The sequence below is a fragment of the Culex pipiens genome, chromosome 2 (assembly GCF_016801865.2).
Source record: "Culex pipiens pallens isolate TS chromosome 2, TS_CPP_V2, whole genome shotgun sequence".
In the NCBI taxonomy this organism is placed as follows: Eukaryota; Metazoa; Arthropoda; class Insecta; order Diptera; family Culicidae; genus Culex; species Culex pipiens.
In genome coordinates, this window is record NC_068938.1 from 2,904,850 (window position 1) to 3,193,207 (window position 288,358).

The 288,358-nt window shown below is 35.5% G+C and overlaps 5 protein-coding genes across 21 annotated transcripts; 2 read left to right on the forward strand and 3 right to left on the reverse strand.

The window, feature by feature from the left end:
* The first annotated feature begins 49,171 nt into the window (after nt 1-49,171).
* On the forward strand, nt 49,172-81,740 carry LOC120412489 (uncharacterized). 3 transcript variants are annotated; one of them, XM_052707935.1, is made up of 7 exons: nt 49,172-49,469; nt 49,816-50,257; nt 69,739-69,947; nt 70,024-70,159; nt 70,419-70,681; nt 70,786-70,918; nt 74,203-81,740. In XM_052707935.1, the coding sequence occupies exons 2-7, from the start codon at nt 50,215-50,217 to the stop codon at nt 74,352-74,354; spliced, it is 936 nt and encodes a 311-aa protein (XP_052563895.1). In that variant the 5' UTR covers nt 49,172-49,469; nt 49,816-50,214; the 3' UTR covers nt 74,355-81,740. The 3 variants fall into 3 exon arrangements, with proteins under 3 accessions (XP_052563895.1, XP_039428918.1, XP_039428919.1); XM_039572984.2 differs by having other exon boundaries at nt 49,172-50,257; XM_039572985.2 differs by having other exon boundaries at nt 49,172-50,257; nt 74,206-81,740.
* A 26,797-nt stretch (nt 81,741-108,537) lies between these two features.
* LOC120412488 (uncharacterized) lies at nt 108,538-139,731 on the forward strand. 2 transcript variants are annotated; one of them, XM_039572982.2, is made up of 7 exons: nt 108,538-108,876; nt 115,226-116,018; nt 126,028-126,236; nt 126,323-126,458; nt 131,160-131,422; nt 131,962-132,094; nt 137,983-139,731. In XM_039572982.2, the coding sequence occupies exons 2-7, from the start codon at nt 115,955-115,957 to the stop codon at nt 138,120-138,122; spliced, it is 945 nt and encodes a 314-aa protein (XP_039428916.1). In that variant the 5' UTR covers nt 108,538-108,876; nt 115,226-115,954; the 3' UTR covers nt 138,123-139,731. The 2 variants fall into 2 exon arrangements, with proteins under 2 accessions (XP_039428916.1, XP_039428917.1); XM_039572983.2 differs by having other exon boundaries at nt 108,538-108,862.
* Nucleotides 139,732-143,100: 3,369 nt separating this feature from the next.
* On the reverse strand, nt 143,101-150,201 carry LOC120412479 (transmembrane protein 87A). The gene is made up of 7 exons (XM_039572970.2): nt 150,000-150,201; nt 149,695-149,755; nt 149,537-149,634; nt 148,858-149,483; nt 148,406-148,799; nt 148,264-148,351; nt 143,101-144,194 (listed from the first exon to the last, which is right to left on the reverse strand). Exons 1-7 carry the CDS (start codon nt 150,093-150,095, stop codon nt 143,971-143,973), a joined length of 1,587 nt encoding a protein of 528 aa, XP_039428904.1. The 5' UTR covers nt 150,096-150,201; the 3' UTR covers nt 143,101-143,970.
* Nucleotides 150,202-156,061: 5,860 nt separating this feature from the next.
* Nucleotides 156,062-229,301, reverse strand: LOC120412469 (dachshund homolog 2). Of its 14 annotated transcripts, none has more exons than XM_039572958.2 (11): nt 227,733-229,300; nt 198,959-198,985; nt 193,167-193,342; nt 187,690-187,894; nt 187,509-187,618; nt 187,204-187,404; nt 186,748-187,047; nt 180,094-180,177; nt 179,584-179,730; nt 179,108-179,509; nt 156,062-158,291 (listed from the first exon to the last, which is right to left on the reverse strand). In XM_039572958.2, the coding sequence occupies exons 1-11, from the start codon at nt 228,563-228,565 to the stop codon at nt 158,161-158,163; spliced, it is 2,616 nt and encodes an 871-aa protein (XP_039428892.1). In that variant the 5' UTR covers nt 228,566-229,300; the 3' UTR covers nt 156,062-158,160. The 14 variants fall into 14 exon arrangements, with proteins under 14 accessions (XP_039428892.1, XP_039428890.1, XP_039428889.1 ...); XM_039572956.2 differs by having other exon boundaries at nt 193,167-193,348; XM_039572955.2 differs by having other exon boundaries at nt 187,566-187,618; nt 193,161-193,369; nt 227,733-229,295.
* LOC120412472 (uncharacterized) lies at nt 167,853-170,391 on the reverse strand. The gene is made up of 2 exons (XM_039572961.2): nt 168,112-170,391; nt 167,853-168,035 (listed from the first exon to the last, which is right to left on the reverse strand). The coding sequence occupies exon 1, from the start codon at nt 170,028-170,030 to the stop codon at nt 168,273-168,275; it is 1,758 nt and encodes a 585-aa protein (XP_039428895.2). The 5' UTR covers nt 170,031-170,391; the 3' UTR covers nt 167,853-168,035; nt 168,112-168,272.
* Nucleotides 229,302-288,358: the final 59,057 nt, after the last annotated feature.

The window sequence follows — 288,358 nt, forward strand, 5'->3', positions numbered from 1 at the left end:
CTGGAATTGTGTCTGGAGATCATCTTTAGAGGGGGTTGGGGGGGGGGGGGGGGGTGGTTGCGGGGTGGAAAACGAGCTAATAATTTGCATGTCCACGCGGCTAATTGTGAAAAAGACGGCAGGCACGGAGGGAAAATCGCACGACAATCGCAATCGATAAACAAACACGTGGGGCGGCCCCACACACGTGTGCGAGCGCGCGTTCGTGCTGGCAAATTTAAATTTATATTTTGCCAACACAAATATTATGCTGTTTGTTTTGTGAAACACGGCATGAGATGCGGGATCGAAGGTGGGATATTGGCTAGTGTGTGAGGGAAAAAAAAAACGTTGGTCCCATCACTCAAACGCGAGCGAATTTTCAGTTTTCATAAACATAAATGCCACACGCTTGTTGCGCTGGTGCTTGTGGCATAATTAGGGCAGCTGATTGGGGATAAAAAAAAGAGCCAAAAATGACATGCAGTGGTGTCCTGCATGAAAAATAAACTCAAAAAAATTACTTTGAATCACAAGATTTGATTATTAATAAATTTGTTGAAAATTTCATAAACACTGTTTTTCAGCGTAAATCTGACAAAAAAACTCACCAGCAATGACACCACTGATTCTAGCCAATTAAATCTAGTTGGTCCGAGTTTCAGACATGTGCCAATAATTAATTCATTGCTTTTAATGCACACCAACGGTGCTGTATGTTTTGTTTCGCAATAAGCTTAATGAAATCTGCTGTTTTTTTCCTCATTCACATTAGCCCAAGCGTAGGGCCAGCCACCATCGCCATTCACCAATCGCCAAAGTTTATAAATATTGAATATTACCGCTCACCCGTGATGGAGTTCTAATGAACGCAAAAACCACTAATTATTTAATTGAATTGATACGGATATTGGCTGCACGAGCCCCATGTTTATTTTAAAACGATAAATAATTTCCTCTCACCTAAATTGCGAACATGAAACTGATGAGCTTAAATTAATGCGTTTTAACGGCACGATATTTGCTGAACTAATTAAATGAAAACATAATTACCTGTTCGTGCATGCACCGGGTCAAAAGCTTTAAAGTTTACCCAACACTACCTCATACCCCATGTGCACTGCAAGAAAATGCATAAAAAGTAATCTAAGCAAGCTAAGACTATAGTAGACGAACGTAGTGCATCTGCCGGTCATGGCCTGCTTCGACAAAGGGCTAAGCCGTTGGGAAATCTGCTTTTCCCTCCCACAGCACAGCACTCCCAACACAAAGCTTAAAAGCTTTTACTGTCAGCTATTAGAACAGGATTAGCACGAAACCGACCGACCGACCTGGCTGGAGAATGCATCGAGCTGGGTTGCCAGGTTGGACTTTTTTTGTTGTTATTGTTTTGTTTGTTTCACCTGGCGCGTTGGATGCATTTGCTTGTGTCTGCAGTCCTGCACAATGGTTTCTTGTTTCAAGCTGGTGGGTTGGGAACTATACTTAGAAGAAGTTTAGCGCTTAAGCAACGACTTATCACAGCTTTGGATGACTATTCTTGGGTTTGAATTTGCTTCAGCTGATGGTTATTCACACAGAAATATGCATTGTGCCATTTTATAGCAAGAATGTGAAAAACAAGCAAAAAATTGAAAAAGTCGCTGTAAAAACATGAACAAAAATTGGATAGGAAAAATGTAATTATAGAAAATGGTAGAAAAGGCCAAATACTACCAAAAACAAACATAAACTAAACAATAAAGATGCAAATTAAAATACTAAAAATTAAACGAGTTAAACATAAAACAAGAGAAGTTGAGTTTTTCGTAGAACAAAAGTTGCTCAAAATGACCTCCTGAACACGAAAAAAAAATCGAAAAAATTATTTGGCATAAGAGGGTTAAGATAAAAAAAAAACTTCATATTATGTTGGCTAAACAAGCAAAAAAATACAAATTTCAATGACACACAGGCAAAAATAATTCAAAGTAGGAGAAGGTGGGGCAAGACGACCATATGGGGCAAGAGGAACAATCGCTCACGGCCGTAATTTTTACAATTTTGATTATTTCCAGTATAAGAAATTGTTGCTAGCAATGCAATTAGCTGATTCTACTACCACATAACCACCAAAACGACGTAAACGCCACGGGGCATATGATTTAATTGTTAAAAAAAATGTCCATACAAAATATAGTGATAGAATGAAAATTTAATATTGATCATCTAAGTAATATTTTTTTCGAAAAAACGATAATTTTTTATGTAAAACATTATTATTTAATCTAAAAATGGAAGAAACCTTTCAAATACATTCTAATCTGATGGATCAAAGTAATAACAGTTCAATTGTTAGCAAATTAACATGTTTTTTCATGCATTGTTCCTCTTGCCCCAACGGGTTGTTCGTCTTGCCCCACCAGTTGAGTAGAACGTACGGAAAACCAAAAATTTTTAATTCAATTTTTTACATAAAAAACAGGATTTTTTAAAAAACTTGCTCTGACAAAGTCTTGGTCAAGACCTAGGATAAGATGATTATAATAAAATCCGACAGATTTTTTAACTTTTTAATGGGTTATAACGAGCATTTCTTTAGCTTGTTACCCTTGCCCTACTTTCCCCTATTTATATGTTATTCAAATTATAAATAAAAGAGGTCGCAATTTGATGACGCAAAGTCTATAATTTTTTTCAACTCACTTCTCAAGAAAATGCAAAAGTTGGTTTTAAATTGGTTGGACAAAATGTTTTTTAAGATGTGATGATCTGCTTAATTCACGCAATTTTCCCCAAATGTGCTAAAATTTAAGCTAAGGGTTCATTTTCGAAATAATTGCTGGCACTTGTGATTTTTTTAATTTAGCGAATTTTTTATTATTTTTTTATTTCTTCATAAATGAATATGAAAAAAAAGTAAGTTGAATGAGACCCCGTGGCGCAGTGTTTAGCGGCATCGGTCCCTCATGTCCGGGGTCGATTCCCGCTTATCTCCTCTGGGTGTTTTGTGTTTGTCCCGTTTAGTTAAAAATTCAGTCTGAAAAAACATCCTATTCTTGACGATCATAATATTTTTGGGAGTTTTTTTTCCAACAAGAGCAGTTATTTTTTTTTCAAATAAGTAATTTCTATAATATTTTTTAATTTCTTTTTATTTGAACAACCTATTCTTGACTGCCGTAATGTTTTTGTGAGTTTTATATTCTTTCAAATATTTTTCTTCGAAAAAAAGTTCGACTTCTGAAATATTTTTTTAAAATTTTGCCATTCTTACAAAAGAAAGGTTTAAGGTTTGCATTTGGAAAATAACGCTTTTCTCTGAAATCTAAAAAAAATGAACCAGTAAAACTTATTTTGAGAGGTATTTTTTGGACTATTTTACTATTTTACGAATTAAAAGAATTCAGTTTCAAACAAAAAGCCATTCAAAAACTTGGGCCATAAACTGCCTGTGCTCAAAATTCTAAGCTTTTTTAAATTTTTTATATTAGTTTTTTACGTCTTATTTTTACCCTATTATTTTTTTTTTTGGTTTTATACAGAATCATATACTGAACATCAAATTCGAAGTCCCGGCACGTTCTCGCCCGAAAGATCGACAAGTCGTCAAGTCGAAGCATAAACGCCAGCACATTTACGCCAGCATATTTACGCTTGCGCGTTTTACGCTGCACGTGAATGTGTTCTTTTTGGCTCCTCATAATAGATCAACAAAGTGCAATAGCGATACATATTTTTTAAGTTAATCATAGATTTACATTAAAGACTGAGTACCCTTTATTTTTTTTCCAAAAATGTCTATCCAATATGTTTTTCCAAGATAAATAAAATTATCTTGCGACCCATAATGTACCTCTGAAATTTAAAATTAATGACATTCCAGGTTTAGCTTCGAAGCATTAGGTCAAATTTTCACTGGGTGTTATCATTATGTTTCTAAAAAATTAATCAATATATTTGTCGGAGTTTCATCATTTTGTGAGAAAGGCTCTATTTCACCTTTGGTGATATTGAATCGGGTTTTTATATCATTTTTTAAAACCTTTTCTTGACTGTCGTATTGATTTTGTGCATTTTTCCGTTCTTTCAAATATTAGCGGTTCTTTTAAAATTACTACTTTTAAAATATTTTGTGGGTTATAATTTATTTATAAAAATCGTTGGAATATTTCAGAGACTTAAAAATTCTTTCTTATTTTAATACTTTCAAAAAATGAAAAAGTCTTACTCAGGGTTGTTAAAATATCAAAATATCAGCTCTCAGCAACTACAATTATCCCGCCTGAATATTCATGCCTCAAATATAACTGCTCTTCTCTCTTCATTGAAACTCTCAGCGCCGAACATAGCCGAACACGTTTTCGTGTTTACCCACTCGCGATTGACATTTTCCTTTTCTCTCTCATTCCCGCTTCCACGTTCATCCTACCACAACAGCGTTTAACCACAAAAGCCGCCACAAAACCAATTTCGCAAACGCAGTTTAACGGGACGTCATATGTTGTCGGCTCCTAATCGCCTTCTCGCGTTCTCTCATTGCAGTTTTCGGAGAGATTGAGAGACTATGCGGTGAGATGGCATAGTTGAGGAAAAGGGAAAGAGTGATAGAGAGAGAATGACATCGCTGAGAATCACGAGGCATAAGAAGAGATCTCACAAGCTATAGTGACGGCCACTATACTCTCAGATATTTTTGGAGCAGAGATAATCTATTGATAGCTTTTTTATCACTCATTTGCAACACTGGTCTTACTTCTTAAATATTGTTGTAACTTTTCTATCCATTTTCAATTTATCTTTCATGGTCACAATATATCTATTATCCATTTGGACCTTTTGTCCATTCGACCTTTTTGTCATACATTTCTTAGTAGTATAGCAGTAGAGACTAATACGTTTTTTTAATGATATTTAGGCCATTGCAAATATTTTTTAAAGTTTATGTCGCCCCATCCCTTCAAAATCGGTTCGAAAAATCAGGGGACAATTTTTTTTTCAAAAAACATCAAAATTTTAAAGAAAATAGAAATCTAACCAACTGAAACCAATTAGAAATGCATTTTCCTGCGTCTAAAATCATATTCAGCATGCCTGGGATTTATCAAACATATTTTCAATTTTTGTGAAATTTCAATGTACAGCACCGCAAAAAAGTTTTTTTTTTCGTCGAAAAAAACAATCTCTTCAATACTTGGATATGTTGAAAACTAATGATGGCAAAACAACTGGACAGGTGTATATACACTGTATAACCTCTTTTAAAACAATTATGCATATGTTAAGGCCATGGCTTGTTATTTAATTTTTTTTATTTTCTTATAAAAAAAATGAAAATTGATTTTCCGAAATATGTTGACGTTTTGAAGTTTTGGTGTCTTCAAGAATTTTTGCAAATGGTACCCCTTTCCACTTTTGGTTTAGTTGAAAATTAGGGTGGTTCACGATTATGGTAATTTTCATAATCTAACTTTACAGGAATATTTGGCTTGCTAATTCGAGCAACTTTGTCGAAGACACAACAATTTTATCTCGTAATCTACGCCTTCTATAACCAAATTTATAGAAAGCATCGGAGCAAACCCTTTAAAATCAGTTTTTTGACATAGCAGAGTTTTAGAGAAAAGTGATATTCGAAGCACTTTAAGAGCACTAAAAAACAAACAATTTTTTTTTACATGCCAATTTGGACTCCAGAGTCAAAAGTTACAGCCCTTTTAAGGTAAAAGAGATGCAAATTTAAAACTTAAATATCTCGAAAAGACGCAAGCCAAATTATAAGCACCAGGTTGCATTTGGGTAATTATCTACCAACTCACACTAATTCGGGAAAAGTTGCACCGACCCCTCTTCGATTTGCGTGAAACTTTGTCCTTAGGAGTAACTTTTGTCCCTGATCACGAATCCGAGGTCCGTTTTTTTTATATCTCGTGACAGAGGGGCGGTACGACCCCTTCTATTTTTGAACATGCGAAAAAAGAGGTGTTTTTCAATAATTTGCAGCTTGACACGGTGATGAGATAGAAATTTGGTGTCCAAAGAATTTTTATGTAAAATTAGACGCCCGATTTAATGGCGTACTCAGAATTCCGAAAAAAAACGTATTTTTCATTGAAACTGTTTTGACCGCATTTTCCATATCGATACAAGCGAATACAAAGACAAAAAAATAGCCAGGTAAAATACTTTGAAGGCGATATTTGACCTGACTTTTGCTGGAAATTTCTCAACTGCAAGTAAAACCTAACATAACTCGACAAACTTCAAAGCTATAGCAGCAGCTTAAGCAGCTGCATCGCTATTCCTCCCTGAACTATCACCTAATCGAGCAACACTGAGGAAAAAAACAAGAAATAAAGAGTACTTCTTGCGTTATCCTCGAGATGAAAGCTGCCGGTACTAAACATTCCACCGTTCTTTGCTGTTGCAACACGAGGAGCAAAAGCTGCGGAAACCTTCCTCTGCGGACCGGTTATTGTACGTTTTTTTTCTTATAATTCAATCGCCACCGGGAGCCTGCAGCCAGAGAGCAAAACGGAAGTCCAAAGTCGATCTTTTTTTTTTGCCTCCCTTTCTCTAGTTTCTTCCCGGGGACCGTCGTTGGAGAAAAAGCTTCAACTTTTTGCCTTTTTTCCGTGCGCTCTGTGTGAAAAGTCAAGCTGATGCCAACTGCTGTTGCTGCTGCTGCTGCTGGAACTTCACTATTTTTGGCTGCTGCTCCATTGCTAGCCTTTATAATGAGATTATGCCCAATTTCGAGCGAGGGGAGCCCTCCACTAAAAAGAGAGCCAAATAGAGCTAACTTTCTTGTTTCTGGATGAAATTAGATTTTCCGCTTGAAATATTGAAACGCTGAAACATTGTGACCTTTTCCGATTTGCGATTGTGTTCCTCCCGGAGGGGAAAAACTTTATTCGCAGCGTTTTACTGCCACTTGAATTTGATAAATTTCAATTTGGGCGACTTTTTTGCTGTGGTACCTCCCTTTGTTGGAAACGTGCCATTCTTGAGGGGGGAAGTCTTTAAAAATTAAAGCGATAAAAATCTTAACAAACTGAAGCTCGTCTTCACTGCAGACAAAGCGAATTAACTCATCTCATTTACATGCGAGGATTAACGTCTTGAAATTAAATTACAAGCCCACAAAATTAGGCTCATTCATTACCCGCAGGAAGAAGACACAGGATGAAGACGTCTTCCGGTGGAAATCATGTGTGAAGGAAAATTAAAACCTCTTTTTAAACAGCTTCAAAAGGGAATAAGTGGGGGGAAATGAATGGTTCTAATTTAGGTAAAAGATTGTTTCGTTACATCACTAAAAAGATGAGAGGGATATGGACAAGTTTTTATTATTGTCAACCTGTACAAAAGCTCTATTATGCTCTGAAAATATTTGAAAATCTATCTTGAGAATTTCTTGCATTTTATGGTCAATCTGGTGTTTTTGTTTCAGTGGTAGGTTATGGCTTAAAAAGAAGTGGTTTCAATTTAGAAAACGACCATTTAATTGATTGAACATTTTTTCTCACCATAAGTTGGGTTCAACATTTTTTTCCTTCCATAAATATTTAGTATTTTTTATTAGACAAATTGCAATCAAAGTTTTTAGCCATGTTGTAATGTCGTCTAAAAATGTTTAATGTGGATTCACATGTTGAAAAACATCAAACTATTTTCATGGAAGATGGAAAAATTAACTGAAAATATTCAGCAATTCCCCCATGATCCGAAAAAGTGCTCCGGTTCCAAATTTTTCTGGGGGTTCCTTGTCCGAAATAAAAAGACCCGTATTTTTTTGTTTGGCCATTAAGGTGACCTACACCGTTTTAGGGCGGTCCAAAAAACAGCCATTTTTGTCGATTTTCGCAAAAATCACCATTTTCAAAAAATCATCACTCAACACCATTTCAACCGATTTTAGCTATCCTGAGCGCAAACGAAAGGGTATAAGATAGGCTTTTAAGGAAAAATAGTTAAAAGTTTCAAATATCTAGCCTTACAATTGATAAGATCAAATGCAAACCTAAAATGCTCTTTCGAAGATCTCGGGACCAAAGAGCCTATGTCTGAAAATATTTTCATTAGATTCCTCAGAAATTTTTACATAATATTTCAAAAAATTGTAAAGTTTTGTTTTCAATATTCCGAGATATGATTTTTTGGAAATAAAAACTGTGTTTTCCGACGAGCCATACGCAAAAACGTAATTTGTAATTGAAAGACGCAACTTTTAGGTATGTATAGATCATCGCTGAAATTTTTAAGTTATCGCAGTTTAAGTGAAAAAACTCGTTTTTTTTGGCGCATCGAAAACCCCATTTTTTATTTTTACAAAATCGTATCTCGGAACATTGAAAACATAACTTCACCTTATTTTGATATATTATCCCAAGACCTTCAAAAGAGCATTTTAAGTTTTTTTACCTTTTTTCTTTCTTTTTTCATTTTTTCTTTTTATTATAAAATTATTTGTTCTATCTGATCTTTTCAATAGTTAGCCTAGATATTTGAAACTTTTAACTATTTTTACTTCAAAAGCCTATCTAATACCCTTTCGTTTGCGCTCAAGATAGCTAAAATTGGCTTAAATGGTGCGGAGTTATGATTTTTTGAAAATTGTGGTTTTTGCGAAAATCGACGAAAATGGCAATTTTTTGAACCACCCTAACACGGTGTAGGTCATCCTAATGGCCAAACAAAAAAATACGGGTATTAAATAATTTAGAGAATTGTTTTGATGGCTCTGAGTGAATATTTTTTTTAACTCGGTTAATCATGCTACAAATGAATGGGTAAAATTATTTTTAAATTGTTTTCAAGGTTATTGCAAGTCAAATTGCATTGATAGTTTAATGATTTTTGAAAAATAATGACCACCATATTTTTCGAGAAAAACGAAAACACTTGCGTAAACATTAAAAATATTTGCAGCGGCCGAAAATAATTTTTAATAATTTTGTTTCCATACTCTTCTATTTATTACAAAATTCATTTTTTTCTTCAAAAATTCATTGTTTTTGAACAAGATTCTTTGGAATTTCAACTTAAACAGAAAAAAGTAAAAAAAAAATATTTAAACAATGTTTCACAAAAAAAAAATCTAAGAAAATGTTAAATTCAATAAGTTAAGTTAAAATTAAATGTGGAAAATTCTGATTTTTATGCTGATTGTAATTTCAGCTTCTGAATATTCGCCAATCCTATGGTTTGATTAAAAAAATATAAATTTGAATTCGACTATTAGCCAAATATTAATAAGTTATAATTGAAAATTTTTCTCTGAAAGATCAAAGATAATTAGGTTCATTTCGACATTAATTTTTTGAAATTAGTCCGAATATATATTGAATATATAAAAACAACGTAATGATAAATTTTAAGTGAGTTTCACCTGATTTCACTTCCACTTTTTGGAAATTCTGATACTTTCTAGTTGTTTCTCTTTTTTATTATTATTTGACGACATAAAATTTGAAAAATATTTCCGACGGCTTTTGGAAGATTTATTCAATTAAACTTTTTATTTTGCATTGGTCATTTTCAGAAAAAATTATGGTTGACAGATTTTGTGTCCAAAAAATGTGTAATATTGCATCATTAACTGGTGAATTTTCATCAGGTTCATATTTTAACACATTTTTATGTAATATTATAATAATAAAGGCAATATTCAAAATTTCACCATCCCATTTTTTTTTGTTTTGGATTAATGGTTTTGTGTAGTGCTTTCAGTTTATTAATCTTTTTTTCAGTTTATTAATCTTAATCTTTCTTCTCTCAACATCAAGAAGAGTAAAATGAAAAGATTAGTAGCAAAATTATAAAAAACGTTTACCAAGATCAATTTTAAAATACAAGTGCAGTTTCAAAACCATTACCCATTACTATTTTTATTTACTCTTATTACCATTAATTACTGAATTAATTACTATAGTTGATTAATAACCGAAATATCAGCCTAAAATCAATGTAATGAATATTTATTTTCCAGTCGATGGAAACTCTTACAGAAAAAATCATACCACTCCATTGTATTGTACAAGCGACTTTTCCTATGATTCACACAATGTTCATGTACGGTGTTTCATAAAAGTTATTTTTCCAATAGTGTTTTAAATAATCGTTTGGCCTAAAATCGTTTTTCAAAAACAGGGGTGACCTTGATTATCTTCAGCTTAAATGAACTGAATTGATTACGTTCGATTGACCAAAAAAATCGATAATGCAGCCCGTTTCCGTTCCGATCATGATGCTTTGGAAACATCAAAACTGTCTTATTGTTCAACGTTTTCAAAACTAAAGTTAACTTACTTTTAAAACTTATCAAACTTTTTTTAAAACAAGGTTCTTTACCAAGATAAGTATTATTTCATCCCGATCATATGTTCTTCCAGTTTTTTTCAAGTGTGTTTTGATTTGTTTTATTTGACTTTAAGGTAAAAAAAACAAAATTTTAAAACTATATAAACTGACATAAGATAAAACATAAAAGATTAACATCAAATACAAATCGATTAATGCTCTAAAAGTCAAACTTAAAAAAACAAGGCTGAAATCAAGGTTAAGTTCAACGTCAATCAACCCAACTCGAGGGAGTCATTAAGATAATGAACTTGTTGTTTTGGTCGGACTATTCTGATGAGGGCCACTTTGACTAAATGACGATTGCATCCAAGTCAAATTAGATTGAAACGTAAAGTACCTTCGTCCATTTAAGTCCATTTCAGTCAGCTCTGTTTGTCTTTCTGTCTTACTATTTTCGGTTTGAGGAGCAAAGCAGCACCTCATCCAACCAAACGCTCCCATGCGACAAATTACACAGCAATAACTTTCATCATCCTGTCAGACAACTTCTATGCTGCAGCAGACTAATGGCATGTGCATCTATTTTTCGTCCCTTTGTCTGTGTCCAACTCACATCTCTTGAATAACGATCCACCTTTTTTCCATTCATTTTATTCCGTATAAACGAACCTCACTTATGCGAATTGCACAAATAACCCCCTTTCCTCCCCTCCCCTGTTCGGGTTATGTCATCCTTTCACTCACACAAACACACACGTCCCCTGAACCGAGTTGACCCCACAGCTAGAACTGTGAAGCGAAGTCCTTATTTAATCTAAAATGACACACGTGTGTGGCACAGCCATTTCTCATTCACAAATTGCCCATCAAGCACAAACACACGATCATCATCAGAAATTTATAGGAATTGCTCGACCTCGTAGTAGGCGGCGGATGGCGGCCGGCCGGCGGAGGTGGACGAAATGTCATATGAGCTTGGCCTGCTACGTCGCTGCTGCTGCCACGCCGCCATGAATTAATAATTCTGCAATCGTTTTAGATTGTTTGTTCTGGTCTGTGTCAACTGTGTGCTGCACCAGGTTGCCAGCTTTGGGCCGCGGTCGCAGTAACAGCACGACGGATTGGCCGCTTTTAGCGCGGCTGACCCCGATTCAGGGCCCAGCGGCCAAACGCGGAATGAGAAGGAAAATGTCATAGAATGTAGGATGGGAGTAGCTTCATCAACGGGCTCGTCAGGTATCAGTTTTTGATGTAGCGCTTTTGGTTGACCAGCGTGGAATTAACAAACATGTTATCAGTGTTGTTTTAGGACAGGGATGGGAAATAAGCATTGAGTTATGGGAATGAGATGAGAATGAGATGAGAATGAGATGAGAATGAGATGAGAATGAGATGAGAATGAGATGAGAATGAGATGAGAATGAGATGAGAATGAGATGAGAATGAGATGAGAATGAGATGAGAATGAGATGAGAATGAGATGAGAATGAGATGAGAATGAGATGAGAATGAGATGAGAATGAGATGAGAATGAGATGAGAATGAGATGAGAATGAGATGAGAATGAGATGAGAATGAGATGAGAATGAGATGAGAATGAGATGAGAATGAGATGAGAATGAGATGAGAATGAGATGAGAATGAGATGAGAATGAGATGAGAATGAGATGAGAATGAGATGAGAATGAGATGAGAATGAGATGAGAATGAGATGAGAATGAGAATGAGATGAGAATGAGATGTCAGTGTCAAGGGACAAAAAGTACACAATATTTGGAACGGCTTCAAAGATAAAATGTGAAAAAAATCGTATATCATTCTTTCTAAAAAGTTCAATTACCCTTAAAACGTAACAAAAATCATTCAGAGAAAGGGATGGCATATGAATCCAAATGATTCTAACTTAAGTTCCCCAACTACTACACAACTCACGTTCGAGCTTGTTATCAATAAAAAATGCACTTTTTGAGTTCGGGTGAGTTTTTCACCGCCTAAATTTATGACTGTTTCGCAAGAGTTTTTTCCCCCCTTTTCGAATGCAAAATTATATACTCTCAAACCACGTGCACGCGTGTCTATTTTGGATATTCGGTGGAATGAAATTTTCCGGCATAAATCAACATTCCAACAGCAGCAGCAGCAGCCACGGCAGAGATGTTTTACGGAGGAGGACTAAACTTTGTGATTCATGGAAGATCATCCATATCTGTGAGCTGGTAGGCAGAAAGTTTCACATTTCGCAAAGTGATTTACACAAACTTTAAACAACCACTCGGTTCGACTGGTGCGCCCTTTAGGAAAGTTTTGCGTTGATTTCTCCAGCGGATTGGAGTGCCAAGTTCCGGCGGAAGATGGATTGCGTTATTATTTACTTCAACCACCGTGGCCTGTAATTACACATCTGTCGAGGGAACGAACGAGCTACACAATGTTGTATCCAATTCCAACAAATGTTTATCCGAACGAGAGGCATGATTTCGATTCAATTACCCATATCGAATAGCTCAAAAGACCGAACTCAGTTCACTTGCTGATGCTGAACTATTATGATCCTTGCGCTGAACGAGGGGTTCAGCCAGGCAGCGCCAGAGTGTGATTTCGAAAAGCGTGAAATATGTGTTATTGTCGACGCAACGAGAGAGTTGTAAATACATGAATAAGTGGGTGGCCCCCCCTTCGACCGACCTCCCTCCCCCATCCATGGACTGGGCCATGCAGTGCGTATCGCATGTTGTTAATGCTTTTGTTGGCTTATAGTTGGTGTTGGCTGTTCCAGAACCAGCAAACCAACCAATGTCAAAGGCGGCAACGAACGACGGCGGTGGCGGCGGTCGAAGCCAGAGTTCAAACAACCTTTTGTCGTGTAAACAACCATCAAATAGGATTTTCAATTACCGAAACCACCATCGCCACCACCGCCCAGTGCAAGTCAGCAGAGCTAACATGAAGTGTGATTTCGAGTTAGGGAAGATAGGATTGCGGTTTAAATAGGGGTGATCGGAGTGATGATAAATTTTTGTTTGCGAAATTCAGCTTTAGATGAGTCCCAAAGAATACTCTGATGTTTTAAATTTTCCTTAAATATATCGATGCCCTTGAGCTGTCTGCAAGTTTAGTATAAGAGAGCACATTGGCATCGATTTGAGATATTAGGTAAAAATGAGTTTTCTAACTACTTTACTAATAGGGCTAGTCCTTTCGATCACAGTAATCTGCTTAAGTTTCAGGAATGCACAGTAGGCAAAGCCAAGTGAAGAAACGGACCATTTAACGCTGTCCATAGATCTAGGGTTTTTTATTTTCCCTAAAAGAGCACGCAGCCAGAGAGAAGGGAATACTCTTAATACTCTTTGCTTGTACCTTTAGCTGGTGCCATGAATTTAGCGGATTTTTGCTCCGAGTCCGCGCTCTATTTTCAATACTCTTTGACGCAGCTAGCAAAATCTAAACTTAGAAACATGTCACCTCCCTGTAAATTGATCTCAGTTGAAAGGTTCTCCAAATCTCTGAATTGTATATGTAACATCCTGGAGCAGAGCTGTTAAATTCTAATAAACACCAATTGAATTGAATTGAATTGAATTTAAGCCTTTCTAAAGTATCATAGACAATGAAAAATTCGAGGAATCGATTGATTGTACTCTCATTAGCGGAAAATGAAGAGGATTAGTCTATTTTTCCCTGTTTTCCTTTGTCGCACTTAAGAAGTACCGTCATCAGGGGGTATGGGGGGGGTTAGATTGGGATTTTTTTTTTTACAATTAGGCCGATGCAAATATTTAAAAAAGTTTTTGTCCCTCGGCCCTGGCCGAGGTCAAGGGGGGGGGGGGGGGGGGCAAAAAAAATAAAAAAATATAAAAATTTAAATAACAAGCCATAGTCTTCACATTTAAATGAAAAAAGTGTTTTAAAATGCATTTTACACTAGTTCAGTTGTTTTGCAATTATTAGTTTTCAAAAAATCTATGATTTGACAAAAACAAAAATTGTATCGAAAAAAAAAGACTTTGCATCGAAAATTTTCAAAAAATCTTAAGATTTTTTAATAAACCCAAACTTGCTAAAAATGATTTAAAACGCAGAAGAATGTATTTTAATTTGATTTCAGCTGGTTGCACTTGAATTTTCATTGAAATTTTGAAGTTTATTGTAAAAATATTTTTTTGCCCCCTGATTTTTCGGGCCAATTTTGAAGGGGGGGGGGGGGGTGACAAAAACTTTTAAAAATATTTGTACCAGCCTTACGGCTCGCCGTATTCCAAATGTTGTAAAAAGCGCGAGAAATAATTGATTGATTACATTCTTTTTAATCACAAGCGCTTAATTCTCGCGCTCTTCTCATTAAAAGATTAAAATATATTTCTACACAAATCACAATAAGAGTAATATTTTTGTCACAAAAAAGTGTTTTTGTTTTTTATTGTTTCGTAGACAAAAAATCTATCTTTTCGTAAAATTCTAGCAAGGGCAAATAATCATGGTATTTGGCTAAAAGCTATGATATTTTGATAAAAAAAACAGTTATTATTTGTTGAAAATCGTAAAAGGATTTTTGTGCAATTAGAATCAAGTATGCAATCATAAAAAAGAACCTTAGAAAATTGCACCGTTTTCCAGATAAAGCCATTTTTGTGAGCTATAAAAATCACCGGCCCTTTTTGAAAAAAAAAAATGAAAGCTGAAAAAATTCGCTACACATCTTTATTATTTTTTTGATTGCTGACCATGTGAAAAAAACATAAACATGTGTTGCCCAGATCAGCCCAAATTTTTGATCACCGATATTTCGGAATGTAATGATCTGACTCTCAACGCTCAAAAATGTGACAGTTGCTACTCTTTTCAATAAAAAAATAATAACAAATTTCGAAATGTAGCTAATTTCTAAATGTCAACACTACACAGAAAAAATGTTATTTTTTAGGGTTGAAAATTTGGTTGGTTGAATGTAGTCTCTTTGTTGAGTTTTATTACATAAATACCATTTAAAAATGTGAACTTGATGAAAATTTACCAAAAACTGATGAAAATTTACCTGATACGATAAAATACATTTTTATTGACACAACATCTGTAATCATTTTCTGATGAATATTAGCATCATTTTTTTCCTGTGTTTTAGCTTTTGATTTTTTTTCTTGTTTATAAATTTTCAAATCCTACAATTTCTCGAAAAAAAATTATGGATGGTTTATGTTTGAAAGAATGGAATAATTCTTGATTAATATGAACATTTAAAAACAGGTCAGTCTGTTAGTTAGTAGGTTTTTAAACAATCCACTTTTGAAATTTGGTCTTTTCTAAGACTTTCCAACTTTTAATCATATCTTTTTAAACCATTTTACCTTCGACTTTTTTTTCCTTCTGGTTAAATTTTATTCGATCTTTGAATGCACATTCAAGTTACTTTTTGTCTTCGTTTAAGCATTATTGGTTTTTGGTTTCTCCATGTCCATACTTTGTATTTGTAATTTTATGTTGATATTTTTCTAGGTCGGGATGATGGGCAATTTAAAAAAATAAATAAAATTCATTTGATCGAAACTATGAAAAAAGGAAAATTATCTATTTATAAACAAAAAAAAAAATTATGGAAAAAATAATTCATCAGGAAATTTTGACAGGTTTTGTATCTAGAAAAAGTTTAATCCTACATAAGGAGTTGATGAATATTCATCAGTTTCTGATAACATTTCATCAGGTTTACATTTTTACATTTTTATTCAGTAAAATTATTCATATTAAGAGGTAATGTTTAACCAACCTGAATTTCAACTTTCCAATTTTTTTTTTCTGTGAACCTTTTCAAAAATAAAGCTGGGGTTTAAAATATTTTTTTTTGAAGATCGGAAAATTTCACAAAGGTATTTGTTTAACGTTGTTTATCGAAAATTAGAGAGATAGTCAGTCAGTTATGATTATCAATTTTTTATAAATAATGAGGTTTTCACAGAGTCAATTTTATTTCAACTTTTCAAAAATGTTTTAAGAGGTACCATTAACTCGGGTCAATCGGGACACAAGGGGCGAATTAAGACAGCAGTGGACAGCTATGTTGGAGCACAATATTTTGATTTTTCTCGTTGATTTCGGTTAGAACAGACTAAGGCCAACAAAATGTGTACATCAATTTCGAAATTTAAAACCTTTAAGTGCTCTAAAAACTGCTGTCCCTATTCAGACTGTAGTCCCGATTCACCCCAGATTACGGTACTTAAAAGTAGTTTATGCAACATGTTGCAAGAGCAGTTTTTTTTTTCAGCGCGAGTCGTACATTTATCGAACGAGGTTTACCGAATTGCTTACAACATTTTTCGCAATTTCGAAAAACGTTTTTTGAAAGGAATTTTATGTCTATAATCCATGTGCTAAATTCACCGTTCGAAACAATGTTACTTTTTGACACAAGTGTTTAAAAGTTAAACTTTTCAACACCCATTTCAGTGCTGAAAAGTTGGACTTTTCAGCACTGGTATTGAAAGGTATTAATCTTCCATTCTGTTATTTTTGGAAGGGAAAAGAAGGCCGTTTCGTTTCTCCAGAAGGACAGGAAAACTTGACATATCTTCTAAATCATCACGCGCAATGGCTCAGAAGAAGACTGTTTTTAGTCCCCTAAATTATATTTAAAAAAAAATTGAAAATTGAATTATAAGTATGTTGGGAATAACATTTTTAGTGATAAACAGTTGCATAAAAAACCGTTTTTTCGATGGATCGTTTTTTTCAGAAAAGTCCTAATCATAACTTACAACTTTGCCGAAGACATCAAATCGATAAGAAAAGCCCTTATCGAGATACAGAATTTCATAAATTACATACCTATTATGTATGACCAGCCTCCAAAATTATATAAAGACTTGTATGGAAAAACTAATGATTTTTTCAACATATGCAATGCTTGGATAAAGTTTCATTCAAAAAAAAAATCAATGGAAAGTTGATTTGCGAAATAGTAGAGAATCACTCTTAAACATTGACTGATAATTTTCTTAGTATGTTACATTATTTGGAATTTTCTTGAAATGTTTTTTTTAAACATAGATCATTTCTGAGCAAAACAATTTTCTGACACCCCTTTCTTCCCAGCATCCCCATTAGTTACATGGAACAGCACAAAGAAAATCGAGTGGGTCGCATTGTTTACGACCAAATCTTTAAAACCACCAAACAGTAAATCAATAATCCATGCTTAAAACACCCATAAATATTAAAGCCAAGTGCCCCGCACTAGACCAATCATCGTCCACCATGCGTCGTCCCCGTTAAAGTGCTTCAGGGGTCAAGTTAACGACACCAAAAGTAATGGTTATGAAATTTTAAACGGATTCTTTCATCGGCATCTCCCGAGCACTTTTAAATGGTTTCCTTCTCGTTTTTTGCAGTTGCTGTTGCAAAACTCCAAACTGCACAGCCCGTGCCAAAATGGTTCCGGTCGTGTGGTTAGTTTTGTGCCGTAGAAACATAAAAATGAGCTGCAAAACAAAACCACACTTAATTGCTCTCCGTGCTGGGAAAATTTTGTGTCGAATCGCACTTTTAGGTATTCTTTGGTTACTTTTTTTGTGTGTGCTGTTGAGCGAAATTTCACCACTCCGGGTTAAAATTTTTGGTCGCTTTTTCAAAGCCGAAAAAATCATAAATATTTAACCAAAAACACTTCTCGGAACTCCCAATTTTCCAGCGTGCATTTTAACGCAACCGACAGCGACATGCATTAGTGGGTTCGAAATTTTCCCATTTTTATCGAAAAGTCGCCATCACAGCAGGCCCCGATTTCTCTGACACATCTTTAAAGTGAAACATTTATTATTTGAACATTATTTCAGCTGCACGCACTTCGGTTCGGTTTCGAGGGATGGAGGGGTGTCATGCCACGTGGCTCGATACTGGCGCTTAGCAAACAGACGCAAACACTGACAGGCGGACAGACGTCAGACGCCGCTGTTGTCGAACTAGATCGAAGCAGGCTACGTCGATTGTTGGACGGACCGCTCTGTGTTTGATGAGTAACGTGTTTATAGAGAAATGTCAACGCTTACGTTGATGATGATTTGCTAGTTTTGTTCAACCCCGCTTGTTTTTGGAGGTTTTGTGTTGGGGTGAGAAAGTAATTATGAAGTAGGCGTTGAAAATGGTCGAGGGTTTCCAGTCACTTGAACTATTATAGTTTTTATCCAATAACTTTCATGTAAAGTTTGTAAGAATTTTAATAAAAATGATCTTAATTTTAAAAGTTATGATTGTATGCGATTTTAAATAAAACGCAGGCCTTTTCATCTAATGGCATTAAAAACATTACATTTTCAATACCAAATAAAAGATATCCTCAAACAACCATCCTTCAAATGACGAACAGAACCTGCGACAACGCCAACTCCCAACGACAGCAACAGGATACTTTTAATAAAGTACATGTTTGACAATCCAACCCCCACTCGGCACAAACGAACGAGCCAGCGACTCTAACACGACGGCGCCCTAGCAGGGACTCTTCACCAGCGTGGTGAATGTTTTCCATTTTTCGCGGAACTTGGTGACTTTGAGCGCTCCATTCCACGTGGGATAGAACACGACAAGATATTTCAGCGTGTGTTCTTTGGGTGGAATAGGGAAATTTCCAACGACCACGTGCAAGCAACAACACCCACAAAAATGTTCATCATTAGCGAATTACGAATGAGTCAATATGTTTTTAGACCGGAAATAAGAGTTATTTTAGAATTTTTGGAAAATATTTTTCCAGGCAAAGTTTATCAAGTTAATGCTTAGAAAGTATGATCTAAAGTAATTTTACAACAAAAACTGAACCAAGATGACCAACTAACAATTTGCTTTTTGGCGCCAAACCAACATTCAGCGGCTAACCCTTGAATGCGCTTGAAAATTTGGCACCGAAACGCAAGTTCCAAATTGATCAAACGTTGAGGGTTCAAAAGAAGAGGTTTTTGTTGATGCAACTTTTTGGCTTCGTTGGTCACATGGCCATCAATCCCGAGGATGAAACAACTACAAAGACCGTCACGAGCCACGCTCCAAATGTTAGGGTGGTTAATCCTAATGCAACATAAAAAAGATGATGAGATGAGAATGAGATGAGAATGAGATGAGAATGAGATGAGAATGAGATGAGAATGAGATGAGAATGAGATGAGAATGAGATGAGAATGAGATGAGAATGAGATGAGAATGAGATGAGAATGAGATGAGAATGAGAATGAGATGAGAATGAGATGAGAATGAGATGAGAATGAGATGAGAATGAGATGAGAATGAGATGAGAATGAGATGAGAATGAGATGAGAATGAGATGAGAATGAGATGAGAATGAGATGAGAATGAGATGAGAATGAGATGAGAATGAGATGAGAATGAGATGAGAATGAGATGAGAATGAGATGAGAATGAGATGAGAATGAGATGAGAATGAGATGAGAATGAGATGACAAAGATTATTGGATTTTGAACAACCCTAGCCCCTTCTAAAACGACACACTCTTTCAAGGTCCGGCAATTGTGCGGAAAGTGTGCGGTTCACCCTTTCTTCCCGGCAATTTTTTACAGTCATTGCGTTCCATTGTGTCCTCGTCGGAACCAGAACCAGAACCGCAACTAAAGTGCCACCGGGAAGTGTGCCCAGAAATGGGTGTTCCAACATTCTTTAAGTCAAGTAACGGAAAAAAGCAGAGTTTTTATAACTTTTTAAGTGTTTTTTTTGATGAAAAATACGTTTTTTCCGGAATTCTGAGTACGCCATCAAATCGGGCGTCTAATTTCCATAAAAGTTTCAAGCTGCAAATTATTGAAAAACATCTCGTTTTTCGCATGTTCAAAAATGTAAGGGGTCGTACCGCCCCTCCGTCACGAGATATCAAAAAAACGGACGTTGGATTCAGGGACGTCGGATCAGGGACAAAAGTTACTCCTTAGGACAAAGTTTCACGCAAATCGAAGAGGGGTCGGGGCAACTGGTGTGTGAGTTGGCGGAGAACTACCCATAATCCAAAAGCTTCGTTTTTGCACCAGGAACAAGAATCCGATGAAAAATCGCACCGGTGGGTCGAGTCAAACTGCCTCGCTCTCTTCTACCATGAATATTCAGGCAAATCAAAAGATGTGTTATAGAAAGTTAGAAATGTGGTGAAGAAAATCATTGAAATATAAGATTATTAAAATTAGAAATTATCAGAATTATTGTAAAATTTCCAAACAAATTAAGTTGATTAAGTTTGATAAAATTCAAAAAGAAGAAAACTATAACACAATTGGTTAATTGTTGATTTTTTAAGGTTGGTATTCTAGCCAAATCTATCTAAAAACTTTGTTCTAGGGGGTAACTTTTGTCCCTGATCACGAATCCAACGTCCGTTTTTTATATCTCGTGACGGCGGGGCGGTACGATCCCTTACATTTTTGAACATGTGAAAAAAGAGGTGTTTTTCAATAATTTGCAGCCTGAAACGGTGATGAGATAGAAATTTAATGTCAAAGAGACTTTTATGGAAATTAGACACCCGATTTGATGGCGTACTCAGAATTCCGGAAAAAACGTATTTTTCATCGAAAAAAACACTTAAAAAGTTATAAAAACTCTGCCTTTTTCCGTTACTTGACTTAAAAAATTTTGGAACATGTCATTTTAAGGGAAATTTAATGTACTTTTCGAATCTCATTTTTATCATTCAGAACAAAATTTTTCATTTTAAAATGTTATGTTTTTTCCAATTTTGCAGGGATATTTTTTAGAGTGTAACAAAGTTGTAGAAAAGACAATTACATTGTTGATTTTTTAAGGTTGGTATTCTAGCCAAATCTATCTAAAACATATGGCAATTTATGAAATTTGAAAAAAAACTTTACATAATTCACCTCAAGGTGGTTGGTGCCTCCCTCACGTTAGCAAGCAAGAAGAATTGAAAAATGCTTTATTCCATTGAAAAAATTGTATCCTAAAATTAAAGACTATTTTTCTCTAAGGCCTATTCCATGATATTGAAGCATTTTAAAATACCTATCATCTTTTTTGTAATATCCTAATAAGACTTTAGTAAATATTGTAAATAAACTATCTAAAATTATTCCATCAATCATATTTAAGTTCATTTATAGATATTTCAAAAATGTCACTTATTTTCATTGCCAGTTTTTTTTTGCGTTTTATATTTTATGTTCTGAGGAATACATTTTTAGCACATTATGTTCTGTTTTGCTTAATGTTTCTCTTTATTTATTTTTATTATTATTAAATGCATTATGCTTTTAATCCTTAGTACAAGGCATATTCTGCAACATTCAATAGTGAATTGCCTAATTGGTGTTTTTTTTTCTAGTCACTTTTAAATTTTTACTGGCTGCTTCACATTGGTTTAAAAAATTGAATTATTAGTTTAAACCACTGCCAAAATTAATCAAACTCAAAATTTTCTAATTCAAAAACGACTTTAAGATTGCTTTTTTTTTGCAAATTTTAAGAAGGAAATCAGGACTTCACTGTTATATGTTTACCACTCGCAGTGGACTTATACTTCTGCCATTGCTGTTTTCAATAACATATCTCACTATCATATTGGCCAAATTTCGCTCAAACTCTCAATCATAATATTAACCAACCTGCACCGATCAAAGCCACCCGTGCAGCACCTGCTGCCCTGCATCAAACCAAACACCCCACGAGCGCAATCCTGCTCCCCTCAAAACGTCATGGCCTGCTACCTTCCACGTGTTCACCCCTCACCACAAGCGATTTTGCGCTGAATTATGTTTGCCCAAAAACCGGCAGTCAGTTCAGCGAAAAACCAACACTGTGCCTACTATGACGCGCGCTGCTGTGTGACTAGAAAGCCAAAAATTGAAATTGTCATAAATATGGCCTCAACGACGACGTTCGGCGCGCACGTGTCCTGGGCCAGAAATCGACATCGTCGTCGTCGTCGTCGCGACAGACTGCAAATTGCATCCTCTGCGAGGGCAAGCGCGCACGACTGAAATGCCCAAATATTGGCGCGATTGTTCAACGGGTTGAACGGGGGTGGTCACAGGATGTGGCTTCCGCTTATTGCCGATAACAAAACGGCTCAATTTTGGGTGAAATTTTGTATGCACAAATCGACGTCGACGGCGGTTATTTTTATGTTCTGCTGCAGACTCCAGAGGAGAGCGATTTTTGGGGAAATCGATTGCGCCATTGAGCAGATACACACGTACAAGAACGAGGGAGGGGACAATTGGTAACATGTATTGATTATTCCGGGGGCTTCAACGCTTCAGGAGCTCGATAAAACCGTTTCCGAGTCGGTTGCAGTGCAATTCTAGGACGGCATGAGAGACATGAAGACATGAACTCGACCAGAGCGAAAAGGGTGGACATTTTTCCAGTTAAATAAAGCTTCTTTTCCCGTCTACAGTTCACCGTTGTGCCCTTGCGTCAATGGACAGAATGTCTCTCTGGCTCTGCGTGTGCACGTGTGTAGGTCAACCGCACCACTCCGGAACGGCACGTAGACGCTCTTTGGTGGCACACCGTTTATTCTTTGCCATTATTTGTGGGATATAACAGTCATAACAATAATCATAAATCGGAAGGGTCATACTTGGGCTGAGAGTAGACTTGGCTGAGTCGGTTCGGTTCAGTGGCTTAGCCTCAAGGACCTCCGGAAGTCGTCTGAAGCAGGGAGGGGGAATAGAACAACAACCAGGAAGAAGAAGAAGACGGCTGCAGCCACAGCTCTTCCTATATTTTTATGATTGGAATTTCAAATCTGTGAAACCTGGATTTTCCTGCTTTACGGGCTGCTACTCAACTCGTTTGACAAATGGAGACTGTTATGGCCGTTATTGTGAAGGTGTGTGTGTGAACGTGTTCTTCCCTCTCGCTCTGACGAAATGACCAATAGAAAACTCAATGAAGCTTTCAGTTAGGTCGTTTGGATCATGAGATTAAATTTTGCGGCAAAACGAGTCTGCCTCAGCAATCAACTCTGGTACGTCTTCATCTTGTAGACGCAGCAGCAAATGATTGTTCAATCTTGAATGATTGATCGCTTGATTGATTTAATAATATTTGCAACTTTAGTGTTTCGAAATTCTATCTCGTCGAGGATGGACGTTAAAATTCATCAAGGTCTGAAAAAATGTTTTTTTTAGAAATTAAGGTAAGGTATTAATTTTAATTGTCCTGGTAAGTACAGATAGATAGTTGAAATTTCATACGATTATTAGATGTTAAAAATTGCCCAGAGAATTGGAATTTATAAAAATATTGTGATATTTTTTGCAATTTTTGCAATTGTTGCAATTTTTGCAATTTTTGCAATTTTTGCAAGTTTTGCAATTTTTGCAATTTTTGCAATTTTTGCAATTTTTGCAATTTTTGCAATTTTTGCAATTTTTGCAATTTTTGCAATTTTTGCAATTTTTGCAATTTTTGCAATTTTTGCAATTTTTGCAATTTTTGCAATTTTTGCAATTTTTGCAATTTTTGCAATTTTTGCAATTTTTGCAATTTTTGCATTTTTTGCAATTTTTGCAATTTTTGCAATTTTTGCAATTTTTGCAATTTTTGCAATTTTTGCAATTTTTGCATTTTTGCAATTTTTGCAATTTTTGCAATTTTTGCAATTTTTGCAATTTTTGCAATTTTTGCAATTTTTGCAATTTTTGCAATTTTTGCAATTTTTGCAATTTTTGCAATTTTTGCAATTTTGCAATTTTTGCAATTTTTGCAATTTTTGCAATTTTTGCAATTTTTGCAATTTTTGCAATTTTTGCAATTTTTGCAATTTTTGCAATTTTTGCAATTTTTGCAATTTTTGCAATTTTTGCAATTTTTGCAATTTTTGCAATTTTTGCAATTTTTGCATTTTTTGCAATTTTTGCAATTTTTGCTATTAATGCTATTTTTGCTGTTTTGATTTTGATAGAAAATTTTAATTTTGATCAATTGTCTTTCTTGCTCCATAATATTATGAGGAATTTTAGAAGGTGACGGGAGCTAAAAACTTGAAATAAAATTTGTATTCGCATTATTGAATTTTCAGCAAAATCCATGATTATAAATTAACACCCAAAATTTACTATCCTTCACAGAAACACACCTCAATATTTCAGTGGGCAAAACTTCCTAACTTATTCATCACCACTGCTGTTTCGCTTTTAACATTCAAACGTGCTAGTTTTCCCAAGCCCAGGTAACTAGGCAGCTGGAAACTTTTCCCAGTTTGCTATTCTCGTTTATGACGCCCACTTTTAAATAATTCAATTTTTTCAATTTTGCTCAAAAACACACACACACACATTCTCGCATAGCTTCCAGTCTGGGCCATTTCCGTTGTCAGAGCGCGGGGTTTAATATTCCGCAAAATTCGTCTCCTAGTCCCGGCAGAGCACATTCAACAGATTTGCGTTTGCCAAGAGTCTGATTTTCCCTCGGCGCGGTGGCAGCTTGGTTGGCCGGAATAAAAACCACCGCCCGAGCTGTAGTTGGAAGCTGAAAAGCTGCAAAACCAAAACTCGGTGACTTGGGAGGAAGCAGACTGAGCTCGCATGAATTCTTCATGAACCACATGAAGTGAAATTACAACAACTATATACCAAAGAACTACGATGCTACAGGAACAACATTCAACATAGTACCAAACTGGCCATAAATATGCATTACGTGCCACTGGCGGCAAGAAACGAACACCAAAAACTTGCTACCAAGGGAGCTGGCAGTTGTACTCCTTGGGGGGAACCTTCACTTCGAAAATTCTACGCGACCACAATTCCGGGGCCAAAGCGAACTGAAGTCGAAAAACCACCAACAGAGAAGGAAAATGGCTCCGGGAGAAATGTGGGCCAGTTAACCAACCTACTTATTTTCAGATTTACTTTTTGAATAAAATATGGTGCATGTGAGCTGCTGTTGCTGCTGCTTCGAAATTGGACAGGTTGCACAACTCGAACGGGATGCCTAAAGGATGCAACCTGGACGTGGCTATTTATTTTGGGGCTGAATAAAGTATTAACATTGATTTTGAATTGTGAAATGTTTGGAAAACTCAATCAATATTAATCTTATCACTTTAAAAAACAACCCTCTATAGTTTAAAAGCCTCAGATTTTGAAAATCGTCATAAGTTTAGAGAAACACAATGACTAATACGCTTGTGACTCATTGTACTGTAATCTAATGTTTAATATTCTGGTCAGCTAAAGTCACAAAAGAACCACAAAGAATGCATTTCCTTCCGTTATTATTGTTTTCTCGAATGTTGCGTGCTACATTGCCACCCCCTAAGAATTGGTGTTGCAAATGCAGCTTTAATCTGAGTCATGCAATAAAAAGTGAATATTTGATCGTGAATAAGAACACATTACATTTTGAAGGGTAGATTTAAAAAAAAATCATTTTTTTTTACAATATTTTTAAACATTTCATATTTTTAAATTATTAAACAAATGGAGCTGTTGATCAAATTTTGGAAGTGTTACTCAATAAAGCTTGAATAACGTTTGCCACGATTCCATCGCTCACTCCAAACACCTGACAAAACGGATGCCAGGTATGATAGAAGGCAAATATTCAGCAGCTCACTTCAGTCACTACACTGCTGGAGTACCCCACACTTAAAAATACTCTACTTCCATTCAGTCATCCAATAAGTGCCTGCTGGCAGCCAGTCGTCAAACAAATCTGATTTCGTGACAACTGGCAGTCCTGCCACGAGCCCATTGTCAAGTGTTGTACCTTGGTGGTTACAATATTGCGAGTTCTTTTTTTCTGGTTGAGGAGAAGTCCACAAATTCCGAAAATTAACTCTTGGTCGCTAAAAACGATGCCATTTACGAACACTCCCTCCCGTTTCTCTTTGGAGGACGACACCCGAAAAAAAAAAGAAAACACTCCATCGCCATCGCAGTATCGTATTCCGTGCCATCGAACCATTTCGTGACATTTGCCATGCTTTGCCAATATATTCGTTACGACCGACACGATCATCACCAATTGCATGTTTGGACTTCTTTTTCTGCCTTTATTTTAGCGTTGTGTCAGAGTGCCAGACGACGACGACGATGACGACTCGTGTTTCAGAGTTTTAGCGAAAAACCAGCTGCTCAAATAAAACAAAAAAGAAACGTCGTCCGAATGAATGGTCTGTGAAGACAAATGTCCTGCGCATCAATTAATTTTATACGATTCCAGGCAGAGGCGGCAAACAACGCGAGCTTGTTGGGATGACGGTTTTTGTTGTCCAACTGAAGTAAATGCTGGGATCAGGGTGACAAGTGATAATCTGTGAATATTGAATAAAATTTATTATTTGTTTAAATTTAATTTTTGTTGTTAAAAAAAACATCAAAACAAAAACATGAAAAAAAAATATTTTCGGAAATAAAAAATGCTGGAAAAACTGTGATTTAGAATTCTTAAACCCAAGAGGCAGCCAAAATGACAAGATGGAATATTGATATATTGCATTTGATAATTCGTTTTTTCAACAATTTAACTTCGATTTTGCTAGGGTCGAAGAAGAGCAATTTTCTACGAAAACCGGAAATGAATTTTATTTGTATTTTTTGATTTGGCTCAAACTTTGTGGGGGCCTTCCCTATGACCAAATAAACTATTTTGTGTGATTGGTTCATCCATACAAGCCTCCATACAATTATGGCTGCTGTCCATACAAAAAAGGTATGTAAATATTCAAACAGCTGTAACTTTTGACTGAATTTTCTGATCAATTCGGTGTCTTGGGCAAAGTTGTAGGTATTGTTGAGGACTTTTGAGAAAAAAATAGGCACACGGAAAAAAATTGCAGATTTTTTATCAACTTTTTTTTCACTAAAACTCAATATCCCAAAATATGTATTTTTTGATTTTCGAGATTTTTTGATATGTTTTAGGGGACAAAAATCCGCAACTTTTGAGCCGTAGAGAAACATGGTCAAAAAATCTGCCACCGATTTATGAATTTTTGAAAAAATAGTGGTCCTCTAAAATACCTACAACTTTGCCAAAGACACCAAATTGATCAGAAAATTAAGTCAAAAGTTACAGCTGTTTGAGTATTAACATACCATTTTTGTATGGCCAGCAGCCAAAATTGTATGGAGACTTGTATTGGTGAACCAATGACGCAAAATAGCTTATTTGGTCATAGGAAAGGCCCCCACAAAGTTTAAGTCAAATAAAAAAAATACAAAAAATAAAAATGGTCGAAATCGGCCGATTTCGTAGAGAGTTGCTTAGAAGTCGAATTTGATGTTAAAAAAATTAAATTTAAAAAAAAAACAGCCAAAAAAATTCATGATTCAATTATCCGAAAATTCTAATAATCCAACTTCGAATAACCAAAACTTCAGATAATTAAAACTTTGAATAATCGAGTCTTCGGATAATCGATTCTGGACCGCATTTACAATTTTTACAAAATTCCTTTGGCTTGAAAAATGTCTATTGTTATAAATCAAAGAACAACTATTCAAATTTTAGAAAAAAATAGGGGTGGAAATTTAACTTTTTTTTATGTGACTTTAACAATGTTTTAAAAAATGTTATTTTTATAGGGGTCGATTTTGGCTGTGTTTTTTACTAACATCCTATATTTTGCCTCTGCGTAATTTTTACAGTTTAAATGATAATGGTGTCATTATATAGCAGAAAATGTGAAAAACAAGCAAAAAAGAACATGAAAAAAATAAGAAAGGCAAAATTTAATGATAGGAGCTGGAAAAGGCCAAATACTACCAGAAACAAACATAAACTAAACAAGATTAATGCATTTTAAAATACTAAAAATAAAACAAGAGAAAAGCAGTTTTTCGTAGAACAAAAGTTGCTCAAAATGATTTCCTGGACACGGGAAAAATGACAAAAATCGAAAAAAATGTGTGCAGTAGAGGGTTAAGATTTTTCTGGGGGTTCCTCAGCCGAAATAATTAGACCCGTATTTTTTTTGGCCGTTAGGGTGACTTACACCATGCTAGGGTGGTCCCAAAAACGGTAAATTTCGTAAATTTTCGCAAAAAAACACAATTTTCAATCATTCATAATTCCGCACCATAACAACCGATTTTAGTTGAAAGGTGATTAGTTTGCCTTTTAAGGAAAAATTATTTGAGATCCAAAAAAAACCAAACATTTGAAAAAGTCTCATGAAAATAAAATTAAAATAAAGTTTTTACCATGTCTGGACAGAAGAGCTTATTTCTGAAAATATTTTTGTCTGATTCATCAAAAAAAAAATCATAAAACTTTTGAAAAAATTGGCGATGTTGAACCGTACTTTTCCGAGATTTGTTTTTTTTTTTTTGGAAATTAAAACCGGATTTTTCGACGCGCCACGCACAAAAACAGAAAAATGACGAAATTTGGGAAAAAATAAACTTTTTTCACTTAAACTGCGATAACATTAAAATTTGAGCGATGACCTATACATGTTTGGGTAACAAAATTTTCATCTTTCAATTAAGAAAACTTTGGTACCCAAACATGTATAGAGCATCGCCTAAATTCAGAAGTTATCGCATTTTTAGAGAAAAAGAGTTTTTTTTTTTGGATCTTAAACTAATCACCTTTCAGTTGCGTTCAAGACAGCTAAAATCTATTGAAACAGCACGGAGTTTTGATTAATTGAAAAATGTGTTATTTGCGAAAATTTACGAAAATTTCACGGTGTAGGACACCCCAATGGCCAAACACCACCAGAAAAAATTAGATTTTTTCGATTTAGGCTTTTTTTCAAATGGAATTGTCTGTAAATTGGAAAATTGTTTTTTATACTTATTTTTTCTTTCTGTTTCGTTACGAAAAACTAACTATGATTCGCCACCCTTTTCGCACTCTTCAGATAGATGTCGATGGTGCTAACGATCATTTTGGCGGTCGATTTTTGGCAGGGTGGCGGTGGCAGCAGTAATTTCGGGGGCGTCTTTCCTGAGTCATCAAATAAATAACTAATAAAAAGTCACTTATTCAATTAAGACATTTCGTGAACTTCAGCAGGGCTGCTATCTTTTCATCAGCGGCCCTTGTTTTATTGAGGGCCAAGGTCCGTCACGAAAGTCTTGGCAATTTTTAAGGAAAGCGGGAAGGATTAGTGAGTGTCCTCATCGTGGTTGTCGTAATCACAGGGCGGAAAGTAACTTGAAATAATTTCCCTTCGCGGGCGCTAATCTGTCTTAGCCAAATAACGTGGCGGGCCTACATTGAGGAGGCCAACAGGATTAACTTTTCAAATCATCAAAAAAATAATCTCCGACTTTGCTTGGCACGACGTCGAAGACACGCTGCTGTCGGCGGGTGAAGACAACGACTTGACTTTCTTAACGAAATTGACCATAAATTGCAATTTATGGTAATCCCGATTAGGAAAAATGGGATTAGACACAATTTTGCGCGTCCGCAGCAGGGTGAGAGAGGAAAACAGCGTTCCCATGTTGATGGCGCAAACTTCTTGGTGGGTAATAAATTCAAATAAATCCCGCCGCAAAATATTACCAAACAACAATTACACAAGTGCGGAAAAGTTGCGCAGTTCGGCAGCTCGGCAGACGAGACGAGAGTAGCTGAAAGATGCTTCTGCTGTAGTTGTCTTTTTGCTTGTTGAGGGGAAGCTTGTGGCAGGTTCTGGAGTTGGATGGATTTATGGGGAAATTTCACCAAAGCGAGAGTGTTTGCACAAATGTTGCTGATTAATTTGGTATGAAACATTTCTATGATTTTATGTGGCTTTTTTTTCGCTATTTTTAAAGTTTAAAGATTTTAGTAAATTTTCCTTTACAGTCCAAACTCGATTATCCGAAGGTTTGCATGGGACTTCGGATAATCGAATAATGAACTTGTTTTTTGTTCATTATTCGATTATCCGAAGTACTTTTCTTTCAGGGTATTTTTTTTTTTTTTTTTTTTTTTTCAGAAAGCCCGTCTAATTTCTTATAAGTTTGTTTTTAAGCACTTTTTGAAACGATGTAACGGCTTCAAGATACAGTTATTTTTAAATTACAAAATACAAACATATTTAAATAACTTACGCTCTTCTCAAATGTCATTCCCAGGTGCAACGGGCTTGATATACACCAAATTGGCTTATAAAAGTGTAGGATAACATGTCTACACAGTTTCATTGATATCAGATAGGGTCGGGTACAAAAGTACCAGGAAAATTACTGATTTGAGCTGGAATTGCTCGAAAAAAAAAAAAAATAAAAGAGCAAAGAACTTCAAATGATTCAGATTGAATGAACCAAACTTTGCTTAGAAGCCTGACCAGAAAACCATCCAAGCGTAAATTATCCAAATGAATTTCCTCAAACCAAGTAAAAAGCCCACGTCCACTTTAGTTCTGGACGACCGCAGGCCCGATTTAAGCCCCGTTCCGAAATCTCATCACTTCAGTCTGCGGCGCAAAGGAAAAACCCCGTCAGCACGGATTTATTTTCCCGCTGATGACAGAACGGTTGTGGACACAACCCGATTTGTGTTTGTTTTCAACGCTGGAAATCGCTGGGAAAATCTGACCCTCCGATGAATGGGATGTGTTTTATGGGTTTGTTTTCTCCGCGTTCTGATGACTGGAGCAGAACATTCTGTTATTGTGCAGTTTAGTTAAATTTCAAACGGAGCTGAATTTATTGACTCCCGGGAAAAGTTGGCCATGCTTTTTTGAAAGAGGACGAGGAAGTCCATCACAGAACGTCACACGTGCGCGGTTTCATGGCCTGCTACAGTTTCATCGCAACGCGTCCTTTGCGTTGTCGCGCGCCTACTGTGACGACCGCCGGCACCGTTTGTTGATGATCATGGGATCTCTGATCAGGTCACGCGCTTTCATCCCTTCTGTTGTGTTTCGCAGGCTGTGCACCTATTTTGGTCATACTACTGGCTTGGTCGCCTTTTTCGCTGAGTTCCTTAAAAAGGTTCGATTACCTTCTGTGTGTCTCGTTGTTTTTTTGTTTTCGCTCTATCTGAACTCATTCTTTATTTACACTTATCGATCTGCCCAGAGGACAACAACATCGGAACGAACCCCGGGTCTGAACCAGATGCACGACTCGGCTCCTCCTAACCGAGTTTGGGTTTTATCGATACACAAAGTACTGAACCGCTACAGATGCCATTAAATTAAATTGAGTACAACTCACTCTTCTCTTCTCTGTTTTTTTTTTGTCTTTCTCATTCGTTCTCATTCCTCCCACAATCCAACATGTGTATGTTTGTTTTATTTTTCTCTTCTCTTCCCATTTTCTCCCATTCCTCTTCCAATTGAGAAAGAACGAGAAATCGAGCGATGTGACAATATTTGCTGTTGGTATTGTTGTTCGCCCTCTTCTTTTTCGCTCCCTTTCCCGAATGCCACAATAAATGTAGCAATTTGTCCCTCAGCAAACAAAACCACAATTTCTAAAGTGGACTGCTGCGATGCTTTATCTCTACCACACTACAGAGAACGAACGCAGTTTTCGCGCGGCCTGCCTCGATGAACACATGACGCGACTCTGCTCTGCTCTCTGTGTTTTTTTCGGGGCGATTTCCGAACACACTGATACATAAATAATGGCGATGTGTGACGGCTTTTATTGGGGCGTAATTCGAGATGACAGATTCGGCCCGCGCGTCACATTCTTTCGCGGAAGAACGACGACTCTAATGATGGATTGTGCGTTGTCCGAACTTTCGGGGTCGTCGAAGTTTGATGGGGTTTTGCTAGAAGTGTCAGACGATGAATTTTTTGAAGAAAAATTGAAATTTTATTTGAAATTGAAACGACGCGTAATATATGGACGTCCCCACACTAGTTTCGTCTAGCATCAAAATGCGTTATGATGAGGGTTTTGTTTGGTTAACTTTTAATTTTGAGATATTATTGTTGATGGGAAGAACGAGTCCAACACATGGATCGAATCGGCGCCGGTCATCAAAATGATCAAGGCCAGCTGCGAGACTGGCGAGTAATTTGGCACAAACGGAATTAAAATGATGGGGGATGACACTCAATTTCGAGACAATCTGCGATGTTTTCAATTTGCATTAATTTAAATTTGGTAATGAAAGCTTTTTATAGCATTTAAAAAAAATCTTCTTTCAATGGAATCTTACAGAATTTTAAACTTATCAGGCAAGAAGTTGAAGGATAAAAACGATTAAAGGGCTCAGATAAATAAGAAAAAAAAAACAAACAATGATAATTTTTGATCATGGCCAAACGAGGTAAATTGACTCGCCAATAATTTAGCTTCAGAAAATCGAATTGCGATATAATATTCGTAGTCTTATTTTGGTTTCTTCAATAACACGATAAAACCTTGTCTGCCTTTCCCAACATTTTGTTAATTTAGCCATCCGATGTAAGGTTTCACTCGTCACAAAACTCATTTTCCCTAAACGCCCCCCTCCACTCGAGCTAACACTGCTAAACATTCCCCCCCCCCCCCCTCTCCACACCCTCGCGCCTAAACCAGGATTCGTTATCATATTTCACGACATTTTACAACTTGACGTTACACGTTTTTCTCTGCGTCTTTTGCTGCTAGCGCCAAGTCAAGTACCTTTCCCTAAATAATTAAGCCATTCTTTGAGAGCTGTGGGAGGGCGGGGGGTGGGGGGGAGAGAGTAAACCCTTTCACCTTTTTACCCTCCACTCTTCCGTCATAGTGTGAGAAACCAAGTGACCTTTTCCGTGTCGCAAAAAAAAGGATGACTGCCTCCACCTTAAAACTTGTTATCTTTGCTTCTTTCGGGCACGATGTTCTTTGCGGAGTTTGTTCGATGGAGTTTAGTTTCGCCAAATGAAACCCCTTATCGGCCCCGATCCTGGCCCTGCCATCACAGTCAGGATCATGCATCGTGGTGCTGATGGTTGTTGTTTGTTTGTTGAAAGGTACAAGAGAAAAGGAGGTGGGGGATTTACCACGTGCTGACGGTTGTAAATTTGATACGCGGCCAGATACCGTAGAAAGGGAAAAAAGGTTAAATTACCTTTCGGAATAGGGTGGCGTTTGCTGTCTCGTATGCTTGTACTATTCACAAAACATCACAAATTATTAAAATAATGAATACAAATATTTGTCATTTCAACTTAGCCATATCTTTAACAAATTTCAGACAATTCCTTTTTTTTACTTTAATTAAGTGCATGATTAAATGATGAAATTTGTCTTGTTATGTTTCATTATTTTTTTCAAATAGCTGACATAGTCCAGTATATGAATAACATTCATTTTCCTTATTCCCGTGTGCTTCCGCACTAGCAGCCTAGGTATATCATTTTCAGCATTTTACCTACTATCACCCATGCCAACAGTCGGGTTCCGTTCTGCAGAAGCCATACAGATCCTTAATAATGTTATCGACATTTATCAATACGACGTGCGATGGTGGTGATGGTAATATTTCAGACATGTTCGATAGTTTTAAAAAGTAAGAGAATTGCTAATTTTTTTTCAAAACATTTAAACGGACCCGCTCTCCTACATCAGTTTATCTATCTACCCAAAAATCCAAGACTTTAGGACATGAATTCTCAACCATCTTCTAGGCTGGTACCTCCTGCCATTTATTTATATCTAAGTAGGCTGGTAACCCCGTTGAGAATCGCTGTTTACGAATGTTCTACGAACAATCAACTTGATCAGAAAATCTCACATTTTAGGGAAAATGCATGTATGTTGGGCAGGTTTGTCAGGGATCAAACATATTTGATAATAGAAAGGCATAATTCTACGTTTCAGCCGAAAACGAACAGCATCGGTGTAAACGGAAACTCTTTTAGAATTTATCTGCATTTTCATTTTTATAATAAAATTGTGTTTAAGTTATTTAAAAATAACTTCAAAATATTTTATTTTGCCTCTAATTCCGTGCCATCAGTTCTATCTTCAACACCCCCGCTGGTCCTTATTTCGGCAGGTCGCAAATCTCTCACGAACTCTCAGCCGGCTGCAATTTTGTTGCCTACAGTGTTCCCATTCTGACCTATTTTCTTTATGTTTTCATGCAAAATGCACTCATTTCACTTAGCAACCCTGGTGCCCGCTCTCTCACTCTCCAACATTCTTCTGTTTGGCGGCATCTAATTTTGGCATGCTGCGATTACGTTCGAAGTGTCAAAGTCACTTTTTAAGTTTAGATGCTGCCCTTGCCAAACTGAAGCAATTGTGGAACTTTTTTGCTGTAATGAGTAGTTAACAAGTAGTGGCAGTGCGTGGCCGAATGGTTACGCTGTCCGCTTTGTAAGCGGATGATTCTGGGTTCGATTCCCATCTGCTGCAACCTTCCATCGGATGAGGAAGTAAAATGTCGGTCCCGGCCTTGGTTGTTAGGCCGTTAAGTCATTCCAGGTGTAGGAGTCGTCTCCATGCCATAAGTACAAACAACACACCAAACCAAGCCTACTCCGGTGGAATCGCTGGCGGCGGTTGGACTCACAATCCAAAGGTCGTCAGTTCAAACACTGGGGTGGAAGGTTCCTTGGAGTAGAAAGAGGTTTGGGTGCTCTCCCCATTCAAGCCTTCGGACTCCTAGGTTCGAGCAGAAACTTGTAATAGAGACCACAAAAGACCCGGGGGTCGTTAATGTGGATGGTTTGATTTTTTTTTTTTTTTTTTTGAGTAGTTAACAAACACTTTATAGAAGATTTTGCTGGAAGCTGACTTTAATTTAGTGGTCAATTGAGCACAGGAGACCGAGGCAAACCTGGTAAGAAAATTGACGTTTTGGTTAGTGCAACTGAGCCGCCCGGAGTGCGTCGTTAGAATTCAATCAAGGTGAACAAAAATCGTCGCGTTTTTTCAGTTGTTGATAATTTCTGCTTTAAATTACAAGTATTCGTTTGGAAAATGTTTTATATCAGTGTGCTTACTAAAAATATAAGATTTGGTGACAAATTCGTAGTCGGATAAAATGGATTATCGTAATCGTGAATTAAGTTCACGAATGTGAGAACCACGAAGGATTTTTTTCATGAGTAGAGTGCATTTGCACTATAAATGTGAATTTATTCCTTCATGGTTCCCGCATTCGCAAATTTAATGCACGATTTCGAATTGATTTTTTTCATTGTAGTCGGAATTAAACTATTTTGAAACGGTAATTGAACGTCAAAGTGCTGATATGGCAACATTAGAGGCACGCTGGAATTAGGTGCTGTTCCTCTAGAAAAAAATGGATGGAAATATTATGACAAAACCGTGCAAAATCTAAATCAAATGATTGAAGCCAACTGCAAAAAATAATAGGTAAGGTCAAATACCTTATGAAGCAATTTTAAGAAAAAAAAAACAATTTAAATGAAAATATACACAATCATATTTTTCTGCTCAATGTCATTCATATTAAACATGTTATTGATATTAATTGATATTTCAATTATATACTTTTTATTTGACATAAAAGGTTGAACAAATTATGTTTTGTGCCTGAAAGAAAGAAAAGAAAGTGACATGTAGTCAATTTTAAATTTCAGATTTCAGATTTTAGATTAGTTTAAGTTTTTTTATATTGTATTTTTCTTTCAAATGTTTTTTTTTTTCATTCAATTTCCACTTATTTTACATCTAGAAATGCTTACATATTTTGTGCCAGAGAAAATATGTTATGTAACATAAAGAATTGGTAAAAAAGGCTAAATTTCACTTTCGGATAATTTTTCAGCATTCAAATTTTTTAAAAAAAATTACAGTTTACGTATTTAAGAATTCTATTGTAAAATGCTTTGAAAAACTGTTAAAAATATTTCCTGCATTTTTTTAGAAGAATCAAGCACTACTATTCTACCATTTATTATCTGGGTGCTGAAAAGACGGAAAGCGTAACGTGATTTTCGAATGCTCCCCTCTGCTCCTCTCTAATACATCTGCACTACAGCTATAAACATAAACAAAGTGGAAGGTTATGTTCAAGCTCAAGCGTGACATATATATTGCTGCGGAAATGACTTGTTTTGATTTTTTTAAATCTGTTCATGTTTAAATTTTCGTTGAAAAATTAAGGGATTCGCACTTTTTTTGTTCGTAGACTAATCGCTGGACGGCCAAAAGAGGCCTATTTTGATTTCCACGTGACGAAATATTGCGTCAGAAGTGGATGGAATTTTGTGAATCAGAAGAACAACCGAATCGAAGTTGCGAGATTGTGTATTTTTGAAGCGCAGTAATAATGTTGGAGTAAGATTATTCAATATTATTTGGCATGTGTCATTCATAGTAATTGATGATTCGTCGCTAATATTTCAAAAAGCGTCATAAACGTACGTTTTGCGTGAGACATAGCGCTTATTGAAATGCTAGCGACAAATTTACTAAATCTCGATTTCTACCCTCTTTTTAAGATTTGTTTACTTCGAATACCTCAAAAGCTCGACACCACCGACAAAATAAATTATAGATCGATTACAATACTTGCCACTTCTTGGTATCATTTTGTGAACAGTAAATTGGTTCCACTTTGACAGTTCTAAATTGAGGCCGCTTTGCGAACCACTATTCTGCACCCAGTTTATTATCATCAACATTAAATATTTTCAACAGAACATTTTTTTCAAAACTCTATTGAAACCCCTTTTTGAAAAAAATGTGTAAACTTTGTAGTCTAATCCGGAACTAATAAAAAAAATCTTGAAAAAAAGCCTTCTCATTTTCAAAAAAATTCAAAAAATTAAAATCTTGAAAAGGAATTCGTTTTTTCATATTTTTATAATTATTTTGTATTTTATCTCAATAAAAAACTTTTATTTACACTGTGTGACCTAACCCAACAAAAATTTCAAAAATTGGAACTTTGAAAAAAACCTTTATATTTTCATAATTTATCAAAACTAATTTTAGTTTCTCTTCATAAAAAACTTTTTTTTATGGGAATATTTCAAAGCACGCTTAGAAGTGGCTTATAAACCCCCTATACACTGACCCCTCAGCTCTGATCGATGTCGAGGAAAACAAAAATAAATAAAAAAAAACTAATTTCAAGCATAATTTTCTAAAAAATTAAGGCAGAAAGCTTAACAAAACTCTTTTTTCAGCAAACATATTTTGCAATTACAACAAATGTACGATATTTATGAAAATGTTTTTTTTTTTTTTTTTTTTTTTTCATTAAGCTTTATGTCTTTATGTGTTTTGTGGATCAAAATTTCGAAATTTGTAAAAAGATCAAAAAACCTAAATAAACGTAATTATAATCATACATCTTTATATTTTACAATACAATATACATTTTCAGCAAATCCATTTGGTCCACTGATTTTTTGGGAATTTTTTAAGGGTGGACACATAGAAATTATATTAGAATTGGTCTAAAATCAAAATTGAATAAATTTTATTAGGAGGGTAATTGACCATCCATAAACCTCATTCTCATATTGTAAGAGAACGAGAGCAAATTTATTCCAAATTTTTAAGAAAGGTGTAAAATTTCGATAGATCATATTCCAATTTGTTCAATAATTTGAGAGCAAAATATAATATGAATCGGTTAAACTGAGATAGTTTTGTAGAATCAAAGAAGAATAAAGAGTGCACAAAAGAATTGGAGACAACAATATGTTTAATATGTTGGAAAAATATCTTTCAAAATTGCAAATTTATTTTCAAAGTAAACTTTGAACTGAATTTAAAAATTTTGCTTTCGCCAGTCGTATGCCAACAGTCGTTCTGCCTTGCCAGACTTCCTGCTAGCCCCAGACAACAGCCCGGCATGAAATTTGATAGATTTCCCCCCGAACGGTCAGGAAGCCCATTTTTCCCGAACTTCGAGCACCCGGAACATGTTTCATTGTGGCTGCCCCGACACTGTCTGTCTATTTGCCGAGCTTTCTTCCTCGATTTTTCTCCTCCCCTCTCCCAACCTCAAATAGTCGAGACTGTCCATTTGTCAGAATTTTCCCCGTTTTCGACTCTGTGTCGAAAATTGGACTTTAAATTTATCGATCGAAAGAGGTTCCTCGCCGCGTCGGACAATGCACATACGTCATTCTGTCATTCCTGCCGCCCCGCCAAGCCCGAATCAAGCAAAGAGTTCCGCATGATTGGTAATGCCTCCGGTATTTATGGCGCAGCCAGCGCAATGATAGAGAGTTGAGCTGAGCTGTGGCCTTAATTAGACCGGAGTTGTAGTAGTAGTTGTCGAGGGCGGCGGCTGCACTTTGCGAAAGCCCGTGGAGGCGGTTTTAATTGACAATCAATTATCGGAGAAGGAGGAGCAGGAAGAAGAAGAAGAACAGAACAGACTGTTTCTGGGGGCCTCGGGTGCAATCAATCGATCGATTGCGACGGCAGCGATGATGATGATGATGAGTAAGTTATTTACAGTTGAGTTGATGCACGCATTCTGGAGGTATTTGGTAGAATTATTGCTTAACCCGCGGTTGAGTGATTTTCACACGCTGTTGGAGGTTGGGAAATTTGAAGCTTTGAAGATGAGAAACTTAGCTTGAACGGGGACATTTAATCAAATTCTTTATTTGATACATTTTTGACATTTGAGAATTGATTAATAACTTTTAATAAACTTGCTATAATATGAAATGAGATTGACTAAGACAAAAAGTGAATTGTTTAGATATGTTTAAACGTTCAAAAAAGAATAAAACGGAACAGACAATTGAGACAACTTACTCAAATCGATTGGATTTATGCAACTGTGATATTTTTTAGAGCTTATACAAATGTAGACATTGAATAAATTTAATTATATTTGATTTTTTTTTCTCATAACAAATTGACATTGTTAGGACAAAATTTTGGACTTTATTAAGACAAATAATAAGAAAAAAAGGTACAGATAATTTAGAACTGCAACTTCAAGTATGAGTTTTTCGACCATGTTTTAGACAAATTTTAATGGCCTATTAAATAACCAAATTAACTTTCAAAATATTTCATCACCAACAATTAGGTTGCCATCTTGAATTTTAAACTTCTTAATCACTTTAGAGTAGTTTAGGCATCATACTCAAGCTCGGTAATGAAATATAAGACACGGGCATGTATAGCTGTTTTAAGAAAATTTTAAAACGTTATCGGATGAATAGTTTCCAGGACATCGGTGATAAAAAAGGAATCAAAAGGAATAATTGGTCAACACTGTAAATTTTAATGATTCCCTTCTTTTTAATCTGTGCCTATCAATATCTCAGCAATCAAGGCCAGGTCGTACATTTATCGAACATGGTTCACCGAGGTTCAAGAGTTCCAAGTGTTTTGCATTTCTGAAAAATAGGTGCTGAAAAGTTTAACTTTTCAGCACTTGTTTCGAAAAGTAACATTTTCCAACATTTTTTTAATTCAAACGTTTTATTGACAAAATACATGAAAATTTGTCTTAAAATTTCACTCAATGGGTGAACCTCGTTGGATAAATGTACGACTCGTGCTGAAAAAATCCTCTTTTTGCAACTTGTTGCATAAACTACTATTTTATTTTGTGGAAATGAATTTAAAGGAACAAAAAGTTATTTTAAATATCGGCAAAATAAATTTCCTTGAATCAATTTTTGTTTAATTGGTTTTCAGTCATATCTATAACTTTGCCAAATACTTTGATCAAAAAATCACATCAAAAGATACAGATTTTGAATTTTCAATACCATGATTGAAAATGATATCTACAGTTTTTGAATCAATAAATACAATAAGTTTCAGCAATTGATACTAGCGAACAAAAAAATTAAAATGTTTCTTTTCAAGAAGTCGCATGTTTTTCGTCAAACCTTTCAACAACAAGATAACAACTGATCCTTTCACATCTCTTTTTTCCCCGATGACGGCAAAGGATGATGATAGTGGTGAGAATAAGTGCCATTCCCTCGGTTAAAAGTGACGCCTTTAACCCACTTCAAATCCCAATTAGTGCTACTACTGAAGATTCCGTTCGCTTCTGCTCCAGCGCCAAAAGACTAGACAAATAGAACACTTTCAAGTGACAACCTTCTGTACATCATCATCACTGCGCCATCACCACCGAGGAAGAGAGCAAAAACGAGAGAGCGCCAAAGAAAGTGATCATCATCGCATTACATCGCGCTTGTTAAGTCGAAAAATATGTTCCACCACTTAACCGGCCATCCCACCCCGGGCAGCTACGGTCTTTCTCTCATCAAACTAACAAATTTCGTTCACACCCAGAGGGAAAGTCAGAAACGAAGAAGAAAAAGTTCGGTCTTCAATTGAGGTTCATCATTGGGAGTCTGGGAAAAGTGCATTCAGTGCAGCAATAAGCAGAATATGCTACTGCGCTCCCAAATTGATTTTCCACGTTGCGGGCAGCGATGCGGAAAACGGAGCAGTGAGAGAAAGAACGAAAGAATTTCATTCACGAAATCAGTTACTACCGGGATGGGGAAGAATTTGTAGGAAAACAGGGCTGTTTGAGGGCGTTTTAGACAAGTTGGGCAAAAAGATTATGACAAGCATCTATTTTTCATCAATTTTGTTAGCAATTTATTTTGTTATGTAAAAAAAGATACAAATTTAGACGATTTGAAATAATTTAAAAAAATTAAAACAGTTTGAGAAAATTTGAGACATTTTTTACAATTTAACAGCATGTTTAGACATTTTTAAACATTTTAAAATTATTTTCGACAATTTAAGATAGTTTTGGACAATTTAAGGAAATTTCAATCAAGTTTAAACAATTTTAGATAATTTTAGACTATTTTAAACAATTTTAGACAATTTTAGACAATTTCAGATAATTTCGAACAATTTTTGGCAATTTTTAACAATTTTTTACAATTTTAGACAATTTTAGACAATTTTAGACAATTTTAGACAATTTTAGACAATTCTTGACAATTCTTGACAATTTTAGAGAATTTAAGACAATTTTAGACAATTTTAGACAATTTTAGACAATTTTAGACAATTTTAGACAATTTTTGACAATTTTACTCAATTTTAGACAATGTTACACCCAGAACTGGGCATCGGCATACGAGAGGATAAAGAGCACGATTCGGTAGTAAAATGGTACTGTGTGCGGACTGAGAGGATAAATCTCAAAATTATCGGGAGTACTTTACTCATGGGTTCATCTTCAAAAAAAGTTCATCTATCAAAAAAAAGTACCAGTACCGAGACTCGAGCCCAAGACCATCGGCATATTGAACCGTTCCTTTGCCGTATGGGCCACCATGGTTCGGTGATTAAGTGGCGGTCATTTGTCCATATAAGCCACTCAATAGGATGAACTGTTCCAATGAACGAATGAACACGCGAGAGGACTATACTCTCGCAAAATAGCACTTTCCTCACGTTTCTTTTCGTGAGGACTATCCTCTCGTTCTTTAACTTTGGGTGTAGGAAATTTTAAACATTTTTAAACAATTTTAGACAATTTTAGAAAATTTTGAACAATTTTAGACAATTTAAGACAATTTCAGACAATTCTAGAAAATTTGAGACAATTTTAGACAATTTTAGACAATTTTATACAATTTTAGACAGTTTTTGACAATTTCAGACAATTTTAGACAATTTTAGACAATTTTAGACAATTTTAGACAATTTTAGACAATTTTAGACAATTTTAGACAATTTTAGACAATTTTAGACAATTTTAGACAATTTTAGACAATTTTAGACAATTTTAGACAATTTTAGACAATTTTAGACAATTTTAGACAACTTTAGACAATTTTTGACAATTTTAGAAAATTTTAGAAAATTTTAGACAGTTTAAGACAACTTTAGACAATTTTAGACAATTTTAGACAATTTTAGACAATTTTAGGCAATTTTAGACAATTTTAGACAGTTTTAGACAATTTAAGACAATTTTAGAAAATTTTAGACAATTTAAGAAAATTTTAGACAATTTTAGACAATTTTAGACAATTTAATACAATTTTAGACAATTTTAGACAACTTTAGACAATTTCAGACAATTTTAGACAATTTTTGACAATTTTAGACAATATTAGACCATAGACAGTTTTAAACAACTTCAGACAAAAAAAAGCTATCATTCATTTTGTTATAATTTATATCAATTTGAACCAGTTTGAGATATTAAAGATTATTTGAGACAATTTTAGACAAACTTTTAACAATTTTAGACAAATTGGGACACTTTTAAACAATTTCAAGACGATTTGGGATAAATTAGGGTCAATTTGAGACATGTTTTGTCAATTTGAGCATTTTTAAAAACAATTTGAGATAATTTGAGACAATGTCAAAAAAATATAATATTTTTGGACAATTTGAATTTTTTTTATAATTCAGGTTTGAAAACATGATACATTTTGAGACAATTTGATACAATATGAGACAATCTGAGACAATTTCAGACAAATTTTAAAAAAATATTTAAGATGATTTGAGATAAATTTGAGACATTGCGATACAATTTATTTTATGTCAAATCTAGATTTGACAATTTTAGACAGTTTTGAGAAACATTGACAATTTGAACCAAATTTGAGACATTTTTGATACAATAAGTGATTAATTTATTGTCAATTTGAAACAAATTGATTCTCAGGTCAAATTTAGATTTAACAACTTTAGACAGTTTGAGAATATCTGACAATTTAAGACAATTTGAGACAATTTGAGACAATTTCAGACAATTTGAGATAATTTGAGACATTTTGAGACAATTTGTGATTAGAGACAACTAAAAATAATTTGATTCTTAGATAAAATTTGGATTTGACAATTTGGTATATTTTGAGACAGTTTGAGACAACTTTGAGACTATTTGAGACATCTTTGAAACAATGAAGACAATTTGAAAAAAAAAATCTTGGTCAAATTTAGATTTGACAATTTGAGACATTTTAAAAAGGTCTAAGATATTCTGAGATAATCTGAGACAATTTGAGGTAAATTTCAAACATATTTGAGACGATCAGTGATAAATTCGAGACAATTCTAAACAGTTTAATTTTTTGGTCAAATTTAGATTTTACAATTCCAGACAGTTTTGAGAAAATCTCAATCTGAGACAATTTAAGACGAATTTGAAACAAATTTGAAACATATTTGCTAGAATTTGTGATAAATTTAAGACAATTCGAAAAAAATGATTCCTTGGTCAAATTGAGAGTAAACAATTTGAGATAGTTTGAGAAAATTTACAATATGAGACAAATTTGAGAAAACTCAAAATAATTTCATACATTTTGAGACACTATGAGGCAATCTGAGACAATTTGAGACAATGAAGACAATTTGAAATAATTTGGTTCTTTGGTCAAATTAAGAGTTGACAATTTGAGACATTTAAAAAAAATTGAGACGATCTGAGACAAATTGAGACAAATTTGAGACATTAAAAAAATGAGACAGTCTGAGACAAATTGAGGCAAATGTGAGACAATTTGTGATAAATTTGAGACAATGTTGGACTAGATAATTGGAAATGAAGGTCTTAAGTTTCAATTCGATTCTACATGGGGCTACATGAGACAAATTAATTGATACCAAATAATTGGTTTGAGACAAGCTTCTGAGCTTCAATTACAAAATTTCTTAGAACTCCCCTGAAATTTTCTCTTCCAACCAAATTCTCGAATCAGGAAGCCATCAAATAAGTGGCAAATACACAGAAAAGAATTAATTCTCTGTCACTTTGCGGCGACGTACTCGGAGCAAATTGTCCCACCACCACCACCAACATCATCTCATCCCGAAACAACTCCAACGACAACGACGACTCTGGTATTAAGCAATTCAATCAAGAAAAACAAATTGAATAACCATATCCCGTCTGCGCCATAAAACGATTTTCGGTGGGAAGAAGTCAAACAGTGCCTGATGAGGAGAGGTGGTGGGACGGCCGAGAAGAGCAGGGCAAGGGCAGGGCGTCATCATCTTTCCAGAGGCAGCCAAGTCAAAGGAGCAAGAATGAATGAGTGTTACTGGTTGCTCTTGAAATTATTATTATTATTGGATGGTTTGTACTCTGCGCGACGGAGATGACTGAGTGACTTTCTGGGGGCCCTTTTCTGTGAGCGATGATTTATGGTGAAAGGAAATAATCGAGGTTCTTGTGACTTTTACGACTTTGGTCGGATGGTTCTTTTGACGCTCTCTCTCTTTTTCAATTTTTATTTTTCTACAAAGTGTCTAATGTTGGCAAAGGTTTTGATGTGTTCATTCCACTTTGAGCGAAACGGTGTTTGACTTCTGTCTTGTTTCGTTAAAAAATGTTGTCTCACTGAACATTTTTGTCTGTCCCACCTTCACAAAGTCCCACCGCGGAGCGATTTCAATTCTCGCTCATACAAATTCCCAATTCTTTTCCCCTTCTTTTATAATACACACAGTTGGAGTAACTTTTTGGCGAGGTGTGGTAAACAGCGCACACGTCAGTGCCTCTGAAATTTATTACTTCTTGTTAGGGTTTGGTTTTTCCTTCATTACTTTTGGGTTGTGGCGGCACGCTGGCATTGCACTCTTCCATTCTATTACCGTGTTTGCTGGAAGAACAATTCTCGAAAATGTGCTTGGTTTGGGAGCTGAAGGGAAATGGGGTTTTGATGCATTTATAGTGATTTGAAACATCTTGATTGAAAGTAGTTAAATTTTTGAGTGAAGTGTGAAAATAAATGTTGTAATAGAGTTATAAGAAGAAAGAAGCGAATTGTTTAGTAGCAGATGTGTTCAAGCATGAACTTGTTCTAAATAAAAATCAAAAGCAAACAGTGCACTTTAAATTTCAAATAAAATTCACATTAATTTAAAAATGTTATTCCTGAGCTCCGTTTTTTTCCCGAGCTCAGTATGCCACTTTTAATTTTAAAATTTAATGCACTTTTGATCATAATTTCTATTTTACGTGACCATTTCTCATCATTTTGTTGGCACACACACACACATGCAAGAAACCCTCAAACGCCTAATGAATATCGTCAAAATCAACCTTTTACTTTCGCTTACTTTTTCACGGCGTTTTCGATACAAAACTGACCCCATCTTTCGGCAACATGTTCTTTTGCACATTAGATGATCACTCACTTGGAAAATAATCCCGAAACATGTAAATAATTAGCAAGCGCCATAAAAAAAACAAACGCGCCAAGTCTTTTGACGTTTCAATGTTGACGACCCATTCCAATCGAAGGCTGAAGAAAACCGAGCGAGAAGCGAAGGCAAATAAACCCTTTGTTGCTGCAGCAGCGTCTGTTGGCGTGAGCCAGTGATGCCAGAAATTTTCTCTATTAATGCTACTTTTCGTGAGTGTTAACTTTAAATTTCATCAATATTGGCAACACTTAGTTGACACAAAAGAGCGCTGGAAGAACGAAAGAACTAAGCTGAAAATAGGAAAATGGGCGTGATCCAATGCATTATCGTTTAATTAGAATGCATTTGGGAAATATTTTTTTCAAATGCTTGAAAAAGGAATAGAAAAACTTTTAGTAAAAGTGAAAATAAACAGAAATGGTCACAAAAAGTTGCTCTACTCGTTGGTGTACTTGGTTTTAGTCAATTTCAAGGAACACTCCAAATTATTCACCATCATTCAAATACGACCGCGTATTAGGCTTTATTAGGCTTTATTGGGTTTATTTCCCCTATATCACGTAAAAAACCAAAATATCGATAGAATAAATTATCTTCATAGCAAGGATTTTTTTCAAAATCAATATTTTTTTGAAAATTATTATATTGTGCAACGATTTATTGTGGATTAATCATACACCAGGAATCAAATAAAAGTTTAATTTTATCAGAAATCTTTAATCAGCCTATCAACCATCTAGTTCAAACCATTAATGGAACATGCGCCACCTCCCTTAACTAAAACAACACCAGTGCGTGAGTTAAGGGGAAAAGCAGAACAACATTCCGTACCAATATTAAGTAACACCAAATTCGACACGCTTTTCCACCACCACCGCCGTCGGAGAGAGCAAGGGTCCCTTAATCTCAAATTAACAATCAATTTTCTTCCCCCTTGCGTTTTCCAGAATCAAAAGGGCAAACCCAACCTACCGTCACTGTGGCGAATGTGGGGGTGAAATGAGTCCCTTTAATGAAATACCGACCGTGTGTTCATTAAGCACATCGGACAGATGGTGCTGCAAACCAGCTCAGCGGGGTTAACTTAGGCGTTTAGGGGGAGGTTTGTGGACAATAAATAATGCCAACTGACCATTGAAAGGTTAAATTGAATGAAAAAAGTTTCATTCAAGACACTACTGCGAAGAAAATTGTCAGTAAATCCCTTAATTATTCGGCAGCTCAACCAACCAACATCACAGAGTGAGGATTTCTTACGCAAATAAGCGTGGAAGACCCCATCCCCCCAAAAACATCTCATTTTCCCCAGAATGGAAGGAAATAATTTAGTCAGTTGGCGATGATGGCGGTGTGTGCGTGTGCGTTTACGCAGGAGGTGCCCTGTTTAAACAAATGTGTGTGTTTTTGGATGAAAGTACGAAAATATCCTTCCCCTGAACTTGGCGCGAGAGTTGGAGGTTGTGTGCGAATCTGATTAACTTTGCCAACATGCTCTTCTCCGCGGTGAAACCTCCGTGACCGAGGAAAACATTCGGCGAAAGTTGAATTGAAGAAGTTGGCAAATTGTGGAAATTTCTTCAGATTTTTTCGTGTGTGTGTGTGTGTTCGAGGCATCAAAGGGAAAAGCGAAGCCCAGAATTAGATATCAAAACAGTACACTTGAAAGTTCAAAGTGAGTTTTTCCGAAAATAAGTGGCTTGAAATTATGAGGAATATTGTCGGGGTTTGCAATTGCTAAAGTGACTTGTTTAGAGGATTTTAGCTGGAAATAAAAAAAAAGTAATGATAGCGTTCTTTAGAAGCAAAATTTGAAAATCAGCTTTGGTTTCACGTTTAAAAGTTTAATGATTTTTTAAAAATCGAATCAAAATAAAATGGATTCCATTCTCAAAATATCGTTTTTCATTTTAAATTCATTATAGGAAGTTCTTCAAAAACCTCGGTTGATCTGAATCAACCTGACTTTTCTTTCTTCTTCTAATTTTATATTTTTGTTTAGTCACACAAAATTAAACCAAGATTTCTAATGAGAATTATTGTAATTTTTTTTTATTTTGTCTGAATTGGTTAGTATCAAAGGGGGGGTTCGACAAAAAAAGATCGTTATAAAATCAATTCTCATAAGGCCAATGCAAATATTTTTCAACCACAACCATCGTCTCAACATTTGGATGCAAAAAGTGTTAAAAAATGCATTTTACACTAGCCCAGTTGTTTTGCAATCATTTGTTTCCAAAAAATGTAAGATTTGACGAAAACATTTTTTTTGCGAAAATAAAACTTTTTGCGGTACAGTACATTGCAAATTTCTAAAAATGATTCTTAACCCAAGGGAATGTATTTTAAATTGATTTCGGCTGATTGCACTTAAACTTCCATTGAAATTTTGAAGTTATTTCAAAAAAATATTTTTTTGCCCCAGATTTTTCAGGCTGAAATTTCAAAGGGGGGGGAGTGGGGGAGGGGTTACTAAAACTTTAAATAAAATTTGTACCAGCTTTAATAAAATAAATGAATGTGTGCGAATTTTTAAAACTAAACTTTCAAAATAATGCTAATGGCTATTTTTTGACTATAGGCAATGTTTTGAATCTCAAGTACAGTCAGCAGCGGTAATATTGAAACATAAATATGCAATGGTTTACAACATTCTGTATAAGAAATATATCTTTGGTACAGTCCAGAATCGATTATCCGAAGTCTTCGGAAAAATTTCACTTAAAATTTCACTTTATTCCCTATAATCGAATCACGAAAAAATATTAAAGTTGATGCCTTGTTTTGAGTCAGTTGGTTCAAATATTATTCCGAACATGTCCTAAGGTGATTAATAAATAAATCATACGAAATGGTGGCCATTAGATAAGATTAGATTAGAAATCATACGAAATGGCGGCCAAAGTGGCAGTGTTGAAATATTGAGAAAATAAATATGTAATCGAAACAGGTTATAAATTACTCGAATTCGGCAGACATTGAATAGCAGAACTTGATTTTTTCAACTGGAACTAAAAGGACAGCTGACTCTAGATAGCTTAAAAGCATTTTAAATTTAAACAATATTATGTGCTTAGTTGTACTTCGTTCATTTAGTATTTTGCGTAAAATATATCCACGGAAAAAAATCAATTCTCAATTCTCTACTCGACCATTGTTGATCCTTCGAAAAAATGTTGTCTTGGCAATTTATTTTCTTGCAATAAAATTAAAAAAGTGATCAGAAATAGTTTTAAATCGTATTTTCTACTGATATACAAGAAATTGAAATAGAGCTTTAGGGCCCTATTATCAACATCACAAATTTCTGTTCATCTACACGTCTTTTAAATGCTCTTTTTACTTTAAAAAAACAATAAATAATTTGATTTGATTCAGAGAATAAATGAAATTTGTTTCACCATAAAAAAAGGTTTAAATCAAAAATTTGTCAGAAAAAAATGAAATATGAAAAATAATTATATTCAAATAAATGTTTTCTTTACTTGACCATACTATCATACTTTAATCGCATTCAAAAACAAAAGTTCACCAGGACCTTCCCCACTAGAGAATATCCCTAACAAAACCTACAGTTCCACAACCGTCCACCGCACGTCACCACCATCGTTACACATTCCCCAACAAAAACAAACGCATGCGCCCTTCAACGCCTTCAAAAGGAACCTTTTCCCGTTAGAATCTGCTGCAGTATGTTTTCCGCGCGCTCTTTCTCAACATAAAACATATTTTTGCTCTCTCCCCTTTTTTCTTCTCAGAGTAAGAAATATCCTTTCCCTCTCCCGATCGCAGCAACCTTTTCGGCGTAAAGGTTTTCGCTGTTTTCTTGTGTGTGGGAGCTTCGCGCGAACGTCGCGACGCCTTTCTCGCGCGCGCTCTCTCCTCTCTCTCGAGAGAAAGAGAAATTGCCTACTCCGATGACCACGCTGCTACGTGCTCTTATGCTCACACGCTAGTCAGTCTTATTATCAACGCTGAGCGTGGATGAACTTTGAGGTTTTGACCGGTGGGGAAAAGTCGATTAATCCTCGCAGCTGGCTTGTTTTTTCGCGTTTTTCGCGGACGCGTTCGCGCACGGTGGAAAAGTTTTGTGATTTGCGTGCTTTGCGAAGAAGGTCGTGCCAAAAGGGCTTGGAGTTGTGGGGGAAATTTCGAGGTTTTCCGACCACCTGCTGACCGGAACCGGAAGCGACGAGGCGAACCGACGTCTGGCCTACATCCCGGCGTCACCGACGTGGCCAAGATATATAGATTTTCGGGTTTGTTTTATTTGGAAAGTCATTAATCACAGCAGGAAGTACGCGTGTGAGCTGTGAGCGAGAGAAAGAAGGTGGTGAGGTGATTTACGCGGATGTTTTGTTACAGTTTAAATAGCCGTGGAAAATAGCTGGGGATCGACCCCACCAAACCCCGCGCCCCCACCCAAATAGTACAAGAATAGAATATCAAGTGTCTGCAACGGATGCAGCGACGGTGAAAATTTCTCCCTTCTGTGCAAGTGCACCCAAGTGAGAGAAGAAAAGTGTGGGAAATTTATGTGCGATACCTGGGTCTGCCCTTCTGCTTCTAAAGAAGCATAGTGTTCGTCCCCCACCCATATTTTAGAAAAGAAGGGGAGAAAGTTGCTGCATAAAAAGAAAAAAAGGAGTGAATGTATGACATAAAATAAATGTGAGAATCTCAGCCGAGCGCGGAATTTCAAGTACTTGGAAGAAATGCGATCACGTGTTTATTGCAGCAGATGAAAACATAAAGCAAGAAGAAGAACCATCTTAACACATCTCATCGTCATTAATTCGACACGTGGAAGCGATGCTGATGGTATCCAAATAAACCAAACGGGGGGGTCGATAACGACCGGCAGCATCCGCTCTGGATTCGAAAACATTGCTGAAATCGCCGTAACAAAAATCAAACAAACAAATCATCATCGCATCAAATTGAAAAAAATCAAATCCGAGCTGGTAGAAAGAAAATCGCGCCCCCGCGAAAACGGAATATGAGATGTGGAGTTTGCTAGTGCTGTTGCAGATTTTGCTTGTGAAAGGTAAGCCATAGCTCAACCCCAACTAATAATAATAATTTCATGAATGAAACTTTTCACGAAACGTGACCGAATTTGAGGACGAGGACGCGCGTCTGGCGTGCTAAATATACATTTTTTTTCTTCGTGATTTGGCCACTACACGAGTTTAGGTACAGTAGTACTTGTACTAGGGTCGTACAGTTTATGAACGTCATTAGCATGTGGTTAGTTGGGATTTTTGTCGTAGGGGTAAAGGGGAGGGGAAAATCTGTACCGACCGTCCTCCTCTCCTCAACACCAGGGGAAGCGGCATGTGGACTGAGCAGGTGGTATGGTGGGTAAATATTTAATGCTGACTTAGTGGGGACAAATGATTCCAGGAACTGGTTGAGGTATCGTGATAGTTAAGGTATTTTTGAATTGTTACGTCATGGAGTTTAACAACTTTGAATTTCGTCATCACTACAAGCATGAAATTTTCTGATGAAAAAGATGTCAAGTCATTATGAAATTTCATTTACTTTCTTGATTCATTTAAAGAATTATATTCAATAAATTTATACTAAAAAGCCAAAAATAATTGGACAATTTGGCAATTTCGAATAAAATCTTTTTTTTAGTTGGATAAAACTGTGTTTAATGGAATCATTAGTACTGTTTATCTTGAGCAAAGTTCCCATTTTCAACATTTGGTAAATTATTTATGATTAAATGCCAATAAATAAGCCAATCTTAATAAATTGAGCCAATCAAATGTTTGACGTGATCCGATGTGACAAAAGCTGTCAAAGTTGGCGGGATAAAAGTTCATTATCATTTGGCGGAAGATAAGAACATAAATTATGATTAGGGTAAATCAGCAAAAAATAGAATCATTGTCTTTGTATCTACTCTGATTTAGATACTGAGTGCCAGCTGAAAAACGTTTTCGTTAGTGTCATTAATCTAAAATTAATCACAGAATAAATTTAAAAAAAAGATGATAGATGATATCAATTGTCATCTCATAACAAATTTTAACTTGAAAAATAATATCCGGGCAGACGGTAATAACAAAGTTCATGTCATTTCAATAACAAATATTTGTTATTTATGTTATTTTAACAGAAATTGTTATGGAATCTTCTTGAAAAATCCATTTTTGCATAAGGGTTTCATAACAGTTTATGTAATCATAAAAAAAAAATTGTTATTGGTCTGAAATTGGTTGAAATCCAACACAACTTTGAAATAACATTTCTTGTTATGGAAGAATATCTCCAAATGTTATTGGCATGATCAGATTAGTTCTTAAAATAATAAAAAATAATAACAAAGATTTGTTGAAGAATAACTATAAATGTTATTAGTCTGTTATTACAATAACAATCCAATAACAAAAAATTAATAACGACGAATAACAAATCTTGTTAAAAATAACATATAATGTTATTGGCCTAGTATTTTTAAATAACAAAAAGTGTTATTCCCAAGTTATTTCCGTCTGATCGGGTATAGAGACCATCCACAAACCACGTGGGCATTTGGGCACTCAAAAGATTTGTTTTGTATGGAAAGATTTGTTTTGTGTGGAAAGATTTGTTTTGTATGGAAATTGTTTACGAGGGGGAAGCAGGAAAGGTCTGAGAACAAAAAAAAAAGTGTGCCTGCAGCACGTGGTTTATGGATGGTCCCAATTGTGCACAATAGGCTCCTTAATCTAATATATCAACCAACATTAATTTTTTCCCTTTTAAGTTGACTTAATCTCTGATGAAAATGCTAATAGAGTAAAATTACAAAATTGCGATTTACAACTGGGTGAACTGATGAACTGTAACTTGGCTAGGGCTGGAGAAAAGAAACTGGAAAAATTTTCAGGGAAAGCAGCTGTATTTTGATACATTCTTTTAGCCAATTTCATTAAAAATTATTTCAAGAAGACTTCTCTGAACATTGATCATATATATTTGACAACAAACGAAAAGTTGCTTCAGAATTTTCTAGTTTTCTAGACCTTGCTGTCTAGTTGTAGACCTTGCTTGTCAATTCTGAGAAATTTCGAAAGTTCGCACTTTTTCTCAATAAAAATCAAAAATCTTTGCTGTGAAGTGTCAAAATTGCATTTTCTCTTAGAGTTAATTTGTTAATTTATTGAAGACTTATTCGCAGTCTAGTCTTTTTTTTTTTAATAAGGCCGTTGCAAATACTTTTTAAGGATCATGTCGCCCCTCCCTTCAACAAAGAAAGGTTCGAAAAATCAGGGGGGGGGGGGGTCAAAAAATATGTTTTCAAAAAACTTCAAAATTTTAAAAGAAATAGAAGTCTGACCAACTGAAAACAATTAGAAATGCAATTTCCTGCGTTTTAAATTATATTAAGCATGTCTGGGATGGATCCAAAATGTTTTTTTTTTGTTTTTTTTTTTATCGCAAAAAATCTTTAATACTTGGATATTTTGACAACTAATGATTGCAAAACAACTGGGCAGGTGCGAAATGCACTTTAAAACAATTTTTTATTCAAATGTTGAGACCATGGCTTGTTGTTTTAATTTTTAAATTTTTTATCAAATATTTTATAGATGAATTTAAAAAAAGAAGAAGAAAACTTTGACAGCAGGAACATTAAAACATTCTTTGAAACTTTGATTTCTTACGTCTATTTTTTATACATTAGCTTTATCACATTGGCATCACTCATATTGATTTATATCTTTGATTCTTTACCTTATAGCTGGTGAAACAGGATTTCGGCTGGGGCCTCGACTGTTTGCCCAGTTCGGTCGGTTAGTTTTGTTCGCGAGTTTTAGATTAGATTTTTTCGGTGCAATATTTTAATTGGCGCCGTCAAAAATGTCTCATTCAGTGCGTGTGAATGATTGTAGTGCGGGAATGGTGAAGTTTTGGAAAATTTCCGCGGAATTAGTGTGTTTTTTGAGGAAATAAATTTACATTTTCGAGTGATTCCTAGATGGAAGCTTTTATAAGCAGGGCCGTGGATGCCATGTGTTAGTGTATTGGTAGGATAAGGTTACAGAACGGAAAAGAAATAGGCCTTGCGACAGCTTTGCGTCTCTTTCGTGGTTGTGCAGCGCGGAGTTGTGTGTTGGAGCGAGACGGGAAGCGCGGTGATTCGGACGGCTGGCATTGGGCTTTGTTCGTGTGCGTGCCGTGTTGTCGGTCACGCTCCTGATGATGAGAGCGAGAACGCTCGATATCATCATCGTGATCTGTGCGAGGTGTTGATGATGGCCAGGAGAGAGTGTTGCTGAGAGTGATGCGAGAGTCTACAGTTTGGCAGCAACTTTGGTGAGCCCGTTTTGATTTGAGTTGTATTGTTGATTTGATTTTGGTTGGCCGCGGTGGGTTTTCTTGAAGTAATTCGTTGGTTGTCAAAAATTGATCGCGGTAGGTCGCGGTGGATATTTTTCTACCACAGTTTTTTTTTTGTGTGATCAATGTGGTAGATGCTTTGGTGGATTTTTGACGGTTCCAATTATTTCAGGAAGGTCCACGATTGGCCGGAATCGGATTAACAATACAACTTTGGTGTTTTTCTATCTGATTAGATAACGTAATGAGGAAGGGATTAATGAAGGTTGAGCGTGTGCGGGTGTATGTATGTGTGTTTGTGTATTTTTTTTCTTTGCTGTAACGTAACTTTAAGCAAAACTCTCCACTGAACATTTCAAGTCTCTAAAACAGTAATTTAAATTAATTAGTTTTTTGTGTGATTGGCTGAGTGAATGAATGATTGAAAGAGTATGTAAATTACTAATGATATATTTGTTTTCAGGGCAAGCTTTCTGCTAATATAAGAACAAACGGGTAGCGTTTCTCGGTGGTCGTGAGATCGATTTTATTTTAATGAAATTTAGTCCGATAGATTAGTTCGATTAGCACCGCGTCGGGTCAATTTTGTGTTGCGCGTTCGTCGCCGTGTTTGATAAACGATATAGCCGTTTTTCCGTGTATTATTTCTACGATTTGACAGTATGTGTTTTGTAGGTTCGCTATACGCTTGCGAGGTATAAATTTAAAACTTGAAGAGACGTTTTCCGTAAAAGGCATGAAAAAAAAAATTCTCAGCATTATAGCTCGGAGAGCACGATAACGAGTATTTCTCCTACGCGGTTGTTAAGCCCTTCTTGTAGCTTCGTAACTCATCAGTTATCGGTCGCTAATCGTATAGTTATTCAAAAGTTGAAATCGTCTATGATCCACTCGAATTAAACACTTAACGTAGGGTTTAATATTTTACATGTTAAATACATTCTTTGTGGTTTTATCTTTCCACAGCCGGCTGTCTAAGATAATCCATCTAAACGTAAATAAATCACAAATAAACGGGAATAGTCTCAACAGCAGCATCCGATTGCTAGCCTTGGGAATAATACATCAACCCATTAAACAAAACTTATCGATTATTTGGGTCACATCATCATCTTCTATGATGAATCCTGACCATTACCCTTCCCTACTAACAAAATCCCAAGTAGAAGTAGTTTTCCGGCACACGCGGGGGTGTGGATATCGTATAGAACCCACCCTTGGTAGCAGCCTGTGCTAACTAACATTCCCGTCCCCTTCCCTCGAGATCTACAAACTGACATGGCGGGCGCCGTTGGTGGCCAATGACTGTTTCTTATCTACAGCAGCTCTAGTTTTGATGATCTTGATGATTTATCTTTTCAGCGCATTCATGCATGCTGTTGATAAGGGAAACATCACTAGATCGTTGAAGCGTATGATCGCTAGTGCTGATAGGATATTACGGTCCTGTTCAGCAACGGAGAAGGACAACCATGGGTGGTCTCTCATGCTCATGCTCATGCTCATGCTTATAGCTGGTGAAACAGGATTTCAACATTTCGTTCGCAAAACGAAGTCCAATTAAATTTTGAAAAACATCCGGCTGACTCATTTTTCTCTTGTATGACTTAGCTAGTGAAAACAAACCAATAACACATAATAACACTTATGCAAAAACAAAAAAAAGTCTCTCACCAACCTACTTTGAAGTGTTTCAAATTCCACGAAATCCAGCAAAATACCATCACGTGAACCTCGACAAATTCGTCGAAAGCACTTGTCAAAGTACCTAGACAAAATAATATAACAGGCTTATTACGTGCCGTAATATTATTAAATTACGGAACAAGCTTCATAACATTGCCGTTTAATGCTCCGCGTATCTGTGTCACTCGGCAGCGTTATTTTTAATTATATTGTAGCACCGCCCCGGAAAACTCGCCTTAGTCACACTCACTCGCACACTTTGCGTTATTTTCCGACGACGACGACGACGACGACGAAAGTTTGGCACGATTCCAAGAAAAACAAACTGCTTTGAATATTATTACCTAGCAAAGTCTTCACCGTCGTCGCCGTCAAAGTAGGCCTCGTTTTCTTTGGGAGTATGAAATTTCCCCATAAATTTCCATGCAGCAGCACCTTTTGGCTGATGGTGGTGGCAGCAGGCGGTGCGATGTCGTCGTCGTGGGGGTCATGGCGACATCGAGTCAACCTTGAATCTGGCTGTCCCACGATCAACCATCATCCATCATCGTCATCATTACCCAGCAGCGGTGGTGGGGTAGTCTTTTTTTGGGAATTAATTTTCATAAGAAGCGGGCGCACGTGGGCCGTTACACAAATTCGAGCAATCGATGTAATTTGGGTGAACTTTTGGGAGTCCTTTGAAGACAGTTTCATGAATGGGGTGATTTGGTGGAGTTTATTTGGTGACTGTCGACGACTTTACGGCAAAGGTAAGTTGAAATTAAGTTTAAATTGCTGATTTTTTTAGACACTTGAAGTTTTTTGCTGAGACGTTCAGAGCAAATTCAAACAAAATTAAGAATTTTAGACTAGACACCCACCTGCTTTAAAATATCAAAGTTTATTGATTTATTTTAACTTGAAGTTTTCATTTATTCAAAATATTTTTTTAATGCACAGTTCAGACATTATTCGAAGTTCTCGCAAAAGTTTCATTTCGGATAATTTGGGAATACGAAAAATTCTAATTTTTTAAATATTTATTTATGTCCTGGGAATTTCCAAAATTCTTGCAAAAATTCTAACCTTTTTGTTACCAATGTTTTGATTTGATTCTAATCAATCAACTCCACTTGAAATTTACATGTCGCTCGAGAGTGACAGGAAAAGTGAGTAATTTCATTTCCTAAAAAAATTAAATAAATGAAGATGAAGCTGTTACAACATTCACTTTGTTGAAAATTGTGATCTTTTCATTTCGGAATATTGTCTCTTAAAGTTTATAAATTTAATTTGTGTATACGCCAAGCAACAGAATTTAATCAACCAACTTCCACCAAAACTGTACATCACCACCCCTTGGCAGACTAAATTCATGCGACGCAATTTAGCGTCAAGTATGCAAATTAAAGTTAATTCACCACGATCTGACCCCAGTTTGCGCAAATTTCCCACTCACACTCTCTCTCTCCTATAATACCGACCACAAATTTTCCGCCCAATCTGGCATTGGCACAGAGCGTTATCATATGCTGCTGCTGGAACTAAAACTGGGCTCCAATGGTTGCTTGGATGGTTAGACAACACAACCAACGCCAAAGTTGGGGGGCGCAAAGCTGTTTTAAAGCAGATTACGACCAACCGACAACTGCAGCAGCAGCAGCAGCAGGCAGCGCCATTCCAACGCCTGCTCTTTTCGCTCTGGCAGCATATGTTTGGAGCCAAAAATTTAATTCCAAAATAATCCCTATCTGTAACTTTTCGCTCAGTTTCAGCTCCAACTTGGTGGAAAATAGTTTCCAGCATCGATGGAGGTGGAAAAAAAAGACCACCCCGTTTTGGTCTGTGGCTTGTTTGAACAATTTTACATCGTCCAAACCGGGCAACGATTGTCAACTGATATTTATACGCGACTCCCGATCGATACCCGGGGCCCAACCCGCAACCTCGCGCGGAGGTCCAGCTGGGCCGCTGGCCAAACATTAATCTGCAAATTTACGACGCATTCCGGGCAGCAATATTTTTCCACCAGGTTGACCAGGTTCTGACCCCACAAGCTAGGCAAAGTAGGCTTCCGTTTGTTTTTCCTTTTCACCGTTTGTTTCCGCATGAAAATGGAAAATAAAGTTGGGATTAAATATTTAAAAACCTCTAACGGTGACGTTAATGCGAGCGTGATGGGTTTTCCAGACAGAAATACTAGGTAGGAATTGCAGCAGGAGCTGCAATAAGGTGACAGTTTGAGTGGGGACATGTCAGTTATTGAGCAAAGGGGGAAAATGCCTGCCCCCGTAACTGCAGTTGAGCTCAATTATGCCACTCAAATTGTACTTAGCGTCCGCTGGAGGATTAGAAGAACACCTTGTAGCAACTAGTTCTCCTTGAATTATATTATTTGAAATGTTGAAAATCTCTATTTTCTCCAAATGAGAAATATTATAATTGGATAATTACAATCATCATTTGCCTGAACCTTTCTTTAATTTTCGTGAAACTTTGCTCCAGTGTTGCAAATGAGTGATAGAAAAGCTATCAATTGATTATCTCTGCACCAAAAAAATCCGAGAGTATAGCGGCCGTCACTATAGCTTATGAGATCTCTTCTTGAGTCTCGTGATTCCCAGCGATGTCATTCTCTCTCTATCACTCCTTCCCTTTTCCTCGACTATGCGCTCTCACCGCTGAGTCTCTCAATCTCTCCGAAAACTGCAATGAGAGAACGCGAGATGGCGATTGGGAGCCGACCACGCATGACGCCCCGTTAAACTGCGTTTGCAAAATTGATTTTGTGACGGCTTTTTTGGTTAAACGCTGTTGCGTTAGGATGATCGTGGAAGCGGGAATGAGAGAGAAAAGAAAAATGTCAATCGCGAGTGTGTAAACACGAAAACGTTTTCGGATTTTTTCGGTGCTGAGAGATTCAATAAGGAGAGAAGAGCAGTTGTATTTGAGGCATGAATATTCAGGCGCGATAATTGTAGTTGCTGAGAGCTGATATTTTGATATTTTAACAACCCTGCTTTGCTCTGAGGGGGAATTTTGGTCCCTGGTCACTAGGATGCCCAGAATATGGGACTTTTTTCAAAACCTTGCTCCACAAGCTGAATATTGTTTCTTGAGCTATTTTAGTACTCTGGACCAAATATAAGCAAAATCGGTCAACATGGTACCCATTGACACTTAGAGGTGAAGTTTGTATGGGAAAAATCGAAAAAATGTATGAAAAACCCAATTTTTATATGGTTTGGTCTGCACGGTGAGTTACCCCCATCCAAAAATTCCCAAAAGTGAGATTCTCATTGGAAATTTGGTGTTCTACAACTTTTTAGAACATACCAACGCTATAAAACTTGACCTTGAAAAGTTATGAGCGATTTAAAAAAGTCATTTTTGTATGAAACACATTTTTTTCCACAGAATGTCAGGCTTGGGTATCATTGAATTAATCTCAACTAAATTCGCTCAAAATTTGCACAAAAAAAAAACATTTTCCGCGTGTGGAGCAGAGGTTCATTTTTTCTCGGTACTCTAGTCACTAATCACGAATCCGAAATTCATTATGTTGTTTAAAGCCCAAGGCTTGCTAAAAAATTAAATAAAATAGTTTTCATAAAAAAAAACAATAAAAATTTGGTTCAAACTTTTGTTTGTTGCCAACTCTGAACTTTTTTTGAATGAGTCCTATGAACAAATGTATGAGTGTATCTTCATCACACCTTATGGCAATGTCCATCTGAGTATGCGGGATACACAATTTTTTAAGATTTGTTTAAAGCACCTAACAAAAAATAGTCTAGAACTGTAGAAAATGAGCAACATGACATTTTACGAAAAATTTATTAAACTTTTCTATTCTTCAATAATCCTGAAGGGTAATTTTTCGATCATCATTACAATTTTATTTAAAATAATACCTTTTTGTACTTTGCAGTGTTAACAAAGTGGGATTATAGTGTTACAATGTTTTACAAAGTTGCAGAGCTCAAAAAAAGGGTTTGCCTGCATCCTTTATGAATTATAATCAATTAAAAAAAGCAAAAAACCCAATTTTGTTTTTTTTAATAAGCTTTCACATATCGCCTATTGAACTCAATTTCATGCTTTTGAAAATGTTTTAATCGAAAAGTTCAGCAATTATAGCATTAGAATATGAGATCAAAAATCGATAGTTGAAATAGAACCCACTGACTGAAAAAGTTTGAAGAACAACAATCGTCGAGGTCGTCTTATTTTTTTTTTTTTGTTATTATATTAATCATAGTATTTCCTTCGATTGTTGAAACAAACAAAGCCCAATTTAATATTTTTTTAAAACAATTTGAAATATTCAGAAGATCAAGTCACTTCTTTGATCAATTGCAATTTGATTTGGAATTACAAAAATCTCCAAATTTCTTTAAGCTTTTCACAATTTGTACAGAAGGATTTGAGATATTTTTAAAATCATAAATTAATTATGATTATTGTTATTCTGATAACTAAGCAATTTTCTTAGCACAAATTCCTTAGTCAAATTGACATGGCAAAATCTTGTTAAAAATGTGAAACTTGTTTAAAACGGTTCTAGTACGTGATTTTTCCCAAAGGTTTGAAGGCGACTATTTATTAAGATGCTTTTTACCTTACTTATTAGAAAAGTGAAGTTGCTAAACAAAGTAAAATAAATTAGAATGTGTAAATTTGTAGTGAAAATTAACGAATATGCATTATTTGAAAAATTATTTAAGTTAAGGCATTCCAAAATTTACAAAAATATACTCAAAAGATCAGCAAAAAAATAAAAAGTATCCATTTCTTTATTGATATTTGAACCAACATCATCAACATTTTTACATAATTTCCTCACCCCCTTAAAAATTGACCCAAAAAATCAGGGGGCAAAATCTTTTTTTTTTTTTTCAACGAAATTCAAAATTTCAATGGAAAGTTAAGTGCAATCAGCTGAAATCATGTGTAGAACTGTGAAATTCAGTAGAACTGAAGAAAATTTAACCAGTTCCTAATGTAGCTTTACACATTTTTTTCATTCTTAGATGTATTGCGGCTGTAAAGATAAATTGTCATTCTGCTGCGAGCGTATCCCGCAGCTGCGAATATCGCAACGGCCCCTTAGTAGGCCTTTCAGTGCATTATTTAGCTCATGTCAGTTTGTCTTCTGTCAACATCTGGTAGGTAGTTTGCTCTAGTTTTGTTTTTTGTAGAGTTTTCAATATAACATTTTAATTTTAGTGGAAAAATTTCCGAGAATTGCACTGCCGTTTTCAAGCAACACGCCTCAATAAGGTGTATCACAACAATTGCGAACTAGATACAAGCGTGATGGCGTTTTCATCCGTACAGACAGGGAAAAAGTGTTCTTTCGGTTCAGCCCAGTGCCAATTTGAACCGTATCCAGCGCACCCTAAGGATCAATTCCGTGTGGGTTTTAGATAGTGCTAGCATTCATAGCTTATGGGTTTTTCGACCCAAACAAAGGTCTATACCAAAAATTCGAGGAATTAGGATTTAAGCGTGTTTGATTATTGAAATAAAGAAATCATTGTAAACTTGTTGATTTTTTTTATTCGCAGAAAAAAAATGTTTATCTTCACATTCCGGCTCCTTTTTGCCCTACGTGGATTCGTATGCGTTCTATCCATATCACCCTAGAGAACAAACTGGATGCAATGATCTCAAACAGAACGCAAAATGTCATCAACGAAGTTTCCACCAATTTTCAAGGATCCACGTTTTTTCTGGACTTTTGGCCTTTGAAGTTCTTCTCCAGAACCGATACTTCAAGTCTAAACAGGGCTTCATCCTCCTCCAGCTCAGACGTAGGCCTTTTAGTGTGCTAAAAATTTCAAAAGTGGGTAATTAATTTTCTGCTGTGTTCTAACTTTATTGTATTATTACCTGACGGGATTCTTCGTCTCCTGAATCGCTAGAATCCGACGTAACGGATGCATTCCGTTTTGGAGTTGATTCCATTTTCTGAAGTGTTTGACACTTGAACAATTTTTGCGGTTTTTGAAACTGCGCGATTTAGTCGCCGCCGCCTACAGTTCAGACCAGACGACCGCACTTGGCGCAGTAGTCAGAACCGCAAAATGTTAAATTGTCTCACCAAGCATAATAATATTAACCCTTTTAAACCCTTTTTTATCAAAGGGAGGATAAAAACTACTAAAAATATTGGTATTGGCCAATTGGACAATAACCTTGATAATGATATAAAATAAATTCATTTTGAGTAACGATTATGACCTAGTAATGATTGATCAACACTGTTTAAATATTGAATTCGATGAAAAGTGCAGCGACCTCAAATTTAAATCATTAAATTTGTCCATTTATCGATCCTCACCACAGTTCTGACCATGCGCGCTTACGCAAGCATAAATAATTTTACCCGTCGACTCGCGTTGCGCGACAAATAATTAAGCTTTTGTACAGGTGTGGATCATGAGTCATCCTCACCTGAAAAGCCCTTTATTAAATTTCGCCAATTGTTAGGCAATAAAAAAAAAAATGGTTAAGCTTTCAATTATGATTGTGCGATGTTATTACACAGGGGAAATTGAGGGTGTGGCTTAACCAAATTCATTGACATGTTTGTTCAATGGAGAATTCGACCTTCTCATTATTGACCAATATTTTGGAGAATGTTTTAGGAACATAATTTTGATATTCCAATAACATAAATTAAAGTTTCACGACAATGGTTCGAACCCATGACTTCCGATTTTGAGGTGTACTCACTACACCATACGGAAAGTCATGAAGAATTGCAGAGGTCTGCATAATTTAATTCATGAGGTTCATCGATGCTTCTCATCGAAACGGACCACTTTTAGTAGAACAAAATTTAGTAGAGTTTTCGGGGACTGACTATAAAAACCCCAAAATTCTTGAGGAGGGCAATTAGTTGCAGTTAGTTCCAGTCAGTTCCAGTCAGTTCCAGCCAGTTCAAGCCCAGTCCAGTTCCAGATCCTGAAGAAGCCCCAGACCAGCCGGACCCGCCAGCAGCCACCAGTAGCAGAGGCCCCAGTCCAGCCGGACTTAGCGGTGGAGGCCGCAGTCCGCCGGGACTTAGCCGCTGTGAAGAGTCCGCCGGGCCTTAGCCGCTTTGAAGAGTCCGCCGGGACTTAGCCGCCGTGAAGAGTCCACCCGGGACTTAGGAGTTCGGGTCTGGCATGGTTCGGCGAAGAGGTCTGGAGGACAAGTCTGGCTTCAACGTAGAGAATTGGCTCGACGAAGGTCTTAATGAAATTAGCAACAAATAGTTGAGTGATGTGATCGTGCGCGTAAATGTTGAGAGTGTTACCGCAAAAATGTAATCTTTAAAAAGTGTAATATACAAATAAGTGAAGTTTACTGATCTGTTTTGACTCTACAAGTAAATATCACAAAAATCCTGAAAGCCTAAACCGCTCGGGCCGTTCAAAAGCTAATGTTCAAAAAAAAATAACATAAAAATTAGCATTTCCCTGTATCTATACAATTTTATTTTTTTTTATTTTAAATTAAATTTCATTTTTTAAACATCTGATTCGACCATTTTAAAACCTTTCGTGACTTAAAAGTAGAAAAAAAATATTCTTTATGTATCACGGTCAAAATTGATGAGAACAATCAAAAGTAAATCGAAGATTTATACAAAATAAGTTTAGAACAAACATTCTTTACTTTTAACATAACATAAAAAATCACAAAGCCTTACAATTTCATTTTATTTTTTGACTTTGAGATGCAAGATCATTACTTTAAAAAAATGTAGCAAAAAAACCTACATCTTTGCCCTAGGCACCTAATCAATCAGAAAAAAGTCAATTTGAACGGTATCAAAATTATCTAACGTAAAAAAGGTTGAACTTCCTCAAATCTGTATTGAATGTCAATTATTTTTAAGATGAGTAATCCCTTAGAGAGGGTAACATTGAATCGTTTAATGAACTGAAGCCAGGTTATTTCATAAAACAAAATCATAATTACAAATGAAAATGTTGAAAAATATGATTGAAAAAATTAAAATGCTAATCCAAATTAAAATGTATCTATTTTTAATTATATTTTCTAGGAGATTATGTCAGGCTTTAACGTACGACAACCTCAAAGAGACAACCTAGAAAAGTCTGATTTTTTATTGCTCTCTCCTCTACAATAATTTGAGTTGAAGTACAAAAACTTGAAGTAAAGTTTATAAAGGCTAAATTGTTATCACTTATTTTTTTGTAACTATTTTCCTTTATTTTGTTTATTTTATCTCCCTACATAACTATCACAACCTATGTTGCCTTAACCATAAGTCCCATGTTTACAAGATGTTCTACCAAATAAAAAATAAACTCCCGAATAAATCTCCCTGTTTGCATTACGTTACACAGTGTCCAACACGGGCCGGTCGCAACAGCAAAACAAACACGCGACAAACATGTGTCATCTGCGTGTGTCAGTGTATTTATTGTGCAGTTATGCCCCCTATTGTGCACACACACACACCCAAAAGAAGTGTGAAAAGCGACCGGCTTACAGCGAGAAAGAGAGCGTGGAGGATGAAAATTATTTTTCTTTCTGCATTTTTTCTTTGTATCTCCTCTAAGTTGGCGTATAGCAACAGTAGGCCAGGAATTTTACTTTGTGGGCTTGAGCTTGCGGCCGACGTTGGCAAAATAAACTCATTGTGGTTTTATTTATGGGCGAGGAGAAATCTTTCGACGATTTAGTCACACACACATTGCAGAAGAGGCAGCAGCAGCAGGGAAAAATTCTTCAAATTGCGCTTTATGTGTACGCGTTTTGTGTCGAGGCTAGGATTTAGCCAAGTTATGCCCGTGGCGGATTTATGTTCTTTAAGGTGGTGATAGGTATTTGCTGTTTTGTGGTTTTTCGGCCAACCTGTCGTTGTTTACGTTTTGTCGACGAGCTCTTCTCGTCTCGTTGCGCTTGCGGTTTTGTTTGTTTTGACGTTTGATCAGTAATTTAAACAGTCGATGGCGATAAATTTCCGCAGATTAGCGACGCAAACGTGGATCAAAATATCTGTCCTCACCGCAGCAGGCCGTCTCGAGCGGTTTTGTAATTAAATAATTTAGCACCTCTTTAAAGGCATAAATTGTGGTGTTTAGTGGGTTGAAATGCTTGTTTTGAAATTTCAAAAATGAAAGTTGGTTCAAATATGACTAAAACATTATTAAGCTTTTACTCTTGAGACCATCACATTTACAAAAAAAAATAATTCCCTTAAAAATAACTTATTAATTACACAAAAAAATTTTTTTTTGAATGGTTGAAAATTTGGTTGGTTGAATATTTCCTTTTTTGAGTAATAATACATGGAAAATGTGTAAAAATGTGAACCTGGTGAAAATTTAAAAGAAAATGATGAATATTTTCGACACAAAATCTTTCACCATTCCCTGTTGAATATTACGATCATTTGTTTTTTTCTGTGTAAGGAGTTAAAAAACAGTTTCAATATCTAAAAAAACATAACTGAAAAAATCGTTTGTAAACTGGTTTGAATGTGTTTTAATTTTTTTATTGTACAGTCAATTTGCATTTTTTTTCTTTTCATTTTTAGGCTTTAATAATTACAGTTCCTAAAAATAACTTTAAAAAAATTCACAGATTTCAGGCGTTCGTGAAAATTCACTCAAACTTATGATATTTGAGAGCTTTGAATCTAAGTCTGATTGTCTGAAATTAAAGCAATTTTTGCAAAAATGCAAAAATTCAAATTATTGTGTTAGCTTATTTTGAATTTTTGTTCCAAGCTGTTTAAAAAAAAAATCATTCCAATTATCGGCCCTTCCCTAATAGTTGATCTGCTATTTACGTAACATTTTGATTAGAATATTTGTCAAAAGACCCCTTCGGGACCGAAGCCTGTTCCACCCTCGCTTCTTCCTGTCCCTTCCGGAACCCCTGCCTAATGGCCTTTGCGTTGAAAGAATCGTATAAATAGAAAAGAGCAATAAAAAATTAGGACACACCGGACCGGACTAGGCCCTAGCCCAGGCCGAGTTCCGTTCAATCAACAACCCCCAGAGCGTAGTAAGCCATGAAATTGACCTAGCACACGTGTGTTTGCCCTCAGACGTCAACGGGTCAAACGTCATGAAAAATTGGAACTAATTCCGAGTGACCCGTATTATCTCTCGCATTTAATTATGGTCACCCTTCATCCGGAATTTTACTTCTCTTATTTCTCTTATTTCCCTTCTGAATTGAATTTTTTCATACAAAGCAGTACAAATACAAATGATAACACACCAACGCGCGCGCGACAGCTGTTTTGCTGGGTCGATCGTCCTGTCCATTTTGACAGGGTCCTCGTGCGGTGCGCGTCGTGCCTCATGGCCTACTCATTTATTCATGCACGCCATCCACCGTCCGTCCGGGATCGTGGCCAACTTGGGTCCTGTTTGCGAGATTGACTGTCCGTCTGTCCATATGATTGTGCCTGTCAGGCTCATATGTGTATGTTATGACATGAGCAGCGGCGGCAGCGACTGGCAGTGTATGATTGGGGGCGATAAACATGAAAATAAAAAATGGGTAATTTTAAAATTGTTACGCTGGAAGCGCAGTGTTCGAATGAGTCATCCGGGGTACTGAAAATAGAAAGGTTTTGTTTGACGTTATGACATATGCAAGGATTATGAAAGCAAAAGTCGTATTTTGTTTTCGGACAAATGTTTAGAGAAATTGCAATTTAAGATATGTGGTTGTGTTAATTAGTATCAAAACTGATTTTTTTCTGTCCACATAAACATTAAAATAACTTTTCGATAATTCTGAAAGCTTGAAAGCACATCTAGAATACTTTTAAATTACAACTAAAGTAAGCGATTAGCATCGTAGTTTACCTGTTACTTAAGTTTTTTTTAATTTGTATTTATTCAGATTTTCTTTTCCATGTACATTCGTTCAGTTAAAATATTATTGAGTGTCCAATCACAATCGATAACTTTTCACCTCAATTTTAAATACTAGTGATTTCAAATGTAGGAGGTCCTACATGTACAAAAGGGAAAAGGGATACCTTAAAACTAACTTATAAACTATATAAAGAGTGAACTTTAGTTTTGTTATTTAGGTGACAATATTGACATATTTATTTCATGATGTTCATCAAAGCCCTGTCTGTGCACAAAACTGAAAAAAAATTGGAAACCTCTCTTGATTTTCTGTCATTGTATGAAATATAGATGGACAAAAATTATATGTTTAACTGATAAAAAACACAAGTCTCATACTATCTCACATCTATGCTTCACATTGTTCTTCTTCTTTTTCTTTTTGGTGGGATAAGCAACAGAAGGTCGAATTGACCAAAGGTTTAATGTTGGCACAGGATCTTTTCTTTTTTCTGTTATATTTTTATTGTAATTTTCCTTCAAAATTTAAACTTTAAACTTTTTCTTCAAGCTTTTTGGCAAAACTTTTTTTTTCAAAAAAATTCAAGATTTTAATAAAAAATCAGCTGAAATTAATTTGAAATACACTCTTCTGCATTGAGAATCATTTTAGCCTGTTTCTGTTTATTAGAAAATCAATTGAATTTTAGAGGATTTTCAATGTACATAACCGCGGCGGTTTTTTTTTTTTTTTTTCGTTCAAATTAGTTTTTTCGCCAAATCTTAATTTTTTATACTAATGTTCGCAAATCAACTATACGGGTGTATAATTTTTCTAAAATTTTCCAACAATTTTTCAACGTGTGTTTAAAAATGCACTATACACCTGTCCAGTTGTTTTGTAATAATTAGTTTCCAAAATGTTTAAGTATTGACGAAAATATTATTTTTTGAAAAAAAAAGTTTTTGCGATGCTGTGCCCATACACAATAAATTCCAATAAATTCCATAAAAAATCAAATATTTTTAATCCAACCCATGCTAAATATGATTTTCAATACAGAAAAATGCATTCCAGATTGTTTTCAGTTGGTAAACTTCTATTTTCATAAAAATTTTGAAGTTCTTTGAAAAAAAAATTTGCCCCCTTATTTTTCGGACCATTTTTCGGGGGGCGACATAAATTTTGAAAAAAAAATGTGAAGGCCTTAATTTACAAAAAAAACACTATTTTTATTTTTCTATTTGATTTGTTTTTGGGGACATATGATGTCATCATTTCAGAAAATTCCTGAATAAGTATAAAATCTTTGACCTTTTGCTCTTTTGAAAAAAAAAAATATTTAAAAAATAATGTTAAATCCATTTACAATCAAAAAGTGAATTTTTCATAATATGGTCCGTTTTCAACTTAGAGCCATTTTTATGGAACTTTTTTGAGTCGGAGTTTTTCATTTAAAAAAAATAGTGCTCATGTTTGGCCTATTTTGATAAAACAAATTTTAGAGGATGAGAAAATTCCCTACAATTTGTTTTTTTTTGTCACATTGTTGACACGGCCTTGCAGCCTTTTCAAAAACTTGCCCCAGAAATGTGATTTTCTCTTTTATCAATCATTAAAAATGATAATATAATTAAGTGTTTTCAGCCGCTTCGAAAAATCAATTTTGATTTTTTTGCATAGCAAATCTGACCAATAATTTGCGAGATTCCGGTGATAAAAAAGAAGCGTTATTGAACAACACTTAAAATCTTATTTTATTTTATTTTTTTTCAACCATAGGCCGTATCGATAAAGTCATATAAGGCAAAATGTAGGGAACTGTTTCAACTCGTCAAAAATGTGTTTTTTTTTTTCAAAAATGGTCGAAGTTTTTTGCTTGTTCTTGGAATTTTTGAATAAATAAAAAAATAAACAAAATATCAAACAAAATAGTGATTTTTTGGAAATCAATTTAATCAATTTAGAAATATTAAAAATTGGCACAACAAAAACCATTTTTCAATTTTTGTAAAGCCGTCTTCATACGCCAACACCATTTTTGCCGAAGACACCAAATCGATTTAAAAATTTCTTCAAAATGCACAGTTTTTTTTTTATACCCACAAGCCATTTTTGTATGGACAGCTCTCAAATGGGGAATGGGAAATTATGTAGACAAATTAATTATGCAAAATGGCTCCTTTAAATTGCTGTGAATTGCTCAATTACTACATTTGCTTGCTTTTAAAAAATCCAATGTTATGATTGTGTCCCGTCACGTCACATTTTTCTTTCACGAGAAGTTCAAGTTTAATTTTGTTTAATCTATTTGACATTTCTGACCGGTTGAAACGGCTCAGAGTTATGACTTTTTTGTTAAATGTGTTTTTTTGCGAAAATTTACCAAAATGGCAATCTTTTTATTGGCCAGAAAAAAAATCAAGGATCTGACACGCATGCAGTTTTCTGAAGTCACCGCCAGAGGCGCTGTCAATATTGTTTACGTGTGGTTTTTGAAAAGGTCGTATGAAATACATACATAATTATTTTTCCAATTTTTTTGTTGTATGTTTTCACTATATTTGAGATAATTATAAGTATTACATACATTTCTCCACATTTAACAATTATAATATCAAAATAGTACAAAGTTTTACTTGACCATCCAAGCAATATTTCGCAATACAGTAAACTAAAAATTAAATAGATTCAATTCCTTGAAACCACATCAATTACGATTGATTCTTCCTGACCGTTGGTTTAAAATAAATTGCGCTATTTAAATACTCACTCAACTTCCGTCGAAAAAGTTTTAAACTAGTTTTAATTGAACACTAAAAAGGTAATATGCCAACATCGATGGAATTAATTGCTGATCCACAAGTTTAAAAAAAAAAGTTCCAGTCCGAGATTAAATGTAATGCTTTTTAAAGAAAAAAAAAACTAAAAAAAGTTTAAATTTTTGTAAAGTATGACCGATTTGCATACGACCTTTTCAAACGCTACGCGCCAAAAAATTGGTTCGATCTTGGTTCGATTTTGACTTCACTCGCCTTGTATGTGGATGGCAGTGCCGCGAAAAAAATACGGATAGTATATTTTGGCCACGGAATCCCCAGACAAATTTTGAGTCTGAATGGTGAACTTTTTTTCGGTTAATGCTCTTTTCAAATGATATTGCTGTATAGTTTGTTTGATTGCTTTCATGAATGTTTTCTCATAATTTAGTCAAGTTTTTTTTAATTTCAGTACAAAAAGTGCATTACCAATATAATTTTTAAAACTGAAAACTACGATTCCAACCATCACTAAATTAAAGTTATTTCAATTCAATTCAATTCGGTTTTATTTGTGAATAATCAAGTTACAATAAGTTTATTTAGGTACACAACAGAGTTTTGGTGTTCCTTTCAGCTGTGTTTTACATCGTAATTCAATCGAAAAATTATTACTTTTAACTATGGGATAGATTAAAGTCATTTCAAATTGAACCGAATCAATTTTCCAGTAAGATCCTTCGCTTTTCTAAACTTTGAAAAGCTTCTAAATTTAGCCCTCCAAGACGTGGTCCTCGTCATTGTCCTCGTTGCTTAAGGAGATTCCACGGTCCTAGACATTCCCGTCGTCATTCTTTCACTTGAATCTCTTTCTGTGCATGCCAATAACTTGAATTTCTTTGTACTTTCTCCACCACAGAGACAGCGTTCGGTATCAAGCTGACGGAGGTGCGAGTGCCTAAACACACCATCAAGGACCACTCGGTTCGGCTCGAGTGCCACTACGAGATGGAGGGCGAGGCCCTGTACGCGGTCAAGTGGTACAAGGACGGCCACGAGTTCTACCGGTACGTGCCCCGGGACTCACCGCCGGTGCAGATCTTCCCCCGCGAGGGCATCAACGTTGACGTAAGTTCTTTCCCTCTTTTGTCTGATGATTATGATGATGAGGTTGGATTTTTCTTTTTCGCTTTATTCTCTGCAGGTACAAAATTCCACCAACGACCAGGTGGTTCTGGATCCGATCGAGCTCGCGTCCACCGGCAAGTATCGATGCGAGGTGTCAGCAGAAGCGCCGTCCTTCCAGACCGTGTCCGACCACGGCGAGATGACCGTTGTGGGTAAGTTTAATAAAGGAGATGGGAGGGGAAAGCCGTCAGATTCAATTTATAAAATCGGAAAACTGTCAACTGCAGACAGACTGGGATGTCCGATAGGAAGAAGGAAGACTTTTCAAGAAGCTTCAGCGATTGATTTTCCTGGGATTTTCCTGGGACAGAAATTTAACTCGGTGTTCCTGGAAGTTTATTGATTTTCTTCAATTTGGAACAAATCAAAATGTACTAAAAATCTGTAATTTTTTTTACCCTTTTCCCACAGTTCTCCCCGACGAAGACCCGCACATATCGGGCGGAAAGCCCCGCTACCAGCTCGGGGACGCTGTCCGCGTAAATTGCACCTCCGGCCGGTCCAAACCCGCCGTTCACCTCACCTGGTACATTAACAGCGAGCCGGCGGAGCCGGGGCTGGTGCGGCAGTACGAGCCGGTCGTGTCCGGCAAGGACAAGCTGGAGACCTCCATTCTGGGGCTGGAATTCCGGGTAAAGCCAAAGCACTTCAAGCGGGGTGACATGAAGCTGAAGGTAGGTTGGGTTACATTTTTTGGGAGTATTTTGCACACCATGAAAATTTTTCAAGTTCAAAATAATTGAAAAATCAACGATTTCTTCCCAACTTTTTCCCACAGTGTCTCGCCACCATTTCCACCGTGTACTGGAAGAGCAACGAGGAAAGCGTCGAGGGTGACAAACCGCAGAAGGCGCCGATGCTCGAGTCGCGAAAGGCCGTCGCCGCCAACACGCGGGCGGACCGGGTTCAAGGTAAGAGCGCAAGATTCTCATCGCAGCAGGCCGGGCCGGGTGCCAAGAGATCTCTGGCTCGGTTGGCGGCGGGTGTTTATTTTGCTTATTGTTTTTGACAAGTGAAGTGAAAACTGGAAGGAGACTGGGCGCAGCAGGCGGTGGAAATTGAATTTGGGTGGGGTGTTTTTCTTCTGGGGAAGATGAAATTGGCTTTTGCTCAAGATAACTTGAGAAATGAGATTTAAGGAGAAATTGTGTGACCTGCAATTCTAAAATAAGATTTTTGGCACTTCATGTTTATTTTGTTTTTCAATCTAACTGATTCGGTTGATTAAAATTCTTGTCTCTAAGCTCTTGTTAAGGACAAAGATACTGGGAGGTTCAATTTTTTTTTAGATTACTTTTCACACAAAAATACCTTTTATTATGATGTTTTTCTTCTTTGCAATTTAACATATTTTAGAAATCTAGAGTAAATTTTCAAAACAACCTATGAGGCATGAGTTTCCTATGCAGATAGATATGTTGCATAAAACATCCTGAAAAAAATATATTTCCATCTGTAAGCTCTTAGGTCCCGAGCCCTGAAATCAGCTAATAAAGTTTTCAATTGATATGTTTGTGTATTCAGCTTTGTCAAAATGTATGATTTTTTGTCATTAAACTTATCACTTTTCATTTGAAACGTGGGAAACTTAAATTATTTTTTGAGCCGCCCTATTTTGGATAGACCCACTCTAACCGGCAATCAAAAAATCTTATTATTTTTTCTAAATCTGACAAATTTTTATTTAGACCCAAATGGTTTGACGTGGAATCCTGTAAGCAAATCTCTTATGCTTACTTGGTAGGAAAACCTGCAAGCAGTTCAAGCAGAACTTTTGAAAAGGTCTACAAATAGATAATTTTCCTCATTTTTAGACCAAATATTAAAACTATAATTATTCTATTAATCGAAAATATCAGAAAATTTCACAAAAGTTTCACTCTCTAACATAAACAATCGAACTAATTGTTTTAAAGACATCGTCAGTTGAAAATTACAGGCTACTTCAATGACACTTAGAATAACTCATTTTCATCGATTCGAATTCTTCGTGAGGCTATGAATCTCAAAAATTAATCGTCTGATATTCAAATTTTTTAAAGAGAAAATTTATGGAAATTTTCTCAGCTTTTCAATCTTTCTTTTTCAGGGTTGGCTTTTCTTCATGAAGTTTGTTTTTCATAAACTAGAATTTTTTTTTGAAAATTATAACCTATAATTTCAAAAAGAAAATTATAACCTATATTTTCAAAATGATACACCTTATCAAAAAATCGCTTATGTTTTTTTTCGATTGAAAATTCAACTAAGTTTTTAATTTTTTTTTCTAAAACATTTTTTTTGATAATTTTCAAAAATAATATCTCTTGAACCAAATTTTTGGCCTTTTAAAAATAAAAAATAAAAAAAATGTTTTGGGAATTCAAATTTTAGTTAAAAAAAAAGTGTAATTTAGAATGGTTTTTTAAGAGTGTAAATATTTTCCCCGGAATTGTTCTAATTTAAATCTACAACTTTACAAAGACAGTAAATCGATCAAAATTACCATCTCAAGAGACAGATTTTCATAAAAAATTGTTTGAAAACCAATAATGCAAAATTCAAATAAAACTAAATTAATGTTTAAATAACGAAATAGTTTGCGATATCTAGAGAACTACTATGCATTTTTAAGGTAATAGTATTTTAAATGTATTTCACATGGTTATATTTAGATCACATGTTATTTTGGAATATTTTTTAATGTGAAATTCAATTCTAAATATTTTTTCCTCGTCAACGACTGTGTACGATCTTTAAAAAAATCCTTTTGTTTTTTCATCGGAATCTGGATTTTTAAAAATCCAGAAACAATAAAAAATGTGAGTTTTATTGTCTTTAAATGATGTGAATATTAATGTAATATATGAATGACATTTTATGTGAAACGCCCTTTTTGAACATCTGTTCATACTTATTATAGTGATTTCTTAGTTTAGTGACACATTTTGAAGAACATTGTTGAAATTTTTAGAATACAGTAGAATTCATGGACATGAAAATTAAACCTGACTCAACCATTTTGAATATCTTCAAAAATTGTTTGATAATCTTTACTAACAAGTTGGAAAATTTGAGTTCCGAAACTTTGCTGAATTTAAAAAAATTGAATGTCGAACAAATATTTGATGAGTGCAAAAATTTTCTTAAAATAGTTGTTATAAGTTTTGAATTCTTTCAAATAGCACAATCCAAATTTCAAATCATAAGCCCCATTTTATTTTTTTTAAGCCAAATGTATCAAAAAATGCATTTTTTTATGCTGGTCTCAAAATTTTGAAAATATTAATCAATTTATGAAAATGTATCTTTCCCTAAAGTTTTTCATCTTTTTTCGATCTGTCATCCCTAAGGGAATTATAGAATAAAAGGAATCATCAAGCTGCATAACTTATTTAATTTTTTTATAAGGTGGACCCTTAACTCTTGGTCTGACACTTTTAGTTTGACAGCTCACTTAGGACTTAGCTCACTCTTGGTGGTCCCAATATTCAAAATTTGCTAAACGCTGATTTAAAAAAAATGTTGATTAAAAAGCGAAATTAAATGTCATTTTATAAATGGTTAACAATCAATTTCACTTGGCTGTTCATGTTAAATTTTGATTTTCAGCAAAAGTTTTTTTTGCCATTAGACAAAACATTGAAATAAATTGTGCATTGACTTTAACGAAACAAAAATTAAAATTTAAGCTGAAAATTTTTTCATTAAATAAATAGAAATATTCAACAACCTCACATTATCTTATGGTTTCACATGGTGGGCATGTTAGAAAAGTTCAATCAATAAAGTAAATAATATTTAGTACCAATACGGATTGCTGACCTTACTTGAAGATAACTTGGAAATTTTCCCTTATCGCCTAAAAAAGTGTAGCAACAACACCTCTCTTCCTTCATTTTTTATTCTATTCGTCTCCTAAAATCCGCTAAATTTCTGACTCTGATGAAAAGGCATTTTTTTGCTTGTTTTCGCTGCCATTTCAACTGCATACTCGACATTATTATCAAAAAAAAAAGACTTCAATCTTTTCTAAAGGAGATTTTCGCGTTTTTTCGGCCAAATTTGTTAGATTGTAATATTATCTATTATCCTTAACTATCAATTTTCAATACTTTTCTTAAATTTCATTTCTATTAAACAAATTTCGGTTTCCTCATTAAAACTAAAATAAATCCCAAATATAACCATTTTCCCCTCATCTCCCCTTTTCCAGCAGGTCACAGCAGCGCCCCCAGCCTGCCCTCAAGTCTCGTCACACTGCTAGCAACACTCCTGCTGGTGGTCACCGTGGCAACGAGCAGGTCGCACAGCTTACTCAGCACAACTCCGCAGCAGCACTTCCGACCAACAACCGCCCCAAGGTAACTAGAAACCGGGAAAATGAGCTCTTAAGCACCTCTCTAGAACTATGCTGCTGGTGAAAAAAAAAAAACTATTTCAATTAAGCTGTGTAAGTGAAACCAAAATTTTAACTTCTAACTATAACGTACAGACAAAAAATGTGTGGGTGGTTGAGAAGGGTGAATGCGGGAAATTTGCGTGAGTGCGGAAGAAAGATGTTGTTTTTTTTTTTAGATAAATTAAGTTATGAAGAAATTTAAATAATTGAAAAAATCTATATAAGTGTAGCGATGATGGTGAGGGAGAATGAGCAAATTTTAAGCAGAAAACTTTTGAACTGGTGAGAAATAGTATTACGAGGATAGAAGATAATTTATTTATGAATGGTAAGGCGAAACTTTTCCATTGGTACGCTCGCTAATAAATCAAATTAATTTGATTTGCGTATTCAAAAAAAAAGAGAGAGAAGAGAGAAGGAAGGTGGCAAACAAAACCGAAAGCACGTCTAGGATTAGAGTAGGAAAAAACCCAGCTATGGCAGCAAACCCGAGACTAATGATTTCATCAGATAGAGAAAGAAAGAGGGTAGATATCTTCATTCCGTTCCATGACCGACCACACTGTGAAGGGTAGGGTAATTTGACAATAGTTGGTGGGGGAAAGGATGAAAATTTCTTTGTTCAACTGTTGGCAGGCTACCCTGCTTTTGTATTAAAGTATGCCAAAGGTGGCAAAAAAAGAATAGCTCTATAACTCTAGACTACACCTTCACTTGATTTAGTCAAATAGCATTATCATTTGAAAATTCACATTGTAAATAAAGCCGATTTGCTCGCGCCCTACTTAAGCTCTTTTTCCACAGCTCAACCCATCAGCGGCTTCCGTCTATTGTGTAACATTTTTATTCCGAAGCCCTACGAGAAAATCGTGCACGAAATCAGGAAATGGATTCAACCTATTCCCATCCCATTCGCATTCCCTACCCCTTTGACTACTCCATGGCATGCTTATTTAACCCCACACCAACCCAACCCCATCAATTTTCAAAACAATCACACCGCAAAAGTGGATTTTCACACCCACACCACCACCACAGTGAAAAAGTCAACCATCACCATCGCCGTTGCTTCCGCTAGTCACCGCGTGGTGGCGCCCAACTCGCTGCGCGCAAATTTCAAAAATTAAATTTGACAACACGCTGTCGATAGCTGTTATCGACGCGAAATATTTATTCGAAATAATGCTGTTATTTCGATCGGAACCCAAACCAATACATCCAATCACACAATGAACCTCACGTCGAACCGCCCCCTCCCCCCTTCTCGATTGGTTGGTTGAATTATGGTCTTCGATGGTGGAGTGTGGAAAAACACCCCTTCTCGAGGCTATCCATATCCTTTTATTTTCGAGCAGCTGCTGGAAAATTCCGGCCCGTGGAATGAATGCTAAACGTACGATTTTCCTAGAGTTTTGCCCGAGTTTCAAGAAAAAAGAAAACGACGTCAATTTGTTTTGGCGCGGCAAGCGCAGGCCATGATCGCGCTTTGAAGAGAAAGGAAAAAATAATGCTGATGAGGACAGCATTATGTTTTTTCCCCCTTCAATCGAAGTAGTCTGGGGAAGGCTGATTCAGCTGAAATGATGGGGGAGAGTGTGTGTGGGGTAGAGGGTGATCAATGAGATGGAATCGATTGCGCGTAGCGCCAGGTAACTAGATTGGGGGAAGACTTTTCATCAGTTCGTTTTGGGAAATTCAGTTTTAAAGTTCAAGTTATTGATTAAAAATGGTGACGAAAGCTTACACTTAAGTGGCTTGAAAGTAGAGCGTCCAATTTCCCGTCCCGGGAAAAAAAATTCTCGGAAATTCCCGGGATTTCCCGAAAAAAATATTTCCCGTTTCCCGGGAAATTTATAAATTTCCCGGGAAATCCCGAAATTCAAGCGGAAGTATACATTTTCCAAACTTTTTGGCACATTATTTTTTAGATTTACAAGAAATTATTATGAAAAAACTCAATTTTATTTTATTCTATTCAATTTACCGTTCTTATAACTTATCAGTTCGTCTGATAAATTCATATTAGTGTTTATTTCAAATAGTATTAGTTTCTGTAGCTTTCATAACTGGGATCTTGTTTATTCGTTAAGCAACAAAAAATACGATATTTTGGAATGAAAATTAAATGTTATAATTCTGGTTAATTTTTCAAACGAAAATTGTTGTTTTATCATTTGAAAACAAGGTACCCCTTCTGTCAAAATATTTTTTTTACGATTTTGTTTACTATGGCCAAATTGGATGAAAATTGAAAAAAATATCCTCAAAGAGAGCTGTGCAAGAAAAATTTGGTTAATTTGTTTAAAAGTGTTTACAGTTTAATGTTAAAAAAATATATAGCACTTGAGCTAATGAGCTAACAAGTTAAGAGGTTTTCAAATGAAATAGTGTCTAAACTACTTTTATTTCTTTAAAAATTATTTAAGTCGAGGTCATTTATTAAGCTGAATCATAAAAAAAACTACTTCGTATTGTATAGAAGGTGTCCAAAAAATGCAAACATATATTAAAATATCGCTCCAAATATGTCTAAGCTTTAAGTTGTGATTTTATAAAAATAATATTTCTAGTGAAAAAGCTGATTTTTAATGTAAATCCAATGCTTATATATTTATTCATGAGCACAAACAAGTAAGATTTGTTTGGAAAATAGATTTCAAATCCATATTTTCTTCATGATTTTTATAGATTTCAACGTCGTCTCAATATTATGCTTTATCATATTCTCTCAAACTGTTCACAGAGCCATACTTAATAGCAATTTTATGGTTTTGAAGCATAGATTCATTTTACTCGCTGTCCAAATACTGTGATTAGAAAAATAATACTGCACAAAAAATACTGATGATTATTTTTTAATCGAGTGTACGAATTGCAAGACAGCCTATAAATTTAGAATTTTTATATATTTTCTTGATTTTTTGTATGCATGTTATTATTATTTTGATCATTTAAAATGCTATTTTATACCATTTTGTTGAAGAATATCAATCAGAACCAAGATCAGGACAATTTTCGGTAAAATTTGAAATTTCCCGGAAATTCCCGGGAAATTTGTTGAAAATTTCCCGTTTCCTGGGAATTTTGTAAATCCAGGAAATTGGACGCTCTACTTAAAAGTCACAATTTTTGCCGGAAATGTGAAATCAAGGAATATTTAGTTTTAGAAGTAAGTTTACAAACTTCTGATGAAATTCAAACCATGTGGCTAAGGGTGTGCCACCTAACTAACAATTCAGAAGCCGATTGTTCGAATTTGATATTAAATAAAGCTGGGACGCCCGTACTCTATTTTTTTCGAAGTTTCCCAAATTTTCTTCTTCTACAGAATTGAACGTGTCCTGTGAAAAAATAAACGAATTTATTTTTGGCAGGTGTGCTTTGAAATGGCAAATAGAGAATTTTTTTTAAGATTATAGGATACATTTTTAATGTACTTTCAACGCGAAATCAACGCGTGTTGTAAACCTGACGAAATACAGGCAAAGGATTGAATCTCTCACTTTCCCTTATTCTTCTTATAAAAAGATAGCATAGAAGTTAAAATTATTCAAATTAAATTATAGAAATAACACACTTTGATTTCTTTACCGAATTCGGTAATTGAAAAATCGTTAAAGTTTAGATCGGTATCAGCCAAAATTTTACCGAAAATTGATGGTAAAATGAACAATAAAGAACTACATTACCGAATTTCGGTAAATTTTTACCAAATTTAGTGGTTTTTAATCAACCGACCTGTTCAGCAGTTGAAAAATCGGTAGAAATAAGCGAATTCAGTGAAAATCCAAGTGTATATTAAAGGTTTAATCTAAAACCTATAAATTCAAATAACATTTTTCAAACAAATTGTTTGTTTTTAAAGCATTGTTTTCTCCTTAACTTCACCCACTGAACCTTTTTTTTCTCATAAAATTATTTTTATTAGGTCCTTTTTGGTGCTGGGACCTGGTTAGGACCGAGTCGGCTTTTGTAATTACATTTGACTTAATAATTACAGAGGATCTTGTGTGTAAATGTTAGTGGGAGGGGAGCCGATTACCCGCGGCCTACTCGGGTTTAGTAGGGAAGGGATTGATGTTAAAGACAAGGCGTGGGAAGGGAAGGGGGATTGTGTAGGGGTCTTGGTTGGCTCTGCTGGCCAGTGTTGAAAATCTAGCGACTATGATTAATTTTGCGATTAATCGCTGCCTGTTACACCCCACGAATAAGACTGCTGAGAATAGTCTTTATTCTCAAATTGCCACGACTAGCTGTCATTCGTCAAGAGTGCAGTCGATGATTGTAACAACCCATGACTGCTGGCAGTAAAGGGGCAAGATTGGATCTTGATCGCAGCAAGTTGATGACTAAACCCAATCATTCAAATTTTTATTCGTCTCTGCCACACCCAGCGATCAAGTGGCAGTCAGGAAAAACGAGATCAAAGCATACTCAGAGGGCTTTTCTTCAGGCAATCATTATTCGCTCGAAGAGATTTTTTTTCAACCTTGCTGCTGGCCTTTGCTTTTGTCCTCAGCCGCAACTCGGTGTCCAGCTGCTGGGGCGTGCTTCCGGTGAAAACCAGAAACGACGGCTTTGTGTGAAGGCGAGTTATACTAACTGAAGGAAAACTAACTGAAGAAAAACTAAATGGATATTTTGGAATCTAAGAGGAACTGATAGATCGGATAGAGAACACCCACTGAACCTTCATGCTTTTCATTATTTTTTAAGAAGCATGCACAAAAAAATAATTAATTTAGAAGGTTGATAAAAATTGATGAATATTATCCCATTAAACCCATAAACCCCCATTTTTAGGATGCAATATTTGTTTTTTTAAGAACCTGAAATTTGACAGAAAACGATTGAAAAATAGTGAAAAATAATCAAAAACAAATCTTTTTCTACAAAAACAATTCAATTAAGTTAAGTTTCAGCGAAGAAACAACAATATTCCATAAACTAAAAATTCATGCAATTTCCGTGAAAAAAAAAACAATTTTCAAAAAGGCCATTTTTAAAAAAAAATTTATATGTATGTCCCTCGACTCTGACCAAAGTCGAGGGGGGAGCAAAAAAAAAGTTTACAAATTTTAATTAGAAGCCACGGTTTCAACATTTGAATGAAAAAAGTGTTTTAAAATGCATTATACACCTGCCCAGTTGTTTTGCAATCATAAGTTTTCAAATATTTTAAGTATTAACGAAAATTTTATTTTAGCGGGAAAAAAGATTTTGCAGTACTGTACATTGTAATTTCATAAAAGTCCATAAAAATGATTCTAAACATGCTTAATATGATAATCAATGCAGAAAAAGGCATTTTTAATTGTTTTTAGTTGATTGTCTTCTATTTCCATGGATATTTTCAAGTTTTTTGAAAAAAATATATTTTTGGCCTCCGATTTTTCGGACCAATTTTGAAGGGGTGGGGCGACCTTATGAATACATTTCCTAACATAATGGTGACAAGCAATGGTAACCATTTAAAAATCAGTACAAATTTCGTCAAAAAAGTTTTTGTCAAATGGTTAAAAAATGGTCTAAGAACTAGTTCTCAAATAGTAACCTTAAAACAATCACTTAAAAAACATAAATATTAAAGTATTAAAAATGTTCAAAATTTACAAAAAAAAATCATTTTAACTGAAAGTTACCAGCAGGCAAAAGAAGCCTTTTGATACAAATTTTAAAAAAATGTCAAAATTTCAAATAAAATTCTTTGAAATTATGTTTTTTTTACAATCTGCAATGATATCAACTGTGGTTGAAATATTTGAAATTAAACTTCCACGTAAATCCCATATTCAATGGGGTCAACCTTTATAAACTTCAATTAGCACTAGAAAACGATAAATTTCATGTGGCACAAGTAAATCGAAACGCTTTCCGCAATTAATTTTGCAATTGCAGCTCTCTAGCCCATGCAAACAACTTTGTTCGCTCATGATAAAAACAGCGCACAAAATTTCCGATTTAAATAAATAAAATCCATCAACGGTGAGGCCTCTCTTCCTCCAGTGCAAATGTGTTTTTGCAAACCAGATTGCAATCGGGGTGCTAAAACACTGTCTGCGGTCACACTCACATTTCAACACGCGGCGATAATGCGTTTTCCATCATCAACTGTGAAAGCCGGCCAACATTTGCCCCATCATTTATACATATCAAATAAAACGAATCATATCAGTATCATTCGTCATTTAATTAAATCCACAAACGCGTGGTCGGCGGAGATAATATTAATAGTTTGATAAAACCGACCGTTCATTAATTACGCGATCGATGTTTGACTCATTTCCGATCGAACCCCCTCCCCCTTTGTGACGCCCCTGGTGGCACCTTTTCAATTGTTTGTGTGCAAAAATCAGAAAACCATTATAAACTACATTAAACCCACAATTTCCACCTCATTGAGTTGGGTTGTTGCATGTGGCTGTTTTGATCAACCTTTCCCAATCTCTCCCCTTTTCTACACCCCTGCCCTGCTGATGCTGAAATCTATTCATCATCTAATCACACAATCGACCTCCTACGCACATTTCAAACCAAACGTGGCTTTTGTTTTGGGTGTTCAAATGATTCGATTAATTCAAATGCTTTCGTTGCGTCAACACCCCCCAAAATGTGTTCAATTTCACCACCCCTTGCAACGCCCCTGCCAAAACGAAGGAAAACTGCACATTTATTGCAATTTAAAGAGAAAAAGCAAAAAGAGAAAGTGAAAAAGAGCGAGTGTATCATGCAAAACTGAAAAACTGAATAATTATAATGAATGTAATTAAATTTCATGAATATATGCATGTGTACATTTTCGAAACTGTTTCTACCCCCGCCCTCAAAAACCAAACGATGAAAAGCACACATACATACAGACACTCACTCAAACAAGCGCACTTGAAGCAGAAAATTGCATGTTTTAAAGCTTAAAAACCTTCGCAAAGTGTGCGACAGAGATAGAAAGAGACAGAGAGAGAGAGTGGAAAATTAATTTCGAAACTGAACAGACTCCCCCGTCCTTGAATTGCAAATAAAAAAAGGAAAAAATCAAATATGCAGCAAAAAAGGAAGATGAAATCGTATGTAACATATCGGAAACAACATTTTTCATATCAAAACGGGAGAAATGATTAATTAATTAAAACGCAAATCGATGGCGTAGCTTTAAGAGTATACTTTTTCTTTCTATTAAAAAATGAAAAAAAAATCTCAACAAAGAAACCAAAACATAAACAGCACGAAATTAAATGCGCAAAATTTAAAAACACAAAACTCTTCGACGTTTTAACTAAACTTTTTTTCAAAACTCTTTTCGGAAACAAGACGAGCGAAACAAAGCAAGCGTGTACTTTCACCCCCTTTTATAACACAAACACACACACTAACAGAAATCAAAGCAACCCATTCACACAAAATTAACCGGACAAAACAAAACCGCAATCTTTACTGTTTCTCTCATTGTTCAAGCTAGTCGCAGCTAATCAAACAAAACAAAACAGATAAACAAAACAAAAAAGATGAAAGAGACACGAGTGCCATGACAGAAAATCAAAAGAAAGTGTGACAAAACAGAGTAGTGAAATTCTGTTCTAAAACAGTGTTGAAAGAGAGATAGAGAACAAAACAAAACAAAACAGTCTTCATTGTAGGTTAAAACAGAGATACTAAATTATAAAGGAGGAGGAGAAGTAAATCAAGAAAAACAGTAAATGATTCATCGACAAACAAAGTAGCGATAATCGCGCGAAGTAGTTAAGTTTTAGTTAACCCAGGTGAGAGAATCCAGAATCATATGAAAATTGCAGAAAGGTAAACAATGAATCTGAATCATTATTACGGAGAAAAATATAAGAAATTGAAAATATAATAATTGTGTTTCCTTATTTGAGTATCCGAAATCCTACAAGTGTTTGCACAACATTAACATTGTTTTAAATATTGAAAGCCTAAAAATATCTTGTCAAAACAACTCCAACCCAAATTTTTAATGATTTGAATATTTGCTGATTTTAGCGCATGAATTTTAAAATATAAGTTTTCAAAAACAAAACATTAAACACTAAACATTATGCATTAAACATTAAACATTAAACATTAAACATTAAACATTAAACATTAAACATTAAACATTAAACATTAAACATTAAACATTAAACATTAAACATTAAACATTAAACATTAAACATTAAACATTAAACATTAAACATTAAACATTAAACATTAAACATTAAACATTAAACATTAAACATTAAACATTAAACATTAAACATTAAACATTAAACATTAAACATTAAACATTAAACATTAAACATTAAACATTAAACATTAAACATTAAACATTAAACATTAAACATTAAACATTAAACATTAAACATTAAACATTAAACATTAAACATTAAACATTAAACATTAAACATTAAACATTAAACATTAAACATTAAACATTAAACATTAAACATTAAACATTAAACATTAAACATTAAACATTAAACATTAAACATTAAACATTAAACATTAAACATTAAACATTAAACATTAAACATTAAACATTAAACATTAAACATTAAACATTAAACATTAAACATTAAACATTAAACATTAAACATTAAACATTAAACATTAAACATTAAACATTAAACATTAAACATTAAACATTAAACATTAAACATTAAACATTAAACATTAAACATTAAACATTAAACATTAAACATTAAACATTAAACATTAAACATTAAACATTAAACATTAAACATTAAACATTAAACATTAAACATTAAACATTAAACATTAAACATTAAACATTAAACATTAAACATTAAACATTAAACATTAAACATTAAACATTAAACATTAAACATTAAACATTAAACATTAAACATTAAACATTAAACATTAAACATTAAACATTAAACATTAAACATTAAACATTAAACATTAAACATTAAACATTAAACATTAAACATTAAACATTAAACATTAAACATTAAACATTAAACATTAAACATTAAACATTAAACATTAAACATTAAACATTAAACATTAAACATTAAACATTAAACATTAAACATTAAACATTAAACATTAAACATTAAACATTAAACATTAAACATTAAACATTAAACATTAAACATTAAACATTAAACATTAAACATTAAACATTAAACATTAAACATTAAACATTAAACATTAAACATTAAACATTAAACATTAAACATTAAACATTAAACATTAAACATTAAACATTAAACATTAAACATTAAACATTAAACATTAAACATTAAACATTAAACATTAAACATTAAACATTAAACATTAAACATTAAACATTAAACATTAAACATTAAACATTAAACAGTAAACATTAAACATTAAACATTAAACATTAAACATTAAACATTAAACATTAAACATTAAACATTAAACATTAAACATTAAACATTAAACATTAAACATTAAACATTTAACATTAAACATTAAACTTTTTTTTTCAGGCATTTAAAAATAGAGCAATTCCATGTCAAATAGGGAATCGGTTGTACCCGACCCTTTCCGATTTCAATGAAACTTTGTAGACATGTTATCCTACGCTTATATAAGCCATTTTTGTGTATATGGAGCCAGTTTCACTCGATAATGACATTTGAGAAGGGCGTAAGTGTTTTAAATATTTTTGTATTTCGTAATTTAAATATTTCTGTATCTCGAAGCCGTTGCCTCGTATCAAAAAGTGGTCCAAGACAAACTTGTAGGAAATTTGACGCGCTTTCCGAAAAAAATACACTGAAAGAAAAAAACACGCAACTTTTATGAGATTTTTTGATTTTTAAGCTTAAAAGTCAAATTTGAAGGTGAGCCCGCGATTTTTTTTTCGTTCAAATTTTTTGTAAAAGTAGCCTAAGATGTTACAAAAAGACTCACGAAAAATGCAAGAGGAGCAACTCACATTAAAAAAATACAAAAATCATTTACTGAAACTATTTTTTTGCAATCCCGCTGTAAAACTGTCAACTTTTCCTGTCCTTCTGGAGAAACGAAACGGCCTACTTTTCCCTACCAAAAATAACAGAAAGGAAAATTAATACCTTTCAATACCAGTGCTGAAAAGTTCTACTTTTCAGCACTGAAATGGGTGCTGAAAAGTTAAACTTTTCAACACTATTATCGAAAAGTAACATTTTTAAATATTTTTTTTGTTTTGAACGGTGAATTTACTAAACACATGAATGTTTGACATAAAATTCCATTCAAGAAGCGTTTTTCGGAATTTCAAAAAATGTTGTAAGCAACTCGTTGCAAAACTTGATTTTTTCAGCACTCGTCGTATTTATCCAACTCGGTAAACCTCGTTGGATAAATGTACGACTCGTGCTGAAAAAATCTTCTTTTTGCAACTTGTTGCATAAACTACTATTTTTTTAAAGTGCTCTAAATGTCAAAGTTTTCAAAAACCGAATGTGGGAATCGATTCTACAGACAATTTTACATAAAAGTCTCCATATTGATCATTGTCCTGAGTCCAATCCCTGTGAAGTTAAAGTGGTTTTCAAAATAAAAATGCTGAAAAAATAGGTTTTTTGGTGGTTTTTGGCAATTTCTATATGATAGACTTGATTGTTCAGTCTCGAAAATATTTTTACCGAAAAGCTCGTCCAATTTCCCATAAGTTTGCCTTTGACAGCATTTCAATTGGAAGTATGAGCTCACAGATATAAGGTTAATCACATTGATCGTACCTGAAAACAGTTTTTTTTTTTCAGTGTGGTTCAGTGGATGGTAGTAATTTGGAAAGTAAATTAGCTTACATCAACGATAAAACGAGTTATATTGAAAAGTGGTCAAAGACAAACTTATAGGAAATTGGACGAGCTTTTCGTTAAAAATATTTTCGAGACTGAAAAATCAAGTCTGTCATATAGAAATTGCCAAAAACCACCAAAAACCTATTTTTTCAACATTTTTATTCTTAAAACCACTGTTACTTCACAAGGATTGGACTTAGGACAATATGGAGACTTTTATGTAAAATTGTATGTAGAATCGATTCCCACATTTGGTTTTTGAAAATTTTGACGTTTAGAGCACTTTTCAAAAAAACAATTTCAGTAAATGATTTTTGTATTTTTTTTAGGTGAGTTGCTCCATCCTGCATTTTTCGTGAGTCTTTTTGTATCTTCACAAAAATTTTGAACGAAAAATAATCGTGGGCTCCCCCTTAAATTTAACCTTAAACTTAAAAATCAGAAAATCTCATAAAAGTGGCGTGTTTTTCATTCAGTGTATTTTTTTCGAAAACCCCGTCAAATTTCCTACAAGTTTGTCTTTGACTACTTTTTGATACGATACAACGGCTTCGAGGTACAGAAATATTTAAATTCCGAATTATAAAAAAAATTAAAACACTTACGCCCTCCTCAAATGTCAATATCGAGTGAAACTGGCTCCATATACACAAAAATGGCTTATATAAGTGTAGGATAACATGTCTACAAAGTTTCATTGAAATCGGAGAGGGTCGACAAAAAAGTACCCAAAAATTTCCTGTTTTGGGGTGGAATTGCTCTATATGTCTTTTCACTTTAAAACATTTCTAATTGTTGAAACAAGAGTCGTTGCAAATATTTTTGAAGTTTATGCTCCTCGACTCTGACCAAAATCGAGGAAGAGGCAAAAAAATCACGACCCGTTTTTTCAACATCAAAACAAGCTTTTCAAGCGAATCAAAACAAGCTAAAATGATTAAAAATGCACAAAATTTAATTTCGATTGTTTTCAGTTGATTAGACTTCTACATCCATAAAAAAATTTAAACAATATGTAAATCTCGTTTTCACCAATTTCTTTAAAAAATAATAAGACTGTCAACAATTTGATTTTTTTCTTGATATTAAATTCAGTTAATTTTCCCTTTTCAAACATGCTGTCCTCTTCAGCGATTCGAAAAAAAACTTTTTTTCCATCACAAAAAGCGGTAAACCACCTTCACAAATTTCCCGCTGCAACTGGGCACTTGCACTCCCTGCCCAAGGGCCATTATTGCATGTCCACCCTGTCCGCGCTGTCCAAAGTCGCCGCAGTCCGAATAAGTTTGCCCATTTTATTTTTATTATCCACGGCGGCAACTTTCGTTTCGCCACACTCATTACTATTTGTTGGAGCAGAGGAGCAACTCGGAAAACTGCATCAACTTTTTATAAGGGTGGAGCAGCAGCAGGGAAAAAAAGCACCAACCCCACTTTAATTACTCACCACTTTCATTTGCACACAGAGCAGGCCAGGAGCAGCAGGATTTGGTTGGTCAGTAGCCTGTCCCATTTTGAGGTCATGTCGAGGAATTTCAGGTGCTCACTTCTTAAATGATAGATTATGATGTTAGGAACAATGTTTTCTTAGACAAGAAAAAATAATAAAATACTTTCTCGCACCCCCTAGTCGATTTACTGAAAAAAGTCACTTTTTTGAACAAATTTTCTAAAATCGCTTGGAATCAATACAAAAACTGTTTCGATCAGGTGTGTATTATCTTCAAACGATAGGTTTTTGTCCATAGATTAAGATGCACTATCAATATTGGACCAAAATTTAAGTTTTTGGACTCTCCCATGCGGATTTGTGTCGAAAAAATCGCATTTTTTCGAAACTTTTTTCAGAAATGTTCATTTAATTTAGGGTAGCCTATTTTTCCCAGTGAAACCAATACATGCAGCTTGTAGGAAATTTCATGGCGAACATTTTTTCCTCTGAGAAAATGCAATTTCGACACTCCAGAGCCGAGATATTTGAGTTTTAGTGAGGAAAAAAGTGACAATTTTCAAAATTTCTCAGAATTCAGAAGCAAGGCCTACTAATTACACGATGTAGCAAGCATATGTCTCAATGGTCAGGGTATGCTTTTTTATAGTAATTTTGGCCGCTGAATCCGAATCTGAAATCAAATTTCGTGTAAACAGTGATGTTTTGGAGCTACACCCTTTTGGAATGTTATTTGCGTGTTTAAGAGGCAGTTTTTGTAAATATTGATCGGTTTGTTTTAGAGGTCGTATCAAGGTGCTCCGATTTGGATGAAACTTTCAGCGTTTGTTTGTCTGTACATGAGATGAACTCATGCCAAATATGAGCCTTTTACGACAAAGGGAAGTGGGATAAAACGGGCATTGAAGTTTGAATTTTCTGAGGATTTCAAATATGACAAAAGTGAGACTAAAAAGTGCCGCTATGGATGCCTACAGGACAATAACTAACGTTGTAAAATGTTTGTTATAGAAAAATCGAAAAACTATGAGAAAAACTGTGATTGGCCAAAAAGTTATTACCGTAGGCTTATAGTCCATGAAATTACCTATCTTTTGAACTAAAAGAGTATGGGTGTTGGAGGCTGTTGCAAAAAGATATTGAGGTTTAAAAAAAACCATTTTAACAGTAATTTGCAAAAGCTATGAGAAAAAGTTAAACCAATCCTGGATGCCTATGGCCCATTTTGAAGTGCTTCAAAAGACCTTTCGAATGCATCTAAGAGAGTGGGAATTGATGAAGTTTTACTAAAATGCGAGCAATTTAATTTTAAGATTTTTTATATTTTTTCCCCACTTCCCTTTGTCGTAGAGGGCTCATATTTGGCATGAGTTCATCTCATGTACAGACAAACAAACGCTGAAAGTTTCATCCAAATCGGAGCACCTTGATACGACCTCTAAAACAAACCGATCAATATTTACAAAAACTGCCTCTTAAACACGCAAATAACATTCCAAAAGGGTGTAGCTCCAAAACATCACTGTTTACACGAAATTTGATTTCAGATTCGGATTCAGCGGCCAAAATTACTATAAAAAAGCATACCCTGACCATTGAGACATATGCTTGCTACATCGTGTAATTAGTAGGCCTTGCTTCTGAATTCTGAGAAATTTTGAAAATTGTCACTTTTTTCCTCACTAAAACTCAAATATCTCGGCTCTGGAGTGTCGAAATTGCATTTTCTCAGAGGAAAAAATGTTCGCCATGAAATTTCCTACAAGCTGCATGTATTGGTTTCACTGGGAAAAATAGGCTACCCTAAATTAAATGAACATTTCTGAAAAAAGTTTCGAAAAAATGCGATTTTTTCGACACAAATCCGCCTGGGAGAGTCCAAAAACTTAAATTTTGGTCCAATATTGATAGTGCATCTTAATCTATGGACAAAAACCTATCGTTTGAAGATAATACACACCTGATCGAAACAGTTTTTGTATTGATTCCAAGCGATTTTAGAAAATTTGTTCAAAAAAGTGACTTTTTTCAGTAAATCGACTAGGGGGTGCGAGAAAGTATTTTATTATTTTTTCTTGTCTAAGAAAACATTGTTCCTAACATCATAATCTATCATTTAAGAAGTGAGCACCTGAAATTCCTCGACATGACCTCAAAATGGGACAGGCTATTGGTCAGTCTCACGCGAGACGCTCCTCGTCCTCGGCCTTGGCCTCCGCGTTCTGGCCACGAGGGTCAGCAGAAAAATTAAGGGGGAAAAAAAAGTCGGCAATCGGTAAAACCGCCACCGAAGCAAATGAGCTGCTGCTGCTTCTGCTGGTTCTTGTTGGGGGAGGATTTAGAATCCATAAAAATATTCGCTCCAGGGCGTACTGAACTGAACGACGACAGGAAGGATGCACTTTGGGAAATTAGTTGGACATAGGGTAATTGAAGCGAAATGGTAGCATTTTCAGTTAATTTGTTAATCCATTGTTGATTCTACTATTATTTTTATTCTTGTTCATTTAAACTATCGACCCAAGAAAACACGGAATTTGATTTAAGATATCTTGAAATAAAGTCTGATTGAATGTTGATCAATAGATAATTTGAATGAATCAATTAAGTTTATTGAAAAACCAACAGCTATCTAGATTTTTTTTGTAAAATCGGTAAAAAATTAAATATTATTTCAGTTTAAAAAAAATCAACGAAACATTAAACATTAAACATTAAACAAATAATTACGGAAACAATTTGAACAAACAGAAATTTTCAAAAACGAGAGTTTTTGAGTTCTTTTCAGCAGTGAACTACACAGAAAAAAAAATCATGGTAATATTGCATCTGGGAAGGGGTACACCTTTTATGTCAGAAAAAAGGTATAATTTTACCTCTGGAAATGTGAAATTTTACCACTTTTCTGGTGTAATGTCACTTTTTCAGTCTAAATTGAGGTAATATTACATCATAAAAGAAGTAATATTCAACCTTCCAAAATTAAAGCTTCCAAATTTACATTATTTTTTTCTGTGTACATCTTTATCCATGTTGGAACAGTTATAGCCTGTAATTAAGTTATTTCAAAAAATAAGAAAAAAAATAGAAAAAGCTTGCTAAAATTGCATTGGAAAGGGAATAGAAAAAGACATACCTTCTAACTAGATTACAGTGCTTTTTTCCTTTGTTGATGTGCTTAATCATCAGCTCCCCGAAGGCCAGAAATGCTCCAAAACCGCGTCTTCATCTTCCCCGCGAGAGCAAAAACTCCGGCAGAGTAAAGAGATCTTAACCGCGTTTTTTTTTTTAAATTCGTTATATTTAAAGTTGATCAGTTAATCAATAAAAAATGTGTTTTTTCGAGAGAACAAACTTTTTGCGGTACTAAACATCAAAATTTCATAAATGTTAAAAAAATATTACGCCTGCCCCTGTTAAATATGATTGTTCCCTCTGATTTTTTCAAGCCGATTTTGAAACAAATGCTTTTAAATTAAAAAAAAACTCATGGTAATACAGTCGACTCTCTGGCTGTCGATCTTCTCGATATCAATAATTCTCCATCTATCGATGAATTCTTCAGTCCCTTCAATCTGCATACTTCAATTATCTTCATTCCTCGATATTTTCCCTTGCTTGAAGGATCTCTTCCTCGACGGTCCGTTGGATTCTGTTTGCTTTAAAAATCTCTTCCGGTTGTCAATAATTTCACTTTCTCATGGCTTGCATAGACATTTTTCTTGGCGAAAAGAAGCTTGGAAGGGTGTTTGCAATAAGTTTGTTTTTGTTTGATGGACGTTGCCATGATTCTCTCCCATAGCTGGATATCAACAAAAAAATATTTTCAATCGAGTCTTCATTTTGCATCGTTCTGTAAACTGATGATTCTCTTCCTCGAAAGTCCCTTGGATATTGACAACCAGAGAGTCTACTGTATTACATCAGGAAATGACGAAAAATTATGTGTCAAAAAATGTGTAATTTCCCATCAAAAACTGGTAAAATTTTCATCAATCTATTAAATTTCACTACACAGCAAAAAAGTAGTAATCCAGCTGCGTGTAAAAGGCCTTGGTGTAAAATAAATTTTGCATTATTTTATGAAATTCTATGTAATATTACACCCTGAAATATGTAGCCCATCAGTATGGGAAACCTACTTGACCGAAATGTCAAGCTCAAATATGCGTTTATCCATTCCATTTTTCATCGGTCTGATGGCCGAGCGGGCTAAGGCGCCAGTCCGTACTGTTGGTGCCTGGTTTGAATTCCGTCGGTTGCAACTTTTTTTATGTTTACAAAAAATGTACATGCAGTGTGTAATATTAAGTGTCTTTTTTGACGAAAGTGATGTGCATGCTTTTGCATGCGATTTTACCATCGGATTTTTAGCTGTGTAGTTGACACATTGTTTTAGGTAAAGTTACTCAAAAAGAAGTTATTTATATTCAACCATCAAAATTTTCAGCCTTCCAAAATTCTCCTTTTTTACTGTATAATAAAGCATATAAATTACTTATAAATGCAAGTTTAAAAAAAAACATCAATCCCATAACATTCTTAAAATTTGAAAAATCTTATTTCTAAGGTAAATCAATTTTCACGACTTCAAGGAATACGTGAAATTCGCGATATATAGAACTGCCTATAATTATCAGTGATTTTTTTTTTGCTTTTCCGGATCCGTAAATTTTTTAAAAATATTTTCTGTTTAATTCTGCAGTATTTTTTTATATTTCAATATTAGGTCTGATTTGCAAAAAATAAACAAATATCAAAAGATAATTTTTTGAAGTTGATTTTTTTGATAATGTTTGCATATATCCAGGTATTTATAAATATTTTTTGTAGTTTTTTCCAGTTTATACTAAGCTTTTAAGATGTCAAGATGTTAATATTGGTGCAATCAGACTATTAAAGAAAATATGAATTACAAAAAACATTTTAATCTATTTACAAGAGTTCGTTTAAGTTTTGTCAATAAAAGCTTTAAGATTTTGATAATGGTAGTTGTTTCTCTCCTAAATCTATAAGGACTATTTTATAGCTCGTTTATCCTTTAAAAAAATTGGATTAAAACTATTTAGAAATAAAATGGTCTTTTGCAAATAAAAAAAACCTTAGTTATTCTATAGAAAATACTCAAATTGCATAACGCACTTTTCTTGTCATTATTAATAATTGCAGTACATCCGAGAACATCAAAAATTGTATCATAAAAATTAAAGCGGCCAGCCCTACTGCGTTCTGTTTACTGCAGAGAGGATTCTGTGAGCGGATCACATTTCACAAAATCTACAGGGGAGGAAGGATGCGTGGACTTACCGTACCAAACGCCGTCAATAATTGCCAAATTAAAGCAGAAGAAAAAAATGGGCTACTTTTTTGCCGCCGAATATTTTTGAAATGATGTTTTTGGATAAAATAGACTGCAGTTTTAACGATAAACCAATTTCAAGACTGTTGAATATATTTAAAAAAAACTTCTTAATTTTAACAAAATTTTGAGTGCAATCAGCTGAAAACAATATAAAATGTGTTCTCCTGCGTTTTTACGCATTTTTGACATGTTTTTAGGGAAAAAAAATAAAAAATTGGATTATTTATTTCTGATTAAATATTCTTAAACCACAAATCATTTGCTTGATCAGAGTTTTGTTTTTTTTTCTAAATTCTTTGTTGAATCAATTAACTGCTTGTTTTTCCTATTTCTTCTTTGTATCTAATTCATTGCACAGAAAATTAGTCAAACCACAAAGCCCCTTTTTAGAATTGAGAATACTTATTTTCAATACTTTATTTCAATTTCATCTCTTAGTCAGCCTGACAGTAAAAAAAAACAATTATTACCTATTTGCAATTTGCAGTACATTGTTGAGGAATTTTAGTAATTTATAATTTAATTATGTTTCTTATCCTCAGTTTAAAATAAAATATAAACTAAAAAAAATTTTTTTTTTCTTAATGACTAAGTTGGGTTGGGAAGCTCAAATTTGGACGAGTCATTAAATAATCACATATTGATCATTAATAACTTTGAAACTATTTTTTTAATTTTTGTTACTGTCTGCTTTACTTTTTCTTTGTAAAAAAAGAAACGTGTTGGCGAAACATATCACTAAACATTTCAGACGTGATTATCCGTATTTTCAAAATTTCAAATTCAAAATGGCGGCCAAAATGTCGATGATAAAGTTTTGAAAAAAGGCATTTGGTAATTCAGTAGGCAATCAACCAATGATGATTAGATTAGCCAAAATCCCATACAAATCTTCCGATAATCGAGTCTTGACTGTACTAAATTTATGCTAGTTCAGTCCAGACTCGATTATCCGAAGCCTCGATTATCAGATGAGAATTTGGATAATCGCATCACGAACAAATATTTTTTTCATATTTATTTTAAATATCAAATTTCGAGTTCTGCGACCCCATTTTACTCAAATCTTGATGTTGATTGCATGTTTAATAATAAAACGCATTTTTCGAAATTTCGTCACCGTTTTTTTGGCCGCCATCTTTGATTTGAAAATTCTAAACCACATAGGGAGCGTTGTTTTATGACGTAACGCAAAAAAAGTGTTTGAGACCTCCTCTCTCCCTCGTAACAAAACTTCCATACATTTTTTTAATATTGTGTGGAGCGTAAAACGGCCTCCTCCCCCCCCCCCCCCCACCTTCCTCTAACTGCGTTACGTAATAAATGAACGCTTCTTTAAGCGTTGTTTAGGAGTCATACTAGACATTTTTTTTTCTTGATACGATTATCCGAAGTGTTTTTTTCCGAGGCTTTCGGATAATCGAGTCTGGACGTACAGTCTAACTTTCTGTTTAAACTAATATTTAGTAAAGTATCTACAGGTTTTACAAATCTGTTTTAAGTACTGTAATTACGATTACCATTGATATATGAAATAAATATTAAAAAGTTTTTGAAAAACTACAAAAGAAAATAAAAACGGAAGAGGGTTTCACTCAGTAATTTTATATATTTTTTTACTAATAAGTCATGATCATTTCCTTAAAACGACATTTGACGTTCAAAATCATATCCCACTGTTTGCTGAACTTCACTAACCACCACCACCAACTACCAACGAACTGCACCACTCTGCATATCCTGCCACAAACTGCCTGCGGGCCTCCTCTCTTTGGCGTGGGTGGCCACTCTGAGGTCGGCCGGGGTCAGCTAATCCTTTTTGGAGGAGCGTGTTGGTCACTCTGACGTAGTCTGGCACGCGCGGGTGGGTGGTGGTTTGAAAGTGATTTTGCTTGCTTTTTTTTCCTGTTCTATTCAGTATTTGCTGACTTTTTTTTTCCACGAGCGTTGAACATGAAGCACGAGGTTGAACTTGGGCGGGTGGTTTTCTATTATTAAAGTTGGGACATGTTTGCTTAAGGGGATGGGGTAAAACGGGAGAGCAAAGGTCTTGTCCTTTTTTCACCCTTCAGGAGGTTCCAGTAATGTGCTAAGTACTCTATTTAGACATTACATACGCTTCAGTGCTATTTGTGGGTGGTGGAAGTTTATTAGCTGATCCTTTTAAGTGGAGAAAAAAAATAGAAATTCCATTAGATTATATACATTGTTTGCATTTATATCATGTTTGAACTCTATTTTTTTAAAGAAATGTATTTCCTTTGCTTAAAGCTAGTTGAGAAACTCGTAAAAAAAATTTAACGTCACACTTTCCACGTGTCAAAAGCAAACATTTTTCAGCTGATGACAAAAAGATTTCAACTTTGTACACAAAATTCGACCCAATTTCAGCAACAATAAACCAACACATCAGAGCACACCAAAACAAAAACATCCCGGAAACGAGACGAAAAACCGTCGTGTTTTTGCGGCGCACACAAACTTTAAGAAAAAGCCAAGCTTTTGAGCGGGGTCCCAAAGTTTACACTCGGCAAACAACCTTCCAGCAGCGGAAAATGTTTGCCTGTTTGCTCACATCCCAAGTCTGCCCAAAGAGAGAGAAAAAAACGAGAAGCAAGGCAAAAAGTGCGAATGAAAGAGTGCGAAAGGAAAAGCCATTTCGTTTTTTTTTTCTCTCTCTCTCTGCCAAAGTAACAACCCTCGACTTGGGAAAAATTGTTTCTTCTGCGTCGTCGTCGTCGTAAAAGTGAACGGCAACGCGATATGAGATGGTTGAGCTGGTGTTGGCCGCCGCTGCCCGGTTGGAGTGTCAGACCCAGCATCCGGAAGGACCAACTATCCGTAAAGCGTGGCGTGGCCAGAGCCAAACCAATGCGACTTTGAAATGGCAAAAACGCAAGATAAGTACACACTAAAAGAGGGATGTTGGGTTGAGTTATTTGGTTTTTTGATATTCTGAAGAAAAAAAATATAGACACAATTCAAATAGCCTTCTTTCTGAAAATTGGTGCGAATTTGAAAATTTGAAAATCCACTAAAAGAGTATTCCAAGTATTAGATATCAGATAGCTGTTTAATTTATATTCAAATCTAAAGATTTTAAAATACAGTCTACTTTTTGGTTGTCAATATCGAAATGGCCATCAAGAAAGAGAACCAATTTGATGAAGGATGCAACATTAAAAATCAATTGAAAATATTTTCTCCTTACCACGCCTTGGTAGAGCATTCATTGCAACGTCTAGCGAAAAAAAATCAAATTCCCTTTTTCAAGACATGAAACAGAAAAAAAAATTCTATACAAGCCAAGAAAAGAATTTATGTTTTGTATACAGTCCAGACTCGATTATCTGAAGGCCTTGGCAAAATTTCACCTCGGATAATCGAATTACAAAAATTTTCGTTGTCTTATTTTTGGTTGTTGAGCTTAACTTAATTGCCCCTAAACTACTCTCAAGTGATTTAAAATTTTTAAATTCAAGATGGCGGCCAAAATGGCGGTGATTAAATGCTGAAAAAATGCATTTTTTAGATTGATATGCAATCAACCATTCAAATTTGACTAAAATGGGGTCGCAGAACTCGAATTTGATGTTAAAAATAAAATAACAAAAAAAACGAAAAAAAATTTTTGGGTTCGTGATTCGATTATTCGAAGTCCCATACAAACCTTCGGATGAACTTTGGATAATCGAAACTTCGGATAATTGAGGCTTTGGATAATCGAGTCTGGACTGTATTTTGATTTGGATGAAACTTTGTATGTACTTTTTATGACTAAAGTAATCATTTTACGTCATTAGATCGTCCATACAAGTTTTCATACAATTTTAGTAGCTGTCCAAACAAAAAGGCTATGAAAATATTAAAAAATCAGAATCATGAGAACAGATTTTCAGATCGAATTGGTGTCCTCGGTAAAGTTGTCAAAATTAATATTTTTGGGATTATTATAAAATTAGGGGTGTTTTGAAAATATTAAATATATATTTATTTGAGATATCGGAGCATTTGACCATACTATAATTTTTTGACATTGAAAAGGCCAAAAACTCAAAGGAAAAGCAGACACATATTTTGATCCAAATTTAAAAAAAATAATCGTTGTCCGAAATCTCCCCAAATTGCTCAAAAGACCTTTTTCTTTAAAAAAAATAATTAAAAGAACAAACGAGGCACGAAGGCACCAAGCTAAAGATGAGGTATTTGGCTGTATAGTGCTTATTCCAAATATTTTTAATAACAGAAATATATTTGAACCATTGTCAAATTAATGCTTAAAACCAGTTAAAAAACAATCAGAAAATATCAGATTCCAGGTTTTAAAAACAAATCCAAAGTTTTCATGGAAAAAGAGTTATTGCAATCACAATTTGTATGAGAAAAACCATAAAATTATTATGATTATTTGAAGAAGAAAAAAAACAGATTTAAAATTTAAAGCCAATTTGGAGCCAAATTTGGCTTAAACTATCACAAAACTTTGTGTATATAATAACAGTTAAGTTGCTGTCACAAATTTCCTAAATATTTAGGCGTTTTCATAGGTGAGCAGTTCTCTCAGATTTCGGTCATTCGATTCTTTTTTTTGTTTTTTTTTATCCAACTGAAACTTTTTTGTTGCCTTCGGAATGCCCAAAGAAGCCATTTTGCATCATTACTTTGTCCATATAACTTTCCATACAAATTTGGCAGCTGTCCATACAAAAATGATGTATGATGTTTCAAAAATCTGTATCTTTTGAAGGATTTTTTTGATTGATTTGGTGTCTTCGGCAAAGTTGTAAATATGGATACGGACTACACTGAAAAAAATGATACCCGGTAAAAACATTTTTGGTGATTATTTATTTCACTTTTTGTCATTAAAAATTGATTTGCAAAAAAACACTATTTTTATTTTTTTTTATTTTTTTATATGTTTTAGAGGACATCAAATGCCAACTTTTCAGAAATTTCCAGGTTGTGCAAAAAATCTTTGACCAAGTTATGATTTTTTGAATCAATGCTGATTTTTTCAAAAAATCGAAATATTGTTCGCGAAAATTTTTCAACTTCATTTTTCGATGTAAAAATAAATTTGCAATCAAAAAGTACTTTAGTGAATTTGATAAAGTGCACCGTTTTCAAGTTAAATCCATTTTTAGGTGACTTTTTTGAAAATAGTCGCAGTTTTTCATTTTTTTAAATTAGTGCACATGTTTGCCCACTTTTGATAAACATATTTTTGAAAAGCTGAGAAAATTCTCTATATTTTGCTTTTTTGAACATTGTTGATACGACCCTTAGTTGCTGATATAATGCTATGCAAAGATTTAAAAACAGGAAAATTGATGTTTTCTAAGTCTCACCCAAACAACCCACCATTTTCTAACGTCGATATCTCAGAAACTAATGGTTCGATTTTCAATGTTAAAATATGAAACATCCGTGAAATTTTCCGATCTTCTCGAATCATATATTTTCAAAATTTTTAATCCAAGACTAACATTTTAAATGGGCGACTAATGATGCAAAATGGCTTCTTTGGGCATACCGAAGGCAACAAAAAAGTTTCAGCCGGATTAAAAAATACAAAAATTAAAATTGAAGAAAAAAGACCCTTTTCGTAGCGAATTGCTCAGATATTTTATTATTGTATTTTATTTATTTTTTACAAAAATATGTTTTTTCCTAAAGTTTTACGTTTTTTTTCACTCGATATTAAGGCCATTGCAAATTTTATTTCAAGTCCCCCTCCCTCCCTCCTCCTTCGAAATTTTCTTAAAAAATCAGGGGTTAGGAAAATTATTGTTAACTGAAATTTAAATTGTCATAGAAAAAAAACAAGTAAAATAGATTGTAAACTATTGAGAATAGATTGTATAATGCTTTATTTAGTCATTTTCATTTAGAAAATGATTTTTTTTAAATATTTTAACAGATTTTGAATTTTGGGACCACAGATCGGTAAAAGACGTGAATGTTTAAAAAATTGATATTGTTAAGTGAGAATTCATTGATCATTTGTAAATTTTTGATTGTAAAATTTTTTTTTTGCTTACCCTTTGATTTTGACCAGAGCTGAGTGACAAAAACTTAAAATAAAAATTTCACCTGCCTAATGGTTTATTCGATGTAAATCGGAATCCTTACCATAAACTATTTCTTTTGCCCCCTGATTTTTTATTAAATTCTGAGGGACACTTAAAATCAAATTTACATTGGCCTGATGGTTATAATATGTTAACAAAAGAATCGAGTTTGGATAATTTTATGGAACAATTTGGTTAAAATATAGTTTTAACCCTTTCAACTAATGCAATTAAAACAAAAAATTTATATTTGCTATAGTTAGATAGTCTAAAATGATAGTCGTTATTGAATTGTTACATTTTAAAAAACTATAAAGGTTAAAAAAATGGTTTGAATTTTATTTGTAAATGCTTGTACTCCACGCATTGTTTCATGACATTTTCAATCTAAAGTTTAATATAAAAAAAAACTATAAAATACAATATAGATAACTGTAATATAAAGTTGTGTACTACTGTCAAGTTAAAACAGCCCGAAAATGTTAAATTCGTTGTAACGATATAGAGAAATGGACTGGAAAACCAATTATATAATACTAAAAAATGGTTTTCATTGGTCGATTTGTTTAAAAAAATCGTGCTTGTTCCAAAATAACATATTTGAAACTAATGTGTAGTCATGTGAGCCTGGAAATCTATTTAAAAATGTGACGTTACAACAAGGACGCGTCATTATCTTGTTTTAAATCACAAATTATTGTCGAATTTACAATCAACATAAAAACTTCTACTTAAATATTGAGAATGACCTCGATCAACCCCATTCAAACCCCTTCCTCCTTTAAACTTGCTTTGGCGACAAAATCCCACCAGCAAAACCAGCAACCAGCCACCGTCCAACCAGCAGCAGAATTCAAAACCCACTCCGGATTGCATACATTCAGGCGTGCTTGGCAGCAGCAAAAAAACGGTTCTCATCGCGTCGTCTCACCAAGCAGCAGCTCCCCAAGAACGGATATTGAGCTTAAATCCGGAAATTGGATTATGCTCCACGGTTCTCCCCCAGCAGTGTGGCCACCGCCGGACCCCAGTGTCGTTGGCCGCCGGGGGTTTCTGTGATTCCGTGTGAGTGTGTGTGTGGGGAGCTTTCTGATTTGGTCAATATTGGCTAAAGGAGTTTATAAGTTTACGAGTGTGGCGTGCGAGAGTGCGACATGGGGTGAAATATTTAGTTTTTTTTTTACATTTTTTTGCTGCTTCTCAAACTGGTGTTGATGACATCGACAGTAAGCTTGAACGAGTGACCAACTGGCCAACAGCAGCAGCAGCAGTTAATGGAATGTGACTTACGGTGGCCGTTGCGAATGTCACACAAAAAATAAAATACAAAAAAAAATGTCGAGGATTGTAAACCCAGTCGAGCCAGCCTCCGTGCAATCATTTATCACCATCCGAAGCACGTTCCGCAGCGATTAAGTCGTGATGAATTATGCCATAGATAAATATCCCATTTCGCGGGTGTCAGGTTTCGGCTGATTGGTATTAAATTTTTAATGAATTATTATCGTCTGTGTCCGTAACAGTGACACACTGTGTCGAGGTGAGGTACTCTGAAAAGTACAGAGAGAGAGAAAAAGATTGCAAAAATTATTAGTTTTTTCAACTGTTGTATTTTGCTAATTGTGAGGTGTAGTGAAAATAAGCAGTAAAAAAATTAGAACACACAGTTTTTTTTTAACTTTGAAGAAAAATGCAGATAATTTATCAGATTTTTATTTTGAATTTTTTTATTATATTATATTATTTTTTATATGTTTTTAGCGAATTTTGAATGTAAAAAAGAGCGTTTCTGATTAAAGTAGAAAAAATAAAACAATGTTAAACTTTGCAAAAAAAATAAATTGTGATAAAAACATATTTCCAGCACGATTTTCAAATCAACTGTGAAGTTGTTTGTTTTTTCTTCCAAAATTTTTGTTTCTTTCGAGAAATGCTTTTAAAACTATACTCTCATTTGTCTCTAAATTTTGTCGGAAAAGGCTGGCCCGATTTGAACATTTTTAATCAAAGTAGGCAGCGAAAAAATACCGTGCTTAAAAAAAGCTCACAGGAGATTCGGTGACTTTTGCAACTAAAACAAATAAAACCTTATCCTTCACAAAAATTGTTACTAAAACAAATGTCCTAATCAAAAAACTTGTTCCAACAAGTGTCGATTGCTTACAAATTGAAACCATTTTATTTCAGTTTTTGTACATTTAAATGTTCCAATAGATTTACACCGAAAAAAATCACGATCACATTTACATTTTTATCTCTAAAAGTTGAATTCCCACAAAACAATTACTTTATTTTCGATAAACAAACTCACACAAAATATTGAATATAACTTGTATAACATTTTTTTAATATAACATTTTGGCTTATAAAAAAAATGGAGGAAATTTTTCGAGCTTTTTGAAAAATACACTGAAAGAAAAATTCACGCCACTTTCATAAGATTTATTTATTTTTATGTTAAAAAGTTAAATTTAAAGATCAAATTTTTTGTGGAAAAGACAAATACGTTTTAAAAAGAATCGTGGCAAATGCAAAACAAAATCATTTAAACTCCTTTTCAAGTGGACTAAAAGTCCACTTTTTTTTGAAGATTTTTTTTTCGATTTTTTAGGATTTTTCTTCAGATAAGTCGATGGAAATCGATAGTTTCATCTTCATATCCATCAAATTTCAAATCAAAAGTTTCCAACCCAAATTTACCATTTCTTGCTTTCTTTGAAATAACCCTAATATCCAAGCTGGAAACCTCAAAATGACCGAATAAAAATCATTTGTTTGTACAATTTGTCATAAAAATTCAGCAACAGATTGCCCGGATACAAATTCGAGCTTGAACCATTGCTAAACTTAGAATATTACATTTAAAAGTTATTTATTAACCAATAGGTTCCCAAATTTATTTATTTTTCAATACTCTGCCATACAACACTTAATTTTTTTTACATTTTCGAATCAATCACATTGTAAAGAACAGTTTTCTGAACAATTTACATAAAAAAGTATCAATTTTCAAACGATGAACACTGCCTACTATGATATTTTTAAGGATGAAAACATTTTGCAGAAATATAAAACTTATACACAATTTTGATGAAATTTATTGAGATTATTTTATTAGAATCATAAAAAAAACTCAGTAGGCGGTGTTCATTGTTTGAACGGTAATTAAATCCAAAAATTTTGAAGAAAGTCACTTTTTATTTTACGAAATTGGGTATATCTCTGCCTCTATTAAAGCAAAATGGATACTTTTTTATGGAAATTGTTCAAAAAACTGTTCTCCACAATGTGATTGATTCGAAAATGTTTTAAAATATGTTAGTGTTGTATGACAGAGTATTGAAAAAAAAAATGTTGGGCACCTTTTGGGTAATAAATAACTTTTAAATAAAATACTCTAAGTTTTGCAATTGTTTAAGCTCGAATTTGTATCCGGGCAATCTGTTGCTGTATTTTCATGACAAATTGTACAAAGAAACGATTTTTATTTGGTCGTTTTGAGGTTTCCTGCTTGGATGTTGGGGTAATTTCAAAGAAAGCTAGAAATCTGGTAAATTTGGGTTTGAAACTTTTGATTCAAGGTCAAATAACGTCATGATTCGAAATCCGGACACTTAGTAGCATATCATTTTTGTTATAGCTGGCAAAATTTCATGTAATAAGTTGGAAATGTAGAAATATGATCAGGATGTAGTATAAACAGTTAGTTTTAAGAAAATGCATGCAAAATATGTGTTTTCAAACAATTTTTCATCAGAATTTCAAAATCAAGATGACTTGTTGTGCTTCGAATCCCGGACACTGATAAAAGCTGATTCGAAATCCGGACACTTTTGCTTCGAATTCCGGACACTCGATTTTACTTATGAATCGCACAAATTTGGACTGAAATGTTAGTGAATGGTATTCTTTAGGTCTCAAATAAGCTGTTAACATCAAAACAATCGATAGTTTATATAAAAATTTGCTAGAATTTAAGGAAATCGTAACCATAAATTTCTGCTTTGCCTTCACTTTGCTTCGAACGCCTATGAAATATTTCAAGTGAAATGTTTCGCATTTTTGGTTAGCTTATAATTTTATTGTATTTAATTGTTTTGGCATTAACTACAGCGATCAAACAAACTTTAAATGAAAGTTGATGTTGGAGTTCATCAAATAACACAGTTTTGGCATTCATAATGCGAACTTATATCCAAATAATTGATAAAACAAGATGAAGTGTCCGGGTTTCGAAGCGTCCGGGAATTCGAATCATGACGTTATGTAATGGAGAGTCTCTTGAGGCACATTCAGCACAAATTTGATGGAACATGAGCCCATCGATTTCTTTCGATTTTTCTGAAAAAAAATCCTATATAATCGAAAAAAATCTTCAAAATGTCGGGAAAAAGCCCTTCTTTCATGGTGCCAAGTATCAGACTTGCCGAATTTGTTATCTTAATGTTCTCATAAAAATACACCCTGCATTTTGTTTCACTAAATATTTTTTGTTTTGAAATATTTTTTAATTGATGAAAATCTCGCTTGGGAACAAACAGCAAAACAGCCTCAGGGTTGTGATTAGGAAAAATTAGATTTGATAAAAAATTATGTTATTAAGATTTATGTCTTGTACAAAAAAATAAATCATTTAAAGAGTTCGATGTACAAGGAATCTACAGGAAAATATTTGATCAATGCTCACTAGTTTGCCCTCCAATATTACTTTGTTTTTATTATTCTTATTTCAGCAAATCTGTTTCTATTTAGACACTTTTGAGGATTATTTTTTAAAGGATTAGTTTTGCTATGCATATTTTTATTTTGTAAGAATCCACAAATATTTTTTTAATATTTTGATTGATCTCTTATAATCAATCATCAATCAATAAAAAAAAGTAAACTTAACTGCTTGTATTCCAAAATTTCAATAATTTTTATAAAATGAGTTGAAATATATTTATTGCTTAATCCTACGGTACTTTTTCATCAGTTCCCCCCTCCCTCTCAGATGGCTGAGTCCTGAGTTTCGATATTTTTATACCACCCCTGATTTTTGCCATTGATACTCAGCAGCCCAAAGATATCCGATTCCCAGCACCACCGCGACCATTTTCATCGGGCACACACGCACTGCACAGTACACATAAACCGGGCCCAATCCGGGTTTATCACATATTAATGGTTCCTGGACCAATTCGTGATACGTGTGTGACCACCGGTCCGGAACATTGGGAATGTTAAAAATAAATGATTCCGAAACATTTTTTGGCCACCATCAGGTTGGTGTTGGTTGGCCGGTGGAGTCAGCCAATTGGACACGGCGAGGGGGGAAAAAAGCAGACGAAGGGGTCCAAACCACGTGGGAAAACCGATTTCTGGGACACTTTGGCCAAGTGATTTTCAATTATCCGCTTTTTGGTGCGACAAAATTTGCGGTCAACGTGTGTGTGTGTGGGTGTGTGTGAAAAAGTGTGTTGGATTAAGGGACGGATACTTGTAAAATGAAAAGATAATCTGGATTTGCTCTGCTGGTAATCGAATCGGAACAAGCCACACTCATCTTTTTTTTCTCACTTTGGAAAGTTTCCATCCTCGATGAAGGGCATGTTTTCCAACGCCCCTTTTTTTTGGATTTAAGGCTGATCAATCATGTTCGTAAGAAGCACTTTTGCTTTCTGACAAATTCTCAATTTTAGCACGTTACTCGGTAGATCAAGTTTGGTTTTCTCCAAATCAATCTTCAATGGTTTGTTTAGCCAGTTTCAGTTTGTTGGTTTTCATTAACATAAAATTGAGAGCAAATACTTGAAAATTGAAAGGAAAAGGTCGGTTCAAGGAGTACTTAAAAGGTGCTGCTCAAGTTCAGTTCAATTTTAGTAATGCTTAGATTCCGTGGAATCGATTTTGACCACACTTCTGAGAAAACAAAAAAAAGGATTTAAACAAGGTGGCATTTCAAATTACAACTAAACTGGTTCATATTTTGCACTCCTCAAAATCAGAACAGGAATTTGTACAAATTTTAAACTAAAGATGTTAAAAAATGCGTTATGCATGTAATGGGAAAATAAGCCTTCATGTGTAAACCTATAATTTTACATAGAAACGCAGAATATGACCAAAAATCGATATTTTGATAATTTTGCTCAATTCTGAGGGCAGATTCAGATTCAGCGGGAAAAAAATTACATGAAAAAACAAAAGTTGAACAATTTTTGAATTTCGTTAGGGTGGTCACATACACTTTTCCCTAGAAAATCAAACATTTTCAAATTAAGATATCTCGAGTTTAAAAATAAACGCTTCTGAGATTTTTTAGAGCTTGTAGTGCGAAATCTCCTCTTTTGATTCCATTGTTGAGATTTTTAAGTTTTAAAATCCAAATTGGGTTTGTCTTTTAGAGCTCTGTCCTGAACATCACTTTTTTCTAAATCTTAACCCTGAATTGCTAAGTTTAAAACCCTTCTTTTTGAAGGTTTGCTCAGATACTTTCTTTCAATTTAGTCGTAGAATTGCGAGATAAAATTTTAGTGCCTTTGACAAATTGCTTAAATTAGGAAGCCCAATGAGCAGTTCTCTCAGATTTCGGACATTCGATTTTTTTTGTATTTTTTAATCCGACTGAAACTTTTTTGGTGCCTTCGGTATGCCCAAAACAGCCATTTTGCATCATTAGTTTGTCCATATAATTTTCCATACAAATTTGGCAGCTGTCCATACAAAAATGATGTATGAAAATTCAAAAATCTGTATCTTTTGAAGGAATTTTTTGATCGATTTGGTGTCTTCGGCAAAGTTGTAGGTTTGGATAAGGACTACACTGAAAAAAAAATGAAACACGGTAAAACAATTTTTGGTTATTTTTTATTGAACTGTTTGTCACTAAAACTTGATTTTCAATAAAAACACTATTTTAATTTTTTTTATTTTTTGATATGTTTTAGAAGACATCAAATGTCAACTTTTCAGAAATTTCCAGGTTGTGCAAAAAATCTTTGACCGAGTTATAAATTTTATAATCAATACTGATTTAAAAAAAAAATCGAAATATTGGTCGCAAAAATTTTTCAAATTCATTTTTTTATGTAAAATTAAACTTGCAATCAAAAAGTACTTTTGTGAAATTTTGATAAAGTGCACCGTTTTCATGTTATAGCCATTTTTAGGTGACTTTTTTGAAAATAGCCACAGTTTTTCATTTTTTTAAATTAGTGCACATGTTTGCCCACCTTCGAAAAAAATATTTTTGAAAAGCTGAGAAAATTCGCTATATTTTGCTTCTTTGAACTTTAATGATACGACCCTTAGTTGCTGAGATATTGCCATGTAAAGGTTTTAAAACAGGAAAATTGATGTTTTCTAAGTCTCACCCAATATCTCGATATCTCAGCAACTAATGCTCCGATTTACAATCTTAAAATATGAAACATTCGTGAAATTTTCCGATCTTTTCAAAAAGAATATTAAAAAAAAATTAAATAAAGACTAACATTTCAAACGGGCCAAACATTCAATATTTTGCCCTTTTTAGTCTTGGTTTAAAAAATTTAAAAATATTTTTTTCGTAAGGATCGGAAAATTTCACGAATGTTTCATATTTTAATATTGAAAATCGGAGCATTAGTTGCTGAGATATCGACATTAGAAAACTGTGGGTTGTTTGGGTGAGACTTGGAAAACATAAATTTTCCTGTTTTTAAACACTTGCATGACAATCTCTCAGCAACTAAGGGTCGTATTGAGAAAGTTCTAAAAAGTAAAATATAGAGAATTTTCTCAGCTATCCAAAGATATTTTTTTCAAAGGTGGGCAATATGTGCACCAATATAAAAAAAATGAAAAACCGCGACTTTTTTCAAAAAAAGTTACCTAAAAATGGCTATAACTTGAAAACGGTGCAATTTATCAAAATTTCACTGAAGCTTTTTTTGATTGCAAATTTAATTTTACATCAAAAAATGAATTTGAAAAATTTTTGCGACCAATAATTCGATTTTTTTTTAAATCAGTATTGATTAAAAAATTTATAACTCGGTCAAAGATTTTTTGCACAACCTGGAAATTTCTGAAAAGTTGACATTTGATGTCTTCTAAAACATATCAAAAAATAAAAAAAAATTAAAATGGTGTTTTTTTTTGCAAATTAAGTTTTAGTGACAAACAGTTAAATAAAAAATAACCAAAAATTGTTTTACCGTGTATCATTTTTTTTTTTCAGTGTAGTCCTTATCCAAACCTCCAACTTTGCCGAAGACGCCCAATCGATCAAAAATTCCTTCAAAAGATACAGATTTTTGAATTTTCATACATCGTTTTTGTATGGACAGCTGCCAAATTTGTATGGAAAATTATATGGACAAACTAATGATGCAAAATGGCTTTTTTGGGCATTCCGAAGGCACCAAAAAAATTTCAGTCGGATTAAAAAATACAGAAATTAAAATTCTAAAAAAAGACCGATTTCGTAGAGAATTGCTCCAATAACTTTCTTCAAGACAAAAATACTCCAAAAAATATCCATGAAAAGTTAGATTTTCAAAATCACCCTAATCATGAAGTTGCCCCTTCCATTTGCAACAACTCTTCTGATTACACCAAAGCTCCAAAACTTCATAATTTTTCGGAGAATTCATTTACCACTTGATTTTCATTTGATCTGGACCACTGTGCAAGACTTGCATCGAAATTTCAAATTTCAAATGTATCACAAAATGCTTTATCGCTATAGTTGTGCTTCTATAAAAATATTGCCAAATATCAATGAATTTATGAAAATATTTTTCTTCTAAATTATTTTCTTCCCGAAATTTTAAAATTGTAAAGATTTAATATCTTTATTTGATTAAATAATAGAATGACAAGAAAAATTGTATATTTTGGAAAATCTTAGGAGATACCCCATGAATCGATTCTTAAAAATTAAATAAGCTGTACCAATTTTGAGCCAAATCGGTTAAGGTTTAAACCTTAACCGATTTAGCACAACATTTTCACAGTTATTTATTTTTGCCTAAGGAATCGAATCAGGGGGTTTCCCAGGGGTGTTTAGTGTCACCCTATTGGATAAGCATTATGCAATGTATTCTGAATACAGCCCAGACTCGAATATCCGAAGTTTCGAATATCCGAAGTTCGATTATCCGGAAGTTTGTATAGGACTTCGGATAATCGAGTCACGATAAAAAAAATCGTTTTTTTTTATTTTCTTTTTTTTACATTCAATTCAAGTTCTGCGACCCCATGTTAGTCAAATCTGAATGGTTTGTTGCTTATTAAATTTAAAAATGCTTATTTAAATATTTAATCACCACCATTTTGCCCGCCATCTTGGATTTGAAAATTCTAAATAACTTTAGAGAAGATTTGGGTTTTGCTTAAGCTCGACAATAAAAAATAGACAACAAAAAATTTTGATGCGATTATCCGAAGTGAAATTTTGCCGAGACCTTCGGATAATTGACTATGGACTGTAGTTTACAATCGATTTTACAAGTTTTTTGAAAGAAAATGCAATTTTCAGTCAATAATTTTCGTTTACTTTTTCAAATGGTCCTTTATGCAAAGGTTGTTTAGAAAAATATTCTTGAATTATTTTTTTTTGCTCCCTGATATTTTAAGGAAACTTTGAAGGGGGGGACAACAACTTAAATAATTTTCATTGAAGGCCAGTTTTTTAAGTAGGTCAATTATCAATTATATTTAAACACTCTTTAAACCTGAGAATTTTTTTTTTCAAAATAACGCAAATTTGCTTGAAAACGCACAAAGTATAGTTCTATTGTAAAATTATATTTTAATATTATCAAAGATTCGTTTTTTAACAAATCTGCTTTATTACGATAACTCAATTTTTAAAGTGACCAACTAGATATTAATCGGCTCTCACAAACTTCCCAGCAGCAGCCCTCACCCCGAAACATCCTTCTTTAAAGCTAAAATTGTACGTTTTTCGCAGGAAAAAGGGAACAAAACCCTCAACTCATCGTAGCTCCCCCGACTTTCCCAACCCCAATCTATCCGTTAACCTTCACCCCCCACTCACAGCTTCCCCTCGTGCAAGCAATGCATCGTCATCCTGCCAACCGACCCGAAAAACCACGATCTCTCTCAACAAATTTCCCATTTTCCCACCCACACAACCACACGCAGAGATGAACGTCAGAAAAGCTTCCAAAACCGACCACCTTCGCTCCTTGAAGCGCTGTCCCGATCTCAAGGATGACTTGATGTCCTGAAGCTCTCGCCAAAATTTGCGCTCGCTCCCAAAACCCGAGAGGCAAATTTCTCGGAACTGCCGAGACTTAATCCAATTGCCGCTGTGGCGGAAAACGGGAAAATCTTTCCACTCGGTTGTGGAAAATTTTTCGTGACACCACGAAAATCGCGGAAGCTCGGAAAACTCGCTCCCGCTCTCCGCTCAGCAGTGATTTCTCGTGAGAGAGCAGCGCCTACTTGGGTGGAAAAGCCACCAGAACCATAATTTTCACCCGAACCTCGGATCAGTTTCGGTGTCGACACTCGGCTGAACGGCAACTCGGTGCGGACTTTGTGCGGCAGGACCAAGCCCCAAGCCCGTGGTGTCTCCGGAAACGTCGGAATCGACGGGAATCGACGGTGACGGTCGCGCTTTTTGGGACAGACACAAAAGGACGGGGATAGTGAGTGCGCGCGGCGCTGTATGTGTGTGTGTCTATTTAGTGGTCGTTTTGGCGAAAAAAGAAGGGAACCGGTGGAACCGGTGGAACCGGTGTCCGGAGTGGAAGAAGTGGCCGCAAGCAGTGGCATGTGCCGGAAAATCGATACTTTTCCGCGCTGAAAGGTGATTAAAAGAAGGTCCGGTTCCTCTTTTTTGTTGCGTCCTTCCTTTTTTGAAGTGTTTTCATTTTAATGTTGCCTTTGGGGGAAGGTTTTCCCCGGTGCGACGTTCCGTCGTCCTTGGCAAAAACATCCGGAGTGACCTTGGATTATGATTTGGTGAAAAATTACCGCTAGAAACGGAACGAAACGAAATCGGAATCGCAGTAGGCTGGTGCAGGTTAAGCCACCCTTCCGGCTGAGGGAGGAAAAAAACAAGAAAGGAAAAAAAGCGTCAAACGAAGGGAAACAACATCGAAGTTGGCGGCGGCGTCGAGGACGTCGACGGAGAGGATTAAATCTCTGCGCTCAGCTGGATGAGAGCTTTTTTTCGTGTTGCTGCTGCTGATGTTGTTGTTGTTGTTGACGGGTTGAGTGAGTGCTGGCTGGCTGACGACTGGCTGGTGCTTGCACAGCAGATTATCCCTTATTGCCGGAACGGAAGTGGGGTTCGAGAGGGTGTGGAGTGTGGAGGAGGGAAATGAAAAACAGTATCATCCAAGCAACCCTCGCTCGTCGAAAGTGTTGTTGAAAAAGTGGTCATGATGAAGCTTTTAAGCTGAGATAGAGAGAGAGGGGTGGAGGTAGGAGGGATCCGTTAAGTACGTTACGCAACTTGGTAGTAGGAATTAAGTGTGGGAGAGTGGAGAATATCAAATTCCAAAAATCCATTTTGCCTTTTTGCAAGGGAAACTTTTATCTGGAATTCCGAGATAAAGTTTATAATGGTTTTAACTTTGATATGTTATTCTTTGAAATATCAGAACAAAACAATCAAAACCTACTATTTTAATCAAGCTTTAACAGGTATTGGTTTAAATTCTGTCTCTTCTTTCTAATTAAATTAGCTAAATGAAGAGCTTCATTTGACAATGATCTCATTTCTGTTACTTAGTCTATACTTTGTAGGGTGGCTTGACGTTTGTATGGCAAATCTTCAAAAAATGTTCAGTTCAATAAAAACAGCTATCTGGCTCCATGCAAAAGATACAGCTTTCTCAAAACTGTTCTTAAACGTGATTTTTACATATTAGACTAATTTTGAGCACCATGATTCTTTCATCTGGAAAGTTGTAGGGGAACAGCATCTAATTAAATCGTGCCTCAAATGTTGTCATATCAGCACTTTGACGTTCAATTACAGCTAATAAAAAGCGTTTTCAACTGAAATCGAGTGATTAATAGCTCAATAGAAGTGAGCAAGCAAGTTTCTATATACAGTTTTGTAAAAGAAGGTTGGTTAAATAGTGAAAATCAGCAAATTGGATGGAATTAGGAGCGAGTGCTTAACCTGCCAAACATACGAGAATTTCCCCTTGTTTCCTTCATTGAACTTTATTGTACCAATTGAATGAAAAAAATAATTAAAATTTCAAAAAAGTTGATTTTTCCATGCAAAATATCTAAACAAAATTTCAATGCTTTTCGGGAAGCCGGGTCTGCTCAGATCGATCCCAAATTTTAGGAAGTTGTTTTGAGGCCTGATTGTGACCAGAAAACGACTGTTTCAAGAGGAGGCTGTGTCCTATCCGCCGCTTGGGCCAGACCAAAATTCAGGATAGAGCTGTCAGACCAAAGAGTGAAAAGTAAACAATCTTGTACACAAATCAAGAAAAGACATTTTGAAATATAATGCAATTATTTTAATTAAATAACTGGTTTTGGGCTGCAAAATCATTTGTATGCCAGAAAATAATTAAATAATTTAGCGTCCTGTAAACAAACAATTTAATAAGCAGTTAAAAGCCGTCCAATTAAATTCCAATTAAATCGCGTTATCGGTGTTCACCTGAACAATCTTGATATTAGTTTTGCGGATTTGTAATTTTCTTGGTTCAGGAAGGAAGGAACTTTTTTTTTTGTAAATCTCGCTGAATATTGTTCCTTTGGTTAATTTTTCATTCTGGGCCAAATATGAGCAAAATCAGTTAACATTTACCCATTGATGCTCAAAGGTGCAGTTTGTATGGAAAAAATAACAATTTTGCTCAAAATTGGCACAGATGCTCAAAATAACCCAAAAAAACTGATTTTCGCTTGTGGAGCAAAAGGTCATTTTTATTCTGGGCACCCTACTTGGGTTGTTCTGCATATTGAGCATAATACTTTTGCCAAATAATTACCTTTGCATAATAATTAGTGAAGCGATTTGGAGATCTTTTCATCTACAGCCGAATCGAACATCATTTGATTTAATTTGATAAGTCAACCAATTCAGATGTCATATCAAATGTTATGCCAAGTTACGGTTCATACAATGGATGCACGTCATGTGTTTGAAATGTTGGTTTAACAAAAAAAATCATTTGTGATTCAAAATTGTATATCTTATAAATTGCAAAAACTCCTGATTTTTATCTCATCTAATCAGAACATTATGATAAAATTGTGTATTTTTTTTTTTTATTTCTTCTAAAACTAATGTTACATAATTGTAAGTTTATCGATATTTGCAAGTCATTTTTTCTTTTCATTGCGCACAAGTGAACATTGAATATGAGCTGTTTAACCCTTTTAGGATGGATTAGTCTTACAAGCCTCAAAAATCCAAATTTTTAGAAGTAACCTTTACTTTTCGTAGAATTCGTTTGATAAGAATCATTTTACCAACACAACAATATATTTAGGCCAGAAAGGATTAAAGTGCGAACAGTTTTTTAATGCTAACATTTTTAGTTAGCCCATAACTAATTACCCTCATCAAATTTTTAATCAGAACTCTAAAGATTGTTGACTAAATTAGCTCACATTTTGAACGAATACTCTTCTAATAAGTACCATAAGGAAGAACGATTTTAAAAAAGGTGTATATCTTGACTTTTTGGATAAGATCCTGAAGACAAATGTAAACATTGAGTGCTAATTAAAACGATCGTCAAAATCAGCAGTTGGTCTTTGGAAGATGCGTATTTAGAATTGTTTTTCCAGCACAGCATTTGTTTTAAATCCTTTTGGAGTCCTTAATATCTCCCCAAATTTTGAGAACGATTGGTTAAGTTCCCTTTCTATAGCAATTTGTACGAGAAAACCCATTTCTTTGGATTTGTTTAAAAAAACGATTCCAGATCGAAAGTGGTTAGCCAATAATAAGACAAGTCACCAAATATCTGGAGATAAGGATAATTTTATCAGAAATAGGGTGGTCGAGAAAATTGTGTTTTTACGTTTTTTTTTTTTTTCAATAAACACATTTGAAGAAAAAACATGTCTCCGGGAAGGCAGAACCAATTTGACCTCGCCAGGTCGCAAAATACAGGTAATATGTTGTGCTCAAATGTAAAATACAAAGATTTTTTTTACATTTTTTTGGTTACAAACTTTTGCTCGGGGGACCCCTTAGATCCCATTTACTGGTGATAATTTTATCATATTCGTGTTCCTGAGTCAATTTCACTTTAGGAATATTCATACAAATGTTTATTTTCATCCATTCTAACCCTTAAATTAAAATTGAAATTAAGTAGCTGCTTTTTTGAGGTGTTATTTAGTATCCTTGGAAACGAACTTGATTGGATTTTTGATGAAAATAAACATTTTTATGAATGTTTCTATTGTGAAATTGACTTAGGAACACGAATATGAAAAAAATATCACCAGAAAATGGGATGTAAGGGGTCCCGTGAGCAAAAATTTATAACCAAAAAATTCAATAAAAAAAAAGTGTCTATTTTATGTGTTTAACTACCTTATCCAAAGCGTTACCAGTATCAGATGGAAATCCCAGAAGTCTCATACAAGCTCAAGGTCGAATCGAGTTGATATCTGGATGGAACACTTTTTCATTTGAGTTTTAAAACAAATTGCGATTCTTCACCCCTCATTCTGTTGCTGTTTTTAAACCCTTTCAGATGCATTTTGAACATGGAAATTTAATTGACTTTTACCTAAGTAATCACAGAATTTTAAGATTTTTTAAGTGTTTGAACCTTCAAACTTTGTGTCTCGATTTGCCCCCACTTTTCGTTGACTTCATATTTGGCCCAGGTGCTAGTTTTATATGTCAAACACACCCTGAAAATTTCAGGCAGATTGGTGAGGTCCAAACGACTTCCCCTCTTAAAAATAAACACCTAGAGGAAAAAAAAATCTCATTTAAGGGTCTCAAAGAGCACACAGCTGAAATATTTTTAATGATTTTAAAAATGTTTTACGCAGCATAATTATCCAAAAACGGTTAACATCAAGTAAAAGGATTTTGAGATTAGATTTAAAAAAATACGGTATATTTATTACGACGCTTGTTCAATATCGTGGCAAACTCAAATTGTTTCAACCGTTCCGGAAATATTTTTTTTTGAAAACTGTGGTTTTTGAAAAAATATAAAAAAACGCCAATTTCTTTTTTCCACCCTATTTCGAATAGAAAACTGTAATCACCAAATAAAAAAAAGTGTCTTATTATTTTGGAGTTTCCATGCCAAATTTGATCCAAATCGGGGCACTTTTAATCTGGATCCTACTGGTGAAACGTAGAATCACTTTATAAGAAATATTAGAATAATTTTTTTAGACATATTCTTGCAAAATCAATTTTTGCATAAGAGTTGAATAACAATTTATGTTATCATAAGAGCAATTCCAGCCCAAAACAGGATTTTTTTAGGGACTTTTTTCTCGACCCTCTCCGATTTCAATGAAACTTTGTAGACATGTTATCCTAGGCATATATAAGCCATTTTTGTGTATATGGAGCCAGTTTCACTCGATAATGAAATTTGGGAAGGGCGTAAGTGTATTTTTGTATTTCTTAATTTAAATATTGCTGTATCTCGAAGTCGTTGCATCGTATCATCGTGGTCAAAGAAAAACTTGTAGGAAATTTGACGGGCTTTCCACAAAAATACACTGAAAGAAAAAAACACTCCACTTTTATGACATTTTTTGATTTTTAAGTTTAAAAGTCAAATTTGAAGGTGAGCCCACGATTTTTTTTCATTCAATTTTTTTTGAAAATAGCTTAAGATGTTCCAAAAAGACTCACGAAAAATGCAGGATGGAGCAACTCACCTAAAAAAATACAAAAATCATTTACTGAAACTGTTTTTTTCTAAAGCGCTCTAAACATCAACATTTTCAAAAACCAAACACGAGAGTCGATTCTCCAGACAATTTTACATAAAAGTCTCTATATTTGCCATTATCCTAAGTCCAATCCTTGTGAAGTTACAGTGGTTTTAAAAATAAAAAAGTTGAAAAAATAGGTTTTTTGATGGTTTTTGACAATTTCTATATGACAGACTTGATTTTTCAGTATCAAAAATATTTTTAACGGAAAGCTCGACCAATTTCCCATAAGTTTGTCTTTGACCACATTTAAATTGGATGTATGGGTATTTCAATATTTGTTATTGGTCTGATATTGGTTGAAAGCCAAAACAACTTTGGAACAACGTTTTTTGTTATGGAAGAATACCGCCAACTGTTATTGGGATGATCGGATTAGTTGTTAAAATAAAAAAAAATAATAAGATTTGTTCGAAGAATAACTAAAAATGTTATTTGTCTGTTATTAAAATAACAATCCAATAACAAAAAAATCATAACGACGAATAACAAAACTTGTTATAAATAACAAAAAATGTTATTGGCCTTGTATTTTCAAATATCAAAAAAAAAAATATTCCCATGTTATTTCTGTCTGCTCGGTTCAAATTAAATATTAATTTTTGAAACCCTAGATCGGATTTATTTCCCATTTTGTTGAAAAATCAGATTAAAAATAGAGTATATCAAATGGGTTGCTGTCTATTTTTCATATCAAAAGTAAGAAGTCTCCTAGAATAGAATTTCTTGGATTTTCAAATTAAGATTTTTTGTAAGCATTTAACTTTATGCATCTCCATGACTCGTCATAAAGCGCACCTGGTACCGCCAGTAAGAGTAACATTGGATATACCCCAGATCATACATTTACATACAATTTTCAGGACCCGGAAACAAGATTTTATTAAGAGTTTGGCGAACCATTTTGATTTTTGTCTATCTTCAACAATGCTAACAGTTAACAATCTCGGGCACTTTATCCCTGAAGGGTCTTTGAGATATCGTGGGGAGTATCTATGTTGAAGTTAAAAATGCTGAACAGTTAAAAATAAAGTGTGTAAAATGAAATGTTGTTGAGATTTACTTCAAAACTATGTCTGGAAGTTGTCCTGCAATGCACTCCACAATTAACATTTTACGTGCTCAGCTCGAAAGAAACCTTCATTACTATTAGCATAACGCTCTTAAGGAATGCCCTGTCCCTCTCTCTCCCTCTCTCTCTCTCTATCTCACTAATGCAAAAACCGCTCATGCTAATTGAGCTTTAATTAAATCATTCCAACAGCACAGGACTAACGAAGAACCAAAGAAGTGAAAAAAAAACCTTCACAATTCAAAGCGCATTCCGCGCTCGTCAGCAAAGGAAACAAACAAACAAAAAAAGTCAGTGTCCAAATGTGTGTGCAACTTGGTGAGATTAGTCCGCGACTAACGCTTCCCACAGCAGTGCAAGCAAGTGTGACTAAGCCAGTGACCTGGCCGCTGCTCGTATAATCAGATTTGAATTTGGCACTCGGCGATGCTAAATTGGGTCGTCCTTTGATTGCGACACACAAAAAAAGAGACAGTTCAGCGCGGGGAGGTCACTCGAGTTCGTTACGAATAACGTCCGAAAAAATGCTACTTTGGATTAAAGCTTTAAGCTAAACGACCCCCTCGACTTCTTTCAAAGGGAGCAGTGAAGGAGCAGTCGAGCACTTTGTTCTAGAGACCGTGGAAGGAAAACAGTCGCGTGACTGAGCGTGAAAATTGTCTGTGTGTAGAAAAAACGGAACGAACTAACGAACAAGAATAGGACCTCGTAACTGCGGGGCTGCAAAATGGAAGAAATGGTGGACGACCCTCGACGTAGAGACAACCCCCGAGGATAAAACAGAAAATTAACGAAGGAAAAAGAAAGATTCACGCGAGTTACACAACCTTTCGCCTTAAGGAGCAAGCTATAAAACTAAGAAGAAGAAGAAGCAAAACTTAAGCAAGAAGAAACAAAAGGAAGCAGCAAAGTTGTCCGGAAATGGAATTCATGCAGCGGAATATCGCCATATCGTTGCTGATCTTGGTCTTTGGACTGGCAAAAGGTGAGTTTTGCCCCCTCTCTCTCTCTACCTCGCTTTGTGATTATGTAATTAGGGTTGAACGCATTTTAGACGCGCGCGCGAGCTCGTTCGATGAAGAGAGCAAAAAAAGGAGTTGTATCAGATAAAAGTGGCCAGAACCAGAGAACCATTCGAGCGTGGGGCGATAATGAGCGATTGTTAACAAGGTCATTACAACAACCGGAATCCGATTAGGTTGTCGGGTTGATTGGGCTCTTCTGGACAAAGAGAGACTTTTGTGTGTGTGCAACCGGTAAAGATAAGAAATCAACACTATTCTTCGCTGGTTTGGGAAATGTGTATAATTTAGTCATCAACGCTGATGGACTTAATCAAACAGTCTTGCGGTGAAATTAGATTCTTCCTTATCGATTAAATACATTGTAGCCGAAAGTCTATATTGGGCGGAATGCCTTACAATTGACTTTTATATCAGCTACTTGAATTCGAATTAGATTTAAATCGTATGAGCAACTCTCTACGAAATCGGCCGATTTCGACCATTTTTATTTTTTGTATTTTTTTATTTGGCTCAAACGTCGCGGTGTTCATCAAACTTTCATAGCATGCTAAGGAAAATTTGATGCTTTTTCAGGGAAAACCGTTGATTCCGGAGACATCGGATTGTTTGCCGATGCGCCAGGTCTAGGGACAACGAATCCATATGCTCTCTTCGGGAAAAGTGTTCCCTAGACCGTTCCCCATAGGCCTGACCATACCAAAAGTTGGCGCGTGATTTTCCCAGACCTGTAGGAGCGTTTGAACAAAAAGTTCCAATTTCCCATAGTAATTCCCATGTAAACTTTAACCCTGATGCGCGCAGCCAGTTTACAACCAAATGAGCTGATATTTGGCATGAAAGTCCCTATGGGCATGCCCTACAAGGGAAACCATACTAAAACTTGATCCGAGAACTTTTTGAAAAACGTACCCACCCTAGTAAGTATTCGAAAATCTGTAACTTTTGAACTGATTTTCTGGCAAAATTGTAAGGTACAATTCTAGATTTTCTAGAAAAAAAAGGTACACGGAAAAAAAATCTCGTTTTTTATTAACTTTTTTTTTCGAGTTCATATCAAATGTTATCAAAACATATCAAAAATGTTTTAGGGGACCAAAATCCGCAACTTTTGAGCCATAGAGAAGTATGGTCAAAAATTCTGCCACCGAGTTATGAATTTTGGAAAATATAAATTATTTTTTGACCAAATTTTTTAATGAAAATTGAATTTTCAATCGAAAAGTACTCTACAGATTTTTTGATACAGGGCCCCGTTTTGAAGATATAGCCACCGAAAGTTGGATTTCAGCGAAATGTTTGCAGTTTTTCGATTTTTATAAATAGTGACCATGAGTAATTCTCGCTGAAAGTGGACCACTATTTACACAAGGTGCTCAAAAATCAAAAGCAATGTACTTTTCCAATAGCCCCCACCAAGTTATGAACGAAACCATGTTTGGTTGGTTAAATTTGTCCTCACCTCGGCGCCACGAAGCTTAAACATTTTTTTCAATTGGTAATTTTTTGACTTAGGCGCACCTACAAAATTGCTCATAACTTTGCAAAACTTCAACGAACCCTTGATGTTTATGGGTGTTTTGGAAAAGAAATGAGCAGAGCTTTCGAATGCACTTGTCAGAAAAATACCGTTCCATACATTTTTTAGCCACAAAACACCAATGTATTTTTAAAAGTCATTTTTGAAGGCCGGCGCCCCGCTTTATCGAAAAACTGACAAATCCATTCGAAAGCTGAGACGATTTCACATAAAGGACCAATAAATCTAAGGTGTATGTTCCTCCTATCTTTTTTAATCTAATTTTGATTCTGCGAGCGCAGCGCTCCGTTCGCATTTTGGGCACCCAAAATGTTGCAATTTGCTTTGTTTTGTCAAAAAATATATGTGCTCACTTTTTAAATGATCATTTATTGTCCAAGGATCAAAATGCACTTTCGATAATTGACCAATATTTATGTTTTTGGGTTCTTCCAGCCAATTTAATGCCGAAAAATTGTTTTTTTACTTTTTTTTTTTGTAAAATGCTTACTTACAATTGGGTGGACTTTTTTTCAGTAGAACTAATGAATTTAGCATGTAGGAAATTTCACCACGAACATTTTTCTCTAAAAGAAAACGTAATTTCGATACTCCAGTGCCAAGATATTTAAGTTTTAGTGAGAAAAAAAAGTGCCAATTTTACAAATTTCTCCGACAACTAGCACGGCCTATTATTTACATGCGGCATATGTTTTGAAGGCCAGAGTATGGTTTCTTATAGTTATTTTGGTCGCTGAATTCGGATCTGGAATTAAATTTGATTAACATTTAGATTTGGAGCCACGCCCAAAAGTTATTTGCGGTAATATGCTGTAATTTTAATCGCTAGTGATTTCGGTCATATTTCATCTTTCGCTCATCTTTAATTGATGTTTTACTCACGGATTTTTTTATGGAGATTGTTTTTTTTTTCAACTTCTGATTGTTTTGAGAGGCCTCGTGACGCGATGGTTAGCGGCTTCGGCTGCCGATCCCTAAGTGGCTATGGGGAATACACGCAAATAATATTTGAGCGTGGCTAAAATATCACTGTTCACTGTTAATCTGAAATTTGATTCCAGATCCGAACTCAGCGACCAAAATAACTATAAGAAACCGTACTCTGGCCTTCAAAACATATGCCGCATGTAAATAATAGGCCGTGCTAGTTGTCGGAGAAATTTGTAAAATTGGCACTTTTTTTTCTCACTAAAACTTAAATATCTTGGCACTGGAGTATCGAAATTACGTTTTCTTTTAGAGAAAAATGTTCGTGGTGAAATTTCCTACATGCTAAATTCATTAGTTCTACTGAAAAAAAGTCCACCCAATTGTAAGTAAGCATTTTACAAAAAAAGGTAAAAAAACAATTTTTCGGCATTAAATTGCCTGGAAGAACCCAAAAACATAAAAATTGGTTAATTATCGAAAGTGCATTTTGATCCTTGGACAATAAATGATCATTTAAAAAGTGAGCACATATATTTTTTGACAAAACAAAGCAAATTGCAACATTTTGGGTGCCCAAAATGCGAACGGAGCGCTGCGCTCGCAGAATCAAAATTAGATTAAAAAAGATAGGAGGAACATACACCTTAGATTTATTGGTCCTTTATGTGAAATCGTCTCAGCTTTCGAATGGATTTGTCAGTTTTTCGATAAAGCGGGGCGCCGGCCTTCAAAAATGACTTTTAAAAATACATTGGTGTTTTGTGGCTAAAAAATGTATGGAACGGTATTTTTCTGACAAGTGCATTCGAAAGCTCTGCTCATTTCCTTTCCAAAACACCCATAAACATCAAGGGTTCGTTGAAGTTTTGCAAAGTTATGAGCAATTTTGTAGGTGCGCCTAAGTCAAAAAATTACCAATTGAAAAAAATGTTTAAGCTTCGTGGCGCCGAGGTGAGGACAAATTTAACCAACCAAACATGGTTTCGTTCATAACTTGGTGGGGGCTATTGGAAAAGTACATTGCTTTTGATTTTTGAGCACCTTGTGTAAATAGTGGTCCACTTTCAGCGAGAATTACTCCCATTTCTGATTTTAGTTCAGAAAATTTGCTATAGAATTTTTAAAGAGTCATTGAAGATTGGACCTCTGGTTGCTGAGATACAGCGGCGTAAAGAAAAAGAAACAGGAAAATTTAAGTTTTCAAAGTCTCACCCAAACACCCCACCATTTTCTAATGGTCCGATATTCAATGTTAATATATGAAACATTCATGAAATTTTGCGATCTTTTCGAAACAATATTTTAAATCACGACTAACATTTCAGAATGGCCAAACATTCAATATTACGCCCTTTTGAAATGTTAAAAAAAATCAGAATATTGTTTTCGAAAAGATCGTAAAATTTCACGAATGTTTCATTTAATTATTTTAACTATCAACACCTTATACTCTGTGACAAAATTTGAATTTTATCACATCCATTTTTATCCTTGATTTATTTTAAAGCATATAGATTTATGTCTACATGATTTCCCAATTTTCATGCAAATTCTGATCATTCTAAGAAACTTTTTATCAATTTGCTGAGTTTGTTCTAGAGGTCGTAAATTTCAGCGTTTGTTTGGCATACATGAGATGTACTCAAATCATGTAGCTTATTTAAGATCCCTCTACAACAAAAAAAAGTGGGGTAAATGACATTGGCATTTTTACTTCAGTTCAACAAAAACACAAGCAAGTTTAAGATTTTTTCAACACCCGTTTCACTCCACGTTCTCTTATCGTAGAGGGTTCATATCTGGCACCTCGATAAGACATGTGGCATATTTAAGGGAAACTCACTCGTAATACATTCTTATAATCGTTGTGTAGCATTAATAGGAATAAACATGTATGTTATCTCAAGTTTAATCAACCAATATTTCCCAAAGAGAGTATGGTACTAACTTGCTTCTGATAAAAGATTTGTTTTTTTGCTCGAAAATCACCTTTTAGGCGAGTTTGTGGGACGCTGCATCTTTTTTTAGGGGCAAACTAGCACCCTATTCTCTATGGGAAAGTTGTAGAGCACCTTTCAGAGCAACCGAATACGAATTCGGTTTAGATGTAGCGTGAAACGTGAATTTTATAAATATCAAAATCATCAAAAATTGGTTTTCCTGGAAAAATTCCCATAGAAAATTGCTTTGCGCAAAGTGAGGACTAAACCAATCGTTTCCAAACTTTGGGGAGTTGTTTAGGACCCCAAAAGGAACTGAAAAATTGCTGTGCTGGAAAATCGATTTTGATATTACACCCTAATGTACAAGCTTCCATGAAAAATAAAAACATAAAAATCAAGATTTTTATTTTTTAAGGTACTCAATAAAAAACTATGAGCATAGTTTTAAAGTATTTTCAAATAGCACTGCAATGCACAACTGATAACCTGTGAAGAAAAAAAAAACCCTTTAATTTGCTCTGAAAGTCACTGTGGTATACAATGTCGATAATATTACTCCTGCTCTTATTATTTTGAGCAATTCCAGCTCAAATCATGAATTTTTCTGATTATTTTGTACCCGACCCTCTCCGATTTCAATGAAACTTTGTATACATGTTATCCTAGGCCTATATAAGCCATTTTTGGGTATATGGAGCAAATAGTACTCGAGAATAACATTTGAGAAGGACGTAAGGTATTTAAATATTTTAGTATTTTGCAATATACAAATTACTGTATCTCGAAGCCGTTGCATCGTATCAAAAAGTGGTCAAAGACAAACTTGTAGGACGGGCTTTCTGATAAAAATACACTGAAACAAAAAAACACGCCACTTTTATGACATTTCTCAATTTTTAAGTTTAAAAGTTAAATTTGAAGGTGATGTCACGATTTTTTTTCGCTCAAAATTTTTGAGGAAATACCCTAAGATGTTACAAAAAGACTGACGAAAAATGCAGGATGGTATGTCTCTCCTAAAAAAAAAACAAAAATCATTTACTTAAACTGTTTTTTTTTTTTAGAAAAGTGGTCTAAACGTCAAATTTTTTAAAAACCGGTAGTGGGAATCGATTCCCCAGACAATTTTACATAAAAATCTCCAAATTGACCATTGTCCTATGTCCAATCCTTGGGAAGATACAGCGGTTCTAAAAATAAAAATGTTGATTATCACTTAGATACATCAGATTAGAATGTATTTGAAACGTTTCTTTAATTTTTAGATTCAATCATAATATTTTACTAAAAATTTGATCGTTTTTACGAAAAAAAAATATTACTTAGATGAAAAAATGAAAATTTTCATAATATCACTATATTTTGCATGGACAATTTTTTTTTAACAATTGCTTATCAATTTGTAAGTACTTTTATGTATTTATTTCCCAATAAAATATGTTGTTGCAGCAATTCGTATTTTTTTCCATACTAAAAATCGATATGGTACACTTGCCCCTCTTGAACAAGATTTTTAAACGCTCTCAACAAAAATAACCAAAAGTTACATCATACTTTATAATAGGTGCAAGTCATTGGTAGGGACACTACTGATCTAGGAAAAATAGCATTTTGATAAAATGAGCCTTAAAACGAACCCTAAGCCTTATTTTGTACTTTCCAAATATTATAAGGAAACAAAGGTTTTGAAAAAAAACTTCATTCAATCTTATGCCCCGTGGCGTTTACGTCGTTTTGGCGGTTATGTGGTAGTAGAATCAGCTAATTGCACAGCTAGCAACAATTCCTCATACTGGAAATAATAAAAATTGTAAAAATTACGGCCGTACGAGCGATTGTTCCTCTTGCCCCATATGGTCGTCTTGCCTCACTTTCCCCTATATCTGGAAGCCTTAACATCCAATTGAAATGCTGTCAAAGACAAACTTATGGGAAATTGGACGAGCTTTCCGGTAAAAATATTTACGATACTGAAAAACCAAGTCTGTCATATAGAAATTGCCAAACACCACCAAAAAACCCATTTTTTCAACATTTTTATTTTTAGAACCGCTGTATCTTCCCAAGGATTGGACATAGGACAATGGTCAATATCGAGACTTTTATGTAAAATTGTCTGGGGAATCGATGCCCACTACCGGTTTTTTAAAAAATTGACGTTTAGGCCACTTTAAAAAAAAAACAGTTTTAGTAAATGATTTTTGTATTTTTTTAGGAGAGACATACCATCCTGCATTTTTCGTCAGTCTTTTGGTAACATCTTAGGGTATTTCCTCAAAAAATTTGAGCGAAAAAAAATCGTGACGTCACCTTAAAAACTTAAAAATTGAGAAATGTCATAAAAGTGGCGTGTTTTTTTGTTTCAATGTATTTTTATCAGAAAGCCCGTCCAATTTCCTACAAGTTTGTCTTTGACCACTTTTTGATACGATGCAACGGCTTCGAGATACAGTAATTTGTATATTGCAAAATACTAAAATATTTAAATACCTAACGCCCTTCTCAAATGTTATTCTCGAGTACTATTTGCTCCATATGCACAAAAATGGCTTATATAGGCCTAGGATAACATGTCTACAAAGTTTCATTGAAATCGGAGAGGGTCGGGTACAAAAGTATCAGAAAAATTCCTGATTTGAGCTGGAATTGCTCTTTTATATAAATTCACTTTCAATTGCAATTTGCAAAAGTCTAGGTTTCATTCTGAACTAAAACAAGTACCTACTAGACCTATTTTTCAAGCCCACAATACCAACGCTTTCAATCTGTTCAACAAGTGTCACTAACATGTCTGCGTCAAAATAACCTGAACCGGAGTAGTAGCTCACGTGCTAGTCTGTTCTTGCAAATAACTCCCACTGCATTCCACGACCTTTGAATTAAGTCGGATGCTGAAAAAAGCTCATCTCAGCACACGTTTCCAACTCATAATTTAAAAAAAATATTTGCAATATTTCCACTTAGCGTTGATTTCCCTCGGAGTCTGATTAGGACTAGTGCCGAACACGATGACACTGTAGGCGTTTTGTGCAGGCAATCTGTAGAGAGGCCTATTTTTTGTTAAACATAACATTGCGTCGTTTCCGAGTCCAAGTAACCATCCTGCACTAAAACAAATCACTGTTCAGCACTTAAAGCGTTTTTACAGCTGCAAGCTAATGCAAAAGAGTTTTTACATCTGCATCAAAAGCGCTTTTGCAGCCGATTTGCTGCTGAGTTTGGACTTAATATTTCTGATTTCCAGCTGGCCCCTACTGTTGTTGTTCCACCGCTGCAAAATGACAACAGAGTTGGGAGAGGCAAAAATATTGCTCTCTCACATTCTCTCTCAGTTCTATTTTTAGTTTGTTTACCAACTCAGCTGTCCGAGCGGAGCAGCCGTTTTTTTGATTGAATTTGCTATGTTGGGGATGTGATGCCAGATCCGAGAAGTGGTCTTCGATGTTATCTGATGGTTCCTGCGCCCGTGTTGTCACGCCTGTTTGGGAAATGTTTAACTAGTGTGATTTCACAGCTTCAAGTGCCGTTATATGCTCTAGCAAAACACTCGAAATCAAACCATTGTAAAAATGTTTGCCCCTCGAATAAAAAAGTACCTGCATATATTTCTTCGAGAAAAAAATCAAAACGCAATTGAATTTAAGCTCAAAGCCATTTTTATTGATCTTATTTAAACTTCACACCTCACATCATACAGTTAAATTATTACAAACTAAAAAACACGGAATTCGCTTTCGTACCTGCAGCTGTGGCACCACAACCACGAAGTGTCCTCCTAATCCGAATCGTCCGAATTCGTGGATCGCTTAGAAGTCGTGGATCGTCCTACCTGCCGAGGTCCGATATTGATTTCAACGGTGTTTTCTCACCGTTGTTGGAATTCCATTGGACGGTTGTTGCTTCCTGAAAAATATGAGTTTATTAATTAATGATGCAAAACTGTTCACTCGTGTTATACTTACGAAAATATTAAAAAAGGCGTCCAGCTTTTCCCAGTTAGGATATTTCCATGTTGATTTTTTTACGAGTGAGCGAGAGCTTTGTATTATTTTGTTTTCCTTCTCGCTCACTCTCTCTCACTCTAACTCAAAATGGCAGACGTGACTTTTAGAAAAAATAAAACAGTGTTGCTAGTGACTTCTGTAAATCAGCTCTATTTCAGCTGTTCTCAGAGCAGTTGATTTAGAGCTGATTTGCAAACACCTTAGCTGTTTTATGACTGATTAGCTGGTGAATGCTGTTTAATAACTAATTTATGATTTATTTTAGTGCTGGATGGTTACTTGGGTATTGCGTCGTTTCCGTAACGTGAGAATCAGGACGGTGAGAATTTGAGGCATTTCTTTACAACCCAACCATGCCTTGTGAACGTAAAATCTAAAAAAATATGCCATTTTGCATCATTGGTTTCTTCATACAAGTCTCCATAAAAATTGAAAGAGAAGGGATTTTCTAATCGATTTTATGTTTTCGGAAAAATGACATAATTGGGTCCTGAAGCCCTATGTAAATTTGTATGTTTAACACGAATAAAAACAAAAAAATACAAAAGTTCAAAATTTTAGTTTGCGAACCATCCATGGTTTCAACATTTGAATGATAAAATTGATTGACGAATTTTTTTTTTAGGTGCTGTATACACTCAAACCCCGATGGTTTGACACCAACTGTTGTCAAACGAACGGGGTCACTTTTTAGTTTGACACCCTTTTTACACGGAGTTCACACACACTACCAAACGTTTGTTTTGATAGTGAGCGTGAGCGCCGTGTAAAAAGTGACAGTTTGTCACTTTTTAGTTTGACTTTGACCAACCAACGGGGTACAAACTAAAAAAGTGTCAAACGAAAAAGTGACCAACCACCGGGGGTTGAGTGTATTGGAATCTAAAAAATCCTTTTTTTTTTTATTCCACCCCAAACATGCTGAATTATATAATTATTAAAACAGAAAAATGCATTTTCCTTTGTTTTCATTTAATTTGAATTCAACTTTCATTAAAATCGCGAAGTTTTTGAAAAAAAAAATTAGCCCCTCAATTCTTCTGACCATTTTTAAGAGGGGGGGGGGGGGTGACATGAACTTTGAAAAACATTTGCAACGGCCTTAAGGATGGTGCAAAACCTAGTGCCAAAACTATATTTTTTTTGAGAAAAAAAGTATTTTTGGTAAAAACAAAATCTTAAATATTGTCAAAAAACATAAAATCAAATAAATCAAATAAATTTTTGAAGCTACATCAAGTTTGGAATCGTTCATTACTTTACACATTTATTGATAAAGTACACCGTTTTGAAGTTAAAGGCAGTAAAATTTCGTAAAAGGTTCTGTTTTTGCGATAAAAAACTTGTTTTTTTCTCATCAGTGTCATTATCCCTCAACTATTGGTTCGATTTTCAATGTTAAAAATGAAACTTTATTGAAACTTTTTGCTCTTATTTATCGTACAACCTTATGTCTAAAAGACTCTTATTCGATTCTCATGAAATTTCTGATAATAATCAACTTTTCGTTACCAAAATCTCATATTTTTCTCTTCCATTCTTCTTCCTTCACCAGACATTTGCTTCTGCCTGCGGCTGACTGAGGTCCGCATCCCGAACCACGTGGCCAAAAACACGACCGTCGTGCTCGAGTGCCACTTTGACCTTAACGGCGAGGCCCTGTACTCGGTCAAATGGTACAAGGACGGCAACGAGTTCTACCGGTACGTCCCGCGGGATAATCCACCGGCTCAGCTCTTCCTGCTGACGGGAGTGTCCGTCGATGTGAGTATCATCATCACTTTCAACTCTCTTCTGGGGCTCCGTGAAAGCTAAACCCCACCGTGTTCTTTCTTCTGTACTTTACACAGCTGCTGAACTCGACGGAGAACCAGATAGTGCTAAACAATGTGACGCTGGCCTCGACCGGAAAGTACCGCTGCGAAGTGTCCGCCGAGGCGCCCTCCTTCCAGACCGTTTCCAGCCACGGCGACATGGTGGTCGTTGGTAAGTCAAAACTCAACCCACTCTGTTTATCTGTATGAACTTGTTGTTTCTGGAAGCGGTCACTGCTGCTTCTGTTTGTCCAAAACAATCCCGTGGCTGGAAATCTTGCCGAAAGAGCGAGAGTTATGGACGACATCAAAAGTGACGAAACGCGATACTCAAAATAACAGGGTTGTAGTCAAGTTTTTTCGTTTAGATTATGATTTTAAATTGAGATTTTTAATCAAAAATTTACTTGACCTGATGGTTCTCAGAGATGAAACATACTAATTCGTAGAGATCCAATAAAACATGTATCAATGCATTTTAAATTTTATTTAGTACAAGGCAACTTTCGAAGTAAAATTTGAATTGCTACAAAATATGATGGAAATTGATTCCAATCAAACAAAACCACACTCCATAACATGTCGCAATAATTAATAAAATTTTGAATTATTAGAATACATAATAAAAGAAATATGAAGTTGAAATTTTGTATGGAGAAAAAAAACAAATAGGGGGAAGGGGTGAAAATTTCAGATCTGAAGAGATAAAAACATCGCAAAACTCGAAATCATTATTTTTTAAATTATTTTCGAGCACCTCTACAAAAAACGGGTTTTTGGGTTATTTCAAGCATCTGTGCAATTTTTAAGCAAAATTATGATTCTTCATTATTGACACATTACCATAATTTTGGCATTCGTGAATTGAGCGAAATTGGTTAAGATTACCTCAATACAAAAATTACATTTACGATATTCCTCAATTTTTTTATATATGGGTCATTCCACCTGAAGTGTGCAAGAAAAAATGTAAATTTGAAAATTACTATCTCTGATTCTGCTCAAATTTGGCAGAGCTGTTGAGACTATCAAAACATGCAAAAATCCCGAATTTCATCCAAATCGGACCAACCCCTCCATTTTGCTGTTCCGCTTCAGATGGAATGACCCATATGTAATATGGGTATAAAACGATGCGAAATTTTGTATGCATTTTCACTTCATTAGAGATTTTTGTTTTGATAAAATTGAAAAAAAAATCACGCATCCTGTATTTTTTGATAGTACCCATATTTTCATAATTTGTAAAAAAGGAATCAAACAAAGCGAAACATTGTTAAAAAAATGCAGTATCGTAAACCGGGGTGAATTTGATAGGACTTCAATTTATTTTTGGAATAATTTCCAACTGGTAATGTTTGTCTTAAGATCATTAATTTTGAAACATGTACTGGGGTAGCCCACACACGGTTCATATACCATTTTCGAAAAAAAAAAGTTTTTTCAATGGCGTTTAAAAAAATAGTTTCGTTAAAAATTCTTAGTTTAAATTCCGGGGTGACTTTGATAGTCATAGTTTTTCTTGTTGAAATCAGATTTAAAGTGTTCAAACTTTATTTTTTACGTCATACAATATGTTTGCTAAATATATACCTAAGGCTACCAACTCTTGCTGAACAAAAATCCGTACATTTTGCCGATATGACACCATGGTATAACAAAAACTGTCAATGAATTATTTAGATAAATTAATTTTAAATAAATTTGAGAATTGAAAATATAAAACTGTGTCGTTTTTACAGCTAACAAATTTCACAAAATGCTATCAGAGTGCTTATTACTTGCACGTTTAAAAGTATTCATAAAATAAACCGTGGTTTGAATCAAATCATTATGTTCTTAATTTTTTTTTTTTTTTTTTGTTAAACGTTTAAAAGTTTACGAAATGTCAAGTTTGCTTTTACGAATTATATCGTTCTTAGTGTTTTCACGAACACTTTTCCAGAGTTTTTTTTTTATTGAAAAGGTCCTATAACATGTGAAACACAACAGTTTATAGGACCTTTAAAAAAACTCTAGATTTGTTAATTCAAATGTTCAAATGTTTTCACAAGTTTTAGAAAGCCTTTGGAACTGGATAAATATATTTAGAAAGGAATTTCTAAAAGACAATTCTAGAGTGTTTTTAAAAAGGTCCTATCAACATATGAAAGACAATAGCTCATAAACTCTAGAATTTTTGATAATCAAGTTTGAATTGAGGAAACCCCGGAAAACTCTCTCTTTTTAAAACAAACTCACAGAAAAATAAAAATTTCTAGTTAACAAAAGCTTCGACCAAATCAAAAAAGCAATTCAATTATTAAAAAGTTGTTAAAATTCCGTACAAATCCGTATTATGCGTAAAATTCCCTACAAAAATTCCGGCCAGTTAAAAATCCGCGAAGAGGTTCGAAAATCCGTATGGTAAGGAAAAAATCCGTACAGTTGGTAGCCTTATACATACCATATAGTTTTCAAGGAAAAATATCAATGTTATTTAGCAAACTATGTTTATAATCTTTATAACAAAATACATATACATTTCAGGTAAAATTGTATAAAAATCAGATTTTGGCCTGAAATTCGTTAAAACTAGTTTTGATCATAAAATTATCGTTGCATATTGCATTTAAAACTGAACAAGAAGCACAAAACCAAAAGATTTCACATTTTATATGAAATTTGTTCAACTGAAAATGCCCAAAAATTTGAAGTTTTATTTTTAATTATGCTTCAAAAACACATAATATGTATTATTTACAAAATTATTTTAACTTATCTTAGTGGAAAATTGTCCAAAGAATCCGAAAATGCAATCCGTTTTCCAATTCAAAATCATCGTCGTTGAGAAAATCATGACACTAAATTTTATTATTCATCAGCATTTTCTTAATTATAGTTAACAAACATTTTGAACATTTCAAAATTTCATGGAAAGTTCTTCTTGAGGTACTTTGAACACTTCTCTACCACGGTCAGTATGATTCTATACCATTCCATGTGTATTAAATTTGTACTCTTCAGTTTGCGGAAAAATTTCAAATCTTTCAAAGTCTACCCGTTTTACGGTACTCAAATTTCATATAATACCGCATTTTTTCGAAAATACTCAGATTTTCATGCTTAACAACATGACTATCAAACGAAGCGAAATGTAGCATGTATTTTCACTTAATCATAGTTTGTTTTTTTGAAGAATACTCTAATTTTTACAAATTACAGTATTTTTTCGAAAATACTAGAATTGCATAATTTGCCATATGGCTATCAAACCAAGTGAAATTTTGTAATAATTTTCACTTTACAATGTTTTTGTTTGTAAATAATCATATCCATTAAAAAATACGGTTTTTTTTGAAAATATGGAAATTGCGAAAATTTGAGAAATTTAAAAAAAAACAACTTAAATTATGAAAATTCATGCAACATTTTACTTCGTTTGATACCCATATTGTAAATCATGATAATCTGAGTATTTTCGAAAATACGGTAGTTTGTGAAAATTTTAGTATATTTATAATATATAAAAAATCTAAAATGCAATGAAATTATTGTTTCCTAAGAAATACGATAATTCGTAAAAAAAATATTTTTTTCAAAAACACCTGAATCAATAGAAAATGCATTTTAAATTTCACTTCGCCTGATACCCAGGTTAAAAATAAGGTATATTTGAGTATTTTCGCAAGAATATGGTATTTTAGAAAAATAATCTTTTTAATTAACATATAAAAAAAGTGCATACAAATTTCGCTTTGGTTGAAACCCACATTTTGAATCGTTCAAATTCGAGCATTTGACATTTTTTTGAAAATTTGAGCATTAAAAAAAATGCAAAGTGAAATTGCATACAAAATTTCGTTCCGTTTGATCCCCATATTGCAAATGAGAAAATTGAGAATTGTGAAAATTTAATTATTTTATACAAAAAAAAAGTAAGTAAACGCACACAAAATTTTGCTTCGTTTAGTACCCTTATTGCAAATTATGAAAATTTGTTTGTTTTCACAAAAATACGGTATTTTGTGAAAAAAAAATTGTGTTTCACAAAATAAAAATTGATGAAAACAAAATTATATTTTTTTTGCGTTTTCCAAAAAACGGTATTTTGCAAAAAAAAAATCTATATTTTACAAAAAAAAAAACTCTGAAAAAACTGAAAAAGTTTGATACTCTATTGCAAATAAAGAAAATTTGGGTATTTTCAAAATAAACGGTAATTTGTGATTTTTGTTTAGTTTGGCTTGTACAAATTTTATCAAAAGTTTTCGTACATCAGCTCTGGTCGAGGTCGAGGGGGTGGAGGTCACCAAAATATAATGTTTCAGTTATGCAATGTCCCAAATGTGCAAAAAAGCATTCAAAAATATTATAATAACCTTTGTTTGATTTAAAATGTCTTAACAAACTTTAAACCAAAATTTACAATCAATTTTACAAGGCTTTCCAATAACAAAATCGGTTTTTCAATTTTCAGCGTAAACTTTGTTTACCCTCTAATTTTTTTTGGAGAGGAAGTCAAAACCTGATATAAAATATTCATAGGCCTTATTACTCATATTTCTTTGAAACTTCAACACACTTTGGAACAAAACCAATAAGGTTTAAGAAAAAAAAAACAAATTACCAAATTTTGGACATAGCAGAAAAATATTGCTAAAATTAATTTCGGAAAAATAAATTACAGAGGGAATGAAGAAAACTTATTTAAAATAGTACAGAATCGGTTAACTTACTACAACCCATCCACATCCATCGGAACTTAATCAACCCAACAATGCAAAGAATTTATTGTGATCCCTTCCATTTCTCCCTCTCTCTCTCTCTCTCTCTCTCTCTCTCTCTCTCTCTCTCTCTCTCTCTCTCTCTCTCTCTCTCTCTCTCCCTCCAGCCCTTCCGGAGACGGATCCGAAAATCACGGGCGGCCGGCCCCGCTACCAGATCGGGGACGTCGTCCGGGTCAACTGCACGTCGGGCCGGTCGAAGCCGGCGGCCAGCTTGACGTGGTTCATCAACGGCGAGGTGGCCGACCCGAGCTATCTGCGCCGGTACGAGACTGTGATAACCGGGAGAGAAGGCCTAGAGACTACGATTTTAGGGTTAGAGTTCCGCGTCAAGTACCGGCATTTCAAGCGCGGTGATATGAAGCTGAAAGTGAGTAAAAGACCGAAGAGTGGAAATTCCTCGTTTCATTCCTTCGCTGTTTTGAGGAGATCAGTATCCAAGTAGGCTGATGGAGCACATGAGCGGGGCGAGATTCCATGCCAAAACGACTTAGAAACTAAAAACTAAAAACTAAAAACTAAAAACTAAAAACTAAAAACTAAAAACTAAAAACTAAAAACTAAAAACTAAAAACTAAAAACTAAAAACTAAAAACTAAAAACTAAAAACTAAAAACTAAAAACTAAAAACTAAAAACTAAACATTTTTCCAAGCATCAACTCGTCATGGAAAACCATTCGCTAGTCGTCACATTCCTCTCCAGCAAGCCATGCTTTCGCGAATGATGTGACGACACCGCCTGCTGCGCTCCAACAACAAAGCTCAAGCCCAACATCAACACCGTCGACGCCAACGCCCGACAATGACGACCAAGGGGGGAGCACTCCTCTTCTCTGCACACGGAATGAAGTGCAAATGATGTAATCATGGCATACTATATGATCTCCCCCTCTCTTTTTCTCTTCCAGTGCGTTGCAACGATAGCACACGTGTACTGGAAAAGCAACGAGGAAAGCGTCGAAGGGGACAAACAGCCGAAACCGCCGGCGCTCGAGTCCAAAGAGACGCTCCATCCGAACGGATCCCGGGCGGATCGACAAGGTAGGCGCTGCGCTGTTGCTTGACAACTCCCGGGGATGTTGCTGGGGTGTTGATGCGCGCCCGCTGATGTCGTTCGTTCTGGTTGGTTGAGGGTTAAGGGAGATGCACTCTGTGTGAATATTTTATTCAATGTGTTTGTATATTTTTCGAGGGGTGCAGGATTGGAGGAAAAGCTGGAAACTGCGACAGGTGCAGCCAGCGGGTGATGTTGTAGTTGTTGGTGGAATTTGGGAGCTTTTCGCTTTCCGCGAAGAAATGGAGCCTAACATTTCAAAAGGGCACATAACTTTAGTAAACAATAGTGCATCCCTTTCACTCAAATGACAGTTTACATTAGGTGTGAAAGGGACACACTCTTGTCTAAAAAAGTTATGTGCCCTAATGAAATGGCAAGCACGAAATGTGAAGTGCAACCCTGTCGCGTGATGTTCCGAGAAGCGTTCAAGCGGGTTCAGGGTAAATTTTGTTGAAGTTCATGATCATTGAAGTGAGGAGGATTAGATACAATCATGTTGAATTGAAATTGATGCAATATTTGAGGATAAAAAGATACAGTTGGCTCCATATTTGCCCTTAACGATTGAGAGTATTTCACGAGTTAGCTTTCAAAATGTCCTTCGGTTCTCGATCAATTTACGATTTATAAAATTCAAAAATGCTTTGAATTGTTCAGCTGCACATCCTTTGAGTTTTGTTTCAGAGACAAAACTAAGTGTTGGAGCTGGCTGGCTACATATGACTGTCAAGTATTTCTGGTCCAAGTTTCAGAAGGTTTGCCGATGTAGTTGCAATATAAGCCATTTAAAGATGCTATTCCCGACTTTTTCACACCGATTATATAGGTTTTCTTAGAAAAATTCGGAATGATATTTGATCTTGAAAACTAAATCAGCAAACATTCTGAAACTTTACCCAAAGCTTTTTGACATTCATATAAAGCAAAATCCATCATTATCTCGTAATGCAAATTTTTTGAAATGCTGATTTTTTTTATTTCCTCTTGAATATCGGATGTAACAACTCAAAAGGGCGGTTTCCCGAAAACTAAATCATCGAATGTATTTATTTTTTGCTGAAAAGTGGGTCATGGTGTAAAAAATCAATAGACTCCAAAATCCAATGAGAAGTTATCTGACAACTTTGTAAAAGGTGAAAGGTACTCTGAAAAAAAGGGTAAGACCATTTTGAAATTCGTTAGGGCTGTCTCATACACTTTCATCTTTTAAATAAAGATATCTAGGATTCAAAAATAATATTCCTGAAATTTTTGAACGATTCTAATGCTAGATCCCCTCTTAATAAAAATTTAAAAATTTCATCTGAAAACGATGCAATTTATAAATTACAGTGGACTCTCTCGTTATCGATATTGAAGGGACCGTCAAGAACGGGAGTTTTCAAATTATAGAATGAAAAATTAAAGCAATCTGTTTGAAGAGACTGCAAAATTTATGGACAGCTGGAGCAATATTGATATCGAGAAGTTCAGCAGCCAGAGAGACAATTATACTAACTTTTTTTCTGAAGCAAAAATGAAGGTTTTTTAAGCTTAATAAATGCTCTGAACATTTCTTTTTTCTAAAGCTGAACCCTGAAATTTAAACTGATTCTTAGAGTTTTTGATAAAATTTATTCTTAAAAATTGTAGATTGCTAGATGAAATATTGGTGTCTTATATTTTTTTTATTCTCATTTTTCCAGTTTGGTGCTCGAGAATAAGTTCTCGCATGTTTTAAGTCCAAACATTGGAAACAATTTTGTATACAACAAGAATTAAAATCATTGTATTTAACATTGATTTTTTTATTCGTGTTAACCACATTTCAGGGTAGAAATATTGCTTTAAACAAGAAAAATAATAAGGTGAAAATAAAACCTCCAAAACAATTTTTAAAGAAAAAAAATGCTTAAAAAATCAAGAAGCACGAAAAATAGGGTTTTTATACAAAATAAATTAAAAATAATGTATTAAATTAATTTAAAAAAAGAACTTTAAAAATAATTTAAAAAAAACTCGAGAATCTGAAAATTAAATGCTATTCAAATTATATTTGGATTGTTTGTTGCACTGAATTAGAAAACATTTTAAAATAAAAAAAAGTGTTTTTTTTTTTTGTTAAACAATGTTTGAAATGCAAACCAAGTTCTTGCTTTGAAATTAAAGATTGAAAAACAACTGCTCATGTCATATTGAATCTGAATTTTTATTTAAAAAAAAGTTAGATATTCATTATAAAGCACTGTTGAAATGTTAGAGTTGAGTCCTGATATTTTTTTTCGAAGAGATCGAAAAATTTCACAAATTTTCCATGTTTAAAACTGAAAATAGACCATTCGTTACTGAGACGTTGGTATTTAAAAAACTTAAATTATCTTGTTCTTTTTTGTATTATTCGCTTGAATTCATCACCCAGAGGACCAATCTTCAATGTCTCTTAGGCAAATTTGTTTGGAATTTTATCAGCTCATAAAAATATATTTTCTGGAAAAACTGTAATGTTTCAGTAAAAATTAACTAGAGGTGGGCAAAACCGCTCATTTTCGTTCGCTCACTAAAAAGAACCGCTCTTTTGAACGGCTCTTTTTAAAAAAAATGATAATAAGGTTTTTTTTAAGAATTGTGTGATTTTGCGAACTCTTTTCTAAATTCTGATTTAATCGGTGAAGTCTATTAACACTGAAGTTAAATCAGGCAAGAAAATTATTTTTTTTTCCATAATCTCTCAGCAATTTAGTAGAATTTTGGTAATATTTTACAAGCTAAGCAATTTTAAATGCTCAAATTTGTATTCGGATAATACTTTAATGTACGATCAGTTATATTAAGAAAAGAAATTTCATTTTGTTTAGAAAATCATTTACTTTTGGATTTCAAAGAAAAGTAGGAAACTGAAAATAAGTTTGAAAACTTTAAAGTGGTGTTTGGCAGCAATGCTATTTTGGGATTAACTTTTATGAGCAATTATTTTTCAATTGAGAATTGCATTTTCAACTCTAAAAACAAATTTTGTGATGCAATTTGTTCGAAATTCGATAAATTATATTTATAACAAGTTTTAAAACCATTCTATCTAGGAACGGTTCTTTCAAAGACTGGAGTTTAAGAAAGAACCGCGGTTCTTTTTTTGTGAGCCATGGTTCGTTCGCTCTTTTTAGTAAACCGGCTCTTTGAAAGCTCGCTCTTTTTTTTGCCCACCTCTAAAATTAACCTTAAAGTGGCTATTTCTTTTATAGCATTAGCATTAGCATTAACAATAAAGGTCGCACAATTCCGGAGGGCTGCACAACGCTTATCTTGCTGTTTAACTGTAATTAAACGTATGATAGCACTAGACTCTCATCCGGTTACAATATTCCAACACGGGAGATATCATGTTTTCATCTTTAGATGAGCGTGTAATACTATCCAGTAAGATAAGGGTCTCCTGGCCAGTACCTTGCTAACCTCGGAGATTGGAAGGTATGTTAGTAAACATCTATCTAGAATGCGCAGAGTGGTATAGATGTTTCTAGGAAGGTTTTGGACTCAATGTTAGTTAAACGAAATGTTTGTTTTCCATCTCCCCGGCACTGCTGCTCACACGACACTCAGTGGCTATATCTTTTTTACATAAAAAATTAAAGTCAATAATATTTTTTTCATTTTTTGTCCATACTTTTAGCTCAAATGTTGCGATTTTATGATACGTTAAATATATATAAAAAAATAATCAAAAATTAAATTAAGACACACTTAGATTTCTTACCAAAATCAGTAAAGTTTACCGATTTTTCAACTGCTGAACAGTTCGGTTAACTGAAATCATCCGAAATTGATTAAATCTTATCAAAATTCGGTAATAAAGTTCATTAATTGTCATCTTACTACCCATTTTTGGTAAAATTTTGTTCATTTTGACATTTGTTTACCGATCTTAACGTTACCGATTTTTCAACTACCGAATTCGGTAATGAAACCTAAGTTTGTACACACCTATTTTTTACCGAATTCGGTAGTTGAAAAATCGTTAAAGTTTAGTTCGGTAAACTATCTGTCAAAATTTAAAAAATACCGAATTTCGGTTGTACGATTAATAATAAAGAACTTCATTACTGAATTTCGGTAAGTTTTAACCGAATTCGGTAAAAAAATGTAAGTTTGTATGAATTTTGGGTAATTCACTAAAAACAAAAAAAAAATTAAAAATCGGCAAAATATTTTTCCCATGTACCATTTTTTTCTGAATAGGGTAGAGTAGTCATCAATGAGACACGGGGAACAATGATAAAATAGCTCTCACAAGACGTAGTTTCAACCAATCAGGCTCATATTTGGGGGAAAGGTGTGTCTACTAGATACATGTCTACCATAAAAGTGGCTTTGGTTATGGACGCTCCCTTGCAAAGTTATTCATACATGTTTGATTCTGGGGTGTAAAAGTAAATTTTGACTAAAAATTACATTTTCGCTCATAGGCTGCCATCAACACAAAAACTAATATTTCTTCAAATTTCTTTCGTCATTTCACAGGGCATTAGTTGGGCTACACTGTCCTTTTATTAGATTTGACCAATATTTAGAATGTAACCAGAATCCAGGGCTGTCTCATCGTTCCCCACTCCTTTCAGCCCATGGGTAACAATGAGACACTTTGATTTTTCTTCATTAAACTTTTCAAAATCTATGGAAATCTTTCAAAACATGAATTGGAAGTGAATTTTGGCATATTTAGTGAGTTTGAACTTCATTTAACCAAAAATATAAAGTTATTGGGATAAATAAATGGATTTTACAAAATTTAAATATTTTTAGTATAACTTTTGTTAATTGAAGTTTCATGTTGACAAAATTGCTTGCAAATGTTCAAAGTAAGTCACCTGCAATGGAGCAATATAAAAACATGATGTTTTACTAGAAAAGTATTGATTTTTGTAGAATGTCTCATTGTTCCCCAGCTGTCTCATTGTTCCTGCCAAGTGCGTCTACAATGAGACAGTAGAATAACTCTGGCTGTAGACGTCAGATCGATCTCATATTTTGGTCAATGTTAGAACACGTTAAAAGAAAGAAAATGCAACAAAAAGCTCATTAAAACATGATGATGTAAAAAATACAAAAATCGTTAAAAGTTAAAAACCAAAAGTGTCTCATTGATGACTACCCTTCCCTACTCCCTATTAAACCTAAAACTTTTCCCAAGACATCAAATCGATTAGAAAATTCCTCCCAAAAATACAGATTTTCGAATATTTACGTACCATTTTTGAATGGACAGCTGTCAAAATTGTATGAAGCCTTGTATGGGTGAACCAATGACACAAAATAGTTTCTTTAGTCACAGGGAAGGCCCCCAAAAAGTTTTTAGCCAATTCAAAACATATAATATAAAATCCATTTCCGATTTCGGTGGAGAATTGCTCAGTTTGTTCTTGGTTCCCAATGTCATGAACGTTTGTTCACGATCTTGAGAACTTTTTTTTTTTGTATTCGTGAAGAAAACAATTTACAAGTTCTGTTGATCTGTGATTGTTCGAACTGAAATCAACACAACATATATAAAAAGGTACACAAATATAGCTAAATCAGCTGTCCTGAATCACCCCAAATAACAGCAATTTCATTACAAAAAAAAATCCTTTGAAACTATCAGCGTCACATCTCACAACGTGATAGCCCAACACCTAATGAACGTGTAATCCATCCAAAACCAACCAGAACCGGCGGCAATCACTATCACACCGCCGCACAACCGCAAACTTATTACCACTTTCAGAGTTGACCTTTTCCTTCTAAGGGGGTGACTTACTTAAGTTCAGTGTCCTCTATCTATTTCCGCAGTAACAATAAATAAGGATTCTTTTTCTGTCTTTTCTTTTTTTCGCCAAATCCCCTTCTTCGTTTTTCACAGAAAGCAACTCCAGCTCCAGCAACCACCGGCGGAGATTTATGGCCGGCGTTCCGGACGTGCTCGCCCTGGCTTTGGTGCTGGCGACGATGCTCAACTCGTTATCCTGGTCACCGACGTCGAGGACCTTGATCAAGCGATAACTTCCTTCGGGTTAAAAGTAAAAAAAAACTATCAGCATCGTCTCTCTCCAAGGAAGCGAAAGAGAGGGCGAAATCACGTATCTTAGTGGCTTTTATATTACGTTTTAGACTTTAATGAAGAACTAACACTTCCCTACCTTCCCTGTTCCCCGGAAAGTCCCCTACTAACCTCCAAACTTTGATCTGACGACAAGCATTCGAGACTTTTTCGAACCAACGAAGAAAGCAAAAAAAGAAAAAACTAGCACTTTTAAGATTAAATTGAATGCCAAAGATATAAAAAAAACACACACACACTCGAAAGAAGCTGTAAATTTTGTGAGATTACCAGAGAGAGATAAAAAGTAAAAAAAATGTTAGTAACTTTAGGTGCCAGAAATGATTAATTAAATTTAAATTTAAAAATGTGTCGCATGAATGCATCGAGAGTGAGTGTAATGTTTCAAAAATGTTTGTATGATATCTGCGATTCTGTAAATATAAAAAAAGAAAAAGTTTTATCCTAAGTTGCTACCTTAGAGTAAACAAAAAAAAACTAGTCAAAATAAAGCAAACAAAAACAAGGTTGACAACATCGATATTATTCAAACAAGCGCGGTCTCGCAATTAATGCATGTCAATTTAAGAAAAAAAACAAGCAGAAAATAAAAAAACCCAAAAACAGTGAACCAGTGTGTTTCTAACCTTAAAAAGAAGAAAGCAAAACAAAAGCAGTATTACTTATCGTTGAAAAAAAAACTAAGCTAAACATTCAGCAGATAAACAAACACACTCAAAACACTGACTAACTAAACTAAAAAAAACGGCGTCATATCAGGAAGGAATACGCTAAAAGATCACACAAAGCATAAGTAAGACGACGAAGAAGAAGTAAAAACTTTTTAAAACTACTTATTTATGTGACGGAAATTTCACTCTTAACAAAAAACAAACAAAAAAAAACTTTAAAACATATTTATGGTGAAAACAAGCAAAAAACATACGAAAAAACAAGTTGTCTACTCAAATTCAATGTGATTTTTTAAAGAAGCCGCATCAAAACCGAAAAAAAGCGAATTATCCACAAAAACTCAGTTTGTTCAGAAAAAAAAGAGAAAACAATAACCTCAATTACCCTCAGAGCCGAGACACGAACCAGTATTACGGTCATCCAATCTATTTGTTTTTTTTTATATTTTTTAGCACAGTGAATCGCCATATCAAAATGTCACACCTTTCGAGCGAAATTTTGTGGAATTGAATGTGATTTAAAACGAACAAAAAATAACCAAACATTTCATTTGTGTTCCAAAATCCCTCCCCTAACCCCACTGTGAAAAAAATCGCCTAAAATTAATGGTGAAATCGTTATGCGAGAATTAAAAAGAAAGCCCAGTTTATTGTTATCCCCGAAGAGGCTGAAAAACCAGATTTGTATTTGAAGGAGAAGGTATGAAAAAAAGGACGTGTTTTTATTTTCTAATTTTCGGTTTTGGCAACACGCTCGCCAGCAACACTCCAAAGCCAGACGAGAGGGTGTTGGTGAAGGTTATGATTATTGTAAATAATTTTCATATGAACCAGATACGATTTAGTCTATTTTAATAAATGTATAAATTCATGAATCTTTTATTGGGTGTTGAACGCAGATTTGATGTCCGAAACTTCCAGAATAAATCATATTTGGAAAAACAGTACTCTTTAAAGCATCACATAAATTAGAGCGTAAATTTTTGCATTAGAGCAATACACTACGAAATCGGTCTTTTTTCTATTTTATTTTTGTATTTTTTACTCCGGCTGAAACTTTTTTGGTGCTTTCGGTACGCCCAAAGACCATATAAATTTCCATACAAATTTGGCAGCTGTCAATACAAAAATGATATATGAAAATCTGTATCTTTTGAAGGATTTTTTTGATCGATTTAGTGTCTTCGGCAAAGCTGTAGGTATGGATAAGGACTACACTGAAAAAAATGATACACGGTATTTTTTTTTTTGTGATCTTTAATTTAACATTTTGTCACTAAAACTTGATTTGCAAAAAAAAAACTTTTTTTTATGTATTTTAGGGGACATCAAATGCCAACTTTTCAGAAATTTCCAGAACAGGCCAAAAATCTTTGACCGAGTTATAAATTTTTAAATTAATACTGATTTTTCAAAAAATAGAAATTTTGGTCACAAAAATTTTTAAACTTCATTTTTCGATGTAAAATCAAATTTGCAATCAAAAAGTACTTAAGTGTATATTGATAAAGTGCACAGTTTCAAGTTTATTTTTTGGTAACATTTTTGAAAATAGTCGCAGTTATTCATTTTTTTAAATTAGTGCCCATTTTTGCCCACTGCTGAGAAAATTCTTTATATTTTGCTTTTTTGGTTTGAAAACAGGAAAATTGATGTTTTCTAAGTCTAACCCAAACAACCCACAATTTTTTAATGTCGATATCTAAGCAACTAATGGTCCGATTTTCAAAGTTGAAACATGAAACATTCGTTAACTTTTCCGATCTTTCTAAAAACAATATTTTATTATTTTTTTAAATCAAGAAATCATTTCAAAAGGACGTAGTATTAAATATTTGAAGAAAATGAAAAAATATATTTTTTTTTGTTTGTGCCTTGATTATCCGAAGTCCCATACAAACCTTCGGACAATCGGGACTTCGGATAATCGAGTCTGGAGTGTACTCATTTTTCTATAATTTGCAATATGTGCATCAAAAAACTTAATATTTAAAAAAAAATCAGCAGATTAGAGATCCCGTATCAAACGATGAAATTTTTTCCCAAAACCAAAGTTTCAGAAAGTACACTATTTAATGAATACTCCTATTTTTATAATTGGATAAGATTCAAACGACGATCCAAATTTTTAATAAAGTTTTTTTTTTAAATACAACAAATTGGGAATGTTTAAAAAACAAATTTCTCTTCGTGAAACCCATTTTGCAAATTTTGAAAATTTGAGTATTTTTGCAAAAAAATACGGTATTTTGTAAAATATCATAACAATTGAAAAATTAAAAAAAAAAATCAAAAAACTTCCAAATTTTAACGAAATTTTTAGTTTAATCAGCTATTAATGACGAAAAGTTCATTCCCCTTCGTTTATAATAATTTTTAACATGTTTGAGTTGATTCATATATTTTTGTTTTGAATTTTCATTGTTTAGTTCCGCAAAAAGATGAAATTCTGGCTTGTTATTTAACTACTTATTATTGATATATTTTTGAAACTCAAAACTATTTTTCTCTGAAAGCCTAACTAATCACCTTATATTTGTATCTAACAAAGCTTAATTCGGATAAATGGCGCGGAGTTATGAATTTTTTGAAAATTTGGATTTTTGCGTAATACATTGAAAATTACCATTTTTTACAACTCCTACATGGCGTTGGTCAAAAAAGGCAAAGGCAAAAAAAAAAATACGGATTTAATTATTTTTGCCAAAAAAACCATAATCCAATTTTGGGCCCGATCTGAAACATTGTTTTTAATCGTGCTTTTTCGTGGGGAATTCCCAGTTAACTCAATCCGAATTCTGAAACGGAATTTAATTAGAATCGTATACAAATTCCGTTTCAAACGCAACAACCGGTTCCGTGTACGAACCGGTTGTTGCGTTTGAAACGGAATTTGTGTACGATTCTAATTAGATTCCGTTTCAGAATTCGGAGTGATTTGACTGGGTTGCTGCATTGCAAATATTTTTTTTTTCTATTTTCATGAAAATACGGAATTAATTTGTCAAACACCATTCCTTCAGAGGAATATGCAAAAATCGGTTTATTTGTTTGGGAAACGTTTTGGTTTGTGTCTTGTCTAATTTATAAACAAAGTTTTTCGCGTAGAGCACTAAATTGATGATATAGAGGCTATCCACAAACACCATAAATCCTTTTTTTATATCTCAATGCTTCTAACGCTTCTTTGTATCATAAAAGTGAAATGTATTATGTTGGTGGGTGTCCCTACTAAGCGCCTAAAAGTATGCAAAATCTACAACTTCCACAAACCAATACGTGCTTATTGAACACAGGTGGATACATCCTTAGGTATAAAACAGATCGAGAGGATATGAAAGAAGCATACTTACAGGTTCTAAAGGGATCTCGCGATGACTGACAAGTAATAAACGCTTCTTGTACGGATGTAGAAATACAGATATTTGGCTTTAAGCTTGGCTTTTTGATTGTCATTCTACTAACATGATTAAAGCCAGCAATCCAAAGGGGTTCATTGAACACCTTTGGACTTTGGATCTTTTCGGCATTAACTTTATTGAGCACCGCTCGTTTCGACTCGACTGCAATTTTCTGATATACATTCAGATATTGCTGTGTGTGGCTGGTGGTCATAATCATCACTAAAAGCCTTCTAATTTGTACACGATGGAAGGTATGTGTTCAGGGGTGTGAGTTCAGGGTGTGCATGAAAGCTTTTGGACAGCCGCCACAAAAGCGCGCGAGCAGGGTGAGAACAACATAATTATTTTCTCTGCAACCGTCACCTCCTGCATTGAATGGAGCAGGCACTGTTTGTCATGTTTGATTATTATATTATGCTGTTGCATTGAGTTATTCAATGAACGATTGAGAGTAGAAATGTTGCGCAGTAACAAGCCTACTGCGATCATCCAGTTTGTTTCGATTTCTGAATTTTCTCATTCGAACTCAATCACAAACACTGATCTTTTCCTTTATTTGCAAAAACGGGTATATATATACACAAACACCGATATTGAGAAGCACTGCTTTTGCAACTTCAAACTATCTTTATATAATTTTATCCGATTGGTTCTTACCCAAAATTGAGTAGCGAGAAGCTTGCAATGATTACTTGACCATTATCCAAAATGGAAGCTTTTTCAGTGCTGCCATCTATATTTCAATTTGCAAAGCATCAATCTGAAGTCATTCCAAGTTCTTATTGGATTGTTCCATGTTCTCCAGGAAAAAAAAGGATTTTCGAAGCATTCAACAAACGACCCGCTACTCTCAATGTCTATTTTATTTGTAGTTCTCAATAGCTCCTGCGGAACAGCGCTTACTCACGTGTCACTTTCTGTCTATGGTTATAGTTATGCAATAAATTTACAGAAAAATTAATAATGTATAAATGTCTCACTATGTACAAAAAGGAGCTTTGTATCATCAACCTACCCAATAGATCCAAATTGCGCTACACTCTAAAAGGAAAGAGGAAAAGAAACAGACGAATCTCTGCGTTCTTGTTTTTGTCATTGATCCTAAACTTTTGTTAGGTTAAGGTTAAATGTTCACTTTGAAGTAGAGACGTATGTTTAATATATTATTCATGATGAAAAAACGCATATAAAATCGCTAGACGGAACTTGTGTTTTCCTTGGAATTAGAGGAATAGTAGCTATTTCATCGACTTTTTCTTTTCTAGAAGACTAATAAAAAACGCCTAACTAAGATCCTTGCGTTTTGTCGGACTTTTCTATAAATATTACTTTGTTTTTTTTTTCGCTACAAATATGGATTATTACAACTTAAGATGATCCAAAGTAAACAGTCACAGATACGCACAAAAATAATCGTACTTTTAAGCAAACTATACTTCGGATACGTTTATACTAAAGAGATAATTCGCGGAATTGTGGAAAATCGAAATAATTCGGATGGAACTGGTGTCAAATCAAAATCGAACCTGCTTCTTCTACTTTCTGCTTGAACTGACTAGCGCCTGACTCTTTTCGTCTATTGTTGTATTCATGTCCGTATTTTTTTCTTTTGCTGTAAAAACCAAAATATCTAAACCATTTTTCTTCCGCAAAAAAAGAAAGAAAGCATTTCGGTCCAACTTTGTCCCCAACCCTCCCCACCTAAATGTTTTTTTTTATTGCATCTTGGACACCTCGAACTTGGTGTTGACGATTTCCTCGTCCGAGTCGAGCACCGGCAGGGCCGCGTCCGCAATCGCCGCCGGGATGTTGTCCTCGACCCACTTCAGGTCGTCCTCCTCCGTGGTGGGACTCTTGGCCGAGTTTGGCTTGGGGGAGGCGCTGCGAGCCCCGCGCATCTTGACGCCGTACGCGTCCGACACAAACTGTTCCTCCTCGTCTGGAAGAAGGGACAAAAATATTAACAGCACAAAATATGTTAGAACATTTATTTGTAATTCGCCAATCTGAAGATTATTCTTAGGCTAAGTGATTTTTCACGATTAAAATCCCCACTTAAAATATTTCGTCAAAAATTGGACCAAGGAGCTAAAAATAACTATTATTCAAATCATAAAACTTCTATTGATAAAAGTCAAATCAACGCTTTAAAACTAATTTTATTACGTTTTGCAATGTGTATTTTCTTTGACAATAAAATTGTGACAGTACTTGACTTTTTGTATAACATTAAAAAATGGCACATACTAGAAAAAATGCAGAATATATTCATAAATTTATAATTAATATGTTGTTGTATTTTCGCAGAAACATAATGGTATTTTAAGCATGTTATGAACTCTATTCATCAGTATTTAGCAAATCAGGCTTACAATAAGATTTTTTTCAAGTTTTTGACCCCCTTCCTTCTTTAAAAATGCGCCAAAAACCCAGAAGGCAAAGATCATTGCATTGAATCATTGCCGAAAATTAAACTTTTTATTGAATGACTTGTACAATTGATTGTAAACTATTTAAAAATTATTCTAACGACTTTATGCAAGTTTCGATTTAATTTTCGTAGCACAGATCGGAAAAAGACATAAAACCTAAGAAAAAAAATCTTTTTTCACAAATTCATGGATATTTTGCAAATTAAGGTAAGAGCAAAACTGTAATAACACAAACAGGACAGGTATTAACGTATCAACCATTTTGTGATACTTTTTGCTTAAAAAATTTTAAGGTTGGGTTTAAAATTAAAAAAAAAATAAACAATTTTCCACCAAAACCACAAATTTGATTTTTATTTTCTTTTATTGATTTAATTCAAACTTGATGACTTCCTATGACCAAATATGCCATTGATACAAAAAACCGAAACTTTTGAGCCATAAAGAAGAATGGACAAAAATTTGGCCGCTGATTTGAAAAAAAAAGTGAGTCTGAATAATTTTTTGCTTTCACTTTTTGAAGTGTTTTAAAAATTTGCAATCGAAAAGTTTTTTAAGATTTTTGATAAAATGCACCGTTTTTAAGATATAACCACTTAAAGTTAAATTTCAACTGAAAATTCCAGTTTTTCGTTTTTTTCTTCTTCAAATAGTGTCTAAGATTGCGAAATAGTGTCCATGATTTATTTTGAATCAAAGAATGATTAAATCATGATTACTGATATACAAATCTTTCAAAGAATATAGAACAAAATCTAGGAATTCACCTAAAAAAAAATTACCAGATTTCATTTAAATGTTGTAAAACTTGATGTTGAGTGTTCTAATCAATGTTGATTTGTCTAATAAAAATAATTATATGAAAACAAAATGTTGATTTGTCTTGTTGTCAGATTCTTTTTTTCTTTCATTAAAGAAATAGTTTCATGAGGCTTTCTAGTCAGAAATTTACCAACACATTCAAAGTATGTTTACATTACAGCTGGAGGTTTGTTTGCATCAGGTTTCCTATCTCTTTCTAGCAATTTTTTTCAGTCAGGTGACTTCTAGCTGGTTTTTTGACTGACCGCCCGATATGTCAGCCAACATACTTCGCAGGGCTGTGACAGTTCGAGCTCGGTCTTTGTTTGCATCAGAACACTGTGACGAGAAGTTCGTCATTTTTGGGTAAAATTATATTTTTTTCACTGGGCCTAGAAAGTCTTATCAGATTTTATGTTTTCCCCTTTATTTTATGCGAAATTTTTGAAAAGCCAAATTCTTTAAACATATTTGCAATAACTTAAATAACAATTTCTTGGATGGTTTTTTTTTAATTTCATTTTTTTTCATGTTTTTAAAACACAAAAAAAGTTTTTCAATTTTTGTTCATTCCAGACGAACAACGATTGGATTTTTTTATTTACGTTATTTAAGTTAAGTTCAATAACTTTTCCGATAAACCTATATTAACAAAAAAGTTCAAGGGGAAGATTTGGGAAAAAAAATCGTTGAAATGACCTAATATAATTTGTTAAACAAAAAAATATTTACGCCGAAAAAAACATGAATAAACTCAAGTTAGAATCTTTTATCAAGTATTCAATCAATGCAATGTGCCAAATGAAACAAAATAATAAAATTAGGCTCTTTTTTACATTAGTTTTTCATTACCTTTATGTTGATTTAAGGTGAAGCCGTTGATCATTTTCGAAGAAAACTGATCATCACTATAAAATATTCTGTATTAAATTCAATTTAACGAATTTCAGCACCAAAAGGAATCAGCATGTGCCGGTTGTGCCTTCTTGAAGGAATTTTTAATCTAAATCAATTGTGCTTCAAAATTTATGTAATTTTGTGGCACAGTCATTGACGTCCTAGTTGGCAATCATTGATTAATGACGATTTCCATAACTTAACAAGGAATGGGATAATCATTACCAAAAGGAATCATGTCTAGGGCACTATGCTAAACAACTTGTTGAAGGAATTTTGTCAAAATAATGAAAGCGACGCAAAATTTATATCTCCGAAGGAAAATTCATGACAATGATGGAAGTCTTCACGTTTAGTTAGATGTAACCTCTTGTTTGCTAAACAAAAATTAATAAAAAGAAATTAGAAAATATAATGAAAATCTGTGTTATTTATTAGGATTTTGAATGTCTTAAATAGCTTTTTCATTCACAAATAGATTGAAATTGCTAAATAAAAAAAAAACTAAATTACTTAATAGTTTAAAAACTATTTTCAAACAAGTATGCTTGGGACCAGGCCTGCAAAAAGTTTCCAACCCAGCGTAAACATGAAGCAAACCAAAATGTCAGTTCACTGCTAGCATGTGACTGCAAGCCTACTGTGTCTATTCAACCACTGCCGCCTGACTTGTGCCGGTCGGCTGCTGGAGAATGAGAGACGTGAAAAAATTAACAGCACTCACTCAATTCGTGTCATATGACTGACTCGTAAAATCCATTTTAAACACTATTTTGACTATTTTCAAATAGTTGAATTGTTGTAGACTGTCCAAAACACTTAAAACAACCATAACTTATATTCAAAATTACATTTCCACGCATAAATACGAACATTTTGTGTAAAAACTTGTTTCTTTATGTGTGTGCGTGCAACGTCGAATGAGCGTTGGTCGACTACTGCCTCGCATTGCAGCTGCTCAATGAGCTAGGGCACTCACGACTGCGCCGGGTTTGTTTATGTCATGGTTTTGCGGTTCAGTGAATGGATCTCAAAAATTCGTGTCAGCGTCGCCGATTTTCGAGTCATGACCCCTGACATTTTCAGCTTTGCTTGGGACTCCCGACTTTTCCCGTCTTTTTGACAAAAAAATCACAAATTTCCGACTTTTTCCCGATTGTTGGTGGATTTTGGACGAATTCCCGACTTTCCCCCGATTTCACAACATGAGTGGCCACCCTGACGTGTTTCTGGGGAACCTAAACTGCATGCTACCCCTCGAGTTGAGCCTGCGCAGAAATTTTGTTGGTCACACCGACACAGTAATTACACCAATTTCTGTTTACAGTCATTTTGTTTTTTTTTACATTTGCATATAAAAGTTTACGGAATTCTTAAGGATTTGTAATGACTATTGGATTTAAGTGCTCAAGACGACTGTGCATTTGACGCAAAAAATTTACAAAATTATTCAAGAGCTAGAAACTTTTTGCGGCTTTTGACAAAAAAAAATCACTTATTCCAATCTATTATTATTATGTGGATTTTGGCGAATGGAGCACCGGCTTCGAATGGTACAAATGCCAGTTTTTCCAAAGGAATATATTGTAGAAAAAAGCAAAAACTGCACGAAAGGAAGTGCTTCATTCCCGACTTTTTGCCTATTTTTCGATCTGAGTCGCCGTCGTTTCCTTCTTTACAGTGTACAACTTTGATGAAACGCATTCACATTAGTTGCTGGTATGGCTACCTCCACAGCTGGCACATTTGATGCGCAACTTGGTTGGCTCTCTCAAATTTGTAAACACACCACGAAAGGTATGTTTAAACGCATATTTGAAGTGCTGATTTCGAAGTACAACAGGTATAGGGTGTGCGTAGCTGTTTACTCATACTCACCATCATCCTCGTCCTCCGGGTTATCCAGCAGCGGAGTGAACGCATACCGCTGGTTGTTGTTCGTCGGGCGCCACAGAATCATAATCACCTGAATAAGCATAGGTTAGACATCAGATTTCCTTTAAATTTGACCTTTCCTCACCAGCAGCAGCGTCGAGAACAGCACGTGCCAGAAGGCGTCGTCCACCCACAGTTCCTTCCAGTCGGTCAGGCAGTCCGCGAAGCGGTGCGTCTTGATCGAGTACAGCATAAACACGACCGACGCCAGCACGGCAAAGATGAGCGTGTTGGTAAAGTGTCGGTAGAGCGAGAGTTTGACCATGTTCCGCCGCAACCGGAGCGTGCGCGTGGTCTGGACGAGCGAGGTGAAGATCCACCAGCAGATGGCGGAGTCGAGGACTGCGAGCGGGATGCTGGCCACCAGGAGTTGGTCGTTTTTGGTGTGCATTATCCGGAGGAAGCTCTCGACGCAGGCGAGGACCAGATAGAGGACGCCGGTGCCGACGACGCGGTGCAGCATCGGGCCGAGGCGGGGCCTTTGGGGGGAGGGGGTTTGTTAGAGATGGATTGATGGTTGGGTTTTTTGATGCTTACTTGACGATTCCAAAGCCCAGCGACACGATAATGACCAACATCCGGGCGAGGGTTCGCTTGCCGCAGGAGACCCACTCCGCGAACAGGACCATCCCCTTGACGGGGATTCCCGTCGAGTTGACGCTCTGGTACTCGCCGTAGAAAACGGCCTTCTCGAGCATCCCGAGCAGGATAACGCCACCGATCCAGAACTGAATCCGGAGCAGGTCGCGCCACTGAAGGAACGAAACCGTCAGCCAGATGATGCCGAGGATGACGTAAACTCCGCACATGGCGCCGTAGAACGGCAGCAGCGGCCAATCGACGGCCGACAGGAACCCGTTGGGGCCCTTCATCTCAACGTGCACGTTCGCCTGGTAGTCCTCCTTGGACTCGATCCGCAGGATGAAGATGTACAGCCCGTCCTTGGGGATGGTGAAGATCGAGTGCGGTTCCGACTGGCCCACCTCGCGGCGCGTTTTGGCCTGGAACGGGGCTTTCTCCTCCGGAACCACCACGGCCTCCTTGAGCTTCAGCTCGGGCAGGCTGATGTGGCCACCGGAGGTGCACGATTCCGTGATCGGATCCGACGTCACCTTGGAGTGATTCGGCGTCGAGAAGAACTCATCGTACTGCGGGTTGCCGGACTGAAAATGAGACAATTAGCTAGTGAAATGGTCAGAAAATTTGAAAATCTTACGTTCCGGACGTATTCTTCCCAACATTTTAGTTCCAGCAACATCCAGGAGATTTGCAACGGAACTGTTGGCTTCTGAGAATCTAACGGAGAGCAGCTTACTAAAAAGGAATTCAAATATTAATATTTATTGCATCTCATTTCCCATCCCACCTCCTTACTCTGCGTGTAAATCCGAAACCCGGCGTAGACCGACTTTGGAATCGGCATGTATCGACCATCCTGCAAGCAAAAACAAACAAAACCTCATTAAAAAGTTAAGCCGGCGCGCGTCGTCGCTGAATCACAACACCAAAACACTCACACAGCAAGCCGTGATTACTCAGCCGGCCCGCTGCTAGGCAGCGGCAGCCAACTAGTTCTACAATGTTTTTTCCCTTCGCAAAAACCGAAAGAAAAACTTGCAGACGTAGCCGCCGCCGTCCCAGAAAGAGACAAGAACAAGAAAAAAAAATCTCGCACTCACCGTCGACAGCGTAAAGTCCCACTTGCCCTGCTCGGGGAAGGCCACCAGCAGGCCGACCAGGGACGCCCAACAACCGGCCAGCAGCAGCAGCTTCATGGTTACCTCGAATCAAAAATTACCGATTTGTGGCCGTCGTCCGAAAATCGTCCCACATCTGCCGAGCCTCGGTCCCTTTTCTCGTTTTGAAACACCACCACTTTTTTCTTCTTCGCGTTTTGACAGCTGGCCAAACATTCGGGTTGTGTCACTGAAGAAAGGGGTGGTGGGTTGATTGGTTTGGCAACGCGGCCGGTGGGTGCGATTGGGTGGCGGCGTAGGGTGGTTTTGCTTCTGATTAGTTTGTTTTAACGTTTGAAAAATATTTAAAAAAATTCAACATTTCTAGCATTGAGGTTTTACAGCGCGACTGTGTTTCAAATGTAGGTGGCGCCAAAATGAGGTTACTTGCCAAAAATCGTATTCCTTTCTACTGGATTGAAGAACAAAATCGTATATTTCTCATGATTACTTGCATCAATCTTAAAGAAACTGGTTGCAAAAGACGAGAATTTTGTTTTGCTTTAAAATAATGAAATTTTTTGGGCGCGCAAATTTTTTTGACCTTTTTCTTTAAAAATCATGTTTTGGAACACGAAAAAATGAGTTTCCCCGTACATATCAATGAAATAAACAGTTATATAGTTGATAACAGATGTGTTAACGTATATTCAACAATTTTTATTAATTTTTGACAGACTTTCTTGCCAAATAGTCCAAATTACTATCTTTTTCTAAATTTACAGTTTTCTCATTGAGGTTTTGCAGCGCGCCTGTGTTTCAAATGTAGGTGGCGCCAAAATGAAGTTACTTGCCAAAAATCGTATTCCTTTCTGCTGAATTGAAGAACAAAATCGCTTATTTCTCATGATTCCCTGCATCAATCTTAATGAAACTGGTTGCAAAAGACGAGAAAAAATTTTTGCTTTAAAATAATGAACATCAATTTTTGAGCGCGCAAAAATTTGTGAACTTTTTCTTTAAAAAACATGTTTTGGAACACGACAAAATGAGTTTCCCGATATATATCAATGAAATAAATAGTTATGTAGTTGATAACAAGTGTGTTAACGTATATTCAACCATTATTGTTTATTTTTGACAGACTTTCTTGCCAAATAGTTCAAATTACTATCTTTTACTAAATTTACAATTTTCTCATAGTAAAATCAAACAAATATTGGAAAGTTATACACCAAACTGTTGGAAATAATTTTTCTCATCCGAATCCGGCATAAGTTTTGTAAAAATGTTGAATCTGAAGGAAAAAACACATTTTTTTTCAAAAAATCATATGTTTACGCTATTTGTTCATAGGTGGCGACATGTGTCTTTTAGCTTTGCTGCACAAAATTGAAGAATTCGACGACATTTTTTCCGCTAGGTTCGCTGTTGTTCCAGCGGTGTTCGGAATGACAGCCCCCATACATTTTGAGCAGTTTTAAGGAAAAAAATGCGTTTATAATGAAAAATCAAACATTTTCAGAAAAGTGGGTTATGGCACAGTGGGGCAATTTCGCTAACGATCATAATGCGTGGTGAATTGTAGCGATTAATTTTGAGTGGTATTTTATTTAGACGATTCTTCTAAAAAGATGATCGATATTTTGGATAACTTAAGTTATATGTTGCAAAAGTTGAAAGTAATTATCAAATGTAATGTAAAAGTGTTAAAACATTACTTTTCTTCCTGTTTGACCAAAATATTGATCTTAAAAAAGCTTTTTGGTGATTTTTTGGATTTTTTTGGAAAAATTCGAATAACTGGTCATTTGTAATTATTGTAATTATGCTGTAATATGACTCTAATAGTTTGTTCTATCAATAATACACACATAAGGAGCATTATCAATCAATTAAATCTTATTTAAATCAATTTTTCAAAAGAGCTTTTTGGTAAATTCGAGGAAAAAAGCATAAAAAATTAACTCAGCCCCTATGATTTATACATCATTCGATTCGTTTTTGCAATTGCCACACTTTACAATAATTTTCATCGATGTTAAAAAATATTTGAATGAAATAAAAATCAAAAACTGCAAAAAAAATTAATATTTCCAAGCACGCTGTCATTCCGAACATCGTCGCGTAGTGCTTCTACTCGCCACCAGGATGCGTGCACGTTTCTGTCGAATCACTCAATTTCTATCAATAACCAAGGAACCGCCCTAACTTTTTAAAAAAGTTCTGTGGGTACAAAGGTTTATGTCCAAGCTAAACAGAAATGCCCAGTCAGCCATGCCAGATATACAGATAAATCTGTATTATACAGATTTTTTGATCCCAAAAATCACAAAAATCTGTATATACAGATTTTTTAAAAATGATTTATTTTCAAAATTTCAACAATTTAGTAATTGAATAATGCTTTAATATGATTAAAAAGCTTAAATCTGTTGTGAAAAAGTCTAAAAAAATCTTCTATGGCTTCAAATTTGACATGATACAGATTAAATACAGATTTATGTTCAAGAAAATACAGATCTCCCATAAAATAATCTGGCAACGTTGCTGCCCAGTCACGAAAAATGCTGGCAGAGCTGGATCTGCCAAAATCCTGCTAGAATGGTTTTAACCTGTGAGCAATTCTCTCAGATTTCGGTCATTCGTTTTTTTTTTGTATTTTTTAATCTGGCTTAAACATTTTTGGTGCCTTCGGTATGCCCAAAGAAGCCATTTTGCATCATGAGTTGGTCCATAAAATTTTCCATACAAATTTGGCAGCTGTCCATACAAAAATGATGTATGCACATTCAAAAATCTGTATCTTTTGAAGGAACTTTTTGATTGATTTGGTGTCTTCGGCAAATTTGTAGGTATGGTTAAGGACTGGACTGAAAAAAATGATACACGGTAAAAAATTGATGATATTTAATTCAACTTTTTGGCACTAAAACTTGATTTGCAAAAAACATTATTTTTATTTTTTTTATTTATTGATTTTTTTTTAATCAAAATTTCACCAAAGTACTTTTTGATTGCAAATTAGATTTTACATCGAAAATGAAGTTGAAAAATTTTTGCGACCAATATTTCGATTTTTTGAAAAAATCTGTACTGATTCAAAAAATCATAACTCGGTCAAAGATTTTTTGCCCATTCTGGAAATTTTTGAAAAGTTGGCATTTGATGTCCTCTAAAACATATCAGAAAATAAAAAAAAATTAAAAAAGTGTTTTTTTGCAAATCAAGTTTTAGTGACAAAAAGTGAAATAAAAAATCATCAATTTTTTAAGCGTGTGTCATTTTTTTCAGTGTAGTCCATATCCATACCTACAACATTGCCGAAGACACCAAATCTATCGAAAAATTCCTTCAAAAGATACAGATTTTTTAATTTTCACATATCATTTTTGTATGGACAGCTGCCAAATTTGTATGGAAATTTATATGAACGAACTAATGATGCAAAATGGCATCTTTGGGCATACCGAAGGCACCAAAAATTTTCAGCCGGATTAAAAATACAAAAAATAAAATTAAAGAAAAAGGACCGATTCCGTAGAGAACTGCTCAAATATCAAAATGTTAGCTGTCCCAATTCGCTCCATGTGTCCCGAATTGCCTCAGATGACGGTACCTATTTCTTTCAAAAGGCTAGTATGCAGATCGGAAGGAAAGGGGTCAAGAAACAGCTTCACGAACAGCAGAACAAAGGAGAGGGAGCGATTTCTTGGGACTTTTCTTCACCCTCTCTGACTTGCTTGCGCTGCCGCTGCTGCCCATTTGATTTTTTTCTTGACCGGTTCCTTCCGAAGTGCGTATACCGCTAAACTAACAACTTTGCCAAAGATACCAACAGAATTGTATACATTTTCATTCCCATTTTGTATGACCAAACTCCAAAACTGTATGGAGACTTGCATGGAAAAACTAATGCTGCCGAAAATGCCTTCATAGGGAATACAAGGATGAAGTTTCAGTGAAATGGAAGGAAGAAATAAAACTTAACATTTGTTAGTGCAGTGAAGATGTCAATGATTTTATGTATTTTCTGTTTATTGATTTCTGATTTTACATTGCTTTTCTGTTAGTAATGTAGGGATCGAGGCTGGTAAAAATTAATACGTGAAAAAAATATACGTTGACAAAACAAGGGATAGGAAACAGGACCGAGAGATAAAGACAAAGACCAAGAGATAGAGAGAGAAAGAAAGAGATACTATGAAGAGAACGCTGGAAAAAAATCAGTCTTGTTGAGAAGCTGCTGAAGGAAAGTCAAATTTCTGACTTGATCCGAAAGTTGTCGGGAGATCCCGGAGATCACGACAAGTACATCGTTCGCTCCACATATGCATCCTCAAAATAATAAAAAATATCACCATTGTCCTTGTCCTTTGATTGCTCTAGACCTAATCTATCAGTCTGCGAACGACGACCTATAGATTTCAAAACCGGATTGGCTCAGCTGTTACAGATACCGATAATAGCATTTTATACAATGTATAAGGGATGGCCAAACCAAAAACTTCTACCACGAAGACCAGTTCTTTGTCGGTCGTCGCGTGAGCAACCTCTGCTTAAAAACGAGTACCTTATTAGAAAGCAAAACGTACCGACTTTGTGGTGTATACCCCACAGGATAAGAGGTGACCATGATCTACTTTTTCAAAATAAATCAATTTGGTATTGAAGAAGAATTGCATTCAGCAAAAAATATCAACAATTTTACAGTTATTTAGCTGGTGCTCTCAAATTCAATTAGCTTGATCCAGCAATATCTTGCAGTAACAAATATAGTTTGAGACTGTTGTTTTGCCTTTAATGTACTATTAAAGCCTTATGCATTTATGACTACTGAAATCATTTTAGGTGGTGGTGAAAATCCTGAATTCTATGTTTATTTTTACTAAGAACATGGATCTGTTTGTCAGTGTAATAATATATTTCTTGCATAACATTTTAGGTACTTGAATCTCACATCCCTAGTAGAGATGAAGTCTAAAAAAAACAATTTTCGGTTCGGTAAGCTAGCCAATAAGCTCTTTGACGTTCAATTACAGCTCATAAAAGGCGTTTTCAACTGAAATCGAGTGACAAATAGCTCAATATGAAGTGAGCAAGCAAGTTTATATCAACAGTTTTATAAAATAGGTTGTTTAATAGTGTAAAATCTTTTAATTTCTGATTATTTTTAGAAGAACAAATTTCATAATGACATATTATTTTTATCAATTTATCATTGAAGATAATAACGTCATGATTCGAGATCCGGACACTTAGTAGCATATCATTTTTGTTATAGCTGGCAAAAAATCATGTAATAAGTTGGAAATGTAGAAATATCATCAGGACGTAGTATAAACAGTCAGTTTCAAGAAAATGCATGCAAATTTTGTCTTTTCTAACAATTTTTCATCAGAATTTGAAAATTAAAATGACTTGTTGTGCTTCGAATCCCGGACACTGATAAAAGCTGATTCGAAATCCGGACACTTTTGCTTCGAATTCCGGACACTCGATTTTACTTATGAATCGCACAAATTTGAACTGAAATGTTGGTGAATGGCATTCTTTAGGTCTCAAATAAGCTGTTAACATTAAAACAATCGATAGTTTATATAAAAAATTGCTAGAATTTAAGGAAATCGAAACCATAAATTTCTGCTTTGCTTTCCCGGTGCTTCGAACGCATATGAAATATTTCAAGTGAAATGTTTCGCATTTTTAGTAAACTTATAATTTTATTGTATTTAATTGTTTTGGCATTAACTACAGCGTTCAAACAAACTTTAAATGAAAGTTAATGTTGGAATTTATCAAATAACACAGTTTTGACATTCATAATGCGAACTTACATCCAAATAATTGATAAAACAAGATGAAGTGTCCGGGTTTCGAAGCGTCCGGGAATTCGAATCATGACGTTATATATGTTAATAATATAATATAATAATATATTATGTTAAACAATATTTTTTAATGGATTTGAGAGCGTTGCGTGTATTGTAATCCTGACTTACGGCTCTCATGTTATATCAGGGAGTGGTGATATTATCTCAAACGAACTGACACAAGTGTTCCCATATTTTTGGTATTTTATTTGACCTTTCTAATAGCACAGAGCATTTCATTTTACAGCTGATTTTTTTTTTCTTTATCTTGTGTTGTGTGTGTGTGTGTTTACTTTTTTCTGTAATGTACGTTTTATACCATAGTAAGTTTTAAAAAAATCTTGCGTTTATCTGTTTTTCTTATCGTTTTCTTACTTTCATCATCTTTTGATTGATTTTTTGTTTTCTTTATTTGCATGTTTATTTCTTCGTCTACCTCACCGTTCAACAATAAGCCCTTAAATGTATAGAAAAAACAGAAATTATTCGTTGCGAATAATTTAACGTAATACGGTTTATTTTTTTTTCTTCCTCGAATGATTTCACCCCACCTACACTGGTTTACAAGTTAGCTGTAATTTTATTTGTTTTATTATATGATTTTTGTTTTGTTATGTATAATATAGATACAATACGTTTGTGTGTGTGTGTTTTGTTGTTGTTGATAAATAGCGATTGTTATTCATTTGATCTGTTACCTGTTAGCGTGTTTGCTTTAAAAAAACGTAAATTAAAATAAATAAATCAACTCGAACAAGAGTTGCGTTTCTACTGTTCTCCAACTTTTGGTTCACATTTAAATGCGGAAGAGAAATACATAAAAGTGTGTGTGTTTGTGATTTGTGTCAGTGTTTATTCTGTTTGAAATTGTGCTCAACACGATTGCAATCTTTGTACAAAAAAAAGCTTTAGCTTTTAAAAAAATGATTCTACTTAAATCTGCATTTTATTTCTTTTCAGTGTGTGTGTTTGTGTATAAAATAAGTTTGTTTTATTCCCGAGATGGTTTATTTATGCTGTTTTTTTATGCGCTAACGATCACTATCACTTGTTTGTGTGTGTGTTTTTTGTGTGTTTTATGTTACAACTTTCACTAATACTCCATTAAACAATTGGCTTGGAAGAAATTAACCCGGAAAAATACTAAGTACTTTCACGATGCGTGTTTGTTGTGATTTTATTTTCTTGCAAAAACACGAAACTAATACTTTATTCACATGTTTTTAAATATGTTTTATTTTATTTTAGTACAAGTGTGTTGGTGTGATTACAGTACGGTCGCGATTTACGTGTGTGTGTTTGTTTCGTGTGTTCGAATAAAGTTTAACTTTTACAGACGAGATTGATCCATTCAATAAATACAGAAAATTTATTTTTACAAAACTCAAAAGTTTACGTAAGGAAACGAAAGGTTGAAAAAACATTTGTGCTAAGTTAGTTATACTAAAAATAAGTTTTGTTTTTCTTTCGTCCTGCTCACTTGCCCTAAATATTCATCTACTTAACATCGATTGACCACAAATAATTTTTACAAGTTTTTTTTTGCTTTGTTTCATTTTGTTGCACGGAAAAAATATCGTCAGCATTTTCGCGAGAAAATGTGCCAACAAAATTTTTCTCCGTGTTCGGATATTTTCTCGTTCTGATAAATAATGAGAGCAATTGTAGAGTTTAGAGTGCGCGTTCTGGGTTTTGAGATCTTGTTCTATTCTATTTGTTTTGAAATTGCGTGTTTCTTTCCGTCTGTGTTTATTTTGACGTTTGCAGTTTTGATTCGTTTCGAATGTGTGTGTTTTCATTTCAGTGTTTGTGGTTTAATTGTAAAACGTACACGCTAATTCTGTCTTTCTACGTTTACACTTTTTTTTTTCAATTTTCTATCTTTTTTTGCAATACACGTTCAATCAAAGTTCAATAAATACATGTTTTTCTTCTATCATTAAAATCTTAGTCTCAGTTCGAAGATGTTATTTTTTTTCTCCACCCGATTTGAGCGAATCAAACAAGTGCTTCTCCCTCTCTCTTTCTCTTCAAATGGTTTTGTTGCACGTGAGCCAATTTGCCTAGTTGCTGCGCTGCATTTTGCTATCAAGTTTCCGAGCTGTTTTTTTTTTCCTTCAGTGTAATTGCACGGTACCTAGTGCCAGTATAGAGCTTCCGCCACAGCAACAACGGCAAAGTGTCCAATTCAACGCCACCATCGTCATCGTCGTCATAGCCTCCTTAGTCGAGAGGAGCAGCAGCAGAAGAAGAATTGCAATCGATGAAAAGATTAGCCATAATTGCTGGAACTAAGTGGCACTGCTGTACAGGACCGAGTTTTTGTAGTAATTGGAACGGTCCTGGAGTGGGCCCTTGACTTCGCCCTCGGCCGCCTGTTGTCGCACTTTGCGCTCGAGCTCCAGCTCTTGAGCCAAGGATTCTGTGGATTGAAGAGTTGAGAGATACAACATTAAAACTCGAAACAAAAAAAAAAAAATCTCAAAAGGGAAATTTTTCACCCGAGGATATGTTTTGCGAATGACACCTGGCAGAAGAGGCAAAAGAGACCAAAGCAGTTATAAAAATCAAATTTTCTCCTGCGAGCGCCGAAAGCGCTCTCCTGATGGTAATCTGATTTAAATATTCATTCTTATCTGAAACAAACTGAGAGGAGAGGGCGAAAGAAAGAATCTTGGCGTGTCAATTTGGTGGCGTGTGGATTTCATCAAACGGACGCGAGGCTGGGGACTGATTTGTGAAGGATGATTATTTTGTGTGTTTTTTCTTCGATCATAAAATTCTGTGTAGGTGCACTGCGGGGAATGTAAAAGTGTGTTGACTCAATTACTTTTTTTGTTTGTTTTTTTTTTATGGTTTGAATAGAAGGGAGAAAAGTACAAAACGATTAAGAAAATTGAGAAATTTGAATTTTACTTCTGGCAAAATATAAACTCATGATTCTTGATGGAAAAATAATTTAGCTTGATTTGCTTTTAGTTATAAGAAAGAAGGTTGAAAATATCAAGTTAGTTCAAATATCTATTTTCTGTTTTAAATTATTAAAAGATAAAAGTTTTTCTGTAAAATACTCAAATTTTCATAAGTTGCTATATGGGTTCAAACGAAGCAATATTTGGATACAAATAAAACAAATTATGTAAATTATGTACGATGTATTTCATTCTAAAACTCCCAAAACAGTTAAAATACATACAAAATTTCACTTCGTTTGGTACCCATATAGGAAATTATGAAAATTTTATTATTTTCAAAAATTTGAAAATTTGAGTATTTTGTTCAAAAAACTCTTAAATATAAAAAAATGCGTACAAAATTTCGAACCGTTAAACTTGTTATGAAAATTTTAATACTTAAAAAAAAGCCGGTATTTTGTGACAATTTGAGTATTTAATTCCAAAACTCTAAACCAATGTAAATGCATCAGAAATTTCAAATCGTTTGCAAATTATGAAAGTTTGGGTACTTTTTAAAAAAAGGTAATTTTGAAAATTTTAGTATTAAATTCAAAAAAACCTATAAAGCAAATTATGAAAAAAATGTATTGAAAAAAAAACAATATTTCCATATTGCAAATTATGATTTATGAAAACAGTATTTTATAAAATTTTTAGCGCTTTACAAAAAAAAAGTTAAAATGCAAGCAAAATTTCGCTTTGTTTGATACCCATATTACGAATTAAAAAATATGGCGTATTTTCGAATAAGATACGGAGCATTGGCATAAATAAACATGTGAAAGGACATGTGAGCAATTCTCTACCAAAACCGGAAATGGATTTTATTTGTATTTTTTTATTTGGCTCAAACTTTGTGGGGGCCTTTCCTGTGACCAAATAAGCTATTTTGTGTCATTGGTTCACCCATACAAGTCTCCATACAATTTTGGCTGCTGTCCATACAAAAATGGTATGTAAATATTCAAACAGCTGTAACTTTTGAGTGAATTTTCTGATCAATTTGGTGTCTTCGGCAAAGTTGTAGGTATTGTTGAGGACAATTGAGAAAAAAATAGGTACACGGAAAAAAAATTGCAGATTTTTTTATCAACTTTTTTTTCACTAAAACTCAATTTCCCAAAATACGTATTTTTTGATTTTCGAAATTTTTTGATATGTTTTAGGGGACTAAAATCCGCAACTATTGAGCTATAGAGAAACATGGTCAAAAAATCTGCCGCCAAGTTATGAATTTTTGAAAAATAGTGATTTTTGGAAAAAAATCCAAATTTCATGCAAAAACAAATTTGAAGTTATTTTTTAATGCAAAATTGAATTTGCAATCGAAAACTACTTTACAATTTTTTTGATAAAGGGCTTCGTTTTCAAGATATAGGCACCAAAAGTTTGATTTTAGCAAAATATTTGCAGTTTTTCGATTTTTAAAAATAGTGACCATGAGCGACCATTTCAAAAAATATTTTTTTTGAAAAGTTCAGAAAATTTGCTATAAAATTGTCTAAGAGACATTGAAGATTGGACCTCGGGTTGCTGAGATACAGCCGCTTTAAGAAAAAGAAACACGAAAATTGAAGTTTTCTAAGTCTCACCAAAACAACCCACCATTTTCTAATGTCGATATCTCAGCAACTAATGGTCCGATTTTCAATGTTAACACATGAAACATTCGTGAAATTTTCCGATCTTTTCGAAAAAAATATTTTGAAAAAAATTAAATCAAGACTAACATTTAAAATGGGCGTAATATTCAATGTTTGGCCCTTTTAAAATGTTAGTCTTGATTTAATTTTTTTCAAAATATTTTTTTCGAAAAGATCGGAAAATTTCACGAATGTTTTATGTATTAACATTGAAAATCGGACTATTAGTTGCTGAGATATCGACATTAGAAAATGGTGGGTTGTTTTGGTGAGATTTAGAAAACTTCAATTTTCGTGTTTCTTTTTCTTAAAGCGGCTGTATCTCAGCAACCCGAGGTCCAATCTTCAATGTCTCTTAGACAATTTTATAGCAAATTTTCTGAACTTTTCAAAAAAAATATTTTTAGAAATGGTCGCTCATGGTCACTATTTTTAAAAATCGAAAAACTGCAAATATTTTGCTAAAATCAAACTTTTGGTGCCTATATCTTGAAAACGAAGCCCTTTATCAAAAAAATTGTAAAGTAGTTTTCGATTGCAAATTCAATTTTGCATTAAAAAATAACTTCAAATTTGTTTTTGCATGAAATTTGGATTTTTTTCCAAAAATCACTATTTTTCAAAAATTCATAACTTGGCGGCAGATTTTTTGACCATGTTTCTCTATAGCTCAAAAGTTGCGGATTTTAGTCCCCTAAAACATATCAAAAAATCTCGAAAATCAAAAAATACGTATTTTGGGAAATTGAGTTTTAGTGAAAAAAAAGTTGATAAAAAAATCTGCAATTTTTTTTCCGTGTACCTATTTTTTTCTCAATTGTCCTCAACAATACCTACAACTTTGCCGAAGACACCAAATTGATCAGAAAATTCACTCAAAAGTTACAGCTGTTTGAATATTTACATACCATTTTTGTATGGACAGCAGCCAAAATTGTATGGAGACTTGTATGGGTGAACCAATGACACAAAATAGCTTATTTGGTCATAGGAAAGGCCCCCACAAAGTTTGAGTCAAATCAAAAAATACAAAAAATAAAAATGGTCGAAATCGGCCGATTTCGTAGAGAGTTGCTCATGTTTAAAACTCTTTTTCGGCTAAACATTTTTAAACGAAGAATTATCTCTAAAATTATCAATCTTAGAAAAATTGCGAATTGTTTCTAAAAACAAAATATTTTTTAATATATACAGGAACCAATAAACACAGTTTTATTAAACTGAAAAAAACAGCCCGATAGTTAAATTTTATATTATTACTAGAAATTGTTGAGAGCTTTCATTTTCAAGGTGATTTGAGGGTGCCAATCCAGTAGGGAATTTAATATACTGGGGAAAATCAACTAAGATTGTACTTGAGTCTTATCGATACGAATTTTAGGAATTTCTGATGAAATATTGAAATAAACAAATATATTGTCATATTTTATCGATATGACTTAAAGCGTTAGTAAACTGCCCATCAAAACCAGTTCGAAACTCTATTTAAATTACGAGCTAATCCCTCGCTTCAAACAAAGCACCAGAACTCACCACCGAAAAACGGCCTCGTTTACGCAACAAGCATAATTCTTCTATAATTTTATTAGTTCCGGTCGGCGGCGGCGGCAGGGTAATTTCATCGATATCAAAAAGACATTTCCACGCCACATTACACGGCCGGCGCGACCTGAATTTCTTCATCGTTGTCGTCGTCGTTTTGTGAAATAATATGCAAATTTTGTCGCGCCAGCATTTTCTTTTTTCGTCGAGCAAATCGCGTTATCAGTGCGCTATTGAAAAGCGCTGAACCTTGCTATTGCCTTTGCTGGCTTTGCACTCAATATTGTTAAGAGGAATGCAGCAGCACCCTCCTTGGAAAATCGCAAACATCACCAGCAGGACATTTCTAGGGGGAAAACAAGGCACTTACTTTCTCTCTCGAGAAATGTCACTGAGAGGGAGAGGAGGACGACTAAAAACAAATGATGACAATAATGATGTCAATCGTAACATAACAAAGTTAGATCCATTTTCATAATCATTTTGCCATTTTTACATCAATCCAGTTTTATTTCCCTTTTGCCCTTTGGAGGGTAATTTCGCTGGGCCGCGCGATGTCGCGCACAATTCAACTCTCATCCAAGTTGGCTTTGGCTGTTTAGCGCGGGCCCGGGGAAAAGTTGTCGGAAAAGCCTACTGCCGTGAAGAGTTTTTCGCTACATTTGGAACGCTCGGCACGCTTGGATGTACTGCGAGCGATGAGCAATTTGGGCTTGCCAAATTTAAATATATATTAAAAGTGAGCAATGGAAACTTTCTTTTCTCCGCAGTTTGCCCTGTGGACAAAGACTTCACCCCACCACCCTCTCTACCCTTCGTCATCAAAGAAACCCCCGAAATGAAAAAGTACTTATGCGAAAAGAACTTTCCATTCGACTTGTTCCCATATTTGTATTAAATGTTTTTTCATAAACATAATCCAATTTATTCATTTTGATGCAGGTCTCCCCCAGCTTAAAAAAAATCGCAGCAACCTGGGAGGGACGAAAAAAAAAGAACTCTTCGTCCTCTGATCCTTGATGGTTCATCATTCAAGTGACTGAGCTTCTGTTGTCTGCTATTATTATTACCGCACACGACGACGTCACAATGCTGCGGCGGTTCATTTCTTCCCCCCGGAGGGGAGGATCGTCACAGTCGGGAAGAAATTCACGGTGAAAAGCCGCGCGATTCTTTCTTTTTTGCATATTATTGTACCGCGAAGAAAACGCGCCGAAAAATCACATTGCAATGAGCCGCGGGCCCCCCAGCAAGAAACGTTAAAGCAAACAGAGATATTATGTGCCCCCCTCCCAACTTTACCTCAAACGAGTCAATCCAAGTAGCTGCTCCGCAGTAGGCATAGGAAAATTGTTGCGCGTTTCTTACATTTCCCGCGTGGATTGCTGCGATATGTTTGGCGCGGCTGGGGGAGTGAAAAAAGGTATGCCAAAAATGTTTGGCTACATTGTATCGAGCCAGGTGGGAATGTGAGTGAAGGGCGAGAAGGGGAGCAGGTCTGGGTAGGCCATGATATAGACTGCAGTGCCAAGTGAGACATCATAATGGTACGTGTTTGAATGGGAAAAGTTGATTCAATTTCACGGCAGTTTGTTGAAAATGTTTATTGGGTATTGTATAGTTATATTTTAAGCTCAAGCTTCAATTTTTTAAGCAAATTTACACAAAAAAAAAGCTAAAAGTATAACAAATGCTTATTATCAGCAACATATTTAAAAAAAATTAACACGTCATGAAAAAAACTTCTCTATACAGCAATTTCCCACGAATTATTGACCAAAAGTTTAAGATTTAATTAATTTTTGTATTCTTGATAATCCAAACGTGTTATCGATTTATGAATGTTTTTCATATTATTTTTTAAATTTAATTTGAGTTCATCGACCCCAAATTAATCAAATTTGAGTGGTAGATTGCCTGTCACAATACCGAATGAATGTTCTCAATATTCCATCAACGCCATATTCGTCGCCATCGGTTTTCCATAATGATATGATACATTTTTCGGGCAAATTTAACAAAAATTTTTGGGCTTGTTTAACATGCAAAACTGGATAAAAAAACGCTTTTAAAAGGATTTTTTTTAATAAATTAAAACTGACTAAAAGCGATGTTCTCCCTCCCCCCTTTCAAAATTTCTCAAAACATATATTAACTAAAAATGGATAGATAGAAAATAAAAAAATTGATAGAAAAAACTTATAAAAAATTAAACAAACATTGAATTTTGGGACCACAGATCGTTAACTTTATCATTTGGATAAAAAATTCAAAAATATATTTCATGTAAAACACTTGAGGCGCCAAATATAACTGTTTGACACCCAGACTCAAGAATTGTCCAACTAAATGTTTTTATGTTACTAGTCCGCTTAAAAATAGAATTGAGCCTGGGTAAATAGTAATTTGCTTGAAACACTAGGTTTTTGTTTAGTTTTACCAGAATGAATAATAGTTAAAAATTAGCACATAAAATTTAAAAATTTTACATGGATTCCAGGTTTTGAGCAGTTCTAGTGTTATTTCGACAAATTAAAACATTTTCCATACCAAAGCTGTGTACAGGTTTCTCAAATATTTTTTTTAATTTAAGATTTAGCAATAATAAAAAGAAAGTTGACAAACAAAAGTTTGAAAATATTTATGATTAAAAGGTTTGGTTTAAAAACTATGAATTTTCAAGAATTTTATAATACAAATAAAAAATAAATATTTAAATTAACAAAATTCAAGAGAAATACTAATTGATTGCAAATTTTAATTGAAAAAAAAAACATTGAAAGTTGTTTCAACTAGTTCTGTTCGAGTAATTTAAAATGAATTTTAATTTAATAATTTCATATTTCTCATCCAATTATTAATTTGAGATACTCTTATTATTAACATTTTTAATAGTTTCATAGGTGTAATAAAAAAAAAAGTTTCATAGGTGCCTCTGCATGTTGAAGAATGTTACTTAAGTCTGTTGTTTTTAATCCTCTATTAAGCGGGCTTCGATTTAAAAAATCACAAAAAAACTGTTCTTTGTTCTTGAAAATGTATTGGAGAAAAGAACTATTTAAATTTTACAAAATTAAAGGGTTGGAAGTTTGACTTGTTCTATGCAAATTTGCCAATGTTTTTAAAAATGTCATTTTTACTGGGGTCAATTTTGACTATGTTTTAAACTAACATTTACTATATTTTTGTAAAAATAAGTATGCAGTAATTTTGGTTATGTCCCAGACTATGCCTCTACACATTTTCAACAATTTAAATGACAATAATATCGTTCTACAGTAGAACATGTGAAAATCAAGCAAAAATTTAAAAGTGACTGTAAAAACATGAAAAAGTTAGAAAGGCAAAAAGATAAGAGGTGGAGCAGAAGGTGATAGGAGGTGGTAGAATAAGCCTATTAACTACTTCTACTAAAACAGTGAAGTTTTAAAAAATACCCCGATTCTGAAAATGCTTCAATTTTAGGAGTTTTTGGAGCCTACAATGATTCAAGGAAAAAAAATAATGCAACAAATGATGGCAATTGACTTTAACAGATGCCCTGATATGACTTTTAACAGTATAGAGCCGTTGGGCACTCTTTAGAGCCATCGACATAGGTTTTAAGTTATTAATTTATTTAGACCGAATCACTCAAGATGATAACCCAAATTGCATTTTTCTCTAAAATGACTAATTCTATCAAAATTTATGAACTTTTCCGATTGGGCGTATTTAAGAGGGACTTCTGACGATGCTTTTGGCACAGGGTTGGATATTTTAAACTGTTCCGTTTTTAAGATATAAGGTATGAAATTAAGGTAAATTTTGTACCAAAAATACATCCATTATTGTAGCCCACCAATACCCAATTTTGGCGAACTGCAAAAAACTGTCATGAAAATATCTTCAAAACATACTAAACTAACACCATGATACATAACAAAATCAGTTTGTTAAATACATTTTAGAATGGAACAATTTTTCTGTGAAAAAATGCACATGTCGCATTTTTTTATGGGCCATACTGTAAACCTAAACAAGATAAAAGCAATATAAAAAAAACTAAAAATGAAACAAGAAACGTAAAGTTTTTAGCAGAACTAAAGTTGCTCAATATTACCTCCTGAACACGGGAAAAACAGATATTAAAAAAATATTGGGCATTAGAGGGTTAATTTGAAGTAGAATTGTTTTATTATTATCTCTAACTTCACTGAATTGAAATCCATCGCCAAATCTGAAAATCGAATAAAGCCTGATCTACATCGGGAAACTGCTGCGATCCTACGCTGCGCTGCGATGACAGATGTGAAAAATTTTCGTTCTAAATACGCAGACTTTCCTGCGAGTATCTACAATGGGCTGCGTTGGTTGCTGTGATTTCCCATTTGGAACTGTCAACGCAGAAATCCTGCGAAAATTTTCATTTATTTCAAAATTTAGAACATGCGACCTGCGTTCTGCGATTTTAGTACAGAATCGCAGCACCGCATCATTGTCATTGTAGAAGATCAGATTGATTTGCAAGAGTTTAAAACTTGCGCTTGCATCTGCGATTCTGCGAGTTTCCTATTGTAGACCAGGCTTAATTCACGAATCCAGGCAAGTTCTTGGCCTTGGGTCAGATAAAATTCGGCAGGCTTTAAACTTAAAACATTTGTTGACGAGTTTAAGATTTTTTTTTTCATAATTAGGCATAAGCATTGGCCATTCAATTCTGTGGATGAATCTTATAAAAAAAATATTTTTTTTATAATTTACAAGCCTCGTTCTGCCTTTTTTTCGTTTGTTGACGTTTTTTTTTTATTTTTTGCTTTTTCAGCCTCCTGTGATCAAAATATGATTTTACGTAACTTTCTCCATACAATTTGCCGATGCTCCGGAATCGGTATCTGAATGGGCAAAGTGTCAAGAACCTTCATTGGGCTTATACGAACCCAACGCAACAAAAAGCACCTCGATCCGACGCTCCGTATTCAACTGATTCGCGTTCGAACAAAACCTTCGATTTTTTTTTTATATAGGGGAAATATGCCCATTTTAATCACTCTAAGCCGTTCGACCAATTCTCATCACTTTTGCCGTTTCCGCTATGAAATCAACATTTTCAGATGTATCAACAATTGAGAGTTGCTTGCTCACTTTTGTTTGAGCTATTTATAACTTTGAAACAGTCAAAAACACTTTATGAAAGCTGTAATTCATGATCAAAGTGCTGATAGGCCGATAATAGAAATAGGCTGAGAAAGGGTATAGTTCCCCTATATACAAGCTCTTCCCGGCAAACTTCGTCCTGCCCTTTTTTGGTTTCCTGACGTTTCTTGCTTGTTTGCTAATTCAGCCTCCTGTGATCAAAATTTCAGTAACAACTTTTCAAAAGGGCGAATCCCTCAGATGTAAACAAACTGAGTTTTTGTCAGAATCATATAAAGCGAACAAAACTGATTCTAAAACACCCTCCATCATCTCAAAATTCCGAAAATACGTAGTTTTACAAGCAAAAAACAAAAGGGCTAATCAACGACATTAATCAAAACAAACCAAATTGAGTTTTCGCCCTTGTGTTTTCACCCAATCACGAGGGGCGAATGTAGTGTTTTCTGCAAGTTCCGACGTATATTTAGAAACACTAGATTTTCATTATAATTTAGTGAATTTTAAACTGACAATCCTCAAAATGGATCAAAATGTATGTTTCTGATGTCTCTGAACACAATTCCACAACAAACACAGATTTGTATGATCCTAAATACATAACTTATTAATAAATGTGGCTTTTTTCGACTGTGTTTATTAATTTGAGATGGATTTTCGGCTTGCAGTCGTTGAAAGTAGCTCAAACACTTATTTGTGTACTTTATCCAACGTTTCGATTTTTATTAAATCATCTTCAGGGAAACTAAAAATTTGGTTTTTGGTTTTTCCGTTAATTTTTGTGTGTTTTGTGTGTTTGTATGTGTACTTACTCGTACGTAGGTGTTCGGTTGTCTTGGTTCAGTTTTGTAAAATTTGTAAAATGTCGGTTTTGTGGCGTCGAGAAAACTATAAAAATTGAATGTTTGTTCATTGGTCGATATTTTTGATCGGGAGTGTATGGATTTGTGTTGTGGAGACTTACTGCATTGGTTTGGTAATGCTTTTGGGGATTCTCTTTTTCGCCTAGATGTCGTTTCTAACTGTTTTTTGGTCGTTGTTGTTCGGAGCTCTATCGTGTGCACTTTTATCTTGTTCACTTTGGTTGTGTGTTTGTGTGTTTTGGGGAATTGGAAAGGGACTCGTCTAATTTTCTGTTGGGTTACAATCGACAGTGACATTGTTGTCATGTCTGTGTTTGTTATGACATTTTAGGTTGTTTATAATGCCAGCATAAATGGGATTTAACTGTTCGGTATCTGTACGTTTGTTAACTGTGTTTGGTGTAATAGAAATGTGAAGCATTTCGAGGATGGGCAAGGCTGATTCTATGTTGTGTCGGTCTAGAATTTTTGTGTTTTCAAAAGAAAATGTGTGGTTTAGTTGGATGCAATGGTTCAGCAATGCTGTGCGTTCGCTAAGTGTTGTTAGTTGGGGATCATCTTGGGGGATACCTGTTTGTCGTAGTCGTTCCAGTGTGTTGAGTGTTGATTTGTGGCCTGATATCCTGGTTCGGAGTTTGTTTGTTGTCATTCCTATGTATTGTTGGTTGCAGTCGGTGCAGGGTATGCTGTAGATGACATTTTTGTGGTCCTCCTTGTGGGTGGTGTCCTTCATTTGTGTGAACATTGTTTTGGTTGTTTTGATGTTCCTTGTGGCCAGTTTTATGTGTGGGTAGTCCTTTTTCAGCTGCTTTTTGACTTGTTCAGTCAGTGTTGGGATGTATGCTATGCTACGGTAGGTATGTTGCAGATGTTGTGTGGGTGTAGTCTGGTCATTCTGGACTGGATCAACAGGGGGGTTGATACGGCGAGTGTTTCTGTGGTTGATAAGCCGGTTGCGGAGAGCTCTGGGGTAATTGTTGATTTTCAGCTGGTTGTCCATTATTTTCACCTTCTGCTGGTCGGACAAGTTTGTAGAGAAGGTGTTGATCCGGTTGATTAGATTGGTAGCAGTGTTGAGTTTTTGGTTCAAGGGGTGGAACGAGTGAAAGTCGAGGAAACGACCACTCGCGATGGGCTTTTGGTACCATTCTGTCCTGATGGTTTGGGTCTCTGTGCGAACTAGCAGCATGTCGAGATATGGTAGTCGGTAGTTGTTTTCTAGTTCATAGGTGAATTGAAGATGTTCGTTGTACGAATTGAACACTTCCATCACGTGGTCCAGCTTGTCTGGGGGAATGGCCGTAACGATGTCATCTACGTATTTTTTGAGGAAAGGTAGTTGGAAGTCCAGTTTATGGACGACAGATACTAGGAGGTTTTCCATCACTAGGTCTGCTACCGTGGAGGACAGTGGGTTCCCCATGGCCGTGCCGAAGATCTGCTGGTAGTGCTGCTCATTGAACTTGAAATAGCTCGCGTCGATGCAGAACTCGATCATCTCTAAGAAGAGGTCGAGATTGATGTTGTTGGCATGCTTCTTGATCTCCTCCCACCCATATATGACGTCATGGACGACTAGTAGCTTAGGTACACATGTGAAGAGTGAGACTACATCAAGTGAGATCAACACGTGTCCAGGTGGTAGTGTGACAGTGTTGATAAACTCACAGAATTCGAAAGAATCCTTGACGTTGTACTGGCTGTTGATCGATTTACGGATCATCTGTCCAATGTACTTAGACAGGTTGTAAGATGGCGCTGTTATGTTGGGAACCACTGGTCTTAAGGGCAATCCCTGTTTGTGCGCCTTTGGTTGACCGTAAATCCTCGGGCATAACGCGCTGTTGGTTTTCAATTTGTACGTAGTTCTCAAGTCGATCAGCTTCAGTGTGTGTAGACGTTGAACGAGATTGTTGTTTAGTTTCTGGAAACGCGAGGTGGGGTCACGTGTTATGGGATGGTATGTTTGGTCGTCCTTCAGGAGATCTAGCATTTTTTGTTTGTACTCCTCGCTGTTCATGATGACAGTTTTGTTGCCTTTGTCCGATTGTAAGACTGCTAGGTTAGGGTTTTGTTTCAGGAAAATTTTGGTTTTCTTTTCCGCAACGTCGCAAAACCGGAGGAGTGCATCTTTGCACTGTGGGCTGTTGAAGGTTCTGTGTAGGTGGTTTTGGATGATGTTTGTGATTGCGCAACGGTTTGTGTCTTGGCTGTTGTTGTCCGGGTTTGTTTTTAAAATGTTTTCTACATCCGAGATGAAGTGGAAGTAGACGGTCTTTGGATAGTTGGTGGTGGGTAGCGCAAATTTGGGTCCCAGACTAAGCAATGTTTCTGTCTCAGGTGGTAGACTAATGTTGGTTCCGTTGTGGATCGCTTTTTCATTCTTCTTGGGTATGGTTTTAGTTTGAAAACACAAAAATTCTAGACCGACACAACATAGAATCAGCCTTGCCCATCCTCGAAATGCTTCATATTTCTATTACACCAAACACAGTTAACAAACGTACAGATACCGAACAGTTAAATCCCATTTATGCTGGCATTATAAACAACCTAAAATGTCATAACAAACACAGACATGACAACAATGTCACTGTCGATTGTAACCCAACAGAAAATTAGACGAGTCCCTTTCCAATTCCCCAAAACACACAAACACACAACCAAAGTGAACAAGATAAAAGTGCACACGATAGAGCTCCGAACAACAACGACCAAAAAAACAGTTAGAAACGACATCTAGGCGAAAAAGAGAATCCCCAAAAGCATTACCAAACCAATGCAGTAAGTCTCCACAACACAAATCCATACACTCCCGATCAAAAATATCGACCAATGAACAAACATTCAATTTTTATAGTTTTCTCGACGCCACAAAACCGACATTTTACAAATTTTACAAAACTGAACCAAGACAACCGAACACCTACGTACGAGTAAGTACACATACAAACACACAAAACACACAAAAATTAACGGAAAAACCAAAAACCAAATTTTTAGTTTCCCTGAAGATGATTTAATAAAAATCGAAACGTTGGATAAAGTACACAAATAAGTGTTTGAGCTACTTTCAACGACTGCAAGCCGAAAATCCATCTCAAATTAACTTATTAATTTCAATTATTGTAGTATCGGATCTGGTCTGATTTCACAATCTAGATATGAAGGTCCATAATTTACCGGTTCTTGGAACATCCGGGGATTCTGGGTCGAGCAGTTGCAGAACAAAAAGTTAGTTTAGGAGGAATGCCGTACAAAATCATCGCCTCCGTAACCATTGAAGCTATGCAAAGATTGAGAAGGCAGGATGGTGTCGCGGGGTGGCCTAGTCGTCAGGTGCCATGTCCCCACTTCCGGCGGTGACACCCCAAGGAACGTCACTTCAATATAGACCACATCGTCAAACCAACTTGCTACTTACGGTGTATCCTGGCTCAACGAGTCTTGGCCTGAATCGGACTGCTTATGAAGGCTTTCTAGACCAATTTTTTATCACTGAGGTTGCAAATATCACTGTATTATCACTGACTTTAATGTTTCACAATGATAAAATAGTTGTTTCAACACTTTTTTCTTTAAAAACCCGAAAAATGAACAAAAAACAAAAGGGCGAATCTGTTGTTTACTTCTGCTTTGTGGCGTAACCTGACGGGCTAATCCGTTGTTTTGGTTGAGTGGGTGGCGAATACGGTGGGGCGAAAATGTAGGCACGCTCTTCAAAAAGGCGTAATTTCTTTTTCTCAATTTTTAATAGCAAAAATACCTTAATTAATTTCAAACTGCTCTCTATGATGAAATTATTGTTATTTTCTAATACGTTTTGACAAAATTGATGGTTTTCATGCTTTTTTGTGGAAATAGGAATTGATCGAAATTGCAAAATTTTGAATGTTGATTTTCCCGAAACGGCAGGATCGTAGGTTTCGCCCTTTTGAAATGTTGTTACTGATTTGATTTTACGCAGCTTTTCCCGTACAATCTGCAGATTTTCCGGAATCGTTTCCAGAGTGGCTAAAGTTGTCACTTTTTGGCGTAAGAACCTTTTTTTTTTTTTTTTTCATAAAATTATTTTTATTAGGTCCTTTTCGGTACTGGGACCTGGTTAGGACCGAGTCGGCTTTTGTAATTACATTTGGCTTAATAATTACAGAGGATCTTGTGTGTAAATGTTAGTGGGAGGGGAGCCGATTACCCGCGGCCTACTCGGGGTTAGTAGGGAAGGGATTGATGTTAAAGACGAGGCGTGGGAAGGGAAGGGGGATTGTGTAGGGGTCTTGGTTGGCTCTGCTGGCCTTTGCGTTTTGTCCTCAGCCGCAACTCGGTGTCCAGCTGCTGGGGCGTTCTTGCTTTGCTTCCGGTGCAACCAGAAACGACGGCTTTGTACGAAGGCGAGTTATACTAACAGAAGGAAAACTAACTGAAGAAAAACAAACTGGAAGAAAACTAAATGGATATTTTGGAATCTGAGAGGAACTGATAGATCGGATAGAGAACATCAAGGTCAAGTTGAGATAGCGCGTATCGCATCGGGATTTCTGGTGGTCTTCCTCGGGCCCTGAGGGTATCTTTCAACTTAATTCTGTGAGCCTGGTGATCTGGACACGCCCATACGAGATGGTCGATGTCCTGATAACCCTGCCCACAGTCGCAAAGGTTCGTATCACTCATGTTGATACGGTACAGATGAGCCTTGGACGAGTAATGGTTCGACATAAGGCGGGACATCGTTCTGATGAATCCACGCGTCAAGTCCATTCCCTTGAACCAGGCTTTTCTTTGCACCTTAGGTCGTATGGAATACATCCAACGTCCTTTGGTGTCGCCGTCCCATTGTGTTTGCCAATCCAGGAGCGCACGCTGCCTCGGAAAACCGTAGCATTCTTGTAGGCTAATTGGCCTTTCAAAAATGTCTCCACTCTCAGCACCCTTCTTGGCGAGCAAGTCCGCTTTCTCATTACCCGGAATCGAGCAATGAGCGCGGACCCATACCACCGTGATGCTGAATGACTGAGCCGCCAGGTTGTTTAAAGTCTTACGTATTTCCGTGAGGAAAAACGTAGACTCCCTGGTCGGCTTCAGAGACCGGATAGCCTCAACAGAGCTAAAGCTATCGGTGAAGATGAAGTAGTGGTCAGGTGGCATGGTCTCGATGATTCGCAGTGCGCAGTAAACCGCGGCTAACTCTGCGACGTAAACCGAACTCGGGTCCTTCAGCTTAAAGAACAGCTGATGAGATTCATGATGAACACCGAAGCCCGTACAGCCGTCGAGCTTGGAGCCATCGGTGAAGAATCTGTTGTTTGGAGGAACATGGTTGTACTTAGATGCGAAGATCGACGGTACAACTCCCCGCAGAAGATGGTTTGGGATACCGCGAGTATCGGCTTTCATGGACGTGTCGAAGCCAATCAGGGTGCTGCTGGTTAACGGAGGCGTGCGCTGTACCGTTGTGCTCGGGCTCCACTCCCACGATGACATAAAGTCATAATATAGAAGCATGCGCCGAGACTCAACGTGAAGGTTCAGCAACGTTTCAAAATTGTCAATTACCAGTTTATTCCTGTAATCACACCGGATCAGGAACCGGTAAGACAGTTCGTAGTAACGAGTTCGCAGAGGCAACACTCCCGCCAAGACCTCGAGGGTCATGTTGTGAGTTGAGTGCATGCATCCCAAGACAATGCGAAGGCATCGGTACTGTATCCGCTGGAGAACCAACAAGCGTGATTTCGCAGCTGACTGGAAGCAGAAACTGCCATATTCCAGCACCGAGAGTATCGTTGTCTTGTACAGTCGAAGCAGGTCAGAAGGATGAGCACCCCACCGGTTGCCAGAGACGCTGCGCAGAAAATTAGTTCTTTGCAGGCACTTTTGCTTCAGGTAGTTAATGTGCTTCCCCCATGTTCCCTTTTGATCGAAGATGGTACCCATGTACATGAAGTGGTCCGACTGCTCGATAGTCTTTCCCGAGAGAGAAAGATTGAGCTGCGGCGGTTCATGCTTCCCCGTAAAAACGACCAGTTCCGTCTTCTCCGGAGAGAATTCAATACCCTTTCCAACTGCCCAATGGGCCAAGTTGTTCAGGGTATCTTGCAAGGGTTCTAGCAGATCGACTTCCTTCTTGGCAGCGATTGAAACCACTGCGTCATCTGCGTACTGTATAAGGGTGCAGTCTCCGGTCAAGCAATCATCGATGTCGCTGACGTAGAAGTTATACATGGATGGGCTAAGGCGTGAGCCTTGTGCCAAACCCATGTAACTTATCCGGGTGATTGCCAGATCACCTTGCACAAAGTGCATGTGTTTTTCTGACAACAGGTTGATGAGGAAGTTGCACATCGTCGGATTGAGACCGCTCCGCCGCAGCTTTACTCCCAACACATCGATGGAGACTGAATCGAATGCACCCTTGATGTCTAGAAAGACAGAAGCCATTTGCTGTTTCTTACCACGGGCTATGTCGATCCCTGTGGCCAGCAAGGCTAGACAGTCGCTTGTTCCCTTGCCTCTCCGGAAGCCATACTGCGTGTCTGACAGCAAGTGCTCTCGTTCCATCCATGGTTCGAGGCGGTCGAGGATCATCTTCTCCAGCAACTTGCGTAGACACGACAGCAAGCTGATTGGACGATACGAGTTGTGGTCGGACGCCGGCTTACCGGGCTTTTGAATGGCAACCACCCGGACCTGTCGCCATTCGTGTGGAATTATGTTCTGCTCCACGAACGTGTTGAACAGATTCAACAGACGCTGCTTGGCGACGTCCGGAAGATTTTTCAGCAAGCTGAACTTGATCTTGTCCGGACCAGGAGCAGTGTTGTTGCCCGTCAATAGTGCTATGGAGAGCTCTACCATCGAGAAGGGAGGATTAGAATCGCTCCCATCAACAACGTCGAATGATGGTTGTGTCGGCACCGAGTCCGGGCACACCTTCTTGGCGAAATCCAATATCCACTTGTCCGATTTTTCCACACTCTCGTTCGGAACGGAACCTCTACGCATGGCCCTCGCAACGCGCCACAGAGTGCTCATGGACGTATCTGCTGGTAGTCCTTCAACGAACTCCCGCCAGTACATTCGCTTCTTCCGCTTCAGAGTATTACTGTACCTGCGATCAAGAGCTCTGTACTTTTGGAAGTTCGCTCGGATTCCACACTTGCAGAAGTCCACATAAGCTTCTGACCTGGCCGCCGAGAGATCCGTACACTCCTTGTCCCACCAGGGAAGTGGAGGGCGCGTTCGGATGTACGGTCCCGGGACGGGTTTCGTCTGAGCTTGTAACGCACTGTCATAGATCAAATTAGCCAGATACGCATATTCTTCAAGCGGTGCCAACCCATCTCGCAACTCAACTCCAATGGAGACTGCCTCCGCGTACTGTTTCCAGTCGATATTTCGCGTCAGATCGTAAGGCATCTCCACCGTTGTCGATTGCTGTGGGCCATGGCTAACCAGAATAGCGATCGGCAAATGATCACTGCCACGAGGATCTTGGAGCACGTTCCAGTCACAGAGAACTGCCAAACTGTTGGAACAGAGCGACAAGTCGATGGCACTCGCCTTCGTACCGGACGAAGTTGGCGTTGGTGGTGTTGCAATCCGCGTAACTTGCTTGTCCCTGTTTAGGAGGGTCATCTGGAAGTCGTCGCACAGTTCATGAATCAGATATGCTTGAGGGTCTGTCTTGTGGCTTCCCCACTCGGTGCTGTGAAGATTAAAGTCACCCAGAACCAGTCGCGGTGCCTGCAACAGCTCAAGCATACCCCACAACTTTTGTCGAGTTAACGACACCTGTGGGGGAACATAGACGGACACAATGCAAATGTCCAGTCCTCTGATCCTGGCCTGTACTGCGACTGCTTCGATTCCTCCTAGCTTCGGGAGCGTGACCTTTCTAAAAGTGTGGCATTTCCTGACCCCAATCAGTACGCCTCCACCTCTATTTGGCCCTGCTCTGCTCTCTGTGATGATGTTGTACCCCCGGAAAGCTGGCGTCTCATCTCCGATAAGAAACGTTTCGCTCAGCGCAAACACATCACAGTCTCGTTCGAATGCGAATTGTTGAAAATCGTTTAACTTGGGGGTTAAACTTCTACAATTCCATTGTAGAAAGGAGATGCCGTTTTTCGTTTTTGGTGTATTACCCATCAAAGGAAATGAACGACAAGAGGGGCATCGTGCTAGCAAGCTGTTTCCCGATGTGTCTAGCGAGAGGCTCAAACCGCTTTATGATTAAACGCGTCGGTTCACTCACGAAAGAGCACAGCCATTCCACGATTGTGGAAAAAGGAAGGACTCCTTTGAAGGCATCGGTGATCGGATTCGGTTGAGGAACCGGTTTTAGGGGGATCTTTGGCAGCTTGGGAACGGGCTTCAGCGGCTTGAGAGGAATCGGTGCCGGCTTCGGTGCCGGCTTCGGAGCGGGCTTACCCGACGGACCGAAAGGAAAATCCTCCTCGAAGTTCAACGAGTCACTTTCCTTACCCTTGCCGCCAGCGGCTTTCCTGGACTTGGAAGCCTTGTTGCGCTTCGGGTTTGGCCCGGAAGAGTCACTTTCCTCGTCTCTCTGGAAGAGGACCTCCACATCGGAATCTTCGTCCCCTGAATCTTCGTCCGCCAAAGGAGCGAAGCGATTGGGGTGGGTCACCTGACTAAGGATTTCCGCGAAGGACTTCTTGGAGCGTTCCCTCAAGGATCGCTTCATCTTGTCCTCGCGCTCCTTGTACTTTGGGCACTGTCGAGTTTTGTGCGGTTCCCCGCCACAAAGCAGGCATTTTTCAGCCTGCTTTTGGCAATCCACGTCCTTGTGGGGGCCGGCGCACTTTGAGCACTTGCTCTTGTTGCTGCAGTAGGTCTTGGTGTGTCCCAACTGCTGGCAGTTTTCGCAGCTCATCACTCGCGGAACGTACAATCGAACTGGAAGCCGAAGCTTGTACAGCTCAATGTAGTCCGGCAGAGCTGACCCTGCAAAAGTCACCCGGAACGAGGCAGAAGGAATGAACTTCTTCTGGCCACCCTCGGAGGTGACGTTGCCCAGTTGCCGGCACTCGAGTACCTCCACAGCTGGAAGTTTAGGATTCTTGAAGCGTCCCACCGCCCTTGAGAGGTCGACAAGCGACAGACTGTCATCGGTCACCACGCCGTCGATCTCGACTTTGTGGGCCGGAATCCAAACACGGTACTCAATGCTGAACCGCAGATCAGTTACGATCTGATTAGCTTGCACCGCGGAGTTCACGATCACGCGGAGCTTGCTCTTGTTCAGCTTGGTACATTCGACCACCCCAGGATAGTGCTTCTGCAAATCCTTGGTGATCTGTACAAAGTTTAACGGCTTCTGTTTGGGCCGGAAGAAGACCACCCATTCCGTTTGCGATCCCTCTTGATACTGACGAGGACGAGGAATCGGTTTTTGGGAATGAGGATTCAGGAGCGGTGGGGGATTTGGATCCGGATTCGGCACCGGTGTTTTAGGAGGAATTGGATCTGGATTGGGAGAAGGAATTGGGTTTGGAGTCAAGGGGGGAATCGGGTCTGGAGTCAAGGGAGGAATCGGTGGTTGAGGGGGAACCGGATTCGGATCTGATTTAGGACGCTTTCGCTTCTTCCTCTTAGACCCGTCCGTGGATCCCCCTTTACCGTCAGCATCCTTATCCTTCAGGAAGTGGTCCCTGTTGGTGGTGTTTGAAGGAACTCCCGAGACAGAGTCCTTCATTTCCACGTCCTCGTCACCATCAATGGATGAATCGAAATCAGATTCCTCGTGTTCCGACTCGATCGGATCCATGATTGAGGAAAAAACGGAAGAAAACTAATCAAACCAAAAATAAGACTAAAATAACGCAGAAGAAATGAGAAAAAAAAATCTAACAGGAAAAAAAAAACTATGAGAAAAAAAAAAAAAAAACTAAAAGCAAACAAAAAACTCGCCTTTCGCACTCACCGCCGAACTGGCCGCACTGGCTGCCGCCCGCAGCGGGATGCGCGGGAAGCTCGTTTGCGCGCGCTTGTTGTTGTTGTTGTGCTGCCTGCTGCCAGCCACGTAAACAACGGGGTTGTCTCCGACCTGGCCTGGCCGAAAACTGGTCCGCCGACCGCAGTCGACTCTCCGGGGCCGATTCCACCGACCAACGACCGTCTCTCGCCTCAGCTGCCTCCGCGGCCGCTGCTGCTCACTCCTCCTGCTGCTGCTGCTCGGATGCAGGAACTCGTTCCTCTTCCGCTGCTGCACCGCCGCCGTGTCCACGACGACCAGATTGTGGCCTCTCTGACCACCGGAACGGGCTTGTCCGCTCGCACACGCCTCGGAATCGCCGTGAAAAACGCGCCAAACACACCGCGAAAAAACACGACTAACCGCTGAGACTTCTGCCGGAGCAATGGCGTAAGAACCTTCCTTGGACTTTTACGAACCCATCGCAACAAAAAGCACCTCGATACGACGCTCCGTATTGAACTGATTCGCGTTCGAACAAAACCGTCAAATTTTTTTTATATATATATATATATATATATATATATATATATATATATATTATATATATATATATATATATATATATATATATATATATATATATATATATATATATATATATATATATATATATATATATATATATATATATATATATATATATATATATATATATATATATATATATATATATATATATATATATATAGATAAGAAGAAGAAGATCACAATAGACAGTAAACTTCATTCCTACAATAAATTTTCCTTTCAACCAATCTGTACCAATAGCAGATCTTTTAATCATTTGATTTGTTTAATATTGTATATTTTTTTATTTCTTTTCTATTTAGTCAAAAATCATGAATAAGATTAAACTGAAACAAGAAAATTGTGTCAAGGTTATCAACCTTCAATTGCAATTATTGAACTAGAATTCAATCGGAAATTGTTAAAATTAACGTCAATTTATCAATATGTTGAAATATTTAGGAGGAGCGCCAAATTGATGCTTCATCAAGGGCGCCGTGGAAACCAAGGTATGGTTCTGGTCACCGCCTACTCCAATACCTGTGTCATTCGCAACAAATCCTTAAAAAAGTTAAAACATTCTAAAAACTCACCCGAATAGTTCTGCCAGAACGCCCCGGTCGCCATAATGTCCAACCCGGGATAGTTCCAGCCCTTGCCACCCTCCGGAATGTGGTGCGGCTGGGGTGGGCTCACCTCCTGGCTGGCCCCCCGCGACGACGAGTGCACCGGACTGCCCTCCTTCGAGAACCGTTCCGCCGACGATCCGCGCTCTCCCCGGTCCCGATGCTCGCGCGATTCTCCACCACCGTGTTCCGCCGTGCGACTCCGGTCCGGCGTCGTCCGCATTCGGTCCGAGTCCGAGTTGTTCCGGTCTTCCCGGCCCAACTTTCCCTCCCGATGCTTTTCCCGCTCGCGCTCCTTTTCCCTCTCTTTCTCCCGCTCGGCCTCGCGTTCTCGCTCCTTCTCACGCTGCTGGTCGACGCTGATGTTTTCTGGGGGTTGGACAAAAAAACGACGCAAATTTAGCATTTTTGGAGGAAACTCCGGAAAATCTCCGTCTTAGTACCTGCGATAATCCGTAACGCTTCGGTTGGCGTCCCCGAGGCTTTGATAATCTCCTCCAGCTGGGTGCGACGCTTCCGTTCGCTGTCCAATCGGTCCTTGAGCTGAACTCGCAATCGGCGCTCCTTTTTGAACCGCTTCTGGAACAACCCTGCGAAAATTACGTTTCGTCAGAAAAAGAAGTCGAAATCAAACGTTATCGTGATTTATGACGCTAAATCGTTTGACGAATTTCATCAATCATTTGGGTGAATTATCTTGGACACACAAAGAAAGAAAAAAAGCGCAAAATTATCTTCATTTCTGGTTGCGAAGCTGCTTTCTTCAAGGTATAATTTGCTAATCCAATTTAAAATATATGTGTGCATTCAACTCCGGAAAAAAACGAGAGCAAAAGTGGCCGATCCGAAATGTATCGGATCGCACGAGGAGGGGACAGAGGTGGGAAAAAAAGTGGATCGAAATAAAAATAATAATAAAGCATAAAAAAAAAACAACACAGAAAAGCCCTTACCTCGGAGTCGTTTTTCGTCGGCCAACTGGCGTTCCAGGGAATCTTTGACTTCGCGCTCTCGGATTACGTCCATCTTTAGCTCGGCTGAAAAGTGGGAGGAAAAAGAGCAATGGAGATGGGGGGAAGATGAAATAATCGCCAAGTTAAACAGCCAGACAAAACAGTATTGGAAAATGCGGACAGGTTTGATTAAAATTAATGGAAAGAGGAGACTGATTGGATCGGTTGAAAATGGTAATGATAAGAAATTTTACAATTTTTAGATATTTAAGAGATTGGATACAATGATTTTCTTTAAATATTTGCAACAGCCACAATTTAAAAAAAAACTGTTCAGGTTGACTTTTTTTCAAATTATGGCTGTTGCAAATATTTTTTCAATGTTTATGTTAACACAAAAATTTAAGTGAAATGAAAATTTCAATATCTAGTCAGTATAGTCTACTCGCTTCACCTTTTTGAGAGATTTCTGTGAGAATTAAAATTAAATATATTCAGTCAAGATTCCATTTTTTGTTATACGTAGTTTAAATAAACGAAGGTTTTGAATGAACTTCAGATAAGGCCATTGCTAATTTTAGTTGTTTTACCCAAGAAATCAGGAAGCAAAAAAAATATTGCTGAAATGTGAATTTTTTATAAAAAACACTATTCTGAAGTTTAAAAAAAATTTTTTTTTTGCTTTTTGGGTGTTTTTGAAAACACCTGGCTGAAGGCGGTTTCAACAACACTCAAAAAGCAAAAAAAAGATATAAATATATAGTGTGCTTAAAATACTCTAGAATTGATTGTCACCTATTTATTTAAAATATTATATTATTTTTATTCAGAAAAGACACTTAAAGACATTTTTTTTACTTTTAGCAAATTTTGAATTTTGGGACCACAGATCGAAAAAAGAAACTTAAGTAAAAAGATATATTTTCACAAATTCATTGATATTTTGCCAATTTTTGTTTACAAACTGCATAACTGTAAGCATTTTGCGATATTTTTTACTTGAAGGTTTTGTAAATTGGCCTTAAAATATGAAAATTTGGCATTGACTAGAGTCGAGGGAAAAATACAAAATAAAATGTTTTTGAGTCTGATCGAATAAGGAAATAAGGAATGAAAATGTTACTGTTCTTGTTTTTAACTTCAAATTCGAGTTAAACGACATCATCCTATTTTTAACAATTTCTCATCAAAATTTTAAAATAAAAATGTATTGCTGTGTTTCGAATGCCGGACACGTTTGCTTCTAATTCCGGACACTCCTTTTTGCTTATGAATCGCACAAATTTGGACTGACATTTCAGTTAATAGCATTTTTTGGGTCTCAGAAAAGCTGTTAACATCAAAACAATCGAAATTTTGAATCAAATTTTTCTAGAATTTAAGGAAATCGGAAAATTAATTTTCTGCTTTGCCTTCCTGGTGCTTCGGATGCCTATGAAACATTTCACTGAAATGTTTCAGATTTTTGGTAAACTTATAGTTTTATTTTATTAAAAAAATATTTGTTTGAACAAAATTAATAAAATTGATGTTAGTATTCATCAAATAACGACAAATTGACAATTATTATGCGAACAAATAATTGGTAAAATAAGATTAGATGTCCGGGTTTCGAAATGTCCGGGAATTCGAAACATGACGTTATTCGAATCAATTTTTCCGAGAATTTCGGATAATCGAGTCTGGACTGTATCTTAAAAACAGATCCGCTAATCGATTTGGTTGTCAATAGGTTCGCCAATTTTCGAAAAAAAACCTGTCCACGTTTTATGGATGACCCCTTGTTTTGGCCTATGAAATGATTAATTCTGCCCCAATTTTGTAAAAAATAAAAAAAAATCAGAAGGGCCTTTTTTATCCTCAAATATGCCTACTTGAAAGTAAAGTTATAATTAAAAATTATGAAAAAATTATCTCGAGGAAATCGATGTTATATGCAATCATTAAAATTTTCAGATTTTTTGATCGATTTGCCGCCTTTACCTACATGCTTAGAAATTGTCAGAAGAAAACAATTGCGCTCTAAGAAAAAGCATTATTTTAATTCGACTTTTCACTCAAAAAAGTATTGCGCAATGATAATTATAAATATTAATTTTTGTTTTTGTTTTAGATGACAAAAAAATTCCATCTTTTGAGCTTTGGAAAAAAATGATCAAAATTGGTTTGGCAGTGTTGCCAACTTTTGAAAAGGGCCCAAAAAAACTTATTTTCGACCATATCAAATTTTAGAGTGGATTTGAAAATTTTGAAAATATTTGGATTCGAAAGAACGAAAAATCTCACAATTATTTATTTTATATTAGGTAATTCATAATTTTTATTTTTAATAATTGAAAATGCAGTTGAGGATAGAAGTGAAAATGCATTTTATCACGAATATACGACTTTTCACTGAGTTTCAAATTTTATTTATAAAATTGAGTAATAAATTGTAAGATCAATTTTGTAGAGTTAAATTGAATATTTATAGATTTTTTGTTAGCAAAATAAAAAATTGTAAAAATTAGGTTGCCCGCTGAAATATTAAAAAAAAATATTATCAAAACATTCAGCAAAATGTCAATCAAATCATCTAAATTTAATGCTATTTTTCAAGTAAACCAGTTAACCCTGCCTAACTTCAATCCAAAAGGTGTCACTGGGGCGATAAACGATCCAATTACAGCCCTTCCCAGACTAAACTGAAGCAGTGGGCAATCGTTTAGCAGGAATCCACCCAGGCAAAACAGACGACGAACCCAATCTGACGAGAAATGAAATGAACAAGAGAGAAAAAAAAACCCTGATCGATTCCAACAAATTGATCGATCGCGTATCGATCGATCGACCGATCATCATCATCATCCGCACTGCGGTGTTCGGGGTCGGCCAATCGATCCCCCGAAATCAAAGCGAAAATATAATCGAAAAATGGCTAAATGATAGGTTAATCGAACTAAACATTGCTTTTACAGATGCGAATAGAAGTCTGTTCTTAAAGTTAAGCGCATAATTGCTAGCCGAGGCGCATTCTCCGTATTTGGGGTCCCCCCTCGGGACTCGAACCCCGAGACACATTCCATTGCCCACACATTGGTTGCTGGAATAATTCGGGCGCGCGAATTGAAATTCGAGAAATGAGGGCCGCAAAAAAAAGCGAAGGACGCAAGCGACGAACCTCCCTTGTTCAGTCCATCAGTCAGCAGAGTTTGAAGTCACTCGCTCTTGTTTCAGCTGAGCCAAGTTCGAAATGCACCGTGCAAGAGGAAGGAAAGCGAAAGCGAACGCGAAGACGACCACAAAAACTGCACAAAAATCGATAAAAATTATCTTTAATTATGGACCTATAAAGTGAAAACGTTTATCTACGTTTATATTAATTCATTTTTTTCAGTCTTGCTTCTCCTTTTTTGAGGCTCGATTTGTGGTTTTTTTTTATCTCTCTTGTACTTGTACCCTGACTCGAACTTGGATCTCGTCCTTCTCGAGGGGGGGCTGACGGATTGCATTCGCTCAATTTTTCTGCTTAGTTTTTATTAAATAATATTGGACTCCCCTCCTCAACCCCCTTTTCCCGGGATGATGACGATGGAAAGGGAAGAGAAAAAAATCCGAAATGAAAATGTAGCCTCTCAATTTAACACGCTCCGAGCAATGCAGATCGAATTTTTCCTACCCCCAAATGGTACACATTTTATTTTATTCTTTTCTGTTTTGGTGTTGTTGTTTTTTGAAGAAACCGTTTACATTTCAGCCCAGATCGGTGGCGAGAAAGAAAAACTATAGATCACCTCTCGCCACATCATGCGTCTGGGGCAGCTTTTTATTCGTCAATTCGCCCCGGGTTGATTAGAAGAAGCGGAGTTGATTGGTTGTGGCGAAGGTGAATTGTGGTGATCAATTTCCAGACAAAAATCGTTTCTTTCGGGGGGCTTTGTTTGATACATTTTTCCGAGCAGCGAGGATTTGGGCAGTCAAATTGTGCGTTTAATCGCGTTTAAAGCGCGCTATCAAAAGGCGCAGATCAATGATGGCCATTATCGGGCGTCTGTTTCTTGAAGGCAAAGATTAGAAGTGGATAAAAATGGTGATTTTTTGGAATGTCTTGTAGCCTTCGGGATATGACGGAGTTGGTCATGTTTAACTGGAAACGAAATTATTAGCATTTTCAAATTCATCTTGATCAATTTCGGTTATTTATGGCTTGAACAAATTGAAATATGAAATATGTTTTATACTTTATTTAAAAATTATGTTAGCATAAAAAAAGACAATTTTGTTTAATAGTCATTGATGTTATTGTTCTTTAGCTAAGGGTTTACTGTAATTTATGTAATTTTTTACTTTTTTTACAGAAAAAAATAGATTGTCTTTCAGTATGAAAAAAAAAACAAATTTAAATCAATCAACAATGAGTTAAGTTTTCCATTATAAGAAACTATTCGTAGTTGCGATTTCATTGATTACAAAATAATAAAAAAACGGAATCGACGTAACACCTTAAAACGTGTACCTCTTAAACCTTGAGGTTTCGTCAACGGATCCACAGGCATGTATCGTTCTTTTTGCGACAAGACTCCGCCTCCCGGGTCTCCTAAGTGTGAAGGTATAGCACGGGGAGAGGGCACCGAATACCTATATCTACACTTAGAATTTTTTGCGTCCGCCTCGGGATTCGAACCGGCGACCTCTGGATTGTGAGTCCTGTGCGCGGTCCGATTGATCCACACAAGCAGACAAAATAATAAGAAGATATCAAATTTAACATTTTTTATAACTTTTCATCACAAACAAACTTGTATTTTTTTTTATTTTTTAGCAGACAAAAAGAACCAACTTTTGAGCTTACAGGATATAATTTACAGAAAAAATAATGGTTTTTGGAAAGTATCAAAAATGCACATAACATTATAACACACAAATAAAAAAAAAAGATTTGAAATTATTTTTGAGTTACAGCCATTTTTATGTTTATCATTCAACAAAATTGTCCTTTTAAATTGTTAATAACAGTGTCCATCCTTGATCGTTTAAAAAAATATGTATTCGAAAATCTGAGTAAAAAAATTCTCTACAATTTGCTATTTTGAACTTTGTAGATCCGACCTTTGGTTGCTGATATAGGCTTTGCAAAGAATGAAGATTACCAAAAAATAGTTTTTGTAAGTTTTACCCAATTAAACCTCAATTTTCAATCGGCTCGGAAAATGGCTCAAAAACTCAAAAAAATGTGCACTTTATCATGATTTTACAGAAATATTTTTCGATTTGTAATTCAATTTTACATCTTTAACAGATTTTTTTAATTTGCTTGTGTTCATTCTCGACACATTAAAAAGAAAAATATTTCAGAAAACATTTTTCAAAACAAACTGAACTTGGCCAAATACCAGACTCGAATATTCGAAGATTTGTATGGGACTTTAGATAACCGAATTACTAACAACAACAAAATTTTTTTTTCTATTCTCTTACCTTTGATATTAAATCAAGTTCTGTGACCCGATTTCAGCCAAATTTGAACGGTTGATTGCCTAAAAAATCACCAAATGAATATTCTAAATATTTCATCACCACCATTTTGGCCAACATCTTGGATCTAAAAATTCTAAATCACTTTAGAGTAGTTAAGGGGTCATACGCAAGCTCGACAATGAAGAAAAATCGTAATTCTAATATCTGAAGTGAAATTTTCCAATGTCTTCGGATAAGCGAGTCTGGACAGCAACTCAAAGTAAGCTATTTTTGTTCACTAATCAAATGATTTTGAAAAAAATATAAAATATATAATTAAATATACGAAATTGTTCAAAACCTTTTTTACAATGTTCACTTCTTGTTTCCAGCAGAGTTGACCATAAGAATCATGACACAATCCTAGAGGAAACATAAAATTTAAGGTTCATCTGAACATGAACATGTTGTCACAATTTTGAGCTGCTCAATTTAGAGTAATTGATAATACTTCAAGAGCCAGTAACTTTACATTTTGAATGTTTCATAGTTATTCATTATATTCTAGACAGATATGCAGAGAAATACGATTTTATCAAAATACATATTAATTTATTCATATAAAATTATCATGAACAATTTTTTTAATGCGATAGAATATAAGTTCAGCTATCGCACACATTAAAACAACTTTTAAATCGTTAGTTAGATTTAAAGCAAATTTTAGATTAAAAAAAAACTTAAATTAAGAAGAATGCATTATAGATAAATTTATAAGCATTATAATAAATTTTCATTTAGGAAATTTATGGAAAGATTTAAAATTGGCAGTTTATTTGCTTAATTTGTGGAAATTCTTAAAATATATAATAAGCATTATAATAAATTTATATTTAATGGATTACTGGAAAGAATAAAAAATGGCAATTTATTCGTAAATTTGTGGAAATTATTAAAAGATATATTTTTTAAAAAGCGGAAAAATTACGTATTGGATTAAATATTTGACTTTCAATTAGTTTCAAATAATGTTTCGAGTAAAGAATGCCAAGGTAGAGCGTACAATTTGATTTTTTGAATGTTTCAAAATATTAAAATTTTCTTACGATGCTGTCAATCTCATCAGGCGATGATTATTTCCAATCGATCCATCCATTCAATCTCTAAATCTCCCTCAAAACCCCAAAAACACCCCCATCACCGCCTACTTGTACTCACCCTTCTCGTAGCTCGTCTGCCGCTCCTGCTGCCGCGCGTTATCCGCCGCGACCTTCAGCAGGCCCTGAATGTTGCGCAGCAGCGTCTCCGTCGACGAGTGCACCTGGCTGGGATCCTGCGCCGACGGAACACCTCCGCCGACGGCCACCGCAGCCGCCGCCGACGCCGCCGCCAAGCTAGTGTAGTTGAGCGCCGCCTGCTGCTGCTGCTGTTGCTGGTCGCGGTTGCCGTGCATCTCCTGCGAAACCGGAACCGTCGCCGGAACCGGGGACGAAATGTCCCGCTCGCAGTCGCTAATGTCTGACGGGGGAGAGAGGGAGAATGGGTCACGTGATGTAATGACACACATTTTGACATGTGTTCTGGTCGTTTTTTTTGTTTTTCTTTCGACGACGAGATCGCGATCGCGACGACAGGATGATCATTGACCTTTCGTGTTTCGAGTCTCCTTCGTACCTTCTTCCTTCTCGTTGTGGCCGCCGTCCTCGGTGTCCGATATGTTGGCTTCGCTGATGTTTTCGTCCTCTTCGTGCACCGACGGTTCGGGCGAGTTTTGGTTGCTCCGTTCGCTGGGCGCTCCGCCGCTGGCCTGGTCGCCGCCGGATTTGGACAGGTTCAGCACCGGGCTGGCACCGTTCGGCGAGTCGGGCGGGGGTGCTGCGGAGAATCGAAGCGGGGATGAAACGAGATTAGTGCGGGATTAGTAGGGACCAGATCTTGACAGAGGGGGAGAGAGCGATGTTCCGGCGTAAAACACGTACCGCTCAGGGAGCTCAGATCACGTGGTTTCTGGTCGAGACTTGCCAGCCGTTCCTCACCTCGTTCTTCACGCAGCCGCTCCAGGTGTTTGACGATGTCCTCGTAGGCAGCCCTGTGAGCGAAAAATCCCAAATTTTCAATATTGATTTTCATGAAATTCCACAACTTTTCAGAATAACTCACCTCGCGATCGCCTCGCCAATGTTCTGCCCCTTAATGATCGATCCGTCAGGTCGCGGGATGCCGTGCGGGTTCACCCCTGGGCTCATCAACGGGTGACCACCGCCCGGATGAGGGTTCATCTGCATGAACGGGATGTGGTTCAGGTGCGTCGGAGGGGCGTTGTATCCGTTCGCTAACAACGGCGACTTGTCCAACCCTCGAAGATCTGAACAAGTAGAAGCACAAAGATTGCAAGTTAGTAATTGCATGCAAGTTGCGCGCAAGATTTTGCTTGCGCGCGCCCAAAAAAAGTCAAAGGTAACTTGGATCAATGCAGGCATATTTTGATACGATGATTGCTTGAATTTTCTTCTAAATAACCTCTCAATTGTAAAAGCCCGATTCGATTCGCCTTTTTTGCGGCCTTTTATTCCCCTTCACAAGCTCTTTTTATGGTCACCCGATGATTGCGTTCGATTTTTTCCCTCGTTTCGTGCAATATGAAGAAAAACGTTAGCCCTCGTCCAGACTGTAAAATTACCCCCGTCTTTGAGTATAGCTAATGAACCACAAAGTCCAAAAAACGAACGAACAATGTTTAGACAGCCAAAATAGTGCCTCGATAAGGCACATCACGTGAGCCATGATTTGTTGCGGGCACCCCCATCTCGAATCCCGCAAAGCCTGCCTAGATCTGTCAGAACCCCCCAAAAAACATTTATGCGTGGCATACTTATAATTTGCATAATCGCAAATATTTCGGCGATCAAGGCTATTTATGCTAATCGCGTCAAATCAATGGCCTCAGCCCTCAAATCAACCCAAAGAAGGTGCATTCCATCCAAAATTCATATTGATCAAAAATGCAGGAAGAGAGCGAGAATGCTTTTTTTCTGCAGACTCGCTTCAGAATGGAAATTAGGTCCTTGCAGCCGAAATCGAAGGAATTTTTACGATATGTCCAGCCCAGACAGACGTTGGCCACAGTTGGAGTAAAAGATGCAGCTTGAACCAGGCAAAACAAAAACAAAAACAACAAGAAGAAAACATAATAAATAACAGCTGAAATCGTTTAAAATGATTATATGGAGTGGAAAACGTGGCGGGCATTAAGGTTTTTCGGGAAAGATAAGATTCGAGAAAGGTACACACATTTGCACGTAACCGGAGAGCATCACACATGTGTATTGTGTGTGTGTGTGTGTGGATTTACCTTTGAAATAAAAAAAAGGAAAAGTGGAATTGTATGTTTGCGCAAAACCGCTCGCGCCGCGTTTTGTTGCCCTTTTGATAATGCTGGAGTGTCCCATGGGAGGGTAGGGGTACTAATCGGTTTGCAACATTGTTGAGGTGACACTGAGAGAAATTATGGTTTTAAAAAAAATCAATTTAAGAATTCATAAACTTTTGTCACACATTTTTTTATGTTTATATAATTTTTGACGCGTTTCAAAAAGTACCGCATGATCCAACCATTTAATCTTTTAATGATAAAATTTATGATATGATAAAAATAGCTGTTTACTGATTTTAAAACTTTTTAACAGTAATTTTTAATAATATAAATTGCCGACTTCTTGGTTCTTCAAACATCAAGAGAACTTATTTTCGCCGAATTTCGGCGAATTCAGCACTGGAAAATGTGCTTGAAAATGTATTTTTAAATGAATTATGCATTAAGTGTTTTTAAATCAAATATATTTTTCCAGGTTTATTTTTTTCTATAAAATAAAATAAAGATTGCAAAACCCATTCAATTCAGTTTACAAGTGTTCACTCCAGTTTTCTTAATTTTTTTTTTTTATAAAATTTTATGCTGGTTATTTTTTGGTTATTAATTCTATTTTAACAAAGATTTTGAAGGAGTAAAAGAAAACTGGGTAACAAATTAAATGTCTCAAGAATAAAATAAATCTTATTTATGATATCGAGTAAAACTTAAGTTATCTATTTATCTATTTTATATGTTTTGATTTGACAAGTGTGATAATTCTAAACAAATACAAAATATTTACGAATGAGGTTTATTGTTATATAAATCTTTTTAATTTATTTATGATATACTTTTTTAATTTAATTCAACAAAAACTTGGACAAGAAATTCAGTCTTACAAACTTCACTCTGAATATTTTCTTGAAGAACTTATTATTTAAAACCATCAATTTTACAATCTAACGTGGCTTGAAAAAGCATAGCATAGTGAATTTTCTAGGAGATTGGCTATTGGTATCACGGTCAAAATTGGTGAGAATAAGATAAAATAAGAATAAGATGGCTCAATGAATAATATAAAATAATGTTTAGAAAATATTAACGTGAAGACTTCCATCATTGTCATGATTTTTCGTTCAAAGATATAAATTTTGCGTCGCCTTCAATATTTTGACAATATTCCTTCTACAAGTTGTTTAGAATAGTGCCCTACACATGCTGATTCCTTTTGATAACGATTAACCCATTCCTTTTGAAGTTATGGAAATCGTCATTCATCAATGATTGCCAATTAGGACGTCAATGACTGTGCAACAAAATTTTATAAATTTTGAAGCACAATTGATTTAGATCAAAAATTCTTTCAGTGGCTTCAAGAAGGCAACAACCGGCACACGCTGATTCCTTTTGGTGCTGAAATTCGTTTAATTGAATTTAATACAGAATATTTTATAGTGATGATCAATTTTCTTCGAAAATGATCAACGGCTTCACCTTAATTTTTCTTGATTTCTATACCACTTTTTACGTTCCGTGAAATTTTCGTGAAAAAAAAAAGATCTCATTAAAATTAAATGCTCAATAATTCTGTACAAAGTAATCACAAACCGCAGTCAAATTTGGCACGGTATTTATGTTTAGAATTACACTCAGTTGGTATGTTTTTAAAATTTTAAACCAAAAATTAATATGAGCTAAACATAGTCCACACATTATAAAACAAAACAACATAAGCAATCATAATTCTGATTTTTTTGTAATTTATTTTCCCTGTTATTGCAGGCGAAATGCCAAAATTTTTAAAAAAAAATTTAATTATTGTTATTTTGTAAGCGAAAAAAAACGAAGCTGACTTTATAGCTGTCGGCCACCATTGCTAGTACCAACCACTAGTGTCTTCCTTTTTAACTACAAGGACTTCGCCGCCCTGGGCTCCTAAGTGTTTGAAAGTATGGCACGGAGCGACGGCGCCGAATACCCATATTTACACAAAGAATTTTAGAGCGCCCGCCGCGGGACTCGAACCAGCGATCTCCGGATTGTGAGTCCAGTGCGCGGTCCGATTGATCCACACGGGCGGGACAACATTTTGTAAGCACAAATGAATAAACTACTTGAACCGTATTTTCTTTTTTTTTCAGATGGAATACCATAAAACTGATTGTTATTTTCTAAAAGTTAATTCCATTAAAAACCTCAAATTAAACTCGAATGGTTTTTGTTTCCACTATATTTCACAATAATATTTTTTGATTATTTATCGGTATTCCGGTGATAGAAATGCAAGGACAAAGCTCTCCATCCGCCTAAAAAAGGATAAATATCAAACCATCAAAATTATAATATTCTCGGAACCCTAATTTTAAACAACATTAACTTACTTTATGAATTTGTATTGTTCTTGTTTCAATAAACTTCCTTCAGCAGCAATCCTCATAAATTCAAATTGACATCACTTTTTAAGGTATGGTAAATTAGTAAATTATTCATCATAAAAGTATGGTTTATGCAATTATGAGAAATGCTTTGAAGAATCAAAATATTCTTTAACTTGATGTTATTTTGAATAATAAAGTATAATGAAAGCCGTTTGATTTTTAAATTAATTTAAATTTATAAATTCAATTTTTTTAATTAAGTTTAAAGACAATAAAAATGATTACCTAATTGAAAGACTATTTGAAAATCAAGGTTTACGCAACAACTTCATTCCACGATAATTTTTTTTCACAAAATGTTAAATTTAAGTGAAACTAATTACAGTTTTTGGTTAATTTGAAGATTTTTTTTATTTTATTCTGCTTTACTTCCTTTGAAAACATGACTGCCTCACCTCATTTTTCATACATGAGAGCAAAATTTATTTGAGTTTATCAGCAAATTTTTCAAAGCTATTTAAAAAGGTAAATTCAAATTTCGAAGGCTAGTTTCTAATGTTGGTATGAGCTATTATCTGTTAATTAATAATAAGTAATAAATATACATTTTTAATAAGTTATAAATTTTGTGACATTATTTCCAAATCTAACTAAGATGTAACAATTTGAAGATAACAGTTCCAAAAAACGGGTGCCACGGTAACAAACCTTGCTTTGACCATAACGGCTTTTATTTGGGGTGAAGCTTCCTCACCATTGTTAAGAATAATTGAACCTTTCAGAAATGAATGATTCGCACATTGAGACGATTATTTTTATAGAATTTCTCATGCAATTTAAACATATTTTTTTAATTTAAATATTTAGTTAAGACTTTCACAAAAAAATATATATATATTATGAAAAACTACCAAAACTTATTACGGTACATTACGGTGATCTTTTTAAATTTTGCAAAGAGTTTCACGAATCGTTCTGAACATTGCGAGTCAAGCGAAAAAAAACTATGCCATGTAGGACAAGTTTAGGACCTTGTATGAAAATTGATAAAAAAAAATCCGGCAGTTAAATTTTCAATAAATGTTGCCATCTTTGTTTGTTCGGGCAGTGAAAGTGAGTAAGTAGAACAAAATAATGATTTTTTTGTGGCTTTCGGCAGAAATTACTTAAAAAAAAGTGCCATGCTGTTCTACTAAATTGTCTAACCTGCACCTATTCCAGCCTCCTACCCACCATTTTTTTATTTTTGCGATCAAAAAGTCCAAAAATAACATCAAGAAAGAGTTTGTACGGTAACTTTTTAGTAAATAAAATTATAATAAAAAGGAAGCTTCGATTTTTACTAACCTGTCTCATCAAAACCGTAAAAAAAGTAAATTAGACTATCAAAAAATTTCTGTGTGACTTTTGAAAACAAAACAATATCAGAAATGACAGGATTGTTTAGAGTCGACGAATTTAAAAAGAGTTTATTAAAATAAATTATGATTTTGTATCGTGATTAGAAAACAAAAAAAAAAACATTTCACAAAAAATAAGAACACAAAATTTTCTACAGTGGACTCTCTCGTTGTCGATATTGAAGGGACCGTCGAGAGCGGGAGTTATCAAATTATAGAACGGAAAATCAAAGCAGTCTATTTGAAGGGACTGAAAAATTTATTGACAGCTGGAGCAATATTGATATCGAGAAGATCGACAGCCAGAGAGTCCACTGTATTTTATTTGATTGATCTCCCAGATTACTTTGATCAAATCAATCGCAATTCTACCTGATGACCACAAACTTGACCTGCCCAAAACCGAAAATCTTTCCGGGCCTACTGCGAAATCCCTCCTTTCCCTTCCCCTCTATCAACACTCTACTCTAAATATTGAAAAAGAAAAAAAGTTCAACTCACACTCACCGTTGAGGTGGCCGTTCTCGTACACGAACTCGCCGTTGTCCAGCCGGTGCTTCTTGATCTGCTGGGCGGCGGCGGCCTGGGACGCGGCGACGGCTGCGGCGGCCGCGTGGTGCGACATGTGCGACGACGCCGGCATCGACAGTCCGACGGGGCCTCGTTTCGGCGGTCTACCGGGCCTAGAGCTGTGCGATAGCAGAGAGTTACTGGTGTTAAGACAGGGTGTACGAGGTTAGTATCAAGGCTCTCTAGCTAGGGTCGTTGGGTTTTTGGGAGGTTTTTATTTTTATTTTTTCTGTGTGATCTTCTGAGAAAGCATAGTGGGGTAGGGTGAGGTGGGGTCAAGAAGGGGAGAAGGGGGTTGGCACAAAATAAAGAAGCGTAATGATTTCCGACTCATTGATTTCTGCCGCTTTGGCGGCTAAGCCTTTTGTTAAAGCGTGTGATGATAATTATTGGACCGTCTTTGGTTGCCAGATGGTTGCCAATCTTAAGGGGTAAGTTACCAAGTTGAGAAGTTACTATTATGAAAGACGCGATGTCCATCACCCCTTAAGCAAACTTTATTTATTTTTTTCGAAATTCAGGACAACTCGTGACCAATTCGCAGTATTCCACGTGTCAGTTCAATCATCATCAAAGTAAATTGAAAGAAGAAATATTCAGGCCGACGGAGTTCAATTTGTTTGGACAGCTTGAAAAAAAGCTTTCCCCATCGACGAGGGGTTGACCTCCGGGTGTGTTCCCGGGAACTCCCGGGTTTGTGTGTGTACGCCAAAATATAATATCGTGTATCATGATGGATTCCCTGAAAGAAGGCAAATTTCGCTAAAATACTATGTTCCGTACTATTTCGCTTACGCGAGAGAGCGAAGGATTTATGATTTCTGTTTCTCGCAAAAAAAAAAAGAGAAAAGAGGCAGCTTTCAACCTCAACCTCAACTTTTCGAAGCTAAGGTAAAACACCAAGTACTTGTAACTGCAGGTTGAAATTTGATTTATGCATTTTATTATCTTTATTTTTATTATATACGATTGTGCGCGCGGCGCGAGGAAGAAGTTCTGCCCCTGCTGCTGCCGTCGAGCCTTCATCGTATAAATAAAAGAAAAACTTTTGCTCCCTCGATTTGCAGGGAGGACCACCTTAACCGCAGAAACTGCAGCCCAGCACAGCACACCGACGGTAACCAGCAACGTGAATTACACGCTTATACTAAGAAGCGAGCGAGAGAAAGAGGAGAAAATACACGTCGAGTTTGATTTATTTCTGGGTGTAATAAAATATTAATTATATTTTCTACAAATTAATTTCGAAACATAAATATTCCATTAAAGCCCATTTCCCCTATTCATAATCCTTATTAGTCGGCGTTGGGTTGCTGGGATGAGGGAGGTTTTTTTTTTCTTTTCTCTGTTTTTTTCTTGTAAGGAAGAATCAGGTGAGGATGATCCAAGCAGGCCAGCAGGATTGTCTTCGGGAGGACATCCATCGACACCAAGGTTGTGAGGGATAAAAGTCAGGGTTTCTGAAGCCAAAAAGTTAGTTGTTTTTCGTGATGAGAATGTCGCGATGTCACGGAAAAATTCAGGCTGACCCGAATGTGAACGATTTTTTCTGAAAGGATCATTTTTTTCATACGTCAAAATCGTCTCATAAACCGCTTAGAGCTCGCAATTTCCAATTTTCTCAAAAAGGTTGCGTTTCATTTAAAATATATTTTTTTCTAAAGTATCCAAGAGCATGTTTTAATCACTCCGTATTTCCCGTCAAACCATAGCAAAGGATCCCACCAATCATATTCTGTATTAATCTTTATGAGGGAAGTCGTCATTTTTTTTCAAATTGAGCCAATTTTGATGCAAGAAAATGTTTTCTGTCCTTAAACTTCTACGTAATTCTTTCTAAAAGCATGCAAAAAATTACCGCAAATACCAATTACATGATTTGTAATAAATTTCCCATTATTTTTATATATATATATATATATATAAAATATATACATATCATATAAAATTTATCAAAATTACATTTTTTTTCTCCAAAATTTTGGTGACAGCTACGGTTTAAGCTTAATTGTTTGCTGTTAGAAAAACGTTGTTCATACCCCTCCTTCAATAGTCCACGTATGTTATAGATGAGCCCCAAATGCTTTGTAAATTTATTGTCGAAACAAGATTTCGCATTTTGAACTATTTTGATATTGGTTAACTTTTCTTTTATTCAAAACATCCAAGTTAATATTTTTAAACAAAATTATGTTAAATGAACTTTTTCTCAATTTTGGAGTTTTATTTAACATTTCCAATAAACTTTTTTTTTGCTTTTTGGGTGTTTTTGAATACTCCTGACTCGATATTAATGTTGATGTGGTTGTTTTAAATTAAAAAAAAAACAATACCGTAAAATAGTACAAAAAATCAAGATTTCACTCCAAAAAGTTTGACAGAATCAGATGTTGGGAATCTTTTAAAATTAAATAAAATATATGTAATGAACTGTCGGTTAAAATCTGGATAAACTTTGAAAAACTTTTTTTGCTCACTGTTTTTTAAGTTTAGCTAAAATCTAGTGTTTTTAGCTTACTTCAGCTTTTGTGCTGTTCAAAATGTGTGATTTTGATAAATTTATTTTAAAATCTGAGAAGGTTAAAATTTATCCATTTTGTAATAGCAAACATTCAAAAATGAAAATTACCTATCTCAATTTTAAAGGACTTTATCAAAACAATTTGTAAAATGCAATATTTTTTAAAAGAGTAGTTGGAAGAAGAATTCTGCATTCTGCAAAAGATAAAGATAAAGATGATTTGCTCAGAAAATCAAGGGAATGCTAAGGTTAACGTTTTTGAACAAGATAGAGTAAAATGATTACTTTTATGTTAATTGGACCAGAAAGATGTTCCTACTTGTATTATATTTGTGTAACAAGGTATATTAAAACTTTCAATTTAATTTGTTCACTTATATATACGTTTAAACCATGAAATCTTTCATTGAATTAAATACAATTATGTTAACCAAAATCGCCAAAAAATAATTATGTAAACAAAATCGCGGTTTTCCAATTACATATCATTGGTTTTTTACGGTACTTTGAAATCTGCTTTTAATAAACGTAAATTCAGAAAAATACTGAATACAATACAAAACTTAGTCCCTTGCCACAATATATTCATATAAAAAATACGAATTTAATTATGTAATATTCCAGCATGATTATTTCACCTAGGTTTTTCCAATTTAATTTTCTAAATTGACTCCAAATTAAAACACAACCTAACGACAGATTCATCAATTACTGATTGCTGATTGTACAGTAAATTACGTGGAATTAAATCGTTGTCATGATTTTCAGCAAAAGGAAATTTTAAATATTTCCAGAGTTTAGATAAAATTCCATTTAAAGCAGTTTTTTAAAACAATTTTTCACTGATTATTCTTGAAAATTATCAAACATTGCTTAATACTTAACACATTTTCTTTCAGCATGTATTTCATTTAAAGCCACATTAAAAATACACTGAGGAGCAATTTTACAACAAACTATTTCGAATTTCGCGGTATTTCATGGTACTTTTAGGGCCAAGAGCAAATTTCACGGATTGCACGGCTTCAGCGAAATTACAAAAAATCACAAGCCCTAATTTTTTTAAGGCTTAAAGAAATTCTATTTAAAAAAAATAAAAAAAGAACTAAATGTACAATTTCGAAAATTTTACATGAAAATGCTTCTGTTATTCAAAATATCTGAAATTCTGAAGTAGAGTTCATTATATCATTATGCAATCGATTTTCGGTAAAATATTGACCATTTTTAAATTTACTGATTTTTTAACTGATGACTTCAGTTAATTCAAAAAAAGTACAACAAAATAAAAAAAAAATAATTCAAAAATTTTGAACAACATCATAAGACTCAATGTATAAAAAATCATGAATTAATAGTCTTTGAATGTTCAAGTTAAGGACTTTTTTCAATAACTTCTAAAACTATGAAAATATTTCAGAACTCAAAAATATTATCTTCTTTTAAGAGAAAGCTTTGCAAACCCCTGCCTCTCTAGAGATTACGCAACGAAAACGAAAATCCGTCATCACCACCAGCACCTCCACCTCCCAATCCAATCCCAACCAAAATCAGGAAAAGAAAAAAAAAACAACCACCACCCACAAACAGATTTTCATCTCGCGGTTTGCCCAGCTGCAGCGGCGCCAACGAACTTTTTTGTTTTTTTTTTCGGCGGAGGGCGCCAGCTCAGCTTTCGTCTTACACGCTTTATCACCCCCCTGCTGCTGGTGGTGGTGGCAGGCGCTGGACTGAAACTAAGACCAAGACTAAGACACAAGGTGGTGGTGACCACGGCGCAGTAGGCGCTGGCTTGCTGGGGTAGGGGGTGGTGGATTAATAGAATTAAAAGTAACACGGAGGGAAAAAAGGAAGGTAAAGTATGAAAGAAGTTTGGAAATTAAAAATTAGAAATGGATACATAAATAAAAATGCTTTTCTTTCAACTTTTGAGAGGTTTTTTTTCGTTTGCTTTTAAGGGGAAGTGTAAATGACCGCGAGGGGAATAAACGGGTCATATTTCAGCGGGGGCTTTAATTGAGGGAAATGGTTTCGACCTCGTCGTGAATCCGCAAGAATGTGTTTTTTCTTGCTATTATTTTGCAAGAGCTGTCTTGAAGTAACAATGAGATTATCCCCACGACACCATGGACCGAAAATGTGATCTAATTTCGGGGATGGACTGGAAATGGATCTAATTTGAGGGCCCATTTGTGTTTTGGGATGACTTGATGCTTTATTTGACGACTAGAGGGAAGACTTTAAACTGATATTAAATTTTAATTATTTATTAAGCTTACAGAAATTAACACGATTCATTTACACCACAAAAAAACGGATTTTAAACATTTGTTTCAATTAAAAGAATGAATCCCTGTCCAAATATGAAAGTCAAAGTGAATAATTCAACTGAATAAATAGATAAATAAGGGTACATCAATTCATCAAGTCTTTCCAATGGATTTCAAAAAAAAACAGTTATTTAGCCTTCAACATTTTTTCCACAATGATAGATAGAGTTAAATATACAAAAAGACAATAACCCTTCACCAAGATCTCAGAACCATCCCAGCTGGGACTGCCCAAGTGAATCAACAGAAGAAGAAAGCAATTGCTCAGTTAATTTATAGCTAATAAATCTATAATTTATTTGTACATCAAGCGCCAACCCCCTCCTTGCCTTCGACATGATAGATGCATTCGTACTACGAAATCGTGTCTTTTTCAGAGTATAGATAAAACAACTTTTGATCAATGTTCAGAACGGAAATCATTACTAGAGGTGGTGGGGGAAAAGTGAGGGGGAGGGAAGTTGATCCGACTACTTATTTTGCTCAGTGAACCATAGCTAGAGAATTGAACTAACTTCACTAGATATTGGCAACTGTGCTGAGTTGTGGTTGAAGACCTTTGAAATTTTGAGCACTCAAAATCATCCGCTGATTTTTTTTCAAAAACATTTTGACGTTTTCTGGCTACACGGAAAAAAATAATCTAGTAATTATTTCAAAATAATTTTGAATTTTCTACAAAAAAAAAAGATCAAAATGGATACCTACTGCTTCGGGCGGATGATCTTGGGGGGCTCGCTAGAAGAGGGTGTGTGTGTTAGGGTTAGGGAGTGGGGGGGAGGTAAAATGGCTCAACCACACACTCAGACACACTCTCTGCCCTTGGGTGAATTATGGACACAGATCGTGAATTTGTGCTAAACATTGTTTTCGCCTACCTCTCAGGTGGTTTTATCGATAAGCATCTGAAATTAAAAAAGAAAGAAAAATCGTCCATTCGTTCAGTGAGTCTTTTTTTGTTTGGGTTGCAGTTAAATTTTGATTTTGAAAGTGGAGCTTTTTTGATGTGAAAAACAGTAAATACCATACAGAGGAAAGAACAAACATTTACTGAATAGACACGTAATATATAGGAAAACATCTATCATTCGTTAGTACAATGAATACAAAAGAACTGAACGCCAATTATTGCCAAAAATAGAGAAAAGGAAAAGTACACGAAAGAAACCGAAAAAATCACACACTAGAGCAAACTTTCAGAAATAAAGAGCAACATTGAAGAAAAGATTGGAAACATTATGAAAAAAGGCACATCTATCTTTCACAGAACAAACCACGACAAAGACGAAGTAGAATAAAACTATTCACAGAAATAAAACATCAAAAAACACACACACACTCATATATGAACGCCCCTCGCCACATAAGTAGGCTGGAAAAACTTTCAATAGCTGTTTAATTTTAATTCCTTCCCCTTTTTCGACTCATTGTCTGCCCCTAACTCTCTCCTTGAGGAAAATATGTTAGGGGAAGGTAAGTTACACACACACAAACTCCACCAGTTGAAGCCTCCCTCCCCGCAGCCTACTTCGATTTGACTTCAGCTTGTAGAGGCGCGCAAAGGTCGTCCGTACGCCCCACGCAGCCTACTGCGACCAGGTCCTGAACTTTTTTCTTTTTTTGCTGTTGCGTTCACACACATGCACGACAAAAGCATAAAAACAAGGAAAAACAGGTTATGTTGTTGTTGCTGCTGCTGTTATTGTTAGACATTAATTCGCAATAAAATAAAATCCCACTTTTCCGGCTTTTCCCCCCACGCACACACCAAACAAAAAAAAAAGAACACACTCTATTTATTTCCCCCCCTAGTTAGTGAAATGGAAGTAAAAATCACGGTAAACGATTCGTCGCCACTTCGGCCGAGGACCCTAAATCCTGTCACCACCAGTAGAAGGTAGGTTGGTTAGGTTGGTGAGAAAATCTTCCTGCTTGCTCCCACAGTTGTCGGACGACCCCGGCCGGGTGAGCCATTTATCACAGGGTGGAAATGTCCTCGAGAATGTTGTCGCCGCGCCACCACCGAAGATGGAGTGGAAAAAGAGAGAAGGATTTTCCGGAAGATTTTTATCGTCGGTTGGACACCGGTGAAAACAATTTTCCCGGAGGAGATTTATTTGCTTGGTGAATGTAGTAAATTAAAAATTAAAGAGTCGAATTAATCTGGGCAATAAATCGTAGGCAATTTGACGAGTGGAACATTTTTGGAAAATTTAGGGAGATATTCCTGTATGACCAGTTCCACAATTTTCAACTCACATTAAATAATTGTACTAAATTAGGATAATTGGCGAAGAGTGATCATACTTTCAAAACTAATGGTTATTTCAGCAAAATAGTTCGCAAATTTTCTTAAATTGTTTTCATTTGCTGATTTTAAACATGGAAGACTACATTAAAAATCCCTGTTCATTTTCATGCCTTTTGTTAAGTTAAAGGATAGCATAAATAGCGAAGGAAAACATGTTTTCTAAAAATTGGTACATGATTATAATCAACATCTTTTTTAAAATCTGGATCCATATTCATCAAAACGTGATTTTTTGTAAAGAATTGAAACCGTAGCAAAATCTTTGATATTTATTTCTCTAAAAAATAACTTTGTAACATAATATTGAGAGCTTTCCCGTCAAAAAACATAACTTTATCTGTTATCTTCACCAAACACAAAAGTGACGAAAAGTTCGATTTGCAAAACTTGAGAGAAATTAGTCCAGAGTTCTTCTCGATTCTGACAAAATCTGAATGAAGACGGGAAATGAAAGATAAAAAAAATCATCCAGAGAATTCATACCGAACCAAAATTAAAAAAAACAAAAATCATGAAAAGATAACCTAGTTACATGTTATTCAGAGATTTTTAACCATGACCTAGCTTTTTCTAGTGGTTTATAATTCCTTTTTTGAAAAAAATAAATATGTTTCGTCAGGCTCGAGGCAGAACAAAATGTTTTTCAATGCAGTTGAAATAAACAATTTTTGCAATTTCATTTTCAAAATACTAATTTTATCAATCATTCAAAAGTGACGAAATGACTTACTTATCATCACCAAACATTACAATGACAGTGCTGAAAAGTTCTTAACAGCACTCATGTCAGTGCTGAAAAGTTTCTTTTTTCAGCACTTGTATCAAAAATAATACTTCTTGAAACTGTTTTGGATTTTAATTTGACCAAGCATTCAGACGCCTAAAGCAGGGAAACAAACTATTAACTGTTTTTTTTTTTTTATTTTAGAGATGTTTTAAGGCAAAAAATATAAATTTCTTAGTTAACAAAACAAACAAATTTCAAGGAACCCTTAAGAACTGTTTTTTAAGAACTCAAAAATCTATTACTTCAAAAATTTTATGTAAAGTTATTATTGAACTCCAAGATTTGGAAAAAAGTAAACCGGTTAATATTCAAGAAATCTAGATTAAATTTTCAAAACAACCTATCCCTCATGGGTTCATATTGTTTGCTTGGCCTGAGAATATTAGAAATACTAAAATGAAATATTATGAGTTTAAATTTTAAATATCAGCTCTGTAAATTACATTGAATAGCTTGTAGAAATTTTACTTAAAGTTTTCGTCCGTCGGCACTGGTCGAGGTAAAACTTAGCAAAATTTCCTTCCATCATCAATTCAAAAAAAAAAACGATAAACTATGGATTCTAAATAGTTGACAATCAACTGTACACATTTTCTTCTTTGAAATTAATGTTTTGAGACAAAATTTTGTTTCTCCTATGTATAACATAACCTGGAAAAATAATTGACGAAAAAAACGAAACATACAAAAAGGTTAAATTCTGAAAAATAAAAGAGAAACAAATTGGTCTCTTTTACTTTTTCGCATCAAAAAAGATTATCTTGGTTTTGGCATCTAGTTGAAAGTCCATTTGTAAACTAAACATTCAAATTGATTTTATATAAACATACCTTACTTAAAGGTAAAATATAACCTTCTCAAACAGGTGTTGGCTGCTACCCAGTATGTTTAAAGATTTTGTTTCCGTTTAAGGTGAAGCCGTTGATCATTTTCGAAGAAAATTGATCATCACTATAAAATATTTTGTATTAAATTCAATTTAACGAATTTTAGCACCAAAAGGAATCAGCATGTGCTGGTTGTTGTCTTCTTGAAGCCACTGAAAGAATTTTTGATCTAAATCAAATGTGCTTCAAAATTTATATAATTTTGTGGCACAGTCATTGACGTCCTAGTTGACAATCATTGATTGATGACGATTTCCATAACATTACAAGGAATGGGATAATCGTTACCAAAAGGAATCAGAATGTGTAGGGCACTATTCTAAACAACTTGTTGAAGGAATTTTGTCAAAATATTGAAAGCGACGCAAAATTTATATCTTTGAACGAAAAATCATGACAATGATGGAAGTCTTCACGTTTAAGCAATCTGAAACTATAGGGCGTCCAATATTCCCGGGTTTTGAATCTCCCGGGAAACGGGAAAAATATTATTGAAATCCCGGGAATTCCCGGGAAATTTTTGAAACAATCATTAAATCTATGTTTTCATTATATTTAATATGTTTTTAAATCTTAAAACCATAGAATTAGCTCAATAACATTAATTGGTCACTGATAATCTAAACTTTAATCCAAACAAGGATGACAGTTTTTTAATAGCTTAAGGTGAAGCCGAAAAAAAATAACATGGTTGTTATTCTTTGGTGTGCTTTGGATTTCAAGTGGACTACAATTTTAATTCCAATTAAGTGAGTCTTTCATGAATATATTTCTTTTATATATTTTTATAAATGACATGATTAGAAAAGCTTGAAAAATTTCTTTGAAAATGTCTTTTAAAATAAAAAGCAACAACAAATAAAATTATACCACATAGAAAAAAAAATGATGGTAATATTCATCAGGAAATGATGACAGATTTTGTGTCAAAGAAATTGTAATATTACATCAGGACAAAGTGGAATATTCATAAGTTTTTGGTGAACTTTCAGCAGGTTCATAATTTTTAACATTGCTTAGGTAAATAATATTACTCAAAAAAGATGTAATATTCTCCCAACCAAATTTACAACCTTTCAAATTCAACTTCTCCTAATTTGCCCCAGACCGGTGTTTGATGTTAAATAATTGAATATGATATTTTTTTCAAACTTAAAATCATAAATATACGTAATTATAATACCCAGTTTAAAAAAAATATATAAAACTAAATAAAAAATATTTAATGCCTAATTTGCGGATCTGTATCTGTACACTAAAATTTAAACAATTTTCCCAGATAACGATAAGCTTAATTAATGCTCATATATACCGAATGCAAATTTTAATGCTTTAAAATTCTTATCGATTAATCGATTAATCTTTATTACTATGTACTCAACTGTTCATCTATTGTTGCAACCAAATCTGAATTTCCAGACCATTATTTGATTTTTTTTTTCAATTTCGGGAATTCCCAGGACAAATTGTAAAAAATCCCGGGATTCGGGAATTCCCGGTTTTGGAAAAATCCCGGGAATTTTGTCCTGGGAATTCCCGGGATGGACGCACTATGAAACTATGTATAAAATTGAAAAAAAATCCAAATTGGCGAAAATTTCAAAAAACATATTTTATGGAATAGAAAGAATATTAAAATTGCTTAGGATTTTTTTTTTATATTCGAGATTGAACGGCATCTCACTGTATTGGCCAACTCTCACGATTCAGAGCAAATTTTACGGCTTACATGATCAAAAGAGAAAAATTCAGAATTTTCTCAGCTATTTGAAAATATGTTTTAGAGATAAACGAGAATGGATAATATTTTTGATTTTGAAAGACCTTTTTTTAATGTTTGTTAGTTTCAACTTTTAAATGGTGCACAAATAAAAATGTCAAAAAGTACTTTTCAATTGCAAATGTGACATCTAAAAATGATTAAAACAATCAAAAAATTTAAAAATGTCATTGTTTTTGAAAAATTATAGCTTGGCTACAGTAATAACGTCCGTCATGCACTTAATTTTAAAAGTGAAGTTCTAATTATAACCAACAACTTTGCCAAAAATACCGATTCGATCAGAAAGACCCTTCCCAGGATTAAAAGTGATTTGAATGTTTTATATGGACAGCTTCCAAGTTTACATAGAGACTTATATAGTTCAGACTCGATTGTTTGAAGGCCTTGGAAAAAAACACTTCGGATAATCGAATCAGACTTTTATTTATTTTTTGTTGTCTTATTCTTGATTGTCAAACCCCTCAACTACTCTAAAGTCATTGAAAAATTAAATCCAAATCTGGATAATCGAGTCTAGACTGTTTTGCGAAACCAATTATGCAAAATATCTTATTTGGACATAAGGAATCAAGAGACTAAATTTCAATAAATTAATAAAAATACAATGAAAAGTCGATTTGCAATCACGTTGAGAACTGTTGTATTATTTAAAATGTTGGTGGTAAATCCATGCATATTTTTGACAGTTCAACCAAAGTCAGCGATCAAAGCAGGCTGCGGCGCTGAACAACAACACAAAATTTGACCCGTCACACAGCCGTGGCACACTGCGTTCTCTGTGAGTGTTGATATTTCTTTTTTATCATGTTATGCCCCCCCCCCCTTTACTCCCAGCGCTAATTTGTGGACCCCTCCCCTCCCACTCCCACTGCAGACCAAGTCAGTACAGAGGAAAGCATGGCCGTCTGACGTTGCGTTGTTCACATGAGTTTAAAACGGGTGTGTGTAAGTGAGTGCATGTTATTATAACATAAATTGTAACATGTTCTCAATCGTCCTCGTCGTCGTCGTCGTCGTCGTCCGGTCGGTTTTGTTGTTCCTCGAACGTCTAGTTTTGAGCGAAAACTGGACACTTTGGCTTGGGGGAGCCCTTGCTTTTTAACCCAGTGATTTGAATAAAATTGCTCCCCGGTAATAACGAAAGTGGATGACGAGGGGGAAGGGGAAATTGAAAGATATCCGCCACATTTAAACATTTATTGCTTTTTGCGGCGAAAACAAGAAACGGAAATTCATGTCTTTTGAGGAATGTTTTCTGCTGGAAAAAGGGTGACGGCGGCAAGGTTCTTTATAATTGGCCTCTTCTTTTATCTTCCCATAAGAATTTACTTAGATTTTACGTAATTTATTAAAGTTACGAATTTAAAATATCAGCTCACCACCCTCTTTGTTTGTTGTCATAGTCGTCGCGTCACCCCAGCCTCATTCACCACACCGCCTACTTATGTTTTAAAAGCTCATCGTCGCCGTCGTGGTCGTCATCGTAGCCGAAGCCGCGCCGCCAACTGTGTGTATTAAAATGCGTTTCATCGCGCCCCCCGAGTACGGTCTAAAGTGGAAGGTGGAAGGTTGCGGGTTCGAATCCCAACCAGGACCAGCAAATTGGCGAAAACGGAAGGGAAGTGTGTGTAAAGGGGAAGGGTGGTACATCGTGTACATACTTCACTAAGAGCAGCACTTTTATTGAATTCAGCAAAGCAAAGCGGGAAAATTATGCTTCGATGTACACATCATATCAGAGAGAGAGAGAGAGGGAGAGAGAGCGCGCGAGTCGTTCTGTACTGCTCACTAGTGCCAACTCTCGCCCAGAGTTGGGGATCAAAAACACAATGTGCCTGTTAGCATTGCTGTACTTTTCATTACAAATTATCCCTTCATGTTGTAGTAAGAGAAGTTAGCAAAAAAAAAAAAACTAAAGAGTTGAGCTGTTGTAGTTGCAGTTGCAGCTCAACATTAATGTTGAGTGAGTGAGCGACAGGGAACGGGAAAGGGAGGGGTGGACGGGGAGGAAAAAAGACAGAATCGAATCGACAGTGCGCCAAGTAGCGACGGAGATTTCAACGCGATGAAGAGTGATTTTGCCATGACTTCTGCGCGATAGTTGAGTGAGCAGGGGGGCACTTTTGAGAAGGGATTACTGGGACATGGATATGTATACACATGATTCTACTATAAAGAGTAGCTGGTTTCAATATTGTGTTGCAGTCAGTATTCATAATTAAATTATCAAAAATAATGCCAAAATTTTAATAACAAATGGGATTTTTTCTTATAAAACACGTAGAGGAGATTTCTCTTGAATGTTACAAAAAAATGCAATATGATGTGAATAAATTAACGAGTTTTTTAGATCATAACAAAAATCTAAAATTTTACCGCTATAACTAGTGTTTGCAACTAGAATTTCTAGTTAAAAAGTTAGCTGGTTCTACTATTTTTCCAACTGAAAAAATCTTTGAAGTCGGTAATTTTTATCCAGTTTTTCAGATAATTTTGGATGCAATTCCGCAAATGTTAGTCCGGCTAGTTGTTCAACTAATCTAACTAATTCATTTTAGGATTTTTTTGAATACCATTGCAGCTTGCGAAGCTGATTATTTTTACCATGAATATCTGAATGATATCTGCTAAGAATAAATTTTCTGGTCGATTTGGTGTCTGTGGCAAAGTTGTTATTAGGACTATTCAGAAAAAAATATACAAATTAAAAAAAATCTTTATTTCACTTATTTCACTCCAATTTTAATTCCTAAAATGATTTATTTTTTACGACCTTTTTTATATTTTTTATGCGACTCGAAAAGACATCTTTTAAGCCATAATGCATGACGGTGCAAAGTCTAATTCCAGAGATATTTTTTGGAAAAAATGTGAGATGAGAAAAAAATAAATAAAATAATAATTTTGAAAATGTCAGAAAATTCCCATAAATTTTTTCTCTGAGGCTTTGGAAATTTGACATTTACTTTTTTAGTAACAGCCTCACAAAGCATTCGAATCAATGAAAATGAGTTGATTTTTTTTTTAATTTTAGATTTTAATGATTTGCCTAATTAGCCTGTAATTTTCAACTGACGATATTTTGGAAACTTTTGGTTTGATTTAAATTGTCGAACAACGACACTTGTGTGAAATTTTTTGATCTTTTTAAAAAGATAATTTCATGAAAGGTCTGCAAATAAATATTTCTTCATGTAAAATATTAAACCAAATTTGATTTTTTAAATTATTTTTGTAGAAAAGATTAGACAACTTCACAAAAGGTAGTAGAAGTTTTACGGAACGGTTGTTATTCAAAACAAAAGGTGTAAAGTCGATTTTTTTTGGTAAAAATATATGAACTAATTCTAACAAAATACTATTACAAAATAAAACAAAAAACTTTTTTCGAGTTTGCTATTTTTAAAATTCAGATTTTTTTTTAAATTCCCGGTGATTAATTTTTGTTCTATTTTTAAGTTAAACTTTTCTTGGAGAATGCATTGTTCAATGAATTCAACATTATTTTTGATTTAAAATAGGTAATATAAATCAAAAATACGACCAGTCATACCCGGGCAGACGGTAATAACAAAATTCATGCCATTCCAATAACAAATACTGTTTAAATAACATAAAGTGTTATGAAATCTTCATGTGCTCATAATTTCATTTTATAATTTCTACTAGTTTTTTTTTTTTGTAAACACTGTAATTTTGAAAATTATGATTTATTTTTAACATTTTTCCAGATTGAAACCATAATGAAAAGTTATTTCCGAGTGTGATTCCAGAAACACTGGGCAAGGAAGAAAGGTGATAGTGGCAAAGAAGGAGGTGGTGGTGGATAATGATGACCCTGGGATTTGCCCGTGGCTGTGCAAGTGTAGTTAGTACATTATGCATGCAAACTGCAAGAAAAGCTAGACGGTTTTTTTTTTCGTGGGCCTTTTTTTTCTTCCTTGCCAAAGGAAGAGGAATTCCAGTGCGATGCAATGATGATGATGATGGTTGGATTTATAGCGGAAACCCTGCCGGGACTTGTGGGATATATCGCATTAGCTATAGACATGCAGCGTTAAGTGTTTGTTTTGAGCGTTATTGATGTAATATATTATTAATGGATGCATTCATTGAAGCGTTAGTGAGCGTACGTGAAGGAAGCCTCCAACCCGAAGAATTTTACAAAGAGTTAAGCCACATTTTATCGTCCGTGTCGCTAATTTTGCCCGCTGGCAAACCCGCTCCCGAGACCAATTCAAAAAGTAGTTCAGCAAATTTGCAAACACAACGCTTCCGAGGCGCGTCGATAACGAGCAAATTGGCTTGAATCTATTGTAGGTGCTCGCTCACACACTCGCACAGCACAAATAAATTATTGCGCCACGTGATAATTGCGCGATCCGGCCCTTTGACAAGCAATTATAATTACAAAAGTACACGCACTTTGCGCAATAAATGTGCGCATTCCATTTTGGCACCAACTTGGAATGAAATGCAACTGTCGCCGCGACACAATCATCATAACTCTGCCAGGGCCGAAAACCCGGGTGGAATTTCTCATAATTTCGAATTGTTCTCCCTCCCGGAGGGTGAAGAACATGAAGACGCAAAACATGAGCACAATTAAATGGTTCGTTATCAGTTAGTGTGAGCAAAGTAGGCTGTGAGTGACTGGGGACGACGACGACAACAATATCATTGACGGAATGAATGACAGAGTGACTGGTCAGGGCCAACATCACTTTGTTTTGGCGCGAAATTCATATTCGACGACATTTCTTTTGTTTTCTGCGGACGTATTGCGGCCTCGGGGGCAGGTGCCACTGAAAATTTTGCGGGAATTCGATATTGGAGCGAAAGAGAGGAAGATGCGTTCAGGTTGAAGTGTTGGAAAATTCTTCTTCATTTATGTTTACGTTATGTATATTTTTATATTTTTTTTGCAAGAAATCTTTTTTTACCTTTTAACAAATATACCTTAAAAAATCCGAACGTATCTGTATTTTTACTAATATATCGTAGCTTGTGTGCTATCTTGTGACATGTCTGCTGTAGCAACGATATACTAATGTAAATTTTCAAAATATTTTTTGAAGGTTCCAGAACACATTCTTAGAGATTAGAGAAGAACAGGCTACAGTCCAGACTCGATTATCCAAAAGCCTTTGCAAAATTTCACTTCGGATAATCGAATCACGAAAACATTTTTTTTTTTCGATGACATCTTTTTGATTGTTTAGCTTTAGTATGTCCCCTTGACTTCTCTAAAGTGATTTAGTGATTTTTTAAATCCAAGACGGCGGCCAAAATGGCAGATATTTAATATCCTTGATAAAAATGCAATTTTATAAAAATAAGCAATCAACCATTCAAATTTGACTAAAATGGGGTTGCAGAACTCGAATTTGATGTTAAATAGTCAGAAAAAAATTTGTTCGTGATTCGATTATCCGAAGTCCCATACAAACCTTCGAATTATTGAGTCTGGGCTGTACCTATAAATTGAACTTAAAAAAATGTTTTGTCTCAGATATTATCAAAAAAAATATTTGCTGTAAAAAAGTATAAAAAGTATTTGTTGAGATATATTATGACTTTCCAATTTTCTCTTTCATCAAAAATTGTCTTGAAACTTTTTCATGCAACTATTTCCCAAGAGTTAAATGATATTAATTCTCAATGTTTTTTTTCAACACATTTTTTTTTAATCTTGAGCTAAGTCAACACTGCAAATTTCGTATTTGGTAGCATTATTGTGAGAAGAAAAAGTTCTTTTCGAAACGTTTTTTTTGTTTAATGCAATATGCAATACAAGGAACGGGAGATTTTTTTTGTAAAAGTTAAGTAAAATACTAGCAGGGTGCTCACTTAAATTCCATTTTAAAATTTCAGAATTTTCCAGAACCTTAAATGAGATGGATTTCTTACTCAAATAACATTGTATATTTTTATGATAATGTCGAGGAACAAACAAAATTCTAAATACTTGTAATTCAATTCAATTTATTTTTTTAGTAAATAATCAATTCACAATTTCGCATTTCTTTCAACTTTATAGAGTATTGGAGTTCCTCTCAACTTCACAGAAAAAAAGTTTAATTTTGGAAGGTTGAAAATTTGGTAAGTTAAATATAATCTTTTTATGTGAAATATTACTTAAAAAATGTGTAAGAATGTGAATCTGAATATTCATAAAAAACTGATGAAAATTAATCATTTTCAGAGGTAAAATTAATAATTTCTTTATACAAAATCTGTCATTATTTCCTGATGAATATTACCATCATTTTTTCTGTGTATGATTTGTACCATAGTTCATTTTGATTTATTGTAACAATTGATTTGGCAAGTGAAAAATAAATTTTAAAAGATCTTACGATGGACAGTTTTGAAAAAAAAAACGAACTTTTAATAGCAAACTTGATAAAAATTTCTTCAGAAATGGAAGCACTTATAATTTTGATTGAAAAATAAATAAAATGACAATCAGCCTCTAAACAATTGTTACATAAAATTCAAGGCTCATTTGGCAAGCATCAAGTTTCTGTTCCTCGATTTTAACTGGAAAATAAAAAAAGGATTTCATTTTTGTTTTAAATCATCTGCAAAAATTTGATTAATTTTTATATAAATTCGTTTTACAACTAGATGTAAAAAAGTAAAAAAAATTTTTTTTTTCGATCAAAATTCCATTGTATTTTCTGAATCTGATATTGAATTTTATAAGCAATGATGGTTTTTCTTTTTGATGGTTCTTTAATGTTTTATTTTGATTTTATTTAAGATATTAAACTCAAATCAAAATTTCACTTTACCTCTCATTCTATGCGAACTCATATTTAAATATTTTGTTTTAATTTCTGTAGATTTCTTTTAAAAGGTCCAATATACCAAATTTTCTGTTTTTGATTTTTGGATGTTTTTAATACCTTTGACTCAAGGTGGTTTCAAAAACATCCAAAAAGCAAAAACTGGAAATTTGGTTTGTTGGATTTTTTCGAAAAATCCAGATTTATTATATCAGTTTTCAATCTAAATATTTTTTTCATATTTTAAGAAAGTTAAAAACTCTCGATCCCGACGGTTCCTTCAATATCGACAACGAAAGAGTCCACTGAATTACAAAATTATTCAACAGTTTTAGAAATATCTTTCAAAGAAGTGAGCTTAAAATTTCCGACTTTTTCTGTCTTTTTGACAAAAAAAATAAAAAAAAATCCGATTTTTTCCCGATTTTTCGCGGATTTTTGCAATTTTTATGGATTGTTCAGACTTTTCTGATTTTCTACTTGATGGGCCACCCGGCTGTCAGAATATATAAATTAAACAACGAAAAATTATGTTTCAAATATGGGAAATTTTAACGTCTTTGTGTTTGTAGGAGAGTAGCATTGAAATCTTCGCAAATTTCAAAAACTTGTAGATGACGTCGTAAGATGGTTTTCAATTATAAGAGACTTTGTGTATAAAGTGAACAAGAGCTTTGGACTTTTTCTAGTTAAAAAAGGGCCTTGTCAAATAAATGCAAAAAAATATGCACCATGCCTTCATGTATAGTGTCAGCTATGGATTTTTTTGCATTTTTTTTTATAAATTATATTATATAAAATAAATATTTTTCAACGAGCACATAAAATATTTTTTTCAGTATTTTTGAAAACGGAACATTGCCTTTGAAGTTTTATCTTTTTTCCCGCAAAATATGGTTATAGTTGTGTTATGTTGAATGTTTAACGTTTTGTTGACTTTTAAAAATAAGAACAATTCCAGAACCATTCCCCGATAAGCCTTCCAAAGTGGGAATGCCCTCGCTCGTGCAAAATGCCATATCATCAATGCAAATACTCTCGTTTTTTTTTCGATTCTTGTTTTGTTTCTTTTTTTCCTGTTTTGGCGTTGATGTTTCATTTTTGAGTAGGACGCTCGGGGTTGCCTCACTTTCAGCCTGCAACAGTTCATATATCGCCCATCGCATCGATTACCCAAAAAGGGAAGGTCGATGGGGATGGGGGGGGGACAGGTAAAACGCCCCTGCTCGCGCGGGGTGGCCACCACACAATTACACACTACAGTGGGAATTTCCGAAAATGGGTTTCTCGTATTTCTCTCCTCTTGTTCTGCATTTCTGTTTCGAATGTCTGATTGATTCTGGGAGGATGCTGGATGCAAAAGCGATGCCATTCGAGATGTTCCGCCGGCGGGGAGTTTTGCTTTTTGTCGTGACCGGTCCTGGTCCAATAATCATCCGAAGAAATCATGGAGTACCACTTTTTCATCGCTCGATCTTCGATCTCGAATGCCGGTAAGTTTCCCCCGAAGGCTGCGAATCGAAATCGATTCGCGATTTGAATATTGTTCATTTTTGTTGGTTGCGGCAAATAACCGACATCATCATCAGTGCTGCTGAGGCGTAATGGCGCAATGGCGCGCAGAACAAATCTCACAAAGCTCAGAACAACAATACTAATTGCCCGGCGTGGCCACGCCGGGTCATTATAATAAATCAGTCAATCTTTGGAGGCGCTTCTCTCTTTTTTCTGTTCTGAGGAGAGAGGATAAAAAATAAGGTAAAACAACTGGGAATCATTGATTATCCCGTTTCTTCGACTCGTCGAGGTTAAGGTTAAGCCCGTTCGATTCAGCGCTCCTTTTAATTACATTCCAAAGCTCCCTCTCAAAAATTAACTGGAACTAATGCTTAAATTCGAAACGAAGATTTCAATCAGCAATATTATTACCATTGGGATTTATCCTCTCTGTTTCACCTTTGTACCTCTCGTATTTCTTCAAAAAAACATTCACAAAGCCCAACAACAACAGCCAAATCGTAATTTACAAATGAACATTCATTACAATGTGTTTGGTGCGCCAACGAGCGAACTCACCTTAACGGAAAGCCATTAATCATATTTGTGCCTTTTTTCGCTTTTTTTCCATACATATTCGTTTTGTTTAGAGAGAGATGCGCCCGGGACAACCTTCGGAAGCCAATCAACATGTTTTCAAACAGTTAGTCAGTCAGTCAAAGCAAATGGAAAAAAAAGTTGCAGAAGCCAGAAATCCATTTGAAACATTGTGCCTCTTTTTTTTGCTCCTTCCTCCTCAGAGCAGTTTCTACGAGAGAAGAAAATTCACAGCATCCCACATATGACTCGATGACGACGACTCGACGAGGTTGGGAGGAGGGAAGATCAATAAAATATTTTCACATAAAAATAAACTGAACTTCGAGGCAAAAGCACCAGCGTGTGTAGTTTTTAATGCTACTGGCATTAAATCTGTTATTGGCTGCAACGAAAGGTGATTTTCTTTCGTATTTTATTGTTGTTTGTGGCTTTGGCAGCGGTGGGCCCGGCTGAAGAAGGAAGATGGGACCGGCTGACCTCTCGGGTCCACCTCCTCTGGTTGAAGGATTGAGGAAGTTGTTGGGATACTGCTGGAAGGCTGTGTTGATGGTTTGTGTGAGAGGTGGCCTTTCGGAAAGGTCAGTGGAACTCTATGCTGTGTGGTTTTGCTATTGACAAGATGATTAGTTGGGGGAAACACATTGTTGGAAACAGCATTTTCTGTCTAGTTGTGGTTTTTCTTTCTTAAGAGTTACATTTGAAGTTTTTTAAATGTTTCAAACAATAACTCTAATTGGTTGATAATATAAAATGCATCAGACTCACCAAATCTTATCTTAATATGAAATACTTTGACTGTTTTCAGAAATAAGACAAAAATAAATTCTAAATAGATATCTTTCTCTTGGTATTCACCAACAAGAATGAAATGAAGATTTTTTCTTAATTTGAGCATGGAAATTTTTTAAATTGTAAAAAAATCTTTCAATGTTTTTTTTTATATATTGTAATGTTTTTTGCAATCTTTTCAAATATTAGAAAAGAAAGCGTAAGATTTAATATTATATTCTTTTGTTTTTTTTTTTGCAATCATCAACTATGTTTATAAATAAATAAATAAATAAAAAAGTCAGGTTCAGAATTTTTATACAATTCTGGTAGCTATCCATACAAACAAAAACTACTAAAATATTCAACAATTTTGCTTTGCAGATTTTCTGATAGATTTGATGTTTTCGGCAAAGCTGTAGGTTTGCTTGGGACTTCTTAGAAAAAATAACAGAATGCAGAAAAAACACTCTATTTGGCTCTCTACTTTAAAAATGGATTATGCAAAATAACCAATATCACATTTTTGGATATGATTTAGATTACTAGAAATATCTTCATACGGCAGTAATTTGAAGATGCTCCCTTTAAGTCTGAGCCACTGTAATTCTAGGCAACCGCTACATAGGTCATCCTTGTGGCCCTGTTGGTTAACACATCAAATCATCAAATGATTTAGATGACTAGAAATAATTAGGTAAATTGGTTGATTTAGTTGGTCAAAACACATTTGGCAGTGGTGCCAATTTTCCGAAAAAATCTTATTTTTTGAAAAAATAAAACCTGAAAAAAGTAGAAGAAATATTTTGACTTTAGTTTAAGATGTTCAAATTTGCAATCGAAAAGTTTAAATCTCGATATTGTGCACTGTTTTTCAGTTATATTTACTAAAAAAAGGATTTTTGTTGATAACGTGTCATTTTTTACCTTTAAAAGTCATGGCCAAGCTTGACTACCTCTAAACACATTTTTTTCGAGAGATCAGAACAATTTCCTTTACAATTTGCTTCAAAGATAATGAAGATTGGTCCATCACCAAAATAATGATGATTTTTTAACCTTAGCAGAAATGCGTCCAATTTTAAATTTCGTAAAATGAAAGTATCGTGAAATTTTTTGATCTAGTGAATAGTTTCAAAGTCAACCCTTACTTTTAAAGAAACTAAACTAAATATTTTTGACCATATGAAAAAAAACTTAACTTATAAACCGAACAAAAACAGTTCATGATAGTTCAACTTGGAAAAAATTTCAATATAAAAATTTATTATTTTTATATAATTTGAAATACATTGTTAAGTTTTTGGACTTTTTCGATTTACAATAAGACCGTTGCCAATATTTTTTGAAGTGTAGCCCCTCGACTGTGACCAAATTCGAGGGGGGTGGACTTATTTTGTACTAAGAACAAATAATATTGATTCATTATAATAAAACTCAGAATTTGTTTTTTTTTGTCATATTTCTACTCTTCCAAGTGTCTGAAATGAAATAATTTACTTTTAAACCGTGTTTTTTGCTTTTAGAAATTTAACAAAATAAAGTGAAACATAACAAAAAAAACTTTTTAAGACAATAAATTAGTAAATTTGAACAAAAAAAAAAATCTCAGAAAAAAATCAATACTAGATGTTTAGTTTAAGATTTTGTTTGAATTTCAATTTGTTAAATAATTGTGTTACGTTTTTGGGCTTTAGTTGCCATTTCACTTGGTAATTCACCAATCACCATTCAAATTTGTTTTATCTTTTTGATAAAAAAAGGATACGTTAAAATAGTGAGTAAATTTTTTTCCCATGAATCACAGGGCAAAAGTTTTTATACAGTAAAAATAAAGTAATTTAATTTAAAAAAATGTGCTAAAATTGTTCCTGACAAATGTTATATTTAAATCTTGTCAGCACAATAATAACAATTGATTTGTGAAGCATTTCTAGTTTAAACCTATTTTTTTATTTGCACTTTTTTTTCTAAAATTCAAATTTTCTGTTCAAATGTGAGTTAATTGCTGCTAGTTGGAAAACATTATTCTTATCTTAATTTATTCTACAAGAAGTCCACCTTAAAATAATCCGGATTCGAAGCCGACGGATTTTTCAACGACGTTTCACTGTGTTGGTACGAAATTTCAGAGAAAAAATAATTCAATTCTAGTGACGTTTTCAGCATATTCAAAAGAGTTAATTATAAATGTTGGCATATTTTTCAGCTTTTCAACATCGAATATATTGATAAGTAATTGATATATCAAACTCGCCATGAAACCCCCCAAATTTCTTTCAAAATAACCCTTAAATTTGGTAATTGGCCCAATAATTCAAGGCCCATCAACAGTTTCTAATCTGCGGTTCTTTTGGAAGCCCATAACTCAAAAGGAACCCCACCTAAAACCCTGCCTAAACGCTTCGATCACATACCCAGTACAATCACTCCCCCTCTTTTATTCCACGTGCACACTGCATTGAGGGTGGGGTAGGGTGATGCATACACCATCGAACCAGCAACTGGAGCAACGCGCAATTGTGTTCGACATGCAAAACGCAAATTCGCAAGTGCACTCCACTGCAGCAGCAACCCACCAACCACCGCCATCAGGCGCACTAATCGCAGTTGGCCACATTCAAAGTGCCTCGGCTGCTGCTTAGAATTATCAGCCTACTCGGATCGCGATTAACCTGGAGCATAATAGCTACCAATTTCTACCGCGCATTTTTGTAGCATTCCTAATCAGCGTGCGATCGCATTTATTCGCGCCGCCAACTCTGACGGACGGACGGGTCGGAAGGTGCCCCCCCCGAGGGCCAAGTCCGCCGACAAATCTAGGCGCTCCTCGTGCCGACGATCTATCCGCGCGTCAGTTTATTGCCACCGTCTGTCCGAGTGGTGGCTTGTAACCTGCCACAAGACCAGAATGCATGTAATTCAAGTTGTGTTCTTATCGTTTCTTAGCCATGCTGGGGCATGGCCTACTGCGCCGAGGATCTTCGGCGGGAAGAAGTGTGGAAGGTGTGCGTTTTGCCGTGTATCGCTCTGAGCGAAATTGGTAGAACAATCCCCACGACGGACCGACTCGCCGGAGTGTGCCATATTGGGGTTGAAGGATCGATCCTCGACTTGGAGCGCGCGATTAACGAAAAAAACATGTGCATTCAATGTAATATATTTTTGAGCCGAAGCCAGGTCTTTTGTTCGTGTGATTCATAGTTTATATGCATAAATACATACAACATTATTATACGCGAAATAATAATGATGAACAAACAGGCACCAGCTTGGTTCGGCGGGTTTTCATCGGCGAGTAATAATAGCTGAGCCGAACATTATTGAGCGTCGACATCGCGGGATGTCGACGGAGGTCGGCGAGGAATTCAAATGTGGTTTGTTCCGTCTCGCTCTAACCACCACCTCTCTCCACGGAGTCAGTGTCTGCTCGACGAGTTATGACGACATATAAGAATACAGAACAGAGCAAAAAAAAAATCAACCGTCGAAACAAGAACAGTAGCCGCATGTTCCCCTTAAAATAATTGCGGAATATTATATATGGGAGAGTTTTGCAAAACAAAACATTGCATTAAAATATGTGCGTTTCAGCAGCAGCAGCAGCAGTGGAGTGTTTTCTGAATGCAATCAATAATAAATAATAAGCTCGGCCACAAAATTAACGCAGTGTGCCGTGTGGAATATGAAGGCCGGTGCAGCGACCTCAAATTTAAATTATTAAATTTGTCCATTTATCGATCCTCACCACAGTTCTGACCATGCGCGCTTACGCAAGCATAAATAATTTTACCCGTCGACTCGCGTTGCGCGACAAATAATTAAGCTTATGTACAGGTGTGGATCATGAGTCATCCTCACCTGAAAAGCCCTTTATTAAATTTCGCCAATTGTTAGGCAATCAAAAAAAATGGTTAAGCTTTCAATTATGAATGTGCGATGTTATTACACAGGGGAAATTGAGGGTGTGGCTTAACCAAATTCATTGGCATGTTTGTTCAATGGAGAATTCGACCTTCTCATTATTGACCAACAATTTTTGAGAATGTTTTAGGAACATAATTTTGATATTCCAATAACATAATTTAATGTTTCACGACAATGGTTCGAACCCATGATTCCGATTTTGAGGTGTACTCACTACACCATACGGAAAGTCATGAAGAATTGCAGAGGTCTGCATAATTTAATTCATGAGGTTCATCGATGCTTCTCATCGAAACGGACCACTTTTAGTAGAACAAAATTTAGTAGAGTTTTCGGGGACTGACTATAAAAACCCCAAAATTCTTGAGGAGGGCAATTAGTTCCAATTAGTTCCAGTTAGTTCCAGTTAGTTCCAGTCAGTTCCAGCCAGCTCAAGCCCAGTCCAGTTCCAGATCCTGAAGAAGCCCCAGACCAGCCGGACCCGCCAGCAGCCACCAGTAGCAGAGGCCCCAGTCCAGCCGGACTTAGCGGTGGAGGCCGCAGTCCGCCGGGACTTAGCCGCTGTGAAGAGTCCGCCGGGACTTAGCCGCTGTGAAGAGTCCGCCGGGACTTAGCCGCCGTGAAGAGTCCACCCGGGACTTAGGAGTTCGGGTCTGGCATGGCTCGGCGAAGAGGTCTGGAGGACAAGTCTGGCTTCAACGTAGAGAATTGGCTCGACGAAGGTCTTAATGAAATTAGCAACAAAAAGTTGAGTGATGTGATCGTGCGCGTAAAAGTTGAGAGTGTTACCGCAAAAATGTAATGTTTAAAAAGTGTAATACACAAATAAGTGAAGTTTACTGATCTGTTTTGACTCTACAAGTAAATATCACAAAAATCCTGAAAGCCTAAACCGCTCGGGCCGTTCACCGGACTATTTTTGGATTGGCAGTGTCGACGATGGGATGTTGATGATCTATCGAAGTAGACTTTGTTTTGATTGTTGTTTGGAGTGAAGGTAATGTTTCTAATAGATTCGCTATTTTTCCCCGTTTGAAACGATCTAATAACAATTTTAAATACTTTTTATACAACATTCGTCAGCAATTCGTTTGTCTTTTTTTCTGTTGCGTCCTAGTGTTTTAACACATTTTTACATGTAATAATATAAGGAACGCTTTGAGAATCTGGTAACGCATTAAATACAAATTATCTAAGTAATAAATTAAAAAAAGAATCAAAAACAAAACAAGATAAAAGTTTATCGAAATCATAAAAATAAATAATATCGAAACCATAAACAGTCTAGACTCGATTATACAAAATTCGTTTATATTTTTTCGTTTTATTTAATTTTCTTGCGTTCAATATCAAATTCGTATTCTGTGACCTCATTTTAGTCGAAATTAAATTAAAAGTGCATTATTTCAATAGTTCATCACCGTCATTTGGGAAGTTATCTTGGATTTAAAAATATTAAATTCTTTAGGGTAGTTTAGACGTAATTCTTAAGCTCGACAGTCAAAAGTAAGAACAAGAAAAAAAATTGTTTTGTGATTCGATTATCCGAAGTGAAATTTTTCCAAGGCCTTCGGATAATCTAGTAAGAACAGTACTTGGACTCTTAATTCGAATATAACTATCAAACTGATTACTCATTTGAAATAAATTTCAAATTTCCGGCTCGATTTCGAGAAAATAAAATAAACAAACAGTTGCAATGAAAACAGTAGACGGGCATGCCAGAATGTCAAACTGTATCTGACTGTAGCAAAACAGCACGATCTAAACGAACAAAAACGCAGCAAATCAGAAGAAGGCATCCTGGAAGTAGTAGCGGTTAGATTACGCCCTAAGTCCTTTCTTTATAATATTAATAATTGCAGTTCATCGGAGTAGCCAAAATTAGAGCGGCCAGGCTTACTGCGTTGTGTTCACCACATAGAGGATTCTGAGAACGGATCACATTTCACAGAATCTACAGGGGAGGAAGGATGCGTGGACATGCCGTACCAAACTCTCCGGTATAAATAGCACGATCTTCAAACGAAGAACGTTTACATTACACGGAGTTCTTACGGTTAATTTTAATTTTACTTTTTTGGATTAAATTAATTTAACAAATAAGCTCTATTTAGTTCAAAATGCACGTGCTACAAGATAGCACGAACAAAACGATACCAATGATGGCAAAAATCAAATTTAAAATAAGCAAAAAGCTGAATTCTTCCTTTTGGTTCATTCCACCTCAATCGTACACAAAAAAGGGCAAAATTGAAATCAACATTCTCTGATCAAGCTCAAATTTGGTGTGGTAATTATTAAATATCTCGTGAACTAAAAGAAAAAAATTGAGATAATCAGTGGTTTTTGTGTAATATTTTCTCAGGAACGCGATTGCGAGGTTAAAGTTTAACGTAATTATTTTTTCCTGATGGTATTGTAGTAAAAGTGCTTAAATCTGTTAAATTACATTGCAAATATTGTTTGATAAAATTGAAATAAAATATATACATGGATAAATTTAAAGCTGTCCTCAATGTCATTATTTTTATTGAAGTATTTTTGTGAATCGATTTAAATTTTTTATATATTTCACACTGGTTTATTTATTTTTGATTCTCCGGACGTCTTGTTTTTACTGGTGATAGGGTTGTTTCTAGTGATAAGCGTGATGCAGGTGGTATTTAAATTTTAATATTAACATGGCACGAATTCAAAATCCAAACAAGGATTCTTGAACAGTAATGGAAGAACAAATCAGAATTTTGTTTCTTTTTGCCTTTTTTACAAAAGAAAGGTTTAAGGTTTGCTTTTGGAAAAACGCTTTTCTCAGAAATCATAAAAAATTCGTGCACGGCGAGGTTTCGTTCCAGGAAAAAATCCTATTACTAAATTGAAGGATAGGATGCACTCTTTCGATTGAATTTTGGCCCGAAACTTGGAACTCAAAGTCTGATTTTTGAGAGCTCTTTTTCTGAAATACATGAGCGATGTCTGTATCCGCTCTTAAAAAATTGTGTCTTCCATCACTGGAAACCCGCTCGTAAAACCCACAATTTTTAAAAGTCAGATCTGTAGCCGTGGGGTCGGGGACGAACATTTTATTTTCCGATTCACAATTTTCGACCAGTAAATGTGGTCAAAGGTATTTTTTGGACTATTTTACAGATAACACTATCAAATTAAAAGAATTCATTTTCAAACAAAAAGCCATTCGAAAACATGCGCCATGAACTGCTTGGGCACAAAATTTGAAGCTTTTCCAAAATGTATTTCCAGAGATATAGCCATTTTAGTGTTTTTCGTCTTATTTTTACCCTATTTTTCTATAATTTTTTTGGATTTATACAAAATCATATACTGAACATCAAATTCGAAGTCCCGGCTCGTTCTCGCTCGAAAGCTCGACAAGTCGTCAAGTCGAAGCTTCAACGCAAGCGCTTTTACGCTTGCGCGTTTTACGCTGCGCGTGAAAGTGTTCTTTCTGGCTTCTCAAAATAATTCGACAAAGTGCAATAGCTATACATATTTTTTTAAGTTGATCATAGACTAAGAATAAAGACTGAGTACCCTTTTTTTGCGCCGTTAGGTTAGGGTAGGTCGCACGGACTAAGTCCGGTATCTTGCGAGAAATAATGTAACTGTTGTAGACCATTAATTTTTTGGTTTTGCAATTTTTTATATTGACTTAAAAATAGATTAAAAGATTCTTGTTTTAAAGACCGGAGTGACTTTGGTAGTCACTGTATTTCTCACAAATGTAAAATTAAAAGTGTATAAATTGAATTGATTTCTCCAAATTGATCATTAATGTTACATTTTAATATTTATTTGGCCAAGTTTATGAACTTTGAATCAAATCCATATAAATATGAGTTTACTTGAATAAAAAGTTTTAACTTTCTTGAAAATTCATTTTAGAAAAGGAAAAAAAAACAATTAGCATCAAAATTACAACATATAATTTAGAAACCAATTCGAAATATTCTCTGTTAACGGTGCACATCAACAAGAGTTTTTGCACCAAGATTTTTGTTACAGATATTTTAGTATTTTCGAAACTACGGGAACTATCGATATAATGTTTTATTCATCCCCTAAAGTACTGTCTACTAAGTGATTTACAACAAAATTTGCCTGTTTTTACAATCAGATTTGTGCAGGATTGGGTCCGTAAGTTTGTCAATTTTGGCATAAGAAGACAACAACTTCCTTGGTTGCTGTGCACCCTTAAAAATTGTTTCTATAATCCAAAATGCAGTCCGTTTCCCGATTCGAATATATTTTCATTGAGAAAATCTTCACACTTAGAGATCGTAAAATAATTCTTGTGAGATTTCGAGTAGATTATGTTAACATTTATCAATTATTTTCTCAATAATTCAATAACATTAGTTAGATATCATTTAAAATCCCATGACATATTTTCTAAATTTTACAGATTTGTTGCACCTTTTCCTGATATTTCAGTTCAGAACAAACGCTTTTCTTTTTGCTCCTCACCAGAAAAAAACCCCAATAAAACTAAGTGAGCAATTCCCGCTTGCAGCTCAATTGTAAAACAATGAATTTAATAAAAACGGTAGCAAAACAAAGCGCGCGCGCGCTTAAAACGGGTGCAAATACACAATTCGACAGTACGAGAGGGCCCCCAGCTGATGACGGCACACCACTCCGATGGGGAGGGCGCCACGCCACGCCACGCTGGAAAACCACCAGGGGAAAAGGCTTTCGCGAGGCTCGCGAGCATTTAGCTCGCGTTTCTCGTCGTCGACTCATTTTTTTTTTTGTTTTGTTTCATTTTCAATTTGCATGAATAAAGAATGCACTCGATAATTACACATGATTCGAGGCTGTGTTTTTGCTTTCTCACCTGTCAAATGAAAAGCTTGTAAAAGCCATTAAGCATTGCTTCCCCCCGCCGTTTTGCACAGCCTACTTTGATACTTTTGACTGACTGACTGCTCTGTCGAAGAGTTTGCTCGTTGCTCGTTTGACTGAGCTACCTTTTTTTTCTCTTTATTTTTTTTTCGAAAAATTTGCACCACCGCTAAACGAGCAACGCGTAATGCGCACTTTCGCACAGTTTCAGCGATACCTGTGTGGGTAAGGTAAAAGTTCGCAACTTGCTGGGTCCTAAACTGCACCGTTTACCCCACTAATTGACTAACTGGGCTCTGGTGCGTTTACGCAGCTAAACTGTCGGAAAATGTTGCACCCCGCAAATGACCAGACCAGAGTCAGCGGGCGCGGGAAATAAAATTTCATGCGTGAGCGCGCTCGTCACTTTGGAGCGGAATGCGCAATACGAAATCGCAATCCAAGTTGGCGTGCCATTTCCGTCCACGTTCGTTGATTCCGCTTCCTGTTCCATTTCGTACTCTCACTCGCAGAACACCTTGGATCTAGTGAGCCGAAAAAAAAGTATTCGAGCCCGGCAAAGCCTCCTATGGTGTAAACAAGGGATTAGAAGCAGAAAGATTTCGCGCTCCAATGAGTTTTCTCATTACAGTGCGCCTCCTATGGCTTTCGGGGTGGTGCTGACGAGATGACGGTCGGTTCGGGGTTCGGGGTTTTGGACACAACACAAAGTCGGTCTACCGACAAAAACATATCTGCTGAAAGGCTGAAAGCGTGTGCGGTGAAGAAGATATTTTTATCGCTGAGGGCAGGCAAATTCAGAGCATAGAAATCTGCTGGGCATCTGCTGCAGCACTAGAATTATGCTTATGATTAGTATTGTATGTGCGGTAGGGAGGCGCATGAGCGCGAAAACAACAACAGGAAAAAGCAGCAAAAAAATTAAACTTCTATGCGCTGTTCAAGCTCATGTTGTATGAATGCATGTTGAGCGATTTTTTCGTTTGTTACAGTTTCATTCTGACGGAGAGAGAAAAAAAATTATACACATTCGAGGGCCATTCGTTTTAAAGCCGGAGCGCAATGAGGGGATGAAGTTATGATGGGTCTCTTTGTTGTGCTGTTTGAAGTCTGTGTTTTTTTTTTTTCTACAGACGAATATGTTGTGTACACACGGTTGCAGATGCAGTTTTGCTGTTGTGACAAAGTTCGACTTGACACGCTAAAGCCAAATTATGGGTCTCTTTCGGAAACGGTGTAAAACGAGGCCTTGACAATCGTTGATGAGGGATTTCTACGTTAAATCGTCGCTAATCGTTGTTTTCTAGGATTTGGGCATTCAATTTAACTCAAACAAGGTAGTGATTTTAAATGAAATGGGATTCTGCTACAAATGATTAATGTGTTTCACTGACCTTATATAATTTATTATAATTTATTCCACTAAACGAAACATCAACTGTGCAAAAATTTGCTGATGACTCAATATTGTAAAAGATTGGTTAAAAATTAAACTTCAATTTAAAGTCATACTTAACATTCTGAAAAAAGAATAGATTAATTTGTTGATCCCCACTAAATGAACATAGTTATTAGTGTTCAAATCCAAATAATATATGAATTTGTTTGTATTATTTATAGATTGTACCTTTAAAATGGGATTTGTCATTTTAAATTTATTCACTTATTTACTTTACTTTATTTTAAAACTGCATCACCTTTTTTAAACTTTTTTAAATATTGATTTTTCTAGAGCCTGTCATAAGAAATATTGAATTGCTTTGTTGTGTTTGAAAGTTACAGCATTTTTTCATTTGTTACAAATACATGAAATAAACTAATAACAAACATAACGCTCAACGGCAAAAGGATAATTAAAATGAAACGGTTTTTTTTAATTTTGATAATTTAAAAACTGGATGAGGAACTATTCAAAACTACAATTCAATTAATATTACCTAAAAGTATTTATTAGGACTTCAAATGCGCATATCAGATTCAAATGACCGAGGATTAGAATTCACCAAAATGAAAAAAATATAACGGTTAGGTAAATATAACAAAACAATATTTAATACAACAAAAAGGTTTATTCAGTACCAACAGTATTATTTCCCAACAAGTTTTACCCATTTGAGTATATGCGACGTTAACTGAAAAAAAAAACAGTTTTTTTGCTGTTCTAGCAAATACTTATTTAATTGAATTTATTTTTAGTTGAAAGTTTTTTCCCGCTTGAATGTTATTTGCCGATAAGATAAGTGTCAAACTTAAAAACAATATCGACGAGCATAAACTGAACTTTTCAGCACTTAAATCGATGCTAGAAAGTACTTTTCAGTTTTGTTAGTTTTGGCGTTGAAAAGAAAGCCATTTCATCATTTGAGAATGTCGGGAAAAGTAAGTAGTTTAACAAAAGAAATTAAAAAAAAAGTTTCATTTACAAAACTAAATTGTTACATTTTTTTGTTTGGAATTGATGATCTTTATTAAGGTTCACATTATTAAACATTTTTTGAGTAATATTACTCAAAAAAGAGGAAATGTTCAACCAGCCAAATTGTCAACATTCCAAAATTCTACTTTTATTTGCTGTGCACGAATTGATGACGAAAGATCACTTTTTGGTTTAAGTCACTTTTATGGAATAAACAGCAACATTCAATACACAAAAAATCGTATTTTTTCTTGTAAAGTTCTCAATATCATTTGATCAAAAAAAATGTATAAAAAGAAAATACTTCATTTAGAATTTGAAATAGAATTCATAAAAAATAATGAATACAATAAAACAAAATAACTTTAAAATGAGTTTCAAAAAAATCATGCGCATTTTTTATATTTTAGTCCTAAATTTTGCAATTGGACTGTTCTTATTTCAATCATAAGATTATTTGACGAATCGATGGAAATTTAAAAAATTTCTTTAAAATATTTAGAATTATTCTTAACATTCCACGGCCCAAGGCTCCAAAAAGTTGGAACGGTAACTTCAACGCGAAGGCTGTCCGGCATAACTCACCCAATCAAGACAATTCTTTTTTCCAGTGATTTGTTAGGATGTCTAGATGATCCTAGAACTTTGCAAAACTCAATTTGATCAAATCTGTAATTTTTGCGATCAAAAACATCGTTCATGCGTTGGGCGTTCCAGTTTTAAAGGGTTAAGAACAAGAGTGATCAATAGAATTTAATTTATAAAAATTGTGAAGAGTTTCAAACAAGCTACATTTTCCAGCAAAATAATTCCTTGTTGATTTCAAACAGTGTAAAATTATGCAAAAAAACAGTTCTATTTCTAAAAATAAATTAAAAGCATTATTAAATCTGTTTTCTAAAAAAATATTTGATACTGATTGGTTGATCTCAATCATACTTCAAGAACTAAACATTCGTGTCAGTTTTAATTATAAATTAAATTCATCAAATGAAGAAATACTCAAAACTAGGTTTACGTCAGACTTGGGTGGTATGCAAAGCAGTGATATTTTAGAAGAAAAAAATGAATTTAAGGCAAGAAATTATAAAAAATAATATAAAAAAAAAACAACAGAAAATACGAAATTTCGAAAAATGAACAGCCACAGACTATGTTTGTCCAAAATTACAATCATAAATGAAATTGAGTTTAAGAACTAGTATCATAAAGCGTGTTTACCCGAAAGTTGTTTTAAAAAGGTTACAGATGCAATTATTATGAGCCTTTAGTTAAGTTTGATAATTTACTAAAATCAATCAATCAAAAAATTCAACTATAAAAGTTTTAAAATTCAATGTGCTTCAAAGTACTTAAATATATGAAAATTCATTTTAATGAGTTACAATACAATTTTTAATTTCACGTTGAGCATTTTAACTCTTTGAAGGACTTTTTTCCGATCCAGACTGGAATCGAACCTGTCACCTTCGTTAATTTTAAGACAGTCATTTTTTGTAGTTTATATTGGGAGTTATTTTTGTAAAATATTGCAGATTTATTACTTTTAAAATAACAAATAATTTGAGAGGATAAATTTTCTAGCATTGGGCATGACACGGGAAAACTGCAATTTTATTGATTTTTTTAATTTGTTTATCTATCCAAATATTCATTTGCATTCACTGCCGTTCTACGCATAATTGTCCCATGTTCAAAAAAGTGCAACTGAGAAAAACGCGATTGAAATTTTTCGTCCGTTTTTTGTGTTTCTACGCATAATTGTCCCGTGGGTCCCTATTCACCCCATAAGTCCCTAATCATCCCAGATAGCAGTATATCACTCTTATTTGTAATCCTCTTGCTATACAATAGGTAAACAAGACACAATACGTCGTAAAACTGATAATTTCGACTTGGTGTTTTTTGGACTTCAGACTTGGTGTTTTTTTCAATGAGTTTCCGAACAAAGTACTAGATTTTAAGTGTTTTTCGAAAAGTAAACGTCAAACTAAACCTAAAAATAACAAAAAGTAAGAATCGACCAAAAATGACATGGGACAATTATGCGTAGAACGGCAGTTCAGTCAGTCAAAATATTATAGTATCCAATCACAATCGATAATTTCTAATTTTTAAGTTTTTTGTTCGAAAGTATTTTTTTGTAATTTTTCCTTCTTTTGCCAAATCCATTGTAGAGTATCCAATTACATCAAAATGAACTATAATACAAATCATAGTTGAAACAAACTCCAAAACTCTATAAGGTTATATGAAATACGCAATTGTAAATTGATTATTTACTAATTAAATTAATTGTTTCTTTTGTTTTGGAACAATCATTCATCAGAAATATTTTTTAAATATTTATTAAACGTTTGTTTACGCATGTTGCCTTTTAAGTTTATTTTAATGCAGTTAAGAATCAAAAACTGCACGTTTGAATCCAAAATCACAAACTTAAAACTTTAACTGAATAACTTAAATATAGCTAAATTTAAAAGATCATTCCGAGCAATTAGGGGATATCATCTTTTGAATTTTATTTTGAGATTCTTTAGAAAGCAATTTAACAACAAATCGCATTCCATCATTGGATTGAGATCTTTCTCACAAAATGACTCACAATTCCACTACAGCCCGTCGCAAACCTTAAATCATCCCCTAGTAAGCACACCTGACTACTCCGACGACTTATCATCACTCATAGCTCAACCCTTAATCACACGGTAGCGAGCTCGAACGCGCGCGCGACCTGCTAGTAGATTATTATCGCGCAGTCCGCAAGTCTGAACAATAATACGCGATCAACTTGTACTTCTATAATTGGACGCCGACCTCCTTGGGGTACATGTACGTGTCCTTCATCGTCACCAATTATGAATTTCGAGTTTGGAGTTTTTTTTTTGGTTACGCAGAGATGCAAAGAAGCAGAACTTAAGAAAAGGCAAACACAAACAGGCACCACACACCGTCTAAGGTTAGAACTTTAAAACATGAATAGACTAGTGTTTTGTCTAGGAGATAAGAGATTCAGCCTCACCTGGCGGTGGTACAGTCGCGGTAGAGGACGTCAAAGTCCTTGCAGGAGAGCAGCTTGCACCGGTTGACGCCGGGTTGGATGGCCCCGAGGCCGCGCAGTATCCGCACCTGTTCGACGTTGCAGACGAGCGGCACGATGTCCAGCCGCTTGAGCTTGGTGTAGACGGTGTGGAGTCCGCCGACGAGGTGCTTCAGGAACAGCTCGAAGGCTTGGGGCAGGCAGAGCATGGTATCGCCCTGGATCATGAAGGCGGCCACTTTGTGACCCCGGTAGTCGACCAGTTTGCACTCGTTGGCCGTGGGGTCGGAGCTGGAGATCGGGGGTGGACTGTTGTACGACCTGGGAGGAACATGGTGATGGGCGGCGGCCATCAGATCGAGCGGGCTGGCGTGGTGCATGAAGGAGTTGAGCAGTCCGAGGCCGTGCGGTGGAATGTGGGACAGATTGCCGGCCATCCGCGGCGGCATCCCGACCATGGCCATTGCACTGGGCGTTGAGACGTGCGGCGGACTCAACGGGTGGGGCATTCCCATCATCTGCTGCGGGGTCGCTCCCAGGGGACTAGAGGCCATCTGCCGGCCGCCGGACATGTCACGGTGGTTCATCGAAACCGGTCCGCGGTCCGAGCCGCCGTGACTGCCGTTGTTGTGGTGCTGCCGGCTGTCCATCGGCGGACTGCCCGGCGTCGGAGTTCGAGTCTTGTCCATGGTGTGGCCACCACCGTTGTGCGTATGGGGCATCGCTGGCGACGACAGGTTGCGGCCCCGGGAATCGTTCGAAGACGCTACACTGTGATCACTGGCCGTCGATGCCGAATCCATTGCACTGTCCATAATATCTTTGCGTACACGCAACACTTTTGCAACCTTTTTGATGGTCAGTTGGTCGTAGAGTTGAGGACAACACACAATACACTTCAATCTCACAACACTTGCACTTGTTAATTTCTCATTCAACTAAATTTTCTCATATTTTCAACCTTTCTTAAAACCAGCTTCTTCACCATTCAAACGACCACTAAATTATTTCTTTCTCATATTTTCATCCCCAAAACCCCACCACATCGCGCGACAACACGACGACGACGACCGCGGGTGTGGGCGCGCGAATGCCAATTGTACGACTGACTGTGAATTGTGTACGACGTTTTCGGCGGGAGACCCGGTAAGCCGTTAATTCCCGCGCTGTCCGTCCGGCCGTTACTCACGAAGAAATTAAAGCCCGCGCGCGGCCAACAAACACACGTTTTTCCTTCACGCGCGCTGCGGTCTGCTCCACAATCGTAATCGAATTGGTCTCGGAATCTCAGTAGGCTGCACCGCACCGTCGTTTTCTTCAGCGACGCTTAGAGCAACACGCAGAGACACTCACTCACTTCAAGCAGGCGTTGCTGCACCTCACAAACTCTACCAAGTCACAGCGGGCCCAGTCGAAGCAACCCGGGAGCACCGTCGACGAAACACACGAGAAACCGTCGCCGCAGTCACACGAATAATAAATAACAGTTTTAAAAATATATATTAGAGAACGAATCACTTAATCGTATAACATTGAAATGAAACAAAAATAGGTGGGTTGTATTTTCATTTCCATTTCATTTTCAATTCAACTCCGACTTCATCTGTATCTTACATATGTACGAGAGAACGGCGAGCGCGCCCACCAACACCACCACGTGCGCGCGTATGCCCGAGCGAATGCTCGAGCGAGACAGCAAACGTCGACTCTCACTCACACACCACAAACCCCGCACGCACACTTGGACAGTCGTCGGTGTCACTTCAGGTTATCCGCGCTCCAGCATCGTGCTTTCTCTATCGCGCTCCATGGCCTGCTGCTGGCGGCGCTGGCAGAGAGTGTGTGGAAAAGTGTGTGGAGTGGGTTGGTGCTACTGCCTACTGTGTTTTTTGCCCACACACACGCACTCACACTCGTGCACGTGGAAGAGAGTATCGCGGAGATTGAGAGTGAGAATGATCGAGAGAGGGAGCGAAATTGTTGTTGTGGTGCAAAGCTCGCGCGAACGATAACAAGCAGGCGATGGGGTGAGCAGTGTTGCAAGCTGGAAGAATCGGTACTTTTGATGATATCAGTACAAGAAGGTTGAAGAAAGAAAGTTGGAAGTTCCCAGTTAAACAAGCTATCCAGCCTGCTACTGGTACAGTTATTTTCAGTCATCAGTTTTCAAAATATGTAAGTAATGACGAAACAAAATCATTTCAAACTTCATAAAAAAATCAAAATGCAGTCCATATTTGATTATAAGAAGCCTTGATTATCCGAGGTTTCGATGATCCGAAGTTCAATTGTCTATCCAAACGAATCACGATTTTTTTTGTCTTTGTTTGATTTTCTTGTTTTTTTTACATCCAGTTTGAGTTCTAAGACCCCATTTTAGTTAAATTTGAATAGTTGATTGCCTATTAAATAACAGATTATATTTTTTTTCAATATTTTATTAGTATATCAAGAATTTAAAAATTCTAGGTCACTTTAGCATAGTTTAGGGGTTATACTAAAGCCGGGAAAAAAAAATGACATCGAAAAAAAGGGATTCGATTATCTGAAATGAAGGAAAAAAAAATGTAAAAAAAGTTTTTGGTCGGTTGAAATTATTCGAAAAATGGCACAAGAAAACAACATTATCAATATGGCGTCTTAGGCGTCGCGAGGTGCGACGCACTTCTTTTTTGCCGGGGACGATGTTTTGAAAAAATGCCAAACTTTGAAGGTCTTACTCGGCTCCAGGGTGCTCCAAACTCTAACGTTATATATACCAAAAGATGCGCAAGGATGTGTCAGCCAGTGATGTTGAAAATAAACGCTTCACTGGCCAAAGTGCCTCAAAAATTGTCATTTTTGAAAAAGTCGCTTTTTATGGGTTAAATTCCAATTAAAATTCAAATGCAAAGCGCCAGTTCCTGTTACGTCCAATCAAGCCAAAAAGTCATTTTTGTTAAAATGTAAATTTAAAAAAATCTGTAACGCGTGAATATTTTTTGATTGATTTGGTGTCTTCGGTAAAGTTGTAAGTATTAGTTATAGTAAGTCTTTGATTTTTTTGGGTATGTTTTGAGGGGAAAAAGGCCATCTTTAAATGTATGGCTCACGAAACGAAACGAAACGAAACTATTGGCACTACGCCCCCCGGGGCATGGCCTTCCTCTAACGTGGGATTTCTGCTCCAGCGCCTCTGACGAGACAGGAGAAACCGGGACCGACGTTTTACTTCACCATCCGATAGAAGCTCAGTGGATAAGGCGGGAATCGAACCCGCGTCTCATAGCATCATCGGGATCGGCAGCCGAAGCCGCTACCCCTGCGCCACGAGACCCACATGGCTCACAGGGTTGTTAAAATATCAAAATATCAGCTATCAGCAACTACAATTATCTCGCCTGAATAATCATGCCTCAAATACAACTGCTCTTCTCTCCTCATTGAAACTCTCAGCGCCGAAAATAGCCGAACACGTTTTCGTGTTTACCCACTCGTGATTGACATTTTCCTTTTCTCTCTCATTCCCGCTTCCACGATCATCCTACCGCAACAGCGTTTAACCACAAAAGCCGCCACAAAACCAATTTTGCAAACGCAGTTTAACGGGACGTCATGCGTGGTCGGCTCCTAATCGCCATCTCGCGTTCTTTCATTGCAGTTTTCGGAGAGATTGAGAGACTCCGCGGTGAGAGCGCATAGTCGAGGAAAAGGGGAGGAGTGATAGAGAGAGAATGATATCGCTGTGAATCACGAGACACAAGAAGAGATCTCCCAAGCTATGGTGACGGCCGCTATACTCTCGGATATTTTTGGTGCAGAGATAATCTATTTTTTTTGAAATTTTTTTTTGAAATTAAATATGTCTTTATTGAACTTTCTTATAATAATTACATTTCTTTTACATGCTAAGTGGTATGGCCTAATGCTCTTCATCTTTGTTGTATTTTTCGTTTTATTATTAACTGATCACATTTATTTTATTTACTTCAAATTGTTTTACATTATTGCATTGAATCGAATACATTTGGGTAAAAAAGAAAAAAAAATACTTTAACAACTAATCCTAACTTAAAACTAAAAAAATAAATTCATTGAAATATTCAAAATCATTAGAACGAGTAAACTACGAACTGTATTTTAAGATGAATGCTCCAAGCGTTCTTACTTGTTCCTGGCGAGTTTTGCAACCACGCAGTGTTGTTGTCATCTCGATGAAAATGTTCAGAAGTTCTTGTGGTGAAAACAGGTCACTACTGCCTTCATCCGTTGATGCTGGTTGGTTTTCCCTCGGTTGCTGACTGAAGCCTGGAGGTGTTGTATTCTCTGCAACTCTTTGCCGCTGATTCAACGGCAATGGCTGCAGATTTGGAACCACTCGAGCAGATCCCGCTCCTGGTGACGCCAAAGCAGGAAAATCCACGTCCGTGTATGCTGGTGGTGTTTTGCGACGATTTGGTTGGTGCCTCGTCGTCGCTTGCTGCCGAATTTTTACAAACTCAGCACGTTTTGGGCAGCTCCGATTCTTGGTAGAATGGTCGCCGCCGCAATTGAAGCATTTCGCTTCGATGTTCTCATTGATTGTTTCGCAAGCTTGAGTTTTGTGCTCACCTCCGCAGGTTGCACAACGACTCTTGATGAAACAGTTCCTTCCACCATGTCCAAACTGCAAGCAGTTCGAACACTGTGTCACGTCACGGTGCACTGGACGATAACGTTCCCAAGTCACGATGATGTTGAAAATTGCCCGAACTGCTTTCAGCTCAGACGGCGTTGTCGATCCTTTCTCGAGATGAACCAGGTACAGTTGATCACGATACTTGATGTCCTTGTTGTGTCTCGTCATCTTGAAGACTTCGATCACGTTCAACTTAAGAGTTTTGAGCTCTTCTTTCAGCACACTCACATCCATGTCGTACAGGCCACGGAGGACCTGTTTCATGGGGCGTTTACCTGGATCGTCATGGCTGTAGTATTCAATCTTTGTGTTGTTCAGGAAATCCCGAACGTAGTTGTAATCCTTTCTGGTAGGTAGCAAAATTTTGAGTCCATCAGCACACAAGCGAATGGAAGCTCGTAAAGCACCAGATTTGATAAACCCGGTCAGCCACTTTCGCACCGAATCCGATGACGATGTTTTCACAAAAATGGGTGGCAACTTTTCCCGTCGTTCAAATTCTTCCTTCTCGCTCACGTCCACAGGAAGGGTAGCGAACTGGTTTTCAGACGAATTTTGAGCATCCTTGCTCAAACTGCCTGGCTTTGCAGGTAGCGCTTCGGCATTCTTTAGCTTCTTCAAATCTGCCGATCCTGCTGGTGAGGACCGCCTCTTTTTCTTGCCGTGAGGCATTTTTGCACTTTTTAAGCACTTGTTTGGTGTTGGAGGGACGCACGTCTGACTCGCTGCTCTGCTGATCGCAGACTCGAGATAATCTATTGATAGCTTTTCTATCACTCATTTGCAACACTGATGGCTCAGCAAAGACAAACATTATTTGATCGAGTAAATGAGTGACTTTTGGAAGATTTTTTTTTTTTGAAAAACAATCGACATTGCGAGCAATGTTTTTTTTGATAATTTTTTTAATGTAAAATTGAAATCGCAATCGAAAAGAACTTTTGAAATTTTGTTGACATTGTGCACAATTTCTAAGTTACATTCTTTTCAAAGGTTTTTTTTAAAGAAAAAAATCCATTTTCGGCCTCAAACACATAGTGCCTTTGTTTGCCCATCACCAAATATATTTTTTAAAAGATCAGAAAATTTTACATCAAAATAACTCTAAGGCAAGTTTAGTCCAACCCAATTTTTAAATTGAAAAATGATTAAAAAATAATTAAAGAGGCAACCTTGACAGCTTAATACAAATTTCAACTGAAATTCAGCGAAAAATAAACCAAACATTTTAGTTTTGCAGTTTTCAGTAAATATTGTTTCAAATAGAGCCTCACCTTTTGGTATAATTTTAGAACAAATTTTTAGCGATGAAAAAAAAATGATGATGATGCTGAAAACAAAGTTGAGATTTCCAAAAAAGTGTCCACGTGGTTTATGGATGGTCCCATACTAAAATAATGAAAAAAAAAATCGAAAAATAACGATGTGAAAATTTTTGAATCTTAATTTTTCTTCATTATTATTTTTTTGTGCTTTTGAAATCAAATTTCTGAAAGTTAATGATATCTGGGTATTGAATTGCATTAGACAAAAACGCCCTATTAACATTTTAGGTTTTAAGAAGATCATAAAAGCCTATTAGGTCGTATGAGGGTTCTCAGAGCCATGATAAAACCTGTAAGTTTAAAAATGTTACTAGGGCAATTACCAATGTTAAAGAATTCAAAATAAATTAAACCACACAAACCCATATTTGAAATATTCCATTATATTACTTTCTTAAAATCAAAATACATACTTGTGGTTTGGTTGTGCATAACTGTGAAAACAAAGAGACAAGTTGTTCCTTTTAACTCCGCAATTAAAACAAAAAACTCGTCTCTTTGTATTCACAAAGATACATGCATTTTTCTTATTTCAACAATAGTTTATTACTACGATTTCTCTTCAACTTTTATCCAATCATTATTTCCAGCCCACTACTGCTCCAGAAAAATCACTGGCGTTGCCGTGATTTGGTGGTTTGATGAAGGACGATGGATTTCAAAAATAACTTGTATGGAGAGTCTCGTCTGTTTGTCTGTGATATAACGCTCAAGGCATAAGGAAAGGAACTATACAGTATCTGAATGGGCAATCAATTCTTATTCCCACTAGAGACAATTTCAAAATTTCTACACCAAATTATAATGTGAATGCAAAGAGATTTAATTCCGCCATTTTTTTTATATCTTAACAGATACCTAATTCGTCAACTACTTGCAGATTTTATCAGTGTTCTGTTCTCGACAACCAAACCTTAAAAATGTAGCTGTGACCCGAAGTCAAAGTAGTCAAATTCTGAGAAATTGCGGAATTGACAAATTTTGAAATTTTGGAGTCAGAGTCAGCTACTTTTTAACAATGTTGTACATGAATTGTAACAGTTAAGTCCTTTTGGAGAGCTGGAGTTGGAATCGCAATCACTAAAGCAGCTGGAGTCACCAAAAAAGCCACCCAACTCAATCTTCGATAGGAAAAAAACTGGTTTACAAACTTTTCAAACAATCTTGTTCAAGATCTATCGACCAATCTGGCACCCCTGCCCACGCATCAACCAGCATGCCATGCTCAAAGTTCGCGATATCATCCTCCACACAGCAGCAGCATCGCAGCAAGCAGGTTTACGCTCTCTTCGTCGGCCAAGTCCTGCCAGCAGCAGTGTGCCGTTGGCAGCTCACCAGTCTGAAGCAGCAAGTGCTTTGGCGTAGCGGTCGCCGTCGCCTACTGTGCTCTGTGTCGAGTTGTTGTTGCGGCAGAGAGCGAACCCCGCAAGTCGCTCGTAGTGTGAGTGTGAGTGAGTGCAAAAACAGAGAGACCGATCTCGGATTGTATGTATTTAATGCTCTGCGGGCTGTTATTCCGTTCTCTCTGTATTTCGTTTATTATTCGAATTGGAAAATTTTATTTTATTTGTATTCTCGGTGAGTTCTGTAAATGTTAGTTGCCGCTCGGTTACGAATGTTTCCGTCATGCGCTTGTAAATATATGTGGTAGTCTTCGTCGTGGTTGTCGTTGTCGTCGTAGCAGGCGTAGCGGCGGCGAACGAAGCAGAAGGCGTGGCCTGCTGCATGCTCGACGAACCTACTGCGATCTGAGCGCTGAACACACCTCTCGCGTTCGGGATTCTTCGTGTGGCTTTCGGGTTCGGGGCTGGAAACGTGTGTGGAATAGTTTTTCTTTTCTTCATTATTTGCCCCCGAAGTGTGTTGCATATTTAATGTTTATTTTATATGATTATTTTTCTTCTGTGTTCCTTCCTCGCACGAAGGAGGACTTGTGTGATGGGGGGGCTTTCGCTGCCATTTTTCGGATTTGAAAACGCAAACAGCAAAATAAGTACCTATCGGGATCTCTCTGGTTCGTTTCGTGTGTGTAACGTTCTCTTGTTGTTCCTGTTTTCTTTCTTTGATTGGTATTTGCATGTTCGGTTCGTGTGTCGCCCTTTTTCCATGAAAAGTTCTGAGTGAGTTCGACGGAGGGGGTAGAGAGGTGCGCTCCTTCGTCCTTTCGCGTGTAATTGGAAGAAATCACACCCCTCGTCGTCGTCTTCGTCCTTTTCCGGGCAGCGTGCTATACTATACATATACATTTGCATCATTTTTCTTAATTTAAGACAACGCGCGGTGCATGAATATTTTCCATCGGTTAATATTCACAAACAATACTTTATCAAAAAAGTTTGCTCTTTCCTGAGGACAGGAAGCCACTTTCGGGAATCGATTCCGTAAAAAAAGGCGAACCGAAAATGTTGGATTATTTTTTATTTCCATAATCATTACCCTCTCTCTCGCGCAATATCGTTGCGGAATCGAAGATTTTTTTCTTCTCAAAATAAAAAAAAAAAAAGCAAAAAACATGACGAAACACGCATAAAATATGGAAAACGACGCGGCGACCATTATTGGAAGATGAAGTTAACGATAGGGATGCAGTTTTTTTTTCTTTCAAAAAAAGCTTCTGGGTAAAATATTGGCTGAATGTGTGTGAGTAAAAGGTCCCAACCGAAGGATGTGAAATTACTTGCAGACATGTTTCTGTAATTCTTGAGAAATAATTCTGCATTTTTTTTCGTGATGGATCTGAAAAAAAAATAATTCCGGAGGGTTTTTCAGACCCCGAAAAAAAAGTAGCAGCAGCAAGCATTCCGTCAGACATCAGTTTGCCGACATAATGGACGTTGATGACAATCATTACACGAGTTATCATGCGACGTGGACATCGCCGGTTGGTCCAAAATTCTCGGCGGCGCGCTGCAGAGCATCATTCAAGTATTCAGCAAACCGATCGATTGGATAGTTTTCTGTTTTTGGGTGTGGTAAACGGTGTATTTCCGGAGGCGGTTTTGCAGAGTGCTGCTTCCCGACGATATGGTAATGATATGTGGAAACGGCATGCGAATATATCAGAGTGAGTGGAATTTCAGGATGAGAAACAATTTTTTTTTTGTTTTCGGGCAGATAATTGTGTAGGAGAGTGTGTAATTTGCATGAAGAATGCGCACCGTGCAAGATTTGAAATCACAAAATGGTGTAAAATTGTTAAGCGTGCAACAATGTGGTACATTGGTTCAACAAACTTACACGATGGACTTTATTCTTTAAAAAAAAAGGACAAATGATAGCAAAATTCGTTTCATTAAATCACCCCCGAAAATAGTAGTTCATGTAAGAAGTTGCAAAAAACACATTTTCAGCACGAGTCGTGCATTGATCAAATGAGTTTTAACGAATTGTAAAAATACGACGAAAGCTGAATAAAAATCAAGTTTTGCAATGAGTTCAATACAACATTTTTTTGCAATTCCGAACCCACTCTTTAAAACGATTTTTTCAGTGATTCGTTTGTTTCCCTGCTTGAATGTTATTTGACAAACACCAAAACAGTTTAGAGGAAGGTGGTGCAAGACGACCATATGGGGCAAGAGGAACAATCGCTCGTACGGCCGTATTTTTTACAATTTTGGTTATTTCCAGTATAAGGATTTGTTGCTAGCAATGCAATTAGCTGATTCTACTAGCACATAACCGCCAAAACAACGTAAACGCCACTGGGCATAAGATTTATTGAAGTTTTTTTCAAAACCTTTGTTTTCTTATAATATTTGGAAAGTACAAAATAAGGCTTAGGGTTTTAAGGCTCATTTTATCAAAATGCTATTTTTCCTAGATCAGTAGTGTCCATACCAATGACTTACACCTATTACAAAGTATGATTTAACATTTGGTTATTTTTGTTGAGAGCTTTTAAAAAATCTTATTCAGGTGGGGCAAATGTACCATATGGATTTTTAGTATGGGAAAAAATACGAATTGCTGCAACAACGTATTTTATTTAGAAATAAATACATAAAAGTACTTAAAAACTGATAAACAATTGTTAAAAAAGGTGCAGGTGGTTATGTTCTACATGACCAATATGACAAAGAACTTTGTACAAAACTCCTAAAAAATATTCTATTTTATTTTATATTTTTAAAACATTGCCTATGTATTTAATCCTAAATAATTTATTCCTATAAAATGTTTTCAATCTTTGGCACCTCTGTGGAAATAAATTGCCAAAACAAGTATGGTTCGGAAAATGTCCAATCAAAATGGTAATATTCATGTCCAGTATCAAAAACCATGAATTTTGGTACCCATATTGCCCCAAGTCGAATAGTTCGATTAATGTCCCCCCGGTAGAACCTTCCCGAGGGCACTGGCCACTCCGGGTGTGGCCAATCCGGTCAAAATGGCCATTTTCATTACCAGTTTAAAAAACCATGAATTTTGATACCCATATTGCCCCAAGTCGTATGGTTCGATTAATGTCCCCACGGTAGAACCTTCCCGAGGGCACTGGCCACTCCGGGTGTGGCCAATCCAGTCAAAATGCCCATTTCCATTACCAGTTTAAAAAACCATGAATTTTGATACCCACATTGCCCCAAGTCGTATGGTTCGATTAATGTCCCCACGGTAGAACCTTCCCGAGGGCACTGGCCACTCCGGGTGTGGCCAATCCGGTCAAAATGGCCATTTTCATTACCAGTTTCAAAAATCATGAATTTTGATACCCATATTGCCCCAAGTCGTATGATTCGATTAATGTCCCCACGGTAGAACCTTCCCGAGGGCACTGGCAACTCCGGGTGTGGCCAATCCAGTCAAAATGCCCATTTCCATTACCAGTTTAAAAAACCATGAATTTTGATACCCATATTGCCCCAAGTCGTATGGTTCGATTAATGTCCCCCCGGTAGAACCTTCCCGAGGGCACTGACCACTCCGGGTGTGGCCAATCCGGTCAAAATGGCCATTTTCATTACCAGTTTAAAAAACCATGAATTTTGATACCCATATTGCCCCAAGTCGTATGGTTCGATTAATGTCCCCCCGGTAGAACCTTCCCGAGGGCACTGACCACTCCGGGTGTGGCCAATCCGGTCAAAATGGCCATTTTCATTACAAGTTTCAAAAACCATGAATTTTGATACCCATATTGCCCCAAGTCGTATGGTTCGATTAATGTCCCCCCGGTAGAACCTTCCCGAGGGCACTGACCACTCCGGGTGTGGCCAATCCGGTCAAAATGGCCATTTTCATTACCAGTTTAAAAAACCATGAATTTTGATACCCATATTGGCCCAAGTCGTATGGTTCGAATAATGTCCCCCCGGAAGAACCTTCCCGAGGGCACTGGCCACTCCGGGTGTGGCCAATCCAGTCAAAATGCCCATTTCCATTACCAGTTTAAAAAACCATGAATTTTGATACCCATATTGCCCCAAGTCGTATGGTTCGATTAATGTCCCCCCGGTAGAACCTTCCCGAGGGCACTGACCACTCCGGGTGTGGCCAATCCGGTCAAAATGGCCATTTTCATTACCAGTTTAAAAAACCATGAATTTTGATACCCATATTGCCCCAAGTCGTATGGTTCGATTAATGTCCCCCCGGTAGAACCTTCCCGAGGGCACTGACCACTCCGGGTGTGGCCAATCCGGTCAAAATGGCCATTTTCATTACCAGTTTCAAAAATCATGAATTTTGATACCCATATTGCCCCAAGTCGTATGATTCGATTAATGTCCCCACGGTAGAACCTTCCCGAGGGCACTGGCCACTCCGGGTGTGGCCAATCCAGTCAAAATGCCCATTTCCATTACCAGTTTAAAAAACCATGAATTTTGATACCCATATTGCCCCAAGTCGTATGGTTCGATTAATGTCCCCACGGTAGAACCTTCCCGAGGGCACTGGCCACTCCGGGTGTGGCCAATCCAGTCAAAATGCCCATTTCCATTACCAGTTTAAAAAACCATGAATTTTGATACCCATATTGCCCCAAGTCGTATGGTTCGATTAATGTCCCCCCGGTAGAACCTTCCCGAGGGCACTGACCACTCCGGGTGTGGCCAATCCGGTCAAAATGGCCATTTTCATTACAAGTTTCAAAAACCATGAATTTTGATACCCATATTGCCCCAAGTCGTGTGGTTCGATTAATGTCCCCCCGGTAGAACCATCCCGAGGGCACTGGCCACTCCGGGTGTGGCCAATCCAGTCAAAATGGCCATTTTCATTACCAGTTTCAATAACCATGAATTTTGATACCCATATTGGCCCAAGTCGTATGGTTCGAATAATGTCCCCCCGGAAGAACCTTCCCGAGGGCACTGACCACTCCGGGTGTGGCCAATCCGGTCAAAATGGCCATTTTCATTACAAGTTTCAAAAACCATGAATTTTGATACCCATATTGCCCCAAGTCGTGTGGTTCGATTAATGTCCCCCCGGTAGAACCATCCCGAGGGCACTGGCCACTCCGGGTGTGGCCAATCCAGTCAAAATGCCCATTTTCATTACCAGTTTCAATAACCATGAATTTTGATACCCATATTGGCCCAAGTCGTATGGTTCGAATAATGTCCCCCCGGAAGAACCTTCCCGAGGGCACTGGCCACTCCGGGTGTGGCCAATCCAGTCAAAATGCCCATTTCCATTACCAGTTTAAAAAACCATGAATTTTGATACCCATATTGCCCCAAGTCGTATGGTTCGATTAATGTCCCCCCTGTAGAACCATCCCGAGGGCACTGGCCACTCCGGGTGTGGCCAATCCAGTCAAAATGGCCATTTTCATTACCAGTTTCAATAACCATGAATTTTGATACCCATATTGGCCCAAGTCGTATGGTTCGAATAATGTCCCCCCGGAAGAACCTTCCCGAGGGCACTGACCACTCCGGGTGTGGCCAATCCGGTCAAAATGGCCATTTTCATTACAAGTTTCAAAAACCATGAATTTTGATACCCATATTGCCCCAAGTCGTGTGGTTCGATTAATGTCCCCCCGGTAGAACCATCCCGAGGGCACTGGCCACTCCGGGTGTGGCCAATCCGGTCAAAATGGCCATTTTCATTACAAGTTTCAAAAACCATGAATTTTGATACCCATATTGCCCCAAGTCGTGTGGTTCGATTAATGTCCCCCCGGTAGAACCATCCCGAGGGCACTGGCCACTCCGGGTGTGGCCAATCCAGTCAAAATGCCCATTTTCATTACCAGTTTCAATAACCATGAATTTTGATACCCATATTGGCCCAAGTCGTATGGTTCGAATAATGTCCCCCCGGAAGAACCTTCCCGAGGGCACTGGCCACTCCGGGTGTGGCCAATCCAGTCAAAATGCCCATTTCCATTACCAGTTTAAAAAACCATGAATTTTGATACCCATATTGCCCCAAGTCGTATGGTTCGATTAATGTCCCCCCGGTAGAACCATCCCGAGGGCACTGGCCACTCCGGGTGTGGCCAATCCAGTCAAAATGGCCATTTTCATTACCAGTTTCAATAACCATGAATTTTGATACCCATATTGGCCCAAGTCGTATGGTTCGAATAATGTCCCCCCGGTAGAACCTTCCCGAGGGCACTGACCACTCCGGGTGTGGCCAATCCGGTCAAAATGGCCATTTTCATTACAAGTTTCAAAAACCATGAATTTTGATACCCATATTGCCCCAAGTCGTGTGGTTCGATTAATGTCCCCCCGGTAGAACCTTCCCGAGGGCACTGGCCACTCCGGGTGTGGCCAATATCCTATAAATGTGGTCCCAAGCCCATTGCCCCAAATCATTCTGGTCCGGTGACCGTCCTTACAATCTTCATAAGAACAGAATTCCTCCCAATTTAGTGCACAAACTGTGTCTTTCAATGTGTGCGTGTGTGTGTGTGAGCAATAAAATTACCACCGTGGATCCGCTTTTGTCGAAACCTCGTAAGGCACTGAATTTTCTGAGGCTATCTGTTAGCTTAAATAGTTCGGATGAAATGTGGCAACAGTGGTGCAACATTCTCGCGTGACAGTTCCACGTAAACAGGAGAGGAGGCAAAATTTGCACCATGTTGCCACATTTCATGCGAACTATTTAAGCTAACAGATAGCCTCAGAAAAATTCAGTGCCTTACGAGGTTTCGACAAAAGCGGATCCACGGTGGTAATTTTATTGCTCACACACACACACGCACACATTGAAAGACACAGTTTGTGCACTAAATTGGGAGGAATTCTGTTCTTATGAAGATTGTAAGGACGGTCACCGGACCAGAATGATTTGGGGTAATGGGCTTGGGACCACATTTATAGGATATTGGCCACACCCGGAGTGGCCAGTGCCCTCGGGAAGGTTCTACCGGGGGGACATTAATCGAACCATACGACTTGGGGCAATATGGGTATCAAAATTCATGGTTTTTTAAACTGGTAATGAAAATGGCCATTTTGACTGGATTGGCCACACCCGGAGTGGCCAGTGCCCTCGGGAAGGTTCTACCGGGGGGACATTAATCGAACCATACGACTTGGGGCAATATGGGTATCAAAATTCATGGTTTTTGAAACTGATAATGAAAATGGCCATTTTGACTGGATTGGCCACACCCGGAGTGGCCAGTGCCCTCGGGAAGGTTCTACCGGGGGGACATTAATCGAACCATACGACTTGGGGCAATATGGGTATCAAAATTCATGGTTTTTTAAACTGGTAATGAAAATGGCCATTTTGACTGGATTGGCCACACCCGGAGTGGCCAGTGCCCTCGGGAAGGTTCTACCGGGGGGACATTAATCGAACCATACGACTTGGGGCAATATGGGTATCAAAATTCATGGTTTTTTAAACTGGTAATGAAAATGGCCATTTTGACTGGATTGGCCACACCCGGAGTGGCCAGTGCCCTCGGGAAGGTTCTACCGGGGGGACATTAATCGAACCATACGACTTGGGGCAATATGGGTATCAAAATTCATGGTTTTTGAAACTGATAATGAAAATGGCCATTTTGACTGGATTGGCCACACCCGGAGTGGCCAGTGCCCTCGGGAAGGTTCTACCGGGGGGACATTAATCGAACCATACGACTTGGGGCAATATGGGTATCAAAATTCATGGTTTTTTAAACTGGTAATGAAAATGGCCATTTTGACTGGATTGGCCACACCCGGAGTGGCCAGTGCCCTCGGGAAGGTTCTACCGGGGGGACATTAATCGAACCATACGACTTGGGGCAATATGGGTATCAAAATTCATGGTTTTTGAAACTGATAATGAAAATGGCCATTTTGACTGGATTGGCCACACCCGGAGTGGCCAGTGCCCTCGGGAAGGTTCTACCGGGGGGACATTAATCGAACCATACGACTTGGGGCAATATGGGTATCAAAATTCATGGTTTTTAAAACTGGTAATGAAAATGGCCATTTTGACTGGATTGGCCACACCCGGAGTGGCCAGTGCCCTCGGGAAGGTTCTACCGGGGGGACATTAATCGAACCATACGACTTGGGGCAATATGGGTATCAAAATTCATGGTTTTTGAAACTGATAATGAAAATGGCCATTTTGACTGGATTGGCCACACCCGGAGTGGCCAGTGCCCTCGGGAAGGTTCTACCGGGGGGACATTAATCGAACCATACGACTTGGGGCAATATGGGTATCAAAATTCATGGTTTTTTAAACTGGTAATGAAAATGGCCATTTTGACTGGATTGGCCACACCCGGAGTGGCCAGTGCCCTCGGGAAGGTTCTACCGGGGGGACATTAATCGAACCATACGACTTGGGGCAATATGGGTATCAAAATTCATGGTTTTTGAAACTGATAATGAAAATGGCCATTTTGACTGGATTGGCCACACCCGGAGTGGCCAGTGCCCTCGGGAAGGTTCTACCGGGGGGACATTAATCGAACCATACGACTTGGGGCAATATGGGTATCAAAATTCATGGTTTTTAAAACTGGTAATGAAAATGGCCATTTTGACTGGATTGGCCACACCCGGAGTGGCCAGTGCCCTCGGGAAGGTTCTACCGGGGGGACATTAATCGAACCATACGACTTGGGGCAATATAGGTATCAAAATTCATGGTTTTTGAAACTGATAATGAAAATGGCCATTTTGACTGGATTGGCCACACCCGGAGTGGCCAGTGCCCTCGGGAAGGTTCTACCGGGGGGACATTAATCGAACCATACGACTTGGGGCAATATGGGTATCAAAATTCATGGTTTTTTAAACTGGTAATGAAAATGGCCATTTTGACCGGATTGGCCACACCCGGAGTGGTCAGTGCCCTCGGGAAGGTTCTACCGGGGGGACATTAATCGAACCATACGACTTGGGGCAATATAGGTATCAAAATTCATGGTTTTTGAAACTGATAATGAAAATGGCCATTTTGACTGGATTGGCCACACCCGGAGTGGCCAGTGCCCTCGGGAAGGTTCTACCGGGGGGACATTAATCGAACCATACGACTTGGGGCAATATAGGTATCAAAATTCATGGTTTTTGAAACTGATAATGAAAATGGCCATTTTGACTGGATTGGCCACACCCGGAGTGGCCAGTGCCCTCGGGAAGGTTCTACCGGGGGGACATTAATCGAACCATACGACTTGGGGCAATATAGGTATCAAAATTCATGGTTTTTGAAACTGATAATGAAAATGGCCATTTTGACTGGATTGGCCACACCCGGAGTGGCCAGTGCCCTCGGGAAGGTTCTACCGGGGGGGGGGGGAGATTAATCAAACCATACGACTTGGGGCAATATGGGTATCAAAATTCATGGTTTTTGAAACTTGTAATGAAAATGGGCATTTTGACTGGATTGGCCACACCTGGAGTGGTCAGTGCCCTGGGAAAGGTTCTACCAGGGGGACATTAATCGAACCATACGACTTGGGGCAAAATGGGAATCCAAATTCATGGTTTTTGAAACTGGTAATGGAAATGGGCATTTTGACTGGATTGGCCACACCCGGAGTGGCCAGTGCCCTCGGGAAGGTTCTACCGGGGGGACATTATTCGAACCATACGACTTGGGCCAATATGGGTATCAAAATTCATGGTTATTGAAACTAGTAATGAAAATGGGCATTTTGACTGGATTGGCCACACCCGGAGTGGCCAGTGCCCTCGGGAAGGTTCTACCGGGGGGACATTAATCGAACCACACGACTTGGGGCAATATGGGTATCAAAATTCATGGTTTTTGAAACTTGTAATGAAAATGGCCATTTTGACCGGATTGGCCACACCCGGAGTGGTCAGTGCCCTCGGGAAGGTTCTACCGGGGGGACATTAATCGAACCATACGACTTGGGGCAATATAGGTATCAAAATTCATGGTTTTTGAAACTGATAATGAAAATGGCCATTTTGACTGGATTGGCCACACCCGGAGTGGCCAGTGCCCTCGGAAAGGTTCTACCGGGGGGACATTAATCGAACCATACGACTTGGGGCAATATAGGTATCAAAATTCATGGTTTTTGAAACTGATAATGAAAATGGCCATTTTGACTGGATTGGCCACACCCGGAGTGGCCAGTGCCCTCGGGAAGGTTCTACCGGGGGGGGAGATTAATCAAACCATACGACTTGGGGCAATATGGGTATCAAAATTCATGGTTTTTGAAACTTGTAATGAAAATGGGCATTTTGACTGGATTGGCCACACCTGGAGTGGTCAGTGCCCTGGGAAAGGTTCTACCAGGGGGACATTAATCGAACCATACGACTTGGGGCAATATGGGAATCCAAATTCATGGTTTTTGAAACTGGTAATGAAAATGACAATTTTGACCGGATTGGCCACACCCGGATTGGCCACACCCGTAGTGGCCAAACAATGAATTTTGATACCCATATTGCCCTAAGTCGTATGGTTCGATTAATGTCCCCCCGGTAGAACCTTCCCGAGGGCACTGGCCACTCCGGGTGTGGCCAATCCGGTCAAAATGGCCATTTTCATTACCAGTTTAAAAAACCATGAATTTTGATACCCATATTGCCCCAAGTCGTATGGTTCGATTAATGTCCTCCCGGTAGAACCTTCCCGAGGGCACTGGCCACTCCGGGTGTTACCAATTCGGTCAAAATGGCCATTTTCATTACCGGTTTCAAAAACCATGAATTTCGATACGGGACCATCCATAAACCACGTGGACACTTTTTTGGGAATCATTTAAAAAAACCCCCCTCCCCTCGTGGACAATTGTCCATACAAAAAAAGAAAGCTGTATGGATCGTGGACTATCGCCATAACCCCCCCCCCACCCCCACCTAAAGTGTCCACGTGGTTTATGGATGGTCCCTACCCATATTGCCCCAATTCGTATGGTTCGATTAATGTCCCCCCGGTAGAACCTTCCCGAGGGCAATTGCCACTCCAGGTGTGGCCAATCCAGTCAAAATGCCCATTTTCATTACCAGTTTCAAAAACCATGAATTTTGATACCCATATTGGCCCAAGTCGTATGGTTCGAATAATGTCCCCCCGGTAGAACCTTCCCTCAGGGCAATGGCCACTCCGGGTGTGGCCAATCCAGTCAAAATGCCCATTTTCATTACCAGTTTCAATAACCATGAATTTTGATACCCATATTGCCCAAATTTGTATGGTTCCGTAAATGTCCTCCCGGTAGAACCTTCCCTCAGGGCAATGGCCACTCCGGGTGTGGCCTATCCTGCCAAAATGGTCATTTTCATTACCAGTATCAAAAACCATGAATTTTGATACCCATATTGCCCAAATTTGTATGGTTCCGTAAATGTCCTCCCGGTAGAACCTTCCCTCAGGGCAATGGCCACTCCGGGTGTGGCCAATCCTGCCAAAATGGCCATTTTCATTACCAGTATCAAAAACCATGAATTTTGATACCCATATTGCCAAAATTTGTATGGTTCCGTAAATGTCCTCCCGGTAGAACCTTCCCTCAGGGCAATGGCCACTCCGGGTGTGGCCAATCCTGCCAAAATGGTCATTTTCATCACCAGTATCAAAAACCATGAATTTTGATACCCATATTGCCCAAATTTGTATGGTTCCGTAAATGTCCTCCCGGTAGAACCTTCCCTCAGGGCAATGGCCACTCCGGGTGTGGCCAATCCTGCCAAAATGGTCATTTTCATCACCAGTATCAAAAACCATGAATTTTGATACCCATATTGCCCAAATTTGTATGGTTCCGTAAATGTCCTCCCGGTAGAACCTTCCCTCAGGGCACTGGCCACACCGGGTGTGGCCGATATCCTACCAAATTGTTCCCAATAATTTCGGTATTCCGGTGACCGTTCTGGCTACCGTCAATAACTTCTTGGACCTCCTCTCAAGTTCGTGCACCACCTGCGTGTGTGTGTGTGAGCAATAAAATTCCCAACGTAAGGTCCGTCTTTGATGAAAGTCTGATGGACACTAAATCCTCCAGAGGCTAACTTTTAGCTTAAATAGTTTTCACGCAACAGAAACGGAATGTCACGCCGAGGGCTTGCGACGGTAACGCTACATTTTCGAAAAATTTTGCATTGACACCGCAGATAGAGCTTTAAGACAAAGTCCTTTGTCAAAAATTGTCCTTACAAAATATTGTGATATTATGAAAATTTAGTATTTATCATCTAAGTAATAATTTAAGAACGATCAAGTTTTTAGTAAAATATTATTATTTAATCTCAAAATGAAAGAAACGTTTCAAATACATTCTAATCTGATGTATTTAAGTGATAACAGTTCAATTGTTAGCAAATTAACATGTTGTGTCATGCATTGTTCCTCTTGCCCCAAAGGGTTGTTCGTCTTGCCCCACTAGTTGAGTAGAACATACGGAAAATCAAAAATTTTAAAATAATTTTTTTACATTAAAAAACTGGATTTTTTAAAAACTTATTCTATCAAAGTCTTAGTCAAGACCTGGAATAAGATGATTATAAAAAAATCCGACAGATTTTTTTTAAGTTTTTAATGGGTTATAACGAGCATTTCCTTAGCTCGTTACACTTGCCCCACTTTCCCCTACTTTTCGATACAAAAGCTGAAAATTTGAACTTTTCAGCACTCAAATGGATGGTTATTATGGGCGATGATGATTAGCCCGGTTTATCATTCGAGGGTGATTCAAACAATATTTTTAAATAAGCTTATTATTAAAGATTCTGGCTCAACACTCACTTTGGGTTTTTCAGTCAACCTCGTTGAATAAAGGTACGACTCTTGCTCAATCATGTACAATTCCGGAAACTTCCTTTGAATTGGATTTGTTTTCGGTAAAACGCTTGTTGTCCTGCTTGATTGCCATTTTCCATCACGAAAAGAAAAAGTACTACTTTGTAATACAAGTGCTGAAAAGTTGAACTTTTAAGTACTCAAATGGATTACAACATTAAAAATCCAAAATTTAATAAGCTGTTGTTGTGCACTTTATCATATATTTAAACAAATATTTGAAAATGATTTCAAACAAACAAAAATTTTTTAACAATGTAGAATAATATAAATCAGAAAGTTTTCAGTTCGTTTTTCTTTGAAAAAAAAATATAAAAAACAATACTTTGCTACCTGATTTCGCGACTCTTTTTTTCAAATATCAATTTTAATCAAGTTCCTTAAAAGAGATTAACATCAATTTGAAGTTAAAGCAGTAAAAAACTGTAAAAAAATATTCACTTTGTTTTTTTACATCTTTTTCTTTCATCTTTTTTTATGGTATGGATAATTTTGTTTTCCTATACATTTTTTTGCGATTATTTTATAATTGATTCTAAAAACTATTAATTTAGAAATGATGAAAAGAAACAAAAATAATGTTTTAAATTATTTCGGAACAAAAATATTTGGTCAAAAAAGACAAAAGCAAAATCATAACAATACGTTGAATTATCAAAAATATATCTAAAGCATAAAAAAAAACAAATTATAAAATAAAAAAAAATGTTTTCAAGATTTTTTTTTAAATATATCACTCACTTTATTTATTGATTATCTCATGAACAGCCCAAAGGATCAGTCATCAAACTATTTTTAAAAGCAGTCGCGTCCCGGAGGTTGGGCAGGCTACTAGACTAGGCTACTTTACTAGATTTTTGAAAAAAATATTTCGAAATACATTATTTCGATCTTTAAGGTTCCACTTAAGCCGAAATCTGGTCAATTTTCATATTTTTTGCCAACACTTCCAAAAAGTGTAGCGCAACATAAATTGATGTTGCAAGGTACCCAGTCAATTCAATTCGAACTCTGAAACGGAATCTAACTAGAATCGTATACGAATTCCGTTTCAAACGCAGCAACCGTGTTCGGACCGGATTTTGTAGATTAGTTAGATATCCTAGGTCATCAAGAACTTTCAGAAGTTTAGGTCCGTGAGCAAAGCGAACTTAACAGGTTGGTGCTCAAAAACACCTAATAATTTTGAGGACGGATTGGTATGCGCAAAGCAATTACAATTTGAATTGAAAAAAATGGTTGAATTATTTGTATTTAAATTATTTAAATAAAAATCAATTTTCACGCTATTGTTGAACCTAACTCATAAAAATTTGTTCTGAGAGCGTGCTCAAACTGGTCTACACCGTGGACACTAAATCTTATATCATACACCTTTCCTGGGAAAATTTGTTCTTCAAATTGTTTGCAACAATGCTGCGTTTTCGTTTTAAGCATTAGGCAGGTACAAATTTTATACGAATTTTACTTCATATTGTTATGCCTGATGACAACTTTGTTTTACAATATAATTTTTTAACACTAAAGTTAAAACGAAAATACCCTTAAAACTATAAAAAAGTAAAGCAAATCAATTAAGATCAATTTTAAATTCAAATGAAAACGCTTATTATCTTCAAACGCTTATTGGGGTTACCCTTTTCCATCATTATATTGTACAACTTTTGAATTGTTCATTTCGTGTTAAAATCGTGTTAAAATAGCCGTCAATCAAGAATAAAGGTTTATTAGCAGAAGCAGTCATACAATATCTTTTTAAACTTAACCGTGTCTTCTTTAAGTAATTTGTTTCTACCTGATAAAGAGAAAGCATTTTAATGTATGAAAAGCTTAATTTCTCTTATTTTATGTTATACTTCATCAATTTTTAGTATTTTAATATGCATTTATCTTTTTGCCTACTCTACAATTTTCAATTATTATCTTTTGCCAACTTGCTGTTTTTCGTAACTTCCCAGTAGCATGTTCTATTTGTTCACGTCAAAATTTTGGCAGTGTTGCTAAATAGAATTTGAGAGAGAACAAAAATTAATGTTTACACTTTTGTTTACAAAACGTTTTGCGGCTAAAATTGATTCCAGAAAAATGCATTTTCTTCAAAACATTGACAATGTCACATGATACCAGTCAACTCATCAAAACTTAAATTTTCAAAAAAATCAGGAGTTCAACTTTCCAACGTTTTTTGAAGAATTTCCAGATCCAGCGAATTTTCCAGATCGAAGCCCATCTAGAAGTGGTGTTTGGTCTTAGAGCTCTTATGGTCATTGTGGTAACCTGTTGCAAAACTGACGATAAAATTGCTTGAGAAAGCTTTCACATCACAGTTGCGATAAAAGACAATCGTGAAATAAAAATAAAATAAATAATTTCATAAAATTATGCAAAGTTAATTTGTTTGCTTAACTGAATTACATTTTTTTAGCAATATTTTCTTGGTAAATTCTTTTCTATTATTACAGCACCACCGTTTGGCTCAACAAATTCCAGATCTTTCTCACAATTAATCGTTTAAATGGATAAACAATGTACTAATTATAAAACATACGTGTATCGAGCCCATTTCAAGTAGCAGTAATAGTCTGAAATACCGGTGTTTTAGTTAGCATCCGCTTGATGCCATTGTTGTACTTTGCTCAAATCACTGATTCACTGAAAGCTTTCAAACGGTATCAGTTACAATTATTGAAACGGTTGTACCGCAAACAACGCCGTCAATTATTTCCAACAATTTCAACAGGCCCATAAAAAAACGTCAGTGTGCTGCGATGAGAAATGCGAAACTTACATGGAATTTGTTCAGATGATCGATTTAATTACAGGCCCGAACTTCACCGTGCAGAACTAATTAACAGTGTACAAAACACTCTTCATCTGTTTTGCGTAATAGAGAAATGACGCAAAGTATGCGACGACGTGTCGATCACCGCACATCTGCTCCTTCCTGAGGGAATGCAAAGAAGCAGCTCCGCAAGACCGTATGATTAAAGTAGGCCTCGACTAATCATCGCATTATTCTGGCCGCCGCCGCGCGCTAATGAGCATCACAATCACGAAATCGCCTACTTCGTTCTCGATTTTTCATCTATTAGGTTGTTGCCGGAGATTCTCGCCGCCAAGTGATGAGAACTTATTAGTGGCGCTCAGTCCGGGAGTGTTGCGTGAGGAAAAATCCCCCGGAAAAACTGTGTTTTCCTCCTCCACAGCTGCTTGATGAAGACTTGAAGTAGGTGTGATATGCGACGATGCGTCAACGACTTCCACCTTGCCTGTCTGGTTTGTTGGTTGGAATTTCACTCACATGTTCCCGATAGTGATCTCCTCTTGGCTCATCAACAGCCAACAGAATAATATCATAATTAACGACCGTCTGGGGGCCCTCGGGGGAGCTTTGGATGGCTCGAGACACGGTGCACAACCCAAACAGCAGGGATTCTCATCAAATTCATTCATTTCGCACTGCAAAGCCCAACTTCCTGCCCTGTTATATTGAAATGTGTGTGTGTAGTACAAAAGCTCGCGATTTGTGAAGGAAAACACTTTGTAATTGAAATAAACAACACCATCTATGCAGCACCAACGATCTAGGCTCATTTCCATTCATTCAGAGTTTGCAGCCCAGACTTTGAGAAAAATGGAAGTAGCAAACCCTGCGAGGGGGATGGCGTGTTTACTTTTCTCTAATAACATATTTTTACACTTTTGTCTTGACTCCACAAAACTGCAGTAACTTATCAGTCAGTGTTGGCTTAAAGCCATTTGAGAGTGAGAAGTAAAAAAACAAAACCAAGGCGTGAAACATGAGCTGTCGAAGTTTATTTGGAAAATTATCTCACTTTCGTGATGTACAGACACGCATACACACAGCCAGCTCAACATAGAATAAATTGTTTACGTTACCATATTAATGAACTATAAAAATCCGAAACCCCTCCAATAATGATACACATTACTGTGGAAAGTAGTGGGTGTTGGGCTGGTTTGGGGGGAGGGCGGTGAGGATTGGAATACAATGTTTCTCGGTGTTCAGAAAAGAAGCGAAAAAATGGCTCATAATTGTTCACATTCCAGCCCTGATAACGGCTTAAAGTATTTTTGTGGTGCATTTTTGTTGTTGTTGAATTCATCATTTTCGTGGTTCACGTCGATTAAGCAATCGACATGTGTGTAAAGGAGCTTTAAATATGCAAAGAAAAAAAACCACTCGTTAGTGCAGCAATTTGAGAGCTTTAAACTTATAATGAACATATTTTTGTCTTCATCTTGGATTGGATTGATTGGAACGAAAATGGCTGTTGGACATGGACGATATGGATGTACCTTTCACTGCTTTTTTTATTTGAGAAATTAAATCAAACTGAATGCAATGAAGTGAGGCTTTGTTAAACATCAATATTTTGGCAACAGTGATAAGATTTTGTCAAATTAAAAAAAAATGGTTTAATGTTTCTACGCACGAGTGCCCAGAATATGAAACTTTTTTTCAAAGCCTCACTCCACAAGCTGAATATTGTTCCTTAAGCTATTTGAGAATTCTGGGAAAAGTATAAGCAAAATCTGTCCATATTTATTAGTACTCGAAGGTAAAGTTTGCATGGGCAAAACATCGGAAAACCCCTAATTTCTTATGGTTTTGTCTGCAGGGTGTGCTACTTTCGTCCAAATATTCCCAGAACTGAGATTTTCATTGAAAATTTATTGCTTTACAACTTTGTCGATCATATCGAAGCTGTAAAACTCGATCCTGATAAGTTATTATCGATTTAAAAAAAAAAAACATTTTTTTTTTATACGATACAGATCTTTTTTTAAATGATCCACAACATTGAAGATGTGATGAGATGGTTGAAAATCGAGAATTCAAAGCAGTTCAGTTTTTTAGCTGTTTGTTTTATTCTGTTTTTAACAATATAACAAATTTTCTTAATTAAGCCTTACTTAGCTAAAAGAATAAAGACATTTATTTTGAATTGAATTCAGTTCGGTTCTCTTCTTTTTCCAAAGAAAACAATATTTTTGAAAAAATCAATTACGAGATCAATTATTCAAATAAAACTTTGTCCATGCATTCCTTGTCAAAAGAAGCCATTTTGCATCATGAGTTATGTCATACAAGGCTCCATTTTGCGGGATGTTGATACAAAATGGACATATGAATATAAGAATAACGGTATATTGAGAAGGAATTTTCTGATTGATTTGGTGTCTTTAGTTGTGATTACGATTTTTAGAAAAAATTGGTAACTGGAAAAATAAAATATGCAGATTTTTGTATTTGACTTTATATCACTTAAAATTAAATTTCCAAAAAACATATTTTTTAATTTTATCGTATTAATGAAATTTGCATAATTTGCATTATAAATATTACGGAGGCAAAATTGTGTAAGCATTTTGACTTTGTTAGAGTTCTTTTTTCGTTAGGTATTTTCACAAAATACCGTATTTTTTTCAAAAATACTTTAATTTTCATATTTCCCAATATGGGTATCAAACAAAGCAAATTTTGTATGCATTTTCACATAAATGATTTTTTTTGAAAATATCTTATTTTAAAAAATAATATTTTACAAAAAAACATATATAATGAAATAAAAATACATTCAAAAATTTGATTGTTTCAAAAAAATGCGGTAATTTAAGAAAATTCAAGTTTTTTACAAAATCACTAGACTTAATTTAAAATGCATTCAAAATTTCGCTTCGATTGCAAATGTGAGAATTTTCGCAAAAAACGGTATTTTTTGAAAATACAAGTACCCTAAAAAAAGCACCCATAATATTTAATAAAGTGAAAATGCGTTCTAAATTTGGCTTCGTTTGATACCCATATTGCAAATTATGAAAACTTAAGAATTTTCGAAAAAATACGGTATTTTGTGAAAACCTAAGTATTCTACAAAAAAAAAAGATCAAAAAACTCTAGTTAAGTGAAAATGCTACATTTCGTTTCGTTTGATACCCGAATTGCAAATTATTGAATTTTGAGTATTTAAAAAAAACAATATTTTGAGAAAATTTAAGTATTTTATAAAAATAATCAAGTAAAGTAAAGATGCATATGAATTTTTGCTTCGTTTGATACAAGTATTGCAGTTGATGAAAATTTCAGTATTTTACAAAAAAAAAAGTTTATTGGGTATTATAGAAAGATTTCAAAAATGAGAATCTCGCAACGGAAGGACGGTACGACCCTTCTCATTTTTGAAAATTAAATCATTTGCTTCCTGAAATGGAGATGATTTGGAAATTTGGAAGCACGATTTGATGGCGTTATCAGAATTCCGGAATAACAAATTTTTGATCGAAAATTTTATTTTTTATTTTTTTATGACGTCTTTTGATCTCTGATAATCAAGAAACGGGAATGGGCTTGGTTTTCAAACAATTTTTCAATTTTTCAATGAGACATAGGTTTTCCGAAATTTTAAGTGCGTCGTTCAATCGGGCGTCCAATTTTTCAAAAAAGTCTTTTTGACTCTACTTTACTTGTTATATTTTGAACACAAACGTAAAGGTTATATGTGAAATCGCTGTAACTTCTAAAAAATTTAAACTTTGGATGCATAAGAAACATTTTGCTCAAGATTTCTTCAAAATGTTGAAAGGGGGATCAAGTTACCCCTAACAGATGGCAGAGAATAACCTATTTTAGAATCAAGAGTATCTTTTCAAAAAGGCACTTATTTTGAATTTTTTTCACTAAGTTTTCTTAAATTTTCTGGTGATTAAAGCAATGTTTAATTAGCAATAGTTATTTTTTAAACCAAATGAATGGGCATGACAAAAAATTGCCCATTATTTGTTGGATTCTAGAAGGCTAGTCTTCCTCGAAATTAAATTAATATCCAAATTTCTATTCAACCATATCCCACTCCAAATTTTCCCACCGAGACTTTTCCGCTCGGCAGAACAATAAAATTATCAAAATTATAGCAATCGAGCGACGAACCCGTTCCAGTGCAACAATTTTGCCGATTGAGCAAGTTTTTCCCCAAAATCGATTAGCTCCCAAAAACCCTTTGATTAGTGACTCTCAAAAGTTTCAAATCGAACGCATCAATTAGCTTCTTGCGAGTCGTCCTCGTCGTCATCATCATCCTAAAGATCCCTTCTCCGGTTCGCTCCATGTGATACACTTCGTGCGTTAAAGGGAAACCGATTACATCGCCGAGTCCTGACGGGTGGTGGTGGTCCCCTTCTATTTCGGATGAAATAAAATCTTGAAAAACCTTCCTTCCCAGTCTCTCCATCTCCCGGAGCCGAACCGATACAAGACCACATCAGGACCATATTTCATCAATATTTAATGATTCAACAGAAACCGTATCGCACTTCCTTCTCAGCGCTCGTTTTGCTCCACTTTGAAATCCATATTCCTCGTGTTAACCCTCACTGCCACGGTCCCGTTTTTGGGTTTTGTTTCGCGTCAGCCGTTTCCAGGCAGAATCCCGACGCATCCTTCCAAACCCTCCTAGTCTCAGTCCCAGTTGGCGCTGATCGTAGTAGTCGTTGTCATTAAAAGAAAACGACCTAACCACACCGCACACCGAAGATGTGTGCGTCTTTGTACAAATTTGGTTGAAGATTTCAGATCGTGGAAGTTATCCCGGGGAAGTTATCCTGGACGCCATAAAGATGGCGGCCGCAGGCCGTAGGATAACTGTCAAAGGATAACTTCCCATCTTCCTCTTAGATGGGAAGTTATCCTGGGAGGTTATCCTACGGCTAAAAACGGCGGCCATCTCTATGGCATCCAGGATAACTTTAGGTTATCCTACGGCAGATTATGAAAAATAAATATGATTCAAGAAATTAAACACTGTTTAAACAATAACAAAGTTTGGTTTTCCAAAATCTTGAAAAAGGTGAATAATTTGGATAACGGATTCAAAATTAAATAAATTCAAACATTCTGAAAAATCCCAAGGCTCCTCAGAAATAAATGAAAGGATTTAACTAAACAGTCATAACCTCCTAGGGCCAGCTATGGGGAGTTGATAAAATTATTCTAAAAATGTAGAACATTATTTCCAAGTCCTACAATCATGTTTTTCAATTCGGCATGCTTGCCAAGTAATTTTAAAAATGTTTTCAGAACATATTATAATAAAATTTGGAATAAATTCAAAGAAATTCTCAAAGAACCTCGTAGGGCCAGCTATGGGGAGTTGATAAAATTATTCTAAAAATGTAGAACATTATTTCCGAGTCCTACAAGCATGTTTTTCAATTCGGCATGCTTGCCAAGTAATTTAAAAATGTTTTCAGAACATATTATAATAAAATTTGGAATAAATTCAAAGAAATTCTCAAAGAACCTCGTAGGGCCAGCTATGGGGAGTTGATAAAATTATTCTAAAAATGTAGAGCATTATTTCCGAGTCCTACAAGCATGTTTTTCAATTCGGCATGCTGGCCAAGTAATTTTAAAAATGTTTCCTGAACATATTATAATAAAATTTGGAATAAATTCAAAGAAATTCTCAAAGAACCTCGTAGGGCCAGCTATGAGGAGTTGATAAAATTATTATAAAAATGTAGAGCATTATTCCCGAGTCCTACAAGCATGTTTTTCAATTCGGCATGCTTGCCAAGTAATTTTAAAAATGTTTTCAGAACATATTATAATAAAATTTGGAATAAATTCAAAGAAATTCTCAAAGAACCTCGTAGGGCCAGCTATGGGGAGTTGATAAAATTATTCTAAAAATGTAGAACATTATTTCCGAGTCCTACAAGCATGTTTTTCAATTCGGCATGCTTGCCAAGTAATTTTAAAAATGTTTTCAGAACATATTATAATAAAATTTGGAATAAATTCAAAGAAATTCTCAAAGAACCTCGTAGGGCCAGCTATGGGGAGTTGATAAAATTATTCTAAAAATGTAGAACATTATTTCCAAGTCCTACAAGCATGTTTTTCAATTCGGCATGCTTGCCAAGTTATTTTAAAAATGTTTTCAGAACATATTATAATAAAATTTGGAATAAATTCAAAGAAATTCTCAAAGAACCTCGTAGGGCCAGCTATGGGGAGTTGATAAAATTATTCTAAAAATGTAGAACATTATTTCCAAGTCCTACAAGCATGTTTTTCAATTCGACATGCTTGCCAAGTAATTTTAAAAATGTTTTCAGAACATATTATAATAAAATTTGGAATAAATTCAAAGAAATTCTCAAAGAACCTCGTAGGGCCAGCTATGGGGAGTTGATAAAATTATTCTAAAAATGTAGAACATTATTTCCGAGTCCTACAAGCATGTTTTTCAATTCGGCATGCTTGCCAAGTAATTTTAAAAATGTTTTCAGAACATATTATAATAAAATTTGGAATAAATTCAAAGAAATTCTCAAAGAACCTCGTAGGGCCAGCTATGGGGAGTTGATAAAATTATTCTAAAAATGTAGAACATTATTTCCAAGTCCTACAAGCATGTTTTTCAATTCGGCATGCTTGCCAAGTAATTTTAAAAATGTTTTCAGAACATATTATAATAAAATTTGGAATAAATTCAAAGAAATTCTCAAAAACCTCGTAGGGCCAGCTATGGGGAGTTGATAAAATTATTCTAAAAATGTAGAACATTATTTCCGAGTCCTACAAGCATGTTTTTCAATTCGGCATGCTTGCCAAGTAATTTTAAAAATGTTTTCAGAACATATTATAATAAAATTTGGAATAAATTCAAAGAAATTCTCAAAAAACCTCGTAGGGCCAGCTATGGAGAGTTGATAAAATTATTCTAAAAATGTAGAACATTATTTCCGAGTCCTACAAGCATGTTTTTCAATTCGGCATGCTTGCCAAGTAATTTTAAAAATGTTTTCAGAACATATTATAATAAAATTTGGAATAAATTCAAAGAAATTCTCAAAGAACCTCGTAGGGCCAGCTATGGGGAGTTGATAAAATTATTCTAAAAATGTACAACATTATTTCCAAGTCCTACAAGCATGTTTTTCAATTCGGCATGCTTGCCAAGCAATTTTAAAAATGTTTTCAGAACATATTATAATAAAATTTGGAATAAATTCAAAGAAATTCTCAAAAAACCTCGTAGGGCCAGCTATGGAGAGTTGATAAAATTATTCTAAAAATGTAGAACATTATTTCCGAGTCCTACAAGCATGTTTTTCAATTCGGCATGCTTGCCAAGTAATTTTAAAAATGTTTTCAGAACATATTATAATAAAATTTGGAATAAATTCAAAGAAATTCTCAAAGAACCTCGTAGGGCCAGCTATGGGGAGTTGATAAAATTATTCTAAAAATGTACAACATTATTTCCAAGTCCTACAAGCATGTTTTTCAATTCGGCATGCTTGCCAAGTAATTTTAAAAATGTTTTCAGAACATATTATAATAAAATTTGGAATAAATTCAAAGAAATTCTCAAAGAACCTCGTAGGGCCAGCTATGGGGAGTTGATAAAATTATTCTAAAAATGTACAACATTATTTCCAAGTCCTACAAGCATGTTTTTCGATTCGGCATGCTTGCCAAGTAATTTTAAAAATGTTTTCAGAACATATTATAATAAAATTTGGAATAAATTCAAAGAAATTCTCAAAGAACCTCGTAGGGCCAGCTATGGGGAGTTGATAAAATTATTCTAAAAATGTAGAACATTATTTCCGAGTCCTACAAGCATGTTTTTCAATTCGGCATGCTTGCCAAGTAATTTTAAAAATGTTTTCAGAACATATTATAATAAAATTTGGAATAAATTAAAAGAAATTCTCAAAGAACCTCGTAGGGCCAGCTATGGGGAGTTGATAAAATTATTCTAAAAATGTAAAACATTATTTCCAAGTCCTACAAGCATGTTTTTCAATTCGGCATGCTTGCCAAGTAATTTTAAAAATGTTTTCAGAACATATTATAATAAAATTTGGAATAAATTCAAAGAAATTCTCAAAGAACCTCGTAGGGCCAGCTATGGGGAGTTGATAAAATTATTCTAAAAATGTAGAACATTATTTCCGAGTCCTACAAGCATGTTTTTCAATTCGGCATGCTTGCCAAGTAATTTTAAAAATGTTTTCAGAACATATTATAATAAAATTTGGAATAAATTCAAAGAAATTCTCAAAGAACCTCGTAGGGCCAGCTATGGGGAGTTGATAAAATTATTCTAAAAATGAAGAACATTATTTCCAAGTCCTACAAGCATGTTTTTCAATTCGGCATGCTTGCCAAGTAATTTTAAAAATGTTTTCAGAACATATTATAATAAAATTTGGAATAAATTCAAATAAATTCTCAAAGAACCTCGTAGGGCCAGCTATAAGGAGTTGATAAAATTATTTTAAAATGCAGAACACAATGTTTAAGTTCTATTAGCATGTACTTTTATTCGGCATGCTTAATTGCCAAGTAAATTGAAAAATATTTTAAAAAAATGTTTAATAAAAATAATTATGTTCTTCATTTTTAAGAATAATGTTATCAACTTCTTAAAGCTGGTCTCACGAGTTTTTTTTGTTTTGAATTTCATTGAATTTATTCAACATTTTATTATAATATGTTCTAAAAAACATATTTGTAGTTATTTTGGCAAGCATGCCGAATTGAAAAACATGCTTGTAGGACTTGGAAATAATGTTCTACATTTTTATAATAATTTTATCAACTCCTCATAGCTGGCCCTACGAGGTTTTTTGAGAATTTATTTGAATTTATTCCAAATTTTATTATAATATGTTCTGAAAACATTTTTAAAATTACTTGGAAAGCATGCCGAATTGAAAAACATGCTTGTAGGACTCGGAAATAATGCTCTACATTTTTATAATAATTTTATAAACTCCTCATAGCTGGCCCTACGAGGTTCTTTGAGAATTTCTTTGAATTTATTCCAAATTTTATTATAATATGTTCAGGAAACATTTTTAAAATTACTTGGCCAGCATGCCGAATTGAAAAACATGCTTGTAGGACTCGGGAATAATGCTCTACATTTTTATAATAATTTTATCAACTTCTCATAGCTGGCCCTACGAGGTTCTTTGAGAATTTCTTTGAATTTATTCCAAATTTTATTATAATATGTTCAGGAAACATTTTTAAAATTACTTGGCAAGCATGCCGAATTGAAAAACATGCTTGTAGGAATCGGAAATAATGTTTTACATTTTTAGAATAATTTTATCAACTCCCCATAGCTGGCCCTACGAGGTTCTTTGAGAATTTCTTTGAATTTATTCCAAATTTTATTATAATATGTTCTGAAAACTTTTTTAAAATTACTTGGCCAGCATGCCGAATTGAAAAACATGCTTGTAGGACTTGGAAATAATGTTCTTCATTTTTATAATAATTTTATCAACTCCTCATAGCTGGCCCTACGAGGGTCTTTGAGAATTTCTTTGAATTTATTCCAAATTTTATTATAATATGTTCAGGAAACATTTTTAAAATTACTTGGCAAGCAAGCCGAATTGAAAAACATGCTTGTAGGACTCGGAAATAATGCTCTACATTTTTATAATAATTTTATCAACTCCTCATAGCTGACCCTACGAGGTTCTTTGAGAATTTCTTTGAATTTATTCCAAATTTTATTATAATATGTTCAGGAAACATTTTTAAAATTACTTGGCAAGCATGCCGAATTGAAAAACATGCTTGTAGGAATCGGAAATAATGTTTTACATTTTTAGAATAATTTTATCAACTCCCCATAGCTGGCCCTACGAGGTTCTTTGAGAATTTCTTTGAATTTATTCCAAATTTTATTATAATATGTTCTGAAAACTTTTTTAAAATTACTTGGCCAGCATGCCGAATTGAAAAACATGCTTGTAGGACTTGGAAATAATGTTCTTCATTTTTATAATAATTTTATCAACTCCTCATAGCTGGCCCTACGAGGGTCTTTGAGAATTTCTTTGAATTTATTCCAAATTTTATTATAATATGTTCAGGAAACATTTTTAAAATTACTTGGCAAGCAAGCCGAATTGAAAAACATGCTTGTAGGACTCGGAAATAATGCTCTACATTTTTATAATAATTTTATCAACTCCTCATAGCTGGCCCTACGAGGTTCTTTGAGAATTTCTTTGAATTTATTCCAAATTTTATTATAATATGTTCTGAAAACATTTTTAAAATTACTTGGCCAGCATGCCGAATTGAAAAACATGCTTGTAGGACTTAGAAATAATGTTCTTCATTTTTATAATAATTTTATCAACTCCTCATAGCTGGCCCTACGAGGTTCTTTGAGAATTTCTTTGAATTTATTCCAAATTTTATTATAATATGTTCTGAAAACATTTTTAAAATTACTTGGCAAGCATGCCGAATTGAAAAACGTTCTTTTAGGACTTGGAAATAATGTTGTACAATTTTAAAATAATTTTATCAACTCCCCATAGCTGGCCCTACGAGGTTCTTTGAGAATTTCTTTGAATTTATTCCAAATTTTATTATAATATGTTCTGAAAACATTTTTAAAATTACTTGGCAAGCATGCCGAATTGAAAAACATGCTTGTAGGAATCGGAAATAATGCTCTACATTTTTATAATAATTTTATCAACTCCTCATAGCTGGCCCTACGAGGTTCTTTGAGAATTTCTTTGAATTTATTCCAAATTTTATTATAATATGTTCAGGAAACATTTTTAAAATTACTTGGCCAGCATGCCGAATTGAAAAACATGCTTGTAGGACTCGGAAATAATGCTCTACATTTTTATAATAATTTTATCAACTCCTCATAGCTGGCCCTACGAGGTTCTTTGAGAATTTCTTTGAATTTATTCCAAATTTTATTATAATATGTTCTGAAAACATTTTTAAAATTACTTGGCAAGCATGCCGAATTGAAAAACATGCTTGTAGGACTCGGAAATAATGCTCTACATTTTTATAATAATTTTATCAACTCCTCATAGCTGGCCCTACGAGGTTCTTTGAGAATTTCTTTGAATTTATTCCAAATTTTATTATAATATGTTCAGGAAACATTTTTAAAATTACTTGGCCAGCATGCCGAATTGAAAAACATGCTTGTAGGACTCGGGAATAATGCTCTACATTTTTATAATAATTTTATCAACTTCTCATAGCTGGCCCTACGAGGTTCTTTGAGAATTTCTTTGAATTTATTCCAAATTTTATTATAATATGTTCAGGAAACATTTTTAAAATTACTTGGCCAGCATGCCGAATTGAAAAACATGCTTGTAGGACTCGGAAATAATGCTCTACATTTTTATAATAATTTTATCAACTCCTCATAGCTGACCCTACGAGGTTCTTTGAGAATTTCTTTGAATTTATTCCAAATTTTATTATAATATGTTCAGGAAACATTTTTAAAATTACTTGGCAAGCATGCCGAATTGAAAAACATGCTTGTAGGACTTGGAAATAATGTTTTACATTTTTAGAATAATTTTATCAACTCCCCATAGCTGGCCCTACGAGGTTCTTTGAGAATTTCTTTGAATTTATTCCAAATTTTATTATAATATGTTCTGAAAACTTTTTTAAAATTACTTGGCCAGCATGCCGAATTGAAAAACATGCTTGTAGGACTTGGAAATAATGTTCTTCATTTTTATAATAATTTTATCAACTCCTCATAGCTGGCCCTACGAGGTTCTTTGAGAATTTCTTTGAATTTATTCCAAATTTTATTATAATATGTTCAGGAAACATTTTTAAAATTACTTGGCCAGCATGCCGAATTGAAAAACATGCTTGTAGGACTCGGGAATAATGCTCTACATTTTTATAATAATTTTATCAACTTCTCATAGCTGGCCCTACGAGGTTCTTTGAGAATTTCTTTGAATTTATTCCAAATTTTATTATAATATGTTCAGGAAACATTTTTAAAATTACTTGGCCAGCATGCCGAATTGAAAAACATGCTTGTAGGACTCGGAAATAATGCTCTACATTTTTATAATAATTTTATCAACTCCTCATAGCTGACCCTACGAGGTTCTTTGAGAATTTCTTTGAATTTATTCCAAATTTTATTATAATATGTTCAGGAAACATTTTTAAAATTACTTGGCAAGCATGCCGAATTGAAAAACATGCTTGTAGGACTTGGAAATAATGTTTTACATTTTTAGAATAATTTTATCAACTCCCCATAGCTGGCCCTACGAGGTTCTTTGAGAATTTCTTTGAATTTATTCCAAATTTTATTATAATATGTTCTGAAAACTTTTTTAAAATTACTTGGCCAGCATGCCGAATTGAAAAACATGCTTGTAGGACTTGGAAATAATGTTCTTCATTTTTATAATAATTTTATCAACTCCTCATAGCTGGCCCTACGAGGGTCTTTGAGAATTTCTTTGAATTTATTCCAAATTTTATTATAATATGTTCAGGAAACATTTTTAAAATTACTTGGCAAGCAAGCCGAATTGAAAAACATGCTTGTAGGACTCGGAAATAATGCTCTACATTTTTATAATAATTTTATCAACTCCTCATAGCTGGCCCTACGAGGTTCTTTGAGAATTTCTTTGAATTTATTCCAAATTTTATTATAATATGTTCTGAAAACATTTTTAAAATTACTTGGCCAGCATGCCGAATTGAAAAACATGCTTGTAGGACTTAGAAATAATGTTCTTCATTTTTATAATAATTTTATCAACTCCTCATAGCTGGCCTTACGAGGTTCTTTGAGAATTTCTTTGAATTTATTCCAAATTTTATTATAATATGTTCAGGAAACATTTTTAAAATTACTTGGCCAGCATGCCGAATTGAAAAACATGCTTGTAGGACTTGGAAATAATGTTCTTCATTTTTATAATAATTTTATCAACTCCTCATAGCTGGCCCTACGAGGTTCTTTGAGAATTTCTTTGAATTTATTCCAAATTTTATTATAATATGTTCAGGAAACATTTTTAAAATTACTTGGCAAGCATGCCGAATTGAAAAACATGCTTGTAGGACTTGGAAATAATGTTCTGCATCATTAAAATGAACAAACAAACTCCTCACAGCTGGCCCTACGAGGTTTTTGACGAATTTATTTGAAATTATTCAAAATCATATCCAAATATGGCCTGAAAACATTTTTAAAATTATTTAGCATGAATGCCGAATTGAAGAACATGCTTGTAGGACTTGGAAATAATGTTCTGTTTCATTAAAATGAACACACAAACTCCTCACAGTTGGCCCTACGAGGTTTTTGACGAATTTATTTGAAATTATTCAAAATCATATCCAAATATGGACTGAAAACATTTTTAAAATTATTTGGCATGAATGCCGAATTGAAGAACATGCTTGTAGGACTGGGAAATGATGTTTTGCATTTTTAGAATATTTTTTTTTAACTCCCCATAGCTGGCCCTACGAGGTTTTGAATTTTTACTTTCATTCATTTATTTTTCTTCATGAAAGCGTTCGGGTTTTTCAGATTTTTTTTGTTTATTATGAATTTTGCATCATTATTGTAGCTTTGCTTTTAATTTTTATGCTTTTTTAACACTTAACCATGCAATTGTTTAAATAGTGTTTACTTCCTTGAACCTTTTTTATTTTTCATTATCTGCCGTAGGATAACCAGAAGTTATCCTGCATGCCATAAAGATGGCCGCCGTTGGCGGCCGTAGGATAACCGTCCAGGATAACTTCAGCCAGGTGAAGATTTCGCCTACTTCGACCCACCACCGTCACCATCACCACCCGCAGCATAATTAATATTATATTTTCAACTTAGTATCAAATATCATCCCGCACAACAGTTCCCGAAAACATCCCGAATAATAACAATAAAAAGTGAAAATGCGGGGATTCAAATTGCACGCACCACCATCGCGCCAAGAACTCGATCCAGCTGCTGCGGTGGCCACCACCAGTAGGACAGAGGAAATCAATAGAAAAAAAGTGTACGGGCCCCCAGAAAGGACCACACCGAGGTCGCATCTTCGGAGTCTTGAACTGTCAGTGCGAATCACCGCATGGCCGGTTTGGCACGCACCACCACCTTAACCACATCCTTCTTGTTGGCTGACCGACGGTGGGTCGCAGCAGGCCGTTCGAGACCGTCGCCGTTTGACACCGTTAGGTTGGGGTTAGGCCGGGCTACTATGTCAAAGCGAGGGAGAGACCTGTCGAGCCCCCTCGACGTTGCCTCCGCAGTCGGCCTGCTTGGATTTCATCAGGTTGACCGACGACCGACCGCGAGGGCAGTGTGATTCAGGTGGTTGTGACGATTGGCTTGGTCAGGTTTTTTGTTGTTTAATTTCTTATGATTTATTGGAGCTAATTCAGTTAGCAGAATAATACTCAGATAAATCATTTAACTTTTAGTTGTTTAAAAGACAATATATGGTTTATTCATGTTTCTTTCTTTCTTCTTTGTTAAAATATCTAGAGTTTTTTTTTAATAGGTCCAATAAACTATTGTTTTTCATATGTTTATAGGACCTATTAAAAAAAACTCTAGATATATTAATTTGCAATGTCCTTGGAAATTATACACAATAAATAATAATAATGAGATTCAGAAACCCAGCTTAGAGTACCTCTCTAAGGAATGAAAATAATGTTATTGGTTTGTCCATACATTTTGACAGCTCTCCATTAGGGGGCCCAGAATACGGGACTTTTTTTCAAATTTCCCACTACAAGTAGAATAATAGAATATTGTTCTTGAGGTTATTTTAGTACTTTGTGCAAAATATGAGCAAAATCGGTCAACATTTACCCATTGATACTCGAAAGTGAAGTTTGAGAGCATGAGTATGAGAGACCACCCATGGTTGTCCTTCTCCGTTGCTGAACAGGACCGTAATATCCTATCAATACAATGATCATACGCTTCAACGATCTAATGGTTTGTATGGAAAAAATCGGAAAAAGTATGAAATATTTTTTTTTACTGTTTGGCTGCAGGGTGCACTACTTCCATCCAAAAATTCCTAAAAGTGAGATTCTCATTGGCTCAAAGCTGTAAAACTCGATTCTGAAAAGTTATTATCGATCTAAAAATGTAATTTTTGAATGAAAAACATGTATTTCACCATATTCACGCTCTGGTATCAATGTAAATTTAATTTATGGTCAGATTGAACTGCTGTTTTGTGGTTGACGTATATGCAATTGACCTAATTCTGAGATTTTTTTTTGTTCAAAAGCATGATGTACTAGTTATATTTAAGTTCAAGCAAATGGCTCATACTTCTCTCCGCCAATTCTTTTGTTTTTGAGTCTGGTTACAATTTTTATGCAAAAATTTAATGATTGAAATTTAGCCCTAACCATCAGAATATGCTTAAAACGTAATAATTGAGAAATTAGCGTATTCGTAACTAAAGCAATCAAAGGGGAAATTTATACATTTTTTGAATATTATAATTATATGATTTTTCTTCTTAATAATTTTCAAAACAATCAAAATGTTATGATTTTCTACTTAATAAATTTCAAAACAATTCCAAACACTGAAATTAATTAATTTTAATAAATGATATTGACGTAAATTGTTACTTGCATTTATGGAAAGTAGTGGTGCATATAAAATTTCCCGATAGCATAATCCAAAAGAACAGTCTTTCTGAGTTATTTTAAAAAGTAATTTTAGTTTTGTTAAGATGGTTTAGCATACCTCACTTCTGACAATTTATAAATTTTGTAATATCTTAAAAGTTGCGATGATTTTTTCAAACTTTAAATTATAGCTTTATGCATTCTTCGTTCAACATTTTTAGAGAAACTCAGAAACTTTCAGAATTTTAAAGATGTGAGTCTATGTGTCCCAAGAACACACCGCGATGTTGCGGTAATCTTCTGGATCATCTTGGTTTCGATAGGATTTTGCCTCAAACAACGAAACAAATCAGGAAAAAAAAAACGTTTACAACTCGCGATTGGCGATTTACTGAAAAAATGTCTGTTTTCACATTTAGAAAATATTATATTTTATCCTTAACCCACCGGAGGTCGCGTACGTGTACTTTGTACACAGTTTGTAAGGGCACTTGTAAGAAAGGCGAAAACACGCGACTTCCCGAAGGTTAAACATTGAAAATGTGATTTAAATTCGCTTCAATCATAGTTAGGACATCCACCAAATATGTTATGTGTACATAATTTTAGTCACAATTATCCATAATAAATAAAAAGATCTTCATGTACTAAATATGATTAATTTAAAATACTTTTCTTTTAAATGACGTCACAAAGTCAATGCAAAAGAATGCAAAAGGTTTGGAAACATTAACATGCTGGCAGTTGATGAAACATAAATGTTAAGGCATTTTGAAAATTCACCATTTTTAAATTAATAAAATGACTCGACACTGAAGGGGGAAAAAACTTATAATTTTAAAAGTAAAATTGTTCAGAAAAAAGTTGCGTACAAGAAGATGTTTTTTGTTTTTGAAGAGACAAATTCTTAATAAAACATTATTAAACTATTCCAATGCAAAATGACGCCTTCCTGGATCAATATAATTACATGAAATGTTTGTCGATTTTCCCAACAATAATTTGAAGTGAAATACGCGGAAAATGGAATACAATTTGTAATGCTTCAGAAAAATATAATATTTTTTAGAATTTTTTTTCCTTTAAATCGCAAATAGCAACATCTCAACGATTTTTCTAAATTTTTCGTTGTAATATACCATTGTTTCAAACATCTATCGAAGCATGGATTTGCTGGAAGGTTTCCGAAACATTGCTTTTTATTTTTGGAGTGAGTCTAACACAGTTTCCCGTAATAGAATAACCCCTTTATAGAAGCAGTGACGTAACAAGATATTTTTTGAAAATTCTTCTGGGAAATTTACAAGAAAACACCTAAATATTTTTACAAGTTCTGTATGTTAGATAAATTTGCCATAAGAATCAACATTGGATTTAGGATTTTACATTTTCAGGCTGTGGTTCTGCTAAGCAAGGGTCCTGATTTTCGGTTCAAAGATTAGAAATCACTCACTCATCGCCGAGCGAATCGTTGCCGACTGGAGCTCGCAACCATTCGCAAGTGAACACTACGCTCAGGCTGCCTGCGATTTGCTCAATCGCTTCTCCCAGCGACACAAATACTTCGTGAATTTCTTTTGCCCACTCCGTCCGTCGACCCGAGTCACACACGAATACGTTCAGAGAGGAGAGAATCTAACAACATATCAGCTCGGCGCTCACTTGGCCTGCACTGCCATAGTTTGCCGTAAATTTGGATTTGGCATGTTGGAAATTGATTGTAAATGTGTCTTTGATGTCGTGTTATCAACAAAATTACAAAACACTTTTGATAACATAGATTTTAATCAGTTTTATAAATGAGTAAAACAAAGCCGATCGCAAAAGATTTCGACTCAGCGACTGAGCGACATAACGCAATCGGTCTCTCTGAACCATTCGCTGTACTACTCGATTGAAGTGAGAGGGAGAGCAAAAAGAGAGTATTCTGTAGCGATTGGTTTGGAAGCGACAAACGGTAGGAAACGGTCAGAGCAGGCTTTTGTCGCTTTCGATTGGTGGTAGCGAGTGAATGAGTCGTTTTGGAGCAATCAGGACCCTTGCTGCTAAGCTAATCAATATAAACTAGACTTTTTCAATTAATTTCCTTCCTCACCTTACTGAGGAAAGGCTATAAAATTACTCGAAAAATGAACTTCTTAATTTGACGTCCTAGACCCACCTTCACGAATACATATCGACTCAGAATTAAATTTTTAAATTCATTTATTGTCACCTAATCATTTAGTATCAAAATAAATATTTTCACTTTTGAGTCTTTTATTCAACTTAACCCTCTACCGCCCAAATTTTTTTTATATTTTTTTTATTTTTACCGTGTTTATGAGGTCATTTTAAGCAACTATTTTTCTACGAAAAACTTTACTTCTCTTGTTTTATGTTTTTTTCTTGTTTTATTTTTAGTATTTTAATTTGCGTTTTAGTTTATGTTTGTTTTTGGTAGTATTTGGCTTATTATACCACCTAATATAATTACATTTTGCCTATCGAATTTTTTCACGTCTTCTCAGTCACTTTTTTCAATTTTTTGCTTGTTTCTAACATTTTCTGCTATAGAATGTTCCCATCATCATTTAAATTGTTAAAAAAATGCGTAGAGACATAGTCTGGGGCACTACAAAAATTACTGCATACTTCTTTTTACTGAAAATATAGGAAATGTTAGTAAAAAACACAGCCAAAGTTGACCCCTAAAAAATGACATTTTTAAAAACATTGACAAAGTCACATAAAACAAGTTAAACTTCCAACCCTAGAAATTTCAAAAAAATTAAGAGTTCTTCTTTCCAATGCTTTTTAAAGATCGAAAATTGGTTGAAAATTGATTTTTTGCGATTTTTTAGATCGAAGCCCATCTAAAGGCGGGGTTAGGTTGTAGAGGGTTAACCTAAACCAATCTCTACCAAATTCATTATTTTTTGGATATGCTGGTTCTGTTTACTGCACTTATTCACTATTTAATTGCAGAATTTTTCACTTTCTGAAACACCCAAATGAAACAATATCCCCCTTCATCCTTTTAACAAATTAAGATGATCCTTCTCGGTACAAACCCCACTCGAACCCGAAACCATCCACGCTACCTGTCATTCAATAACTCTTGCAAGTTTGATTTTTTTTGTGTTCAGCCCTACCCAATCGATCCCGTACTCCAATATGTTCAAACATGTTTCAGGAAGCCCACATCAATGATTTCGATAATGAAATGCAACACTCTGCCAAAACCCCAAGCATATTGGCCGAACCAAAAAAAAATCGTCTTAAAACTTAACCACCATGCCTGGCCACTTCCTTTCTTGGTGGTTTGGGCTCGGTTATGTCACCACACACACAAATTGTCCTTGGTGCAGTCCTGTCTGGTGCCCCGCAGCAGCAGCATAATTTTTTAATAATTTAAGATTAAATTTCCTGTTCATCTCTTTTTACCGAACCCCCAAAGTTCTTAAGGGACGACTCCTCTCAGTGTTCGTCTTTTGTTTGATTATCGTATCATATTCAGATAGATTTTTTTTATTCATACACTTTTCGGTGTGTGTCGAATTTTGCGTTTGCTGCTTCCAGTTTTTTTGTTGGAGTTCGTTCGTTCAATACCTCCAACGAAGAATTTCCCCCGACGACGACGACAAGCAGCTACTGCGTCTGTCAATATTTGACAGCGCCGAAACCCCTGGCGTGGAACCGCCACCAAGGTAGAAACACACAATGCGTTTGATAATTGAAAAATGGGGGCACTTTGTTGGCACAGGAATTAATAAAAATTAATGAAGCGGTGCCAAATTCAAGGTAACGTCGCTTCGAACCGAAAAAAAAAACATAGCGCCAAACTTTGGAGAAAACGGTAAAATGACACGGCCCAAATTGGGTCCTTCCTGAAATTGGCATCAGAATATGATATTTGACGACGGGCAACAGTTTTTTGGGGTTTTCTATTTTTGCACAAAAGTTTCAGCTTACATTTGCAAATTTTACTTTCGACAACTGAGGGAGGGGGAGCGACCACCACGTGAAATCACAAATTAAAGAGATAAATCGAAGCAGGCCGGGCCGTCTCAAAGGAAGCCGCGGCGAGCGCGCGCAAAATCAATGTCTCATTTGGCAAATTGGACGTGACAGATGAAATCGGTGTGGAATTCTGCGAAATCAAAGCTGGCTCTGAGGGGGGGCAACGTGGTTTGGGATTTGGATGAGGAGTGTGATTTGGGCATGGTTTTGGTTGAGTTTGTGGCGCAAAAAAGTATTTTTCATCGTTCAAAAATTTTGTAAAAAATGATTTTTCCAAGATATTAAAAAAATTAGCAGTTTTGGAGGTTTGGTGTCTTCGAAAGAATTGACGCTAATGGGAAATGGCAATTGTTGTTTTTGTTGAAAATTAGTGTTTGTGGTAGATTTCAGAATCTGACCTTTTTTTTTATAATTATTTTACTCATTTAGAAAGAGGTTGGGCTTGCCAATCCAAGTTACTTTGTCGAAAAATCAATATTTTATCTCACAATCTAAGCCTAATTTCAAAAAAAATCAGATAAGTAATTTCTTTATTAATTACATCAAAAAAATCGGATCAACACCCCAAAATATTTTTTCGATCGTTGCAATTCAGGGTTAAGTTTATGGAAAAAGTGTAGTTTAGGGCATTTTTAAGCTTTTAAAAACCAAAAAAAAATTAATTTGGATCTTTTGGTCAAATGTTACAGCCATGTTAAAGAAAAAATTAAAAGAATTATAAACTTTGATTTGTTTCAATAACGAAGCCAATTTTTGTGCAATAGCTTGCATTTGGAAAATATGGTCTAGCAAAAAAAAAAATCTCAGAAACCTTTTTCTGTAAACTCGATATATCTACATTTTATAACATCTAATTTTGAAGGGAAATGTGTTATGAAATTTTGAACTACATGTTCTGAATCTGCCTTCAGAATTTGCTCAACATGTTTGTATTCTGAAGACAGATTAAGACTCAGTGGGAAAATTACTTGAAAATATAGTTTGCCAGTTTTAGAATTTTGTTAGGGTAATAGCAATATACTTTTCCCTTTAAAATGAGCCATTTCAATGTAAAGATTTCTCCTTTTTAATGCATCTAGGTAAAAAAAATGGTTTGCGTTTTTTCGAGATATTTATGTTTTAAAATTACATTTTTTCTATTTACCTTAGAATGACAGTAACCTTTTACCAATAGGTATAAATTTAATTTTTCGATAGGAAGTTGGTTTATTAAATCTCGAAAAGTGATTTTAGGGGTTTTACTAAGATTTTACTTGATAAAATTAGTTGTTGAAGGCATAGATTGCGACATATTATTTGTATGCTTTCTAGAAGGGAAAAAATCCCAAAAGATTCCTGAAATGTTATTTTCTCTAACTTTCAACCAACCCAAATGTTGTCCCCTTCAATTTACAACAACTTTTTCCAATACACCATAGCTCAAAAACTGCAAAATTTAACGAAAAATAAATTTTCACTATTTTTTTAGATCTAAACTTTTGTTCATTTATTGATATGAAAAATATGATAATTTATAACTTAAATACGAAAAAGAATACAACAATTGGTTCTTAGCTATTCAATATAACAATTCGAATTCAAAATTATTTTTTAAATTTCAGTTTAGAAAAGCCAATTTTTTTGCATTCACTCTGAGAAAACTTTTTTTAAATAAAATATTTTATCACAAAAAAAAACATTTCGACCAAAAATATTTATATGGGTCATGTCAAAGCATAAACAAAACGAACGAGTAGGATGAAATTTTTGATACTTCGTTTATGGCCCTGGTACATTATTTTGCTAGATTTAATTTATTAGTTTGACATTATGACCTTTGCCAAAGTTATGAATTATTAAAATTTTGTCTTTTTGGGAGGTATACTGAACAGTTTCTGAATTCCGATTTTGAAGTGAAGTTGATCATGCAATCAAACCTAACTTTTTTGGTAATTTTGAGGGTAACTTTTAAATGCATTTTTCCAAATTATCCAAAAATTAACCCATTTTGAACAAATCCAAAAATTATGTTCGAATAAAATTCTTTTCAAAAATTGTAAAGCCGAAAGTTGCCTCTCAAAAATTTAAAAAATCTGAAAATGAATTAACTGCAAGCCAGACCAGGATTGGAATCATACTGAGCTTTGTCGAGAAATAACCAAATAAGAAGTATTTTTAACAATTTTTAAATACATTTTCAGAAAGTTAACTGGAATTGTGAAAATTATGGATCAGGATAATTTTTCATTCTAATGTTTGGTAGATTTTTTTCTGGAAAATAAGTTAAAGTCGGTAAACAAACAAAATTTTAGGACAAATTTTAAACAAAATTTCAAATTTTGATTAAAACAACTATCTTGTTGCTACTTTTCATCTCAAATCTCGGAGATTGAGGTTTATATACTGCCCATAATTGAAAATTCGGCTATTATGCCAAATCAAGTATTCCGAGAAAAACGCGTTTTAGTGTTTGTCACAAAATCTCCGTCAAGGCAATTTCCCATAAGAGTGGCATATTAGCCGTTTGGTTTTTCGCATCGGCAGCCAAGTCTAAACACTATTTCAGTGAAATTCAAGTTGCAGGAGATGCGTTGGAACATCCTCTACCGCCTGGTGCTAATATCTCGTTTTTGCCAAAAGTGGATATTAGCCGTTTTTTCAATGGTGGGCAGTATAGTTATTCAACTTAGTTAATCAAACATTGATACATTGACGAAAATAAATCAATTTGCACATTTTTAATCAGAAACACTGTTACTATCAATATAATGATCAAAACAGGTATTCAAAAGAAGAATTATAACTAAAATTTTAAAGAAAATATCACGTTATACAAATTTAAATCTCGAAGCAGTTGAAAAAATGGAATAAATTCCTACCTTGATCATATCAATCATCTAAGATCTTTTTTTGCAGTTGTTCAGCTCAATGTCGTAAATAAACAATTTGGGTACAGTCAAGACTCGATTATTAGAAGGCCTCGGAAAATTTCACTTCGGATCATCGAATCACGAAAAAATATTTTTTTCGTTGTCTTTGTTTTGATTTTAGAACTTAACTATAACCCATAAACTACTCTGAAATTTTAAATTCAAGATGGCGGCCAAAATGACGGTATTTAAATATTGCAAAAATGCATTTTTTTATTTAAAAGGCAATCAAATAATGAAATTTGACTAAAATTGGATCGCAGAACTCGAATTTATTTTAAAAGAAAAGAAAATAAAAAAATACGATTTTTTTGTCCGTGATTCGATTATCCGAATTCCCGATAAAGAAATCCCTACTAGGGACACATTTGAATATTTTCATAGTACTTTTATAGGAGCAGTATCTATGGTATGTATAGAAAAAAAGAATATACAATGATTAAAAAATAAATAAATAAACATCAATACGCAATATCAATAAAAATTAAACTGCAATGTTGAAAATTACTTATTTATGATATCAAAATTTGAATATTGAGTTTGTCAATTTTGCCCTGTTCACTTTACACTCAAACCCCGATGGTTTGACACCAACTGTTGTCAAACGAACGGGGCCACGTTTTAGTTTGACACCCCTTTTACGCGGAGTTCACATACACTACTAAACGTTTGTTTTGAAAGTGTGCGTGAGCGCCGTGTAAAAAGTGACAGTTCGTCACTTTTTAGTTTGGCTTTGACCAACCAAACTAAACAAACTAAAAAAGTGTCAAACGAAAAAGTGACCAACCACCGGGGGTTGAGTGTAATACTTCGATGACAGACAGGGATCACAGCAACCGATGGTCGATACTCGTCTGACATCTGGATCAACTTGAAGATTGTTTTCGCAAGAGTTTGCGTATGTTTGATTGTAGATGAGGCTACAAAATTATCAAAAACGTAAATTGAAATAATAACGTGTCGCCTACTTTTCTCCAAATCCAAAATTGCAAATCTAATTCAATCGCATGCCTCCCAAGACATTTCCCATCCAAGACGACCCCTTTTCCAGTGCTGAGATTACAAACACGTGGTGCACACGGGAGCGGTCCAACGCTAACACTCCTCGAAGTCGTCTCCCTTTCCTCATCTACCATGCAGAGAGAATGAGCTCCGCACCGGAAAATAACCGTCCCGTTTTCGGTCACCGGCAAATCATCGAAATCTTATAATCTGGCAAAATATAGAACCCCTTTTCTGTGGACGTCGTCAGAGACAAAGTCCTCTTTCCCTTCTCTCTAGCGATGATATGCATATATCCTTGGCGAAAACGAAGCAGAAGTGAATCCTGCTCGATGCTGGTGCTGCAGCAAGAAAAGATTATGTTTCCGGATTCACAACTTCTTGTAAGACATAGGTGATCACCAGAGAGAGAAGACTGCTGTTGTTGTTGTAAGGAAGAGGGCAGCCCTGGGGCAAGGATCAGTTGAGCGAGAATAGCCGCAAGGACGGTGGATGGGGCAAGTGGGGCAAAACAATAATTTCGTGTCTACGAGAATGAGAGAAAGGGCTGCATCGCACGAAACATGACACGGTTTGCTGGACGAAGGAGAGGGTTTTTGGGAAGATGTTGGCAGTGTTTAATACAATGTTGCTTTTGGAGAAGAAAACACGAGGATTTTTGGGAAGAGTATTAGTTCAAGAAGAAGCACTTCAAATGTTGGAGTCAGTGTGCGTACAAATACAATAAATAGAAAAAAATTATATTTTTTTCGTCGAAAAGCTTTAATATAACATTATTAAAAATATAATTGGGAAAATTAAAACAAGATAATAAGTTCATAACGAACATTTAAACAAAAATAGTTTTACCATGATTGATAAACTATCTAAAATAACATCCTTTACCTGCAATTCCTGTAAATCCTGAATAAATAAGAGCATAACCACTGTTTGCAGCGCCAAACCAAAACCGCAAACTCGTAACGCCTTCCTGGTGTTTTTGTTTCAGCAAAAAGAAACCGCCAACCACCCCCCGAGAGCGCCGATAAAACTGCATGAAAAATCGATTAATTCCACCACTTTTCTTATGTACAGCTGTAAATTGATACAATATTTTGCACTCTCTCGCTCGTGCCGGGTGGTGGCCGTGTCGCCTCTTATTTCCCAGGAACAAACCTCGAAAAACCTGGCCAACTTGCTTGCAAATGCGCAGAATCGTTTCCTTTGTCTTTTCGGTGCTGGTCCAATTTTCCTTTTTCTTACGGGGTGTGTGATGTGGTTCTTTCTAACGAAGAAGTTATTGTGGAAAAAATGCCAAATTTCCATAATTTTCATCATTTCAGCGAACATTGAAATTACCATCAAACAGTCCCAGGTAAGTCATTAAAAAGGAAGGAAAAAGTCCGTCTTAATGGGTGAAAAAGAAAAATCAGCTTATTGTCTTTATTGCCGTCGAAGGAGCACCACACCGGTGTGTCTAATAATGGTCCCTCTCGTATTAAAATCCAATATTGAATTTTAAAGGTTTCCTTCCGCCCCTTCCCGAAAAGTGGTCCACGAAGCCGGAAGCTGGACCTGTTTCAAGACGGGAAGACGGGACTCACTTTTTGCGGGGGATGAGGATTTGGTATTAAAATCTTTTGTGGCTACTTACGAGCCAAAACCAGGAAGTTTGTATGCACAAGTTTATTAGTCCAATAACTCGACCGGCGAAGGCTGGCAGCCGGTGGTGGAGATGTTGCTGGGCAATATTTAGCATATGTTGCATATCTTCTTCTTGGGTGATGCTGCAGGAATATTCAGCTGCTGCTCAATTTGGGGGGCGACTGGAACATGTTTTCTCCCTCCCATGTCCCTGGTTGGAGTCCAGCCGACACGTAATTTGAACAAATGATTTAATTCATATTATTTGGCAGAATGTGGAATCTTGTGGGAGTTTGGCTTCGCCTTGAAATTGTGCTAAAATAATGCAGTAGAGTGAGTAAGTGTCTTCTTTGGAGTTATAAGCCGTTCCAATTGGTTTGGATTTCATGCAATTTGTGTTGAAGAAAGATAAGTTGGAAGCATCACTTTATATTAGACCCACAAAAGACGGTTTGTAGTTTGAAAATTATGCTATTTTTTCCCTTAAATGCCAATAAATCCCTGTAGATTTAACCAATTGGAATGCTTCTCCCGGCATTTTTTTTTGCATTTTTAAGCCCTTTCAGATGCACTTTGAATTTTGAAATTTAATTGAATTTTTTCTAAGTTATAGCCTTTTTAAGGTTTTTGACGTTTTTGAACCTTCAAACTTTGTGTACCGATTTGCCCCACTTCCCGTTGACCTAGAGTGCTCATATTTTGGCCAGATGCTAGTTTTCAGGCAAATTGGTGAGGTCCAAACGACGTCCCATACAAAGGGATTAAGATGATGTAGAATAGCGTTTTCCAAAAAAAAAAAATCGATGTGGCGAAAACCTTCTAGCTCACCAGATTTTTTTTTTAGGGTTTTTGCTTCAGGAACAATATTTTCATACAACAAAAAATGCCAAAAAAATCGTTAAGAACTCGCGATTTACAATTTACTGAAAAATTGTCTGTTTCCACAAAAAATCATGCGTTAAAATTTCTCCGTATTTCCCTTTAAGTTATAGATAGTAATGTTTTGTATTTATATTGATCACGGGGATGCTACGGCTGTCATCTGCATACAATGTCACTGAAGCCTAAAAATTACCAAAGTTTTGGTGTCTAATGTCAAAATTATGGGGAGTAACATGACGAAAAGGGCGCAAAATCGAAAGGTCGAAAATAATTTTTTTCTTTATTTTTGTTTTGCTAGTAAAAATTAAATTAAATATGTACCATCATCCGGGGCAAATCGGGACACATGGGTAAATTGGGAAGTGATTTTAGCAATGTTTTGCACAATATTTGGATATTTTTTATTGGTTTCAGTTGGAATAGACACAAAACAGCAAAATTAGTTTCTAAATTTGAACTTTTATATCTAAAACAGCTGTTCATAGAAGGCTTTCAGGTTGAAAATTTACCAACACATTCAAACCACGGGGTACCATAGAAGTTGGTTTGTTTGACTCAAAATCATGCTTTCTTGTAAACGTAAGTGTGGTAAAATGTACCATGCTTCCTCGAAACGGCATGGTGAGCTCCACGACGTCCCTAATAATGGGCTATGCCCTGTTCGTGGACTCGCTCTTAAGGTTTCCCAACAACATGGTTGAGCTCACATATTGGTTTAACCGCCTCAAATTGTAAATTAAAATTAAAATTATGATGATCTGTAAGTTCATTGGCCAAATTAGAATTTGCGGAAGACATTTCCTAGGATTTTAAAAAGACACCTGCTGGAGAGCTTTGCCTGAGACCTGATGGTAGACATATATTGTTGTTGGCGGCATTTTTGGTTTATTTTAATGAAAAGAAACAATCTGAGCAGCTACAGGTTTTTTTTCCAAAAAAAAAAAATAAGATTTATTATATTTTGATTTGTGACCCTTTAAAATGTTCATCCCGTAACAGCGCCACTAAACATTTGGTGGCGGCTTCAGCAAGCTACGTCAGTATCACGGGCCTGATATTGATCCAAGAAGTCGTAAAGTGTGAAAAATTACATTTTTGCAATTCCGTCGTGAAACTACTTACTTTTCCTGTCATTCTTAAACGACGAAATAGCCTACTTTTCTGTACCAAAAATAACAGAATCGAATAACAACACTTTTCAAAATAAATGCTGAAAAGTTCTACTTTTCAGCACTGAAATGGGTGCTGAAAAGTTGAACTTTTCAGCACTTGTTTCGAAAAGTAACACTTTTCAACATTTTTTTGATTTAAACGATTTAATGACAAAATACATGAAAATTCGACTTAAAATTTCACTCTTTCGATATTGCAAAAAATGTTGTATGGAACTCGTTGCAAAACTTGATTTTTTCAGCACTCGTCGTATTTATCCAACTCGGTGAACCTCGTTGGATAAATGTACGACTCATGCTGAAAAAATCCTCTTTTTGCAACTTGTTGCATTAACTACTATTTCTTCCTGATGCTTTTTGAATGATTAGTTTTTGTCACTTCAGTGTCAATATACAGTCATTTTAGTTAAATAAATCGCGAATTTTAATAATTTTCTATGAAAACTCAATGTTATTACTAACATCGGTACGGGAGCGAATGACCCATAGGGTTAAAGTTCCCCTAATAAAATCAACAACAACAACTACTTACACCACTGTTTCAGCTACTGCCAGTATTTTTATGTTTCCAAACCTTTTGCATTATTATGTAACAGAAATTTACAAACAAAATCAATAGTTTTCATTGATTTGAATATGTGACGTAAGCGCCATTACGAAGAAATGCATTTTAAATTAACCGCGCTTAGTACAAATAAATCATTTTATTTCAAGATTGTGATGAAACTTGCTTTTTCATTTAAAAAATGAACATATCTATCAATGTAAGTAATATTTGTTCATTTTAGGCAGAAAATTTCATTTTTACAACTTTAACATGCTGTCAATAAAAAATGACGACTTTGTTGATAAATATGAATACAGAACATTATTGGTAGGACTCCTAACTATGATGAAATATGGGTCAATTTGGACCCATTATTCAAGGTTCAAGAACAAAATCTTTCGTTGTATGAAAACATTGTTCCTGAGGCAAAAACCTAACGCAAACTGGGTGAGCCCGAAGGTTTCTTAAAATTTGAAAATTACTTAAATTAAAAAAAAATTACTTATTTTTTTTTAAATCTTGAATTTCAATTTTTTTTTGAATAACTGTAATTTTTTAAATTTATAAAAAATCTAGAAAAAAATAATTTCCTATATTTTATAAATTTATTGATTTTTTAAAAATTCTTGAATTTCTAGAATTTTTAAATTTTTTGAGTTTCTTGAATTTCTTGTTTTTCTGGATTTTCTGGAATTTCTTAAATTTCATTGATTTCTTGAAATTAAGCAGTTTTTTGAATTTCTTATGAAACAAAATAATTTCTTAAATTTCTTAAATATTTCGTTTTATTTAAATTTCTTGAATTTTTGGATTTTTTGAACTTTAAGAATTTCTTGAATTTTAGGAATTTCTTAATTTAAAGGAATTTCTAAAATTTCTTGAATATATTATTTTTTAAACTTTGTCGATTTTTTTTCTATTTTTTTCAATTTTCTAGAATTTATGAATTTTCTTAAATTTCTTGAATTTCTTGAATTTCTTGAATTTCTTGAATTTCTTGAATTTCTTGAATTTCTTAAACTTCATGAATTTCTTGATTTTCTTCAAATTCTTAAATTTCTTAAATTTCTTGAATTTCTTGAATTCCTTAAATTTCTTGAATTTCTTAAATTTCTTGAATTTCTTGAATTTCTTGAATTTCATGAATTTCTTGAATTTCTTGAATTTCTTGAATTTCTTGAATTTCTTGAATTTCTTAAATTTCTTGAATTTCTTGAATTTCTTGAATTTCTTAAATTTCTTGAATTTCTTGAATTTTTTTGAATTTCTTGAATTTCTTGAATTTCTTGAATTTCTTGAATTTCTTAAATTTCTTGAATTTCTTGAATTCCTTGAATTTCTTGAATTTCTTGAATTTCTTGAATTTCTTGAATTTCTTGAATTTCTTGAATTTCTTGAATTTCTTGAATTTCTTGAATTTCTTGAATTTCTTGAATTTCTTGAATTTCTTGAATTTCTTGAATTTCTTGAATTTCTTGAATTTCTTGAATTTCTTGAATTTCTTGAATTTCTTGAATTTCTTGAATTTCTTGAATTTCTTGAATTTCTTGAATTTCTTGAATTTGTTGAATTTCTTGAATTTCTTGAATTTCTGGAATTTCTTGAATTTCTTAAATTTCTTGAATTTCTTAAATTTCTTGAATTTCTGATTTTTTTGATTTTTTTGAATTTTTTGAATTTTTTGAATTTTTTGATTTTTTTAAATTTTTGTGTTTTTTGAATTTTTTGAATTTTTTGAATTTCTAGAATTTTTAGAATTTCTTAAATTTCTTGAATTTTTTAAATTTCTTGAATTTCTTGAATTTCTTGAATTTCTTGAATTTCTTGAATTTCATGAATTTCTTGAATTTCTTGAATTTCTTGAATTTCTTGAATTTCTTGAATTTCTTGAATTTTTTGAATTTCTTGAATTTCTTGAATTTCTTAAATTTCTTGAATTTCTTGAATTTCTTGAATTTCTTGAATTTCTTAAATTTCATAAATTTCTTGAATTTTAGGATTTTTTTAGTTTCTTAGTTTCATTGAACTTCTAAAATTCCTTTAACATCTTAAATTTTTTTAATTACTTGAGATTTTTGATTTTTCAACTTCCCAAAATTCTTGAATTTTCTTGAATTTCTTGAAAATTTAGAATTTCTTGAATTTTAGGAATTTCTTGAATTTCTTAATTTCATTGAATTCCTAAAATTTGTTAAATATATTAAATGTATTAAATTTCTTGAATTTCTTAAATTTCTTAAATTTCTTGAATTTCTTGAATTTCTTGAATTTCTAGAATGTCTAGAATTTCTAGAATTTCTAGAATTTCTAGAATTTCTAGAATTTTTAGAATTTCTAGAATTTCTAGAATTTCTAGAATTTCTAGAATTTCTAGAATTTCTAGAATTTCTAGAATTTCTAGAATTTCTAGAATTTCTAGAATTTCTAGAATTTCTAGAATTTCTAGAATTTCTAGAATTTCTTGAATTTCTTGAATTTCTTGATATTCTTGAATTTCTTGAATTTCTTGAATTTCTAGAATTTCTAGAATTTCTAGAATTTCTAGAATTTCTAGAATTTCTAGAATTTCTAGAATTTCTAGAATTTCTAGAATTTCTAGAATTTCTAGAATTTCTAGAATTTCTAGAAATTCTAAAATGCTAGAATTTCTAAAATTTCTTTTATTTTTAGAATTTTTAGAATTTCTTGAATTTGTTGAATTTTAAGAGTTTCTTGAATTTCTTGAATTTTTAGAGCTTTTAGAATTTCTTGAATTTCTATCTTGAATTTTTCGATATTTTTTCATTTTCCTAGAATTCTTGTATTTTTTGAATTTGTTGAATTTATTGAATTTCTTAAAATTCTTGAATAAAAAAAGGCGTGGTTTCTACAGTTGCATGCAAAAATTGATTTAAAATGCATAGGTACCGTAAAACGGGGTGACTTTGATAGGTTTGAGATTTTTCCGCAAAATGGAGAATACAAATTAAATACCTACGGAATGGTTTGGAATCAAACTGACCGTGGTAGAGAAGTACTCAAAGTACCTCAAGAAGAACTTTTTATAACATTTTGAAAAATTTATAAAGTTAGTCGACATAATCTTTGAAAAATATTTGCTGCCTTTGTTTAAAAAAAAAATCTTGCGTGATATCCGGTAAATAACATATAAAACATTTTTTTTTGTAGAAATTGTAATGTTATACATGAGCAATTTTGATTTGGTTTTTTTTATGCATAACATTTCGCCTCAAAAATATTTCCCAACATGACATATTAAAAGCAAACAGTACCGTGTGCACTTCAATTGGCATTTTCCCTCCCAGAAAATAATCGCAACCTCATCCTCTCCATTGTCGGTTGACATTTCCCCACACTCCAGTCAGTCGGTCCCGGAGAAATGTGGTGCAACCTTCCCCTTTTGTCACGGTCCCGCGTGCTTCTGTGACTTTGTGTGTTTGTGTTCACTTTTGTCCTCGAAATCGAAAAGCCAATGACATTGCACAAAAGAATTATTCCAAAAAAGGATGGCATCTTTCAAATCAAACGTAATCCCATAAATTATTTTAAAATGACTTTTCTTCCACACATAGACACTCAAACGCATTTTTAAGCAGGGATCGTGATTGTGCAACCACTCGTGATTTAACATATGCAGAGGGTTATTATCCGCATGCGAAATGATATCGCTTTCGGTGCAGTTTGCGGAGCCCTCGTTTTTTTTTTGTCTGGGGGTGAGGAAAATCCACTTGAATTGCTTCTTTTTCTTCCTGTGTCAAATAGCTGAACGGAGGAGATTTCGTCGACTTCAGCAGGAAATTCAATCATAAATATGTTTTCAAGCTCACCTTCCTTCACGGGGCGACGGATTTGGCGCTTAAAAATTTCCACCCCCTTTCCAACGCTCAACCCATCAACAAACCATCAAATCGCAGTTCGATTCCTCCTGAAAAAAAGAGGTAGGAGGAAGTGGACCGAAAAAGGTTATCGATTTTGACGATTTTCCGAGGCGTTATCATCATCCATTTGGCTCACCCGACGAAAATATGACTTTCTGCATGATAAATGTTATTCCAATGTCGCCTCTCCGTCAATACCCTCTTCTGATACGTGTCGATCGTCGTCAAGAAGTTTAATAGTCTGGAGTAGGGCCAGGGAAGGGATTCTCTGTGAAAAGTTTAAAGTTAAGAGTTAAGAGTTAAGAGTTAAGAGTTAAGAGTTAAGAGTTAAGAGTTAAGAGTTAAGAGTTAAGAGTTAAGAGTTAAGAGTTAAGAGTTAAGAGTTAAGAGTTAAGAGTTAAGAGTTAAGAGTTAAGAGTTAAGAGTTAAGAGTTAAGAGTTAAGAGTCAAGAGTTAAGAGTTGAGAGTTGAGAGTTAAGAGTTAAGAGTTAAGAGTTAAAAATTAAAAGTTAGAGGTAAACAAATTTGATTTTTTTGTTTGTGTTGATGTCTACGAGAAACTAAAAAGAAACTTTTTTTTAACTTTCCGGAGAACTTCTCCCAAGAAAACAAGAAAAAAATATGAAATGTCACTGTCGTCGGTGGCGCTTCACGGTGATACCTTTTACTCCCTTTCCGAAGGAATCAGGATTATTACCCACCACAACCCATCAGTACAAGGGAGGAAAATAGAAGAAGAAACAGCCCATAATAGCATCCGACCATCGAAGAAGGCGACGACGTCGACCTGGTGAAAGAATAAAAACAGAGTGAAAAGGGTGGTGAATGATTTTTCGCTTCCTGAATTCGTCGTTGGCAGCAGGCGAGGCTGCCCTTTTGGCAGTCCCGAAATTCTTTGTTTGTCATTGCTTGCTTTTTTTCCCCGTTGTTGCTTTTTTGTGTGGAAATGTCGTAATATTCATATTTTTATGTGCACACAGGGGTTACGTGTGATGTCGAACGCAGTGTTGAGAGCCCAAGTAACATTTTAGGCTTTATCAAAGCTGTCACAACCGCTATAAAACCTATCAGCCAAAACCAACATTAAAACCCCTTAGTCGTAACAAACTCCCCAGAACCTTGATAAACCCCACTTAAAACCCAAAAGGACCTCCGCAAAAGGTTGTTACGGCCTATTTATAAAACCTACATAGGAGTTCAAGGCTTTACAACTGAATCCTAACAACATCCTCAAAGCCTTGATAAAACCTTTGTTAAAACCTAGTCAGGAGTTATGGAAAAATGACATTTCATACGTCTTCAAACGTCTTATGCCAAATAGGTTTTATTTTGGCAAAAATAAGTCTTCGTCTTACCAAATGAAATTATGGAGATGGTTGTCAAAAATGGCGATGATAAATAATAGATATTAGAGCTAATCCAAATAATTTGAAAGCTTATTTCTCACGATTGATGGCTCAAATTCAGCTGCGGTTGAAATTTTATTGATAAATGTAGGGGAGATAGAGCCAAAAAATTCAACTCGCTTCATCAAAAATCAATATTTTGTAATAATAGTGTTTAATGTTAAAAAAATATTTTATTGCAATTCATTGAAAAAAAATGTTCAAAATATTTTTAAACATCTATCGCTATATAAATCATACCAGAAATTCAGCATAAATGTGTGTTTTCATCAAATTTAAATCAAATTTTTCAGTTTTCTATTTTTTCAACCAAGATGGCGGTCAATCATATTCAATCAGAGCACGCGTCTAGCGCCATATTTATGCACTGCTATTTGGCCGCGATAAATGCTCTTTTAGGAGCTTATGGTTTTAAGTGAGCTTTTTACATGCCTAATGGCACTTGACAGCTACAACACCCTAGGTTTTAACAAAGCATGCGATAAAACCGATTGGCATGGCATTGCCATCTGGTTTTCAAGCCTCTGTTAAAACTTTCATAAAACCTTATTGAAAGCCAGTCGGCTTTTATTTAAACCCGGTTTTATGTCCGAGGCATAAAACCCTGTTAGAACCTATTAATTAGCTCTTGCTTGTTGGTTGCGGTGAATGCCCAAATAAAACTATTAGGCAATCAAGATGCTACAATAAACCCTTAATAAAACTTGGTGGTGGCTAGTTGGTTTAAAAATGTTACTTGGGAGGTTTGATTTTTTTTCTGGATTAGGTTGGGAAATTTTTTCATATTTTTTAGATTTAAAATTTATTAAAAAAAACATTGCCAAAAAGCTTCTTTTTAAAAATTATTTTTGTATTTTTGTATTTTTTTGAATTTTCTTGAATTTTTTGAACTTTTGGAATTTCTTGATTTTTATTAAATTATTAATTTCATTATATTTTTAAAATTTCTTAAATCTATATTTTTCTAATTATTTCAAATTTCTCGTTTTTTTCAATTTTTAAGAATTTCTTGAATTTTATGAATTTCTGGAATTTTTTGAATTTCGTATGACGTACTAACTTATATCTTAAATTTCTTTAATAGTCAGGACACGGTGCCTGCAATTCCCGTTACAGTTTCAATGGAATTCCAATAAGAATGTAACAGAAAAATCTTGAAAAAAATGAGAAATTTCTTGAACATTTTGAATTTTTTTAAATTTTTTGAAATTCTTGATTTTATTGGAATTTTTTGAACTTTTGGAATTTCTTGAATTTTAGATATAGATTTAAGAAATTTTAGAAATTTATTGAAATTAAGAAATTCCAAAAGTTTAAGTTTTTAAATTGTCTCGAATTTTCCATTTTTTTCAATTTCAATTTTCTTGAATTTCTTGAATTTCTAGAATTCCTAAAATTTCTAGAATTTCTAGAATTTCTAGAATTTCTAGAATTTCTAGAATTCCTAGAATTCTCAGAATTCTAATATTTCTTAAATTTCTTGAATTTTTAGATTTTTTTGAATTTCTTGAGTTTTTATAAATTTTAGGAATTCATTTTTGTATTTTTATATATTTGTATTTCTGTATTTTTGTATGTTTTTTAAAATTCTTATTTTATGTTATATTTTCTATCAATGTACTCAAACATTTTTAACACAATAAAGTGCAATTTTCCTTCTCTAAATCGATACCAATTCAATAGAATCGCACATATCCTCGCTCCAAACATAAATTTAATATCACCCATTTCGCGCGTGTGTGTCCCAAGTGATGATGACAAAAATTGATCGTTTCGCCACCTCCCCCACACCAATTTCCTTCAAAAATCCCGCCAAAAACCGATTCCACGTCGCAACGACAGTACACAAAAGAAAAGCGATGACTATTTATTATTTTTTATTGCACCCGATACCCGCCAAAAGTGAGTTTTATCAATTTTAACGTCACAAATCCTCCGTAGTGGAATGAAAATGTATTGAGGATTTTTTTTTCGTTTTTTGTGTAAAAAGGGACTTTTCAAAAGCACATCTCTCTTTCTGCTTAGCATAAATCTTCAATCTTTCTTCGTCCTCGCAGCAGTTCAAGCGAATGTAATTGAATTTAAAATCAAACCAATGTTTGTACTTAATTGTTTGTGTGATGACGAGGCGGTTTTGGCGCTTTTTTAAGATCCAGATTGAATCATTCCATTTCCATGGGATCCTTTTTCCCAAATCGGCGCTAGATGAGTTGGCAAAGTTTCGAGTTTGAAAAGTTCATTTATCATGTGGCTAATTTCGAGGACGAATGTTCGTTTCGGAGGAAAATTCAAGTTTTTCTTCTTCTTCATCTCACCGGATATATTTATTACTTCCAGAGCAAGTAATTTTATTGACTTGTCCTGGTGCTCGTTCCAGGACGACGACGACGACGACGAATCACACGGACAATTGCATCCACAAGTCCGAAATTGTATGACTTACGGTCCTAATCCTGGCCGGACTGCCCGCCTGGACCGGTCGTAAAAAGACCAAGCAAGTGAGAAATTTATGTCCTTCTTGGCACTCCAACCATGGGAAATGAAACACGATAAAGGACCAAACAGTGCGTCTTCTATCTCTTTGGAGTCAAGATGAAGGTTGACACTGGGACACTCTTCTTCATCTTCATGGAATTTTCCTCAGAAGAAGAAGAAGAACTCGAGCAAGTGTTATCGTACTTGTGCCAGGTTATTACAGAACTACTGCTGATATCGCATATTTTACTTTTATTGTTATTAATACCATTTTATTGCAAGTGTGTGCATGTGACCAGCAAGAGAGACGTCGACTGATGGGTGCAATATTTGCCAAGATTGACCAACATTTAGGCAATCGACACGAGTTGTGCCCTCCTTTTTGGGTTGGGATGCCTCTTGGCTGGATGACTGATGAGTGTGACGAAGGACAGACAAGTGTTATGCTCAAATGAAGGAGGAAGGAGAATCATGTGTCTGCAATGAATTTCATGGTTCATTGAGGGAGGTTTAGTTGGGTCAGTAAATTAACTGGTGTCTTAGCTAAAGCTGATTGTTGATTTCCAAATGAAATATTTTTATCTGGTTAGAAAAGGTAATCTGTAGTTGTGCGAATTGAATTTTAACCATCACGTGATATCGCTATTTTTGTCGTGTTTTGGATATTTAATGGAATGTATTTGAAGAGCAAAATGATTTTATCTGCAGAAATGCCTGCTGGCCTTCTAAAATCACAATTTGACCACTAATGACTAATTTTGTTTTTCAAATATTTTCTTTTCATGTATTCAAAGTAGAATATAACCTCAATTTTGAGTTTCTTTGTAGACAAGAAGACGTTTCAATCGTGATAAACCAAGTTCCTTAAATGAATGACAACATTTATTAAAAGCAACCTCTTAGCCTTATCCACACAAACAAAAAAATCCTTTAAATTACTCTCAATGCTCACATGACCCTCGTTAATGAAAAACCCCCCAACTACCCACAAAAAAAAGAGTCAAAAAGTGATTAGCCCATCCACAAAAGGCACAATATGAGATCACGAAATTGCCCGAACCCGCCAAAATGCCCTTTAAATCAAGTGGCGGATCGAGCCCATTCATCCCGCGCGATAACATTCATATCGTCCACCTTCGCCTTAAAACAGACGCAGAGCCAACTGCGATTGCAACGACCAGGACCAGAACCACGTGAATGCACCACACACTCTGAATGCACTTTATAGAGACATCTCTCAGATTGCGACGCGCACGCGAATCCACCACCAAAAAAAAAGCATGGTTTGCTCTGTTTTTCCACCTTCCAGTTTTTTTTCGGTGGCATACCGGGCCCTGAATTTGTTTGTACTCGCACAAAAAATACTCATTAAAATCCGGTAAACGATAAGTAAGATGCATTTAAGATCGTAAATACGATAAAAACTATTCAACATTGCGTTCTCAATTTTCGGTGCATTCTTCGCTGGCTGACTCTTGCATGCATTTCGCATGTTGCACCAAAACCTGTTTTTTTCGGCCGACCTGGTCTGGGCGCAGAAACAACAACAAAAAAAACGGTTCCACCACATACGGCGCGGGACGATCCCGAAAGGAATCTCCGCCGTTCGTTATACTGCTGATAAATCCGAAATTTATCTCGTCCACTTGATCTTTCACTCGGTCGTCGGTCGACGGTGAACGAAAACCAAACAAAAAAAAAACATTCGAAACACAAACACAACCCAAAACAGAGTGTGCGGAACCGCCGGAGCCCCAACCGAAGTCGTTGGTCATAAATACTAGCGGCCACTGCAGTGCGCGCGAATCCTGCGAAAGTGTGTTTGCTTTTTTTCAAATCAGTTTTTGATACACACTGGGATTCGGAACCATACTCCACGGTTGAATGGCCTTCAGGTGGTGAACCGTGTGGGTCGAGCCGGGTCATGCCGGATGTGTGTCCTCTAACCCGAGAAAAAATAAGGGACAATGTTGTCGTTTTGAATGGTGATGGAAGTTTAGGGGGGAGGGAATGCAAA

Coding starts and splice junctions, on each gene's coding strand:
- LOC120412489 (XM_039572984.2), top strand. CDS start 50,215: ATGTGGAGTTTGCTAGTGCTGTTGCAGATTTTGCTTGTGAAAG. Junction 50,258..69,738: donor GCAGATTTTGCTTGTGAAAG/GTAAGCCATAGC, acceptor TCTCCACCACAG/AGACAGCGTTCGGTATCAAG. Junction 69,948..70,023: donor GCGAGGGCATCAACGTTGAC/GTAAGTTCTTTC, acceptor TATTCTCTGCAG/GTACAAAATTCCACCAACGA.
- LOC120412488 (XM_039572982.2), top strand. CDS start 115,955: ATGGAATTCATGCAGCGGAATATCGCCATATCGTTGCTGATCTTGGTC. Junction 126,459..131,159: donor CGGCGACATGGTGGTCGTTG/GTAAGTCAAAAC, acceptor CTCTCCCTCCAG/CCCTTCCGGAGACGGATCCG. Junction 132,095..137,982: donor ATCCCGGGCGGATCGACAAG/GTAGGCGCTGCG, acceptor CGTTTTTCACAG/AAAGCAACTCCAGCTCCAGC.
- LOC120412479 (XM_039572970.2), bottom strand. CDS start 150,095: ATGAAGCTGCTGCTGCTGGCCGGTTGTTGGGCGTCCCTGGTCGGCCTG. Junction 149,756..149,999: donor GGGACTTTACGCTGTCGACG/GTGAGTGCGAGA, acceptor TTTTGCTTGCAG/GATGGTCGATACATGCCGAT. Junction 144,195..148,263: donor CCCGGAGGACGAGGATGATG/GTGAGTATGAGT, acceptor CCCTTCTTCCAG/ACGAGGAGGAACAGTTTGTG.
- LOC120412472 (XM_039572961.2), bottom strand. CDS start 170,030: ATGAACAGCGAGGAGTACAAACAAAAAATGCTAGATCTCCTGAAGGAC.
- LOC120412469 (XM_039572946.2), bottom strand. CDS start 228,565: ATGGACAGTGCAATGGATTCGGCATCGACGGCCAGTGATCACAGTGTA. Junction 198,986..227,732: donor CGCGACTGTACCACCGCCAG/GTGAGGCTGAAT, acceptor TTTTAATTTCAG/ATGCTTATCGATAAAACCAC. Junction 187,048..187,203: donor CCACAACGAGAAGGAAGAAG/GTACGAAGGAGA, acceptor CTCCCCCGTCAG/ACATTAGCGACTGCGAGCGG.